General features: G+C 45.3%; 3 protein-coding genes and 2 pseudogenes across 13 annotated transcripts in view; 2 read left to right on the top strand and 3 right to left on the bottom strand.

Annotated features, from left to right (window-relative positions):
• TGFBR3 (transforming growth factor beta receptor 3) overlaps positions 1–99531 on the bottom strand; it is a 378593-nt gene extending 279062 nt beyond the window's left edge. For 2 of the 10 annotated variants that reach the window (XM_056523158.1, XM_056523166.1), the window contains exons 1-7: positions 84296–84632; positions 82258–82314; positions 44322–44439; positions 39741–39817; positions 26404–26784; positions 16779–17039; positions 14155–14312 (exon numbers count right to left, since the gene is read on the bottom strand). In XM_056523158.1, the coding sequence (XP_056379133.1) occupies positions 14155–14209 (55 nt within the window). In that variant the 5' untranslated portion in view covers positions 14210–14312; positions 16779–17039; positions 26404–26784; ... (2 more) ...; positions 82258–82314; positions 84296–84632. Of the gene's footprint in view, positions 1–14154; positions 14313–16778; positions 17040–26403; positions 26785–39740; positions 40036–44321; positions 44469–82257; positions 82342–84295; positions 84633–99489 lie in introns of those variants that run through there. The other 8 variants (XM_056523161.1, XM_056523160.1, XM_056523159.1 and 5 more) reach the window with 8 other exon arrangements.
• Positions 99532–101433: 1902 nt separating this feature from the next.
• Positions 101434–268308, top strand: BRDT (bromodomain testis associated). Of its 2 annotated transcripts, none has more exons than XM_056523157.1 (20): positions 101434–101581; positions 105751–105978; positions 125345–125482; positions 129018–129162; positions 147515–147690; positions 148392–148754; positions 151793–151921; positions 154218–154403; positions 156660–156862; positions 163148–163431; positions 163511–163624; positions 164553–164687; positions 233656–233702; positions 236266–236422; positions 244403–244515; positions 247458–247572; positions 254055–254155; positions 258323–258507; positions 260166–260355; positions 267711–268308. In XM_056523157.1, exons 2-20 carry the CDS (start codon positions 105790–105792, stop codon positions 267777–267779), a joined length of 3039 nt encoding a protein of 1012 aa, XP_056379132.1. In that variant the 5' UTR covers positions 101434–101581; positions 105751–105789; the 3' UTR covers positions 267780–268308. The 2 variants fall into 2 exon arrangements, with proteins under 2 accessions (XP_056379132.1, XP_056379131.1); XM_056523156.1 differs by having other exon boundaries at positions 101489–101630; positions 267711–268307.
• Positions 118552–118763, bottom strand: LOC130277865 (U2 spliceosomal RNA; annotated as a pseudogene).
• LOC130277854 (U2 spliceosomal RNA) lies at positions 120581–120707 on the bottom strand (annotated as a pseudogene).
• An 11039-nt stretch (positions 268309–279347) lies between the features above and the next one.
• Positions 279348–288358, top strand: part of EPHX4 (epoxide hydrolase 4) — a 125637-nt gene continuing 116626 nt past the window's right edge. Inside the window, exon 1 of the mRNA XM_056523155.1 lies at positions 279348–279923. Within this exon, the coding sequence (XP_056379130.1) occupies positions 279678–279923 (246 nt within the window). The 5' untranslated portion in view covers positions 279348–279677. The remainder of the gene's footprint in view (positions 279924–288358) is intronic.

Below are 288358 nucleotides of genomic sequence, written 5' to 3'. Positions count from 1 at the left end.
TAAGGACCCTTCAGTACAAGTGATACAAATGGCGACTGTTTCCCCACATTCTGCAAACAAATCTCCCAACCTCCCAGATGTCTGAAGAATTCCCAGTAACCTTCAGGCTACAGACCGGCCCATTGATGGTGCGGCCATTCCTCTAACCTTCCCCTGCCATGAGTAAACATGGCGTTCACACTCTAATGGGTAGCACTCCGCTTTGATAGCGCCCTTTGATGCTGGGTTCTCATAGGTTCTCATAGATCCGGCTGCTGATAGTTTTGGCCGGTGAACTGGTTGGTTAAACAAAGTGAAGTTTGCAGGAAACTCATTGTGTCCGACTTATAGCGCGGCGGTCAATCATTAACTACGTAGGTACAATGGCGCTTCTGATGTGGCGAACAATCCGTGTCCTTGTAACATTAATGGAAGATCAAATGCATTATAATATGTGATGGTATAGGTAGGAGGAAGAATAAAAATAAATAATAAATATATAACAATATAATAAATAACGAAAATATATAATAATGTAAAATAAATAAATAATAAAAATATATAATAAAAATAAAGCACACGCCGTGGCCTCCATTTTCCATGCTATATATATTGGAATCCGGCAACATCCTTTCGGACAGTCCGCTACTAAGATATACTATGTTACAAAACTACAACTTCCAGCATGGGAGTTATAGTTTTGCAACAGCTGGAGGCATCTTGGTTGGAAAACTGGGTTATGAGACCTCCCTCCCTAAGTTCTAAGTGTAAAATCCTATATTACTTTTGAAATAGCGCAGTGGGCACTTTAAGACAGTGAGCCTGCCGGCCGGCCCGGGTCTGCCAACCCGCGCAGGAGAACATAAGTGACGTCACTCGTCAGGCCGCTGCCAGAGAAAAGCAGCGCTGCCAGGTGAGTGTGTCTGTGTGTGTGCACCCGTCTGTGTTCATGTGAGTCTGTGTGTGGTGGGGGGACTATGCTACCTAATGTGGGAAATCTATGCTACCTAATGTGGGGAATCTATGCTACCTAATGTGAGGAATCTATGCTACCTAATGTGAGGAATCTATGCTACCTAACTTGGAATACTATGCTACCTAATGTGGGGAATCTATGCTACCTAATGTAGGGAAAGTATGCTACCAAATGTAGGGAAACTATGCTACCTAATGTGGGGAATCTATGCTATCTAATGTGGAATAATATGCTACCTAATGTGGGGGAATCTATGCTACCTAATGTGGGGAATCTATGCTACCTAATGTAGTGAAACTATGCTACCTAATGTAGGGAAACTATGCTACCTAATGTAGGGAAACTATGCTACCTAATGTGGGGAAACTATGCTGCCTACATTGACCCACATGGTGACCCCACCGCCATCTTATGTCCCTCTGTAGATGTAGGAAAACTACGATTCTCATCATGCCCAGACTGGGCTTGCTGGGAGTTGTAGTTTTGCTACATCTAGAGGCACCTTGGCTGTAAAAAAAAACACTGCATTGAAAGGCTTACAAGACAGTGTTCCACAACCAGGATGCCTCCAGGTGTTGCAATAATACAACTCCGAGCATGCCTAGACAGCCAAAGGCTGTTTGGGCATGCTGAGAGTTATAGTTTTGCAACTGCTGAAAGCACCCTGGTTGGGAAACACTCACCTACTGTCATACTGGGCTACCTAACTTATTTACATACATGCCTACCTAAATGCCTAGCTACATACCTGACTACCAACATACTTACCTAAAAAAAAAACATAACTAACTGCCTAGTTACCAACCTACATACCTGACTACTTGGCTACCTTCGTGCCCATTTTTTACTGAGCCAGACACCAAGGGGATATTTTTTTATAGTGTGGATGCCTATAAATTGGGAGATAGTGTACAAGAGGGCACTGGCACTGGAGGGCACTGGAAAAATGCGGAGTCTAAAATTTTGTCCTGCAGATGCCGGAGAGATGAAGTTTTGGCTGGAAGAAGCCTTCATGTTGTTCTGATCCGAATGGAGAAGAAAAGAAAAGAGGACGCCGCTGATCAGAAAAGACGCCATCTGTGAGTCCCTTGATGTAATTTTATGTCTACGTTCACACGTGCGTATTTTCTGCTGCAGATTTGCTTTAGTAGATTTTTCTGCCCATTAACTCTATATGGTCCAATATATAATCACTTATATGGTATACAGAGCCCGTGTACAGCTGGTATCAGTAACAGTCATGGCTGTTTTCTTGAAAGTGAAGTATTTCTCACAGGAAAGGATTGCAGTAACACAGGTTTTGCTATACACATGTTTATTCCCTTTGTGTGTATTGGAACTAAACCAAAAAAGGGAGGAAAAAAAGCAAATTGGACGTAATGTCACCAAACTCCAAAAATGGGCTGGACACAATTATTGCCACCCTTAACATAATTTGGTTGCACACCCTTTGGAAAAAATAACTGAAATCAGTGTCTTCCTATAAGCATCAATAAGCTTCTTACACCTCTCAGCCGGAATGTTGGACCACTCTTCCTATAACCATCAATAAGCTTCTTACACCTCTCAGCCGGAATGTTGGACCACTCTTCCTTTACAAACTGCTCCAGGTCTCTCTTTGCAATCTCAAGGTTACAAGTCCATCTCCAGAGATCTAGATTTACCTTTGTCCACAGTGCGCAACATTATCAAGAATTTTGCAACCCATGGCACTGTAGATAATCTCCCTGGGCATAGACGGAAGAGAAAAATTGATGAAAGGTGTCAACGCAGGATAGTCCGGATGGTGGATAAGCAGCCCCAAACAAGTTCCAAAGATATTCAAGCTGTCCTGCAGGCTCAGGGAGCATCAGTATCAGCGCAAACTATCCGTCCACATTTAAATGAAATGAAAGCCTATGAAGGAGACCCAGGAGGACCCCACTATGGAGGAGACCCAGGAGGACCCCACTATGGAGGAGACCCAGGAGGACCCCACTATGGAGGAGACCCAGGAAGACCCCACTATGGAGGAGACCCAGGAGGACCCCACTATGGAGGAGACCCAGGAGGACCCCACTATGGAGGAGACCCAGGAGGACCCCACTATGGAGGAGACCCAGGAGGACCCCACTATGGAGGAGACCCAGGAGGACCCAACTGCTGACACAGAGACATAAAAAAGCAAGACTACATTCTGCCAAAATGATCTTGAGTAACCAAAATCCTTCTGGGAAAACGTCTTGTGGACAGATGAGACCAAGATAGATCTTTTTGGTGAAGCCCATCATTCTACTGTTTACAGAAGACGGAATGAGGCCTACAAAGAAAAGAACACAGTACCTACAGTGAATATGGGGGAGGTCAGTGATGTTTTGGGTTGTTTTGCTGCCTCTGGCACTGGGGGCCTTGAATGTGTACAAGACATCATGAAATCTGAGGATTACCAATGGATTTTGGGTCGCACTGTACAGCCCAGTGTCAGAAAGCTGGGTTTGCGTTGGAGATCTTGGGTCTTCCAGCAGGACAATGACCATAAACATACGTCAAAAAGCCCCAGAAATGGAGGCAACAAAGCGCTGGAGAGTTCTGAAGTGTCAGCAATGAGTCCAGATCTAAATCCCATTGATCACATGTGGAGAGATCTTATAATTACTGCTGGGAAAAGGTGCCTTCCAATAAGAGACTGGGAGCAGTTTGTAAAGGAAGAGTGGTATAACATTCCGGCTGAGAGGTGTAAGAAGCTTATTGATGGTTATAGGAAGAGTGGTCCAACATTCCGGCTGAGAGGTGTAAGAAGCTTATTGATCGTTATAGGAAGAGTGGTCCAACATTCCGGCTGAGAGGTGTAAGAAGCTTATTGATGGTTATAGGAAGAGTGGTCCAACATTCCGACTGAGAGGTGTAAGAAGCTTATTGATGGTTATAGGAAGAGTGGTCCAACATTCCGGCTGAGAGGTGTAAGAAGCTTATTGATGGTTATAGGAAGAGTGGTCCAACATTCCGGCTGAGAGGTGTAAGAAGCTTATTGATGCTTATAGGAAGACACTGATTTCAGTTATTTTTTCCAAAGGGTGTGCAACCAAATATTAAGTTAATGGTGCCAATAATTTTGTCCAGCCCATTTTTGGAGTTTGGTGACATTATGTCCAATTTACTTTTTTCCTCCCTTTTTTGGTTTAGTTCCAATACACACAAAGGGAATAAACATGTGTATAGCAAAACCTGTGTTACTGCAATCCTTTCCTGTGAGGAATACTTCATTTTCTTGAAAAATTTCAGGGGGGCCAACATTTACGACCATAACTGTATTTGGGAATATGGTCTTTTGTATAGTTTATTTTATTCAGTAACAAATATAGCATTATTAGTCAGTGGTAATGGTGCTGGTGGTCATTGTATGGCGGTATTATTTGTTACTACTGGTAACACAATAAACTAGCAGTGTGCACCTGTGCACGTGTTTCATTTTGAGATGCTGAGAATTTTTGTTTTTTTGCACTGGTATTATAGGTCTTATTGGTCTTAGTTTTGGTTAGATATGGTCACTAACTGTATGGTGTTAATACACATGGTGATAATTCTCCTTGTATACTGGTATACTGTGTGCGATTGGGTGTGAATGAGGGCGTGGTTAGGGGAGAGACTGGGGTGTGGTTAGGGGCGTGGCTTGGGCTATAGGCTCCAGCCCCCTGTCTTTTGCAGACCTAGCAATGCCCTTGGTTATCACAGTCAATGATTGACACAACTTGATCCCCCCATTAGAGACCCCCATGTTCATCAGAGACCCCATAGACCAGTGGTCTTCAACCTGCGGACCTCCAGCTGTTGCAAAACTACAACTCCCAGCATGCCCGGACAGCCAGCGGCTGTCCGGGCATGCTGGGAGTTGTAGTTTTGCAACAGCTGGAGGTCCGCAAGTTGGAGACCACTGCCATAGACATTAGTGACTTCTATATATATTAGAGACCCCTATAAACATTAAAGACCCCCTACATATCAGAGACCCCTTATACACATTGGAGACCCCATACACATACTGTAGAGAACCTACAGTATATAGATCAGAAAAAAAACATACACATTAGAGACCCCTATATACATTAAAGACCCCCCCATACATATTAGAGACCCCTATAAACATTAAAGACCCCCCCCATACACATTAGAAATCCTATATATGCTTCTACATTTTACTCGCTAGATCATGCAGATGCTTTACATGTCTAATATCTGTATTTGGCTCCGATATCCCTCTGTTCTGCTGCTCACTCATTCTGACATCCACTACTCAGGAAGGGGCGTGTCCGAGGCAAGCACTGAGCCCGTCCTCACTTACCATGCATTCCCTTCCTCCCTGAGTCTACTGTGCTGTGCTGAGTCTCTTCGTCCAATCACTGCAGGCTGCTCTGTAACCCCCTCCTCCCTGTTTTCATGCTGCAGTCTGATAGGACAGGAGTGAGCACAGAGGAGTTCTAGTCCCGCCCCCACTTCCTGGATTTTGTCCCTTCCTGTGCTTCAGCTGGGACAAAGATGATGCTGCAGCCGGACAGGATTATGTTCTGGATGATATGGGGACCCCTAGTGGTCTTTTTTTAAATTTTTTTTTATTTTTTTTTATAAGCCATGATTTCTATAAAAAGGAGATACTTCTAAAGGTTAATGTTTTGCCAAGATATACAACATATAAAAAGTTTCTGATTCTGACAGTGCCCATTACATAATAAATGGTACGGACCATCTAAAGTGCTCACGCCAGGACTGTGTGTACCTTCTATGGTGCCAAACATAAAGTCACATCCTTAAGTGCACAAAACAGCGCGCCCACTATAAAGGGACTGAATGTGATTTTACGTGGGAAACGTAAGAACGCGGTGCCAAGCACTTGGAGTTTATTTAGAACAGCCAAGTTATTACGTAAAAGCTTAAATGGGCACTGGCAGATGTATAAAAACTTTTTATATGTCGTACATCTTGGCAAAACATTAACCTTTTCTAATATACTTCATAACAAAAATTGTTATCTACTTTTTATAGAAATTATGGCCTATAAAAAAAAAAAAAATGACCACTAGGGGTCCCCATACTATCCAGAACATAATCCTGTCCGGCTGCAGCATCATCTTTGTCCCAGCTGAAGCACAGGCAGGAACAAAGTCCAGGAAGTGAGGGGGCGGGACTAGAACTCCTCTGTGCTCACTCCTGTCCTATCAGACTGCAGCATGAAAACAGAGAGGAGGGGGTTACAGAGCAGCCTGCAGTGACTGGATGAAGAGACCCAGCACTGCACAGCAGACTCAGGGAGGAGGAGGAGTCATGCAGACTGAGGACTCGCCATTCCAGAGCACAGAATGACAAACCAACTGAGCAACAGAAAGAAGGTATTTGTGAGAGAAATATAAGTGCTAGACACATAAAAAGTATATGATGAGGATTAGGTAACTTTTTTTGTGGGATATGACCTGTACTCTTTAATGGCAGAAGGTCTAGATAGACACAGGTGAAATGCCCCATAATCCACTGTGTCTGGGTCGGCGTCTTTCTTTTATATAATTGGCGCTCGCTTCCTATCGAATCCTTCGTCTTGCGGCTGCTGCACCGTTGGCCCATATTCCAGTGACTCACTCCAGAAAATGATGCCCGGAATGCGCGGCGTCCATTGCGTAACTTCTGTCTCACTTCAACCTGTCATCTGTAAGAGCCTCGGGTGCTGGGTCTATACATGACAGCGCCGGGAACCAAAGCAAATAACACAGTAGCCATGTTTTCCTACAATGAAGTTACTTCTGGATGTAAAGAATCCGTCCCCCCCATAGAAAGATAAATTACAATCATGAACACGTCTGCTCAGAAATCCATTACTCTGATGCCTGGAATAAGAGCGCACACATTGGCAGGAAACGCAGAGAAGATGGCAAAACAGTCTATTTACTCTGGTACACGGCGTCTGACACCTTCCAGAATACAGTGCGGCACTGACGGATCCGGGACCGACGTCTGAAACAGTGAATACACGTCAGATGCTTCATAGTGTGTAACACAGACTGGTTACTATATATCCTGATCTCATAGAGATAGCAGCAGTATACAGATAGAGCTGGAGGGGAGGTGTATAACTACTATATACTGATCCCATAGAGATAGCAGCAGTGTACAGATAGAGCTGGAGGGGAGGTGTATAACTACTATATACCCTGATCCCATAGAGATAGCAGCAGCAGTATACAGATAAATCTGGGGGGGGGGGTGTATGACTACTATATATTATATCCTGATCCCATAGTGATAGTGGCAGCAGTATACATATAGAGCTGGAGGGGAGGAGTATAACTACTATAGATTGTTATCATACAGAAACTGCAGCAGCAGTATACAGATAGGTATGGAGGGGAGGTCTATAACTACTATATATATTCTGATCATATAGAGACTGCAGCAGTATACAGATAGAGCTGGAGGAGAGGTATATAACTACTATATATCCTGATCCCATAGAGATAGCAGCAGTATACAGATAGAGCTCTAGGGGAAGTGTATAACTACTATATATCCTGATCCCATAGAGATAGTAGCAGTATACAGATAGAGCTGGAGGGGAGGTGTATAACTACTATATATCCTGATCCCATACGGATAGCAGCAGTATACAGATAGAGCTGGAGGAGAGGTGTATAACTACTATATATCCTGATCCCATAGAGATAGCAGCAGTATACAGATAGAGCTGGAGGGGAGGTGTATAACTACTATATATCCTGATCCCATAGAGATAGCAGCAGTATACAGATAGAGCTGGAGGGGAGGTGTATAACTACTATATATCCTGATCCCATAGAGATAGCAGCAGTATACAGATAGAGCTGGAGGGGAGGTGTATAGCTACTATATATCCTGATCCCATACAGATAGCAGCAGTATACAGACAGAGCTGGAGGAGAGGTGTATAACTACTATATAAACTGATTGCACTATAAGAACCAGCCTTTCCTCCTGTCTTGTAGCTACAGGATTTGACATATATTAAAGTATCTGGTCATTTTCTATATCCTCGAGCACTGAGAAGTCTTCTGATGCACAAATTATCTCTTCCCAGAACAGAGTCACATGACTGTTTTCTCTCTAAAACTTTTTAAGCCGAAACAAAACGTTACAGAATCCGTCACATCTGTAAAATTAATTAAAAAGGTGCAAACCAGGGGAATTCTGGGATAGAAGAGGATTGACTTTCCCCATGACGGAGGACAACGTGTCACGGCCCCGTCTATTACTATGTAATCAGATTGTGCACATAATATGTCCCTGTCACAAGACCGGCCGCCAAAGAGATAATAAGAGGATACAACACACTGCAAACAGGGAGCCTCCAGCTGTTACAAAACTACAACTCCCAGCATGCCCAGACATCCTCTCCAGCTATTGCAAAACTACAACTCCCAGCATGCCCAGACATCCCCTCCAGCTGTTACAAAACTACAACTCCCAGCATGCCCAGACATCCTCTCCAGCTGTTACAAAACTACAACTCCCAGCATGCCCAGACATCCTCTCCAGCTGTTACAAAACTACAACTCCCAGCATGCCCGGACATCCTCTCCAGCTGTTGCAAAACTACAACTCCCAGCATGCCTGGACATCCTCTCCAGCTGTTACAAAACTACAACTCCCAGCATGCCCGGACATCCTCTCCAGCTGTTGCAAAACTACAACTCCCAGCATGCCCGGACATCCTCTCCAGCTGTTGCAAAACTACAACTCCCAGCATGCCCAGACAGCCAACGGCTGTCCGGGCATGCTGGGAGTTGTAGTTTTGCAGCAGCTGAAGACATCCTAGGTTGGGTAACACTGCACTAATGGGATGTATCGAAGGCTGTCTGGGCATGCTGGGAGTTGTAGTTTTGCAGCAGCTGAAGGCATCCTAGGTTGGGTAACACTGCACTAATGGGATGTATCGAAGGCTGTCTGGGCATGCTGGGAGTTGTAGTTTTGCAACAGCTGGAGGGACCCCAGGTTTGATACTGCACTAATAAGATGTATGAAAAACCTATTTGGGCATGCTGGGAGTTGTAGTTTTTTCAACAGATGGAGATCCATAGGTGAGTGAACATTTAATTAGGCCCGGTCAAAGGCTGTCAGTGAATGCTGGGAGTTTTAGTTCTACAACAGATGGAGATCCACAGCTTGTGAAGGCATGCCGGGAGGAGGGAAGGTGTATAACTAGTATATACTGATCCCATAGAGATAACAGCAGCAGTATACAGATAGAGCTGGAGGGGAGGTGTATAACTAGTATATACTGATCCCATAGAGATAACAGCAGTATACAGATAGAGCTGGAGGCGAGGTGTATAACTAGTATATACTGATCCCATAGAGATAACAGCAGCAGTATACAGATAGAGCTGGATGGGAGGTGTACAACTACAATATATTCTGATCCCATAGAGATAGCAGCAGCAGTATACAGATAGAGCTGGAGGGGAGGTGTATTAAGTACAATATATTCTGATCCCATAGAGATAGCAGCAGCAGTATACAGATAGAGCTGGAGGGGAGGTGTATAACTACAATATATCCTGATCCCATAGAGATAGCAGCAGCAGTATACAGATAGAGCTGGAGGGGAGGTGTATAACTACTATATATCCTGATCCCATAGAGATTGCAGCAGTATACAGCTAGAGCTGGAGGGGAGGTGTATAACTACTATATATTCTGATCCCATAGAGATAGTAGTAGTAGTATACAGATAGAGCTGGAAGGGAAGTGTATAACTACTATATATCGTGATCCCATAGAGATAGCAACAGCAGTATACAGATAGAGCTGGAGGGGACATGTATAACTACTATATATATATCCTGATCTAATAGAGATAGCAGCAGTATACAGATAGAGCTGGAGGGGCGGTGTATGACTACTATATATCCTGATCCCATAGACATAGCAGCAGCAGTATATAGATAGAGCTGGGAGAGGAGATGTATAACTACTATATATATCCTGATCACATAGAGTTGTGCAATAGCTTCCAAGATGTGACAGGATGGGAGTTGTAGTTTTGCAACAGCTGGAGAGCTATAGTTTAGGCAACACTGAATAAGACCGTCATATACTTGAATATTTGGAACTGGAACTGACAGCGGTGACAGATCACAAACACCGAAACAAACGCGTATCTTATTGCTCCCTAATGTGCCCGATATTACTATGAGGGCAATGAGACCCATTAGACCAGAGCACAGCTTAGGGATCAGTTCAGTAAAATAGGGAAGATAAATGTGTTTTCCTACAGAATGTAATCTGCATGACTATAACTCCAAAGACTGCCCGGGCATGCTGGCTATTGTAGTTTTGCAACAGCTGGAGGGCCACCGTTTGGAGACCACTAAGAAAAAGCAACAAAAGGAGAAGGTTATTAGTCAGAGAGGAGAAAACTCTACACAGGAGCGCCCCCATCAGGATGTTATTGTGCTGTGCACTGCGGTTAGTGTAAACTATGCAGCATATGGACATTTAACCCCTTCAGTGCTGATAGAACACCTAATGCGAAGCGCTAAACCAAAAATTAAAAATAAATAAAAAACAGAAAAAAACTTTTTACTATATTAATACAACAAATGTATCACTTCAAGAATTGCAGCAATGAGGTGCAGGGAAAGCCGGCAGTGCCAAGGGACGTACGGTCGAAACGCGTCGGTGCTGAAACGGTTTTACCCCCCCCCCCGGTCCCATATAGACCGGGATGAAATCGGAATAAAGTGAGTGGAGTTTGTAGCGCTGAGTTCTGCTAATCTGAACGTGTCTTTAATCTGCAGCAACAAACTTTGCAGGACTACAGATTCCAGCAAGCCCTGTCATAACAACACACTGGCAATACAAGGGCAACCTGTGCCACACCGGCTGATCCGGAACTAGGATAAAGTGAGAGTTATAGCTGGACTCGGCTATGGCAAAACTACAACTCCCATTATTACTAGGAACTAAGAGACCACAATGTCATTTATTAAAGCAGTGCTTCCCCACCAGGGTGCCTCCAGCTGTTGCAAAACTACAACGCCCAGAATGCTGGGAATTGTAGATTTGCAAAGGCTGTCTTGGGCAGGGTGGGAGTTGTAGTTTTAGAACAGCTGGAGGCACCCTGGTGGGGAAGCACTGCTTTAATAAATGACATTGTGGTCTCTTAGCTCCTAGTAATAATGGGAGTTGTAGTCTGTATTAAACTAAAAAAAAAACAACACAACATGTTACAATATAATATCCAACCTGTGGCTCTCGGTTTGTTGCAAAAACTACAACTCCTATTATCCTAACTATAACACTATATATATGTGTATTACAAATGTGTTCTGCAGCCTGTGTCTTTTCATCAGGGCATGATGAGAGTCGTAGTTTAGCTACAGCTGGAGAGGCACAGGTTGGTGAACTCTGCAGTAAAGGGTAATAGTAGTATGTAGGGGTCTCCAAACAGTGACCCTTTAAATGTTGCAAAACTACAACTCCCAGCATGCCCGGACAGCCGTTGGCTGTCCGGGCATGTTGGGAGTTTTAGTTTTGCAACAGCTGGAGGTCCACAGTTTGAAGACCCCTACTCTACACAACTAGAAATGAAGCTCTGGATATTATGTAACAGTACATAATATATAAAACATAATAAATAATACATAATAGTAACATAATATATAAAACATAATAATACATAATATATAAAGCCTTATAGTACATAATACATAAAAGTACCATAATATATAATACATAATAGTACCATAATATATAATACATAATAGTACCATAATATATAATACATAATAGTACCATAATATAGAATACATAATAGTACCATAATATATAACACATAATAGTACCATAATATATAACACATAATAGTACCATAATATAAAACACATAATAGTACCATAATATAAAACACATAATAGTACCATAATATATAATACATAATAGTACCATAATATATAACACATAATAGTACCATAATATATAATACATAATAGTACCATAATATATAACACATAATAGTACCATAATATATAACACATAATAGTACCATAATATATAACACATAATAGTACCATAATATATAACACATAATAGTACCATAATATAGAATACATAATAGTACCATAATATATAACACATAATAGTACCATAATATATAACACATAATAGTACCATAATATATAATACATAATAGTACCATAATATAGAATACATAATAGTACCATAATATATAATACATAATAGTACCATAATATATAATACATAATAGTACCATAATATATAACACATAATAGTACCATAATATATAAAGCTTCACCGTCTGCAGTCGTCCATATAGGATGTAATCGAGTAACTATAGATACATTACAGATTGTCGCTGTTATTTCAGCAAGAGTTATACACAGAAAACTCTACTGAACGAGTAACAATGTATCAATATATATTTATGTATATACAGATGTAGCAGAGCTGAGCTTGTCATGTGGTACAAAGCTTTATATATCAGGTCGGTGACAGGACCGATGACACGAAACGCAGTTTAATCGCAGATTGACATATAGTCACCTAAGGCTGCGCTCCAAAACCTCTGACTCTTCAAACAACAACTCCCATCATTTTCTGAGAGCTAAAATTGCAAAGCTACGACTCCCATCATGTCCTGACAGTTAAAAAAAAAAACTACAATCCCCATCATTCCCCAATAGCTGCACTTACAACACTATAACACCAATGATATCTTGACTGCTAAAGTTACAAAACTACAATCCCCATCATGCCCTCCTAGCCAAAGTCGCCCCACTACAACGCCCATCATGCCCTGACAGCCAATATTGCAAAACTACAATCCCCATCATTCCATGACAGACAAAGATGCCAAATTATAACACCCATTATGCTGACAAAACGTCAAGCCTCTTCAAGTCTTAAAAAACTACAACTCTCATCATGCCCTGACGGCGAATGTTCTAAAACTACAACCCCCATCATGCCATGAAGGTGAATGTTCTAAAACTACAACCCCCATCATGCCATGACAGCGAATGTTCTAAAACTACAACCCCCATCATGCCATGACAGCGAATGTTCTAAAACTACAACCCCCATCATGCCATGACAGCGAATGTTCTAAAACTACAACCCCCATCATGCCATGACAGCAAATGTTCTAAAACTACAACCCCCATCATGCCATGACAGCAAATGTTCTAAAACTACAACCCCTATCATGCCATGACGGCGAATGTTCTAAAACTACAACCCCCATCATGCCATGACGGCGAATGTTCTCAAACTACAACCCCCATCATGCCATGACAGCGAATGTTCTAAAACTACAACCCCCATCATGCCATGACAGCGAATGTTCTAAAACTACAACCCCCATCATGCCATGACAGCAAATGTTCTAAAACTACAACCCCCATCATGCCATGACGGCGAATGTTCTAAAACTACAACCACCATCATATCATGACAGTTAAAGTTCTAAAACTACAACCCCCATCATGTCATGAAGGTGAAATGTTCTAAAACTACAACCTCCATCGTGCCCTGACAGCCGAAGCTGCAAAACTACAACCCCCATCGTGCCATAACAGCTGGAGTTGCAGAAGTACAACTTTCATCTAAGTGAACTATAAAGGGGTCTCCAGCTGTTGTATAACTACAATTCCCAGCATACCCTGACACCTATAATAAAACAATCCAATTCTAATAATTCTCTGTAAAAACTACAACCCCTATCATGCCCCAAATATAAACACCATGTTGCCCTAGCACAGCCGGTCTCCAAACTGCGTCCCTCCAGATGTTGCAAAACTACAACTCCCAGCATGCCCGGACAGTCAACGGCTGTCCGGGCATGCTGGGAGTTGTAGTTTTGCAACATGTGGAGGGCTGCAGTTTGAAGACCACTGCCCTAGCAGACATAGTTGCAAAACTACAACCTCCATCATGTCTTAAACTAAAACAGGAGTGACTGCCAGCCTGTGGACAAACTACAAGTCTCAGCATGCCTGCGGCTGTCAGGATATGCTGGGAATTGTAGTTGTGTCCCAGTCCTGGAGATCGCTGACATATAGGTATAGCCACTTAAATGGATGACGTGCACCAAGGTCTACATCCCTGCAGGAGGCATGCTGGGACTTGTAGTCATCCACAAAAGCCATTCATCTTAATATAAGAGATGAGGGAATCTCCGTTACCTGAAGACGCTGAGCGCAGGCAGAGGAGCAGACAGAGGAACCGCAGAACCTTCATCCTGGGATCTTATTATTTCCCGATCCGCCGCAGCGTCCAGTGAAAACGTTTTCTCCCCCCCCCAGAAGTTCTTGTGTCCACCAGATCCTCCTCCTCCTGCAGCCTGAGAAGGAAAGAGAAGAAGAAGAAGAAAACTTCAATCTGGAGCTGATGAAAACATCCTGCTGACACATCCCTCCCCCCGCTCCTACAGGACACGGAACAGCAGAGCGCACACAACAGACTGCACAACTACAACTCCCAGCATGACCGGACAGCCATTGCTGAGTGTTGTAGTTTTGTAACATCTGGGGGGCCACGGTTTGGAGACCACTGCAATGGATGGATATGAAAAAAATATGCAAACACAGGAAGGGGTCACCCCCATGACAGGCAGGGCACACTCACCCTCAGGCAGGGCACACTCACCCTCAGGCAGGGCACACTCACCCTCAGGCAGGGCACACTCACCCTCAGGCAGGGCACACTCACCCTATGACAGGCAGGGCACACTCACCCTCAGGCAGGGCACACTCACCCTCAGGCAGGGCACACTCACCCTCAGGCAGGGCACACTCACCCTCAGGCAGGGCACACTCACCCTCAGGCAGGGCACACTCACCCTCAGGCAGGGCACACTCACCCTCAGGCAGGGCACACTCACCCTATGACAGGCAGGGCACACTCACCCTCAGGCAGGGCACACTCACCCTCAGGCAGGGCACACTCACCCTCAGGCAGGGCACACTCACCCTATGACAGGCAGGGCACACTCACCCTCAGGCAGGGCACACTCACCCTCAGGCAGGGGTCACCCCTATGACAGGCAGGGCACACTCACCCTCAGGCAGGGCACACTCACCCTCAGGCAGGGCACACTCACCCTATGACAGGCAGGGCACACTCACCCTCAGGCAGGGCACACTCACCCTCAGGCAGGGCACACTCACCCTCAGGCAGGGCACACTCACCCTCAGGCAGGGCACACTCACCCTCAGGCAGGGCACACACCCTCAGGCAGGGCACACTCACCCTATGACAGGCAGGGCACACTAACCCTCAGGCAGGGCACACTCACCCTATGACAGGCAGGGCACACTCACCCTCAGGCAGGGCACACTCACCCTATGACAGGCAGGGCACACTCACCCTCAGGCAGGGCACACTCACCCTATGACAGGCAGGACACACTCACCCTATGACAGGCAGGGCACACTCACCCTCAGGCAGGGCACACTCACCCTCAGGCAGGGCACACTCACCCCGATGACAGGCAGGGCACACTCACCCTCATGCACACTCACTCTCAGGCAGGGCACACTCACCCTATGACAGGCAGGGCACACTCACCCCGATGACAGGCAGGGCACACTCACCCTCAGGCAGGGCACACTCACCCTATGACAGGTAGGGGTCCCTTACCCTATGACAGACAGGGCACACTCACCCTATGACAGGCAGGGCACACTCACCCTATGACAGGCAGGGCACACTCACCCTATGACAGGCAGGGAACACTCACCCTATGACAGGCAGGGCACACTCACCCTATGACAGGCAGGGCACACTCACCCTATGACAGGCAGGGCACACTTACCCTATGACAGGCAGGGCACACTCACCCTATGACAGGCAGGGCACACTCACCCTATGACAGGCAGGGCACACTCACCCTATGACAGGCAGGGCACACTCAAGCTCACCCTCATGCACACTCACCCTCAGACAGGGCACACTCACCTTATAAAAGGCAGGGGTCACTCACCCTCATGCTCACTCACCCTCAGGCAGGGCATACTCACCCTATGACAGGCAGGGCACACTCACCATCATGCATACTCAAACACCCTCAAGCAGGGCACACTCACCCTCAGGCTCAGGCAGGGCACACTCACCCTAAAGCACACTCACCCTCAGGCACACTCACCCTCAGGCAGGGCACACTCACCCTCATGCATACTCAAACACCCTCAGGCAGGGCACACTCACCCTCAGGCTCAGGCAGGGAACACTCACCCTCATGCACACTCACCCTCAGGCAGGGCACACTCACCCTCATGCACACTCACCCTCATGCACACTCACCCTCAGGCAGGGCACACTCACCCTCATGCACACTCACCCTCAGGCAGGGCACACTCACCCTCAGGCAGAGCACACTCACCCTCAGGCAGAGCACACTCACCCTCAGGCAGAGCACACTCACCCTCATGCACACTCACCCTCAGGCAGGGCAGACTCACCCTCATGCACACTCACCCTCAGGCAGAGCACACTCACCCTCATGCACACTCACCCTCAGGCAGGGCACACTCACCCTCATGCACACTCACCCTCATTCATGCACACTCACCCTCAGGCAGGGCACACTCACCCTCATGCACACTCACCCTCATGCACACTCACCCTCATGCACACTCACCCTCATGCACACTCACCCTCATTCATGCACACTCACCCTCAGGCAGGGCACACTCACCCTCAGGCAGGGCACACTCACCCTCATCCACACTCACCCTCAGGCAGGGCACACTCACCCTCAGGCAGGGCACACTCACCCTCATGCACACTCACCCTCATGCACACTCACCCTCAGGCTGCCGCTGTCAGATCCCACAAGGCTGAAGTTTCAGGCATCTCCGGCTCCGGGACACTCCAGGCTGCAAAGAGGAAAAGAAGGGGGCGGGGCTCTGGTTCCCCCCGGGGCGTGGCCTTGTCCTGTACTGTATAACAGCTGCTGTCAGTGCGGCCCGAGGAGCAGTATCGCCATCTAGGGGCCACAGTCATTATAGCAGACGTACACTGCAGATGCGGTTTTGTATGCGACTATTTGATGGATTTTGGACAATGACTATAATAATATTAATTATTATTATTATAATAATGACTGCAATGACAATATAATAATTTAATAGTAATATACTACTATCACCACTAATTATCACTAATAATAATAATAATAAAATACTATATTAACAATATTATAACAATAAAATAACATAATAATGTCTATAATAATAATAATATGATAGTTATATACTACTTCTAGTACTAATAATAATTATATATTATAATTATATAATATAATAATAAAATACTATAATAACCATAATGGTAATATTAAAACAAAATATAATAATAATAATCATTATTTATTTTTACATTATTATTTTATTATATTATTATACTATTTTAGTATTATTATAATTTGTATTATTATTATATTATTATTATAAGTATGAGTAATAGTAGAATATTATTATTATTGTCATATTATTCTAATCATTTATTATATAATTTATATAATTTGATTATTACATTATTAATTTCATAGTATTTTATTATTCTTAGTCGTAGTAGATTTCTATTGTCATTATTATTAATTATTCTATTATTTTATTGTTTTTATATTGTATTATATGATTGTATTTAATATTATTATAAATAATAATATTTTTTTTAAATAATGACCACCGATCTTATATCGTAACTTGACTCACTTTGCGCTTTTCTCCCAACTAGTTCCAGCGAACAGTCGCAGTCTAAACACTCAGACACCGACTGATCAAAATTTTTGAGATATCTCTTCGACGACACATCAAAAGTTTTTTAAAGTGACAGTGCCCATTTAATTCACTGCATTCAGACACTCAGGAAATTAAACATATTAATATAAAATATATATTTTTTTATGTTACATATAACAAATGTGTTTTAAATGCAAAAGCAATTGAACCAGACACATACTGAAAACAACAGCATAGCAAAAAGTCACAAAACATGGTAAAAATGTTTGGTAAATGTTCCTAAAAAACATATTCGAGATGGAAAATGTGTAACCACAGTTAGACTAGGATTCCACTTGGTTTTTTTTCTGGCAGTTTTTGGATATATGCCACTGCAGTTTTTGAGCCAAAGTCAGAAGTGGATCCATAAGGGAGGAGAAGTGTAAGTCCAAGTGGAATCCTAGCCTTAGGCTAAAAAATGTTTTTGTAAAAAAAAAAAAAAAAAAAAAAAGAACATTAGGACTTCAGTATGATAGACAATGTCCTAAATTAAAGGGGTACTCTGGCGCTTAGACATCTTATCCCCTATCCAAAGGAGAGGGAATAAGATGCCTGATCGCGGGGGTCCCGCCGCAGGGGACCCCCATGATCTTGCACGCAGCACCCCGTTAAAATCAGTCCCCGGAGCGTGGACACCGTGTGAACATAGCCTAACCTTTTTAGATACCGCAGTTGACTTTGATTGTGGCATCTGAAAGGTTAAAGGGGTTCTCCGGTGCTTAGACATCTTATCCCCTATCCAAAGGAGAGGGGATAAGATGCCTGATCGCTGGGGACCCCGCACGCCGCACCCCGTTTATAATAAGTCCCCGGAGCGTGTTCGCTCTGGGTCTGATTACTGTTGATCACGGGGCGAGCGTTGTGACATCAAGGCTCCGCCCCGTGTGATGTCACGCTCCGCCCCCCTCAATGCAAGCCTATGGGAGGGGGCGTGACAGCTGTCACGCCCCCTCTCATAGGCTTGCATTGAGGGGGCGGAGCGTGACGTCACTACACTCGGCCCCGTGATCGACAGTAATCAGACACAGAGCGAACACGCTCCGGGGACTTATTATAAACGGGGTGCGGCGTGCAAGATCACGGGGGTCCCCAGCGGCGGGACCCCCGCGATCAGGCATCTTATTCCCTCTCCTTTGGAGAGGGGATAAGATGTCTAAGCGCCGGAGTACCCCTTTAACCTTTCAGATGCCACAATCAAAGTCAACTGTGGTATCTAAAACAGTTAGGCTATGTTCACACAGAATTTGAGAGGAATTTCAGCAAAATTTCTGTGTGCTCAAAACACAGAATTCTGCCAAAATTCAAAGCCCTGTTTTGTTCAATAGGATTCTGCCACATAATTCAGCAAAATTAAAGGGGTATTCGCCCCTAGACATCTTATTCCCTAGGGCAGGGGTACTCAACTGGCGGACCGCGGCCCAGATCCAGACTGTGGCCGCCAGTCATCTGGACTGCCCGCTGGATTTCCCCTCATTCATTTGTATAAGTGTCTTTCAGACACCTACACAAATGAATATCTGCGGCCCGGAGCGAGGGAACACTGTGTCCCTGCCCGGCGCTTCTCCTGTGATGCAGGTGGTGCGATTACCGCTGCCTGCATCATTTGCTCTGGCCAGGCCTGACTAGAAGAGGCCAGAGCAGCAGAGCAGTGGAGGACCTGGGATGGGAGCCAAAATAAAAAAATAAAAAACTTTGGCTACCAATTCACTTTCACATATGGGAATCCAAAAGCAAAATTCAAGAATTAACACTTTGTGAGTGGCACCGACCGCTCACAGAATTCACAAGGCGTATCTCTAGAAGGGGAATTTTTTGTGTTATATTCAGAGGGTACAGTGTGTGGTAGTATTATATTCAGAGGGTACAGTGTGTGGCAGTATTATATTCAGAGGGAACAGTGTGCGGCAGTATTATATTCAGAGGGTACAGTGTGTGGTAGTATATTCAGAGGGTACAGTGTGCGGCAGTATTATATTCAGAGGGTACAGTCTGCGGCAGTATTATATTCAGAGGGTACAGTGTGTGGTAGTATTATATTTAGAGGGTACAGTGTGCTGCAGTATTATATTCAGAGGGTACAGTGTGCGGCAGTATTATCTTCAGAGGGTACAGTGTGTGGTAGTATTATATTCAGAGGGTAGAGTGTGTGGTAGTTTTATATTCAGGGGTACAGAGTGTGGCAGTAATATACCAGAGGTGCAGTGGGTGGCATTATTATATTCAGAGGGTACAGTGTGCGGCAGTATTATATTCAGAGGGTACAGTGTGCGGCATTATTATATTCAGTGGGTACAGTGTGTGGTAGTATTATATTCAGAGGGTACAGTGTGTGGCAGTATTATATTCAGAGGGTACAGTGTGTGGCAGTATTATATTCAGTGGGTGCAGTATGTGGTAGTATTATATTCAGAGGGTACAGTGTGCGGCAGTATTATATTCAGAGGGTACAGTGTGTGGTAGTATTATATTCAGAGGGTACAGTGTGCGGCAGTATTATATTCAGAGGGTACAGTGTGTGGTAGCAAGGGCGTACCTAGAGCATTTGGCACCCGGGGCGGACCCACACGCACACATGTACCCCCCTTAATTACACCCTCTCCCTCCCCTCCCCCCAGGGGCGGACTGACAACACTCGTGGATACATGAACTAAAATACAAATGCATTTTTAGCATTTGATATTTTTTTAAGAATCATTAACATTATATGTTAATAGTTCAGAAGATTCTGCACATAGCAATACTAAATATGTTTATTATTTTTATGTTTTTTTTCTTTTTTTGGGGGGGATAGTAAAATAGGATAAGAAAGGTTTTTATGAGCGGGAGGGGCTAAAAATATTTAAAAAAATATTTTACACTTTAAAGTGGTACTCCGGTGGAAAACAATTTTTTTATTTTTTAATCAACTGGTGCCAGAAAGTTAAACATATTTGTAAATTACTTCTATTAAAAAATCTTAAGCCTTTCAGTACTTATTAGCTGCTAAATACTACAGAGGAAGTTCTTTTCTTTTTAGAACACAGAGCTCTCTGCTGACATCACAAACACAGTGCTCTCTGCTGACATCTCTGTCCATTTTAAGAACTGTCCAGAGTAGGAGAAAATCTGCATAGAAAACATATGCTGCTCTGGACAGTTCCTAAAATGGACAGAGATGTCAGCAGAGAGCACTGTGGTCATGATGTCAGCAGAGAGCACTGTGTTCCAAAAAGAAAATAATTTCCTCTGTAGTATTCAGCAGCTAATAAGTACTGGAAGGAATAAGATTTTTTAATAGAAGTAATTTACAAATCTGTTTAACTTTCTGGCACCAGTTGATTTAAAAAAAAAAAAAAAAGTTTTCCAGCTGAGTACCCCTTTAAACTCCCCATAGGGGACTTTAATATGCTATTAGATTGCATTCACTTTATAGTTCTATACCTATTGAACAGCATTTGTGATCGGCACTCCATTGATACAGCCTGGTGACGTGTTTGCGGGGGTACGATAAATTAAAATGGCGGAGGGGGTCCCCTTGCCTACCTTCTGCCGCCGATCGCCAGGTCAATGATGCAGCCTGGCTCATGCTGTTTGCCAATCACACTGCCATAGGTATAGCATTATACAGTGAGTGCAAGCTAATGATTGCATACAAGAGTCCCCTATGGGGGGATTAAAAAGTGTTAAAAAATTTTTTGATAAAATAATATAAAACCTTTCCCTAATAAAAAAGTAAAAAAAAAAAAAATACCATAAACCATATTTGGTATCACCGTGTGCATAAATGTCCAAACTATTAAATGTAATGTTTATGATCCCGCACAGTAAGCAACGTAAACGTAAACAGTGTAAACGTAAAAAAAATACCAAACACCAAAAATACTGATTTTTAATCACATCGTATATCAGAAAAAAAATGATAAAAAGAGATAAAAAGTCCCATCAAGGCAAAAATGGTACCGATAAAAACAAAAGATCATGGCATAAAAAAAATGAGCCCTAAAACATCTCCGTATATATGGAAAATTAAAAAAAAAGTTATAGGGGTCAGAAATGGACAATTATATGCATACCGAATTTTGTAAAACATTTTTTAAGTACAATAATAGAAAAACTATATACCGTATTTTTTGCCCTATAGGACGCACCGCCATATAAGACGCACCCAATTTTAAAATTGCAAAATCTAGGAAAAAAAAGATTCTGAACCCAACAGTGATCTTCAACCTGCAGACCTCCAGATGTTGCAAAACTACAACTCCCAGCATGCCCGGACAGCCGTTGGCTGTCCGGGCATGCTGGGAGTTGTAGTTTTGCAACATCTGGAGGTCCGCAGGTTGAAGACCACTGGATAGGAGGTAATATTCACGTGTCCCCGCCGCTCCGGACCCGTCACCGCTGCCCTGGATGTCGCTCCATCGCTGTCGCCGCGTCCCCGTGGTCTCCCCGACGCTCCGGACGTCTTCTTCCCCGGAATCCACGCTCTCCGTCGCCGTCATCACGTCGCTAAGCACGCCGCTCCTATTGGATGACGGGATGGCGTGCGCGACGACGTGATGACGACGAAGGAGAGCGCCGGCCATGCAGGGAATCCCGGCACGGAGCAGACACCGAGGAGGCAGGTAAGGTCCCTCCCGGTGTTCTGTAAGCTGTTCGGGACGCCGCGATTTCACCGCGGCGGTCCCGAACAGCCCAACTGAGCAGCCGCATTAGTGTCACTTTCCCTTCAGATGCGGCGGTCAGCTTTGATCGCTGTGTCTGAAGGGTTAATACAGAGCATCACCGCAATCGGTGATGTCCTGTATTAGCCGCGGGTCCCGGCCGTTGATGGGCGCAGGAACCGCCGCGATAGGTGTGTGTATTTGCCGTATAAGATGCACCAACTTTCCCCCCCCCCCCAGTTTTGGGGAAGAAAAAGTGCGTTTTATATGGCGAAAAATATGGTAAATTGGGTGTCATTTCATTCACATTGAACTACAGAATAAAGAAAATGTTTATTTTTTACCATAAAGTGCACCGAAAAGTAGCAAAATAGCTTTTTAAAAAAAAATTCTGCCCACAAATAGTTTTTTTTTTGTTTTGCGGTACATTTGATGGTATAATGAAAGGTGTCATTACAAAGTACAATTGGTCGCGCAAAAAACAAGCCCTCATATGGGTGTGTAAGTGGAAAAATAAAAGTTATTGGGGGAGATTTATCGAAACCTGTCGAGAGCATAAGTTGCCCATAGCAACCAATCAGATCGCTGCTTTCATTTTTAACAAGGCCACTGCGAAATGAAAGTAGCGATCTGATTGGTTGCTACGGGCAACTAGGCAACTTTTCCTTTGCACGGGTTCAGAGAAATCTCCCCTATTATGTCTATTAAAAGTAGAGGAGAAAAAATATATGCAAAAATGAAAATGGGCAGACTCATTAAAGGGTTAATGCTCCAGGGCATACATGAACACCCTGGGACATTATGTCCCGGACTTCAAGGGCGTCACCTGTACGCCCAATGGGGCAGATTTATCAAAACCTGTCCTGAGGAAAAGTTGCCCAGTTGCCCATAGCAACCAATCAGCTCACTTCTTTCATTTTAAACAAGGCCTCTGCAAAATGAAAGTAGTGATCTGATTGGTTGCTATGGGCAACTGGGCAACTTTTCCTTTGCACAGGTTTTGATAAATCTCCCCAATGTCTTTAAAGATGTACTCCACTGCCCCAGCATTCAGAAAATGTTGTTCCGGACGCTGGATGGTCATGACGTTATGCCCCGCCCCCCTCAATGCAAGTCAATGGGAGGGGGCGTGAAAACCCGTCACGAGAGGGCGGAGCTGTGACGTCACGATACCCGGCCCCTGTATTGCCCATCATCAGCCACGGAGCGATCTTCCCTCCGTGCCGCCCATGAACGGGTATGCTGCAGGAGAGATCGCGGGAGTCCCCAGCGGTGGGACCCCCGCGATCAGACATCTTATGCTCTATCCTTTAGTTAGGGGATAAGATGTCTGGGGGCGGAGTACACCTTTAAGGCTAAGTCTTCACAAAAATGCCTAAAAACACCACATTGCCTCACAGCTTTTTTTATTTTATTTTTTTGTGAAAAACTGCAGCAAGTCAATAGGGATTTATGAAATGCCATTCTCACTGGGAGTTTTTGTCTTTAGCGTTTTTTTAACGCTTCTATTTTCAGCGTTTTTTGGGCTCAGTGAGTGATTTTCAAAATGGCAGCATGTTGAGATACAGTGGTCCCTCCACATACGATGGTAATCCGTTCCAAATGGACCATCGTTTGTTGAAACCATCTTATGTTGAGGGATCCGTGCAATGTAAAGTATAGGACAGTGGTCTACAACCTGCGGACCTCCAGATGTTGCAAAACTACAACACCCAGCATGCCCGGACAGCCATTGGCTGTCCGGGCATGCTGGGAGTTGTAGTTTTGCAACATCTGGAGGTCCGCAGGTTGAAGACCACTGGTATTGGAGGTAGTACTCAAGTGTCCCCGCCGCTCCGGACCGTCACTGCTCGTCACCGCTGCCCTGGATGTCGCCGTCCATCGCTGTCGCCGTGTCCCCCGGGGTGTTCCCGACGCTCCGGCAAGGCCTCTGCTTCCCCAGCATCCTCGCTCTCTGTCGCCGCCATAACGTCGCTACGCACGCCGCTCCGATTGGATGACGGGACGGAGTGCGCAGTGACGACGATGGAGAGCGCCGACGATGCAGGGGATCCCGAAGAGGACGCGCCAGAGCCCCGAGGACAGATAAGTGATCGTATGTTGATGCTGCCTCTGAGAAGTCATCGTATGTTGAAATTATCGTATGTCGGGGCCATCGTGGGTTGGGGGGTCACTGTAATGGCGTTTTTCTCATAAAAAATCTCGGTATTTCTCTCCCAGAAAAGTCTATGGTAGAGACAAACCGCCATTAAAAACGCATAGGTTTTTTCTGGTGTTCTTGCACCTTTTTTTTATTTTTTATTTAAGAGTTAAAAAAAAAAGGGATGGACACAGAAACAGAAAAAAACTGCCCTGCAGGAATTTACATTGTAGATCATTGGTTTACTGTAAGCCCTGGGCTGTTTGCTATGCGTCATTCCAGCAAGGAAAGAGCTAACCCGCACTGCTGAGCAGCACTGGTTAACGCATTGTGTGATATACCATATTTATTTCCATCTATAGATGACTGGATATACTGTATACAAGCAGCCAGATGTCTATTTACCAACCTGGTCACCTGTCCAGGCCTGATCCTCTTTAGCTCCACCCCCTAGGGATGGCGTAATTAGAGGGGGAGCTACAGCCGGGAGCCAGGGTGGTAAGTATGGCTCTTTTCTCATGTGTTTTGCATAATGTGAGCAGACCCTTTCTGGTAGAGTCTTCCCAAACAGGGAGCCTTCAGCTGTTGCTAAACTACAACCCCCATCATTCCCAGACAGCCAAAGGCGTTGTTGTTAGCTTTACATAATTTTTTAAGCGGGGCAAACGTGCACCAGTTGTTCAAAATTCCAGGCACCTCTTTCAAAATTGGGGCCCCAAAAACCACAACATTTTTGAACAGTACTTCTCATGATCTTGTTAAATGTTATAATCCTCCCAGGTCACTGCCCCCATCATGATAAACCAGCCCCTGCCTTTATTTTTTTATTATTTTTTAGTTTTCTACCTTGATATTGTTCTGTATTTTCTGCTCAGTCTCAGTCAGATTCACAGACTGGGGAGGGGCGTTCTCCAGCAGGCGTGACATCATCTGAAGCCATACAGGGGAGAACTTCCTCCTTCACTCTGCTACACACAGCCCAGACCAGTTCAGTGTGAGATGAGCTATGATTGGCTAAGGCTGCAAACACACCCCCCCTCAGCACACCAGACAGAAGAGATGGGGGGAAATGTGCTCTGGACAAGTAGGGAGACACCTAGTGGCAGCTTTTTTAAACAGAAATAAAACATAGAAAAGTTAATTTTTTTTAAAACAAAGTACATTAGAAAGATTTTTTATTTACCATAAGGAGTGCAATAGAAAAAATGTGTTTTAATGACAGTGCCCATTTAAGCCTAATGGAGTTTTAGGTGTAACTTGTGAACCCTGAGATAAGTATTTGCACCTCCGGATAACAGAATGTGAAGTATTTTCCTCACACCCGGACCGCGCCCAGGCAGGTCAGCGAGATCCTATAGACTCATATGTATCTGTACATTCCTAATATCCATCCAATATAAACATCGTGGACCTTCTGCAGATGTCTGAATCACCTCATGTGGACCGCGCCGCGTCTTGATATTATCTTATCGGCGATATGGCGGCGCACAATGTGATTCATCCTCCGGGGTCACAGCTCGGAGGAGGTTACCTCACTGACCCCGGGAGAGGAGTCTTATAACATGTGCACATTACATCTGGTGATCTGTGTGAGAAGGTGGGCGAGGGCGTCACTCATCACCGCGCAATATCTAAGGGAGGAAACAGAGTTTATTTAATATAATCGTGGGTGTCGGATCATCTGGAACTGATACAGCGGAAGGCGAGCGGGTCTGAGGTGTATTACACCCGCTGAAAGATCTGCCCAGGAGTGAAGCAAGAAAACAGCAGCGTAACCCACTAAATTCATGGATTTTAGGAAAGTCGAGATTAACGGGGTACTCTGCCCCTAGACATCTTATCCCCCTAGGCAAATATAATACCAAATACCTTCTATCTGTTGCTCACTTGGTTTGTCATCCTGTGCTCTGGAGGGGGCGTCTCCTCCCTTTGCATGACTCATCTTCCTCCCTGAGTTTTCTGTGCTGAGTCTCGTTATCCAATCACTGCAGGTTGCTCTGTAAAGCCTCCTCTCTGGGTCTCTTCATCCAATCACTGCAGACTGCCCTGTAACCCCCTCCTCTCTGTTTCCATGCTGCAGTCTGATAGGACAGGAGTGAGCACAGAGGAGTCCTAGTCCCGCCCCTTCACTTCCTGGACTTCGTTCCTGCCTATGCTTCAGCTGGGACAAAGATGATGCTGCAGCCAGACAGGATTATGTTCTGGATGGTATGGGGACCCCTAGTGGTCTTTTTTTATAAGCCAGGATTTCTATAAAAGGAATAACTGTCACGATGCCGGCTGGCAGGTAGTGGATCCTCTGTGCCAGAGAGGGATTGGCGTGGACCGTGCTAGTGGATCGGTTCTAAGTCACTACTGGTTTTCACCAGAGCCCGCCGCAAAGCGGGATGGACTTGCTGCGGCGGTAGTGACCAGGTCGTATCTACTAGCAACGGCTCAACCTCTCTGACTGCTGAAGATAGGCGCGGTACAAGGGAGTAGACAGAAGCAAGGTCGGACGTAGCAGAAGGTCGGGGCAGGCAGCAAGGATCGTAGTCAGGGGCAACGGCAGGAGGTCTGGAACACAGGCTAGGAACACACAAGGAAACGCTTTCACTGGCACGATGGCAACAAGATCCGGCAAGGGAGTGCAGGGGAAGTGAGGTGATATAGGGAAGTGCACAGGTGAAGACACTAATTGGAATCACTGCGCCAATCAGCGGCGCAGTGGCCCTTTAAATCGCAAAGACCCGGCGCGCGCGCGCCCTAGGGAGCGGGGCCGCGCGCGCCGGGACAGGACCGAGGGAGAGCGAGTCAGGTACGGGAGCCGGGGTGCGCATCGCGAGCGGGCGCTACCCGCATCGCGAATCGCATCCCGGCTGGAAGCGGAATCGCAGCGCCCCGGGTCAGTGGATCTGACCGGAGCGCTGCAGTGGGGAGAGTGCAGCGAGCGCTCCGGGGAGGAGCGGGGACCCGGAGCGCTCGGCGTAACAGTACCCCCCCCCTTGGGTCTCCCCCTCTTCTTAGAGCCTGAGAACCTGAGGAGCAGACTTTTGTCTAGGATGTTGTCCTCAGGTTCCCAGGATCTCTCTTCTGGACCACAACCCTCCCAATCCACTAAAAAAAAGGTTTTCCCTCTGACCTTTTTAGATGCTAGAATCTCTTTGACGGAGAAGATGTCCGAGGAGCCGGAAACAGGAGTGGGAGGAACAGATTTGGGAGAGAAACGGTTGATGATGAGTGGTTTAAGAAGAGAAACGTGAAAGGCATTAGGAATACGAAGAGAAGGAGGAAGAAGAAGTTTGTAAGAGACAGGATTAATCTGACACAAAATTTTGAAAGGACCAAGATAGCGTGGTCCCAACTTGTAGCTAGGGACACGGAAGCGGACATATTTAGCGGAGAGCCATACCTTGTCTCCAGGGGAAAAAATGGGAGGAGCTCTTCTTTTCTTATCCGCGAACTTCTTCATGCGTGATGAAGCCTGTAAGAGAGAATTTTGGGTATCTCTCCATATGATGGAAAGGTCACGAGAAATTTCATCCACAGCGGGCAGACCAGAGGGCAAGGGGGTAGGGAGGGGGGGAAGAGGGTGACGGCCGTACACCACGAAAAATGGGGATTTGGAGGAAGATTCAGAGACTCTGAAGTTATACGAGAATTCGGCCCATGGAAGGAGATCTGCCCAGTCATCCTGGCGGGAGGAAACAAAATGTCGTAAATAATCACCCAAGACCTGGTTAATTCTTTCTACTTGTCCATTGGATTGGGGATGATATGCAGAAGAAAAATTTAATTTAATCTTGAGTTGTTTACAGAGAGCCCTCCAGAATTTAGACACGAATTGGACGCCTCTATCCGAGACGATCTGCGTAGGCAACCCGTGAAGACGAAAAATGTGTACAAAAAATTGTTTAGCCAACTGAGGCGCTGAAGGAAGACCAGGAAGAGGGATGAAATGTGCCATTTTGGAGAATCGATCAACGACCACCCAAATAACAGTGTTGCCACGGGAAGGGGGTAAATCAGTAATAAAATCCATACCAATCAGAGACCAAGGCTGTTCGGGGACAGGCAGGGGATGAAGAAAACCAGCGGGCTTCTGGCGAGGAGTCTTATCCCGGGCACAGATAGTGCAGGCTCGCACAAAGTCCACAACATCCGTCTCCAGAGTCGGCCACCAATAGAAGCGGGAGATGAGTTGCACAGATTTCTTGATGCCCACATGACCTGCGAGATGGGAGGAGTGACCCCATTTGAGGATTCCGAGGCGTTGGCGTGGAGAAACAAAGGTCTTTCCTGGAGGAGTTTGCCTGATGGAGGCTGGAGAAGTGGAAATCAGACAGTCAGGAGGAATGATGTGTTGCGGAGAGAGTTCAACTTCCGAGGCATCCGAGGAACGAGAGAGAGCATCGGCCCTAATGTTCTTATCGGCAGGCCGAAAGTGAATTTCAAAATTAAATCGGGCAAAGAACAGAGACCACCGGGCCTGGCGAGGATTCAGCCGTTGGGCAGACTGGAGGTAGGAGAGGTTCTTGTGATCGGTGTAAATAATAACTGGAAATCTTGATCCCTCCAGCAGATGCCTCCATTCCTCAAGTGCTAATTTGATGGCTAGAAGCTCTCGATCCCCGATGGAGTAGTTCCTCTCCGCCGGAGAGAAGGTCCTAGAAAAAAAACCACAAGTGACAGCATGCCCGGAAGAATTTTTTTGTAGAAGAACAGCTCCAGCTCCCACTGAGGAGGCATCAACCTCCAATAGGAAGGGTTTGGAAGGGTCAGGTCTGGAGAGCACGGGAGCCGAAGAAAAGGCAGACTTGAGTCGTTTAAAGGCGTCTTCCGCTTGAGGAGGCCAAGACTTGGGATCGGCATTTTTTTTGGTTAAAGCCACGATAGGAGCCACAACGGTAGAAAAATGTGGAATAAATTGCTTGTAATAATTGGCGAACCCCAAAAAGCGTTGGATAGCACGGAGTCCGGAGGGGCGTGGCCAATCTAAGACGGCAGAGAGTTTGTCTGGATCCATTTGTAGTCCCTGGCCAGAGACCAAGTATCCTAGAAAAGGAAGAGATTGGCATTCAAACAGACATTTCTCAATTTTGGCATAGAGTTGATTGTCACGAAGTCTCTGAAGAACCATACGGACATGCTGGCGGTGTTCTTCTAGATTGGCAGAAAAAATTAGGATATCGTCCAGATATACAACAACACAGGAGTATAAAAGATCACGAAAAATTTCATTAACAAAGTCTTGGAAGACGGCAGGGGCGTTGCACAGGCCAAAGGGCATGACCAGATACTCAAAGTGTCCATCTCTGGTGTTAAATGCCGTTTTCCATTCATCCCCCTCTCTGATGCGGATGAGATTATAAGCACCTCTTAAGTCCAGTTTAGTAAAGATGTGGGCACCTTGGAGGCGATCAAAGAGTTCAGAGATGAGGGGTAGGGGGTAGCGGTTCTTAACCGTGATTTTATTAAGACCGCGGTAGTCAATGCAAGGACGTAGGGAGCCATCTTTTTTGGACACAAAGAAAAATCCGGCTCCGGCAGGAGAGGAGGATTTACGGATAAAGCCCTTTTTTAAATTTTCCTGGACGTATTCAGACATGGCAAGAGTCTCTGGGGCGGACAGAGGATAAATTCTGCCCCGGGGTGGAGTAGTGCCCGGGAGGAGGTCGATAGGACAATCATAAGGCCTGTGAGGAGGTAGAGTCTCAGCTTGTTTTTTGCAGAAAACATCCGCAAAGTCCATATAGGCCTTAGGGAGACCGGTTACAGGGGGAACCACAGGGTCACGGCAAGGAGTACTGGTAACCGGTTTTAGACAGTCCTTGGAACAAGAGGGCCCCCAACTCTTGATCTCCCCAGTGGACCAATCCAGGGTTGGGGAATGAAGTTGAAGCCAGGGAAGTCCAAGGAGAATTTCAGAAGTGCAATTGGGGAGGACCAAAAGTTCAATCCTCTCGTGATGAGATCCGATGCACATTAGAAGGGGCTCCGTGCGGAAACGTATGGTACAGTCCAATCTTTCATTGTTTACACAATTGATGTAAAGGGGTCTGGCGAGACTGGTCACTGGGATGTTGAACCTGTTGACGAGAGAGGCCAAAATAAAATTTCCTGCAGATCCAGAGTCCAAGAAGGCCATAGTAGAGAAGGAGAAGGCAGAGGCAGACATCCGCACAGGCACAGTAAGACGTGGAGAAGCAGAGTAGACATCCAGGACTGTCTCACCTTTGTGCGGAGTCAGCGTACGTTTTTCCAGGCGGGGAGGACGGATAGGACAATCCCTCAGGAAGTGTTCGGTACTAGCACAGTACAGGCAGAGATTCTCCATGCGGCGTCGTGTCCTCTCTTGAGGTGTCAGACGAGACCGGTCGACCTGCATAGCCTCCACGGCGGGAGGCACAGGAACGGATTGCAGGGGACCAGAGGAGAGAGGAGCCGAGGAGAAGAAACGCCTCGTGCGAACAGAGTCCATATCTTGGCGGAGCTCCTGACGCCTTTCGGAAAAACGCATGTCAATGCGAGTGGCTAGGTGAATGAGTTCATGTAGATTAGCAGGGATTTCTCGTGCGGCCAGAACATCTTTAATGTTGCTGGATAGGCCTTTTTTAAAGGTCGCGCAGAGGGCCTCATTATTCCAGGATAATTCTGAAGCAAGAGTACGGAATTGTACGGCATACTCGCCAACGGAAGAATTACCCTGGACCAGGTTCAACAGGGCAGTCTCAGCAGAAGAGGCTCGGGCAGGTTCCTCAAAGACACTTCGGATTTCCGAGAAGAAGGAGTGTACAGAGGCAGTGACGGGGTCATTGCGGTCCCAGAGCGGTGTGGCCCAAGACAGGGCTTTTCCAGACAGAAGGCTGACTACGAAAGCCACCTTAGACCTTTCAGTGGGAAACTGGTCCGACATCATCTCCAGGTGCAGGGAACATTGGGAAAGAAAGCCACGGCAAAACTTAGAGTCCCCATCAAATTTATCCGGCAAGGATAGGCGTAGACCAGAGGCGGCCACTCGCTGCGGAGGAGGTGCAGGAGCTGGCGGAGGAGATGATTGCTGAAGCTGTGGTAGTAACTGCTGTAGCATAACGGTCAGTTGAGACAGCTGTTGGCCTTGTTGCGCTATCTGTTGTGACTGCTGGGCGACCACCGTGGTGAGGTCAGCGACAACTGGCAGAGGAACTTCAGCGGGATCCATGGCCGGATCTACTGTCACGATGCCGGCTGGCAGGTAGTGGATCCTCTGTGCCAGAGAGGGATTGGCGTGGACCGTGCTAGTGGATCGGTTCTAAGTCACTACTGGTTTTCACCAGAGCCCGCCGCAAAGCGGGATGGACTTGCTGCGGCGGTAGTGACCAGGTCGTATCCACTAGCAACGGCTCAACCTCTCTGACTGCTGAAGATAGGCGCGGTACAAGGGAGTAGACAGAAGCAAGGTCGGACGTAGCAGAAGGTCGGGGCAGGCAGCAAGGATCGTAGTCAGGGGCAACGGCAGGAGGTCTGGAACACAGGCTGGGAACACACAAGGAAACGCTTTCACTGGCACGATGGCAACAAGATCCGGCAAGGGAGTGCAGGGGAAGTGAGGTGATATAGGGAAGTGCACAGGTGAAGACACTAATTGGAATCACTGCGCCAATCAGCGGCGCAGTGGCCCTTTAAATCGCAAAGACCCGGCGCGCGCGCGCCCTAGGGAGCGGGGCCGCGCGCGCCGGGACAGGACCGAGGGAGAGCGAGTCAGGTACGGGAGCCGGGGTGCGCATCGCGAGCGGGCGCTACCCGCATCGCGAATCGCATCCCGGCTGGAAGCGGAATCGCAGCGCCCCGGGTCAGTGGATCTGACCGGAGCGCTGCAGTGGGGAGAGTGTAGCAAGCGCTCCGGGGAGGAGCGGGGACCCGGAGCGCTCGGCGTAACAATAACATTTTCTCATGAAGTTTATAAAAAAAAAAAAGGTTAATGTTTTACCAAGATGTACAACATACAAAAGTTTTTGAATCTGACAGTGGACCTTTAAAGGGGTTTATCCAGGAAAAAACTTTTTTATATATATATATATATATCAACTGGCTCCAGAAAGTTAAACAGATTTGTAAATTACTTCTATTAAAAAATCTTAATCCTTTCAGTACTTATGAGCTTCTGAAGTTAAGGTCTAAGTGCTCTCTGATGACACCTGTCTTGGGAACTGCCCAGTTTAGAAGCAAATCCCCATAGCAAACTTCTTCTAAACTGGGCGGTTCCCGAGACAAGCGTCATCAGAGAGCACTTAGACAGAAAAGAACAACCTTAACCCCTTAAGGACATAGGGCGTATCCATACGCCCCCGTTTCCAAGTCCTTAAGGACCGAGGGCGTATGGATACGCCCTGAGCATTTCCGGCCCCCACCGCTAGCCGGAGGGGAGCCGGATGCCTGCTGAAATCGTTCAGCAGGCATCCCGGCATATCGCCCAGGGGGGTCATTATGCCCCCCCATGTCGGCGATTGCCGCAGATCGCTGGACAATTCAGTCCAGCGATCTGCGGCGGATTCCGGGTCAATCGGGTCTCCAGTGACCCGATGACCCGGAATTACTGGCTGATTGGGGCCGTCAGAGACGGCCCCGAACAGCCAGAGTCTGCAGGAGTGAGGTGGCACTGATGCCACCTCACGATCGCCCTGATTCGTCGGCCGGATTACCGGCCGACCAATCAGGGCGCCTGCTGCGGGTGTCACTCCCGCAACCCGCTCCGCCCCTCTTCCGGAGGACGTGAGCGGGTGCGGGAAGACGACCCCCGGTGCTGGGGACCCCGATCCCCGGCGTCCCTGTTGGGATCGGGGCCCCAGGAGCAGCGGCGGCGGCGGAGACGACGAGGGACTGACCTGCGCGGCGAGGATCGTTGGAGGTGAGTGACAGCCTCCTGCTGTTGCTTAGCAACAGCTCCCAGCATGCAACAAGGGCATGCTGGGACTTGTAGTTTTGCAACAGCTGGAGGCACATTCTTTCTATGTAAAAGTGTACCTTCAGCTGTTGTGTAACTACAACTCCCAGCTTGCACAATCAGCTAAAGTGCATGCTGGGAGTTGTAGTGGTGCATCTGGTGGTTGCATAACTACAACTCCCAGCATGCCCGTTGGCTGTCGGTGATTGCTGAGAGTTGTAGTTTTGCAACAGCTGAAGGCACACTGAGTTAAGTAGTAAACCAGTGTGTCTCAAGCTGTTGCATAACTACAATCCCCAGCATCCCCAGCCAATGTAGTATGCCTCCGGCTGTTGCATAACTACAAGACCCAGCATGCCCTTCTGCTGTCCGTACATGCTGGGGGTTGTAGCTTTTGCAAAAGCTGAAGGCACACTGGTTGCAAAACACTGAGTTTGTTACCAAACTCGGTGTTTCACAACCTGTGTGTCTCCAGCTGTTGCAAAACTACAACTCCCAGCATGCACTGATAGACCGTACATGCTGGGAGTTGTAGTTTTGCAACAGCTGGATGTTTCCCCCCCCCCCCCAATGTGAACGTACAGGGTACACTCACATGGGCGGAGGATTACAGTAAGTATCTGGCTGCAAGTTTGAGGTGCGGCAAAATTTCTGCCGCAGCTCAAACTGCCAGCGAGAAACTACTGTGAACCCCCGCCCATGCGACTGTACCCTAAAAACACTACACTACACTAACACACAATAAAATAAAAAGTAAAAAACACTACATATACACATACCCCTATACAGCCCCCCTCCCCTCCCCAATAAAAATGAAAAACGTCTAGTACGTCACTGTTTCCAAAACGGAGCCTCCAGCGGTTGCAAAACTACAACTCCCAGCATGCACTGATAGACCGTCCATGCTGGGAGTTGTAGTTTTGCAACAGCTGGATGTCCCCCCCCCCCATGTGAATGTACAGGGTACACTCACATGGGCGGAGGATTACAGTAAGTATCCGGCTGCAAGTTTGAGCTGCCTCAAATTTTCTGCCGCAGCTCAAACTGCCAGCGAGAAACTACTGTGAACCCCCACCCGTGTGACTGTACCCTAAAAACACTACACTACACTACCACAAAATAAAATAAAAAGTAAAAAACACTACATATACACATACCCCTACACAGCCCCCCTCCCCTCCCCAATAAAAATGAAAAACGTCTGGTACACCACTGTTTCCAGAACGGAGCCTCCAGCTGTTGCAAAACAACTACTCCCAGTATTGCCAGATAGCCACTGACTGTCCAGGCATGCTGGGAGTTTTACAACAGCTGGAGGCCCCCTGTTTGGGAATCACTGGCGTAGAATACCCCTATGTTCACCCCTATGCAATCCCTAATTTAGGCCTCAAATGCGCATGGCACTCTCACTTTGGAGCCCTGTCGTATTTCAAGGCAACAGTTTAGGGCCACATATGGGGTATCGCCGTACTCGGGAGAAATTGGGCTTCAAATTTTGTGGGGTATTTTCTGCTATTACCCTTTTTAAAAATGTAAAATTTTTGGGAAAACAAGCATTTTAGGTAAAAAAAAAAATTTTTTTTTACATATACAAAAGTCATGAAACACCTGTGGGGTATAAAGGTTCACTTAACCCCTTGTTACGTTCCCCGAGGGGTCTAGTTTCCAAAATGGTATGCCATGTGTTTTTTTTTTTGCTGTCCTGGCACCATAGGGGCTTCCTAAATGCGGCATGCCCCCAGAGCAAAATTTGCTTTCAAAAAGCCAAATGTGACTCCTTCTCTTCTGAGACCTGTAGTGCGCCAGCAGAGCACTTTTCACCCCCATATGGGGTGTTTTCTGAATCGGGAGAAATTGGGCTTCAAATTTTGGGGGGGTGTTTTCTGCTATTACCCTTTTTAAAAATGTAAAAATTTTGGGAAACCAAGCATTTTAGGTAAAAAAAAATAAAAAATGTTCACATATGCAAAAGTCGTGAAACACCTGTAGGGTATTAAGGTTCACATTACCCCTTGTTACGTTCCCCGAGGGGTCTAGTTTCCAAAATGGTATGCCATGTGTTTTTTTTTTGCTGTTCTGGCACCATAGGGGCTTCCTAAATGCGGCATGCCCCCAGAGCAAAATTTGCTTTCAAAAAGCCAAATGTGACTCCTTCTCTTCTGAGACATGTAGTGCGCCAGCAGAGCACTTTTCACCCCCATATGGGGTGTTTTCTGAATCGGGAGAAATTGGGCTTCAAATTTTGGGGGGTATTTCCTGCTATTACCCTTTTTAAAAATGTAAAATTTTTGGGAAACCAAGCATTTTAGGTAAAAAATTTTTTATTTTTTTTACATATGCAAAAGTCGTGAAACACCTGTGGGGTATTAAGGTTCACTTTACCCCTTGTTACGTTCCCTGAGGAGTCTAGTTTCCAAAATGGTATGCCATGTGTGTTTTTTTGCTGTTCTGGCACCATAGGGGCTTCCTAAAGGTGACATGCCCCCCAAAAACCATTTGGAGCTCCTTCCCTTCTGAGCCCTCTACTGCGCCCGCCGAACACTTTACATGGACATATGAGGTATGTGCTTACTCGAGAGAAATTGGGTTTCAAATACAAGTAAACATTTTCTCCTTTTTACCCCTTGCAAAAATTCTAAAATTGGGTCTACAAGAACATGCGAGTGTAAAAAATGAAGATTTTGAATTTTCTCCTTCACTTTGCTGCTATTCCTGTGAAACACCTAAAGGGTTAATACACTTACTGAATGTCATTTTGAATACTTTGGGGGGTGTAGTTTTTATAATGGGGTCTTTTATGGGGCATTTCTAATATGAAGGCCCTTCAAATCCACTTCAAACGTGAACTGGTCCATGAAAAATAGCGAGTTTGAAAATTTTGTGAAAAATTTCAAAATTGCTGCTGAACTTTGAAGCCCTCTGATGTCTTCCAAAAGTAAAAACTCATAAATTTTATGATGCAAACATAAAGTAGACATATTGTTTATGTGAACCCAAAAAAAAAATATTTTGAATATCCATTTTCCTTACAAGCAGAGAGCTTCAAAGTTAGAAAAATGCAAAATTTTCATTTTTTTCATCAAATTTGGGGATTTTTCACAAAGAAAGGATGCAAGTTACCATAAAATTTTACCACTAAGTTAAAGTAGAATATGTCACGAAAAAACTATCTCGGAATCAGAATGATAACTAAAAGCATTCCAGAGTTATTAATGTTTAAAGTGACAGTGGTCAGAATTGCAAAAAACGCTCCGGTCCTTAAGGTGAAAAAGGGCTCGGTCCTTAAGGGGTTAAAGGGGTATTCCAGGCAAAAACTTTTTTTATATATATATCAACTGGCTCCAGAAAGTTAAACAGATTTGTAAATTACTTCTATTAAAAAATCTTAATCCTTCCAATAGTTATTAGCTTCTGAAGTTTTCTGTCTAACTGCTTAATGATGATGTCCCGGGAGTTGTGCATGATGGGAGAATATCCCCATAGGAACTGCACAGCTCCCGGGACGTGAGTCATCAGAAAGCAGTTAGACAGAAAACAGCAACTGAACTTCAGAAGCTAATAACTATTGGAAGGATTAAAAAAATTTTAATAGAAGTTATTTACAAATCTGTTTAACTTTCCGGAGCCAGTTGATATATAAAAAAAAAGTTTTTGCCTGGAATACCCCTTTAACTTCAGAAGCTCATAAGTACTGAAAGGATTAAGATTTTTTAATAGAAGTAATTTACAAATCTGTTTAACTTTCTGGAGCCAGTTGATATATAAAAAAAATGTGATCAGGCGTCTTATCCCCTATCCTTTGGATAGGGGATAAGATGTCTAAGCGCCAGAGTACCCCTTTAAATGGTATAAAACGGTGTTTTCCAACCAGCATGCCTCCAGCTGTTGCAAAACTATAACTCCCATCATGCCTTGACAGGAGTTGTAACCGCTGGAGGTACGCTTGTTGGTAAAACTGGTACAAATTAAAGAAGCTCTTGCACCTACATTACAGGAAAAAAATGCCAAAGGATGTCCCTGCATGCTGGGAGTTGTAGATTTGCAACAGCTGGAGACACACTATTTGGAAAACACTGACTTAGATATAAGACGTCCACATGGAGCAGTAAACGGACTGTGGCAGATGTTACAATGATCTAAATGGATAATGGATTTTCCGCTGCACGTCTGGTACAGTAGTTTGCCATTATTTTTTGCATTCCTCAGTATAATAAATATTTCCTGCGATCCAAATCTGAATTTCCATGTCAGTAAATGGCTCCGGCCCCTGATGTTGGTCGCAGCTAAACAATAACTCAAAGTTTTCTGTGTCTCGGTAACTTCTCTATTTCTCTTCTTTAGGGTTCCTCCATTTATTTATTTATTTTTTATTATTAACCTCCACAAGATACTCACGGACATAAACCGATGCGGGTCCGGCTGAAGACCCATCGTCCCGGTTATCATATTCATTCCAGACACAGATTCTTAACCCCTTAAGGACTCAGCGTTTTTCCGTTTTTGCATTTTCATTTTTTCCTCATCACCTTCTGAAAATCATAACGCTTTCAATTTTGCACCTAAAATTCCATATTATGGCTTATTTTTTGCGCCAACAAATTCTACTTTGCTGTGACATTAGTCATTTTACCAAAAAATCCACGGCGAAACGGAAAAAAAAATTCATTCAGAAAAAATTTCATTTTGTAAATTTTGGGGGCTTCCATTTCTACACAGTACATTTTTTGGTAAAAATGACACCTTATCTATATTCTGCAGGTCCGTACGGTTAAAATGATGCCCAACTTATATAGGTTTGATTTTATCGGACTTTGGAAAAAAATCATAACTACATGAAGGAAAATGTATACGTTAAAAATTCTTATCTTCTGACCCCTATAACTTTTTTATTTTTCTGCGCACGGGTTCCAAAGTTTTTATCGGTTCCATTTTTATATTCATCTGACTTTTTGATCGCTTTTTATTAATTTTTTCATGATATAAAAAGTGACCAAAAATACGCTATTTTGGACTTTGGAATTTTTTTGCGCGTACGCCATTGACCGTGCGGTTTAATTAATGATATATGTTTATAGTTTGGACATTTCCGCACGTGGCGATACCATATATGTTTATTTTTATTCACACTGGGGTTTTTTTTATGGGAAAAAGGGGGTGATTCAAACTTTTATTAGAGAAGGGGTTAAATGGCCTTTATTAACTTTTTTTTCCACTTTTGCAGTGTTATAGCCCCTATAGGGGACTATAACATTGCACACACTGATCTCTTACACTGATCATTGTTATCCCATAGGGACCTATAACACTGCACACACTGATCTCTTACACTGATCATTGTTATCCCATAGGAGGCTATAACACTGCACACACTGATCTCTTACACTGATCATTGTTATCCCATAGGGACCTATAACACTGCACACACTGATCTTTTACATTGATCACTGGTTTCTCATAGGAAACCAGTGATCAATGATTCTGCCGCTTGACTGCTCATGCCTGGATCTCAGGCACTGAGCAGTCATTCGGCGATCGGACACCAGGAGGCAAGGTAGGAGACCCTTCTCGTGTCCTACAGCTGTTCAGGACACCGCGGCGATCCCGAATAGCCCGCTGAGCTAACCGGCAGGGATTTACTTTCACGTTAGACGTGGCGTTCAACTTCGAATGCCGCGTCTAAAGGGTTAATAGCGCGCTATTAGCCACGGGTCCCGGCCGTTGTTAGAGGCCAGGCCCGACCCGCTATGACGCGGTACGTCTTTGGTCCTTAAGAGGTTAAATACCGGGATCGGGCGCAGGGCGTACAGGTACGCCCTGTGTCATTGGAAAGGGGATAAGATGTCTGATCTCGGCTACGGCACCCCAGACATCCGGTGCACAGAACGAACTTTGCTCTGTGCCGGATGACTGGGGATGCGGGGCGGAGGCTCGAGACATCACGGTTACGCCCCACTCGTGACGTCACGGCCACGCCCCCTCAATGCAAGTCTATGGGAGGGGGCGTGCATTCTGGGAGTTGTAGTTTTGCAACATCTGGAGGCACCGTAGTTGGGAAACACTGCCCTATGCGTTGACTGCTTAGGGATTGGAGCATCTTGTCAATTGGAAACAATATAGACGGAGTTTATATACTTTACATACTTTGGTTTGATTACATCCAGCTCCAAAACAAATCCTTCAAGAATTAGAAAAAGAAAACAATTGTTGGAATAAATGAATACAATCTGGATGGATGAAGTGGGTTTTACGTGGAGGGACGTGGCCCCTGTTAGAATAACAACTTTAATATTGCCTGTGTTGTTACCTTGAACTTTGGCTAACATACAGGGCTGAAGAATTACAAAATCTATTGGCAATCGCTGGCGTCTATGATGAAGGGCTCTGCTGAAATCAAGAAAAATGTGGATTTTAAAATGAAATATGCAGAAAAATTTGTTTTTAATGGGGTCAAAAATGCACAGAAATGAGTTTAAACAACACATTCCTATAAGGAAATAAACAACTTTAGACTGAAGGGAAAACATTTGAGAATCTTGAGCTCTGCTACATTTACTTTACTTCATTACTCGTTGCTAGAATATCAATTTATAGAAGTATTAAAGGAGATATCTTATGTAGAATTTATTTTCCAAAATGCACAGGCTGCTTGCAAATAAAAAAAATTTCATCCCCCCCCCCCCTTTATCTCCCTGTGCCACTTTATTCTCCCTTACCCCTTGTGCCACATCACTTTCTCCCTTCCCCATGTTGTTCTTCTTACCTGGCCCTGCTGGCTCAGGTGCAGGGGCTCTAAGCAGATTTAATTCTCTCCTGAAGTCCTCTGCGCTGCCCTCACTGAAAGGCTGTGAGCAGCGGTGGCTTCCAGCAGTGACGAGTGACACTCCTGATGTCACTCGTCAGTGCCCGCAGCCGCTGCTGCTCTCAGTGAGTGCAGCACAGAGGACACCAGGAGAATGTCAAACCCGCTGAAAGCCCCAACACCTGAGTCTGCTGGCCAGGTAAGAAGAACAACAGAGGGAGGGGGAGGGAAGGGAAAAAGTGATTTGGCACAAGGGGCAAGGGGGGATGATTTGGCACAGGGAGAATAAAATGGCAGAGGGTAATAAAAGGGTAATGCAATGGCACAGGGGGGGAATCAAGGGAAAATTATATGGCATAGGGTGTAATAAAGGGGGTTGATTTGGCAAAGGGGGAATAGGGTGACACGGGGATCAGTGGGAGAGGCGAATTATGTGGCCGTCTGACTTACAGAAGCAAACCCCCTGGGAGCCTGGGCCCTTTACTGGAGTATTGGCTGTACCCCTCTGATGGCGGCCCTGTGTACACGGTAGGGCCAGCACATAAGCCTGGTTGTCCCCTATTGGGAGTGTTTTGTCCCCTATAAGGTGCGTCCGCATCTGCTATTGATAGTGTCCCCTATTTGGAGGGTGCAAATACATTAAGTCTTATGGAACTCTGCCGGGGGAATAAAAAACTGTCCGCCCCTCTTGGGAGGGTTCCACTAAGGGAGATTTCACTGTATATATATCTACTCCTCATGTACACAAAGGATATTGTATGATAAATAGTTATCTGAAACCACAGATACACTATAAAGGGGTACTCCGGTGGGCAACGTGTTTTTCCGTTTTTGACTTACCCTATTTGTTTTGTTTCATTTCTATTCTTGTTGTTTAGGTGACTCTATTTCCGTTCTTTGTTGTCTTTTTATCCCCCACTTTGTTTTCCTATCTTTGCTTCTATTTCCTGTTTCTTGCTGTGCTGAAAACTACAAATCCCAGCATGCCACATGCATTGCTGGTTTGGGGCGGCTCCTTTTTTTTGTTTGTTTCGCCCTTTACCCATCCTACTATTTTCCCGGGTCGGCCCCTTATACACAGCACACTAATATAATCAGTCCTGGTTGGGATACACTGGCATACACACACAAAAGGGACTACAACTCCGAGCATGTGTCATTCAGGAGTCTTCAGTCTGTGGTATAACACCAGCATGCTGCCTCTGTAGTCTCCTGGGGGTTGTAGTTCACCACACCTCTTTAGGGCATACACCAGTGTTTCCCAACCAGGGTGGCTCCAGGTGTTGCAAAACTACAACTTCCAGCATGCCTGGACAGCCTTTGGGCATGCTAGGAGTTGTAGTTTTGCAACAGCTGGAGGCACACTGGTTTGGAAACACTGGTGTAACACGATGTGTATGCTGAATAGGCTAGAACAGTGTTTCCCAACCAGTGTGCCTCCAGCTGTTGCAAATCTACAACTCCCAGCATGTCCAAAGTCTGTCAGGGCATGCTGGGAGTTGTAGTTTTGCAACAGCTGGAGGCACACTGGTTTGTAAACACTAGCATACACACACACACACACACACACACAAAAGGGACTACAAATCCCAGCATGTGTCATTCAGGAGTCCCCCCCCCCCCCCCTTCACAAATAGAGATCATTCCCAGTATGAGATTTATTCCCCTACAGTCCATACATCCCCAGCCCGTGCACCTTCTCATCCTCCCCTTCACATAACACTTATCTTCTCTGTGTTCCTTCTCCTGTGCAGACCTGTGTCCTTACAATACAGAGCAGGGGGGAGGGGAGGAGCTGTGTACTCAGCTGGATGAGATGAGGGGGCGTGGCTTATTTTTCTCTGTGACATCTTGTCCACAACAGACTCAGAACTGTGGACAACAGTAAAAGAAAACCCTCTGAACTACAGAACTTCCTGCCCAACAAACAGGTAAGAAAAACACACACATGCTGCCAAAACATATAACACATGTATATTGCAAAAAAACTAAACTTACAAAGAAGATACCATATAGTAAAAAAAAAATGAACCACCGGAGTACCCCTTTAACCCCTTAAGGACTCAGGGTTTTTCAGTTTTTGCACTTTCGTTTTTTTCCTCCTTACCTTTTAAAAATCATAACCCTTTCAATTTTCCACCTAAAATTCATATTATGACTTATTTTTTGCGCCACCAATTCTACTTTGCAGTGACATCAGTCATTTTACCCAAAAATTCACGGCGAAACGGAAAAAAAATCATTGTGCGACAAAATCGAAGAAAAAACGCAATTTTGTAACTTTTGGGGGCTTCTGTTTCTACGCAGTGCATATTTCGGTAAAAATGACACCTGATCATTATTCTGTAGGTCCATACGGTTATAATGATCCCCTACTTATATAGGTTTGATTTTATCACACTTCTGGAAAAAATCATAACTACATGCAGGAAAATTTATACGTTTAAAAATGTCATCTTCTGACCCCTATAACTTTTTTATCTTTCCACGTACAGGGCGGTATGAGGACTCATTTTTTGCGCCGTGATTGGAAGTTTTTATCGGTACCATTTTTGTTTTGATCAGACTTTTTGATCACTTTTTATTAATTTTTTTAATGGTATAAAAAGTGACCAAAAATATGCTTTTTGGGACTTTTGAATTTTTTTACGCGTACATCATTGACCGTGCGGTTTAATTAACTATATATTTTTATAGTTCGGACATTTACGCACGCGGCGATACCACATATGTATATTTTTATTTACAATTTTATTTTTTTTATGGGAAAAGGGGGGTGATTCAAACTTTTATTAGGGAAGGGGTTAAATGATCTTTATTAACACTTTTTTTTTACTTTTTTTTTTTGCAGTGTTATAGGTCCCATAGGGACCTATAACACTGCACACACTGATCTCTTACACTGATCATTGTTATCCCATAGGGACCTATAACACTGCACACACTGATCTCTTATACTGATCATTATTATCCCATAGGGACCTATAACACTGCACACACTGATCTCTCATGCTGATCACTGGCATGTATTAACACGCCTGTGATCAGTGTTATCGGCGCTTGACTGCTCCTGCCTGGATCTCAGGCACGGAGCAGTCAGTCGTCGATCGGACACCGAGGAGGCAGGTAAGGTCCCTCCAAGTGTCCTGTAAGCTGTTCGGGATGCCGCGATTTCACTGCGGCGGTCCCGAACAGCCCTACTGAGCAGTCAGGTTACTTTCAATTTCATTTCAGACGCTGCGGTCAGCTTTGATCGCCGCGTCTGAAGGGTTAATACAGGGCATCACCGCGATCGGTGATGTCCTGTATTAGCCGTAGGTTCCGGCTGTTGATAGCCGCCGGGACCGACCCGATATGACGCGGCATATCGCGGGAGCCGGCGGAGGACGTACATATACGTCCTTCGTCGTTAAGGGGTTAAAGGGGTACTCCCGTGGAAAACTTTTTCTACTTTTTTATTTATTTATTTATTTTTAAATCAACTGGTGCCAAAAAGTTAAACAGGTTTGTAAATTACTAATATTAAAAAATCTTAATCCTTCCAGTACTTATTAGCTGCTGAATACGACAGAGGAAATTTTTTTCTTTTTGGAACACAGAGCTCTCTGCTGACATCACAAGCACAGTGCTCTCTGCTGACATCTCTGTCCATTTTAGGAACTGTCCAGAGAGTACAAATGTTTAACTTTCTGGCACCAGCTGATTTAAAAAAAAAAAAAAAGTTTTCCACCGGAGTACCCCTTTAAAGGGGTACTCCGCTGCTCCAGCGTTCGGAATATTTAGCTCCAAACGCTTGGAGCAGGCGGCAGGGGTCGTGACATCACTGCTATGCCCCTCGTGACATCATGCCACACCCCCTCAATGCAAGTCTATGGGTGGGGGCGTGGCATCCGCCACGCCCCCTCCCATAGACTTGCATTGAGGGGGCGTGGCGTGACAGTGACTTCACGACCCCCACTGCCCACTCCAAGCATTCTAAACGAATGTCGGGTACTGCGCAGAGATCGCAGGGGTCCCATAGAGGACAAGCTGTATAGGGACGGAGTACCCCTTTAAGATCTCTTCTCGATGAACAAATCCTCTCACCTGTATAATGATATATAGCAGTGATAAACACAACTTGTTCCTGGAAATCAGATTTCTCGGTAAAGTGCTGGATAACCTTGTCCAGAGATATCCGAAAAAAACATTTGGAACTTAACACCTGAACCGGGGTACAAAGAACAAAGACTCAATCCGGTGATAAACATCCTCCGATATTACATTTTCAAGGATAACCTATTGATTTTCACATTATAAGCTCAACAAATTAATTACATTAAAAGAAATTGTAAAAACCACCTGTGGAAATGGTCGCTAACAAGGTGACAAAGAGGATGTAATGCTTCGTGACATTTCACTCAATAAGGAAAGACCTTGGGTCAAGGTTCTGTTACTTCTAAATATGAGAATCTCCTGTGACCATAGTCAGGGGGTCTAAGGCCAAACATGAATTTCAAGGGAATAAAAAATAATAAAAAAAAAAAAACGAACAGAAGTTTCAAAGGTTTATTACAGGATACTGTTCCGGCTTTCCTTTTTTTTATTTTTATACTGCAGACTTTTTGGTGTATTCTAGGGATGAGCGACTCGAATCTGACCAATCCAAATTCGTTACGAATTTCAGGAAAAATTTGATTCGCAACGAATGCGAATATCGCCGCGATTCGATCGCGCAAATTGCTTCATTAAACTCCATTTAGTGCGGTCCAGGCTCCAGGGCATCTAAAATGGTGGATCCACATGTGAGGACATAGTGCAAGGAATCCTTGGAAGGCGGGACCAAGGATAGGCGGGATGACCCCGAATCACATGCAGGATGCAGCCTATCAGCAGCCAGTCACATGAGATGTCACAGCCCTATATAATCGGCAGCCATCTTACGGCCAGTAACTTCAGCCTTTTATTGCAGAGAGAGAGAGAGAGGGACAGAGAGCAGTGTGTGTTGCACAGAAAAGTATTTTTACAGCAGCGATTCACCTCAAGCCCAAATCCAGCCTAGAAGCACTGATAGGGAAGGGAGTGAGATTGAGAGAGAAAGTGCAATTTTGGGTGTAGTACACAGTGACTATGTGCTGCAGCACTGGTGTGTACAACAACTGAAAAGCTAATAGTAGGCAGCCAGTTAGGGTGAGCAGAGCACTAAAAGCATATTGTCCTCTATTAAGTGTAACCTGTGCTTACATCTAAGTTGTGTACCATTTTGTTCCTGTTAAAGTCTTAAGGGCCTAGTTACTGTGAAAGGCCAGCCAAAGGTACACACCTGTTGGTGTTGTAGACAAATACTGTTTTAAGCGTACTGGAGCGCATTGTCCTCCCCTCATTAGTGCATACCATATACGTACATCTAAGTGGTGTACAAATTGGTTCCTGTTAAAGTCTTAAGGGCATAGATACTGTGAAAGGCCAGCCAAAACTACATACCTGTTGGTGTTGTAGACAAATACTGTTTTAAGCGTAGTGAAGCGTATTGCACTCCCCTCATATATGCACTAAGTATGTCAGGCAGAGAAGTGCCAGGACGTGCACAGAGGAGTGGCAGAGGTCTAAATTCATCATGCAGAGGTCGCAGCAGACTAGGGGTGATTGGCAGCAGGAGTCGCAATGAGAGGCCTGCGCTCCCAATATCAGCTAGTGGTTGTGTCTCGACCAGCAACCCATCTGCCGTCATCGATTGGTTACTACGGTCATCCACTTCATCACAAGTGACATCTGACACCCCCATTCAACAGTCGGTGGGTTCCTCAGACACAACCCTCAGTTGGCATGGTCCGGGAGCAGTCCCTGTCCTCCAACTGCCTCTGTCCTATGCTGTTCCCTCTCCTACAGAAGAATCTTATGCTGTGGGTTCAGCTCCACTATTCAGTGAGGACGATCTAATAGAGGACAGTCAGCAGCTACTGCCCAGCCAAGAAGGGGAGGAGACATCCGCTGCTTCCTCCGCTAGGCGGCCAATTAGTGATGCGGAGAGTGACGTGGGAGGCGGTGTTGCGAGTGTTCAGGGTCCTGAAGCAGATACTAATGAGGAACCTGAGGAGGACATCAGTGACGTGCAGACACAACTCGACGATGATGAAGTCGATCACAATTGGTAGCCGGGTGCAGAAGGGGCTTCATCATCATCAGAAGAGAGTTGCAGGTTGCCCTTGAGGCAGCAGCTGAGCCAGCAAGGGGATAGCATGGTTGGCAGTCAGCATGGTGGCAGAAGTGAAAAGTCTGGAGCCAAACATGCCCGGGGTAGACCACCTGCTTCACAGCAGCCTACCTACCCGGGAGGTAGTGGAACAGGGGTTCCTGGAGTCGTCCAGTAGCAATCAATTAGTGCGGACTGTTGGTGGGAAAATCAGCTACTCGGCAATGTGGCAGTTTTTCATCAAGCATCAGGAGGATGTTAACCTGGCCACATGCAAGATGTGTTGGCAGAAGGTGAAGCGTGGCCAGGGCCCCAATGTCGGCACCACGGCCCTGCATCAACATGTGCAGCATCACCATAAAGCGGCCTGGAAGCACCGTGGCTCCAATGTGATGGTCCAGCCTGCTGCAGGGGTGTACTGCATAGTGATCATCGCATATATATTGCAGCAACATCATGCGCCATTGGTCACCTGATTCGTAGAGAACTGAGAGCACATACCCAGCACTCTGCTGACAGCATAGGGCTAACGTAGGCAGCCTTAGGAGCGTATCCCTGTGCATAAGAGCGCATGCGCAGCTTTCCTCTGCTACACAGTTAGCGTAGGAAGGCTAGCGTATGTAGGCGCATGCGCAGTTGTTCAGAGTAGTCTGTAGAAAACTGTGTGCGCATGCGTACGTAGTTAGAGTAGGTAGCAGGCTGGGAGAGAGGGAAACCATCGTAGGGTTAGTGTAGTTTAACATTAGTGTAGCGTAGCTAGCTTAGATTGTAACATAGTTAGCGTAGCTTAGGTTTTATAGTGAAAGGAGGTAGGTTATAGGTTTTAAAGTAAGGAGACTACAACTCCCAGCATGCCCAGGCATGCTGGAAGTTGTAGTTTTCCATGTTTTACAGTGAAGGGACCACAACTCCCAGCATGCCCAGACAGCTAAAGGCTGTCCAGGCAGGATGGGAGTTGTACTTTTACACAGGTATAGAGTAGTTAACGTAGCGTAGTGTTAGCGCAGTTTTAGCGTATTTAGCGTAGTGTAGTGTTAGTGCAGTTTTAGCCTAGTTAGTGTAGCATAGTGTTAGCACAGTGTTAGCGTATTTAGCGTAGCTTAGTGTTAGCGCATTTTTTGCCTAGGTAGCGTAGCATAGTGTTAGCACAGTGTTAGCGTATTTACCGTAGTGTAGTGTTAGCGCAGTTTTAGCCTAGTTAGCGTAGCATAGTGTTAGCGCAGTTTTATGCTAGTTAGCATGGTGAAGTGTTAGCGCAGTTTTAGCCTAGTTAGCGTAGCATAGTGTTAGCGTAGTTTTACACAGGATTAGCCTAGTTAGCATAGCGTAGTGCGAGTATGTCCTTGTATGTTAAAGTAGCAGAGGCGAGTGCGCCTTGAGCTGCGCTAGTTAGTTCATTAGGGATATACAGGTATCCGGTGATCAGAAGGCCACTTACTCACCTCCGTTCCTCCGTCACTAGACATGGAGCAACACAGGAAGATAACAGAGCTGGAACAGGGGTGGTAAGTTAGGCTCTCCAGGGGGAGAACTCCCAAAAATGTACTAACCCATTTTTTGTGTTTTTCTTCTCTTCTCGTTTTAAATGCGTGAATATGGCGGACTACGTCAGATTCGGTGGACTACGATGATGACCTGCAATTTTTTTTGTTTTGCTTTAATAAAATGGTTAACGAGGCCTGTGGGGGAGTGTTTTTCCTTATAAAAATGTTTTAACTTGTGTTTTATTTTTTATTTTTATTACTTTACAGGGTTAGTAGTGGAAGCCGTCTTATAGATGGAGTCCATTACTAGGCCAGGGCTTAGCTTTAGCCCCAAAAACAGCTAGCACTAACCCCCAATTATTACCCTGGTACCCACAGCCGCAGGGGTACCGGGAAGAGCCGATACCAACAGGCCCAGAGTGCCAAATATGGCGGTCTTGGGCCTAGGCGGTAACAGGCTGGCGTTATTTAGGCTGGTAAGGGCCGGTAACAATGGTCCTCGCCCACCCAGGTAATGTCAGGCTGTTGTTGTTTGCTTGGTATCTGGCTGAAAATGAAAAGACGGGGAACCACACACTTTTTTTTTAAATAAAAAAAAAATAAAAAAAAAACATGTGGGGTTCCCTGCCTTTTCAACTACGCTAACACTATGCTACGCTAAACCTGTGTAAAACCATGCTAACACTACGCTAACTACACTAAAACTGCACTAACACTAAGCTACGCTAACTAGGCTAACACTACGCTACGCTAACTACGCTAAAATTGCGCTAACGCTACGCTAACTACTCTATACCTGTGTAAAACTACAACTCCCATCCTGTCTGAACAGCCGTTAGCTGTTAGGGCATGCTGGGAATTGTGGCCCCTTCACTGAAAAACATGCAAAACTTCAACTTCCAGCCTGCTACCTACTCTAACTACGTACGCATGCGCGCAGTTTTCTACAGATTACTCTGAACAAGTAGCGGAGGAAAGCTGCGCTTGCGCTCTTATGCACAGGGCTAAGCTCCTAAAGCTGCCCTACGCCGTCAGTGGAGTGCTGCGTATGCGCTCTGTTTTCTACAAATTGAGGCAAACTTTAACGGCTGTTCGGCTGACGTCTGAGGAATGAGAGCTGAGGGAAGTTTGTCTGAGGTGTGACAGAGGTTTGCCTGAGGGCTAAGGGAGGTTTGTCTGAGGTGTGATAGAGGTTTGTCTGAGAGCTGAGGGAAGTTTGTCTGAGGTGTGACAGAGGTTTGTCTGAGGGCTGAGGGAAGTTTGTCTGAGGTATGACGGAAGTTTGTCTGAGGTATGATGGAGGTTTGTCTGAGGTATGACGGAGGTTTGTCTGAGGAATGACGAAGGTTTGTCTGAGGTATGAGGGAGGTTTGTCTGAGGTATGATGGAGGTTTGTCTGAGGAATGACGGAGGTTTGTCTGAGGTATGACAGAGGCTTGTCTGTGGAATGACGGAGGTTTGTCCGAGGTATGACGGAGGTTTGTCCGAGGTTTGAGGCAGGTTTGTCTGAGGTATGATCGAGGTTTGAGGGAGGTTAAGCTTAGGGTGTAATGTGGGAGGATTTTGTTTATGTCTGAAGGAGGAGAGAGATTTGGCTGACGGATGATAGAGGTTAACAGGATGTACGATGGAGGTGGCGAGATTACTCTGTTGGAGGACGGATTTTGAGGATGAGGGAGGAGGAATGAAAGCTATTTGGCTGACGCCTGATTATGTCTTAATATAATGTCTTAATATGGACACCGTACACCTAGGCCATTAACCATGTTGTCCGATCACCCGCACTATAACCCGATAAACTGGAGTATAATGTGGGTGAACAGGAAACCGGTGCGGGGTTTCTGACCTATATACGTACCTGAAGTCCGGCGTGCGGTCCCTCTGAAGTTTAACTTCTTCCAGCACTGAACTGCACACTGGAGGCGGGCCGTCTGGCTGGATTTGAATATTCATCGGTGCTGGTCACGTGAGCGCTTATGCCACCTGAGCGCTCACGTGGCCAGCACTGATGAATATTTAAATCCAGACAGTGGGCCCGTCTCCATCTCGAAATTCAGTGCTGGAAGAAGCCAAACTTCAGAGGGACCAGGCTCCGGACTGAATGTACGTATATTATTCAGAGACCCCGCACTGGTCTCCTGTTCACTTGTACTATAACCCGGTGTATCGGATTTAGTGTGGGTGAGACGTTGATCCAGGGATTTATTCTGATGCCAAATTTGGAGTTGGAAAGGAACTTCTCCTCCTTAGTGTGGGGCAATAGGCTTCTGCATCATAAGGGTTTTTAGCCTTCCTCTGGATCAACACAGTAGGTTATAGGTTGGAATTAATAGATCCTTGCCTAGTTTTTGACCTTATTAACTATGGAACTATATATATGATTAATGGAATGACTATTGTAACATACAGTGGTCCCTCAACATACGATGGTAATTCTTTCCAAACGACCCATCGTTTGTCGAATCCATCGTATGTTGAGGGATCCGTGCAATGTAAAGTATAGGAAGTTATACTCACCTGTTCCAGCCGCTCCAGACCGCGTCCTCACCGCTCCCGATGCTGTCCCGCTGCTCCGGCGTCTTCTTCGGGATCCTCCGGCTTTTTCGGCATCTTCTCCGGTGTCCCGGCTTCGCTTTCTGGTGACGTTATTACGTTGCGGCGCCGGGATGGCGTGCACACGACGTAATAACAACGACGGAAAGCGAGGCCCGGACCTTGGAGAAGATGCAGAAAACACCGGAGGATCGCGAAGTGGACCCGGAGCAGCGGGGATAGGTAAGTGAACCTGTCCGGGATGCTGAAACTGCTATCCGACAGCAGCTTAAGCATTTTGCGCTGTCGGATAGCAGTTAATGCGATGGCCCCGACATATAAAAGCATCGTATGTGTTACGCCGAGCGCTCCGGGTCCCCGCTCCCCCCCGGGGCGGTCAGACCTGCTGACCGGGTGCGCTGCAATGTCTCTCTCAGCCGGGATGCGATTCGCGATGCGGGAGGCGCCCGCTCGCGATGCGCATCCCGGCTCCCGTACCTGACTCGCTCCCCGTCGGTCTTGTCCCGGCGCGCGCGGCCCCGCTCCTTAGGGCGCGCGCGCCGGGTCTCTGCAATTTAAAGGGCCACTGCGCCACTGATTGGCGCAGCAGGCTTAATTAGTGTGTTCACCTGTGCACTCCCTATTTATACATCACTTCCCCTGCACTCCCTTGCCAGATCTTGTTGCCATTGTGCCAGTGAAAGCGTTTCCTTGTGTGTTCCTAGCCTGTGTTCCAGACCTCCTGCCGTTGCCCCTGACTACGATCCTTGCTGCCTGCCCTGACCTTCTGCTACGTCCGACCTTGCTCTTGTCTACTCCCTTGTACCGCGCCTATCTTCAGCAGTCAGAGAGGTTGAGCCGTTGCTGGTGGATACGACCTGGTTGCTACCGCCGCTGCAAGACCATCCCGCTTTGCGGCGGGCTCTGGTGAATACCAGTAGCAACTTAGAACCGGTCCACCAACACGGTCCACGCCAATCCCTCTCTGGCACAGAGGATCCACCTCCAGCCAGCCGAATCGTGACAGTAGATCCGGCCATGGATCCCGCTGAAGTCCCACTGCCAGTTGTCGCCGACCTCACCACGGTGGTCGCCCAGCAGTCGCAACAGATAGCGCAACAAGGCCACCAGCTGTCTCAACTGACCGTGATGCTACAGCAGCTTTTACCACAACTCCAGCAACAATCTCCTCCGCCAGCTCCTGCACCTCCTCCGCAGCGAGTGGCCGCTTCCGGCCTACGATTATCCTTGCCGGATAAATTTGATGGGGACTCTAAGTTTTGCCGTGGCTTTCTTTCACAATGTTCCCTGCACTTGGAGATGATGTCGGACCAGTTTCCTACTGAAAGGTCTAAGGTGGCTTTCGTAGTCAGCCTTCTGTCTGGGAAAGCTCTGTCATGGGCCACACCGCTCTGGGACCGCAATGACCCTGTCACTGCCTCTGTACACTCCTTCTTCACGGAGATTCGAAGTGTCTTTGAGGAACCTGCCCGAGCCTCTTCTGCTGAGACTGCCCTGCTGAACCTGGTCCAGGGTAATTCTTCTGTTGGCGAGTACGCCATCCAATTCCGTACTCTTGCCTCCGAATTATCCTGGAATAATGAGGCCCTCTGCGCGACCTTTAAAAAAGGCCTATCCAGCAACATTAAAGACGTGCTGGCCGCACGAGAAATCCCTGCTAACCTGCATGAACTTATTCATCTGGCCACCCGCATTGACATGCGTTTTTCCGAAAGGCGTCAGGAGCTCCGCCAGGATATGGACTTTGTTCGCACGAGGCTGTTTCTCTCCCCGGCTCCTCTCTCCTCTGGTCCTCTGCAATCCGTTCCTGTGCCTCCCGCCGTGGAGGCTATGCAAGTTGACCGGTCTCGCTTGACACCTCAAGAGAGGACACGACGCCGCATGGAGAATCTGTGCCTGTACTGTGCCAGTACCGAACACTTCTTGAAGGATTGTCCTATCCGTCCTCCCCGCCTGGAAAGACGTACGCTGACTCCGCACAAAGGTGAGACAGTTTTTGATGTCAACTCTGCTTCTCCACGCCTTACTGTGCCTGTGCGGATATCTTCCCCTTACCTCTTATCTCGGAACTCTTTGATCGCCTACAAGGTGCCCACATCTTTACCAAACTGGACTTAAGGGGGGCTTATAACCTCATCCGCATCAGGGAGGGGGACGAATGGAAGACTGCATTTAACACCAGAGATGGACACTTTGAGTATCTGGTCATGCCCTTTGGCCTGTGCAACGCCCCTGCCGTCTTCCAAGACTTTGTTAATGAAATTTTTCGTGATCTCTTATATTCCTGTGTTGTGGTTAATCTGGACGATATTCTGATTTTTTCTGCCAACTTAGAAGAACACTGCCAGCATGTCCGCATGGTTCTTCAGAGACTTCGGGACAATCAACTTTATGCCAAAATGGAGAAATGTCTCTTTGAATGTCAATCTCTTCCTTTCGTAGGATACTTGGTCTCTGGTCAGGGACTACAAATGGACCCAGATAAACTTTCTGCCGTCTTAGATTGGCCACGCCCCTCCGGACTCCGTGCTATCCAACGTTTTTTGGGGTTTGCCAATTATTACAGACAATTTATTCCACACTTTTCCACTATTGTGGCTCCTATCGTGGCTTTAACCAAGAAAAATGCCAATCCCAAGTCCTGGTCTCCACAAGCGGAAGACGCATTTAAACATCTCAAGTCTGCCTTTTCTTCTGCTCCCGTGCTCTCCAGACCTGACCCATCTAAACCCTTCCTATTGGAGGTAGATGCTTCCTCAGTGGGAGCTGGAGCTGTCCTTCTACAAAAAAATTCTTCCGGGCATGTTGTTACTTGTGGGTTTTTTTCTAGGACCTTCTCTCCAGCAGAGAGAAATTACTCCATCGGGGATCGAGAACTACTGGCCATTAAATTGGCGTTTGAGGAATGGAGGCATCTGCTGGAGGGATCAAAATTTCCAGTTATCATATACACTGATCACAAGAATCTCTCCTATCTCCAGTCTGCCCAACGACTGAACCCTCGCCAGGCCAGGTGGTCGTTGTTCTTTGCCCGTTTTAACTTTGAAATTCATTTTCGCCCTGCTGACAAGAACATTAGGGCCGATGCCCTCTCTCGTTCTTCTGATGCCTCTGAAGTAGAGGTCTCTCCGCAACACATCATTCCTCCGGACTGTCTGATCTCCACTTCTCCAGCCTCCATCAGGCAAACTCCTCCAGGGAAGACCTTCGTTTCTCCACGCCAGCGTCTCGGGATTCTCAAATGGGGACACTCCTCCCATCTCGCAGGCCATGCGGGCATCAAAAAATCCTTGCAACTCATCTCTCGTTTTTATTGGTGGCCGACTCTGGAGACGGATGTTGTTGATTTTGTGCGGGCCTGTACTGTCTGTGCCCGGGATAAGACTCCTCGCCAGAAGCCTGCTGGCCTCCTTCATCCTCTGCCCGTTCCCGAACAGCCTTGGTCACAGATTGGTATGGACTTTATTACAGACTTGCCCTCATCCCGTGGCAACACAGTTGTTTGGGTGGTCGTTGATCGATTTTCCAAGATGGCACATTTTATTCCTCTTCCTGGTCTTCCTTCAGCGCCTCAGTTGGCAAAGCAATTTTTTGTACACATTTTTCGCCTTCATGGATTGCCCACGCATATCGTCTCGGATAGAGGCGTCCAATTCGTGTCTAAATTCTGGAGGGCCCTCTGTAAACAGCTCAAGATTAAATTAAACTTCTCTTCTTCTTATCATCCCCAATCCAATGGGCAAGTAGAAAGAATTAATCAGGTCCTGGGTGACTATTTACGGCATTTTGTTTCCTCCCGCCAGGATGACTGGGCAGATCTTCTACCATGGGCCGAATTCTCATACGACTTCAGAGTCTCCGAATCTTCTGCTAAGTCCCCATTTTTCGTGGTGTACGGCCGTCACCCTCTTCCCCGCTTCCCTACTCCCTTGCCCTCTGGTTTGCCCGCTGTGGATGAAGTGACTCGTGATCTTTCCACCATATGGAAAGAGACCCAAAATTCTCTTTTACAGGCTTCATCCCGGATGAAAAGATTTGCTGATAAGAAAAGAAGAACTCCCCCCATTTTTGCTCCCGGAGACAAGGTATGGCTCTCTGCTAAATATGTCCGCTTTCGTGTCCCCAGTTACAAACTGGGACCACGCTATCTTGGTCCTTTCAAAGTCTTGTGCCAGATCATCCCTGTCTCTTACAAACTCCTTCTTCCTCCTTCTCTTCGTATTCCCAATGCCTTCCATGTCTCTCTCCTTAACCCCTTAAGGACCGGAGGTTTTTCCGTTTTTGCATTTTCGTTTTTTGCTCCTTGCCTTTAAAAAATCATAACTCTTTCAAATTTACACCTAAAAATCCATATGATGGCTTATTTTTTGCGCCACCAATTCTACTTTGTAATGACGTCAGTCATTTTGCCCAAAAATCTATGGTGAAGCGGGAAAAAAAATCATTGTGCGACAAAATTGAAAAAAAAATGCTGTTTTGTAACTTTTGGGGGCTTCCGTTTCTACGTAGTACATTTTTCGGTAAAAATGACACCTGATATGTATTCTGTAGGTCCATACGATTAAAATGATCCCCTACTTATATAGGTTTGATTTTGTCGGACTTCTGGAAAAAATCATAACTACATGCAGGAAAATTAATACGTTTAAAATTGTCATCTTCTGACCCCTATAACTTTTTTATTTTTCCGTGTATGGGGCGGTATGAGGGCTCATTTTTTGCGCCGTGATCTGAAGTTTTTAACGGTACCATTTTTGCATTGATAGGACTTATTGATCACTTTTTATTCATTTTTAAATGATATAAAAAGTGACCAAAAATGCACTATTTTGGACTTTGGAATTTTTTTGCGCGCACGCCATTGACCGAGCGGTTTAATTAATGATATATTTTTATAATTCGGACATTTCCGCACGCGGTGATACCACATATGTTTATTTTTATTTTTATTTACACTGTGTTTTTTTTTTTATTGGAAAAGGGGGGTGATTCAAACTTTTAATAGGGGAGGAGTTAAATGATCTTTATTCACTTTTTTTTTGCACTTTTTTTTTGCAGTGTTATAGGTCCCATAGGGACCTATAACACTGCACACACTGATCTTCTATGTTGATCACTGGTTTCTCATAAGAAACCAGTGATCAACGATTCTGCCGCATGACTGCTCATGCCTGGATCTCAGGCACTGAGCAGTCATTCGGCGATCGGACAGCGAGGAGGCAGGTAGGGGCCCTCCCGCTGTCCTGTCAGCTGTTCGGGATGCCGCGATTAGCCGCGGCTATCCCGAACAGCCCACTGAGCTAGCCGGGATGCTTTCGGTTTCACTTTAGACGCGGCGTTCAACTTTGAACGCCGCGTCTAAAGGGTTAATAGCGCGCGGCACAGCGATCAATGCCGCGCGCTATTAGCCACGGGTCCCGGCCGTTGTTAGAGGCCGGGCCCGACCCGCTATGACGCGGGGCCACGCCGTGGCCCCGCGTTATAGATCGGGAGTGGACACATGACGTTCCAGTACGTCATGTGTCCTTAAGGGGTTAAACCACTCATCATTAACCGCTTCTCTCCCAAACTTGTTTCTCCCACTCCTGTATCCGTTTCTTCTGACGTCTTCTCCGTGAAGGAGATTCTGGCCTCCAAGACAGTCAGAGGAAAACATTTTTTTTTGGTGGATTGGGAAGGCTGTGGTACAGAAGAGAGATCCTGGGAACCTGAGGACAACATCCTAGACAAAAGTCTTATTCTCAGGTTCTCAGGCTCCAAGAAGAGGGGGAGACCCAGGGGGGGGGGGTACTGTTACGCCGAGCGCTGCGGGTCCCCGCTACTCCCCGGAGCGCTCGCAACTTCCTTGCATTTGCAGCGCCCCGGTCAGACCTGCTGACCGGGTGCGCTGCAATGTCTCTCTCAGCCGGGATGCGATTCGCGATGCGGGAGGCGCCCGCTCGCGATGCGCATCCCGGCTCCCGTACCTGACTCGCTCCCCGTCGGTCTTGTCCCGGCGCGCGCGGCCCCGCTCCTTAGGGCGCGCGCGCCGGGTCTCTGCAATTTAAAGGGCCACTGCGCCACTGATTGGCGCAGCAGGCTTAATTAGTGTGTTCACCTGTGCACTCCCTATTTATACATCACTTCCCCTGCACTCCCTTGCCGGATCTTGTTGCCATTGTGCCAGTGAAAGCGTTTCCTTGTGTGTTCCTAGCCTGTGTTCCAGACCTCCTGCCGTTGCCCCTGACTACGATCCTTGCTGCCTGCCCTGACCTTCTGCTACGTCCGACCTTGCTCTTGTCTACTTCCTTGTACCGCGCCTATCTTCAGCAGTCAGAGAGGTTGAGCCGTTGCTGGTGGATACAACCTGGTTGCTACCGCCGCTGCAAGACCATCCCGCTTTGCGGCGGGCTCTGGTGAATACCAGTAGCAACTTAGAACCGGTCCACCAACACAGTCCACGCCAATCCCTCTCTGGCACAGAGGATCCATCTCCAGCCAGCCGAATCGTGACAGTATGTCGATTTGATCATATGTCGGGGCCATCGCATGTCGGGGGGTTACTGTATTTCATGGTAGATTTTCAAAGCAGTAGTCTGATTGGTGCAGGCTAGACTTGAGGGACTCCCCCCCCCCCCCCCCCCACACACACACTTTCAAGGGGTATTCCGGGCAAATACATCTTATCCCCTATCCAAAGAATAGGGGATAAGATGTCTGATCACCGTGGGCTCACCGCTGGGACAACCCGTGATCTCTGTGCAGCACCCGCATTCTACGCGGGGCTGCATCTCCGGGACTGGAGACGTGACGTCACGCCACGCCCCCTCCATTCATGTCTATAGTCTATAGACATGAATGGAGGGGGCATGGCATGATGTCACAAGGGGACGTGGCATGACGTCTTTATTCCCGGAAACAAAGAGGTTTCTGAGACTGGAGACGCAGCCCTGCATAGAGTGCTGCACAGAGATTGCGGGGTGTCCCAGCGGAGGGCCCCTGGCGATCAGACATCTTATCCCCTATCCTTTGGATAGGGGATAAGATGTATTTGCAAGGAATACCCCTTTAAAGAGGTATGGATTTTGCTGCAGGAAGGTCCCTAGAATAGGCCACATAAGAGACTGAAGTAGAGGGACAGACTTAGGAGTCATCACCAGGAGATAAGACAAGAGGTAACAGGATGACTGGATGAGGCAGCAGAGTAGTCAGGAGATAATGGGAGGCTAAGACCACGTGTAGTCCCACAGTGCCAGGCAGTTTTAAATGAGTAAGGGAGGAATGTAGTCAGGAGCAAGGCCCTAGTCAGAATCAGGAACAATAATCAATGAAATATCGATAGTAGTAATGCATAAGAAAAGAGTCAGGATGGTTGTAAATCAGTCACCTGACTCAATATGAGGCACCAATCTACGGCACCAAGAGTGTTGTGTAGTTTTCTTTGTGGGTTTTAATTCCCTACAACTTTTTTTCCACGGTATTTAATAAGGTTTCCCTACATTCTGCACTTTTCCCTACATTTTGCTTATTTTTTTACACATGATCTGATTTGTCAGTTTTCCTCAGCTCAAATCCACATTTTCTGTGGAAACCTTAGTAAATATGTTGGGTTTCTGTGAAAATGTCGGGACCCCACTTTCCCCAATGTCCATGCCCCTTTTTCGGGTGTTCTCAGTAAAATGGAGAGTTAGTTTTTTGGGTTTTTTTCAGAATCTGGCGCACAACCTGACAAAACATATTGTTACGCCGAGCGCTCCGGGTCCCCGTTCCTCCCCGGAGCGCTCGCCTCATCCTCGTTGCTGCAGCGCCCCGGTCAGATCCACTGACCGGGTGCGCTGCGGTACCGCCTCCAGCCGGGATGCGATTCGCGATGCGGGTGGCGCCCGCTCGCGATGCGCACCCCGGTCCCCGTACCTGACTCGCTCTCCGTCGGTCCTGTCCCGGCGCGCGCGGCCCCGCTCCCTAGGGCGCGCGCGCGCCGGGTCTCTGCAATTTAAAGGGCCAGTGCACCAATGTTGGTGCCTGGCCCAATCTTCCCAATTACCAATTAGTGTGATCACCTGTGTACTTCCCTATATTACCTCACTTCCCCTGCACTCCCTTGCCGGATCTTGTTGCCTTAGTGCCTAGTGAAAGCGTTCCCTTGTCTGTTCCTAGCCCGTGTTCCTGACCTCCTGCCGTTGCCCCTGACTACGATCCTTGCTGCCTGCCTCGACCTTCTGCTACGTCCGACCTTGCTTCTGCCTACTCCCTTGTACCTCGCCTATCTTCAGTATCTTCAGCAGTCAGAGAGGTGAGCCGTTGCTAGTGGATACGACCTGGTCACTACCGCCGCAGCAAGACCATCCCGCTTTGCGGCGGGCTCTGGTGAAAACCTGTAGTGGCTTAGAACCGGTCCACTAGCGCGGTCCTCGCCATCCCTCTCTGGCACAGAGGATCCACTACCTGCCAGCCGGCATCGTGACAGTAGATCCGGCCATGGATCCCGCTGAAGATCCTACACTGGTCGCCCAGCTAGCCCTAAAGATCGCCCAACGAGATCAACAGCTGGCATACTTGACCTCCGAGGCACTGCGTATTCAGTCACAGATACAGCAGCTGCAGATACAGCAACAGCTACAGCTGCAACTACCATCTCCTCCGCCGGCTCCTGCAACTCCTCCGCAGCAACCGGCCGTTCCTAACCCCTGCTTGTCCCTGCCGGACAAATTTGGCGTAAAGATCGCCCAACGAGATCAACAGCTGGCATACTTGATCTCCGAGACACAGCGTCTTCAGTCACAGTTACAGCAGCTGCTGCCGCAGATACAGCAACTTCAGTCACAGCAGCTGCTGCCGCAGATACAGCAACTTCAGTCACAGCTACAGCTGCAACAACCATCTCCTCCGCCGGCTCCTGCAACTCCTCCGCAGCAACCGGCCGTTCTTAACCCCTGCTTGTCCCTGCCGGACAAGTTTGATGGGGACCGCAATGATTCTGCCACAGCCACAGTCCAGTCCTTCTTCGCTGAGGTCCGTGGTGTCTTCGAGGAGCCTGCCCGAGCTTCTTCTGCCGAGATTGCCCTGCTGAACCTGGAACAGGGTGTTTCTTCCATTGGCGAGTACGCCATTCAGTTCCGTGCTCTTGCTTACGAGTTGTCCTGGAATAGTGAGGTTCTCTGCGCGACCTTTAAAAAAGGCCTATCCAGCAACATTAAAGATGTTCTGGCCGCACGAGAGACTCCTGCTGACCTACATGAACTCATTCATCTTGCCACTCGCATTGACATGCGTTCTTCCGGATGGCGTCTGGAGCTCTGCCTGGATATGGACTTTGTTCGCACGAGGCGTTTTTTCTCCCCGGCTCCTCTCTCCTCTGGTCCTCTGCAATCCGTTCCTGTGCTTCCCGCCGCGGAGGCTATGCAAGTTGACCGGTCTCGCTTGACACCTCAAGAGAGGACACGACGCCGCATGGAGAATCTCTGCCTGTACTGTGCCGGTACCGAACACTTCCTGAAGGATTGTCCTATCCGTCCTCCCCGCCTGGAAAGACGTACGCTGACTCCGCACAAAGGTGACACAGTTCTTGATGTCAACTCTGCTTCTCCACGCCTTACTGTGCCTGTGCGGATATCTGCCTCTACCTTCTCCTTCTCTACTATGGTCTCCTTGGATTCCGGATCTGCAGGAAAAATTTTTTTGGCCTCTCTTATCAACAGGTTCTACGTCCCTGTGACCAGTCTCGCCAGACCCCTCTACATCTATTGTATTAACAATAAAAGATTGGACTGTCTCATGCGTTTCCGCACAGAACCCCTCCTAATGTGCATCGGACCTCATCACGGAAAAATTGACTTTTTTTTTCCTCAGGTTCTTTGGCCCCAAGAAGAGGGGGAGACCCAAGGGGGGGGGTACTGTTACGCCGAGCGCTCCGGGTCCCCGTTCCTCCCCGGAGCGCTCGCCTCATCCTCGTTGCTGCAGCGCCCCGGTCAGATCCACTGACCGGGTGCGCTGCGGTACCGCCTCCAGCCGGGATGCGATTCGCGATGCGGGTGGCGCCCGCTCGCGATGCGCACCCCGGTCCCCGTACCTGACTCGCTCTCCGTCGGTCCTGTCCCGGCGCGCGCGGCCCCGCTCCCTAGGGCGCGCGCGCGCCGGGTCTCTGCAATTTAAAGGGCCAGTGCACCAATGTTGGTGCCTGGCCCAATCTTCCCAATTACCAATTAGTGTGATCACCTGTGTACTTCCCTATATTACCTCACTTCCCCTGCACTCCCTTGCCGGATCTTGTTGCCTTAGTGCCTAGTGAAAGCGTTCCCTTGTCTGTTCCTAGCCCGTGTTCCTGACCTCCTGCCGTTGCCCCTGACTACGATCCTTGCTGCCTGCCTCGACCTTCTGCTACGTCCGACCTTGCTTCTGCCTACTCCCTTGTACCTCGCCTATCTTCAGTATCTTCAGCAGTCAGAGAGGTGAGCCGTTGCTAGTGGATACGACCTGGTCACTACCGCCGCAGCAAGACCATCCCGCTTTGCGGCGGGCTCTGGTGAAAACCTGTAGTGGCTTAGAACCGGTCCACTAGCGCGGTCCTCGCCATCCCTCTCTGGCACAGAGGATCCACTACCTGCCAGCCGGCATCGTGACACATATCAGGTTTACAATAGTAAATCAGGGCCCTTGTCTTCTTATCTTTAAAGTATATCTGTCACTTTAAAAAAAAAACTTTTTATAATTAAATTATTAATTATTTATTTCATAAATAAATTTTATTTTATTTTTATAAAAAAAGACCCCATACTATCCAGAAGATAATCCTGTCCGGCTGCAGCGTCATCTTTGTCCCAGCTGAAGCACAGGCAGGGACAAAGTCCAGGAAGTGAGGGTGGGACTAGAACTCCTCTGTGCTCACTCCTGTCCTATCAGACTGCAGCATGAAAACATGGAGGAGGGGTTACAGAGCAGCGTGTAGTGATTGGATGAAGAGACCCAGCACACAACTGGTGCCAGAAAGTTAAACAGATTTGGAAATCCCTTCTATTAAAGAATCTAAATCCTTCCAGTACTTTTTAGGGCCGGTCCATTTTACACTAACATGCTGGTGTAGACCCCAACTTCACCTTTTCATAAGGGGTAAATGGAGAAAAAGCCCCCCAGAATTTGTTAGGCAATTTCTCCCGAGTACGGCGATATCCCATATGTGGCCCTAAACTGTTGCCTTGAAATACGACAGGGCTCCAAAGTGAGAGCACCATGCGCATTTGAGGACTAAATTAGGGATTGCATAGGGGTGGACATAGGGGTATTGTACGCCAGTGATTCCCAAACAGGGTGCCTACAGCTGTTGCTAAACTCCCAGCATGCCTGGACAGTCAGTGGCTGTCCAGAAATGCTGGGAGTTGTTGTATTGCAACAGCTGGAGGCTCAGTTTTGGAAACACTGCCGTACAATACGTTTTAAATTTTTATTGGGGGGGGACAGTGTAAGGGGGTGTATATGTTGTGTTTTACCCTTCATTATGTGTTAGTGTAGTGTACTGTAGTGTTTTTAGGGTACATTCACACTGGCGGCAGTTTACAGTGAGTTCCCTGCTAGGAGTTTGCGCTGCGACAACAAATTTGCCGCAGCTCATACTTGAAGCAGAAAACTTACTGTAAGCCTGCCCGTGTGAATGTACCCTGTACGTTCACATGGGGGGGGGGGGGGGGGGGCAAACCTCCAGCTGTTTCAAAACTACAACTCCCAGCATGTACTGACAGACCGTGCAGGCTGGGAGTTGTACTTTTGCAACAGTTGGAGGCACACTGGTTGGAAAACCTTCAGTTAGGTTCTGTTATCTAACTTAATATTTTCCAACCAGTGTGCCTCCAGCTGTTGCAAAACTACAACTCCCAGCATATACTGATCACCGAAGGGCATGCTGGGAGATGTAGTTATGCAACAGCTGGAGGGATCGCAACTACTATTCCCAGCATGCTGGGATTTGCAGGTTTGCAACATCTGGAGAGCTACAGTATAGAGACCACTGCAAACTGTGGCCCTCCAGATGCTGCAAAACTACAAATCCCAGCTTGCCCAGACAGCAAACAGTTGTGTGGGCATGCTAGGAGTTGTAGTTTTGCAAGATCTGGAGGGCTATAGTTCAGAGATTACCATATAGTGGTCTCAAACTGTAGCCCTCCAGCTGTTGCAAAACTACAACTCCCAGCATGCCCAAACAGCTGTCTGGGCATGCTGGGAGTTGTAGTTTTGCAACATCTGGAGGGCTACAGTCAGAGACCACTGTATAATGGTCTCAAACTGTATCCTGCAGATGTTGCTAGGCAACTCACCGGCTTCCGTCGGATCTGGCCGCACGTCATCGCCGCCCGCCGATCTCTGTCGCCCGCAGCCTCCGTCGCCCGCCCGGATCGGTAAGTGGATCTTCGGCGCCGGTTCCCGTTGTTTCCCCGTCCTGCCCCGCCTATTGTTGGTGGGCAGGACGGGTAAAACGAAATTTAACCCCCCCGCCCCCCATCTGCTATTGGTGGTCGCGTCTAGACCACCAATAGCAGGGATAGGAGGGGTGGCACCCCTGCCACCTCACTCCTATCTCTTCAGGGGGATTGTGGGTGTCTTAGACACCCGCGATCCCCCTTATATTCTGGGTCACCGGGTCACCATAGACCCGTAATGACCCGGAATCGCGCAAATCGCAAGTGTGAATTCACTTGCGATTTGCGCCGATCGCCGACATGGGGGGGGTCTAATGACCCCCCTCGGCATTTGCACGGCATGCCTGCTGAACGATTACAGCAGACATGCCGTTCCGATCTCTGCCCAGCGCGTGGCAGAGACCGGAGAAACACCAGGACGTTCTGGAACGTCCTTGGTCCTTAAAGCCCAGGGTGCGGGGACGTTCCAGAACGTCCTTGGTCCTTAAGGGGTTAAAGGGGTTATCCACCATAAGGTGATTTTAGTACGTACCTGGCAGACAATAATGGACATGCTTAGGAAGGATCTGTGCTTGTATTGGGGCTAAATGACTATGCTGTGAGATTACCATAACACTGTGGCTAGCTTTTTGTGAACTGGTATTTCCTGTTTGAGTTTTCTTCTTTGCCTACAAATCCCATAATTATATTTTCCTCCCTCCCACACATCAGCCACCCCACCCATTGAAATATAAATGAGCTGCAAACCTGTGGTTTTCAATCAGGGTGCCTACAGATGTTGCATTAGTTGCAGATTGATCTCTCTCCCACCAAGCGTTCCCTCCACCCATTGAAGCAGACAGGCTCCCTGTCATCAGCTGACTAGTGATGTCAGGTCTCGGCCCGCTGAGGACATTTATCCAACCCGCCGGGCAGGGCCACCGTCAGGGATGCCTCCAGGGCCGGCTGTCTCTTTAAATTTGCAGTGGCCGGCGGGAGGTACTACTTACTCCCACACGGCCGCTGCGCATTGATACAGCCGCCGCACAGTAGCGCTGTGGCGGAGCAGAGGACAGCCTACTGACTGAGCAAGGTGCGCCGCAGCTCCGCTGGCTGGGTAGCGCTAGGGTGAGTGGTGGCAGCGGTGGGAAATAAGCACTAGAGCGGCGTCATAAATGTATATAAAAAATATATATATAAAATATAATGTGATCTTTTGGAGCTGGAGGGGCCTGGAGGCGGAGGCGAGCAGAACTATATAGCGCAGGTGGCAGCCTGGCAGGCAGCTGCGCTGGGGCCTGTTGCCAGGGTAAAAGATACGATGAGGAGGCATTCAGGCATAAACTATATGGGGGCAATAATTAGCAGCAAAAAGGGGCGTACAACAACTATATAGTGGCAAGTTGTGCCCCGGCCCATATAGTTGTTGTAGGCCCCTCTTTGCTAATAGTTTTCCCCCCATATAGTTGAAGGCCTCTCTGAGAGAGGCCTACCACAACTATGGGGGCAACTATTAACAGAGGGGCCTACCCAAATTATATGGAGACCCCTATATAGTTTGGGTAGGCCTCTCTGTTCATAGTCGCTGCTTCCATATAGTTTGAGTAGGCCCCTCTGTTAAAGGGCACCGGCACCAGTGTGAGCCTGGGGGTAAAAGTAGAGTTCCACCAATCAGACTGCATTGATGGGCACTGATCAGACTGCATTGATGGGCACTGATCAGACTGCATTGATGGGCACTGATCAGACTGCATTGATGGGCACTGATCAGACTGCATTGATGGACACTGATCAGACTGCATTGATGGGCACTGATCAGACTGCATTGATGGGCACTGATCAGACTGCATTGATGGGCACTGATCAGACTACATTGATGGGCACTGATCAGACTGCATTGATGGGCACTGATCAGACTGCATTGATGGACACTGATCAGACTGCATTGATGGGCACTGATCAGACTGCATTGATGGACACTGATCAGACTGCATTGATGGACACTGATCAGACTGCATTGATGGGCACTGATCAGACTGCATTGATGGGCACTGATCAGACTACATTGATGGGCACTGATCAGACTGCATTGATGGGCACTGATCAGACTGCATTGATGGGCACTGATCAGACTGCATTGATGGGCACTGATCAGACTGCATTGATGGACACTGATCAGACTGCATTGATGGGCACTGATCAGACTGCATTGATGGGCACTGATCAGACTGCATTGATGGGCACTGATCAGACTGCATTGATGGGCACTGATCAGACTACATTGATGGGCACTGATCAGACTGCATTGATGGGCACTGATCAGACTGCATTGATGGACACTGATCAGACTGCATTGATGGGCACTGATCAGACTGCATTGATGGGCACTGATCAGACTGCATTGATGGGCACTGATCAGACTGCATTGATGGACACTGATCAGACTGCATTGATGGACACTGATCAGACTGCATTGATGGACACTGATCAGACTGCATTGATGGGCACTGATCAGACTGCATTGATGGGCACTGATCAGACTGCATTGATGGGCACTGATCAGACTGCATTGATGGGCACTGATCAGACTGCATTGATGGGCACTGATCAGACTGCATTGATGGGCACTGATCAGACTGCATTGATGGGCACTGATCAGACTACATTGATGGGCACTGATCAGACTGCATTGATGGGCACTGATCAGACTGCATTGATGGACACTGATCAGACTGCATTGATGGGCACTGATCAGACTGCATTGATGGGCACTGATCAGACTGCATTGATGGACACTGATCAGACTGCATTGATGGACACTGATCAGACTGCATTGATGGGCACTGATCAGACTGCATTGATGGGCACTGATCAGACTGCATTGATGGGCACTGATCAGACTGCATTGATGGGCACTGATCAGACTGCATTGATGGGCACTGATCAGACAGCATTGATGGGCACTGATCAGACTACATTGATGGGCACTGATCAGACTGCATTGATGGGCACTGATCAGACTGCATTGATGGGCACTGATCAGACTGCATTGATGGGCACTGATCAGACTGCATTGATGGACACTGATCAGACTGCATTGATGGACACTGATCAGACTGCATTGATGGACACTGATCAGACTGCATTGATGGACACTGATCAGACTGCATTGATGGGCACTGATCAGACTGCATTGATGGGCACTGATCAGACTGCATTGATGGACACTGATCAGACTGCATTGATGGACACTGATCAGACTGCATTGATGGACACTGATCAGACTGCATTGATGGACACTGATCAGACTGCATTGATGGGCACTGATCAGACTGCATTGATGGACACTGATCAGACTGCATTGATGGGCACTGATCAGACTGCATTGATGGGCACTGATCAGACTGCATTGATGGGCAGTTTACATTCTGTGTCTCTGTGTGGGCAAAGTTATTGCTGGTATATTGTTTTTGTAGCGCTGTATATATATAAAAAAAAAAATTACATATTTTTTGCCACTATACTCTATATTATATTATATATATTGCCTGCGATCCTTCCAGTATACTCCGGGCGTCTGCGTTGTCTTGGTTACCCGTCATGCGCATTGCTATGCTGACGGAGGGCGGCGCCGGCGCTCTGTTGGCATCGGAGGGTATCCTAGGCAACGAGTCAGGTGAGCACTAGTCATGTGATTACTCACATGATTGCATCCATCTAGCGCATGCGCACAGAGTTTTATCTACAAACAGTCGGCACCATTACAGCTACAGAGCGCGTGAGTTTTCCTTTATGATTTAATATGATTACAGCTGATTTGTATAATATTAATGAATTAATTATACTTGAGCATTAATTTTCAAGCCTTTTTATGTACATCTTAATGATTTTAATATATTCACTATGTCTGTACCTATCGGTACTCTTATCTATGCACTGTTTTGGGTCAATATTGTAATTTTGGATTGTGATTTTTAATCTTTTTGCACTGTATTAGTTAATTTATTGTTTGATAAATGAGGTCACCTGTTTTGGGTATATATACCCCTGAAGTATTGATTGTCACTATGCTTGAAAAAAGCTCTAGTGTAGAGCTGAAACGTTGCTACTGGAGACATGCTTTGAATAAATTCACTTGTTGATTGGAACTTTGTTGTAGTGCTGCGCCATTGATTTCTGTGGACTGTCTAGAAAGGCCAGGATCGGGCCTTGGACGCTGGGCACCCGTGGTAGTATCACTGGATGTTGTCACGATTCGGCTTCCAGGTAGTGGATCCTCTGTGCCAGAGAGGGATTGGCGTGGACCGTGCTAGTGGACCGGTTCTAAGCCACTACTGGTTTTCACCAGAGCCCGCCGCAAAGCGGGATGGTCTTGCTGCGGCGGTAGTGACCAGGTCGTATCCACTAGCAACGGCTCACCTCTCTGGCTGCTGAAGATAGGCGCGGTACAAGGGAGTAGGCAGAAGCAAGGTCAGACGTAGCAGAAGGTCGGGGGCAGGCGGCAAGGTTCGTAGTCAGGATGGGTAGCAGAAGTTCAGGTACACAGGCTTTGGACACACTAAACGCTTTCACTGGCACAAGGCAACAAGATCCGGCAAGGGAGTGCAAGGGAGGAGACTAGATAAAGGCAGGGAGCAGGTGGGAGCCAATTAAGCTAATTGGGCCAGGCACCAATCATTGGTGCACTGGCCCTTTAAGTCTCAGAGAGCTGGCGCGCGCGCGCCCTAGAGAGCGGAGCCGCGCGCGCCAGCACATGACAGCAGGGGACCGGGACGGGTAAGTGACCTGGGATGCGATTCGCGAGCGGGCGCGTCCCGCTGTGCGAATCGCATCCCCAACGGCCAAAACAGTGCAGCGCTCCCGGTCAGCGGGACTGACCGGGGCGCTGCAGGGAGAAAGACGCCGTGAGCGCTCCGGGGAGGAGCGGGGACCCGGAGCGCTAGGCGTAACAGTACCCCCCCCCTTAGGTCTCCCCTTCTCTTTGTCCGGTAACTGCCTCCCCTGGGATGAGGACACCGGGAAAGAATGGAGGGTTTCCTCAACGGCAGGCAGTACAGCAGGAGTGGGAATGGGGAGGGAGGGCAGAGGGCGAGGCCTGGCACGGGGCAGTGTGACACCAGGACGGGGGCCATGGGGAGGCACAGAGGCTTGCCTGATGGGACTGGGAGGGGGGGAGAGACACTTCCTGTGGCAGGCAGAGTCCCAGTTCCTGATCTCCCCGGTGGTCCAATCAATGGTGGGGGAATGAAGCCGGAGCCAAGGCAGACCGAGGAGGACCTCAGAGGTACAGTTGGGGAGAATGAAGAACTCAATCTTTTCGTGGTGGGGTCCGATAGACATCAGGAGGGGTTCTGTGCGGTAACGCACGGTGCAGTCCAATCTGGCTCCGTTGACCGCGGAAATGTAGAGCGGTTTGACGAGACGGGTCACCGGGATGCTGAATCTATTAACAAAGGACTCCAACATAAAATTCCCGGAGGCACCAGAGTCCAAGCAGGCCACGGCTGAGATGGAGGAGTTGGCTGTAGAGGAAATCCGCACGGGCACCGTGAGACGTGGAGAAGAAGACTTAGAAGCAAAAGATGCCACACCCACGTGAGCTGGGTGCGTGCGTGCGTTTCCCAGGCGTGGAGGACGGATAGGGCAATCCACCAAGAAATGCTCAGTACTGGCACAGTACAGACAGAGATTTTCTTCTCTACGGCGATTCCTCTCTTCCTGGGTCAGGCGAGACCGATCCACTTGCATGGCCTCCTCGGCGGGAGGCCCAGGCGAAGACTGCAAAGGATGCTGTGGGAGAGGTGCCCAGAGATCTAAGTCTTTTTCCTGGCGGAGCTCTTGGTGTCGCTCAGAAAAACGCATGTCAATGCGGGTAGCCAAATGGATGAGTTCTTGGAGGTTGGCAGGAATCTCTCGTGCGGCCAGCACATCCTTGATGCGACTGGATAGGCCTTTTTTAAAGGTCGCGCAGAGAGCCTCATTATTCCAGGATAGTTCAGAAGCAAAAGTACGGAATTGTATGGCGTACTCGCCAACGGAAGAATTACCCTGGACCAGGTTCAGCAAGGCAGTCTCAGCAGAAGAGGCTCGGGCAGGTTCCTCAAAGACACTTCGGACTTCAGCAAAGAAGGACTGGACTGTGGCTGTGGCAGGATCATTGCGGTCCCAGAGCGGTGTGGCCCAAGACAAGGCCTTTCCTGAAAGAAGACTTACTACGAATGCCACCTTAGACCGTTCTGTAGGAAACAAGTCTGACAACATCTCCATATGCAGGGAACACTGAGACAAAAATCCACGGCAGAGTCTGGAGTCCCCATCAAATTTGTCCGGCAGGGACAAGCGGAGGTTAGGAGCGGCCACTCGCTGCGGAGGAGGTGCAGGAGCTGGCGGAGGAGATGGTTGCTGCTGTAGCAGAGGCAGAATTTGCTGTAACATGGCGGTCAACTGCGACAGCTGCTGTCCTTGTTGGGCAATCTGCTGCGATTGCTGAGCGACCACCGTGGGAAGATCAGCGAGACTTGGCAGCGGCACCTCAGCGGGATCCATGGCCGGATCTACTGTCACGATTCGGCTTCCAGGTAGTGGATCCTCTGTGCCAGAGAGGGATTGGCGTGGACCGTGCTAGTGGACCGGTTCTAAGCCACTACTGGTTTTCACCAGAGCCCGCCGCAAAGCGGGATGGTCTTGCTGCGGCGGTAGTGACCAGGTCGTATCCACTAGCAACGGCTCACCTCTCTGGCTGCTGAAGATAGGCGCGGTACAAGGGAGTAGGCAGAAGCAAGGTCAGACGTAGCAGAAGGTCGGGGGCAGGCGGCAAGGTTCGTAGTCAGGATGGGTAGCAGAAGTTCAGGTACACAGGCTTTGGACACACTAAACGCTTTCACTGGCACAAGGCAACAAGATCCGGCAAGGGAGTGCAAGGGAGGAGACTAGATAAAGGCAGGGAGCAGGTGGGAGCCAATTAAGCTAATTGGGCCAGGCACCAATCATTGGTGCACTGGCCCTTTAAGTCTCAGAGAGCTGGCGCGCGCGCGCCCTAGAGAGCGGAGCCGCGCGCGCCAGCACATGACAGCAGGGGACCGGGACGGGTAAGTGACCTGGGATGCGATTCGCGAGCGGGCGCGTCCCGCTGTGCGAATCGCATCCCCAACGGCCAAAACAGTGCAGCGCTCCCGGTCAGCGGGACTGACCGGGGCGCTGCAGGGAGAAAGACGCCGTGAGCGCTCCGGGGAGGAGCGGGGACCCGGAGCGCTAGGCGTAACAGATGTGCTGCATTTTTTTCATTTATATATATATATATATATATATATATATATACACAAACTGATAGACCAAGAAGGGAACCTCTAAAAAATACCTTTTAATTATATCAATGTTAAAATCACAATGGTGAAAAATAGTGAAATAGAATTAAATTGAACTAGAAAAATAGAAAAATCTATATATTACTAATCTATATAGTTACGGGCCATCATATAATCCAGAGAATCCAATATAAAATAGCCACAACGGTACAGATCATATATGCAGAACTCTAACTGGACAATTCAAAGATATGTAACAGTTCACATAGAATGCATAGAACTTTCTTCATAAGTTGCAATTCACACAGAATAGTTGCAGTTCATGCCAAGTAGTCGTAATTCAGTGTATTTCCACGGACGTACAAAGTTTCCATTTGGATTACTTAATCATAACCACTCTGGGAATTTTCAAGTGTACGATATACCAGAATATTATACTCCAGATTTACGTAAAGGATGCAAGGCTGTATCAGAGCGCAACATGTGTTATCTCAGGCATAGAGCGTACGTAGATCATGACCATTGTTTCAGCTCTCTTATGGTATGAGATACAAGCTTAGACCACTGTCCACATTGTGCGGTATCAGATGTATAGAAACTCATCTACAGTCCAGACTGCTCTTACGCTCTACTTAAGCACTGCCAGTAAAACACTTATTCCAACAATGTATATTCAATTGTAGAATGTGTATGATAGCATTCAGCATAAAATCCTCTTCAGAGTACAACGATAGAAATAGTGTGAGTGTTCATCAGCATTGTTACAATATTTCCAGCAACAAAATTTATGATGTAGTATGCATACTATTATTAGTTAATGTGCTGCACATATAAGCCACATATTCTTATTTCAGTGTTGTGGTCACGCTTATCTGTTTTGGCTGCGGATTTTCTGCTGTCTCATTTTCAGTGCTTCATTCTTCATCCGCTGCGGATCTCGATCCTGCACCGACGGTAAGCAGTATCCCGCTATAGCTTCAGATGGCGGCATGATAACTCTCTTTCATGAGGGGTCCAATATTTGACTCCATCTCACTCGAGGGGTCCAACGCAGCGTTTCTTTAGCTAGAATCTTCAGGGACCATTAGGCTAGTCTCCTTTATTTCAATGAGTGGTGCATTCGCACTATGCGTGCGGCTCTGATGGCGTCCGTACGACAGTGGACAGTGGTCTAAGCTTGTATCTCATACCATAAGAGAGCTGAAACAATGGTCATGATCTACGTACGCTCTATGCCTGAGATAACACATGTTGCGCTCTGATACAGCCTTGCATCCTTTACGTAAATCTGGAGTATAATATTCTGGTATATCGTACACTTGAAAATTCCCAGAGTGGTTATGATTAAGTAATCCAAATGGAAACTTTGTACGTCCGTGGAAATACACTGAATTACGACTACTTGGCATGAACTGCAACTATTCTGTGTGAATTGCAACTTATGAAGAAAGTTCTATGCATTCTATGTGAACTGTTACATATCTTTGAATTGTCCAGTTAGAGTTCTGCATATATGATCTGTGCCGTTGTGGCTATTTTATATTGGATTCTCTGGATTATATGATGGCCCGTAACTATATAGATTAGTAATATATAGATTTTTCTATTTTTCTAGTTCAATTTAATTCTATTTCACTATTTTTCACCATTGTGATTTTAACATTGATATAATTAAAAGGTATTTTTTAGAGGTTCCCTTCTTGGTCTATCAGTTTGTGTAATTATTGGGAGACCTAACATTTAGATATATATCTGTCAGTGCAGATATATATATATATATATATAAAAACCAAAAACAGGCGCAGCACTCTCAAAAAAATGGGTGATTTAATATCTCATGTCAGCATTACAACGTTTCAACTCCTCCTGGAGCCATTTTCAAGCATAGTGATATACAAACACCACAGGGCTTTTATGCCCCAAACAATTAATTAGTGCAAAGCAATTCATAAAGTGCCAATCAAATAAATATAATATAAAAATATAAACAGTGCATTATATAATTATATAGCACATAGTGCATCAGTGTAAATGAAGTGCTATAGTGCATACAGTGCACAAAAATATACAAAAAGTTAAAATACAGCTTGAAAATACATATCAAGATATGATTGCATATAATCATGCAATCATAAACACCTGTGTACATAATGAACATCATAAAATAGTACATACTGCATGGTACGGAGGAAACATCCACCTGCTCCTACAATGGCGCCGCGAGCGTGGGCTCCTAGCTACTGCGTCTGCGCAGACAGACTGTGAGTACTTCCGCATACACACTCGCGGTCATGTGACTCACACGCTCACGTGATCCGCTACCACGGCAACGGCCACCGCTATCTGCGAGGCAGTATACAGAGGCAGCCGGAGCACGATCGCAAGCGACAATCCAGACCGCGAGATGTGCATGTATAGAAATGAAGGAAACAAGAACACAGGTATCAGCAAAGAAGAAGGTACAAACAGGACCGTGGATTCAGATGCCAAAACAAGGGGGTTACACAGCGCATAACAGAATAGAAGAAGATTAAGAGCAAAAAGCATGAAAGAACAATTAATAAAAAGAAAAAATGATAATGAAAATAAAAAATGAATAAAAAATAAATAAAAAAAAAAAAAAAATATATAATCCATAAAGCATTGTTTCTTTTTTGTTTCTTTTTTACAATAGTGTTTTCACTGTTTTTATAGAATCTTAGTAGGGTTACACCTTGTTGGGCCAGGGATAGATAACTGACTTAACCCCTAATAGGGCCGAGGAGTCATCCATCAAAGGGGGGACGCCTGTGTTCAGGACCGTCAAGCCCTCACCCCACTGGATTCACCCCACCTGGGCTATATTCAAGGGCGCCCGCTTATCCAGCAGCGCTGAACCCTAGGCATACTGCCTAATTTACTTCCAAATAAAAAAAAAAACAAAAGATAAATAATAAAAAAATAATAGAAATGAATAAATAAAAAATATACAAAACAATATAAAAAAATGAAAAAATATAAAAACAGAAATGGAAAAAATAGAAATTTTTGGAAGATACCCAGAAAGATGTACTATGCGCATATATACTCCACATGATGGAATCCACCAACCACGGTCCAATCAGTACCACAACAGTGCTCAATCTGTGTAACTTTATTTAATTCATATAATAGTAATGATACAAAATATATAATTTAAAGATATTGTAGAAATTTATCATAGTTCACATATGTTGGAGTAGGTGATGTCTCCTCCGGCGGTTGAAGAAATCTAAAAATAAAAATAAAAAAACATTGTTAGAATCGTGACATTATATTTGTATATCACATTACATATGCATAGAGGAGGTAAGTATAACGATGGATAAATGGAATTCAGGGGCTATTTATAGGCCACCTCTGTTTGTAAGTTTTCTACATAATATTGAAATCCGCATTAAGGCCATAGGGACGTAATGTTTTAAGTTTATGTATCCACCATAATTCACGTCGTTTCAAAATAGCTAATCTATCACCCCCTCTCACAGGATGTGGTATATGATCAATTGCCATAAAACGTAGGTCCTTCTCCAAGTGGCCAAGCTCAGTAAAGTGCTTGGACACCGGGAGATCTAACCGACGTTTACGTATGCTAAACCTATGGTTATTAATTCTAGTTTTCAAATTCAAGGTAGTTTGCCCCACGTAGACCAAATTACATGGGCAAGTCAGAATATAAATTACCCAGGTTGAATCACACGTGAGATAAAATTTTAGAGGGTATTCCACCCTGGTCTCTGGATGTTTAAAGCTAGATCCCTTAATCATGAATTTACAATCCACACATGTTAAACATGGAAAAGAACCAAAATTTCGTATACTGAGTACAGTCTGTCTAAGGGTTTGGGGTGGGTCAATAGTAGATTTTACCAGTTTGTCCCTCAAATTTCTTGATCTTTTATAAGACATCAAGGGAAATGTGGAAAACTCCTCAATTCCCTTGAAACTTTTTTGTAATATGGTCCAGTGTTTATTAATAACACCCGCAATTTTGCCACTATGGTTATTATACACTGATGTGAAAGGAATTCTTTTTGTTTTTTGTGTCTTACTAACTTTAGTCAAAGTAGATTGTCTGTCAAGAATCTGTAATTTATTTCGCTGTCTATCAACTATATCTTTTGGATACCCTCTCTCCAAAAAATTGGAAGAGATGGTGTCCAAAGTAGAGTCCAGAATTAATTCGTCACTTACGATACGTTTTGCTCTAAGTAACTGACTGTACGGGAGTGATTCAATCATCCGTCTAGGGTGACAGCTCTTGAAATGCAATAGCGTATTTTTGTCTGTTGGTTTAGTGTACAGGGATGTAGAAATCTGTCCATTCTTTTTGCCCACCCAGACATCAAGAAAACTGATGCCCTCTAGGGAGGAAGTCATAGTAAATTCAATGTTGGGGTCAATAGAATTTAGAAATTGGTGGAATCGATTTAGTTCCTCCATAGAACCATTCCACAGGAGGAAGATGTCATCAATATATCGCCACCATGCCAGACAATGTCTGGCATGGTGGGACGGGTAGATGACATCCTCCTCCATTGTGGCGACATACAAATTGGCATACATAGGCGCGACATTCGTCCCCATAGCGGTCCCGACTAATTGTAGATAAAATTTTTCTTCAAACATAAAGTAATTATTGGTAAGTATAAGTTCTAATAAATCTAACATGAACTGTCGGGCCGCTATGGGGAATTCGGATGTCGCTAATACTCTAGAAATTGCCATTAAACCTCGTTCATGACTAATCGAGGTGTATAGACTCGTGATATCAAATGACACCAAAATTGTGTCTTCTCGAGTCTGTACATCTTGGATCTTATTTAAAAAATCAGTAGTGTCTTGTATATAGGACTGGGTCCTAAAAACAAAAGGTCTAAGAACCCTGTCGAGAAAAATGGAAGCATTACTGAGGAGTGAATTGCGCCCAGAAACTATAGGGCGGCCTGGTGGATTGACCAGAGATTTGTGTATTTTGGGGAGAACATAGATGACAGGTGTAACCGGATTCTTAACTACAAGAAATTCTCTAAGACTCTCATCAATGATGCCTTCCACAAATGCTTGTTCTACAATAGACGTAAGTTTCCCCAGTATAACTTTTTTAGGATCAAACTCTAATACCCTATAGGTCCGTACATCTAATAATTGTCGATATACCTCTTTCTTGTAATCTGCTAGGTCCATAACCACGACCCCACCCCCTTTGTCAGCGGGTTTAATGGTATATATTTATTGGTATTTTACTAATAGCCATTTGGAATCCCTGGGAAACAATGATGTCAAGAAAGAGAAATGTACTCGGAGTGAAGGATATTGAAGGAACATTGGACTTATGATGACTTTTTCATGCAGTACTTGGATTTGTTCCCATTTGTTTTGTTTCTTCACTTCAAAATAAGATATATGCAGTGTGAATAGGAATTTGTTTAAAAATTTTTTTAAACTATAGTCCGGCCCTCCAACGGTCTGAGGGACAGTGAACTGGCCCCCTGTTTAAAAAGTTTGAGGACCCCTGCTTTAAAGGAGCACTCCGGCCCTGAGACATCTTATCCCCTATCCAAAAGATAGGGGATAAGATGTCTGACCGCGGGGGTCCCGCTGCTGGGGACCCCCGCATTTTTGCATGCAGCACCCACTTGTTTGAGCTGCACGCCGCGGTGCCAGCTCACAAACAGCCGGGTGGCGACCATGGGGCCGGAGTACCGTGATGTCACGACTCCACCCCCGTGTGAGGTCATCCCCCTCCCCCCCCCCCCCCCCCCCCCCCCGCTATGCAAGTGTATGGGAGGGGGCGTGACGTCACACGGGGGCGGAGTCGTGACTTCACGATATTCCGGCCCAGTGGTCGCCACCCGGCGGTTTGTGAGCTGACACCGCGGTGAGCAGCTCAAACAGGTGGGTGGCGAATACAAGATTGCGGGGTTCCCCGTGGCGGGACCCCCGCAGTGACACATCTTATCCCCTATCCTTTGAATAGGGGATAAAATGTCTCAGGGCCAGAGTACCCCTTTAAACTCTCCACTATGTATAAGTGAATTTCTATCTTCTGTGACTTTGCACCCGTTTTCAGCCATTCTTATCCCTCACACTACAAAGATACGATCACTAACCGCTCTGTACTAAATGTTCCTTATCTGAGACAATAAAGACACCTTGGACTACCTGTTCAGATGACTAGTTAGGACAGTATATTAAAGAGGTATTCCAGAAAAAAACTATTGTTTTCATGTCAACTGGCTCCAGAAAGTTAAAAAGATTTGTAATAGACTTCTATTAAAAAATCTTAACCCTTCCAGTACTTATCAGCTGCTTTATGCTACACAGGCAGTTGAGTTGTTCTTTTTTGTCTGACCACAGTGCTCTCTGCTGCCACCTCTATCCGTGTCAGTAACTGTCCAGAGCAGGAGAGGTTTGCCATGGGGAATTGTTCCTGCTCTGGATGGACAGTTCCTGACATGGACAGAGGTGGCAGCAGAGAGCACTGTGGTCAAATAGAAAAGAACAACTTAAAGGGGTACTCCGCTGCTCAGCATTTGGAACAAACTGTTCTGAACGCTGGAGCCAGTGCCGGAAGCTCGTGATGCCATAGCACCGCCCCCTCCTGATGTCACACCCCCTCCCATAGACTTGCATTGAGGAGGCGGTGCATGACGTCATGAGGGCGGGCTATGAAATCAAGAGCTCCCGGCACCAGCTCCAGCGTTCGGAACTTCCTGTGGAGTATACAGCAGCTGAGAAGTACTGGAAGGATTAATATTTTTTAATAGAAATAATTTACAAATCAGTTTAACTTTCTGGCACCAGTTGATTTGAAAAAAAATAATGTTTCAAAACAGACCAGTAATGTCTACCATCTACAGGTACAGGTTCAGGTTAAAGGGGTACTCCGGCGCTAAGACATCTTATCCCCTATCCAAAGGATAGGGGATAAGATGCCTGAATGCGGGGGTCCCGCCAATGGGGACCCCCGTGATCTTGCACGCAGCACTCCGTTAGAATCAGTCCCCGGAGCACGTTCGCTCTGGGTCTGATTACTGGCGATCACGGGGGCCGGAGCATTGTGACGTCAAGTGTGATGACACGCTCCGCCCCCTCAATGCAAGCCTCAACGTGCTCCGGGGACTGATTCTAACAGGGTGCTGCGTGCAAGATCACGGGGGTCCCCAGCGGCAGGACCCCCGCGACCAGGCATCTTATCCCCTATACAAAGGAAGATGTCTTAGGATAAGATGTCTTAGCGCCGGAGTACCCCTTTAAAGTGGTTGTGCACTGCCCTAATTTTCGGAGCTCCGCTCACAGCGTCTAGAAGTTCATTACTCCGAACGCTGTGTGCGGGCTTCAGTTTTCGCGGCCGACGGGTGTGACGTCACGCCCGGCCCCTTGCCCGCCCCCTCGTGATGTCTCGCCCGCCCCCTCGTGACATCACGCCCACCCCCTCTACCAAAGTCTATGAGAAGGGGGCGTGACAGCGGTCGCACCCCCTTCCCATAGACTTTCGTTGAGGGGGCGGGCGAGACGTCGCAACGTCACGCCGGCGGCTGCGAACACGGAAGCCCGCACACAGCGTTCGGAGTAATGAACTTCTGGACGCTGTGAGCGGAGCTCCGAAAGTCAGGGCAGCGCACAACCCCTTTAAGTGTTCAGAATCTCGCTCTTCACTGTGCCAAAATAACGGCTTTGGTTGACCCATTTCGACTTTCTATTTTTGTGGCCCCTTCCCAGAAGTTATATAACACCTCTCTTGGTAAACTTCCCCATTTTTATATATAAACGTAAAACGTTAAATACCTAAACAGCTGTGAGATTGGGGTTTTTTATTTTCCTGGTGCAGAAGCAGAACATTTGTGATTCGTATCCCAGGCAAAGATACCATCATCTGCCAAATTTCTAATAACTTCCAATCTGAGCTGCTAAAATTTTTTGTAAAAACTCCAAAATTCGGTCCCTGGTATTATGGAAACAAGATGCTCGCCCAGCAGAAAACGCTGGAGATCTGCAAAATTAATTCTCAATAAACTTGACAAACTGAGTAAAAATTTGCTTTCTAGCGGAGATGCCAAATATTAAGCGCACAGGACACAATACATACCAATGAGTTTTTTACTTAAAGGGGCACTCCAGTGTAAAACAATTTCTTTTTTAAATCAACTGGTGCCAGAAAGTTAAACAGATTTGTAAATTACTTCTATTAAAAAATCTTAATCCTTCCAGTACTTATTAGCTGCTGTATACTACACAGCAAGTTCATTTCTTTTTCGGATATCTTTTCTGTCGGACCACAGTGCTCTCTGCCGACACCTCTGTCCATGTCAGGAACTGTCCAGAGCAGGAACAAATCCCCATAGCAAACCTCTCCTGCTCTGGACAGTTCCTGACATGAACAGAGGGGTCAGCAGAGAGCACTGTGGTCAGACAGAAAATAAATTTAAAAAAGAAAAGAACTTCCTGTGGAGCATACAGTAGCTGAATAGTACTGGAAGGATTAAGATTTTTAAACAGAAGTAATTTACAAATCTGTTTAACTTTCTGGCACCAGTTGATAAAAAAAAAAAAAAAAAAATATATATATATATATATATATATATATACACATTTACCACCGGAGTACCCCTTTAACATATTATGTCATGGTCAGAAAAATTGATTTGAAGTAAATGGACAAAAACAAAACAATATAAATAATAATCGTTAGGTTACGTTCACAGTTACGTTTATCAGCTATGTAGATACTTTAGGTTCATTGTAGATACTGTAGGTACATAATGAACCGGAAAACTTTGCGATTCAGGGTCATGCTGCATTTTATAAAAACATGGCGGCCATTGCAGTTGGGTAGTGGTCAACAGCGATAAAAAAAAAGTAAATGGAAAATTAAACATGTGACATTAAAGGGGTACTCCACCCCTAGACATCTTATCCCCTATCCAAAGGATAGGGGATAAGATGTCAGATTGCCGCGGTCCCGCTGTTGGGGACCCCGGGGATCGCTGCTGCAGCACCCCGCTATCATAACTGCGCAGAGCGAGATCGCTCTGCACGTAATGACGGGCAATACAGGGGCCGGAGCATCGTTACGTCACGGCTCCGCCCCTCGTGACGTCTCGGCCCGCCCCGTCAATACAAGTCTATGGGAGGGGGCGTGGCGGTCGTCACGCCCCCTGCCATAGACTTGCATTAAGGGGACGGGCCGTGATGTCATGAGGGGCGGAGCCATGACGTCACGCTGCCTCGGCCCCTGTATCGCCCGTCATTACGCACAGAGCGAACTCGCTCTGTGCAGTAATGGCGGGGTGCCGCAGCAGCAACCCCCGGGGTCCCCAGCAGCGGGACCGCGGCGATCTAACATCTTATCCCCTATCCTTTGGATAGGGGATAAGATGCCAGGGGCGGAGTACCCCTTTAACAACAATATTGCAGAGAGTAATGTTATGGTAATCCTACGGGGAAGGTGGCAGTCTGTGTAGAAAAAAAAAAAAAATATATATATATATATATATATATATATATATATATATATATATGTGTATACTGCTATATTTATGAAACTACTGTATGATATAGATGCATGTATTCTACGTACTGTTATGATTCGGCTAGCTGGATGTGGATCCTCTGTGTCAGCGAGGGATTGGCGTGGACCGTGTCGGTGGACCGGTTCTAGGTTGCTACTGGTTTTCACCAGAGCCCGCCGCAAAGCGGGATGGTCTTGCTGCGGCGGTAGCAACCAGGTCGTATCCACCGGCAACGGCTCAACCTCGCTGACTGCTGAGATGGTGTGGGACAGAAGGACTAGGCAAAGGCAAGGTCAGACGTAGCAGAAGGTCGGGGCAGGCGGCAAGGTACGTAGTCAATAGCAATAGCAGAAGGTCTGGAAACACAGGCTTTGGACAACACTAAACGCTTTCTCTGGCACAAGGCAACAAGATCCGGCAAGGAAGGAAAGAGGAAGTGAGGTTATATGGACAGGGAGCAGGTGAAAGCTAATTAGACTGATTGGGCCAGGCACCAATCACTGGTGCACTGGCCCTCTAAATCTTAGAGAGCTGGCGCGCGCTATAGAGAGTGGAGCCGCGCGCGCCAGAACATGACAGCCGGGGACCGGGAGGGGTAAGTGGCTTGGGATGCGATTCGCGAGCGGGCGCGTCCCCCTATGCGAATCGCATCCCCATGGTGAATGTCAGTGCAGCGCTCCCGGTCAGCGGGTCTGACCGGGGCGCTGCAGAGAGGAGAACGCCGCGAGCGCTCCGGGGAGGAGCAGGGACCCGAAGCGCTCGGCGTAACAGTACCCTCCCCCCTTAGGTCTCCCCCTCTTTTTGTCTCCTTGTCCCTTCAAAAGAGATGAGAACATAGGGGACGCCTCTTGAGTCTCCTTCTGGAACAAAAAGAAGTCCTGGGTAGCTACACCAGCGGCAGGTAGTTCAGAAGGAATGGGAAAGGGGAGGGGGGGCAGAGGGTGAAGCATGTCACAGGGCAGAGTGTCACCAGGACGGGGGCTATGAGGAGGCACGGCACAGTCCTGATAGGCCTTGGGGAGACCAGGCACAGGAGGAGACACTGAGGCCCGACAGACGGGACTGGGAGCAGACGTGAGGCATTTCTTGCGGCAAGCAGGACCCCAATTCTTGATCTCTCCAGTGGTCCAGTCAAGGGTGGGAGAATGATGCTGGAGCCATGGCAGACCGAGGAGGACTTCAGAGGTGCAGTTGGGCAGGACGAAAAATTCAATTTTCTCGTGATGCAGTCCAATGCTCATAAGCAAGGGCTCTGTGCGGTAACGCACAGTGCAGTCCAACTTCACTCCGTTGACCGAAGAAATGTAGAGCGGCTTGACGAGACGGGTCACCGGGATGCAGAATCTATTCACCAAAGAGGCCAGAATAAAATTTCCAGAAGAACCAAAGTCCAAGAAGGCCACGGCTGAGAAGGAGGAGTTGGCAGAAGGAGAAATCCGCACGGGCACAGTGAGACGTGGAGAAGCAGACTTCGTACCAAGAGACGCCACACCCACGTGAGCTGGGTGCGTGCGTGCGTTTCCCAGACGTGGAGGACGAATAGGGCAATCCACCAAGAAATGTTCGGTACTAGCGCAGTACAGGCATAAATTTTTATCCCTACGGCGAGTCCTCTCTTCATGGGTCAGGCAAGACCGATCCACTTGCATAGCCTCCTCGGCGGGAGGCACAGGGGTAGATTGCAAAGGATACTGTGAGAGAGGTGCCCAGAGATCAAGGTCTTTTTCCTGGCGGAGCTCCTGATGTCTTTCAGAAAAACGCATGTCAATGCGGGTGGCCAAATGGATAAGTTCTTGCAGGTTGGCAGGAATTTCTCGTGCGGCCAGCACATCCTTGATGTTACTGGATAGGCCTTTTTTTAAAGGTCGCGCAGAGGGCCTCGTTATTCCAAGATAATTCGGAGGCGAGAGTACGAAATTGGATGGCGTACTCGCCTACTGAAGAATTACCCTGGACCAGGTTCAGCAGGGCAGTCTCGGCAGAAGAAGCTCGGGCTGGTTCCTCGAAGACACTACGGACTTCAGCGAAGAAGGACTGGACTGTGGCTGTGGCAGGATCATTGCGGTCCCAGAGCGGTGTGTGGCCCAAGACAAGGCCTTTCCAGACAGAAGACTCACTACGAACGCCACCTTAGACCGTTCTGTAGGAAATTGGTCCGACAACATCTCCATATGTAGGGAACATTGAGACAGGAAGCCACGGCAGAGTCTAGAGTCCCCATCAAATTTGTCCGGCAGGGACAAGCGGAGGCTAGGAGCGTCCACTCGCTGCGGAGGAGGTGCAGGAGCTGGCGGAGATGGTTGTTGCTGTAGCAGTGGCAGAAGTTGCTGTAACATGGCGGTCAACTGCGACAGCTGCTGTCCTTGTTGGGCAATTTGCTGCGATTGCTGGGCGACCACCGTGGGTAGGTCAGCGAGACTTGGCAGCGGCACCTCAGCGGGATCCATGGCCGGATCTACTGTTAGGATTTGGCTAGCTGGATGTGGATCCTCTGTGTCAGCGAGGGATTGGCGTGGACCGTATCGGTGGACCGGTTCTAGGTTGCTACTGGTTTTCACCGTGAGCGCTCCGGGGAGGAGCAGGGACCCGGAGCGCTCGGCATAACACGTACCTCAGTTAGTGTACGAATACATGTATAGCTGTCCCTGATGAAAAAATGGTAGGAAGCCTGTAGAAATGAAGAAGGAAAATTGCCCTAAATAAATAATAAACAAAATTGCCATTAAGTAAAAAACTGCAGAGAATAATTTCTATGCACAATGTTCAAAGTTAATCCTATTAGATATAGTTTCGTACCCTACAGGTATAATGGAGAGGCTGGATAACTTGAAAAAGTAATGTTAAGTATACGAATTTATAAGAATTTATTTGCAAATTATGGTGGAAAATAAGTATTTGGTCAATAACAAAAGTTAATCTCAATACTTTGTTATATCCCCTTTGTTGGCAATGACAGAGGTCACATGTTTTCTGTCTTCACAAGGTTTTCACACACTGTTGCTGGTATTTTGGCCCATTCCTCCATGCAGATCTCCTCTAGGGCAGTGATGTTTTGGGGCTGTCGCTGGGCAACACAGACTTTCACCTCCCTCCAAAGGTTTTCTATGGGGTTGAGATCTGGAGACTGGCTAGGCCACTCCAGGACATTGAAATGCTTCTTACGAAGCCACTCCTTGTGCTGATGGAAGGAGTTTTTCACTTAAAATCTCACGATACATGGCCCCATTCACTCTTTCCTTTAGACGGATCAGACATCCTGGTCCCTTTGCTGAAAAACAGCCCCAAAGCATGATGTTTCCACCCCCATGCTTCACAGTAGGTATGGTGTTCTTCAAATGGGTTATCCAGGAAAAAAAAATGTTTTATATATCAACTGGTTCCAAAAAGTTAAACAGATTTGTAAATGACTTCTATTAAAAAATCTTAATCCTTTCAGTACTTATGAGCTTCTGAAGTTAAGGTTGTTCTTTTCTTTCTAAGTTCTCTCTGATGACACGTGTCTCGGGAACCCCTAGTTTAGAAGAGGTTTGCTATGGGGATTTGCTTCTAAACTGGGCGGTTCCCGAGTCATGTGTCATCAGAGAGCACTTCGACAGAAAAGAACAACCTTAACTTCAGAAGCTCATAAGTACTGAAAGGATTAAAAAAAATTAATAGAAGTAATTTACAAATCTGTTTAACTGTCTGGAGCCAGTTGATATATAAAAAAAAGTTTTTTCCTGGATAACCTTTAAATGTAACTCAGCATTCTTTCTCCTCCAAACACGACAAGTTGATTTTTTACCAAGAAGTTTTACTTTGGTTTCATCTGATCATATGACATTCTCCCAGTCCTCTTCTGGATCATCCAAATGCTCTCTAGCAGACTTCAGATGGGCCTGGACATGTACTGGCTAAAGCAGGGGGGCACGTCTGGCACTGCATCATTTGAGTCCCTGGCGGTGTAGTGGGTTACTGATGGTAGCCTTAGTTACTTTGGTCCCAGCAATCTGCAGGTCATTCACTAGGTCCCCCCGTGTGGTTCTGGGATTTTTGCTCACCGTTCTTGTAATTGTTTTGACACCGCAGGGTGAGATCTTGCGTGGAGCCCCAGATCGAGGGAGATTATCAGTGGTCTTGTATGTCTTCCATGTTCTAATAATTGCTCCCACAGTTGAATTCTTCACACCAAGCTGCTTGCTTATTGCAGATTGAGTCTTCTCAGCCTGGTGCAGGTCTACAATTTTGTTTCTGGTGTCCTTTGACAGCTCTTTGGTCTTGGCAATAGTGGAGTTTGGAGTGTGACTGTTTGAGGTTGTGGACAGGTGTCTTTTATACTGCAAACAGGTGCCATTAATACAGGTAACAGGTGGAGGAAAGAGGAGACTCTTAAAGAAGAAGTTACAGGTCTGTGAGAGACAGAAATCTTCCTTGTTTGTAGGTGACCAAATACTTATTAATTAATTTGAATTCCTACAATGTGATTTCCTTTATTCTTTTTCCCCATTCTGTCTCTCATAGTTGAGGTTATAACCTATGATGAAAATTACAGCCTCTCATCTTTTTAGTTGGGAGAACTTGTACAATTGGTGGCTGACTAAATACTTTTTTCCCCACTGTATCAACATTAGGATATATTTTCCTTTAGTTCTTGTGTTTAACAACAGTACCTGATGTCCATTGCTCCTGGTAAAGTCCTCTTATGTGGTCCTTGGTGTTTATCCAGGATCCGGTGTCCAGAGTGGGGAGGTCCAGGAGCCTCCCCCGTCCGGTGGCATCTCAACCACAAACCTCTCCCGCAGATGGTGCAAATAGTCAGGTGACCGCTAATTGTGACATCACTACGGGTCGGTGGACAAGTCAGAATACCTCTAACACGTTTCGGAAAATCAAGTTTTCCTGCGTCTGAATTGAGACCTCAGACCTAGTTAATGCAGAGACTATATAAGACTCCCTAATCAATGCAGACCACAAACCCTTTAAAGGAGTTCTCCAACTGAAATCTTTTATCCCTGTAAAACTATACATAATAAACTTTCACTTACCTGCCTACGATCCCCCGTTGTTCCGATATCGCCGCTCGTGCTCCGGTCCCTGTCAGCTTCCTCTTCCTGCGGGTCAGTGACTTCACTCAGCGGCCGCGACGGGACTTTGCTGCGGCCGCTGATGGGCTGAGCGCAGAGTGAAGTCACCGACCCGCAGGAAGTGGAAGAGACCGGGACCGGAGAACGGGAATTCGATATCGGAACAACGGGGGATCGTAGGCAGGTAAGTGAAAGTTTATTTACAGCCCGGGCACAGCGGGGGTTAAAAGTTTTAGCTTAGAGAACTCCTTTAAATAAGACCATAGGCCAGAAATAAGACCATAGGCCAGAGCTGTTAATTGATGCAGACCATGAAATTCAGGCCCACAAACCAATGCGCTCATCCCCTACGAGACCAGACCCATAAATAATTTTAGACCTCAGGCAAAACTCTCAGACTCCTAAATTCATACCCAAGACCAGAGCATTCGACAACGCACTTATGGTAAGAAGCAAGGGCCGCAGCTGAAGCTGAAGAAGTGGTACTCCGCCCCTAGACAAAAGGATACTCCACCCCTAGACATCTCATCCCCTATCCAAAGGATAGGGGATGAGATGTCTGATAGCGGGGGTCTCACTGCTGGGGACCCCTGCGATCTCGGCTGCGGCACCCCCAGACATCCAGTGCGCGAACTTCACTCTGTGCCGGATGACTGGCGATGTGGGGCGCGGCCGTGACGTTACAAGCTTCCGGCGTTGAACCCGACTTTCTAAATTGAACGCCGGGTGCAGCAGGGAGATCCCGGGGGTCCCCAGTGGTGGGTGTTACGCCGAGCGCTCCGGGTCCCCGCTCCTCCCCGGAGCGCTCGCAACATCCTCGCTACTGCAGCGCCCCGGTCAGATCCACTGACCGGGTGCGCTGCGATACCGCCTCCAGCCGGGATGCGATTCGCGATGCGGGTGGCTCCCGCTCGCGATGCGCACCCCGGCTCCCGTACCTGACTCGCTCTCCGTCGGTCCTGTCCCGGCGCGCGCGGCCCCGCTCCCTAGGGCGCGCGCGCGCCGGGTCTCTGCGATTTAAAGGGCCACTGCGCCACTGATTGGCGCAGTTGTTCTAATTAGTGTGTTCACCTGTGCACTCCCTATGTATACCTCACTTCCCCTGCACTCCCTCACCGGATCTTGTTGCCATTGTGCCAGTGAAAGCGTTTCCTTGTGTGTTCCTAGCCTGTGTTCCAGACCTCCTGCCGTTGCCCCTGACTACGATCCTTGCTGCCTGCCCCGACCTTCTGCTACGTCCGACCTTGCTCTTGTCTACTCCCTTGTACCGCGCCTATCTTCAGCAGTCAGAGAGGTTGAGCCGTTGCTAGTGGATACGACCTGGTTACTACCGCCGCTGCAAGACCATCACGCTTTGCGGCGGGCTCTGGTGAATACCAGTAGTAACTTAGAACCGGTCCACTAGCACGGTCCACGCCAATCCCTCTCTGGCACAGAGGATCCACCTCCTGCCAGCCGAACCGTGACAGTAGATCCGGCCATGGATCCCGCTGAAGTTCCACTGCCAGTTGTCGCCGACCTCACCACGGTGGTCGCCCAGCAGTCGCAACAGATAGCGCAACAAGGCCACCAGCTGTCTCAACTGACCGTGATGCTACAGCAGCTACTACCACAGCTTCAGCAATCATCTCCTCCGCCAGCTCCTGCACCTCCTCCGCAGCGAGTGGCCGCTTCCGGCCTACGACTATCCTTGCCGGATAAATTTGATGGGGACTCTAAGTTTTGCCGTGGCTTTCTTTCACAATGTTCCCTGCACTTGGAGATGATGTCGGACCAGTTTCCTACTGAAAGGTCTAAGGTGGCTTTCGTAGTCAGCCTTCTGTCTGGGAAAGCTCTGTCATGGGCCACACCGCTCTGGGACCGCAATGACCCCGTCACTGCCTCTGTACACTCCTTCTTCTCGGAAATTCGAAGTGTCTTTGAGGAACCTGCCCGAGCCTCTTCTGCTGAGACTGCCCTGCTGAACCTGGTCCAGGGTAATTCTTCCGTTGGCGAGTACGCCATCCAATTCCGTACTCTTGCTTCCGAATTATCCTGGAATAATGAGGCCCTCTGCGCGACCTTTAAAAAAGGCCTATCCAGCAACATTAAAGATGTTCTGGCCGCACGAGAAATTCCTGCTAACCTGCATGAACTCATTCATCTAGCCACTCGCATTGACATGCGTTTTTCCGAAAGGCGTCAGGAGCTCCGCCAGGATATGGACTTTGTTCGCACGAGGCGTTTTTTCTCCCCGGCTCCTCTCTCCTCTGCAATCCGTTCCTGTGCCTCCCGCCGTGGAGGCTATGCAAGTTGACCGGTCTCGCTTGACACCTCAAGAGAGGACACGACGCCGCATGGAGAATCTTTGCCTGTACTGTGCCGGTACCGAACACTTCCTGAAGGCCTGAAGGATTGTCCTATCCGTCCTCCCCGCCTGGAAAGACGTACGCTGACTCCGCACAAAGGTGAGACAGTTCTTGATGTCAACTCTGCTTCTCCACGCCTTACTGTGCCTGTGCGGATATCTGCCTCTACCTTCTTCTTCTCTACTATGGCCTTCTTGGATTCCGGATCTGCAGGAAATTTTATTTTGGCCTCTCTCATCAACAGGTTCAACATCCCGGTGACCAGTCTCGCCAGACCCCTCTACATCAATTGTGTTAACAATGAAAGATTGGACTGTACCGTACGTTACCGCACGGAGCCCCTCCTAATGTGCATCGGACCTCATCACGAAAAAATTGAGTTTTTGGTCCTCTCCAATTGCACTTCCGAAATTCTCCTTGGACTACCGTGGCTTCAACGCCATTCCCCAACCCTTGATTGGTCCACAGGAGAGATCAAGAGCTGGGGTACTTTTTGTTTCAAGGACTGTCTTAAACTGGTTCCCAGTACTCCCTGCCGTGACCCTGTGGTTCCCCCTGTAACCGGTCTCCCTAAGGCTTATATGGACTATGCTGACGTATTTTGCAAAAAACAAGCTGAGACTTTACCTCCTCACAGGCCTTATGACTGTTCTATTGACCTCCTCCCGGGCACTACTCCACCCCGGGGCAGAATTTATCCTCTGTCCGCCCCAGAGACTCTTGCTATGTCTGAATACATCCAGGAAAATTTAAAAAAGGGGTTTATCCGCAAATCCTCCTCTCCTGCCGGAGCTGGATTTTTCTTTGTGTCCAAAAAAGATGGCTCCCTACGTCCTTGCATTGATTACCGCGGACTTAATAAAATCACGGTAAAGAACCGCTACCCCCTACCTCTTATCTCAGAACTCTTTGATCGTCTTCAAGGTGCCCACATCTTTACCAAACTGGACTTAAGAGGTGCTTATAATCTCATCCGCATCAGGGAGGGGGACGAATGGAAAACTGCATTTAACACTAGAGATGGACACTTTGAGTATCTGGTCATGCCCTTTGGCCTGTGCAACGCCCCTGCCGTCTTCCAAGACTTTGTTAATGAAATTTTTCGTGATCTCTTATATTCCTGTGTTGTTGTGTATCTGGACGATATTCTGATTTTTTCTGCCAACTTAGAGGAACACCGCCAGCATGTCCGCATGGTTCTTCAGAGACTTCGAGACAATCAACTTTATGCCAAAATGGAGAAATGTCTGTTTGAATGTCAATCTCTTCCTTTCCTAGGATACTTGGTCTCTGGCCAGGGACTACAAATGGACCCAGATAAACTCTCTGCCGTCTTAGATTGGCCACGCCCCTCCGGACTCCGTGCTATCCAACGTTTTTTGGGGTTCGCCAATTATTACAGACAATTTATTCCTCATTTTTCCACTATTGTGGCTCCTATCGTGGCTTTAACCAAGAAGAATGCCAATCCTAAGTCCTGGTCTCCTCAAGCGGAAGACGCATTTAAACGGCTCAAGTCTGCCTTTTCTTTTGCTCCCGTGCTCTCCAGACCTGACCCATCTAAACCCTTCCTATTGGAGGTTGATGCCTCCTCAGTGGGAGCTGGAGCAGTCCTTCTACAAAAAAATTCTTCCGGGCATGCTGTTACTTGTGGTTTTTTTTCTAGGACCTTCTCTCCGGCGGAGAGGAACTACTCCATCGGGGATCGAGAACTACTGGCCATTAAATTGGCACTTGAGGAATGGAGGCATCTGCTGGAGGGATCAAAATTTCCAGTTATCATTTACACCGACCACAAGAATCTCTCCTATCTCCAGTCTGCCCAACGGCTGAATCCTCGCCAGGCCAGGTGGTCTTTGTTCTTTGCCCGTTTTAACTTTGAAATTCATTTTCGCCCTGCCGACAAGAACATTAGGGCCGATGCTCTCTCTCGTTCCTCGGATGCCTCGGAAGTAGAGGTCTCTCCGCAACACATCATTCCTCCTGACTGTCTGATCTCCACTTCTCCAGCCTCCATCAGGCAAACTCCTCCAGGGAAGACCTTCGTTTCTCCACGCCAACGTCTCGGGATTCTCAAATGGGGTCACTCCTCCCACCTCGCTGGCCATGCGGGCATCAAAAAGTCCTTGCAACTCATCTCTCGCTTCTATTGGTGGCCGACTCTGGAGACGGATGTTGTTAATTTTGTGCGGGCCTGTACTGTCTGTGCCCGGGATAAGACTCCTCTCCAGAAGCCTGCTGGTCTCCTTCATCCTCTGCCTGTCCCCGAACAGCCTTGGTCTCTGATTGGTATGGATTTTATTACAGACTTACCCCCATCCCGTGGCAACACTGTTGTTTGGGTGGTCGTTGATCGATTTTCCAAGATGGCACATTTTATTCCTCTTCCTGGTCTTCCTTCAGCGCCTCAGTTGGCAAAACAATTTTTTGTACACATTTTTCGTCTTCACGGTTTGCCCACGCAGATCGCCTCGGATAGAGGCGTCCAATTCGTGTCAAAATTCTGGAGGGCTCTCTGTAAACAACTCAAGATTAAATTAAACTTCTCTTCTGCTTATCATCCTCAATCCAATGGGCAAGTAGAAAGAATTAACCAGGTCCTGGGTGACTATTTACGGCATTTTGTTTCCTCCCGCCAGGATGACTGGGCAGATCTTCTACCATGGGCCGAATTCTCGTACAACTTCAGAGTCTCTGAATCTTCTTCTAAATCCCCATTTTTCGTGGTGTACGGCCGTCACCCTCTTCCCCCCCTCCCTACTCCCTTGCCCTCTGGTTTGCCCGCTGTGGATGAAGTGACTCGTGATCTTTCCACCATATGGAAAGAGACCCAAAATTCTCTTTTACAGGCTTCATCTCGCATGAAAAAGTTTGCCGATAAGAAAAGAAGAGCTCCCCCCATTTTTTCTCCCGGAGACAAGGTATGGCTCTCCGCTAAATATGTCCGCTTCCGTGTCCCCAGCTACAAACTGGGACCACGCTATCTTGGTCCTTTCAAAGTCTTGTGCCAAATTAATTGTCACGATGCCGGCTGGCAGGTAGTGGATCCTCTGTGCCAGAGAGGGATTGGCGTGGACCGTGCTAGTGGATCGGTTCTAAGTCACTACTGGTTTTCACCAGAGCCCGCCGCAAAGCGGGATGGTCTTGCTGCGGCGGTAGTGACCAGGTCGTATCCACTAGCAACGGCTCAACCTCTCTGACTGCTGAAGATAGGCGCGGTACAAGGGAGTAGACAGAAGCAAGGTCGGACGTAGCAGAAGGTCGGGGCAGGCAGCAAGGATCGTAGTCGGGGGCAACGGCAGGAGGTCTGGAACACAGGCTAGGAACACACAAGGAAACGCTTTCACTGGCACAATGGCAACAAGATCCGGCGAGGGAGTGAAGGGGAAGTGAGGTATAAATAGGGAGTGCACAGGTGAACACACTAATTGGAACCACTGCGCCAATCAGCGGCGCAGTGGCCCTTTAAATCGCAGAGACCCGGCGCGTGCGCGCCCTAGGGAGCGGGGCCGCGCGCGCCGGGACAGGACAGACGGAGAGCGAGTCAGGTACGGGAGCCGGGATGCGCATCGCGAGCGGGCGCTACCCGCATCGCGAATCGCATCCCGGCTGGAGACGGTATCGCAGCGCACCGGGTCAGTGGAGCTGCCCGGAGCGCTGCGGTAGCGAGAGAGAAGCGAGCGCTCCGGGGAGGAGCGGGGACCCGGAGCGCTCGGCGTAACAGTACCCCCCCCCTTGGGTCTCCCCCTCTTCTTAGAGCCTGAGAACCTGAGGAGCAGACTTTTGTCTAGGATGTTGTCCTCAGGTTCCCAGGATCTCTCTTCAGGTCCACAGCCCTCCCAATCCACCAAAAAGAACCTTTTTCCTCTGACCGTCTTGGAGGCCAGTATCTCTTTCACTGAGAAGACGTCAGAAGAACCGGAGACAGGAGTGGGAGAAACTAATTTGGGAGAGAAACGGTTGATGATGAGTGGTTTAAGAAGAGAGACATGAAAGGCATTAGGAATACGGAGAGAAGGAGGAAGAAGAAGTTTGTAAGAGACAGGATTAATTTGGCACAAGACTTTGAAAGGACCAAGATAGCGTGGACCCAGTTTGTAACTGGGGACACGAAAGCGGACATATTTAGCGGAGAGCCATACCTTGTCTCCGGGAGCAAAAATGGGGGGAGCTCTTCTTTTCTTATCGGCAAATTTTTTCATGCGAGATGAAGCCTGTAAAAGAGAATCTTGGGTCTCTTTCCATATGGTGGAAAGATCACGAGTCACTTCATCTACAGCGGGCAAACCAGAGGGCAAGGGAGTAGGGAGGGGGGGAAGAGGGTGACGGCCGTACACCACGAAAAATGGGGATTTGGAGGAAGATTCAGAGACTCTAAAGTTATACGAGAATTCGGCCCATGGTAGAAGATCTGCCCAATCATCCTGGCGGGAGGAAACAAAATGTCGTAAATAATCACCCAAGACCTGGTTAATTCTTTCTACTTGTCCATTGGATTGAGGATGATATGCAGAAGAAAAGTTTAATTTAATCTTGAGTTGTTTACAGAGAGCCCTCCAGAATTTTGACACGAATTGGACGCCTCTATCCGAGACTATCTGTGTGGGCAACCCGTGAAGACGAAAAATGTGTACAAAAAATTGTTTAGCCAACTGAGGCGCTGAAGGAAGACCAGGAAGAGGGATGAAATGTGCCATCTTGGAGAATCGATCAACGACCACCCAAACAACAGTGTTGCCACGGGATGGGGGTAGGTCTGTAATAAAATCCATACCAATCAGAGACCAAGGCTGTTCGGGGACAGGCAGAGGATGAAGAAAACCAGCGGGCTTCTGGCGAGGAGTCTTATCCCGGGCACAGACAGTGCAGGCTCGCACAAAGTCCACGACATCCGTCTCCAGAGTCGGCCACCAATAGAAGCGAGAGATGAGTTGCACAGATTTCTTGATGCCTGCATGACCTGCGAGATGGGAGGAGTGACCCCATTTGAGGATTCCGAGGCGTTGGCGTGGAGAGACGAAGGTCTTTCCTGGAGGAGTTTGCCTGATGGAGGCTGGAGAAGTGGAAATCAGGCAGTCAGGAGGAATGATGTGTTGCGGAGAGAGTTCAACTTCCGAGGCATCCGAGGAACGAGAGAGAGCATCGGCCCTAATGTTCTTATCGGCAGGCCGAAAGTGAATTTCAAAATTAAATCGGGCAAAGAACAGAGACCACCTGGCCTGGCGAGGATTCAGCCGTTGGGCAGACTGGAGATAGGAGAGGTTCTTGTGATCGGTGTAAATAATAACTGGAAATCTTGATCCCTCCAGCAGATGCCTCCATTCCTCAAGTGCTAATTTAATGGCTAGAAGCTCTCGATCCCCGATGGAGTAGTTCCTCTCCGCCGGAGAGAAGGTCCTAGAAAAAAAACCACAAGTAACAGCATGCCCGGAAGAATTTTTTTGTAGAAGGACCGCTCCAGCTCCTACAGAGGAGGCATCAACCTCCAATAGGAAGGGTTTAGATGGGTCAGGTCTGGAGAGCACGGGAGCCGAAGAAAAGGCAGACTTGAGCCGTTTAAAGGCGTCTTCCGCTTGAGGAGGCCAAGACTTGGGATTGGCATTTTTTTTGGTTAAAGCCACGATAGGGGCCACAACGGTAGAAAAATGTGGAATAAATTGCCTGTAATAATTGGCGAACCCCAAAAAACGTTGGATAGCACGGAGTCCGGAGGGGCGTGGCCAATCTAAGACGGCAGAGAGTTTGTCTGGATCCATTTGTAGTCCCTGGCCAGAGACCAAGTATCCTAGGAAAGGAAGAGATTGGCATTCAAACAGACATTTCTCTATCTTGGCATAAAGTTGATTGTCACGAAGTCTCTGAAGAACCATACGGACATGCTGGCGGTGTTCTTCTAGATTGGCAGAAAAAATCAGGATATCGTCCAGATATACAACAACACAGGAGTATAAGAGATCACGAAAAATTTCATTAACAAAGTCTTGGAAGACGGCAGGGGCGTTGCACAGGCCAAAGGGCATGACCAGATACTCAAAGTGTCCATCTCTAGTGTTAAATGCCGTTTTCCATTCATCCCCCTCTCTGATGCGGATGAGATTATAAGCACCTCTTAAGTCCAGTTTGGTAAAGATGTGGGCACCTTGGAGGCGATCAAAGAGTTCAGAGATGAGGGGTAGGGGGTAGCGGTTCTTTACCGTGATTTTATTAAGACCGCGGTAGTCAATGCAAGGACGTAGAGAGCCATCTTTTTTGTACACAAAGAAAAATCCGTCTCCGGCAGGAGAGGAGGATTTACGGATAAAGCCTTTTTTAAAATTTTCCTGGATGTACTCCGACATAGCAAGAGTCTCTGGGGCGGACAGAGGATAGATTCTGCCCCGGGGTGGAGTAGTGCCCGGGAGGAGGTCAATAGGACAATCATAAGGCCTGTGAGGAGGTAGAGTCTCAGCTTGTTTTTTGCAAAAAACATCCGCAAAGTCCATATAGGCCTTAGGGAGACCGGTTACAGGGGGAACCACAGAGTCACGGCAAGGGGTACTGGGAACCGGTTTTAGGCAGTCCTTGAAACAAGAGGGCCCCCAACTCTTGATCTCCCCCGTGGACCAATCCAGGGTTGGGGAATGGAGTTGAAGCCAGGGTAGTCCAAGGAGGATTTCGGAAGTGCAATTGGGGAGGACCAAAAATTCAATCTTCTCGTGATGAGGTCCGATGCACATTAGAAGGGGCTCCGTGCGGAAACGTATGGTACAGTCCAATCTTTCATTGTTTACACAATTGATGTAGAGGGGTCTGGCGAGACTGGTCACTGGGATGTTGAACCTGTTGACGAGAGAGGCCAAAATAAAATTTCCTGCAGATCCGGAATCCAAGAAGGCCATAGTAGAGAAGGAGAAGGCAGAGGCAGATATCCGCACAGGCACAGTAAGACGTGGAGAAGCAGAGTAGACATCAAGGACTGTTTCACCTTTGTGCGGAGTCAGCGTATGTCTTTCCAGGCGGGGAGGACGGATAGGACAATCCTTCAGGAAGTGTTCGGTACTGGCACAGTACAGGCAGAGATTCTCCATGCGGCGTCGTGTCCTCTCTTGAGGTGTCAGGCGAGACCGGTCGACCTGCATAGCCTCCACGGCGGGAGGCACAGGAACGGATTGCAGGGGACCAGAGGAGAGAGGAGCCGGGGAGAAAAAACGCCTTGTGCGAACAAAGTCCATATCCTGGCGGAGCTCCTGACGCCTTTCGGAAAAACGCATGTCAATGCGAGTGGCAAGATGGATGAGTTCATGTAGGTTAGCAGGGATTTCTCGTGCGGCCAGAACATCTTTAATGTTGCTGGATAGGCCTTTTTTAAAGGTCGCGCAGAGGGCCTCATTATTCCAGGATAATTCTGAAGCAAGAGGTCCAGGTTCAACAGGGCAGTCTCAGCAGAAGAGGCTCGGGCAGGTTCCTCAAAGACACTTCGAATTTCCGAGAAGAAGGAGTGTATAGAGGCAGTGACGGGGTCATTGCGGTCCCAGAGCGGTGTGGCCCATGACAGAGCTTTTCCAGACAGAAGGCTGACTACGAAAGCCACGTTAGACCTTTCAGTAGGAAACTGGTCCGACATCATCTCCAAGTGCAGGGAACATTGGGAAAGAAAGCCACGGCAGAATTTAGAGTCCCCATCAAATTTATCCGGCAAGGATAGTCGTAGACCAGAAGCGGCCACTCGCTGCGGAGGAGGTGCAGGAGCTGGCGGAGGAGATGATTGCTGAAGCTGTGGTAGTAGCTGCTGTAGCATCACGGTCAGTTGAGACAGCTGTTGGCCTTGTTGCGCTATCTGTTGTGACTGCTGGGCGACCACCGTGGTGAGGTCGGCGACAACTGGCAGAGGAACTTCAGCGGGATCCATGGCCGGATCTACTGTCACGATGCCGGCTGGCAGGTAGTGGATCCTCTGTGCCAGAGAGGGATTGGCGTGGACCGTGCTAGTGGATCGGTTCTAAGTCACTACTTGTTTTCACCAGAGCCCGCCGCAAAGCGGGATGGTCTTGCTGCGGCGGTAGTGACCAGGTCGTATCCACTAGCAACGGCTCAACCTCTCTGACTGCTGAAGATAGGCGCGGTACAAGGGAGTAGACAGAAGCAAGGTCGGACGTAGCAGAAGGTCGGGGCAGGCAGCAAGGATCGTAGTCGGGGGCAACGGCAGGAGGTCTGGAACACAGGCTAGGAACACACAAGGAAACGCTTTCACTGGCACAATGGCAACAAGATCCGGCGAGGGAGTGAAGGGGAAGTGAGGTATAAATAGGGAGTGCACAGGTGAGCACACTAATTGGAACCACTGCGCCAATCAGCGGCGCAGTGGCCCTTTAAATCGCAGAGACCCGGCGCGCGCGCGCCCTAGGGAGCGGGGCCGCGCGCGCCGGGACAGGACAGACGGAGAGCGAGTCAGGTACGGGAGCCGGGATGCGCATCGCGAGCGGGCGCTACCCGCATCGCGAATCGCATCCCGGCTGGAGACGGTATCGCAGCGCACCGGGTCAGTGGAGCTGCCCGGAGCGCTGCGGTAGCGAGAGAGAAGCGAGCGCTCCGGGGAGGAGCGGGGACCCGGAGCGCTCGGCGTAACATTAATCCTGTCTCTTACAAACTTCTTCTTCCTCCTTCTCTTCGTATTCCTAATGCCTTTCATGTCTCTCTTCTTAAACCACTCATCATCAACCGTTTCTCTCCCAAACTTGTTTCTCCCACTCCTGTTTCCGGTTCTTCTGACATCTTCTCCGTGAAGGAGATACTGGCCTCCAAGACGGTCAGAGGGAAAAAATTTTTTTTGGTTGATTGGGAGGGCTGTGGTCCTGAAGAGAGATCCTGGGAACCTGAGGACAACATCCTAGACAAAAGTCTGGTCCTCAGGTTCTCAGGCTCCAAGAAGAGGGGGAGACCCAAGGGGGGGGGGGGTACTGTTACGCCGAGCGCTCCGGGTCCCCGCTCCTCCCCGGAGCGCTCGCAACATCCTCGCTACTGCAGCGCCCCGGTCAGATCCACTGACCGGGTGCGCTGCGATACGGCCTCCAGCCGGGATGCGATTTGCGATGCGGGTGGCACCCGCTCGTGATGCGCACCCCGGCTCCCGTACCTGACTCGCTCTCCGTCGGTCCTGTCCCGGCGCGCGCGGCCCCGCTCCCTAGGGCGCGCGCGCGCCGGGTCTCTGCGATTTAAAGGGCCACTGCGCCACTGATTGGCGCAGTTGTTCTAATTAGTGTGTTCACCTGTGCACTCCCTATGTATACCTCACTTCCCCTGCACTCCCTCGCCGGATCTTGTTGCCATTGTGCCAGTGAAAGCGTTTCCTTGTGTGTTCCTAGCCTGTGTTCCAGACCTCCTGCCGTTGCCCCTGACTACGATCCTTGCTGCCTGCCCCGACCTTCTGCTATGTCCGACCTTGCTCTTGTCTACTCCCTTGTACCGCGCCTATCTTCAGCAGTCAGAGAGGTTGAGCCGTTGCTAGTGGATACGACCTGGTTACTACGGCCGCTGCAAGACCATCCCGCTTTGCGGCGGGCTCTGGTGAATACCAGTAGTGACTTAGAACCGGTCCACTAGCACGGTCCACGCCAATCCCTCTCTGGCACAGAGGATCCACCTCCTGCCAGCCGAACCGTGACAGTGGGACTCCCACGATCAGACATTTTATCCCCTATCCTTTGGATAGGGGATAAGATGTCTAGGGGCAAAGTACCCCTTTAAGTGTTGTGGATTTGGATGCTGGTTCCACAGCCTCATTTTAACATGAAGTGTAAATAAAGCCATAAAATGCCATTTACAGAGGAAAAAAATCTCATGGAGCAAACAACACATCGGCAAAGTTAGCACATTTTTCTTGGTTACAATGTATTGTGGGTAATATTTAACATGGTACACTGGCAGTTCTGATTCTTTGGCTATGAGACGAGGGCATCAAAGTTAGTCTAATAACTAATATACTTCACTTTCCTGTGTTTGGTGGCTGGTATCTAATTTTCTTTGTCTTTCTTTTCCCTGGAAGTTCATTTTCTTTGCCTACAAAATGAGTCTTGGACCTTTCCCAGCTTGTTGTGTGGCCCGAGACAATAGATCACAAGTCAGGTGCTAAAAGAGGGCTTGGCTTGTGTGTGAAGCCGCCTGCTGATGATATTACTGGCGCACATGTGCATTCATCTTCACCCAGATCCACAGCTTGTGGGTGAGGTGATGTTGGTAAGTCATGTGATCAAAGGAAGTGCAGCTGTGCTGCAATGGATGAGGTGGCTAATGTGTGGGAGAGAAATGACTCCCACCTTGAAAGAATCCTGGGGATTGTAGTCTGAGGGGGGGCCACGGAAATAAGAAGTAGCTAGTTCCCAAAAACAAAACCAGCAGCATGATGGGGACACAGGACACGGCCATTTACCACCAACACAGCACAGATCTTGGTAAGCATGTCCATTACTATATGACACTTAATTACTAAAGTCACCTTATGTTGGATAACCCCTTTAAAGGGGTACTCCGCCCCTAGAAATCTTATTCCCTATCCAATGGTCTGATTGGGGGTTCCTGCTGCGGGGAACCCCAGCGATCTCTCCTGCAGCACTCCATGTCATCTGCTGAGGAGAGAGCGAACTTCGCTCCATGCCTGATGACGGGCAATACAGGGGCCTGAGTATCCTGATGTCACAGCCCTGCCCCCTCATGACATCACACCCTACCACCTGGCCGTGACATCACGGCCATGACATCACACATGGCCGTGATGTCATGAGCCTCCGCCCTGCATCACCAGTCATCCGACACGGAGCGAAGTTCACTCCGTGCCGGATGACTGGGGTCCCACAACTAAGATCAGACATCTTATCCCCTATCCTTTGGATAGGGGATAAAATATCTAGGGGCAGAGTACCCCTTTAACCCCTTAAGGACGCAGGACGTAAATGTACGTCCTGGTGAGGTGGTACTTAACGCACCAGGACGTACATTTACGTCCTAAGCATAACCGCGGGCATCGGAGCGATGCCCGTGTCATGCGCGGCTGATCCCGGCTGCTGATCGCAGCCAGGGACCTGCCGGCAATGGCCGACGCCCGCGATCTCGCGGGCGTCCGCCATTAACCCCTCAGGTGCCGGGATCAATACAGATCCCGGCATCTGCGGGAGTTCGCGATTTAAATGAACGATCGGATCGCCCGCAGCGCTGCTGCGGGGATCCGATCATTCATAACGCCGCAAGGAGGTCCCCTCTCCTTCCTCCGTGCGGCTCCCGGCGTCTCCTGCTCTGGTCTGTGATCGAGCAGACCAGAGCAGAAGATGACCGATAATACTGATCTGTTCTATGTCCTATACATAGAACAGATCAGTATTAGCAATCATGGTATTGCTATGAATAGTCCCCTATGGGGACTATTCAAGTGTAAAAAAAAATGTAAAAAAATGTAAAAGTAAAAGTTAAAAAAAAGTGAAAAATCCCCTCCCCCAATAAAAAAGTAAAACGTCCGTTTTTTCCTATTTTACCCCCAAAAAGCGTCAAAAAACATTTTTTATAGACATATTTGGTATCGCCGCGTGCGTAAATGTCCGAACTATTAAAATAAAATGTTAATGATCCCGTACGGTGAACGGTGTGAACGAAAAAAAATAAAAAAAAGTCCAAAATTCCTACTTTTTTAATACATTTTATTAAAAAAAAATTATAAAAAGTGTATTAAAAGTTTTTTATATGCAAATGTGGTATCAAAAAAAAGTACAGATCATGGCGCAAAAAATGAGCCCCCATACCGCCACTTATACGGAAAAATAAAAAAGTTAGAGGTCATCAAAATAAAGGGATTATAAACGTACTAATTTGGTTAAAAAGTTTGTGATTTTTTTTAAGCGCAACAATAATATAAAAGTATATAATAATGGGTATCATTTTAATCGTATTGACCCTCAGAATAAAGAACACACGTCATTTTTACCATAAATTGTACGGCGTGAAAACAAAACCTTCCAAAATTAGCAAAATTGCGTTTTTCGTTTTAATTTCCCCACAAAAATAGTGTTTTTTGGTTGCGTCATACATTTTATGATATAATGAGTGATGTCATTACAAAGGACAACTGGTCACGCAAAAAATAAGCCCTCATACTAGTCTGTGGATGAAAATATAAAAGAGTTATGATTTTTAGAAGGTGAGGAGGAAAAAACGAAAACGTAAAAATTAAATTGTCTGAGTCCTTAAGGCCAAAATGGGCTGAGTCCTTAAGGGGTTAATCACAGGCCCTGCACCCTGGTGTATGTACACTCCAACTACACCATCAAAAACTGTGTATAAATTCAGTGCACCTACACTGACTTTGATAAATGACCCCCCTATAATCTTGCAGTATTCGTACCCTTTACTATGGCATGTGACCAGGACTTAGGTGAAGCCCCTTTGGCAGTGATTCCAGCCTACGGTCACCTGGATGTGAGGATTTTCCACCATTCTTCTCTGCAGATCCTGCGGCCTGCGAAACATGACATCACTGCGGCCTGCAAAATATGACATCACTGCGGCCTGTGAAACATGACATCGCTACATTCTGTGAAATATGACATCACTGCGGCCTGTGAAATACGACATCACTGCAGCCTGTGAAATATGACATCACTGCGGCCTGTGAAATATGACATCACTGCGACCTGTGAAATATGACATCACTACGACCTGTGAAATATGACATCACTACGACCTGTGAAATATGACATCACTGCGGCCTGTGAAATGACATCACTGCAGCCTGTGAAATATGACATCACTACATCCTGTGAAATATGACATCACTGCAGCCTGAGAAATGACATCACTGCGGCCTGTGAAATATGACATCACTGCAGCCTGTGAAATATGACATCACTGCAGCCTGTGAAATATGATATCACTGCAGCCTGTGAAATATGACATCACTGCGACCTGTGAAATATGACATCACTACGACCTGTGAAATATGACATCACTACGACCTGTGAAATATGACATCACTGCGGCCTGTGAAATGACATCACTGCAGCCTGTGAAATATGACATCACTGCAGCCTGTGAAATATGACATCACTGCAGCCTGTGAAACATGACATCACTGCGGCCTGTGAAATATGACATAACTGCGGCCTGTGAAATATGACATCACTGCAGCCTGTGAAATATGACATCACTGCGGCCTGAGAAATGACATCACTGCAGCCTGTGAAATATGACATCACTGCAGCCTGTGAAATATGACATCACTGCAGCCTGTGAAATATGACATCACTGCGGCCTGTGAAATATGACATCACTGCGGCCTATGAAATGACATCACTGAGGCCTGTGAAATATGACATCACTGTGGCCTGTGAAACATGACATCACTGCGGCCTGTGAAATATGACATCACTGAGGCCTGTGAAATATGACATCACTGCGGCCTGTGAAATATGACATCACTGCAGCCTGTGAAACATGACATCACTGCAGCCTGTGAAATGACATCACTGTGGCCTGTGAAACATGACATCACTGCAGCCTGTGAAATATGACATCACTGCGGCCTGTGAAATATGACATCACTGCAGCCTGTGAAACATGACATCACTGCAGCCTGTGAAATGACATCACTGCGGCCTGTGAAATATGACATCACTGCGGCCTGTGAAATGACATCACTGCAGCCTGTGAAATATGACATCACTGTGGCCTGTGAAACATGACATCACTGCGGCCTGTGAAATATGACATCACTGCGGCCTGTGAAATATGACATCACTGCGGCCTGTGAAATATGACATCACTGCGGCCTGTGAAATATGACATCACTGCAGCCTGTGAAACATGACATCACTGCAGCCTGTGAAATATGACATCACCGCGGCCTGTGAAATATGACATCACTGCAGCCTGTGAAATATGACATCACTGCAGCCTGTGAAACATGACATCACTGCGGCCTGTGAAATATGACATCACTACGACCTGTGAACTATGACATCACTGCAGCCTGTGAAATATGACATCACTGCGGCCTGTGAAATATGACATCACTACGACCTGTGAACTATGACATCACCGCGGCCTGTGAAATATGACATCACAGCGGCCTGTGAAATATGACATCACTGCGGCCTGTGCAATATGACATCACTGCGGCCTGTGAAATATGACATCACCGCGGCCTGCGATACATAATGTCACTGTGGAATACATGTAATTCGCTGCCAGTGCAATTCATTATTCCACTGTTAATGAAATATCTGTAACCATCTGTAGCAGGGGATTGTGGGTAATGGCGCATTAAAGGGGCTCTCTATAGGAATCTTAGTGGATCCAGCACTTTCCCTACACTGACTGACGCACAGGCATAGCACAACCAAACAAATGACGTCATTATGCTGCGCTCGGCCACCATGACGCAGTTCTCACCCACTTTCCCGCCGTTAGGAGCCGTGCGCTTGGTATCTATAAAGTGGGCGTGTCATCGCCATGGAAACGTGGCGTGTGGAGAGCTGCGGGAAACGGTTCAACTGTAATCCGCCAGGTAAACGGCAGGGAGCAACGCTGCAAACGGGAGCGGACAGTGTGCGCATGTACGAGCATATACTATCTATATACTGTGTATACACCACAATTCATGTATAATTACTTATATACTGTGTATACACCCATTGTACATCATCTGTATACTCCCCAATACATGTGTAATTGCTAATATACTGTGTATACACCCCTTATACATCATCTGTATACACACCTATACGTGAAAAATTACTTATATACTGTGTATACACCCCTTGTATATCATCTGTATAAACCCCAATACATGTATAACTACTTATATACTGTGTATACACCCCTTGTACATCATCTGTATACACCCCAATATATGTATAATTGCTAATATACTGTGTATACACTCCTTATACATCATCTGTATACACACCTATACATGAAAAATTATATACTGTGTATACACCCCTTATACATCTGTATATATACATATATAATTGTCTATATACTGTGTACACCCCTATATGTGTAATCATCTATATACTGTGTATACGCTCCTTATACATCATCTGTATACACCCCTATACATGTGTAATCACCTAAATCCTGTGTGTACACCCCTATACATGTATAATCACCTATATACTGTCTGTATACTGTGTATACACCCCTTAGACAAGTATAATCACCTATATACTGTGTGTACACACCTATGCATGTATAATCATCTCTATACTATCTGTATACACCCCATATACATCATCGGTGTACACACCTTTACTTGTATAATCATCTATATACTGTGTATACACCCCTTATACATCATCTATATAAACAACTATACATGTGTAATCACCTAAATCCTGTGTGTACACCCCTATACATGTATAATCACCTATATACTGTCTGTATACTGTGTATACACCCCCTACACATCATCTGTATACACAACTATACATATATAATCACTTATAGTGTAAATGTGTAATAATCTATATACTGTGTATACAACCCTATACATATATGATCAGCTATATACTATCTATATACTGTGCATGATCATCTATATACTGTGTGTACAGCCCTATGTATGATCCTGTACTATAGATCCTATACGTAGCTGATGGAGCTGATCGTACGTATGTGTCAGTATTAGGTCACCACACGTCCTGTATTATAGACCCTATAGATGATCACACATATGTGTCAGTATTCAGTCACTGCACGTGCTGTGTTATAGACCCTATAGATGATCATACGTATGTGTCAGTATTAGGTCACCACATGTCCTGTATTATAGACCCTATAGATGATCATACATATGTGTCAGTATTAGGTCACCACATGTCCTGTATTATAGACCCTATAGATGATCATACATATGTGTCAGTATTAGGTCACCGCACGTCCTGTATTGTAGACCCTATAGATGATCACACATATGTGTCAGTATTCAGTCACCACACGTCCTGTATTATAGACCCTATAGATGATCATACATATGTGTCAGTATTAGGTCACCACATGTCCTGTATTATAGACCCTATAGATGATCATACATATGTGTCAGTATTCAGTCACCACACATCCTGTATTATAGACCCTATAGATGATCATACATATGTGTCAGTATTCAGTCACCACACGTCCCGTATTATAGACCCTATAGATGATCATACATATGTGTCAGTGTTCAGTCACCACACGTCCTGTATTATAGACCCTATAGATGATCATATATATGTGTCAGTATTAGGTCACCACACGTCCTGTATTATAGACCCTATAGATGATCATACATATGTGTCAGTATTAGGTCACCACACGTCCTGTATTATAGACCCTATAGATGATCATATATATGTGTCAGTATTAGGTCACCACATGTCCTGTATTATAGACCCTATAGATGATCATATATATGTCAGTATTCAGTCACCACACGTCCTGTATTATAGACCCTATAGATGATCATACATATGTGTCAGTATTAGGTCACCACACGTCCTGTATTATAGACCCTATAGATGATCATACATATGTCAGTATTAGGTCACCACACGTCCTGTATTATAGACCCTATAGATCATCATATATATATATGTGTCAGTATTCAGTCACCACACGTCCTGTATTATAGACCCTATAGATGATCATACATATGTGTCAGTATTCAGTCACCACATGTCCTGTATTATAGACCCTATAGCTGATCATACATATGTGTCAGTATTCAGTCACCACATGTCCTGTATTATAGACCCTATAGATGATCATACATATGTGTCAGTATTCAGTCATCACACATCCTGTATTATAGACCCTATAGCTGATCATACATATGTGTCAGTATTCAGTCACCACATGTCCTGTATTATAGACCCTATAGCTGATCATACATATGTGTCAGTATTCAGTCACCACATGTCCTGTATTATAGACCCTATAGCTGATCATACATATGTGTCAGTATTAGGTCACCACATGTCCTGTATTATAGACCCTATAGATGATCATACATATGTGTCAGTATTCAGTCACCGCACGTCCTGTATTATAGACCCTATAGCTGATCATACATATGTGTCAGTATTCAGTCATCACACATCCTGTATTATAGACCCTATAGATGATCATACATATGTGTCAGTATTAGGTCACCACACGTCCTGTATTATAGACCCTATAGATGATCATATATATATATATATATGTGTCAGTATTAGGTCACCACACGTCCTGTATTATAGACCCTCTAGATGATCATATATATATATGCGTCAGTATTAGGTCACCACATGTCCTGTATTATAGACCCTATAGATGATCATATATATATATGTGTCAGTATTAGGTCACCACACGTCCTGTATTATAGACCCTATAGCTGATCATACATATGTGTCATTATTCAGTCACCACATGTCCTGTATTATAGACCCTATAGATGATCATACATATGTGTCAGTATTCAGTCATCACACATCCTGTATTATAGACCCTATAGCTGATCATACATATGTGTCAGTATTCAGTCACCACATGTCCTGTATTATAGACCCTATAGCTGATCATACATATGTGTCAGTATTCAGTCACCACATGTCCTGTATTATAGACCCTATAGCTGATCATACATATGTGTCAGTATTAGGTCACCACACGTCCTGTATTATAGACCCTATAGATGATCATACATATGTGTCAGTATTCAGTCACCGCACGTCCTGTATTATAGACCCTATAGCTGATCATACATATGTGTCAGTATTCAGTCATCACACATCCTGTATTATAGACCCTATAGATGATCATACATATGTGTCAGTATTCAGTCACCACACGTCCTGTATTATAGACCCTATAGATGATCGTACGTATGTGTCGGTATTAGGTCACCACACGTCCTGTATTATAGACCCTATAGATGATCATATATATATATATATGTGTCAGTATTCAGTCACCACACGTCCTGTATTATAGACCCTATAGATGATCATATATATATATATATATATGTGTCAGTATTAGGTCACCACACGTCCTGTATTATAGACCCTATAGATGATCATATATATGTGTCAGTATTCAGTCACCACACGTCCTGTATTATAGACCCTATAGATGATCATACATATGTGTCAGTATTCAGTCACCACACGTCCTGTATTATAGACCCTCTAGATGATCATATATATATATATATGCGTCAGTATTAGGTCACCACATGTCCTGTATTATAGACCCTATAGATGATCATATATATATGTGTCAGTATTAGGTCACCACACGTCCTGTATTATAGACCCTATAGATGATCATACATATGTGTCAGTATTCAGTCATCACACATCCTGTATTATAGACCCTATAGATGATGGCGTTTTTTTCTGCGCGGTGTGCCAATCATCACATACAATATATATCCTCACCTATATGTCACGGCTATGATGGGCTGTCTGGGCCCTGAGGGCACAATCTGTCTGGTTTTCACAGAAGTTGTCCTGTCACCTGATCTGGTAGATCTGGGCCTATGTGTTGTGTGTTGGGGATAAGATGTTTAGGGGCGGAGTACCCCTTTAACTTTTACCTGTAAAAAATGGGCATCCAGAATCATAATCGCAAAACCGTTATTGCCCTTTATGTGCCAATCGTTGTGCACCCGAATATTAACCCTCGGTGTCTGTTCTCTTGCAGTGTGATGTGCGTCCAGGAGATAAGCTGGATTGACGAACCATGTCGAGCAGACAGCTCCACCTATCAATCGTGAATCCGCCTCCGCCAGATTACATTAACCGCAAGAAGACCGGCCGCCTCACCAACCAGCTGCAGTACCTGGAGAAGGCGGTGCTGAAGGCGATATGGAAGCATCACTTCTCCTGGCCCTTCCAGCAGCCGGTGGACGCGGCCAAGCTGAACCTCCCTGTAAGGCTGAGATATCTACCACTTACCACTGTGTGCTGTGGCTGCTTCACTGAATGGCTGAGAGGGTCTCCATATAAGAAATGTTCCACCATGTGTACATAGCCTAAGGGTTTGGTCACATGTAGCACATCCGCAGCGTAGTTCATGCTGCGGATGGGCCGACATCAGTCACTAGAGCAGTGGTCTTCAACCTACGTACCTCCAGATGTTGGAAAGCTACAACTCCCAGCATTGCTGTCCGGGCATGCTGGGAGTTGTAGTTTTCCAACATCTGGAGGGCCGCAGGTTGGAGACCACTGCACTAGAGCAATCTCCCTGCTGCTGCCGGGTAGCCCTGCGTGTCTGCTCATAGATTTCCCTCTGCAGATCTACTACGTCCAGACAGACAGGGCTACTACGCGCTGCAGGCAGCATGCTCTAGTGACTGGCGTCGTCGCACGTGCATCGTGAAAAAATCTGTGGATGCGCTACATGTGACATACCCTAAGGCTACATTCACATGTCAGAATGTCCGCACGGAAAATCTCTGCACTGACATTCTGCCGACTGCCGGTGCTAGGACTCCTTGGGAATGCGCCGTCTCATAGACTGCTATGCGTTCCGTGCAGAGTTCTCAGAAAGAATGAACAGGATCATTCTTTCTGTGGACACGGAATTCAGAATTTCAGTGCTGGAAACATCTCCCACGGAAATTCAGCCATGTGCAGCAGAATCCAGTTGATTTCAACAAGACTGTGCTGCTCTGGAATCACCGGCGGAATTCCGCACAATAATTTCGGACATGTGAACTTGGCCTAAGGGTGAATTCACGTGTGCTAGATTTTTTTGCAGGAATTCCTCACCTGTCCCAATTATCTTTATGGGGATTTGCAGAAATCAATGCATCTGCTGCAGAAACAGCCCCACTGAGATACAGGGGAATTTATATAACTACTGCAAAAAATCTTCCTTGTGTGAACTCGTCCTTAGATGCCAGAATGTAAATGAACCTGTCCATGAAGGTGCTGGTCAGAGGCGATGGAAGCCTGAGGGATGTACGATGTATAATGCAGGAATTTATGCTATGCGCCCCCAATTCTCTCTCTGCACAGTTAAGAATTGCACAATTCCTACAGAAGTCAATGTAAACTGTTATGGTGTCAAACTGTAATAAAGCAACTTACTAATATAGTGTTGTTTTAAAAAGTGCACAGATCATCCATTTCAGCTGTGCTCTCCTTTCCCGGAAGCTCAGCTTCTTGTAAGCTGTGATGTATTGTCACAGTATCACATAGCAGTGAGCGCTTTCCTGGAATGTCTGCACAGGATCAGTGATGTGAAGGAGGGGGCAGGTTGTATGGCCCATTAGATAAGGCAGCCAGGAGCCCTGGTCTTAGACACAGTAGTCTTCGGGAGACATCTTGGTTAAAGGGGTACTCCGCTGCACAGCGTTTGGAACGAACTGTTCCGAACACTGGAGCTGGCGTTGGGAGCTTGTGATGCCCCGCCCCCACATCACGCCTGTGACTAAGACTGGGCTCCCTGCTGCCTTATCTAACGAGCCATAAAGCTAATGAGTCTTACAACCATCCCACTCCTTTATATGATTGAGAATGTGCTGACACTCCGGAACTGGGACGGATCTCACTGCTTTCTGATGCTGTGATGATATGTCACAGCTTAAAGAGGTATTCTGGCTTTATACATCTTATCCCCTATCCAAAGGATAATAGGGGATAAGATGTATGATCGCAGGGGTCCCTCCGCTGGGGACCCCCGCGATCTTGGTGAAGCCTCCAGCATTCTGTGCCGGGCGCTGCCTCCGAGACGGATGTCACGGCCCCCTAGTGACGCCACGCCCCCTCAATTCATGTCTATGGGGACGGCTCATTTTTGAGCTGTCCTAGCTGTCTGTGGAATGTTCGAGCATTGGGGGACATTTATCATTGTTGTCTTTGGTTTTGCTTATGTGTGACATATTGATCATAATATCACAGGGGGTTGATAAATTTGGCTCACGTAAGCAAAAAAAAAAAACAGTCACTTAGGAATACCATTTTTTTTACCACAAATAAGAAAAAATTGTAAATGTGTTTATAAAATTTTTACCACTTTTTTTCCCCCTAAATGTACTAACCCATTTTTTTTTTAATTCTTTTTCATTTCAGATCCGTGTTTGCAAAGGACTACTTTGGATTTGGTGGAGAACGATGACCAGCGTTTGTTTTTTGTTTAATATTAATGGTTAACGAGGGATGTAAAGGAGTGTTTTTTTTGGGGGGGAATAAAAGTTTTTTAAATGTGGTGTTTTGTTTTTTATTTTTTATTTACTTTACAAGCTTAGTAGTGGAGGCTGTCTTATAGACGGAAACATTAATAAGCTGAGGCTTAGCATTAGCCTCAAACAGCTAGAGCTCACCCCTAATTATTACCTCGGTACCCACCGCTACAGGGGTGCTGGGGAGAGCCGGTACCAACAGGCCTGGAGCTTTAAAAATGGTGCTCCTGGGCCTAGGCAGTAACAGGCTGGCATTGCTTAGGCTGGGGAGGGTTGGTAACAATGGTCTTTGTCCACCCTGGTTACATCAGACTGTTGCTGCTTGGTTGGTCTCTGGCTAAGAACAAAAATACAGGCAACCCCACATGTTTTTTGTATAAATAATTAATTGGAAAAAAAAGTGTGGTTCCCCCTATTTTCGTTCTCAGCCAGATACCAACCAAAGTGCAACAGCCTGACACTACCAGGGTGGGCGAGGACCATTGTTACCGGCTCTCCCCAGCCTAAATAACACCAGTTTGTTACCGACTAGGCCCAGGAGCGCCATTTTTGATCCTCCGGGCCTGTGGGTACCAGCTCTTCCCCACACTCCTGAGGTGGTTGTTACCGGGGCAATAATTGGGTGGTAGCGCTAGTTGTTTTTGGGGCTAACTCTAAGCTTAGTAAGGCTTAGTAGTGGACTCAGTCTATTAGACAGCTTTCACTACTAAGCCTATAAAGTAAATTAAAAAAAAACACAACACGTTTGAAAAAACTTTTATTCCAAAAAACACTCCCCCCACAAGCCCTCGTTAACCATTTAATTAGTATTAAACAAAAATTGCTGGTCATCGACGTAGTACACAGAGTCCGAAGTAGTCCTCTGCATACAGGTATCTGAAATAAGGGGAAAAAAGCACAGAAAATAGGTTAGTACATTTATGGCGCGCTCTACTGGGGAGAACACCCATAAAGCAGGGTTTCCAAACAGGGAGCCTCCAGCTGTTGCTAGACTACAACCCCCGTCATTTCCAGAAAGTCTCTGAATGTCTGGGAATGATGGGAGTTGTAATCTAGCAACAGCAAGCCTACAGTTTAGCAATAGCTGGAGTCTCGCTGTTTATAAACTAAAAGTCCCATCATGGGAGTTGTAGTTTGGCAACAGCTGGAGGCACCCTGTTCCTAAAGTACAACTCCCATGACTCAATTTTGAAAGTTTGCAGTGGCCGGAAATTCATAATGTATGAATGTCGCACATAGGCAGAAAAAAAAAAGCGCAAACCCCTTAAAAAAAATTTAAAAAAAAAAAGTTTCAAGTCTTTTCTCCCTTTCTCCTTCATCTTCTTCCTTTCTGGTATGTGAGGTGGTGGATCCTTCTGCACGTGAAAGGGAATTATTTTACGGCCAATCTCGCTTCCTATTCTGTGTCTGTGGCTCAGGAGGCGTTTGTATTCCATGATTGTTTGTATTCAATGACTGTGATATGCAGTTGTCCTGATTCCCTGTATACATCACGCTGTAATATCAAAAATGTGCACCAACACAAGCTTTTTTTTTTATTTTATTTAAATTTTTTTTTTTTTTTTATAAATACAGCGGGGCAAAAAAGTATTTAGTCAGCCACCAATTGTTCAAGTTCTCCCCCTTATAAAGATGAGGCTGTAATTTTCATCATAGGTTATAACCTCAACTATGAGAGACAGAATGAGAAAAAAAATCCATAAAATCACATTGTCTGATTTTTAAAGAATTTATTTGCAAATTATGGTGGAAAATAAGTATTTGGTCAATAAGCAAAGTTCCTCTCAATACTTTGTTATATCCCCTTTGTTGGCAATGACAGAGTTCAAAAGTTTTCAGTAAGTCTTCATGAGGTTCTCACACACTGTTGCTGGTATTTTGGCCCATTCCTCAATGTAGATCTCCTCTAGAGCAGTGATGTTTTGGGACTGTTGTTGGGCAACACGGTCTTTCAACTCCCTCCGAAGGTTTTCTATGGGGTTGAGATCTGGAGACTGGCTACGCCACTCCAGGACCTTGAAATGCTTCTTCGGAAGCCACTCCTTCATTGCCTGGGCGGTGTGTTTGGGATCATTGTCATGCTGAAAGACCCAGCCACATTTCATCTTCAATGCCCTTGCTGAGGGAAGGAGGTTTTCACTCAAAATCTCACGATACATGGCCCCATTCATTCTCTCCTTTACACGGATCAGTCGTCCTGGTCCCTTAGCAGAAAAACAGCCCCAAAGCATGATGTTTCCACCCCCCATGCTTCACAGTAGGTATGGTGTTCTTTGGATGCAACTCGGCATTCTTTTGGAGAGAGAAGTAGGCTGTAATTGAAGTCAGGGGCTATGTGCATTTACAAAGCCCCCATGGTGCCAGAACAGCGAAACCCCCCCACAAGTATCACCATTTTGGAAACTACACCCCTCAAGGAACGTAATAAGCATTACAGTAAGAACATGCACCTCACAGGTTTATTGAACAGTGGGTTGTAAAAGCGAATTTTTTTTTTTTTTACACTAAAATTCTGGTGTTACCCCAAATTTTTCATTTTAACAAGGTGTAACAAAAATCCCCCCAAAATGTGTAGCCCAATTTCTCATGAATAATTAAATACCTTTTATATGTTGATGTAAATTGCTCTGCAAGTGCACTACAGGTCTCAGAAGAGATGCAGTTTGGCTTCTGGAGAGAGAATTATGCTGGAATTGTAGTTGTGGGCCATGTGCATTTTCAAAGTCCCCATGGTGGCAGAACAGAGGATCTCCCCCCCAACTGTGCCATCTTTTTGGAAACTTCACCCCTCAAGGAACGTAACAAGTGGTAGAGTGAGTATTTACACCTCATAGGTTTTTGGATCAGTGGGCTGTAAAACCGAAAAATTTGATTTTTCACTAAAATGCTGTTGTTACCAAAAATGTTGCTAGTTTACAAGGATTAATCGGAAAAAAATCCCCAAAAATGTTTAACACAATTTCCCCTAAGTAAAAAAATAAATACCCCATTTGTGGACATAACATGCTGTGCTGGCACAACATGACATGGCTCAAGACTCATAGAGCAATGTTTGCATTTGAGGCCTATGGTTTATCAGTAGCTGACTGTTCCATACATTCAGAGGAAAAAAAAAACACCTACATGATACACCATTACAGAAAGTACACCACCTGAGGAATCTTTAATAGGGGTAAGGTGGACATTTGGAACGGTTGGGTGTTTCTTATATTTATTTTCCAGGTATGGATGAAATGTATTTTTTGAAAAATGAAAATTGCAATTTTCCAACTGATATGCCATCTGTGTATGGAGTATGATGACCCAGAGCATAGCGCAAAAGTAAAACGTGTGCCCGCCACAAACCCTATGCTCTGCTGCATCAATATGGGAATGTTTTTCTTTTGGGTGGCCATCCCTAAACAGTTACCTGAAAATGCGCACACTGCTCAGGGGAGGAGAGAGCACTGCGCATTTGAGGCAAGACGGTTACATACATTGAACGGACGGGCGTTTCCTAGATTTATTTTCCAGGAATGGATGAAGGGTAGTTTTTTGAAAAATGAAAATTGCGATTTTCATAATAATAATTTGGAAATTGGGTACCCAGAATGATGCCCCAGAGTATAGCCAAAAGTAAAAATTATGCCCGGCCCAAACCTCTGATTCATCATTCTGGGTGTGTGGCCGTCCCTATTCTGCTACCTCAAATGCGCACCCCGCTCAGGTGGAGAGAGAGTGCTGCGCCGATGGAAATGACTGATACATGACCCAATACCACCAAAGGTCTTATTAGGGGTATTATGTTACTGGGTTCGTTTTTTTTGGGGGGGGGAGGAGCTTTAAAATTTGGAGGACAATGTACTGTGGATAGGTACATTGCAGTCTAATCAAGGGGAATTAAAATGGGGAAAGATGATTTTAAAATTTTAGTACTGAAATGTTTAGTACGTGAAAGAGTGATACTCCCTGAAGCAATTTTTAATGCAGAGGTCCGGATGATCGGGGCAAGTGTCGCATTGAGTGGTGTTGTCCTTCCGTATCCTCCTCCTGCGACACACTCTGCATTTTTTCTGAAAGTGCTCGGGGCTGCTCCCCTCTGATCGCCAAAGATCAGGGCCTTTATGAGCACCTCCTGGAACTTGAGAAATCTCCATGTGTTGCCAGCGTTCCGGTATAGTACAAATGCATTGTACATGGCAACCTGGACCATGTAGATTGCAACTTTTTTGTACCTTGCCCGGGTTTTGCACATGGTATTATATGACTTGAGGACTTGGTCAGAGAGATCAATTCCCCCCATATACTGATTGTAGTCCACGATACAATCAGGCTTGAGGACCAATGCCACGGTACCTTGCACAGGGACAGGGGTGCTGCCGTTACCATGAATTGTGGTCATCATAAGGACATCCCTTTTATCCTTATACCTGACCAGCAACAGGTTTTCATGGGTAAGGGCACAGGACTTGCCCCTGGGGATTGGTGCCTGGAGGGGATAGGTTGGGAGGCCTCTCTGATTTTTTCGCACGGTCCCACAAGCGGACGTAGATCTGTCGGCGAGGGATTTGAACAGAGAGATACTAGTGTAAAAGTTATCCACGTAAAGGTGGTAACCCTTATCTAGTAGTGGGTGCAAAAGGTCCCACATGAGTTTCCCGCTGACACCCAGAGTAGGGGGACATTCTGGGGGTTCAATACGGGAATCTCGACCCTCATACACTCTAAACCTGTAAGTGTACCCTGAGGTACTCACAGAATTTATAGAGTTTCACGCCATATCTTGTCCGCTTGGATGGGATGTATTGGTGGAACATTAGTCTCCCCTTAAAACTGATGAGACTCATCGATTGAGACCTCCCTTTGGGGGACTGTAGGCCTCCAAAAATTTGGCCCCAAAGTGATCTATGACCGGCCGTATATTGTACAGGCGGTCATAGGCACAATCACCTTGGGGGGGACATGCTGCATTGTCATTGAAATGCAGGCCTTTCCGTATGGCCTCACAACATTCCCGTGCCATGGCCATACTGTAGAGCGCGGTCTGGTAAACGACGTCCCCACTCCAGTACTGCCTGACACTTGGTTTTTTGACTAGGCACATATGCAGCACGAAGCCCCAAGAGGTCCTCATTTCGGCTGCATTGACTGGGAACCAGCCATTGGGCCTAGCCAAAATCAAGCCCAGGTGAGCAGTGACAAACTGTGGGGCGTACAGGTTTGTCTGTGTCACAATCATGTTGACAAAGTCATCACTGAAACAATGACTAAAAGTCTGTTTCAGTGAACCCAGCGATGTCAATCTGGATTCCTGGGTTGCTAAACAAACCCAGGAATCACGGGCTCAAAGTTCTCTGGGGTAGTCCACACATGTTCACTGGTAGAGGGTACCGGTGAACTTGCCTGGTAGGCCGGCATACTAGTACTGGCGACAGGATTGCTAGTACTAGTATGAGGCACAGGGTCAGTTGCATGGGGGGGTTGTGGTCTCGCACGGCGGCGTCTCCGCCGACTTGGGGGCTCATCATCACTAGATGATGAGGAGAGCGAGGAAAAGACCAGGAAAGTGGGGTCTTCCTCGCCTTCACTGGCATATGCCTCCTCCAATGAAAACGCCCTGCGAGCCATTGCCTAACACTTATGGGAAGGGAATGTGTGTGTGTGTTTTACTTTGTGTATATGTTTTGGGGGGAGGTTCTACTTTATACCAAACCTAACAAAGAAGAAGAGAAAAAAAAAAGGGGGGTGTGCTTCTAATGCAAAAAACCCTGCGCCAAAGAGTGTATACCTAATCAGTTGTGTGTGTCGCTGATTAGGGCTCAGTGGTGGCAGAGGGCACAGGAGACACCAAAAATGGGGGGGGGGGGGGAGAATAAAGAACCACCTGCCTAAATAAAATAAAAAAAGCTCATCAGTTATATATTACTGATGTCAGGGCAGGTGCACACAGGAGTACGGTCTGTCCACGCAGCATGGACCGCAAATCTCAAAAAAGGGGAAAAAAACAAATGCTTATTAACCCGAAAAACACCGCACCCCCCCAAAAAAATCGGTGGGGTCGGCGATTTGCTAACAGTGGCCGGACCCTCTTTATAGGGAAGAGGGTCCGGACAAAGTTAGCAAATAAGGCAGGAAGAAAAGCTTACACCCCCCAAAAAATATATGGGGGTAAGCCTATATATGTAAGGGCTGGGGCACGCAAAAAAAAAAAAAACTCCTCAGACCGCAGACGGAGGGCTCTGCTAAAAAAAAAAAAGTTTAAATTCCCCCCCCCCCCCCCACTTATAGGAAGCTGTCCCTGCCTACCAACACTATCCCTCACAGGACAAGGGGACAGAGGGGCTCCTAGGCAGGGCCGCCATCAGGGGGGTACAACCCCTACATCTGTATGGGGCCCGGAGCTTCAGGGGGGCCCGGTCGTCCCTGAACCTTTTTTTTTTATTTATTTATTTTTTATTTATTTTTTTATTTTGTTGGCCTGTCAGTGAGTGACACTGTCAATCACTGACTGCTGGGTGCCCCCAGGACTATGACCGGGCCTCATAGTCCGGGGGGGCCGCACATTTCAATAAAATTACCTTTTTTTGGGGGGCGTGGGCCCCTTAAGAAACAAAGCAGGGCCAGCACCGGACAGGTCAGGGGCTGATGGGAGTAGAGACGTCATGTGCCCCCGCTCAGGCACTCACGTCTACTCCAGTCACCTGACCTGTCCCTGCTTACGTCCGCATGCGAACCTCCAGCATCCTCCCCGTGCAGTGACAGGACTAGGAGCAGCCTCACGCCGCTGCAACTATCCCCGGCAGGGTAAGTAAACTGGCGCGGGGGGGGGGGGGGGGATTGGGTTTAGTTAGGGGACTACAATGGTGATAAGAGGGGTGTGTGTGTGGAGGGAGGGGTGATAAGAGGTGCAGGGGGGTGTTATGGGGGTGATAAGAGGTGCAGGGGGGTGTTATGGGGGTCATAAGAGGTGCAGGGGGGTGTTATGGGGGCGATAAAAGGTGCAGGGGGGGGTTATGGGGGTGATGAGAGGTGCCGTGGGGTGGTGGTGGTGATAAGAGGTGCAGAGGGGTGTTATGGGGGTGATGAGGAGAGGTGCAGGGGGGTTATGGTGGTGATGAGGAGAGGTGCAGGGGGGTGTTATGGGGGTGATAAGAGGTGCAGTTGGGGTGATGAGAGGTGCCGTGGGGTGATGGTGATAATAGGTGCGAGGGGGGGTGATGGGGGTGTCGTATAAAGCGCCAGAGGCTCGTGGCGTCACAGCCACTCGCTTTCAAGGCAAGTCTATGGGAGGGGCATGACAGCCATCACGCCCCCTCCCATATACTTGCATTGAGGGGGCGTGGCTGTGACATCATGAGCCTTTGGTCGCTGCACCCAACTCTCTAAACAAACGCCAGGTGCAGCAGGGAGATTGCGGGGTCCCTAGCGGCGGGACCCCTGCGATCAGACATCATATCCCTTATCCTTTGAATAGGGGATAAGATGTCTAGGGACGGAGTACCCCTTTAAGTGCAGATTTGGTTTGGCAAAAAAATTGCATAGTGCTTGATGTGGTGAGAAGTGAGGGTCCTCTAGAGATGTAACCTCCTCACCAGCCATGCTGGGTGAGCGGGAGCCTTGTTCGGATGCTAGCGTTTCCCCACAGCTCTGGCCCCTTTCTTGTCACCTTCTCCCTTCACCAAGGACTTGAATGTACGAAATGCTGATTCACTGTGGAACCTTTATAGGACCGCTCGACTGACATCGAAGAAAAATATTGCTTGAAGAGTGAATTTCTCTAATGGTTCCTCCTTCAGCTTTGGAGAAGTTGGTGGTTTCCAATGACTGAAGGTCTTAGATTCACAGGTAATGACTTCTTCTTAAAGGTTTAAACTTTCTCCAAAATGTCATGGAACAACCTTAGTACAAACTTTTGTAAAGTTAAGATAATTCCGCAAAATTTGCCTATTCGATATTCAGCACTTTTTTGAGCATTTTTTTAATCGTTTTTAATGTCTATGGCCGTCCTGAACTTTCATCTTCTTTGGTGGTATCTTAAATCTTCTGAGCCACTCAAAACACAAGCACATTTTAGGCTCTGTTCAAATCCACGTTGGAGATCCAGAATCTGTCAAAATAGCGTGGAAGGTGCGAAGAAAAAAAATACTGCAAGCACTGATTTTTTTTTTTTTTTTTTTTTTTGTCCACCTAAATCCTGCAAATAAACGGGCAACAAACGGAATCAAGACGACCCCATTAAAGTCATTGGGGTCTGTGGGGGACAAGTGGTGTCCATTGTGCCTCAGGCCATCCAGCTCAGTGTTTTGTTTCTTCTTGAGCGCACTTCTGGGCGGAGCTCCGATGCGGATGGGAACTTAGCCTTACCTGTAGATTCCCTTACCTGTAGATTCCCTCTTGAGCTACACCACAGAATTCAGGACCGGCAGAAAGAATTAACATGTTCATTCATTTGGTGGAAATCCCAGAAAAATTTCAAATTTCTAACATATGTTAAAAACAGCTTGGCTCCCAATGACGTGCAGCTCCAGACTGCCTGCAAAAGAAATACAACGGGTAAGTGTGGTTTTGGTGGGGGTCAAAAGGTCAAGAACACCATCTTCTAATTCAAGCAATGTCATGGCTGATGAGCACGTGTACAGTCTGAACGGCAGCACAGGAAAGGCGATGACCGATTCTGTATGAATCCCCAGTATGTTAAGGTTTGCAGCCAGAGGGGGTGCAGTGCACAAAAAATATATATATATAGTTGCCTATCACAGGCTGGGTAAAGGAAGAACTTTAAGTGAAAGGGAAGTTGCAGTAGATAAGGCGGTACACCACATGTGCACTAGATCTGTGGCCTCAAAATGTGGCCCTCCAGCTGTTGCAAAACTCAACTTATTCTGGAAAATACATATATGAACCCAGAACATGCATTTCTAAAGCATCTGAACAAATAGGAGACGTCTTCTGTCCTCTGTTTGACCACAATGGACCTCTAGAACACTGGTCTCAAAAAACGTGCCCCTCCAGCTGTTGCAAAACTTCAACTTATTCTGGAAAATACATATATTAACCTGGAGCATGAATTTCTATACATTTCTAAAGCATCTGAGCGAGTGGGAGATGTATTCTGTCATCTGTTTGACCACAATGGTCTTCTAGAACAGTGGTCTCCAAACTGTGGCCCTCCAGCTAGTGCAAAACTTCAACTCCCAGCATGCCCGGACAGCCAATGGCTGTCCGGGCATGCTGGGAGTTGAAGTTTTGCAACAGCTGGGGGCAACTGTGCTACGCCAACATGTTTTAATTGCTAAAACACAATCTTATAGCAAAGGCTCCATCTGCATGTTCACCCTCTCCTTTAAGAATTGGCAAAAGTGATAAAAAATCCGGCTTACTAAGCGTCAATTATAACAATTAATGTTCACTTTGTAGCTTGTGATGAAATCCTCCAGCTGCTGCCGGACTGATACGGCGACCTTTCTATCTTTACCCCTTGTGCCGATTCTTCCTCACATCCGAGGAAAACAGAATAATTGGGGTAAGTTGTCAAAAACCAGACGATTGATGCGCCTTGTGTAATCTGTGCAGACAAGTTATGGGGTTAATAAGAGAAGAGAACGAGGGATCCGGTATGCCCACGAGATGCAGTAAGTGTTGTGCACGCTGTACGGACCTCTCGAACATATTTACGCCAAGAACGATGAGAAAATTTAATCATTCCATAACTGGCCTGATCGCTGAAATACACCTCAACCCTACGAACGTGATCAAAGAAGATAAAATGGGATTAAGAGTTGGATATGGGGTCACCTGCCTAGATCGGAAAAGCTGATTACTACTGAAGTAGACATGAAGTATATAAGTTAGAGGAATCTAGATATTGCATTTTTATAGTGGCGAATAATACATAGTGTATTTTTTGTGTTTTTTTTATATCTAAGAGCCGAGGAACGTGCTCTCGAATCCCCCAAAGTGCAAGAAAAAGTGCAAACGTGTTGCACTAAAAAAAACGGGCACAGAGGATGCGGTCTATCGCAAGCCCTTCTTCGATAGGAGAGGCACCCAACAAACCTTACCCTTCGCCTCCGGTCCAAGATCCTAACAATCCTGTGGACACACAACACGCAAAAAGTGACACAGTGAGACAAAAATAAATAAATAAGTGAATGTGTGCAGATATACTGGCCGGACATCCGTCCGGATCTATAAAAATTTCTCTGATCCTAGCCAGAAGGCCGGGAATCAAGAGGTGAGTGCCACAAGGTGAAGAGATCATGGTGCCTGTGCTTCCACTCCGTGAGTCCATCCTCCCAGTGAGTTTCGGCACCTCGGGGTCACCACTCCTCGAGGCACTAAAGTACCTCGGCTCTAGACCCTCTCAGCCTCATGGCGAGACCTGGAGGAAACAGGTCATATCAGGGCAGCCGTCGAGCTGATTCCTCAGAACCAGCCCTGGAACGCCCCGTTACACCTGCTCCCTACCATGCAGCACCCATCCCCACCAGCATGAAACTGATAAGAACAGATACTACACCTGATCTTAGCCAAAAGGCCGAGAAGCAGTGTATGGCATAGATAAAGAAGTTTTTTTTTTTTATATATTATGGTGTCAAAGTCCACCCCCTTATATATAGCTAGGAGAAGCGTATGGGTCTTGCCACCTTTAGCGAATCACAGACCAGCAGCGTCACTTTGTCAATTAATACTGTAGCGGAAAATAACGTATCCCCTAACTGAAGGATAGGGGATAAGTTATAGATTGCTGGGGGTCTGACTGCTGGGACCCCCCCCCCCCCCCCATTTTTCTGCACCTGTACTTACTACACCCTTACTGCAGATCCGCTGGAATGAAGCTGCTGTGAAGCCGCTTACGGGTGTACACAGGAAGTCGGCACGTGCGCAGTGGAGTCACATAGAGAGCGGGGAGGAGAGGGAAATGCGGAGGGAGGGCATGAATATGCAGAAGCCGGGCAGTGCTGTGGACGAGTGATGCAGATGTCACAGTGCCAGATGAAGGCAGTAACCCCGCCCGTGCCAGTTAGAAGATGATTTGCATATATTGAAAATGAAGATAACGGACGAACAGATGGACGGATCCGGGCATGGAAGGCATTATATTGATCAGAATCCCCCGCACTACCAGCCAGTACCTTACACTAACACAGAGGGTTGTTAAAAGGGGAACTCTGCCCCTAAACATCTTATCCCCTATCCAAAGGATAAGGGATAAGATATCTGATTGCGGGGGTCCCACCGCTGGGAACCTCTGCGATTTCTCCTGAAAGCACCCCTCATCTGGTGCACGGAGCAAGCTTTGCTCCATGCCTGATGACTGGCGATGCGGGGCTGGAGGATCGTGATGTCATGCCCTCGCTCCCTCATGACATCACGCTCCGCCCCCTCAATGCAAGTCTATGGGAGGGGGCGTAATGGCCACCACGCCCCTCCCATAGACTTGCATTGCCCCCTGCATTGCCAGTCATCAGTCTCTGAGCGAAGGTCGCTCCATGAACCAGATGATAGGGGTGCTGCAGGCGAGATTGCAGGATTACCAGCGGCCGGACCTCTACGATCAGACATCTTATCCCCTATCCTTTTGAATAGGGGATAAGATGTCTAGGGGTGGAGTGTGTGTGTGTGTGTATATATATATATATATAATATATATATATATATATATATATATATATATATATATATATATATATATATATATATATCTATCGTGCATATGTATAAAAGATATATACAGTAGGGAAACAAATATTGTCAGCCACCAATTGTGCAAGTTCTCCCACTTAAAAAGATGAGAGGCTGTAATTTTCATCATAGGTTATAATCTCAACTATGAGAGACAGAATGAGAAAAAAAAATCCATAAAATCACATTGTCTGATTTTTAAAGAATTTATTTGCAAATTATGGTGGGAAATAAGTATTTGGTTACTTAAAAACAAGCAAGATTTCTGCCTCTCACAGACTTGTAACTTCTTCTTTAAGAGTCTCCTTTGTCCTCCACTCGTTACCTGTATTAATGGCTCTGGTTTGAACTTATCAGTATAAAAGACACCTGTCCACAACCTCAAACAGTCACACTCCAAACTCCACTATGGCCAAGACCAAAAAGCTGTCAAAGGACACCAGAAACAAAATTGTAGACCTGCACCAGGCGTGGAAGACTGAATCTGCAATAGGCAAGCAGCTTGGTGTGAAGAAATCAACTGTGGGGGCAATTATTAGAAAATGGAAGACATACAAGACCACTGATAATTTCCCTCGATCTGGGGCTCCACGCAAGATCTCACCCGTGGTTTCAAAATGATCACATAAACGTGATCAAAAATCCCAGAACCACACAGGGGGACCTAGTGAATGACCTGCACAGAGGTGGCACCAAAGTAAACGCCCCGGTACACCTGCTCCCTACCATGCAGCACCCATCCCCACCAGCATGAAACTGATAAGAACAGATACTACACTTGATCTTAGCCAAAAGGCCGAGAAGCAGTGTATGGCATAGATAAAGAAGTTTTTTTTTAAATATTATGGTGTCAAAGTCCACCCCCTTATATATGGCTGGGAGAAGCGTATGGCTCTTGCCACATTTAGCGAGTCACAGACCAGCAGCGTCACTTTGTCAATTAATTGAAGGCATTATATCAGCATCCCCTGCACTACCAGCCAGTACCTCACACTAACACAGAAGGTTGTTAAAAGGGGAACTCTGCCCCTAAACATCAGTAACACACTATGCCGCCAGGAACTCAAATCATGCTGTGCCAGACGTGTTCCCCTGCTTAACCCCTTAAGGACTCAGCCCATTTTGGCCTTAAGGACTCAGACAATTTAATTTTTACGTTTTCATTTTTTCCTCTTCGCCTTCTAAAAATCATAACTCTTTTATATTTTCATCCACAGACTAGTATGAGGGCTTGTTTTTTGCGCGACCAGTTGTCCTTTGTAATGACATCACTCATTATATCATAAAATGTATGGCGCAACCAAAAAACACTATTTTTGTGGGGAAATTAAAACGAAAAACGCAATTTTGCTAATTTTGGAAGGTTTTGTTTTCACGCCGTACAATTTCTGGTAAAAATGACATGTGTTCTTTATTCTGAGGGTCAATACGATTAAAATGATACCCATTATTATATACTTTTATATTATTGTTGCGCTTAAAAAAAATCACAAACTTTTTAACCAAATTAGTACGTTTATAATCCCTTTATTTTGATGACCTATAACTTTTTATTTTTCCGTATAAGTGGCGGTATGGGGGCTCATTTTTTGCGCCATGATCTGTACTTTTTTTTGATACCACATTTGTATATAAAAAACTTTTAATACATTTTTTATAATTTTTTTTTAATAAAATGTATTAAAAAAGTAGGAATTTTGGACTTTTTTAATTTTTTTTCGTTCACGCCTTTCACCGTACGGGATCATTAACATTTTATTTTAATAGTTCGGACATTTACGCACGCGGCGATACCAAATATGTCTATAAAAAATGTTTTTTACGCTTTTTGGGGGTAAAATAGGAAAAAACGGACGTTTTACTTTTTTATTGGGGGAGGGGATTTTTCACTTTTTTTTTACTTTTACATTTTTTTACATTTTTTTTTACACTTGAATAGTCCCCATAGGGGACTATTCATAGCAATACCATGATTGCTAATACTGATCTGTTCTATGTATAGGACATAGAACAGATCAGTATTATCGGTCATCTCCTGCTCTGGTCTGCTCGATCACAGACCAGAGCAGGAGACGCCGGGAGCCGCACGGAGGAAGGTGAGGGGACCTCCGTGCGGCGTTATGAATGATCGGATCCCCGCAGCAGCGCTGCGGGCGATCCGATCGTTCATTTTAATCGCGAACTGCTGCAGATGCTGGGATCTGTATTGATCCCGGCACCTGAGGGGTTAATGGCGGACGCCCGCGAGATCGCGGGCGTCGGCCATTGCCGGCGGGTCCCTGGCTGCGATCAGCAGCCGGGATCAGCCGCGCATGACACGGGCATCGCTCCGATGCCCGCGGTTATGCTTAGGACGTAAATGTACGTCCTGGTGCGTTAAGTACCACCTCACCAGGACGTACATTTACGTCCTGCGTCCTTAAGGGGTTAAGCCAGTACATGTCCAGGCCCGTCTGAAGATTGCTAGAGAGCATTTGGATGATCCAGAAGAGGATTGGGAGAATGTCATATGGTCAGATGAAACCAAAGTAGAACTATTTGGTAAAAACTCAACTAGTCGTGTTTAGAGGAGAAAGAATTCTGAGTTGCATTCAAAGAAAACCATACCTACTGTGAAGCGTGGGGGTGGAAACATCATGCTTTGGGCTGTTTTTCTGCTAAGGGACCAGGATGACTGATCCGTGTAAAGAAAAGAATGAATGGGGCCATGTATCGTGAGATTTTGAGTGAAAACCTCCTTCCATCAACAAGGGCATTGAACATGAAATGTGGCTGGGTCTTTCGGCATGACAATGATCCCAAACACACCGCCCAGGCAACGAAGGAGTGGCTTTGTAAGAAGCATTTCAAGGTCCTGGAGTGGCCTACCAGTCTCCAGGTCTCAACCCCATAGAAAACCTTTGGAGGGAGTTGAAAGTCCGTGTTGCCCAGCGACAGCCCCAAAACATCACTGCTCTAGAGGAGATCTGCATGAAGGAATGGGCCAAAATACCAGCAACAGTGTGTGACAACCTTGTGAAGACTTACAGAAAACGTTTGACCTCTGTCATTGCCAACAAAGGGATATAACAAAGTATTGAGATGAACTTTTGTTATTGACCAAATACTTATCTTCCACCATAATTTGCAAATAAATTCTTTAAAAATCAGACAATGTGATTTTATGGATTTTTTTCTCATTCTGTCTCTCATAGTTGAGGTTATAACCTATGATGACAATTACAGCATCTCATGATTACAATAGGAGAACTTGTACAATTGGTGGCTGACTAAATACTTTTTTGCCCCACTGTATGAGCTACATAAGATGGTATTAAACCGTTCTGTAATAGTCATGTCTGGAGATGACATGGTGGGTTTCTGCTTTCAAAATATTTTGGTACAAATTACAATTATCCAGTTTTTGTTTAGCATTAGAGGGTGGTCTGGGGAATATGTTCTCTAGTTAAGGCCGGGCTGAGGTCCTCCCTAATGTGAAGGTAAGCTTCGGAGCACTTATACCTCTCCCCAATGGCAGCTCCATCTGTATATTAAAGCTTTAGGAAGTAATGGACAGTAGAGGCCTGTACAGATGGGACATTCTTTACATATGGTTTTAAACAGTAGAGACCATATTTCCACTAGGACGTCACTTTTCTGAACCCAGTGAATTATCTCTTCATATTCCAGACTTTCGGTCACGGTTTGCTATTATTGCTGCCTGCAGATAATTCAATAATGTCCTTCACTTTGCCGGCTTTCATCAGGGATCTGTATGGCTCGTGCACATCTGTTTTTCATAGGTTTTTGCGTGACAGGCAAAATCTGTATACAATAAAGTACATGGATTAGGTTTGACAGCGAGGTCGATTTCTGTTCAGACAGCTCCTCATTCAAGTCAATATTGTGGGGATCCGTTACCATTCATACAAGGACTTTGGTACCAAAGTGTTTGTGACCTGTTAATAGGAAATGTATTAAGCCAATGGTATGTTTGGGGGGGGTGCATTGTCTATCAGGGAAAAGGGTTAAAGTGACCCCAAGTAGCTGTAGGAGCTGGCTTATAATGTTTGTAAGAATAAGAGACTTGGCCACATGTGACGCTCTTCTGTTGGGTCATGGTTCAGCATGTGGAATATCCATTGACCAGACAGTTGCAGCATACCCTTTGGCTATGCAGTAAATGCCTTCTAGGAATACCCATTGTCCCTGTTGTATAGCAGGCTTGTTTTACACCAGTCAAAGACGTTTTCCTAGTTAAGGTAAGTTTTCTCTTGCTTGTATAGATTAGATATGAATTAAATATTCATAATTTGTCCTACACCAGCTGTATTTTTCTCCGTTCCCTGAGATCTTCATAAGAATAGTTGGCAGGAATGACAGATTTTGGCCATTTCAGATGTAAACACCCTCAGAAGAGATGATCCTGCTCCTCTATATCTCTATAGTACACCCTCAGAAGAGAGGATCCTGCTCCTCTATATCTCTATAGTACACCCTCAGAAGAGAGTATCCTGCTCCCCTATATCTCTATAGTACACCCTCAGAAGAGAGGATCCTGCTCCTCTATATCTATATAGTAGACCCTCAGAAGAGAGGATCCTGCTCCTCTATATCTCTATAGTACACCCTCAGAAGAGAGGATCCTGCTCCTCTATATCTCTATAGTACATCCTCAGAAGAGAGGATCCTGCTCCTCTATATCTCTATAGTACATCCTCAGAAGAGAGGATCCTGCTCCCCTATATCTATATAGTAGACCCTCAGAAGAGAGGATCCTGCTCCTCTAAATCTCTATAGTATACCCTCAGAAGAGAGGATCCTGCTCCTCTAAATCTCTATAGTACACCCTCAGAAGAGAGGATCCTGCTCCTCTATATCTCCATAGCACACCCTCAGAAGCAGTGGCATGGAAGACATTAGAGAAGTACTGATCAGTGTAAGCTGTGATCCAACACTGGAGAGACAGTAACATAGCAGCTTTTAGCAGCTTCTCTGTGTCTTACTCCCTCTGTCTCACTTTGCAGATTCCCCCCTTTCCCTCCCCATAGACTTCTATGGGTAGAGGTAACCTGATCCCTCAGTGAGTTGATCAATCTTTTTATGGGTGAAAAATTAGTTTGCAAGGAGGCAGGGAAGGAGCCTGATATGAGGAGAAAGAAGCATTTCTCTCTGAATGAAAAAAAAAAAACCAATATATATATATATATATATATATTCATTCTCAAAGTTTAATTGTTTTATGCACAGGTTATTTAAAGTCTAATGCAGACTTAATACTTGGTTTTGCCCCCTTTTGCTGTTTCTTACTTAATTGATAACTTGAATTTAATGCTGTGTAATAAATTGTCTGATTATGTAATTTTTTGTATTATCCATTAACTTCCAATCAATAAAAATATTTGATGAACCGGCACCAGGTATCGGGACAGATCATTATGTTTTGTGACTTTTTTTTCTTTGCAGGATTATTACCAAATTATAAAGAATCCAATGGACTTGAGTACAATCCGGAAGAGACTGGAGTATAACTACTACCCAAGGGCCCTGGACTGCATGCAGGACTTCAACACCATGTTCACCAATTGTTATGTTTATAATAAGGTAAAGTCTTTGTGCCCCTGGAGAAGAAACATATTAAAGCTTGTGGTAGGTCGCGTTCACAGAGTGGATTTTCCACAGAAAATTTTAGCAGAAATATGCCGGGAAAACTGCAGTAGCAAATCTACACTAAATTATTCAGATTTTAAGATTTTTTCCCCCCTGCAGATATAGAAACAGCTGAAAGTAAACAGGTAACAGGTCCCCACCAGTGTCTGAGCGTCCTACCCCAGGATTGATAACAAGATCACTGTCACATATTACTTAGAAGTTACTTTATATTTAGACATTAAAAACCATGATACGAGACGGGCCGCCAAAATATATAAAAAGTAAACAATGGGTCAAGACCAGCACATAATACCCAGAGATACAGAAACTTGTAACAATTACCTGATTTTTGGGCGAAGTGTACAGAACAGTATGAATTTAATACAGATGGATTGGACAAGGCCAAAAGTCCCTGCACGTTTCACCCAGAAGATCCGCTTGCCTTGATCATCAAGGGACAAAAACCATGGTCAGTAAACCGATATGGAAAAAACATCTTAATGATAATTGCTCAAAGAATATCCATTACTAGGAATAAAAGTGGTATGACCATGTTCAGGACACCCTGCAATTTCCAGAAAGGGGTCCGAAATCTCCCTACTGCGTAAAACGCAGGGCCAGATCACTCCACATGCATTCTCTATGGGAGCGGTGAAGATACAGAAAAGCTGAACAGGTATCTCCAGGGCTGATATTGAGAATGCATGGAGAGCGTGCCAACAGCTAGGACCTCACGTAATCATACACATCCCTTATGGATAGGTGATTTCTGGATAGGGGGGATTCAAATGCTGGAGTGCCACTTTAAAGGGGTGCTTCCCTGCTCTTATTATTTTGCTTTAATGGTTGTGTGTATTGTAGCTGCTCTTACTGTTCGTTTTGTCACCTTTTTTCCCTTTTTGTGCTTTTTTTTTTTTACCTCAGTTGACTCAGCATTAGTCTTTTGTTTTCCTTTCCCTTCCTTCCTGTTTGTGGGCTAGGTGAAACTATATTTCCCATCTTTCCTGTGTGCTTTTTTGTTTTCTTTTGTGTCCTCCCTTTTTTCATCTTTGGCCTTTCCTACTCCCTTTTGTTGTCCACCCCTGGCTTGCCTTCCTTCATTACTTGTGCTTTTTTTCTGTGTGTTTTTTTTCCCATCCCTGTTGCTGTCTTGTTCTTATCGCTTGTAACACGTGATCTTCCTTTAGCCACCATGGAGCAGCTTCATGTGCTGCGCACGATGCCTAATTGGTGCAGCACTAAATTCAGATCACAGCCTGGCAGCAACATTTGACTGCGGAAACGAGGCTGAAAAGTCACATGACTTTCGAAAAACCTCGCAGAGTTTTCCAAAACGAGGCTTGCTAAAGTCACATGACTTTATGGAATGCTCATTGGTTGAGCAAAAACGTGGCTGTAAAGTTATGTGATCATAGTTTTTGTAGCTTTTTTGTTTAATTACTAGTTGAGTACCTGACGTTGCCAGCTCTTCCTACCTAAACCTTGAAGGAGAGGAAAAGCAACAAGACCACTCCTGTCCTCATATCTCATCCTCATATCCCGACCTCCTAACCTATTCCCTGCACTTACCATTCTCTGCACCTCTTCTGGACAGTCGGCAGGGTATATAAAAGTCCTGGGCAATCTCTGCAGCCCAAGAGTAACACGATCAGAAGATGTACCTGAGGTCCAATAGACTTGCATGGGACTTCAGAGATTTAAAAAATAATAATAATTTGCATAAAGGGGTGGGTTAGGGTTAATTTAACTTTACTATATTGTTGGTTGACATATAAGTAACATTTATACAAAGTTTTTGTAATATCTCAGATATTTCGAAGTTATGCTGGAAAATATATACAATTTCAGCATACACTCGAAAGGACAAAAGAACCGCACTCACCAGTCCAGGGAACGAAAGCAGCTTTATTCTGGAAAATGCACGGCTTCAAACATCATGAGGGTAAGATTCCATACAGCGTGGGGTCAGGATAGCAGGCAAGTGGAACACGGATGTGGGGAGTGTGCAAAGGGCAACGAATCGTTTCACATCATAGGTGACGCTTTATCCGGCCTCTAGGAGAGGGCAATGAATCGTTTAACATCATAGGTGACGCTTCATCCGGCCTCTAGGAGAGGGCTACGAATAGTTTCACGTCATAGGTGACGCTTCATCCGACCTCTAGGAGAGGGCAACGAATCGTTTCATGTCATAGGTGACGCTTCATCCAGCCTCTAGGAGAGGGCAACGAATCGTTTAATGTCATAGGTGACGCTTCATCCAGCCTCTAGGAGAGGGCAACGAATCGTTTCATGTCATTGGTGACTCTTCATCCGGCCTCTAGGAGAGGGCAACGAATCATTTCACATTATAGGTGACTCTTCATCCGGCCTCTAGGAGAGGGCAACGAATCATTTCACATTATAGGTGACGCTTCATCCGGCCTCTAGGAGAGGGCAACGAATCGTTTCATGTCATAGGTGATGCTTCATCCGGCCACTAGGAGAGGGCAACGAATCATTTCACATCATAGGTGACGCTTCATCCAGCTTCTAGGAGAGGACAACGAACCTTTTTTCATGTCATAGGTGACGCTTCATCCGGCCACTAGGAGAGGGCAACGAATCGTTTCATGTCATAGGTAACGCTTCATCCGGCCTCTAGGAGAGGGCAACGAATCATTTCACATCATTGGTGACTCTTCATCCGGCCTCTAGGAGAGGGCAACGAATTGTTTCACATCATAGGTGACGCTTCATCCGGCCTCTAGGAGAGAGCAACGAATTGTTTCATGTCATAGGTGATGCTTCATCAAGCCACTAGGAGAGGTCAACGAATCATTTCACATCATAGGTGCCACTTCATCCGGCTTCTAGGAGAGGGCAACGAATCGTTTCATGTCATAGGTGACGCTTCATCCGGCCACTAGGAGAGGGCAACGAGAAGTTTTCACGTCATAGGTGACGCTTCATCCGGCCTCTAGGAGAGGGCATGAATCATTTCACGTCATAGGTGACGCTTCATCCGGCCTCTAGGAGGCCGGATCAAGCATCACCTATGGCGTGAAATGATTTGTTGCCCTTTGCACATGCCCCACAGCTGTGTTCCACTCGCCCGCTATCCTGACCCCACACGGTAAAGAATCTTACCTGCATTTTCCAGAATAAAGCTGCTTTCGTTCCCTGGACTGGTGAGTGCAGTTCTTTTGTTCTTACGAGTGTATGCTGCACAGAATCTATATCTCCGCACCCCTCATCGGGAACTGGGTCAGTCAGCAGTTTTTGTCCTATGAGTTCAGATAGGTCCGCAGTGGTGCCGCCGCTCTTGCTCCTTGCTTGTGAACGTATGTACAATTTCATCCACTTGCCGGCTGCTGTAATCTGTGGATTTTCTGGGCATACGTCCTTGCGAGTTTTTAGGGCAGCAGAATAGGACATTGACCATATGGAATGTCAGATTTTATTTTCCTGTATTTTTCTGATTTTAGTTTCCCGATATATTTTGCAGCCCGGGGATGATATTGTCTTAATGGCTCAAGAACTGGAAAAGGTGTTTATGGAGAAAATCGCTGAGATGCCCCAGGAAGAGATTGAATTGTCTGTGGTCGGAAACAGAAGTGTGAAGAACAAGTTGCGAACGTCATCGGAAGGAGGTGATTAAACTGGGCAGAAATGTGCGATAGAGAACGTAGAATGTCAGGTCATATCTATAACTATGGGCTATACCGCACACAAACTGATGTCCTCCGCTCCTGACCTCTGGGGCAATGGACCAGAACATTACAGAAGTAAGATAACAGATCAGTCACATGTACACAACCTGAGGAACAGCACACCACACCTGTCCACTGGTTATATATGGTATTGCAGCTCAGCCTTACTTGCTGTGATGCTGCAATACCAGAAACAAAAAGGGGAGTTATAATTCCAGCTTTTTTAATCCTGTACAATCCCCTTAAAGGGGTACTCCAGTGGAATTTTTTTATATATCAACTGGTGCCAGTAAGTTAAACAGATTTGTAAATGAATAGTAGTAAGAGAGGAGTGGGTGGGCACTGCTGAAAAACCACTATGCAAACATCTAATCAGTATTCCCAGGTGTGGCTGGATAAGGTGCTGGACATACACAGGTAACAGTCCTGATAAAATCTCAATAGAAGAAGGAAATGATGTCCGCACTCACCATGCCGTAGAAAATTGGATATGCTTTATTAGCGTCTTCAGAGTTCCATAAGAAACAATATCAAAAACACCCGGGTGCAGGGAGGGGGAGCTGCTCCTGGCAAGGAGACTGGGAGCGGCTGTCAGGAACAACAGCACCGTTTCACGTTATCCACGCTTCTTCCGGTTCCTGGTTCTCTGGAATACTTTTCAGGTATATATATTGGGAAAGACGGGAAGGGGAGGAGTGAACCCATCACCAATATAAAATACCTCATAGGAATACAATAAAAGTTAAAAACAGAGAGGACAGTATAAATCCTATTATCATGGATACTTATTGTTAACTACTGGACCATATATTATAATTTATAGAAAAGAACTAAGATCGTTCCGATCGTTAAATCCCATTGGGCCCAATGCCTTTAATTTAATTATCCATCTGGCTTCGCTTTGGATTAATTTAAGGTGCCTGTCCACACCTTGCGGTTGTAGCGGGATATGTTCTATTCCTGCGAATTTCATGCATTCAAACTTTCCTTCGTGTTTTTCTTCTATATGTGTAATAAGATGTGTTGCTCCTATTTTAGATTTTAATGAGTAAATATGTTCTCTGAACCTTGTGTTTAAATTTCTTTTAGTTTGTCCAATATAGTATTGTCCACAAGGACATACTATGCAATACACTACAAATTGCGATTTACATGAAATAAATTGATTTACATTAATAACATTACCTCCTAATTGGAATGATTTCTTTTTTAATATAAAAGTACAATATTTACAATGCCCACATGGAAAATTTCCGTGTGGTGCTGGTTTATTTAGCCAATTGGATTTATTTACATTATTTTTTTTATCTTTTTTAATTACATCTGCTATTGTTTTATTTTTTCGAAATGTAATAATAGGTTTGTTTTTTGCTATATCTGATGCAAGAGGATCCTGTTCCAGCATATACCAATTTGATCCTATAGAATTTTTTATGGCAGTGTTCATAGGGCTATTTTCGAACGAAAAAATGATTTTTTTCTGTTTGAAATTGGATTGTTTTCTCTTTTTTACTCTGTTGGGAATTAGTAGCTCTTCTCTTTCTCTGGATTCTGCTTTCATAAAAGCTTTATCAATTAAATTTTTTGGATAATTCCTTTCTTTTAGTCTTTTTTTAAAGGCATTGGGCCCAATGGGATTTAACGATCGGAAAGATCTTAGTTCTTTTCTATAAATTATAATATATGGTCCAGTAGTTAACAATAAGTATCCATGATAATAGGATTTATACTGTCCTCTCTGTTTTTAACTTTTATTGTATTCCTATGAGGTATTTTATATTGGTGATGGGTTCACTCCTCCCCTTCCCGTCTTTCCCAATATATATACCTGAAAAGTATTCCAGAGAACCAGGAACCGGAAGAAGCGTGGATAACGCGAAACGGTGCTGTTGTTCCTGACAGCCGCTCCCAGTCTCCTTGCCAGGAGCAGCTCCCCCTCCCTGCACCCGGGTGTTTTTGATATTGTTTCTTATGGTACTCTTAAGATGCTAATAAAGCATATCCAATTTTCTACGGCATGGTGAGTGCGGACATCATTTCCTTCTTCTATTGAGATTTGTAAATGACTTCTATTTAAAAATCTTATTCCTTCCAGTACTTATCAGCTGCTGTATGCTCTACAGGAAGTTGTGTAGTTCTTTTCAGTCTGACCACAGTGCTCTCTGCTGACACCTCTGTCTGTCTCAGGAACTATCCAGAGTTGGAGCAAATCCCCATAGCAAACCTCTCCTGCTCTGGACAGTTCCTGACATGGACAGAGGCGTCAGCAGAGAGCACTGTGGTCAGGCAGAAAAGGAATTAAAAAAGAAAAGAACTTCCTCTGGAGTATACAGCAGCTGATAAGTCCTGGAAGGATTAAGATGTTTAAATAGAAGTCCTTTACAAATCTGTTTAACTTTCTGGCGTCAGCTGATTTAAAAAAAAATTCCACCAGAGTACCACTTTAAGGTCTTACGCAGTGTTTTTCAACCTGTGTGCCTCTAGCTGTTGCAAGACTACAATTCCTAGCAAAAAAATAAATGCAATCAAATAGTCACATATATATGCAAAAGTGGTACCAAAAAAAAAAACCTACAGATCACGGCGCAAAAAAGGAGCCATCATACAGCACCGTTTACGAAAAGTTATAGGTGGTCAAAAAAGGGCAAAGTTTGAGTTTTTGGGTGGAATGACAAGCCGCAGGATTTCTGCAGCTGCGATACACTTGGTTTTCCATGGAAATACCATTGTGAGTCACTTTATGATACTCTCACTTAACACATCGTAACCCAGTAGGGGCAAGGGTAAGTTAACAACTCCAAAACACAAAATCCCAAATATAAGGGGTCACTTTTACCCCTTTTTCAATCCCTACCTAAAACATAACTTATTGGCCTCTATTTCCAGAGTGTTAAAGCGTATGGTGCACAGTGGCTATGACCATGATTCCTCAAAGGTGCATGTGTTAATATATACCGTATTTTTCGCCCTATAGGACGCACCGGCGTATAAGACTCACCCTATTTTTAGGTTCAAAATCAAAAAAATGTAAGATTTTGAACCCAATAGTGGTCTTCAACCTGCGGACTTCCAGATGTTGCAAAACTACAACTCCCAGCATGCCCGGACAGCCGTTGGCTGTCCGGGCATGCTGGGAGTTGTAGTTTTGCAACATCTGGAGGTCCGGAGATTGAGGACCACTGCATAGAAGGTAATACTCACGTGTCCCCGCCGCTCCGGACCAGTCACTGCTGCCCTGGATGTCGCTCCATTTCTGTCGCCGTGTCCCCCTCGCTCTGCTGCCGGCCTGCTGCTGAACGTCTCTGCTGCCGGATGGGTATCCTCGCTCTCCGTCGCCGTCATCACGTCGTTACGCACGCCGACGCACGTACGCGACGACGTGATGACGAGGAAGGAGAGCGCCGGCCATACAGGGGATCCCTGAACGGAGAAGACACCGAGGAGGCAGGTAAGGTCCCTCCCGGTTTCCTGTAAGCACTAACCCGGCTATTCAGTCGGGCTGTTCGGGACCGCCGCGATTTCACCGCGGCGGTCCCGAACAGCCCGACTGAACAGCCGGGTCAGTGTCACTTTCACTTTAGACGCGGCGGTCAGCTTTGATCACCGTGTCTGAAGGGTTAATACAGGGCATCACCGCGATCGGTGATGTCCTGTATTAGCCGCGGGTCCCGGCCGTTGATGGCTTCAGGGACTGCCGCGATAGGGGTGTATTCGCCGTATAAGACGCACCGACTTTTTCCCCCCCCAGTTTTGGGGTAGAAAAAGTGCGTCTTATACGGCGAAAAATACGGTATTGCACAGCCCTGTTGGCCTCATGTTATGTTATATAATGCTGGTAGCTGCTGTCCACCAGTATACTTTGGTACTAGACTTTAAAACACAAACACACCTAGCCCTCTGACATGTTTCGCTTATCAGAGCGTCCTCAGAGGTCTCGATTTATATATATTAGCACATGTACCTATGAGGAATCATTGTCACAGTCACTATGCACTATACAATTTGACACTCTGGTAATATAGGTATTTCTTTTTTATATTTATGGGCCAAATTCACTATATAATAGTTGAAAATATTAAACTTTTTTTTTAAATGTTTTTACCATATAAGAACATAGGAGCAGTACCTGGGCCTCACAATGGGGTGCATTATATAACAGCCGGTCTATGGCTGTCGAATGAGCCTTTATGTCATCCGTTTGCACCTGGTTTATAATATCCATTATTACTTCTGAGCATGCTCAGAAGAGGTGGCATCAGCAGACTCCTGCAATGCTGAGGAACTACTACTTCTCCCATCATGGAATAGACGAGTTTCCATGATGGGAGTAGTATTTCCCCCGGCTGCCGGAGTCTGCCTGTCTCCCCTGTGCTCTGTTATAGCGCTCCATTCCCCACTGGTACCTGACCTGTCCCCCCTGTGCGCTGCTTCATTCATTCCCCACCGCCGCCCGATATGTCCCCACTGCTGCCCTCTCCAAACGCAATGAGCGCACAGCGGGGACATGTCAGTCTATTCCCCACTGCTCATCTCCGTCAGGTATGGAAATGAGCAGTGGGGAATAGACTTAGATGTGCCTGCTGTGCGCTCTGATTGCGCATGGAGTAGGGCAGCAGGGGGGACATGTAGGGTGGCAGTGGGTAGTGAATGAATGAAGCAGCGCACAGGGGGGACAGGTCAGGTACCGGTATCGGTGGGGAATGGAGCGCTATAACAGCGCACAGGAGAGACAGGTCCCTCCATTCTCCGCTGCCTCCTCTCTGTCAGATATGGAGATGAGCAGTGGGGAATAGATTTAGATGTGCCTGCTGTGCGCTCTGATTGCGCATGGAGTAGGGTGGCGGTGGGTAGTGAATGAATGAAGCAGCGCACAGGGGGGACAGGTCAGGTATCGGTATCGGTGGGGAATGGAGCGCTGTAACAGCGCACAGGAGAGACAGGTCCCTCCATTCTCCGCTGCCTCCTCTCTGTCAGATATGGAATGGCATGTCCCTGTTGTGCACTGCGACAGCGCTAGAAGATGACTGGGCAGCAGGCAAAGGGGAATCATACATCTACACATGGGGAATAAAAGGAACATACTTAAGTCAGGGTGAATGTGATTATACAGTAATTAGGCACAGTAAAAACAAAAGGAAAAACAACACAGTCAGAGGCTATATGCACAGCAGAGGTGAATTATCATGTTAGGGTCCCATCCGATATGAGGCCACCTCCGTGTGGTGGATGGGGGGACACATTTTGATCAAAAAGTGCGCTAAGAGCCTCAATTTTTTGACCAAGAGTGCTGTTGCAACTTTCTTTTTTGTACATTTTGTATTTGCCACAGCAGCGGGCACCTGTGTATTAGGTTGTTGTACTGGCTATTTTTCCTTTTGTTTTTCCTTTGTAAGTTGGGGGGTGTGGCACCATCTTTAGCCATGCACCCCACCCCTCTCAGACTGGAGGTGGTTTAGTCAATGGCTGATCCAACATGTCACACAGTCAGAGGCTATATGCACAGCAGAGGTGAATTATCATGTTAGGGTCCCATCCGATATGAGGCCACTTCCGCGTGGGGGATGGGGGACACATTTTGATCAAAAAGTGCGCTAAGAGCCTCCATTTTTTGACCAAGAGTGCTGTTGCAACTTTCTTTTTTGTACATTTAGTAATTAGGCACACTGTAAGTTTAAAAACCCCGCCGAGAGCCCTGAATGGCTCCTCCATACTGGCCATTAAGGGCTCCCGGCGGGGAATTTAAAAATGAAAGTAAAAATACATCGTACATCGCAGGGGAGTGGAGTATGCCGTCTGCTCCCCTGTTTAATAACTTCCGATCGCATCAGGTCTCAAAAGTGAGACCCGGTGAGATCAATCCCTCACCCCTGTACTACAACTCCATCATGGAACAGAGTCTGTTCCATGATGGGGGTAGTAGTACAAACATCAATGTAGCCTCCGCAACCATCAGCAGACATCCGCAGCCGGGGAACTACTACTCCCATCATGGAAACCAGTCTGTTACATGATGGGAGTAGTAGTAGTCCCGGCAGCGGAAGTCTGTAGGCTGAGGTGTTAAAATGGCCATAAAATAACGGTACATGGCGGATGTTATAACGGGTCTTAACAGAAGAATAGGCCCGTTATTTTGACAGACGTTATTCAGCTGTCAGCACCAGTTATTTCATCCCTTATTATACATCCGATTTTTTATTATACACTACATAAAACGGATGTTTAATAAGGGATGAATAATCTATAGTGAGAAAGAAGCCTTGCCTGCAATACGGTGGAATGGTGCCCAACAAAGGCCTCAAGAACTGCCATGTATGAGAGTCTATTAGGCCCTTCCTAAAAGTGGCCATACACATTAAAATCTTCTGAATTGGGGACGTCCCAATGGCAGTTCTAGCGGGCGAGAACAGTTGACATGTTGTTTTAAACCTGCCTGATCCTTTTGTTTTCTCTGAACTTTCTTCCCACTACCAACTCATGAATGTTCAGATAAGATTAGTGTACAGTGGGGATCAAAAGTTTGGGCCCCCCAGGTAAAAATTTGTATTAATGTGTATAAAGAAGCCAAGGAAAGATGAAAAAATTTCCAAAAGGCATCAAATTACAGATTAGACATTCTTATAATATGTCAACAAAAGTTGGATTTTATTTCCATCATTTACACTTTCAAAATAACAGAAAACAAAAAAAATTACGTCTGCAAAAGTTTGGGCACCCTGCAGAATTTATAGCATTCACTGCCCCCTTTGCAAAGCAGAGACCTGCCAGTGTCATGGATTGTTCTCAATCATCAAATGGGAAGACCAGGTGATGTCAATCTCAAAGGTTTTAAATGCCCAGACTCATCTGACCTTGCCCCAACAATCAGCACCATGGGTTCTTCTAAGCAGTTGTCTAAAAATCTGAAACTGAAAATAGTTGACGCTCACAAAGCTGGAGAAGGCTATAAGAAGATAGCAAAACGTTTTCAGATGTCAATATCCTCTGTTCGGAATGTAATTAAGAAGTGGCAGTCATCAGGAATAGTGGAAGTTAAAGCAAGATCTGGAAGACCAAGAAAAATATCAGACAGAACAGCTCGCAGGATTGTGAGGAAAAACAATTCAAAACCCACGTTTGACTGCACAATCCCTCCAGAAAGATCTGGCAGACACTGGAGTTGTGGTACACTATTCCACTATAAAGAAATACTTGTACAAATATGGTCTTCATGGAAGAGTCATCAGAAGAAAATCTTTTCTACGTCCTCACCACAAAAATCAGCGTTTGAACTTTGCAAATGAACATATAGACAAGCCTGATGCATTTTGAAAATAAGTTCTGTGGACCAGTGAGGTTAAAATTTAACTTTTTAGCCGGAATGAGCAAAGGTACGTTTGGAGAAGAAGGGGAACAGAATTTAAAGGGTAGCTCCCACCATCTTTTTTTTTTTTTTCTTTCTGTCCCTGCCTATTGCCCATCTATCCCTAACCCCCTCCCTGCTTAAATTTTTTTTTTAACTATATTAAAAATACCTTTTTGTCTGGGTGGTAGTGTGCTCACTACCAGGCAGACTTCCCCAGCAGGCACCACGTCACTGACGCCTGCTGGGGGACCCCCCCCCCCCCCCCCGTTGTTAAAACGCCGGGCCCCGCTCTCCCCCAACCTCCGTTTACAATCATGATCCCCGCTCTGTTATTCCATACTTACATACTGCAGAGTCTGGCAGCGGCGTGCAGGGGCGGCAGCAGCAGTGGCTTCATGTGCGGGAGGCGGGGCCGGCGTGTCAGGCCAGGGAGCCAATGCGCTCGCTCCCACCTGTCTAAATGACAGGCCGGGAGCAAGAGCAGGCTGAATGAAAAAGGACCGATGCCAGGCCGCATTAGTCCTTTTTCAGGCGTGACGTCACGCCAGCCTGCAGCCGGCCACTGGGAGCGAGACCCCTAGTGGCCGATTTTCAAACATAAATTAGGACATGTTAATAAAAATTAAAAAAAAATAATTAAAATATATTAGAGATATGTTGTAGTACATATGTACTACAACATATCAAAAAATAATGTTGATGGCAGTGCCCATTTAATGAAAAGAACCTCTGTCCAACTGTTAAACATGGGGGGTGGATCAATCATGCTTTGGGGTTGTATTGCAGCCAGTGGCACAGGAATCATCTCACGAATAGAAGGAAAAATGGATTCAATAAAATTTCAGCAAAGTTTGGATGCTAACTTGATGCCATCTGTGAAAAAGCTGAAGTTAAAGAGAGGATGGCTTCTACAAATGGATAATGATCCTAAACACACCTCAAAATCCACGGGGATTACATCAAGAGGCATAAACTGAAGGTTTTGCCATGGCCTTCACAATCTCCTGACCTCAACATAATTGAAAATCTATGGGTAGACCTTAAAAGAGCAGTGTGTGACAGACAGCCCAGAAATCTCAAAGAACTGGAAGACTTTTGTAAGGAAGAATGGGCAAAGATAGCTCAAACAAGAATTGAAAGACTCTTGGCTGGCTACAAAAAGTGTTTACAAGCTGTGATACTTGCCAAAGGGGGCAGTACAAGATATTAACTCTGCAGGGTGCCCAAACTTTTGCAGCCGCCATTTTTTTGTTTTTTGTTATTTTGAAAGTGTAAATGATGGAAATAAAATGTAACTTTTGGTGACATATTATAAGAATGTCTAATCTGTAATTTGATGCATTTTGGAGATTTTTCCATCTTTCCTTGGCTTCTTTATGCACATTAATACAAATTTTTACCTGGGGTGCCCAAACTTTTGATCCCCACTGTACTTGTATCTAGTAACATAGTAACATAGTTCATAAGATTGAAAGAAGACCAGAGTCCATAAAGTTCAACCTTTAACCCTAATGAGTCCCTATTGAGTTGATCAAGAGGAGGAAAAAAAACCTCGTACTAGAGGTAAAAATTCCTTCCCGACTTCAAATATGGCAACAGAATAAATCCCTGGATCAACCTTCTGTCCCTATAAATCTAGTATACATAACCTGTAAAGTTATTATTCTCCAAAAATGCATCCAGACCCCTTTTTAAATTCTTTTACAGAGTTCACCATGACCACCTCCTCTGGGAGAGAATTCCATTCTCACTGCTCTTACAGTAAAGAACCCCCGTCTGTTCTGGTGTCGAAACCTTCTTTCCTCTAGACGTAGAGGACGCCCCCTTGTTATAGATATAGTCCTGGGTATAAATAGATCATGGGAGAGATCTCTGTACGGTCCCTGATATATTTATACATAGTTATTAGGTCTCCCCTAAGCCTTCTTTTTTCTAAACTAAATATCCCTAATTCTGGGTACTGTAGTACTCCCATTCCCTGTATTACTCTGGTTGCCCGTCTTTGAACCCTCTCCAGCTCCACTATATCTTTCTTGTACACTGGTGCCCAGTACTGTACACAGTATTCTATGTGTGGTCTGACCAGTACTGTACACAGTATTCCATGTGTGGTCTGACCAGTACTGTACACAGTATTCTATGTGTGGTCTGACCAGTACTGTACACAGTATTCTATGTGTGGTCTGACACGTACTGTACACAGTATTCTATGTGTGGTCTGACCAGTACTGTACACAGTATTCCATGTGTGGTCTGACCAGTACTGTACACAGTATTCTATGTGTGGTCTGACCAGTACTGTACACCGTATTCTATGTGTGGTCTATAGTGATTTGTACAGTGGTAGAATTATTTCCTTGTCGTGGGCATCTATGCCCCTATTGATGCCCCCCATGATTTTATTTGCTTTGGCAGCAGCTGCCTGGTACTGGTCACTACAGCTAAATTTACTATTAACTAAGACTCCTAAGTCCTTTTCCACGTCAGTCGTCCCAAGTGTTCTCCCATTTAATACATAATCCCAGCCTGGATTTTTCCTCCCCATGTGCATTACCTTACATTTATCAGTGTTGAACCTCATCTGCCACTTCTCAGCCCAAACCTGGAACCTATCCAGATCCATTTGTAATAGTGCACTGTCCTCTATAGTGTTATCTACTATACACAGTGCACAGTCCTCTGTTGTGTTATCTACTATATACAGTGCACTGTCCTATATAGTGTTTACCACTTTACAGAGTTTAGTATCATCTGCAAAGATTGCTACTTTACTATTCAACCCCTCTACAAGGTCATTAATGGATATATTAAATAGAACAGGACCCAAGACTGACCCCTGTGGTCCCCACTAGTAACAGTCACCCAATCAGAATAAGTACCATCAATAACCACCCTCTGTTTCCTATCACAGAGCCAGTTACTTACCCACTTACACACATTCTCCCCCAGCCCCGTAGGAAGGATCCCTGTCAGCCAAACAAGCATTTAGTCGACCGTGATCTACAATGTAAGGCTATGTTCACACGGCGGAATTTCAGTGCAGAATTCTGCCAGAAATTCCACTGAAATTTACTGCCCATTTAATTCAATGGAATTCTGCTGTTCTATTCCATTCCGCAACATATAAAGGCGGAATCCCATTGAACTCAATAGGGCTTGAATTTTGGTTGAATTCTGTGTTTAGAGATCACAGAATTCCGGTGGAAGTCCAAAATTTGTGCAAACTTGTGCGTAATTGCGGAATTCCACCGTGTGACCATAGACCGATGTGGTAGCCTGTCAGTTCTACACAGCTTTTTTTTTTCCCATTACACAATGTTTTACTATGGGGAAGAAAATGAAATAATCCACCTTTACACATATGAGAACAAAAGACATGGAATCGGTGACACTCAGGACAAAATCATGTTTAAAGTGTAACGCCGATCACACTCCGACGGCAGGATATCTGTTTATAACCCGGAACTACAGCAATCAGGATACGGTTTTGTCCTTTAGACTTGCATGGGACTTCAGGCATATCCGTATCCTGATCTCGCTGTTGTCTCGAAAGTCTAAGTATGTGAGATTTAAATTGATATCCTGTCAGCGGAGTGTGTTCGGCATTATGCTTTAAAGGGGTACTCCGGTGAAAAACAAATATTTTTTTTTTTTAAGTCAACTGTTGCCAGAAAGTTGAACAGGTTTGTAAATTACTTCTATTTAACAATCTTCATCCTTCCAGTACTTATCAGCTGCTGTATGCTACAGAGGAGGTTGAGTTGTTCTTTTCTGTCTGACCACAGTGCTCTCTGCTGACACCTCTGTCCGTGTCAGGAATTGTCCAGAGCAGGAGAGGTTTGCTATGGGGATTTGCTTGTACTCTGGACAGTTCCTGACATGGACAGAGGTGGCAGCAGAGAGCACTGTGGTCAGACAGAAAAGAACAACTCAACCTCCTCTGTAGCATACAGCAGCTAAGTAGTACTGGAAGGATGAAGATTTTTAAATAGAAGTTTAAATAGAAATTGCAAATAAAAGCTTTCTTTATTACAGCATAGCAGGTCAAGGAGGATTAGATCGTGAAGCCGACGAGCGCTGGTTTCGCGTGCAGTGACTCTTTGTCAAGGCATGCCAGAGGTGGACGGAGCCACGTCTATATCCTCCCATTGACCAATCAAAACAGTCAAAAACGCAATTAGTTTCACATAGTGTATACACGTATCAAAACCTTGTATATATAAACGTGATAGCAAAACACATTAACCCTCGATATAAAAATTAAAAACAAAAAGCAGAAATCAGAGAAATTAAGCCAAATCATTCCTATCATTCAGGCCGAGAGCACCCGTGGCTCCGGTCCGGATGATCCATTTTGCTTCTTCCTGTAACAATCTCGTGTGACGATCCAGTCCGCCTTCTCTGTGCACAATTCTCTGCAGGCCCAAGAACCGCGATACATTGCTATTACCATTATGCATATCAGTTATGTGAGTGATAAGTCGAGGACAGCCCTTTCCTGTCCTAATAAAAGCGACATGTTCCCGAAACCTATGAAACAGAGGGCGAATGGTTTTACCAATATAAAATAGATGGCACGGACATAATACTGCATACACTACAAAGTCCGAACGGCAAGTAATAAATTCAGTTACAATATGATTTATACAACCCAATTGGATACTAGCAGAGTCTATAAATTGTCTACAAAAAGATCAATGTTTACATCTAAAATTCCCTTTCGGGAGACTCTGCTGGATCCAATTGTGATGTTCCTGAGGGATGCGGCTCTTCACCAGTTCGTCCCTTAAATTGCGGGTTCTGCAGAAATAAATCAGCGGTGGTTTGACTGTCAGGGTTCGCAGGTCAGTATCTGCTTGTATTATGTGCCAGTTTTTATGTATCGTCTGTCTGATCATATTTGCCATAGGACCGTATTCAAAAGAAAAAACTGCTCGGGTGGTCTCACCTTTTTTGCCGTTTCCCCTCTCAAAATTGTCTTTCCTGTTCTTACTCCTCGCCCTAGCGAAGGCTTCCTGTATAATCTGTTCATTATACCCCCTATCTCTTAACCTTTGCATTAGTTCACAAGACTGCTGTACAAAAGTAGAATAATCTGAGTTATTACGGCAAAGGCGGAGGAATTGACTGTATGGTAGAGATTTTGAGACATGAGTAGGGTGAAAACTGTTAAAGTGTAATAGTGAATTAGTGGCTGTCTGTTTCCTAAATCCTTTCACCGAGATACCCTGAGGGGAGGCGAGTAGTGTGACATCCACAAATTCAAGTTGACTTTCCGAAATGTTTGATGTAAATTGCATATTTAAATCATTTGTATTGATGTATTTCACAAAGTCATCAAATGTTTCCTCTGGTCCATCCGATACAATCAAACAATCATCAATATATCTCGGCCAGTGTTTGATATACTTTTTGAAGGGGTTGCTAGCGGAATAGATGAACTCTTCCTCCCACATTGCTAAGAACAGTATTGAATAAGTTGGTGCCACTGGCGTGCCCATCGCCGTTCCATTGCTCTGGGCATACCAGTGGCACCCGAACTGAAAGGCATTATGCTCTAGAACATACATTAGTGCCTCACAAATAAATTCAATACATTCTGGGTCCCTTCCAGCCCTTTCTAAAAATGTCCGTATTGCCTTAGTTCCGTCTTGGTGCCGTATTCGAGTATACAGGGAGACCACATCAATAGTGGCCAACCTGTATCCCGAACCCCACTCAAGACCCTCCACCAATTGAAGTAACGCCTTAGTATCGGCTAGGTAGGAGGGAACAGACTTTAACCCCTTAAGGACTCAGCCCATTTTGGCCTTAAGGACTCAGACAATTTAATTTTTACGTTTTCATTTTTTCCTGCTCGCCTTCTAAAAATCATAACTCTTTTATATTTTCATCCACAGACTAGTATGAGGGCTTGTTTTTTGCGTGACCAGTTGTCCTTTGTAATGACATCACTCATTATATCATAAAATGTATGGCGCAACCAAAAAACACTATTTTTGTGGGGAAATTAAAGCGAAAAACGCAATTTTGCTAATTTTGGAAAGTTTTGTTTTCACGCCGTACAATTTATGGTAAAAATGACGTGTTCTTTATTCTTAGGGTCAATATGATTAAAATGATACCCATTATTATATACTTTTATATTATTGTTGCGCTTAAAAAAAATCACAAACTTTTTAACCAAATTAGTATGTTTATAATCCCTTTATTTTGATGACCTCTAACTTTTTTATTTTTCCGTATAAGCGGCGGTATGGGGGCTCAATTTTTGCGCCATAATCTGTACTTTTTTTTGATACCACATTTGCATATAAAAAACTTTTAATACACTTTTTATAATTTTTTTTTAAATAAAATGTATTAAAAAAGTAGGAATTTTTGACTTTTTTTATTTTTTTTCGTTCACGCCGTTCACCGTATGGGATCATTAACATTTTATTTTAATAGTTCGGACATTTACGCACGCGGCGATACCAAATATGTCTATAAAAAATGTTTTTTACGCTTTTTGGGGGTAAAATAGGAAAAAACGGACGTTTTACTTTTTTATTGGGGGAGGGGATTTTTCACTTTTTTTTTACTTTTACTTTTACATTTTTTTACATTTTTTTTTTACACTTGAATAGTCCCCATAGGGGACTATTCATAGCAATACCATGATTGCTAATACTGATCTGTTCTATGTATAGGACATAGAACAGATCAGTGTTATCGGTCATCTCCTGCTCTGGTCTGCTCGATCACAGACCAGAGCAGGAGACGCCGGGAGCTGCACGAAGGAAGGTGAGGGGACCTCCGTGCGGCGTTATGAATGATCGGATCCCCGCAGCAGCGCTGCGGGCGATCCGATCGTTCATTTAAATCGCGAACTCCCGCAGATGCCGGGATCTGTATTGATCCCGGCACCTGAGGGGTTAATGGCGGACGCCCGCGAGATCGCGGGCGTCGGCCATTGCCGGCGGGTCCCTGGCTGCGATCAGCAGCCGGGATCAGCCGCTCATGACACGGGCATCGCTCCGATGCCCGCGGTTATGCTTAGGACGTAAATGTACGTCCTGGTGCGTTAAGTACCACCTCACCAGGACGTACATTTACGTCCTGCGCCCTTAAGGGGTTAATAGTGGGCGTAAAAACCAGTCTAAGTATCGGGACAGGGGCTCAGTGAGAGAGCCCCTGCCCGACACAATCAGTCTTCCAGGCGGTTTATTCAGCGTCTTATGAATTTTCGGCAAGTAATAGTAACTAGGTTTCTGTGGATTCCGTGGGAATAATTTTTCAGCTATTTTTTTTTTTGACAATACACCGCTTACTACCCCCCTTCTCAATAATGATTGAAGTTTACTAGAATAATTGAGGGATGGGTCCCCTTTGAGTTTAATGTAAGTGTTGGGATCCCCTAGTTGTTGCATCACCTCCTCAAGATAATCCCTAGTATTCAGTATAACAATATTCCCTCCCTTGTCAGCTGGATGAAGTGTAATTTCTTTATTATTTTTTAGCCATTTCAAAGCTTGTTGTTCATTCTCAGTGAGAATATTCATTACCTCTGGATAGATCAAACATTTGATCTCAGAGGAGACCACTGCACTGAAAATGTCTAAACTGGAGCCAGGCTGCAAGGGAGGGAAATATGAGGATTTAACACTCCAGTAAACCCGCCACTATCCTTGGAGGTAGTACCATCACTTCCACAGTTCAAACAGTTCCAAAACTACCTGTTGATCTGTCAGTAGTCTGACAGCTTGGCAAAAAACCTAAAGGACCAATCTCTGCTGGTTCCTCACCTGACCGAAGCTCAGTGTTTTGTTCAGGTCTATTTTTGAATATTTTACTCAGATAAAGTTTACGGAGGGATTTTGCCAAATCTATCTGAAACTGCACTTCATCCAGCTGACAAGGGAGGAAATATTGTTGTACTGAATAATAGGGATTATCTTGAGGAGGCGATGCGGTAACTGTGGGATCCCAACACTTAAATTAAACTCAAAGGGGACCCATCCCACAATTATTCTAGTAAACTTCAATCATTATTGAGAAGGGGGGTAGTAAGTAGTGTATTGTAAAAAAAACTAGCTGAAAAATTATTCTCACGGAATCCACAAAAACCTAGTTGGTATTACTTGCTGAAAATTCATAAGATGCTGAATAAACCGCCGGGAAGACTGATTGTGTCGGGCAGGGGCTCTCTCACTGAGCCCCTGTCCCGATACTTAGACTGGTTTTTACGCCCACTATTAAAGTCTGTTCCCTCCTACCTAGCCGATACTAAGGCGTTACTTCAATTGGTGGAGGGTCTTGAGTGGGGTTCGGGATACAGGTTGGCCACTATTGATGTGGTCTCCCTGTATACTCGAATACGGCACCAAGACGGAACTAAGGCAATACGGACGTTTTTAGAAAGGGCTGGAAGGGACCCAGAATGTATTGAATTTATTTGTGAGGCACTAATGTATGTTCTAGAGCATAATGCCTTTCAGTTCGGGTGCCACTGGTATGCCCAGAGCAATGGAACGGCGATGGGCACGCCAGTGGCACCAACTTATTCAATACTGTTCTTAGCAATGTGGGAGGAAGAGTTCATCTATTCCGCTAGCAACCCCTTCAAAAAGTATATCAAACACTGGCCGAGATATATTGATGATTGTTTGATTGTATCGGATGGACCAGAGGAAACATTTGATGACTTTGTGAAATACATCAATACAAATGATTTAAATATGCAATTTACATCAAACATTTCGGAAAGTCAACTTGAATTTGTGGATGTCACACTACTCGCCTCCCCTCAGGGTATCTCGGTGAAAGGATTTAGGAAACAGACAGCCACTAATTCACTATTACAATTTAACAATTTTCACCCTACTCATGTCTCAAAATCTCTACCATACAGTCAATTCCTCCGCCTTTGCCATAATAACTCAGATTATTCTACTTTTGTACAGCAGTCTTGTGAACTAATGGAAAGGTTAAGAGATAGGGGGTATAATGAACAGATTATACAGGAAGCCTTCGCTAGGGCGAGGAGTAAGAACAGGAAAGACTTAATTTTTAAGAGGGGAAACGGCAAAAGAGACCACCCAAGCCGTTTTTTCTTTTGAATACGGTCCTATGGCAAATATGATCAGACAGACGATACATAAAAACTGGCACATAATACAAGCAGATACTGACCTGCGAACCCTGACAGTCAAACCACCGCTGATTTATTTCTGCAGAACCCGCAATTTAAGGGACGAACTGGTGAAGAGCCGCATCCCTCAGGAACATCACAATTGGATCCAGCAGAGTCTCCCGAAAGGGAATTTTAGATGTAAACATTGATCTTTTTGTAGACAATTTATAGACTCTGCTAGTATCCAATTGGGGTGTATAAATCATATTGTAACTGAATTTATTTCTTGCCGTTCGGACTTTGTAGTGTATGCAGTATTATGTCCGTGCCATCTATTTTATATTGGTAAAACCATTCGCCCTCTGTTTCATAGGTTTCGGGAACATGTCGCTTCTATTAGGACAGGAAAGGGCTGTCCTCGACTTATCACTCACATAACTGATATGCATAATGGTAATAGCAATGTATTGCGGTTCTTGGGCCTGCAGAGAATTGTGCACAGAGAAGGCGGACTGGATCGTCACACGAGATTGTCACAGGCAGAAGCAAAAATGGATCATCCGGACCGGAGCCGCGGGTGCTCTCGGCCTGAATGATGGGAATGATCTGGCTTCATTTCTCTGATTTCTGCTTTTTGTTTTTAATTTTTATATCGAGGGTTATTGTGTTTTGCTATCACGTTTATATATACAAGGTTTTGATACGTGTATACACTATGTGAAACTAATTGCGTTTTTGACTGTTTTGATTGGTCAATGGAAGGATATAGACGTGGCTCCGTCCACCTCTGGCATGCCTTGACAAAGCGTCACTGCACGCGAAACCAGCGCTCGTCAGCTTCACGATCTAATCCTCCTTGACCTGCTATGCTGTAATAAAGAAAGCTTATTTGCATCTTCACCTGGTGCCGAGGTTTCCTCTTCCTTCAGTAAGTTTTGAACTCTCTGTCTACTTCCACTGGACACAGGTGTATGGACATATAGTCTCTCTCCAAACCAACGTTCAAGCCGGATGAAGGGGGTGCGGGATCACATTACTCTACTGCTGACTGATTAAATAGAAATTGTTTTCCACTGGAGTACCCCTTTAAAAATTTTAATTTAACACTGGCATTTTGGAAGAAAATTGGTGTTGTTTGTTTGTTTGTTTGTTTTTTCCCCAATAAATATAAAACATATAAGAAGTGAATTATATACATTACAAAATATTCCAATAAATAAATTAAATCAGTTTTTTCCAAAAATGTTGTCTCCAGCTGTTGCAAAACTACAACTCCCACCATGCCCAGACAGCCGTTGGCTGTCTGGGCATGGTGGGAGTTGTAGTTTTGCAACTGCTAAAAACACTGCCTTAAAAGGGGTACTCCGGTGTTAAACATTTTTTTTATGCACTGGTGCCAGAAAGTTTAACAGATTTGTAATTGACTTTTATTTAAAAATCTTACTCCTTCCAGTACTTATCAGCTGCTGTATGCTCCACAGGAAGTTATTTTTGAATTTCTTTTGTCTGACTACAGTGCTCTCTGCTGACACCTCTGTCCATGTTAGGAACTGTCCAGAGCAGGATAGGTTTGCTATGGGGATTTTTTTCCTGCTCTGAACAGTTCCTGACATAGACAGAGGTGTCAGCAGAGAGCACTGTGGTCAGACAAAAGAAATTCAAAAAGAAAAGAACTTCCTTTTGAGCATACAGCAGCTGATAAGTAGTGGAAGGACTTAAGATTTTCAAATCTAAGTAATTTACCAATCTGTTTAACTCTCTGGCACCAGTTGATTTAAAAAAAAAAAAAAAAAAATAGTTTTTCACTGGAGTACCCCTTTAAATCTTTCTTTCAGAGTCTAAAGAGGATACGGAGCCGACTCCTGCTCCGAAGAAAAAGATGACTTCTCAAAAAATGCTCAGACATCCATTTCCTCGTCCGGTTATCGCCATGATGCCTCAGAGGACGACTCTCGTGCCTTTATCCATCGTTCGGCCTGCAAAGACGGCTCCCAGCAGCCCTGTATCCAAGGTCAGCTGTCAACTGACCTGAACTGAGCTGTTTGTTTATTTATTTATTTCTTTTTTATATAAATTTTTTCCTAGTTTTAAAAATAATCCCAACATTTTTCAGTCTGGCCACTAGGTGGAGACTTACTATTCCGTCTGGGATGATAAGGAGGATGCTGCTGGGAGGTGATCTGTACAGCATTACAGCAATAGGTGACACCAGTGTATAGAGAAGACAATAGGAGCTCAGTTCCCCCCACCCTTATAGATAGAAAAGACAATAGGAGATCAGCCTCCTGTAGATAGAAAAGACAGTAGGAGCTCAGCCTCCTTCTCCCTGTAGATAGAGAAGACCATTGGAGCTCTGCCTCCCTCTCCCTGTAGATAAAGATTATAATAGGAGCTTAGCCTCCCCTTCCTTGTAGATAGAGAAGACAAAAGAAGCCTAGCCTCCCTCTCCCTGTAGATAGAGAATATAATAGGAGCTTAGCCTCCCACTCTCTGTAGATATAGAAGACAGTAGGATCTCAGCCTCCCCCTCCCCGTGGGAGAGTCACAGAGCACACTCAATCACCATTTTATGTCAATGGGACAGCAATAACATGCACTACTTTAGGTTATAGATGTGATTTATATGTTAGTCTAATTAATTTGCTCTGCATCTATTTGCTTGCCCATATACATTGCACTAAGTGTATTAACTCTTACATTTGTTTTATTTAGGTGAAGAAGGGTATAAAGCGGAAGGCAGACACTACGACTCCTGCCGTGCCCCTCATGTCCACCTCCTGTGAATCCTCTCCTGTACCCGCACCGAGACCAACCCAGATCCCATCGAATTCTGAGAAACCACAGGCTGACACCTCTGTCCGAGATCTTCCCGACTCTCAGCATCAAGTGCAAATATCTATTAACAATCCGCAGTCTGAGCAGCTGAAGCACTGTCACAATATACTCAATGAGATGATGTCTAAAAAGCATGCGGGCTACGCCTGGCCCTTCTACAAGCCCCTGGACTCCGGTTGCCTCAGCTTACCTGGCCTTAGTGACATCATGAACTGCCCCATGGATCTGGGAACCATCAGAGTAAGTACCTGCAGGATACTTGGCCATCCTAACATGATTGCAAGGTGATGATAGACTCCAGGAAGGGAGTTGTATACTCAGAGATACTTTGGACCCATTCACACTATGTATTTTACAAGCGAATTTCTGCTTGGAAATTCCAGTGCAGCAGTCTCCCATTGTTTTCACCATTGTTGCACCATTTACACTACAACATTTTTGCCTTAGCAATTCTGGTTTCCAGACTCCGCCAAAAGAATGAATGTGTTCTTTCTATCGTCGTAATCTGCTTGGAAATGCATTGCCCTCTATGGAGGCAGCACAATTCCGAGTGATCCTTGCGCTGGTTCAGTCGTCGTCCGCTGCACATGGAATGGGCCCTTACAGTTATGTGGTCCAGTTCATAGGGATGGGAATTTATACAATATTTTTTACTTAGCAAATAGAAAGTTGGGAGGTATTAAGAATAGATTAGCTTCCGTTTTGTAATATGGCCTACTTCATAGTTTACAGCTGTAGGGGATGTGTATAACTATTATATATCCTGATCCCATAGAGATATCAGCAGTATATAGATAGAGCTGGAGGGGAGGTGTATAACTATTATATATCCTGATCCCATAGAGAGAGCAGCAGTATACAAATAGAGCTGGAAGGGATGGGGTCTTAATAAATATCCTGATCCCATAGAGATAGCAGCAGTATATAGATAGAGCTGGAGGGACGTGTGTAACTACTATATATCCTGATCTCGTAGAGAGAGCAGCAGTATACAGATAGAGCCAGAGGGGAGGTGTATAACTACTATATATCCTGATCCCATAGATATAGCAGCAGTATACAGATTGAGGTGGAGCGAGGTGTATAACTACTATCTATCCTAATCTCGTAGAGATAGCAGCAGTGTACAGATAGAGCTGAGAGGCGGGATCTGGGAGCTGCCAGAAAAGATCTGATAGGTGATGTCATCCTGTAGTTTACAGTTGACCCAGGACAGACCACTTCCTCTGACATATTAAACACTGATTTTCTGTAGGTCAGGATGGTGACCACATAACCCACTTACAGTAGGGAAACTCATTGATGCAGCACTGTTGGAATGAAAAATATAGGGCTGCAGAAGGGGGACTAGTGATGGTGAGTGTGCCCGATATAGGCAAAAGCAAAACCTAGAGGGCTTCTTTAAAAAAGACACAATGGCCCTGATTTTCTAAGAGTGTTGTGTAGATTTTTTTGTGAGTTTTAATTCCCCACTGTCATTACTTAGGTTTCCCTACATTCTGCACTTTCCCTACATTTAGTTTTCTTTTACACATGTTCTGATTTGTCGGGTTTTCCTTGGCTCAAATTCCCTACACTTTCTGTGAAAACCTTAGTAAATATGTTGGGTTTTCGTGAAAATGTTGCAGACACGCCCCTTTTCGGCAGCCAAGCCCACTTTTCCGACCGGTCACACCCCTTTTTCGGGTTTTCACAGTAAAAGGGAGTTAGTTAGGTTTTTTCAATTCTGACTGAAAGACCTGCGGGGCCTGCTGATCTAATGAAAGCTAGAAAATATGTCCGTATTACACTGCTGTGAACCTGGCCTTAGTTTGTAAATTTACATTGGGAAAGGTGGAACCAGCTTAAAGGGGTACACTGCTGCTAGACATTAGAAGTCTGATTGCAGGGGTCCCGCCGCTGGGGCCCCCGCGCTCACGGCCTCCGGCTCCGAGCGTTCTGAACCAAATGTTCAGAACACTGGAGCACTGGAGTACCCCTTTAAGAAAAGATGGACACAGCACTGAACTAAAGACACGGAACGACCCGGAATTTTCACTGTAGTTTTGTGTATCTGGAATCCACGTTCTTCTTATATAGAAAAGTCCAGGGTTTGCACCTCCACATTCCTCTACAGACAATACTGGTGCTGACATTCTTCATTTTCTAATATGGGGTACGGTATAATGACCATAGAAGTTAATGCAGCATATTTTCCATCCATATTTGTATCTGCAGTGCGGTGAACATTACTGACCATTCTCAGGAAAAAGTGGAAAACAAATGTTGAAAATATGGGGCCAAACACAGATAAAATAGTCAGGTGTATGTATATGTGTATATATAGATCTATCAATATGACTGTGTGTTCACCATAGTTTTTATCATGCATTTTTGTGTGGATTAACACCAACATATTTGTAAATCACCAAATTTACCAAAAATGACTACTGACTCCCCTAACAGCTCTAAAGTTTTGGTCACTTTGGCCTTTTCTGCAATCTTCTGTCCACTGCCTGCTGTCAGGGGATTTCTATCTCTAGTAACAAAAAAAAAACAGGACAAAACACTTAAAATGGGGGTGGGGCTTAGCATGTGGTCTGTGCGAGAGAGAGAGAGAATACGAAAGTCTGAGCTGTGTACCTGTTAGCTGAGCCAGTCTGCCTGCTGAAGTTGATCCACAAAAGTAAATCAAGGCTTCCCTCTTATGTCATCATACATATATCTTAGGGCAGCTGTCCCTTGTGTGTATACTAGTGTATCTACTGCTGTATATCCATAGTACTGCAGTCTAGTATTCCCTCCCCTTTACCTTTTTAGCTTCTAAGCAGTTAGTGTAACCTCTTCCTGCTGCTGCCGTTTCTTTCCTTTTTGCTCACATAACACCTTGGAAACCAACGCAATAATAACCACTTTCACATGCAGTCTATACTGTACTAGTTAAATCATCCCCCAGCACAATGCCAGCCTGTTCAGTGTACCTACCTTCAACAGCACCATGTGATGGTGTAGCAGTAAGGACTGATTGCTGTGCTGCTACTGGCTTGACAACTAAGGGAGGAAGTGCCTGTGTGTGTGCACTTCTGAAAAACAGCCCGGCTCTGGTTCTGCCCCCCTGAAATAGAGAGAATGAGAAATAGCTGTGCACCATGGAGGGGACTCTCAGAGGGTCAATAACAGCAATGAAAATTTACCTTTACCAAAATTTCAAGGTGTGAATCCAGGGACTCTTCCCAATGAATTAATATATGTAAATACACTGACTACACTCACTCAGCATATTCTAATTCTGCATTCAGGATAAAATGGAGAGCAGGCAGTACAAAGACACCCGGGAATTTGCCTCCGATGTGCGGTTGATGTTCATGAATTGTTATAAACACAGTTCACCCGACAGCGAGGTGGTGAACATGGCGCGAAAGTTGCAGGTAGGCGCTTCTTGATGCTCTACATTATAAAGTAATGTCACTGAAATACTCAGCACATCCCAGTCCACAAAGATCTGGTTTATATCGTACACTAAATGGATATATGTATGTATTGTATCAAATAATCAAAAGGTGAGCAAAAGAATATGGGAAATGCTTAAAGGGGTACTCCGGTGGAAAACTTTTTTTTTTTTTTTTTTAAATGACTGGTGCCAGAAAGTTAAACAGATTTGTAAATTACTTCTATTAAAAAATCTTAATCCTTTCAGTACTTATTAGCAGCTGTATGCTACAGAGGCAATTCTATTCTTTTGAATTTCTTTTTGTCTTGTCCACAGTGCTCTCTGCTGACATCTCTGTCCTTGTCAGGAACTGTCCAGATCAGCATAGGTTTGCTGTGGGGATTTTCTCCTGCTCTCGACAATTCATGATATGGGCATCAGGTGTCAGCAGAGAGCACTGTGGACAAGACAAAAAAGAAATTCAAAAAGAATAGAATTTCCTCTGTAGCATACAGCTGCTAATAAGTACTGAAAGGATTAAGATTTTTTAATAGAAGTCATTTACAAATCTGTTTAACTTTCTGGCACCAGTTTAAAGGTGTATTATGGCCATAGACATCTTATCCCCTATCCAAAGGATAGGGGATAAGATGTCTGATCGCAGGGGGCCGACCTGCAAACATCAGGCCATGCCTCTTCATGATGTCACGCCACGCCCCCTCCATTCATGTCTATGGGAGGGGGCGTGACTGCCACCACGCCCCCTCCCATAGACATGAATGGAGGGGGTGTGGCGTGACATCACATCTCCAGTACCGGAAAAACAGAGGTTTCCGAGACTGGAGCAGCAGCCCGGCATACAACACCGGGATCTGTACGGGGGGGGGGGGGGGGGGGGGTCACACGCAATCAGACATCTTATCCCCTATGCTATGGATAGGGGATAAGATGTATATGGCTGGAATAAAAGTTTTTTATTCAGTGTTTTCTAAAAAATAATATGGTGCTGGGGCGGGGGTGGGGGTGGGGGGGGGGGGGGAGGAAATAGAATGAAAAACCTCTACGTACTTACCCCAGGTCCCTTGTAGACCCTGTTTGGCTCCTTTTAGTCTTTTTCTCAGACGAGCGCTGGTTGTAGGACCTTGTGGCTCAGCCATTCACTGGAGATAGGACACCACTGTGGCCAGTGATTGGTGAGGTCCAGATCCTACATCCGGCACTCGTCTCAAAGGCAGAAAGAGGAGAGAAGATCGGTGAACAGAGGCAAAAGGGAGCTGTGGGGTCAGGGCTAAGTAAATAAAGGGTTTTTAAATTTTGTCCCTGTCTCATGTTTATTTTTTGGGTGCAGATCCTTTCCACTATTAGAATTCCACGTACAGCAGAGTACCATTGTTTTCAATGTTTTTCCGCGGCTCTGTGCACACTGCTGAATTTTTACAGTGGAATTGCACCAGTTAAAAGGATGTCAGCCCAAATATTGAACATGTTTATTCTTTAAAGGGGTACTCCGGTGGAAAACTATATATTTTTTAAATCAACTGGTGCCAGAAAGTAAAACAGTTTTGTAAATTACTTCTATTAAAAATCTTAATCCTTCCATTACTTATCAGCTGCTGTATGCTCCAGAGGAAGTTCTTTTCTATTTGAATTTCTTTCCAGTCTGACCACAGTGTTCTCTGCTGACACCTCTGTCCATGCCAGGAACTGTCCAGAGCAGGATAGGTTTACTATGGGGGTTTGCTTGTACTCTGGACAGTTCCTGACATGGGCAGAGGGGGCAGCAGAGAGCACTGTGGTCAGACTGGAAAGAACTACACAACTTCCTGTGGATCATACAGCAGCTGATAAGTACTGGAAAGATTAAGATTTTTAAATAGAAGTAATTTACAAATCTGTTTTGCTTTCTGCCACCAGTTGATTTAAAAAAAGAAATCGTTTTCCACCGGAGTACCCCTTTAATAACCTAGGTTGTCAGCATGGAACTCCTGCCCATATAGTGCAAGAATGATGCATAATAACAGCTTCTAACTTCATTACAAGAAATGTTTGATACAAGAAATCTGCTTCCAGTCTCTACTGTACATAATATATATATATATATATATACTGTATATAACAATAATCTGCTGTAGAATCCTGCTGTATGTGGAGCCTGTAAGATCCCTATAAGTTGCTTAGTAATAAAGTAATTTATTTCTTCTGTTATAGCAGAACTTATTTCGGCACAATTGGTTTTATGGCCGGCGATCACCTGATGAAATTCATCTTCAGCGTTTCTTATTTTTTCATTTCAGGACGTTTTTGAGATCATGTTTGCTAAAATCCCTGATGAACCGGTGGATTCCCCTTTATACACCCAGAACGTGGTCAGCACATACAAGTCCACGTCCAGCGAGAGCAGCAGCTCCAGCTCCTCGGAGAGCTCCTCTGCTGAATCGGAGGACGAGAGAGCGCGGCAGCTCGCCTTGTTACAAGAGCAGGTGTGGTGCCACCGGGGGGGGGGGTGTTAGTGGAAATACCTCATTTACTTTGTGACGCCAGGGCACCGTTACCCTATACATGGTCCGTGGTTGGGGACATCTTCTCCTGGGTCAGACACGGGGAATAAATGAACACACTGACGTCAGGTTACAGATAACTGTCTTTCCTGTGCTAGTGCAGATGGTAATACACGTACAGCTGGCTTTAGCTGAGAGAGTGCAGCGTAACCCCTTGGAAGCCCTGTTGCCTTGCTGGGACTTGTGGTGCTTTCACCAAACCGATTAATACTGACTTGTGAGATGGAAACATGAATCCTGGTAGCTAGGGTCCTGTCAAGGTACTGAAGCCTTTTCCGCAGGGGCATGAACTTCCACCGTGCGGGTGATCCTTGCAGAATGACCAGAGAGATTAGATTTGAGCTAGGCCTCTCCTCGGAGCACACAATACACAGCACACCTGAACCATGCTGTAGCTCAGACTGATCTCTGTAGTGTAGTGGGGACAGGAGTTACCCAAAGGGGAGATTTTAGGGGTTCCCTTTGGCAGGCAGGGTCACATGGGGTTCATTGCTCTAATTTTAGGGTACAGTAACACAGAAAAACATATACACATAGAACAGTGACAGAATTAATTCTGAATAATATATTATTTGACAATAAAGTGTTAACATAACTTATTTAATCATAAGTCTCTGGTGGGCCCAACACCTTGTGCTGCCTGAAGCCACAGGACAGCTATCGGTGCTGGGACACCACACAGGTGAGTCCGTGGAAATATGAGTACAGTGATCCCTCAACTTACAATGGCCTCAACATACAATAGTATCAACATACACTGGTCTTTTCTGGACCATTGTAACTGGAAACCAGACTCAACATACAATTCTACAGACATTCCAGGTATGCGAAACGTGTCAATGGCTTGAAGAACCGACCAATCAGAATGGGCATTCACTGGTAAAACCCCTGTATTACTGAAGTGTATGCAGTGACTGGTGTCTGGTAGCGCCCCCTACAGTACATGAAGGTATTACATGCTCTGTACTCTTTACCTGTATTACTGAAGTGTATGCACTGACTGGTGTCTGGTAGCGCCCCCTACAGTACAGGGAGGTATTACATGTTCTGTACTACTCTTTACCTGTATTACTGAAGTGTATGCACTGACTGGTGTCTGGTAGTGCCCCCTACAGTACAGGGAGGTATTACATGATCTGTACTCTTTACCTGTATTACTGAAGTGTATGCACTGACTGGTGTCTGGTAGCGCCCCCTACAGTACAGGGAGGTATTACATGTTCTGTACTCTTTACCTGTATTACTGAAGTGCATGCACTGACTGGTGTCTGGTAGTGCCCCCTACAGTACAGGAAGGTATTACATGTTCTGTACACTTTACCTGTCCCAGGATTAGCTGTTCCTTTGGGCACCAGGTGAGGATGTCTCCATTTTACATTTTTAGGACATTGCGTGTTCTGTACAGGACCCTGAAGAAGCTCCTGTCCTCTACATAGACCAGCGTTTCCCAACCAGGGTGCCTCCAGCTGTGGCAAAACTACAACTCCCAGCATGCCCGGACAGCCAAAGGCTGTCCGGGCATGCTGGGAGTTGTAGTTTTGCCACAGCTGGAGGCACCCTGGTTGGGAAACGCTGACATAGACAGTAATTTACAGCTCCCAGCAACTTTTCCTTACTTTTATATGTAATTATATGTACTTATTTTTGTATAACCCTAACTTTTTCCTATTTTTGGATGACATTTTGGGGCTTCAGAACAAATTACAAGGTTTCCATAGAGTTATGGTCTCAACATACGATGGTTTCAACTTACAATGGTCGACCTGGAACCAATTAACATTGTAACTTGAGGGATCACTGTATCAATATGTTGGATGGGTTTTCTTCTATTGGGAACCTCAAATCCTAACAAAAGACAGAGTTTACTATAGATGGCCTCCTGCAGCGAGCCCGTGCTTCTCTTATCTCCTAGTCCCAATCCTAGAGGATGACGCCAAGAACAATGGACGCCTCAGACTTGTGATCAGCGTAGGTTACACGGGAAGGAGCGCCACTCTTTCTTATACCACACCATGATTGGTTATGACGTCCACAAGTGCAGATTTGTTTAGGTTACATCTTTTTCTCGTACAGTTTACACTTTTCCATCAGACGCTCTGTTTGTACACTGTTTTGGTCGTGGTGTTGGTTCGGACATTCTTTGTCTCCTGACCGGTGTTTTTCCTTCTGTACTGACAGCTGCGCGTCGTACACGAACAACTCAAAGCCCTGGCAGAAGGCCCGACCCCCAAACCCAAGAAGAAGAAATCGAAGAAGGAAAAGAAAAAGAAGAAAATAAAGGAGAAGAAAAAGAAGCTGAAAAAGAAAGCTAGCCTAAACCAGAAGAAGAAGATGAAGCAGAAGGGGCTGAAGAAGAAACTAAAGAAGAAATCTGAAATGGGGTATGTACACACGCAGCGGCGGGCACGGGATTAAAGGGGTACTCCGCCAGTTTTTCCCATTTTACCCCCAAAAAAGCATTTAAAAAAATAATTAATACACATATTTGGTATCGCTGCATGCGTAAAAGTCTGAACTATTAAAATATATTGTTAATTATCCCGTACGGTGAAGGGCGTAAATGTAAAAAAAAAAAAAAAAATCCAAAATTGCTGCTTTTTTGTCACATTTTATTCCAAAAAATATTTATAAAAAATTAATAAAAAGTAAAACCTATGCAAAAGTGGTACTGATAAAAACTACAGATCATTGTGCAAAAAAGGAGCCCTCATATCGCCCCATATACGGAAAAATGAGAAAGTTATAGGTGGTCAAAATAGGGCAATTTCAAACATACTAATTTTGTTAAAATGGTTTGGGAGGACGGGATGGGAGGACGAGATGAGAGGTCGGGATGGGAGGCCGGGAAAGGAGGTCGAGATATGAGGACCGGGATAGGAGGACGGGAAAGGAGGTCGAGATATGAGGTCGGGATAGGATGGACGGGATAGGATGGACGGGATAGGATGGACGGGATAGGATGGACGGGATAGGATGGACGGGATAGGATGGACGGGATAGGAGGTCGGGATATGACAACAATATATGAGGACGGGATATGAAGTCAAAAGCTTCCTCCTTTGTTTATTTTCCTCCCCAACAAGGATTAGGAAGGAAAAACCGGGCAACGCCGGGTACTCAGCTAGTCTATATATATAAAACTCAATGTGTGTGTGTGTATGTATGTATGTATATATATATATAATATGTATATATAAAGCTGTACATGTAAATACACCCTAAATGGCTGGGGATCAGCATTATCACTAATCCTCGCTGCTTCTGGCGGGTGCTGCTATCACTTACATAGAAACATAGAATGTGTGGACAGATAAGAACCATTTGGCCCATCTAGTCTGCCCAATATCCTATCCTATCAATAGTCCCTGGCCCTATCTTATATGAAGGATAGCCTTATACCTATCTCTATCTTATATGAAGGATAACCTTATACCTATCTCTATCTTATATGAAGGATAGCCTTATACCTATCTCTATCTTATATGAAGGATAGCCTTATACCTATCTCTATCTTATATGAAGGATAGCCTTATACCTATCTCTATCTTATATGAAGGATAGCTTTATACCTATCCCTATCTTATATGAAGGATAGCCTTATGCTTATCCCGTGCATGTTTAAACTCCTTCACTGTATTTGCAGCGACCACTTCTGCAGGAAGACTATTCCATGCATCCACTACTCTCTCAGTAAAGTAATACTTCCCGATATTACTGCAGAAACCTTTCCCCTCTAATTTAAAACTATGTGCTCTATATAACACTATGTCCTCTATATAACACTATATCCTCTTGTGGTAGTTTTCCTTCTTTTATATATCTTCTCCTCCTTTCCCGTGTTGATTCCTTTATGTATATAAAGTCTCTATCATCTCCCTCAGTCTCTTCTTTCTTCTATACATGTTAAGGTCCTTTAACCTTTCCTGGTACGTTTTATCCTGCAATCCATGTACTAGTTTAGTATTTTCTCTGAACTCTCTCTAGAGTATCTATATCCTTCTGGAGATATGGCCTCCAGTACTGCGCACAATACTCCAAGTGAGGTCTCACCAGTGTTCTGTACAGCGGCATGAGCACTTCTCTCTTTCTACTGCTTATACCTCTCCCTATACATCCAAGCATTCTGCTAGTGTTTCCTGCTGCTCTATTACATTGTCTTCCTACCTTTAAGTCTTCTGAAATAATTCCTCCTAAATCCCTTTCCTCAGATACTAAGGTCAGGACTGTGTCAAATATTCTATATTCTGCCCGAGGGTTTTTACGCCCCAGGTGCATTATCTTGCACTTATCCACATTAAATTTCAGTGTCCAGAGTTCTGACCATTCTTCTAGTTTGCCTAAATCCTTTTCCATTTGGCGGATCCCTCCAGGAACATCAACCCTGTTACATATCTTTGTGTCATCAGCAAAAAGACCAAAACCATCGAGACCTTCTGTAATGTCCGTAATGAAGATATTAAACAATATTGGTCCCAGTACAGATCCCCGAGGTCCCCACTGGTGACAAGTCCTCGCTCTGAATATTCTCCATTGACTACAACCCTCTGTTGTCTGTCACTCAGCCACTGCCTAATCCACTCAACAATATGGAGTCCAAGCTCAATGACTGTAGTTTGTTGATAAGTCTTCTATGTGGGACAGTGTCAAAAGCCTTACTAAAATCTAGATATGCGATGTCTACTGCCCCTCCACCATCTATTATTATATTACTATACTGCCCCTCCGCCATCTATTATTATATTACTATACTGCCCCTCCGCCATCTACTATTATATTACTATACTGCCCCTCCCCCATCTAATATTATATTAGTATACTGCCCCTCCGCCATCTATTATTATATTACTATACTGCCCCTCCGCCATCTATTATTAAATTACTATACTGCCCCTCCGCCATCTATTATTAAATTACTATACTGCCCCTCCGCCATCTATTATTATATTACTATACTGCCCCTCCGCCATCTATTATTAAATTACTATACTGCCCCTCCGCCATCTATTATTATATTACTATACTGCCCCTCCGCCATCTATTATTATATTACTATACTGCCCCTCCGCCATCTATTATTATATTACTATACTGCCCCTCCGCCATCTATTATTATATTACTATACTGCCCCTCCGCCATCTATTATTATATCACTATACTGCCCCTCCGCCATCTATTATTATATCACTATACTGCCCCTCCGCCATCTATTATTATATCACTATACTGCCCCTCCGCCATCTATTATTATATTACTATACTGCCCCTCCGCCATCTATTATTATATTACTATACTGCCCCTCAGCCATCTATTATTATATTACTATACTGCCCCTCCGCCATCTACTATTATATTACTATACTGCCCCTCCGCCATCTATTATTATATTACTATACTGCCCTCCGCCATCTACTATTTAATTACAATACTGCCCCTCCGCCATCTATTATTAAATTACTATACTGCCCTCCGCCATCTATTATTATATTACTATACTGCCCCTCCGCCATCTATTATTATATTACTATACTGCCCCTCCGCCATCTATTATTATATTACTATACTGCCCCTCCGCCATCTATTATTATATTACTATACTGCCCCTCCGCCATCTATTATTATATTACTATACTGCCCCTCCGCCATCTATTATTATATTACTATACTGCCCTCCGCCATCTATTATTATATCACTATACTTTCTTTCTTGTGAATGGCCACGACATTTGCTAATTTCCAATCTTCCGGGACGACTCCTGTTACCAGTGATTGGTTAAATAAATCTGTTAACGCTTTTGCTAGCTCACCACTAAGCTCTTTTAATAATTTTGGGTGTATCCCATCAAGCCCTTGTGATTTATTTGTCTTTACTTTAGAAAGCAAACGTAGAACCTCTTCCTCTGTAAAGACACATACATCAAATGATTCCTTAGTTTTCCTCTCTAATGGAGGTCCTTTTCCTTCTTCTGTAAAAACTGAACAGAAGTCATCATTAAGGCAGTGGGCTAGCCCTTCATTCTCTTCTACATTCCTTCCTTCCTTTGTTTTTAATTTAGTTATTCTTTGTTTTAATTTCCTTTTTTCATTTATATATCTGAAGAATATCTTATCCCCTTTTTTCACAGACTGAGCTAGTTTTTCTTCTGCCTGCGCTTTAGAAGTTCTTATAACTTGCTTGGCCTCTTTCTGCCCATTCTTGCAGATTTCCCTGTCTTCATTGCTCTGGGTTGTTTTATAATTACTAAATGCTAGTTTTTATTTTTTTTATGATTTTGGCCACTTCTGCTGAGTACCACAGTGGTCTCTTCCTTTTTCTGCTTTTACTGACAAGTCTAGTGCAATTTTATGTTGCCTTCAATAAAGCGTCTTTTAAGTAGTCCCATTTCTCCTGAACTCCATGTAATTTGTTCCAGTCTGATAGGGACTCATTTATGACTAATCTCATTTTTGAAAAGTCTGTTTTTCTAAAATCTAAAACTTGTTTTTGTGTGGTGTGACTCCTTCACTGTTCTTATATTAACCACACTGATTGGTGATCACTAGATCCCACACTGACTGGTGATCACTAGATCCAAAGCTTTCACCAACAATAACATCATATACCAAATCCCCATTTGTGAATACCAAATCCAAAATGGCCTCCCTCTGGGTTGGCTCCTCAACCACTTGTTGTGGAGATAATCCCAGTAGGGAATTTAGAATATCTGTACTCCTGGCAGAACTGGCTATTTTGGTTTTCCAGTTTATATCCTGAAGATTGAAGTCTCCCATAATGATAACTTCTCCTTTCATTGTCATTTTAGTGATTTCTTCAACTAGTAGATCATCTAGTTCTTTAACTTGGCCTGGTGGTCTATATATCACACGAGTTACTGCATGATTACCAAACTGCAACGTAACCAAAAATTACTCTGTTGGCCTCACTAACTTGTATTAGGTTAGATTTTATGTTATCTTTCACATATAGGCCACTCACTCCTCCTCCTTTCTTGCCTTCTCTGTCTCTTCTGTATAAAGAGTACCCTGGTATGGATATGTCCCAGTCATTCCTTTCATTAAACCATGTCTCAGTAACAGCCACTAAATCTACATTCTCAAATGCCATTATTGACCCAAATTCATTGATTTTATTACCTAAATTGCAGGCATTTGTAGACAGGACTCTGAGCTCGTCATTTCTTAACCTCTGGGCTGCTGACATGTTCTGGCATTGTTTCGGGGGGCAATTGGACTCATGGATTTTCACTCTTTTGCCCCCCCCCCCCCTTAAATACTCCTTAGCAAATTCTTGGAATTGTTCCTTTGAGAGAAAGATGCAAACCATCTTTTTTGTACAGTTCCTTTCTATTGTCATGTATGGATTGGGTTTAGCTCCTTAGCATGCCCCATACTGAAAATGGTTGAACCCATTTATTTTCTTATTTTTTTGCCTCCAGAGCCTGCAAGAACGACACTAAAATCTGAATGATCTGGGGCAAATAATTGCTCTTGCGGAAATACTGCAGACTTTTTGTCCATTATTTTGAGCTGAAAAACTGCAGCATTTCCATCCAATATGGCCCTGTATGAAAAGGATAACCACATAAGGGATGGGCACTTTCTCTTTTTTTTTTTTTTTGTCACGCCACGCCCCCTCCATTCACGTCTAAGGGAGGGGGCGTGACGGCAGTGTGACGTTACGAGGGGGCGCGGTGTGACATCACGTCTCCAGTCCCGGAAACACAGAGGTTTCCAAGACTGTAGCAGAAGCCCGGAATAGATTGCAGATGCTGCACGGAGATTGCGGGCCCCCAGCGATCAGACATCTTATGCCCTATGCTTTGGATAGGGGATAAGATGCCTTTGGCCGGAGTACCCCTTTGATAGGTCTGACTTATTCCTCGCTACAACCAATAAGGCCCAATATATAACATTTAGATGTGAGAGGCCTTGAATCCCATAAAATAACAGCAAACTCCACAGGTAGTAAAATCTCAGCTGCTTCCATAAAACGTATTAGGTTCATTCCAAAACTCTTCAGATTAGACTATTTAAAACATTTATAAACAACCGGCGTGTTTAGGAATTAGTTTTTTTTTCTATGCCTAATTATCAGAATTTCCTTCTCCAAATAAATAGGTTAATAATCTACATGGTCTAGTTGAATCCCATATATTCTGAGTACAATATCGAGATTGTTAGGAAAACACTGTCTACACAATGGGTTAAAGGGGTACTCCGCCCCTAGACATCCAAAGGATAGGGGATAAGATGTCTGATCGCGGCTGTCCCGCCACCAGGGACCCCCCTGCGATCTCTGCTGTGGCACCCCAGACATCCGGAGCATGGAGCAAACTTGGCTTCGTGCCGGATGATTGGTGATGCGGGGCGGAAACTCGTGACGTCATGGTCACGCCCCACTCGTGACATCACGATGGACACGCCCCACTCATGACAGCCATCACGCCCATCCCATAGACTTGCATTGAGGGGGCGCGGCCGTGACGTCACGTGCCTCCGGCGGGACCCCTGCGATCAGACATCTTATCCCCTATCCTTTGGATAGGGGATAAGATGTCTAGGGGCGGAGTACCCCTAAATGTGGCCTTCTGACTGAACTTTCCTTATTAGAATAGCGCTATAATATGGCGCCTTATAACTAACTGAATTCCTAATATTGTTTTTCAGAGATTGCAAGAAAAAGAAAAAAAAGCAGCCGGTATCGGACGACGAAGATCGGGTGAAGCCCATGACGTACGATGAGAAGCGACAATTGAGCCTTGACATCAACAAGCTGCCGGGCGAGAAGCTCGGACGCATCGTCCACATCATTCAGTCCAGAGAGCCGTCCCTAAGGGACTCCAATCCCCACGAGATCGAAATAGACTTCGAGACCCTGAAGCCGTCAACCCTGAGGCACCTGGAACGATACGTCATGACCAGTCTGCGAAAGAGACCCAAAAAATCAAACGGTACATGATCACCATGGGGCGGCCTCTGTGTGGAACGAGACCTCGGGGGCCTTATAGTGTCTTATACTTTTATTTGTAGCCGAAAAAGCCACAAAATCAAAAGATCAGCTTAATAAAGAGAAGAAGCTGGAGCTGGAGAAGAGACTTCAAGATGTCAGCGGGCAACTGAACTCCGCCAAAAAACAGAGAATAGGTTCGTGCAGCTTCACATAAAACTACCACAGGCGATAAACAAACAATATCATGTGTTTCACTGAAATCGCTGAATCTTCTTAAACCCTAAAACACTACCTATGGGTCACACCTCACCAGGACCTATTTTTACCCTGGAAACTGAGCTGTCAGGAGAGAGAGGGACTGGAGACTTAGCTGCCAGGAGAGGAGTGAGAGGGACTGGAGACTGAGCTGTCAGGAGAGGAGAGAGAGGGACTTGAGACTGAGCTGTCAGGAGAGGAGAGAGAGGGGCTGGAGACTGAGCTGTCAGGAGAGGAGAGAGAGGGACTGGAGACTGAGCTGTCAGGAGAGGAGAGAGAGGGGCTGGAGACTGAGCTGTCAGGAGAGGAGAGAGAGGGACTGGAGACTGAGCTGTCAGGAGAGGAGAGAGAGGGGCTGGCTGGAGACTGAGCTGTCTGGAGAGGAGATAGAGGGACTGGAGACTGAGCTGTCAGGAGAAGAGAGAGAGACTGGAGACTGAGCTGTCAGGGGAGGAGTGAGAGGGGCTGTAGACTGAGCTGTCTGGAGAGGAGAGAGAGGGGCTGGAGACTGAGCTGCCAGGAGAGGAGAGAGAGGGACTGGAGACTGAGCTGCCAGGAGAGGAGAGAGAGGGGCTGGAGACTGAGCTGTCAGGAGAGAAGAGAGAGGGCCTGTAGACTGACCTGTCTGGAGAGGAGAGAGAGGGGCTGGAGACTGAGCTGCCAGGAGAGGAGAGAGAGGGGCTGGAGACTGAGCTGTCAGGAGAGGGGCTGGAGACTGAGGCATCAGGAGAGGAGAGAGAGGGGCTGGAATAACCAGCTGAAGCTATGGTGTTACTTTCCTTTACGTGTCTCTTATATCCGTTACACCTCGCTGACCTGTTTGTGTCCATTGATAATACATATTGTATATTCGGGCTCTTCCTGCAGATGAGGCGACGTCAGCCCCCCAGCCGGTTGGGGGTCCGAAGCGTTTGAGTGAAAGCAGCAGCAGCAGCGGCTCATCCTCCACCTCGGAGAGCAGCAGCGACTCCAGCTCCTCGGACAGCAGTGACTCGGACTCAGGTTAGGTGACCTGGCGCGTTCTGTATTGGCCGATCTCTCATCCCGTTATAGAAAGATGCTGACTTGGGTTTAGTTTCAGTGTTACTTGGTGTATGTTTGGATTTATAATCCTGTATCAGCGTTTGGGATATTTCCATAAATCTCAAGGTGTTTTTAATATTGTAAAATCAGATTTGAAGGCTCAGAACATCAGTGATTACACCTCATTACAGCTTTTTCATGCTTTTTATGAACATTACATGCTAGAAGCCGCTTGTATATGCATGCCTGCTCGCTTAAGGCGAGTGTGCATGTGTTTTACAATGAGGGGAATTGACAGTGTGCAGACTCCTCAGGTGGCCACTTTAAAAACATCATGTTCGGACATTGTAATTCAACATTCCCGATCCTTCTTTTCTCTACCCCCATACACATAATATAGTTGGTCAGTTCTGCCGAAATTGGCAACTTTGGCTTAGTGTTCACTAATGTGTATCAGGGTCTGTACAATATGATACAATAAAGTAGTGGTGAACCTACAGCTGTTGCAAAACTACAACTCTCAGCAAGCCCGGACAGTCGTTGGCTGCTACCTATTGCATTCTTAGATTTGTCCTACACCACTGGTCCCCAAATGGTGGCACTGCAGCTGTTGCAAAATTACAAATAGCTTTCAGGGCATGCTGGGAGTTGCAATTTTGCAACAGCTGGAGGGCCACAATTTAAGCTCAGTAGACAAAACAATTGTTAACTGGTTTTATTTCCTTTGACTGTTATCTTTGCCTTCCCAGACTTGTCCTAAACCAGTGGTCTCCAAACTGTGTACCTCCAGCTATTGCAAAACTAAAACTCCCAGCATGCACGGACAGTCGTTGGCTGCTACCTTTGCATACTCAGAGTTGTAGTTTTGCAACAGCCGGAGGTCCACAGTTAAGAGACCACTCCATTAGAAGATAGACTGCTCAAAACTGCTCAATAGTGTCCTCCATTCTGCTGCTGCTGCTCTGAGGATTTTCTATAGAGCAGTGTTTCCCAACCAGTGTGCCTCCAGCTGTTGCAAAACTACAACTCCCAGCATGGCAAACAGTTGTTGGCTGCTACCTTTATAGTCTGAGGTCCACTGTTATGAGACCACTGCATTAGAAAATAGACTGCTCAAAACTGCTCTATAATGTCCTCCATGCTGCTTCTTCTGAGGGTTTGCTATAGAGCAGTGTTTCCCAATCAGTGTGCCTCCAGCTGTTGCAACAGCCAGATGTCAAAACTTTGGAGACCACTGTGATAAGCAAAAAAAACATTAGATTTTTGAGTCCTTGAAAGGTTCTCACGATTATAAATCTCTACAGGTGAATTAAAGAAAATAGAAACCTAAAGACTCCAAAAGAAGCACCGAAAATAATTGCCCATAAGATACAGATGATCTCTGATTCTCCATATCTGGGGAAACTATTTGCAACTGTGGAATCTGTAGTGGCCGCCATTCAGTTGTTCTTTACCAGAAAAAGATGTACCTTAAAATTGCTTAATTCGGGTTCACATATGTCCAACGTTGTTGCATTCAACATTTTCTGATATTTTGCAAGTATCTCAGGTCACTTGTGGGGCCTATGGAGCACCAGATCTCACGCTGAGTGCAACGGATCCAGCTTGTTAGATCTGGTGTTCTCATTCAGACATATATGAGCCCGGAGCAAGTAGAATTTCTAAAACCTAGGAGAACTCAGGCTCTTATTCCCTCCATTGTCTATCACAATGTGTGTTTTGTGTTTATCGATTCCTTAAATATACTCACCTGGAGACAGGTGCACTGTAGAAGGTTTCGTTGCTTTCTTGTAATAAGGTACAATCAGAGCTCCACAGTACGTCTAGAAGTGAAATGGTAGACACTAGGGTTTCAGTAAATCTGCTAATGTTATGCTTTGTTGTGTAACAATCCAAGATGCCAGAGTAGAAAAAAGGATCAGGACCAGGGACTTGCACTCCAAATCATGGCAATAGGTAGGCCAAGATTATTGTGTGATCACCTGGTCCCCGGGCTTTATATACTTTCTGTAAACATGACCAAAACCTGTTACAACTTTAGTTTGTGTTACATCATGTTATAGAGAGCTCCATGTTATAGTGAGCATTGTGTCATGGCGAACATCATGTTATAGTGAGCATCGCGTCATGGTGAGCATCGCGTCATGGCGGGCGCCGTGTCATGGCGGGCGCCGTGTCATGGCGGGCGCCGTGTCATGGCGAGCGACGTGTCATGGCGAATGCACCGCGAACAGATATAAATTTAGTGTACCATGAAATGCAAATCACCGAAAAAAACACTAAAACTTAACATCTATTTTCATCATTAAAAAGGATCCAAGGATGGTCCAATTGCCATCAAAAAACACACAATCAAAAAGTTTAATGCTGCTCAGAAACCACAGTTAGAATCTGTTCTGCAGACTTACCAAAACAATGATAGAAAAATAATCACTCTACCGGTCAAAAAATGACAGGAGTATAGTAGAATCACAACTCCTAACTAAAGTAGGGGTGGAGGTGAGGGACGATGGGGGGGGGAAAGGGGCCTTGGAGGTAGGAGGCCTCTACCTCACAGTAGCCCTGGTTTTCCCTCTCACTACACCTATTCCTAGGCAGAGTTTACAGCCTGATAAGGGTGGCCCCACTCCGGAACCTAGTCCTATACTGTTCCTGTATGACCCCATGATCAGGGGAAAAGATAGGGAAGAGGCTCACTGTCTTACTGGGGTACCCTGAATACCTGATTGGATAGGGGGGATTACCCCTACAATACCAAATAGCTTACTATAAACTCAAATGGATACAGCAAATGTAGGGTACAGTCTTTTTGAGGGGATTGATACTGGAACAGATACTAGTAGCAGAGTCCAGTCATAGAACTAGGTAAAAAAAGATTGGTATGGCTTACTGTTACGCCGAGCGCTCCGGGTCCCTGCTCCTCTCCGGAGCGCTCGCGGCGTTCCTCTCTCTGCAGCGCCCCGGTCAGACCCGCTGACCGGGAGCGCTGCACTGACATTGCCAGCGGGGATGCGATTCGCATAGCAGGACGCGCCCGCTCGCGAATCGCATCCCAAGTCACTCACCTGTCCCGGCCCCCCGGCTGTCATGTCCTGGCGCGCGTGGCTCCGCTCTCTAAGATTTAAAGGGCCAGTGCACCAATGTTTGGTGCCTGGCCCAATTAGCCTAATTAGCTTCCACCTGCTCCCTGGCTATATTACCTCACTTCCCCTGCACTTCCTTGCCAGATCTTGTTGCCTTGTGCCAGTGTAAGCGTTTAGTGTTGTCCAAAGCCTGTGTTTCCAGATCTTCTTCTGCTATCCACATTCACTACGAACCTTGCCGCCTGCCCCGACCTTCTGCTACATCTGACCTTGCCTCTGCCTAGTCCTTCTGTCCCACGCCTTCTCAGCAGTCAGCGAGGTTGAAACGTTGCCTGGTTGCTACCGCCGCAGCAAGACAATCCCGCTTTGCGGCAGGCTCTGGTGAATACCAGTAGCATCTTAGAACCGGTCCACCGACACGGTCCACGCCAATCCCTCACTGACACAGAGGATCCACATCCAGCTAGCCGAATCGTGACAGTAGATCCGGCCATGGATCCCGCTGAGGTGCCGCTGCCAAGTCTCGCTGACCTATCCACGGTGGTCGCTCAGCAATCGCAGCAAATCGCCCAACAAGGACAGCAGCTGTCGCAGTTGACCGCCACATTACAGCAACTTCTGCCACTTCTACAGCAGCAACCATCTCCTCCGCCAGCTCCTGCACCTCCTCCGTGGCGAGTGGCCGCTCCCAGCCTCCGCTTGTCCCTGCCGGACAAATTTGATGGGGACTCTAGACTCTGCCGTGGCTTTCTGTCTCAATGTTCCCTACATATGGAGATGTTGTCGGACCAATTTCCCACAGAACGGTCTAAGGTGGTGTTCGTAGTGAGACTTCTTTCTGGAAAGGCCTTGTCTTGGGCCACACCGCTCTGGGACCGCAATGATCCTGCCACAGCCACAGTCCAGTCCTTCTTCGCTGAAGTCCGTAGTGTCTTCGAGGAACCAGCCCGAGCTTCTTCTGCCGAGACTGCCCTGCTGAACCTGGTCCAGGGTAATTCTTCAGTGGGCGAGTACGCCATCCAATTTCGTACTCTCGCTTCCGAATTATCTTGGAATAACGAGGCTCTCTGCGCGACCTTTAAAAAAGGCCTATCCAGTAACATCAAGGATGTGCTGGCCGCACGAGAGATTCCTGCCAACCTGCAAGAACTTATCCATTTGGCCACCCGCATTGATATGCGTTTTTCTGAGACACCAGGAGCTCCGCCAGGAAAAAGACCTTGATCTCTGGGCACCTCTCCCACAGTATCCTTTGCAATCTACCCCTGTGCCTCCCGCCGAGGAGGCTATGCAAGTGGATCGGTCTTGCCTGACCCAGGAAGAGAGGACTCGCCGTAGGGAAAAAAATCTTTATCTGTACTGCGCTAGTACCGAACATTTCTTGGTGGATTGCCCTATTCGTCCTCCACGTCTGGGAAACGCTCGCACGCACCCAGCTCACGTGGGTGTGGCGTCTCTTGGTACGAAGTCTGCTTCTCCACGTCTCACTGTGCCCGTGCGGATTTCTCCTTCTGCCAACTCCTCCCTCTCAGCCGTGGCCTGCTTGGACTCTGGTGCTTCTGGAAATTTTATTCTGGACTCTTTGGTGAAAAAGTTCTGCATCCCGCTGACCCGTCTCGTCAAGCCGCTCTACATTTCTTCGGTCAACGGAGTGAAGTTGGACTGTACTGTGCGTTACCGCACAGAACCCCTCTTAATGTGCATTGGACCCCATCACGAAAAGATTGAATTGTTCGTCCTTCCCAACTGTACCTCTGAAGTCCTCCTCGGTCTGCCATGGCTCCAGCATCATTCTCCCACCCTTGACTGGACCACCGGGGAGATCAAGAATTGGGGTTCTGCTTGCCGTAAGAAATGCCTCACCTCTGCTCCCAGTCCCGTCTGTCGGGCCTCAGTGTCTCCTCCTGTGCCTGGTCTCCCCAAGGCCTATCAGGACTGTGCCGTGCCTCCTCATAGCCCCCGTCCTGTTGACACTCTGCCCCGTGCCAAGCTTCACCCTCTGCCCTCCCTCCCCATTCCCATTCCTGCTGAACTGCCTGCCTTTGAGGAAACCCCACAATCGCTCCCAGTGTCCTCGTCCCACGTGAAGCAATTGCCGGACAAAAAAAGGGGAGACCTAAGGGGGGGGGGTACTGTTACGCCGAGCGCTCCGGGTCCCTGCTCCTCCCCGGAGCGCTCGCGGCGTTCTCCTCTCTGCAGCGCCCTGGTCAGACCCGCTGACCGGGAGCGCTGCACTGACACTCGCCATGGGGATGCGATTCGCATAGCGGGACGCGCCCGCTCGCGAATCGCATCCCAAGCCACTTACCCGTCCCGGTCCCCGGCTGTTATGTTCTGGTGCGCGCGGCTCCACTCTCTAGGGCGCGCGCCAGCTCTCTAAGATTTAAAGGACCAGTGCACCAGTGATTGGTGCCTGGCCCAATCAGTCTAATTAGCTTTCACCTGCTCCCTGTCCATATAACCTCACTTCCCCTGCACTTCCTTGCCGGATCTTGTTGCCTTGTGCCAGTGTAAGCGTTTAATGTTGTCCAAAGCCTGTGTTTCCAGATCTTCTGCTATCCACATTGACTACGAACCTTGCCGCCTGCCCCGACCTTCTGCTACGTCTGACCTTGCCTCTGCCTAGTCCTTCTGTCCCACGCCTTCTCAGCAGTCAGCGAGGTTGAGCTGTTGCCGGTGGATACGACCTGGTTGCTACCGCCGCAGCAAGACCATCCCGCTTTGCGGCGGGCTCTGGTGAACACCAGTAGCATCTTAGAACCGATCCACAGACACGGTCCACGCCAATCCCTCGCTGACACAGAGGATCCACATCCAGCTAGCCGAATCGTGACACTGACTTGTAAATGGACACAGATAAATGACCCAATGGGATAATTGCTGTGCATCACTATCACTGCTGCATGATATAATTATGTATTGGCACAACACAATATCCTAGGGTGCAGCAGTGTAACATGAGATACCCCAACCTGAATGATACGCCAATCACAAATAGGTAAATACAGGTATGCATCTCAAAACACAATTCACTGCTGCTAGTATCCATTCAATATTGTCTCAATACAACCATTGAATACAGATGGTCAAAGGCCACAAAAAGTTAATGAGACAGTAAATCACAGCAATTCCAATTGACTGGTTGACTGATCAGAGATAAAACCGTATGTCCAAACGCGTTTCATGCCCCCTCGTTCCTCAGGGGACAATCTGGGGGCTGCATGGTGGCTAAAGGCAATCCTTAATTGCTGATCATGGAGCAGAGTGGATGGAGACTGCTGGTGGCCATGCTGGTAATGCTAGAGCTCCCCGTTTAAATGATGATCCAAGTCCCTCCCCACATAGAGCTCGACCAATGAAATTCATACCTGGACGAATGCACCCTCCTTCATTGGATAGTGACCAAAGTGATCCAGCAGCGGAAAATCCATCAGACGCCGAGCGGCGCGTCCTTTTCGTTCTCCCCATGCGATCGCGTGATCATACCTTATGTGCGAACATCACTTCCGGTCTGGACTCCTCTTCCGGTCACATGACTATGTCATGTGCACGATCATATGCCGGACAGCGTCGGGAATGAGATGCCCATTACAGTCATATGATCGGGAGGGAGGCTCATCATGATGCGTGACGTAGATACAGACATCACTGGTAGTGCGACACTCCTCCCATAGAATGATGTACAACAATAGCCGCCCTCTTAAAGCGCCAGTACCGCTATAAAGGGTGTAATAATTATAACTAGAGAGAACAAAAAATGGATCAAAATAAGACTAATAAGAGGAAAGGTTGGGGAACCTGGTAATTGTATCAATTGGGTTGATGTAAGAAAGAAAATATTCTGGAGGGCTATAAAGGGAGATGACACTTTTACCAGAAGGACATTCAATAATAACAGCAATGATAACCTCACATAGTACTTTAAACATGCTCCAAAAATACTACTGATAGAATTAAACATTGGGCCAGACAAAATAAAACTGGTCCAGTAAAGAGAGGTGGGCTGCGATATTAGAAGATACATATTGTAGTTCCTATATAGTATAGCATGGACTAATCATCGTCCACATATATCTAGAAATGACCCTTTCGTGTGCCGATAATGGCTGAATCCGGACACACATGTAGTTCTGACGGATCGTATAAGGCATAAGTGTATGATTGCACGCTGCCTCAGGCTACAATCCCGTAAAAAGATGGTGAAAAATAAATAAATATGGAAAAAGGTGGACGTTGACCAGTTGCTGATTAAATAATGGGGATAAAGGACAAAACCTCATTAAGGCCCTTTGGGGCTATTGACCTAAACCTATAGATCCAGGAGGTTTCTTTCTGCATTAATAGTTTGTCCAAATCACGCCCTCTCGGGATGGACGAATGACCTCAAGGGCTTCAAAGGTGCACACTTTTATGTCTCCTCAATGCATTAACTGTACATGTCTCGCTAATGGTGTGTCCCGCTGGTGTAAAATGTCCTTAATGTGTTCTCATATTCGACGGCGGAACTCCCTCGTGGTCTTGCCAATATAATCTTTCGGGCAGCCACATTGACACAAGTAAACCAAGTCCTTGGTGCGACAATTTACAAAGTCTCTTAGGACAAATGCCTTACTAGTCGTGGGACTGATATTGATCTTGGTTTTGCGCATAAAGGGACAAGCTTTACAGCCACTGCACCAGAAATTCCCCACTATATGGCGATCTAGCCAGGTACCTGGTGGTGTAGGTTGGGTATAATGGCTATGGGTGAGACGGCCCTCCTATATGTCTATGATAGCCTCACTAAGGATGGGGTCTGCCTGTAGGATGGACCAATTTTTTGGGAGGATGTTAAATGGGTATTCCAGGCCAAAACTTTTTTTTATATATCGACTGGCTCCGGAAAGTTAAACAGATTTGTAAATTACTTCTATTAAAAAATCTTAATCCTTCTAATAGTTATTAGCTTCTGAAGTTGAGTTGCTGTTTTCTGTCTAACTGCTTTCTGATGACTCACATCCCGGGAGCTGTGCAGCTCCTATGGGGATATTTTCCCATCATGCACAGCTCCCAGGACGTGACATCATCATTGAGCAGTTAGACAGAAAACTTCAGAAGCTAATAACTATTGGAAGGATTAAGATTTTTTTAATAGAAGTAATTTACAAATCTGTTTAACTTTCCAGAGCCAGTTGATATATAATAAAATGTTTTTGCCTGGAATACCCCTTTTAAGGACTTCCCATTTGCTGGTATCATACAGTGGGGATCAAAAGTTTGGGCACCCCAGGTAAAAATGTGTATTAATGTGCATAAAGAAGCCAAGGAAAGATGGAAAAATCTCCAAAAGGCATCAAATTACAGATTAGACATTCTTATAATATGTCAACAAAAGTTACATTTTATTTCCATCATTTACACTTTCAAAATAACAGAAAACAAATAAAATGGTGTCTGCAAAAGTTTGGGCACCCTACAGAGTTAAAGGGGTTCTCCACTGCTTTAACCTTCTTTGGCCAGTTAGTTAGTACTGTGACTATATGTCATTAACGCTTTCTTTCCTGTTGCTAACGCTACTATATGTTTTTTTTATTTATTTATTTTTTTACCTTTTTTAACAGACCCGGAAGCTGGTTAATTCCTTAGTTTGCTGGCTTGCCTCGACCCCTTTATTTTTTTCTCCCGTCACCCTGCAGGGTGTTGTGTGGGAGGCCGGCCTGCCCCTCGCTCCGTTCGTGCCCGCCTCCCGCGCTAATGAATATTCTGCCGTCATAAGCGCGCACCTCCTTACTTTCAGCTTCTTCTAAGCTGAATGCTGATTGGGCTGCTTGCGGCGAATCGGCTCCGGTGATTGGCGCATGCGCAGTTCGTCCTCGATCGTGAGGGTCATCTGCGCATGTGCCATTGTGATGTCAGCCTCAGGCCTGACGCGCTGGGGGATTGTTAACACTAACCTTGCCAGAGGGGAGTCCCTGAGCGCTGGACAGCTCCCGAAGGTTTGCTATGGACTCTCTGGCAGATGTTCGCGCCGCATGTAATCCTAATTTTTCATATCTGTTTTACTGCAGGTGTTTTAGGGATTGGACTATTTAAGGGGAACATGTGCTGCAATAAACCTCTTTTCTCTGGGCATGGTGTCAGTGTGTATGCTGCATTTTTCCCCTGTCTATAGTGTTTTGGCAAGTCCATTTATTCCTGGTATTTTGGGTAAGTTTGTGGTGGTTTTTTGCCAGATTTTGAAATATCCTATTTAAATAGTCCAATCCCTAAAACACCTGCAGTAAAACAGATATGAAAAACTAGGACCACATGCGGTGCGAACATCTGCCAGAGAGTCCATAGCAAACCTTCGGGAGCTGTCCAGCGCTCAGGGACTCCCCTCTGGCAAGGTTAGTGTTAACAATCCCCCAGCGCGTCAGGCCAGAGGCTGACATCACAATGGCACATGCGCAGATGACCCTCACGATCGAGGACGAACTGCGCATGCGCCAATCACCGGAGCCGATTCGGCGCAAGCAGCCCAATCAGCATTCAGCTTAGAGGAAGCTAAAAGTAAGGAGGTGCGCGCTTATGACGGCAGAATATTCATTAGCGCAGGAGGCTGGCACGAGCGGAGCGAGGGGCAGGCTGGCCTCCCACACAACACCCTGCAGGGTGACGTATCGATGGCAGGATGGCAGCGGGAGAAAAAAAAAGTGGTCGAGGCAAGCCAGCAAACTAAGGAATTAAAAAACACATATAGTAGCGTTAGCAACAGGAAAGAAAGTGTTAATGACATATAGCCACAGTACTAACTCACTGGCCAAAGAAGGTTAAAGCAGTGGAGAACCCCCTTTAATATCTTGCACTGCCCCCTTTGGCAAGTATCACAGCTTGTTAACACTTTTCGTAGCCAGCCAAGAGTCTTTCAATTCTTGTTTGAGGTATCTTTGCTCATTCTTCCTTAAAAAAGTCTTCCAGTTCTTTGAGATTTCTGGGCTGTCTGTCACGCACTGCTCTTTTAAGGTCTATCCATAGATTTTCAATTATGTTGAGGTCAGGAGATTGTGAAGGCCATGGCAAAACCTTCAGTTTACGCCTCTTGATGTAATCCCCCGTGGATTTCGAGGTGTGTTTAGGATCATTATCCATTTGTAGAAGCCATCCTCTCTTTAACTTCAGCTTTTTCACAGATGGCATCAAGTTGGCATCCAAAATTTCCTGAAATTTTATTGAATCAATTTTTCTTCTACTCATGAGATGTTCCCTGTGCAACTGGTTGCAATACAACCCCAAAGCATGATTGGTCCACCCCCATGCTTAACAGTTGGACAGAGGTTCTTTTCATTACATTCTGTTCCCCTTCTTCTTCAAACGTACCTTTGCTTATTCCGGCTAAAAAGTTCAATTTTAACCTCATCAGTCCACAGAACTTGTTTCCAAAATGCATCAGGCTTGCCTATATGTTCATTTGCAATGTTCAAACGCTGATTTTTGTGGTGAGGACGTAGAAGAGGTTTTCTTCTGATGACTCTTCCATGAAGACCATATTTGTACAAGTATCTCTTTATAGTGGAATAGTGTACCACAACTCCAGTGTCTGCCAGATCTTTCTGGGGGGATTGTGCAGTCGAATGTGGGTTTTGAATAGTTTTTCTCACAATCCTACGAGCTGTTCTGTCTGATATTTTTCTTGGTCTTCCAGATCTTGCTTTAACTTCCACTGTTCCTGATGACTGCCATTTCTTAATTACATTCCGAACAGAGGATATTGACATCTGAAAACGTTTCGCTATCTTCTTATAGCCTTCTCCAGCTTTGTGAGCGTCAACTATTTTCAGTTTCAGATTTCTAGACAACTGCTTAGAAGAACCCATGGTGCTGATTGTTGGGGCAAGGTCAGATGAGTCTGGGCATTTAAAACCTTTGAGATTGACATCACCTGGTCTTCCCAGATGATGATTGAGAACAATCAATGACACTGGCAGGTCTCAGCTTTGCAAAGGGGGCCCAAACTTTTGCAGACGCCATTTTTTTTTTGTTTTCTGTTATTTTGAAAGTGTAAATGATGGAAATAAAATCTAACTTTCTAATCTAATCTGTAATTTGATGCCTTTTGGAGATTTTTCCATCTTTCCTTGGCTACTTTATACGCATTAATACATATTTTTACCTGGGGTGCCCAAACTTTTGATCCCCACTGTATGTGCCTATAATCCTCATAGGCCCATCAGTGGGTTTTGGTGGAGTGGGGGCCAATAGTCCATACGTTTTTTATTTCGAGCAAAATTAAAGGCTTCCCGGAGTACATTTTCAGGATAACCCCGCTGTCTGAACCTGTCCCAGAGTTTTCCAGCCTCATGACAAAAGTCATGGTCTGTGGAACAGTTCTTCCAGTCCCGTAAATATTGGCCCTTTGGAATGCCCCTTTTAAGGGCGAGGGGGGTGGAAACTGGACCATTGTAATAAACTATTAGTCGCAGTAGACTTACGGAATAATGTAGATGACAAGCCCCCCTCTTGGTTTTTGAGACGCGTGCATCCAAGAAGGCCAGGGTTTGTGCATTGATTTCATGAGTAAAACACAGTACCAATATGCTGTCATTTAGATGTTCCATAAAGGTCAGAAAGTTGGTACAGGTAAATTCGTCTGGTGGGAAGACTATGGTGTCCTCCCACCAGCCCAGGAGGAGATTTGCGTATGTGGAGGCACAGGGGCTCCCCATGGCGGTCCCACTGAGCTGCTGGTAAATCTTCCTGTCAAACCAGAAACAATTACGCGAATCTTCCCTCACCTCCATCCCTCCTTTAGTTAGGAGTTGCCATTCTACTGTACTCCTCTCTGTCATTTTTTTGACCGGTAGAATGATTATTTTTCTATCATTGTTTTGTTAAGTCTGCGGTTTCTTAGCAGCATTAACATTTTTCTTTGTGTGTTTTTTATGGCAATAGGACCATCCTTGGATCCTTTTTAATGGTGAAAATAAATGTTAAGTTTTAGTGTTTTTTTTTCGGTGCTTTGCATTTTATGGTAGACTAAATGTATATCTGTTCGTGGGGAATTCTGTTTAAGTGGGTATGCCAGGATTTGTTGACACCACTGTAAACAATGAGACCTGGTTAACTGTTGTATCGAATGTGTTTTTGGATCAGGAGTGGACTGCGTCAGGAGTAGGCACTCCGACACTCAAAAGCACATTCAAGGAACTAACCAATTGCTATAAAAAGAAAATCAAATCTTGGTGGGAAATTCAGACACTCGAGAATTAAATGAAACAGAGAATTGTACCCAAAGGTCTCCGTATCACTATTATACCTGCGGAACATTCCTAAACTCCCTCTTTATTGGAAAAATGGGAGCAAGAGGCCATTGAAAGTTCTATGTGCTTTATGGCCCTTCTTATTGAAGAGGAGAGAAAACCCTTGCTGAATCATCCAAAAACCTGTGTGAGGTAGCCCAACATGCGTTACAGTTTAAAACTGACCCAGAATATACACATCAGGATCTACTGTTGAGAAATATCAGGATCAAATAAGGGATCGGAAGCACAAGCAATTTATTAAGGATCTTACGGATTTCAGATTAAAAAAAGCTTACAATTTCACAACCTCAGGAGGGGGAAATAATCAGACTTCTGACTTCTCATCATCTGAACAGGAACAAGCGGATACGGTCCGTACCAACACATGGCCCAATCGTGGCCGAGGAGGTCCAAACAGAAGGTGTGGAAGAGGAAGGAGAAGAGGCAACATGACCGGAGATCCACCCCGCCGCAATCCCATGCGGGAGGCAAATAATCAAGATACAATTCTCAACCAGGATTGGGAGCATCCTCTTCCCCACTACAGTCATCCTCCTTTTTTTTTTTTTTTTTAGAGGAGGAAATTTCACGCCACCAGCAACCAACGTGACGGAAGGTGACACTTTGGAGATAATTAATCTCTCTGATAAATTACTTACTAATGATCAAATTATTGTACTCAAGAGAGGCTTATTTGTGCCCGTTAATAATTGACAAATTTTTGTGGATCAAAGACTTGCATTTATTCTGCAGGTAACTCAAGTGGCATTGTTTTTTCCGACTTCATGATAAAAGGCAGTGTCTTGAGTTGGGAGTCCCACAGGATGTCCTACCAGGGATACGCATCCTGGAGGAACTACAGGAGTCAAATATGAGGGACCAAGGCACTGGACCTATTACGGATCTTCGTCCTAAGAGAACCCTGATGCCTCCCATGTCAGAACTTACCAACATCTATTTACAGGTGGTTACCAGGGAAATAGAATCCATCCAGGAGAGACTGCATCCCCAACAGAATATGACCAGAGAGGAGATGCTTGCCCTTATAGCTCTTGAGAAGGACAATATATAACCGGCGGATAAAGGCAGTAATCTGGTCATTCTCAATCATCAAAATTACAGACGCATGTGTATGGATTTACTTTCCTGCAGAGAAAATTATGAAATTATGGTATACTTCCATCGGATCCTACTCCACAATTCTTGGAGTAATTGAGGTGTATCCTTCCTGAAGCCAAGAGTTGACACCTAATTGATGAGAAGGATTTAAATTTTTTATTTCCTGCCAAACTGCTAGTCATGACTTTCTACTGCCTGCCCAAAGTCCACAGGTGTTGAGGAAATTTGTCACAGCACTACCATCGTATGTTCGTGACACCACAGATTTCCTGCAGAGAATAGAGGCATCGATGTGGGCCAAGATCTCTTACTCGCCAGCATTGATGTCGAGGCCCTCTATAGCTCAATACCTCATGACTGCGGACTCCGGGCAGTAGAATATTTCCTTAAATCCAGAGAAAAATTTTTCCAGCCTCACAATAAGTTTATCTCTCTTATGCGTTACATTCTGAATCCTAATTATTTCTGGTTTGAAGGGAAGATATACCACCAGCTCAGGGGGACCACCATGGGGAGCCCTTGTGCCCCCACATACGCAAATCTCCAGACGAATGTACCTGGACTTATCCTATTACTCTTTGGGCCAGGTACATTGATGACATCTTTGTTTTATGGTCTGGCATGCATGATAACTTTCTAACCTTTATGGAACATCTAAATGACAACATATTGGGACTGCATTTTACCCATGAAATCATTGCACAAACCCTGGCCTTTTTGGATGTACGGGTCTCAAAAAACCAGGAGGGGGGGCTTGTCATCTACGTTATTCCATAAGTCTACTGCGACTAATAGTTTATTACATTGGTCCAGGTTTTACCCACCCACTGATGGGCCTATGAGGATTATAGTCACACATGATACCAGCAAATGGAAAGTCCTTAACATCGTCCCAAAAAATTGGTCCATCCTACAGGCTGACCACCTCCTTAGCGAGGCTATCGTATATCATCCATTGGTCACACATAGGAGCGGGCGAAATTTGGGTGACCGTCTCACCCATAGTCATTATACCCGACCTACACCACCGGGTACCTGGCTAGATCACCATATAGTGGGGAATTTCAGGTGCAGTGGCTGCAAAGCTTGTCCCTTTATGCGCAAAACCAAGATCAATATCAGTTCCATGACTGGTAAGGCATCATACACTTATGCCTTATACTATCCGTCAGAACTACATGTTTGTGCGCGGATTCAGCCATTATCGGCACATGAAAGTGTCATTTCTAGATATATGTGGACGATGATTGGTCCATGCTATACTATATAGGTTGGAACTGCAAAATGTATCTTCTAATATCGCAGCCCACCTCTCTTTACTGGACCAGTTTTATTTTGTCTGGCCCAATGTCTAATTCTATCAGTAGTATTTTTGGAGCATGTTTAAAGTACTATGTGAGGTTATCATTGCTGTTATTATTGAATGTCCTTCTGGTAAAAGTGTCATCTCCCTTTATAGCCCTCCAGAATATTTTCTTTCTTATATCAACCCAATTGATACAATTACCAGGTTCCCCAACCTTTCCTCTTATTAGTCTTGTTTTGATCCTTTTTTTGTTCTCTCTAGCTCTAGAACTATTACACCCTTTATAGCGGTACTGGTACTTTAAGAGGGCGGCTATTGTTGTACATCATTCTACAGGAGGAGTGTCGCACTACCAGTGATGTCCGTATCTACGTCACGCATCATGATGAGCCTCCCTCCCGATCATATGACTGTAATGGGCATCTCATTCCCGACGCTGTCCGGCATATGATCGTGCACATGACATAGTCATGTGACCGGAAGAGGAGTCCAGACCGGAAGTGATGTTCACACATAAGGTATGATCACGCGATCGCATGGGGAGACCGGAGATGACGTGCCGCTTGGCATCTGATGGATTTTCCCCTACAGGATCACTTTGGTCACTATCCAATGAAGGAGGGTGCATTTGTCCAGGTATGAATTTCATTGGTCGAGCTCTATGTGGGGGAGGGACTCTTGATCATCATTTAAACAGGGAGCTCTAGCATTACCAGCATGGCTACCAGCAGTCTCCATCCAATCTGCTCCATGATCGGCCATCAAGGATGGCCTTTAGCCACCATACAGCCCCCAGATTGTCCCCTGAGGAACGAGGTGGCATGAAACGCGATGGTGCATACGGTTTTACCTCTGACCAGTCAACTACGTGATAAATATAGGCCTTTTCTATGTATTAACCACCAACAAAATAGAACCAGACTGTGTTAAATATATAAATTCGATTTATTAACATGTATGCAAAAAATATATGACATACATTTAAAATGGGAAAGAATAAAATACGGCACTAGAGTCACAACCGCAGAAGATTGGAGACGGCAGGATGGAAATCAATACATGGAATACATAGTATGCAGGGGAAATGAGCACAGTATCTTAATTATACAAAACATGTGGGACTGGTTACCAAAGGTAGTCATAGAATAAATAATGTTACATTTCAAGAAGTGAAACCAATATGCCACAGAAGTAATGATATAACCTGTGAAAAAACATGGAAAAGCTAACAGATGTTAGACAAACCACATAAACGGTCCTCCTGCCATGCAGACACACACCTGCCAGCTCCTACCCCAACGGACGTTTCGCCTGTGCTTCGTCAGGGGGCGTCTTTTCTATGTATTCACGATCTATGTGTAGGATCAGTTTGAAGCTATTAATGGCATATCTAGCTGTGGTATACATATCTAATATGACTCTATTGGAATTGCTGTGATTTACTGTCTCATATTAACTTTTTGTAGCCTTTGACCATCTGTATTCAATGGTTCTATTGAGACAATATTGAATGGATACTAGCAGCAGTGAATTGTGTTTTGAGATCATACCTGTATTTACCTATTTGTGATTGGTGTATCATTTAGGTTGGGGTATCTCATGTTACACTGCTGCACCCTAGGATATTGTGTTGTGCCAATACATAATTATATCATGCAGCAGTGATAGTGATGCACAGCAATTATCCCATTGGGTCATTTATCTGTGTCCATTTACAAGTCAGCCATACTTATCTTTTTTTACCTAGTTCTATGACCGGACTCTGATACTAGTATCTGTTCCAGTATCAATCCCCTCAAAAAGACTGTACCCTAAATTTGCTGTATCCATTTGAGTTTATAGTAAGCTATTCGGTATTGTAGGGGTAATCCTCCCTATCCAATCAGGTATTCAGGGTACCCCAGTAAGACAGTGAGCCTCTTCCCTATCTTTTTCCCTGATCATGGGGTCATACAGGAACAGTATAGGACTAGGTTCCGGAGTGGGGCCGCCCTTATCAGGGTGTAAACTCTGCCTAGGAGTAGGTGTAGTGAGAGGGAAAACAAGGGCTACTGTGAGGTAGAGGCCACCTACATCCTATTGGCCAACCATACCTCCAAGGCCCCTTTCCCCCATCTTCCCTCACCTCCACCCCTCCTTTAGTTAGGAGTTGCCATTCTACTATACTCCTACTGTAGAGCGACCGTGTCATAGTGAGCACCGTGTCATAGTGAGCACCGTGTCATAGTGCACATTGGCCCTCATTTACTATTGCAAACCCAACATGTTTTGTTGGGTTGTGCGCTTGATTCTGGCGCATTGTGCCAGAAATTCTGTCTGCGCCAGAATTTGTGCCACATTTTGTGCCAGAATTGGAAAAAAAAAAAACTAACACTCCATTTTACTAAGAAAACCCCCCAAAAGGGGCGTGGCCATTGGGGAAAAGGGGTGTGTTCCCGTTTTTTCACAAAAATCCAACATATTTACTAAGGTTTCCACAGAAAATGTAAAGTGGAAAATGTAGGAAAACTTTAGTAAATGCTGTGGAAAAAATTGTAGAGAATTAAAACCCACAAAGAAACCTACAGAACACTCTTAGTAAATCAGGGCCATCAGGTTATAGTGAGCACCGTGTCATGGTGAGCATCATGGCGTAGCGAGCATCATGTCGAAGCAAGCATCATGTCGTAGCGAGCACCAGGTTGTAGCGGGCACCATGTTGTAGTTGGCATCCTGTCATGGTGAGCACTATAATATAGCGAGCATCATCTTATAGTGAACATCCTGTCATGGCAAGCACTATGTTTATAGTGAGCACCATCCTATAGCAAACATCATGGCGTAGCGAGCATCATGGCGTAGCGAGCATCAGGCTGTAGCGAGCACCAGGTTGTAGCGGGCACCATGTTGTAGTGAGCATCCTGTCATGGTGAGCACTATAATATAGCGAGCATCATCTTATAGTGAGCATCATGTCATAGCGAACATCCTGTCATGGCAAGCACTATGTTTATAGTGAGCACCATCCTATAGCAAACATCATGTCATAGTGAGCATCATTTCATAGTGAGCATCCATCGTGTCATGGCGAGCACTATGTTAAAGTGAGCACCATGTCATGGCGAACATCATGTTATACCGAGCATCATCTTATAGTGAACGTCATGTCATAGTGAGCACCCTGTCATGGTGAACATCATGTAGAAAGGAGGTGGCTTCAGCAGGAACGCTGGTTCAGCGTGGCGCTGGACACAGACAGCGAAAGGTGAGTAAAAACAAAGGTATTTTAATTTTCCCAGAATGCAATGCGTTTCACTGCAAAGGCAGCTTTGTCAGGCAACTTCATGGCGAGCGTCGTGTCATGGCGAGCGTCGCGTCATGGCGAGCGTCGTGTCATAGTTAGAGATGAGCGAACTTTTCAAAAATTTGATTCGGCCGATTCGCCAAATTTCTCGAAAAAAAATAGTTTTGATATGAATTTATTTGCGGCGAATCTATATTAAAAACGGCTATTTCTGGCCTACAGAGAGCCTCAATAGGGGTATAGAACACTTTGTTGTGTTCTAACACGCATATGAAGTGTGCTGGGGAAGTGAAATAATACTGTTATTCAGAATAACAGGCAGATTACCGACATAGCTTTTAGAATCACTGCCGCAGAGCGGCACAATGACAGAGCCTGGAGGTGGCATCAGTATGAGGAGACCATATAGTGGCTGAATGACACAGCATGGAGGTGTTGACAGCATGAGGAAGCCATATAGTGACTGAATGACAGCGTGGAGGTGTTGGCAGCATGAGGAGACCATATAGTGGTTGAATGACACAGCGTGGAGGTGTTGGCAGCATGAGGAGACCATATAGTGGTTGAATGACACAGCGTGGAGGTGTTGGCAGCATGAGGTGACCATACAGTGGCTGAATGACACAGCGTGGAGGTGTTGGCAGCATGAGGAGACCATATAGTGACTGAATTGCACAGTGTGGAGGTGTTGGCAGCATGAGGAGATCATATAGTGGCTGAATGACACAGCATGGAGGTGTTGGCAGCATGAGGACACCATATAGTGGCTGAATGGCACAGCGTGGAGGTGTTGGCAGCATGAGAAAACCATATGGTGGCTGAATGGCAAAGGCAGGAATTGGCAGCAGCATCAGTAGACACGATGGCCTTCACAATCCCTAAGATTAAAAGATGAATTAAGAAATTTAAACCAAAGCTTTTGGATAGCTAGTGCTAACTACCATAACAACATTTTTATTCCCTGGCCCAGGCCCAGCAGCGGCATCAGTAAACCATATATTGCCTGAATGACACAGCCTGGAGTTGGCTGAAGCATGAGGAGACCATTGAAATGTATGATTTTTTTTATTTAAATTTAAGATTTTGAAATGTGAAATTAATGATTTTGAAATTGAACTTTTAACTCCCAAGTTTTGGTGTCCCGGACCCAGGCGTGTGGGTACAAAGGGCCAAATCTAACAAGCCCCCACAGGGCTCATGTCGCCGTGAAATGTAGACGCAACGTCTCCATTGCCCTGACTAGCCATTGTTTCCAACACTTTTCTCCAAGGCAAACTATGTGAATAGCAGCGTGACACCGCCATGCCCTGCACATATGGTATGCTGAAGGCCACTGAGACTTGTCCGGGCAGTGGAGGCTGAGGATATGGTGGAGGATGAGGAGGTGGAGTTGCACACTGTCACAGGACCAACGGGCTGACAGAGTGGAGCAGGAAGCAGCATGAGTACACAAGAGGGGTTCACAACCCCTAAAATTAAAAGGTGAATGTTGAAATTTCTATTGAAGATGCATGTTAGGTAGTGCTACCATCCAAAAATGTAAGGCCCAAGTCCAGAAGCATCAATAAGTCAAGTAGTTCCTGAAACACAGTCAGGAGCAGGCATCAGCAGTACACCAGAGGGTTTCAGAACACTTTACAGTGAAAGATCAATCTTGAAATCTCAGTTAAGCATTTATGTTAGCTAGTGCTACCAGAACATATTTGGAGTTAATATCCCAGTAGCATCAGAAAATGATATATTTGCTGAATGACACAGCCTGGAGGTGGGGAAAGCATAAGGAAACCATGTAGTGTCTGAATGGTACAGCCTGAAGGTGGCTGAAGCATGAGGAGACCATTGAAATACAAGAATTTTAAATAGAAATCTAAGATTTTTAAATTGAAATTGAGGATTTTGAAATGGAACTTTTAACTCCCAAGTTTTAGTTGCCCGGGCCCCGACGTATGGGTATAAAGGACCTAATCTAACAAGGAGTCCCATGTCACATGTCAGCACAATGAGGTGCCTGGAGGTGGCATCAGTAGGAGGAGACCATATAGTGTCTGAATGGCACAGCCTGGAGTTGGCTGAAGCATGAGGAGACCCCAGGGCTTCACAAAAATTGTCAGAATACCACCTGACATTCAAAATAATAAAATTATAGATACGTTCTCTGAAGAAAAGGATCCTTCATTAGATGACAATATGAGTATTGTGTGTTCAAGTGACATTAGCTCATCGGACGAACAGGGAAACATGATACAACTTAATTCTGCTACTGAAGAATCACAACAAAGAATGAACAACTTAAAGCCTACTGGAACTGAAGAACTTCAAAATGGTAAATCTACCACCTGGGATAGTCAGTCAATTCCAACACCCAGTGGTCAGTATCCACAGTTCCCTGTTTCTGCTAGTCCTTGGCAATATTCCTTTTATTACTGGTCTGGTATCAACATGGCAATAATGCTGGGTGAGTATATATTGCCTGAATGACACGGCCCGGAGTTGGCAGAAGCATAAGGAGACAAAATAGTGGCTGAATGAAACAGCTTGGAGGTGACAGCAGCAGCATCAGGAGTCCTGAAAGTGACCTGGTGACAGAGTGGTGCGGTGGGTGGCAATACCAGTACCCGGTGATGAAAGTGGCTGGAATGTTTGTAACTGGGGAGCAGTGGCTTAAATCTGTTTGGCACTATTCATATTTGTGAAGTGTTGGCGTGGCACCATGGTCAATCTACTCTGATGCATCAGGCATTGGTGGGTGGAAATCCTGGCTGATCCATGCCTGATTCATCCTCACAAATATCAGTCTCTCCACATTTTCCGTGGACAGACGAGTTCTCCTTGGGGTGACTATGGCCCCCGCCGCACTAAACACCCGCGCTGATGCCACACTACTAGCCGGGCAGGACAGCTTTTCCAGGGCAAACTCTGCAAGTTACGGCCACAAATCAAGTTTGGCTGCCCAGAAGTCCAGCGGATCTTCAAGGTGTGTTGGCATGGTCACGTCATGGTGTGCCACCAGCTGCTGGTTCAGGTCCTGCTCCAGGTGTACCTGCTGCTGATGAGTTGCTTCACTATGCAAGTGAAGAAAGCTACTCATCAGCGACTGTAGACTCAGGCTGCTGCTGATTGAGCTGGTACTGCTCCTGCCACCCCACTCCTCCCCAGCAGCCATGGCAGTGGAAAGTGAGCGCAGAGGGCCCCTCGAGTAAGACCTGCTAGTGGATGGACGATGGAGCCGATCAGCCAACTGACTACGTAGGATCTCTCTTTAGTAGTTCAGTTTGTCCTCCCTCTCAGTGGGTGTTAAAAAGGCACCCATTTTGTGTTGGTAGCGAGGGTCCAATAAGGTGGAGACCCAGAAGTCATCCCGCTGCCGAATGGTGACAATTCGACTGTCACTACGCAAGCAAGTGAGCATGCATTGTGCCATTTGTGCAAGTGACTCGGAGGGACTCCCTGCCTCCATCTCCACTGCATACTGCCACGGTGTGTCTGGGTCCGCTGTCTGGCCTTCCTCATAACCCTCTAGCTCCTCTGGCTGCTCCTGCTCCTCCTCTCCTGTCAAATTAGTAGAAACACCGCCCATCTCATCAAACCTAAACTGTGCTCCACTCTGCCCCTCCCCCTCCTCCTCCAGTTCAGCCCCCACAGTGATCATGTAGCCGTGAGATGTGATTTCCCTGACCAGCCGTTTCCAACACTTGTTGTAAGAAATGAAGCAGTGGAATGACGTTGTCCATCCCATAATCCTGGTAATTTACGTATACTGTGGCTTCCTCAAAGGGCAAACGGCAGGTGTCACGTATGAGCTGTCACTGGTTCACATTGAAGTTACACATGAGTTTACCCCTTTCCGCTTGGAACATCAAGAAATCAGTGATGGCTTTTCTCTGTTCGTACATTCGGTCCAACATATGCAGGGTGGAATTCCAACGTGTGGCAACGTCACAAATCAGACTATGTTGGGGGATACCATTCTGACGCTGCAGCGCAAGGAGGATGTGCTTTGCGGTGTAAGAGTGGCTGAAGTGCATGCAAAGTTTCCTTCCCATTCTTAGCATGTCTCGCAAATGGGGGGAACACTTCAGGAACTGCTTGAAAACCAGATTTAACATGTGTGCCATGCAGGGCGCATGGGTCACCCTTCCTTGTCGCACCGCGGCCACGATGTTCTTCCCGTTGTTGGTCAACATGGTTCCCATTTCCAGTTTTGGTGGAGTAAGCCATGCTACGATTTCTTTACGAATGACTTTTAGCAGTTCATCCCCTGTATGACTCTTTTCGCCAAGGCAAACCATGTGAAGAACAGCCTGACACCGCCGTGCCCTGCATGTATGCTGAAGGGCCACTTTGATTTGTCCGGGCAGTTGAGGCTGAGGACACGGTGGAGGATGAGTAGGCAGAGTCGCACACTGTCACAGGACCAACGGGCTGACAGCATGGAGGAGGAAGCGGCGTGACCTGTCCAAGTTGGGGATGTGGCTGTGCAGGAACTACATTCACCCAGTGAGCCGTAAAGGAGATGTATTGTCCCTGACCATAGTTATAGCTCCAGGCATCGGCGCTGCCGTGCACTTTGGTACACACCGACAGGCTCAAGGACTGGCCCACCTTCTCTTCCACAAAATTGTGCAGGGCCGGTACTGCCTTCTTCGCAATGAAATGACGTCTTGGTACTCTCCACCTCGGCTCAGCACAAGCAATCAGTTCTCTGAAAGGTGCAGAGTCCAAAAGGGAGGGACTGCAGCACCAGCAACTTAGACAGGAGCACATTCAGCTTCTGTGCCGTTGGATGAGTGGGCGCATACTGTTGTCTTTTGGACATGGCTTTGCGGATGGATTGTTGGTGGAATGGCTGACTAAAAGTGGTAGAAGCAGGAGCATCTGGAGTGACAGAAGGAGGGTATGACACACAGCTCCCTTCGGCTGAGGTGGTGGAGCCTTGGCTGGCTGAAGGAGCGAGCGGCTGGCCACTGGGTAATGCAGCAGGCTGGACCACTACCACGGTTCTCCCAGGCCGCATGTGTTGACGCAGGGCCGTAGTGCCAACATTGGGACCCTGGCCACGCTTAACCTTCTGCCAACGTATCTTGCATGTGGCTATGTGAACCTCCTTCGGATGCTTGATGAAAAACTGCCACACTGCTGAGTAGCTGATTTTCCCCCAACAGTCTAAACTAATTGACTGCTACTGCCGCCGTCTCCAGGAACCCCTGTTCCACTACCTCCCGAGAAGGTAGGCTGGCCCGAAGCAGGTGGTCTCCCCCGGGCACGTTTTGCTCCAGAATTTCCACTTCTGCCACCATGCTGACTGTCAACCATGCTACCACCTTGCTGGCTCAGCTGCTGCCTCACGGGCAACCTGCAACTCTCTTCTCCAGATGATGATGAAGCCTCTTCTGCACCCGGCTCCCAATTGCTATAGGCTTCATCATCATCATCATCAAGTTGTGTCTGCACGTCACTGATGTCCTCCTCAGGTTCCTCAACAGGGTCTGCTTCAGGACCCTGAACCCTGGCAACACCGCCTCCCATATCACTCTCCTCATCACTACTTGCCCGCCAAGCTGAGGAAGCGGTGCATGTCTCCTCCCCTTCTTGGCTGTCCAGTAGCTGCTGACTGTCCTCTATTAGATCGTCCTCACTGAATAGTGGAGCTGAACCCACAGCATAAGATACTTCTGTAGGAGAAGGAACAGCATAGGACAGAGGCAATGGGAGGACAAGGACTGCTCCCGGACCATGCCAACTGAGGGTTGTGTCTGATGAACCCAACGACTGTTGACTGGAGGTGTCAGATGTCACTTGTGATGAAGTAGATGACTGTGTTAACCAATCGACGACGGCAAATGGGTTGCTGGTCGAGACGCGACCGCTAGCTGATAACGGGAGCTCAGGCCTCTCGCTGCGACTTCTGCTTCCACTCGCCCCTAGTCTGCTGCGACCTCTGCCTGAAGGATTTAGGCCTCTGCCACTCCTCTGTGCACGTCCTTGCACTTCTCTGCCTGACATACAGTATTTCTCTAGAACAGCAGCAGGTGATTACTTTTTGGCTGTCCTTTCACAGTATGTAGGCCCTTGACAGATTAACAGGTACATAATAGTACACTACTTAGATGTACATATGCGGTATGCATTGATGTGGGCAGAAAAATGTGTTACAATACGCGTTAAAAATTCAGTATTTTTGTAAAACACCAGCCGGTGAGTACTATTGCTTGGATTTTCACAGTATGTAGGCCCTTGACAGATTAACAGGTACAAAATAGTACACTACTTAGATGTACGTCAGCAGTATGCACTTAGGAGGGCAGAAAAATGCGCTACAATACGCATTAAAAACTCAGTATTTTTGTAAAACCCCAGCCGGCGATTACTTTTGCCTGTCCTTTCACAGTATGTAGGCCCCTTGACAGATTAACAGGCACAATATGGTAGACTACTTAGATGTAGGTATGTGGTATGCACGTATGAGGGTAAAAAATGCTCTACAGTACACTTGGAAAACGTAATTTCATGAAACAATAGCCAGTGATTAGTTTTCCCTGGCCTTTCACTGTATGTAGGCTTGTTACAGATTAACAGGTACAAAAAAGTACACTACTTAGATGTAGATGTGGTTTGCACGTATGAGGGCAGAAAAATGTACTACAGTACACTTGGAAAACGTAAAAAAAAACACCAGCCGGTGATTACTTTTGCCTGGGCTTTCCCAGTATCTAGACTTGTTACAGATACAAAATAGTAGACTGCTTTGTAGGTATGCACGTATGAGGGCAGACAAATGCACTACAGTCTGCTGAAAAAATTTATTTTTGCACAGCAGCAGGACACAACAGTCCAGCACCACAAAAAAGGGGGATTAAACCCTAAATTGCACTCTGTCACAGAGTGTTAAGAATGGTGTGCACTGGTTATATACAGTCTACAGACTAGTATAAGCAGCAGATGATTTCTTGTGGAAAAAATACACAGAATTGCGCTGAAAAATCATCCCTGCCTCCTGTGATACGGTTCATGAAGTTCAGGCAGCTTGTTGATCTGTAGTGTTGCTCGCGAATATTCGCAATTCGAATATTATTCGCGAATATCGCATATTCGCGAATTCGCGAATTTCGCGAATATAGCGCTATATATTCGTAATTACGAATATTCGTTTTTTTTTTTTTCTTCACAATACACATCACAGTGATCACCCCTCTCTGCTTCCAGCTTGTGTGGTGTAAAGAAGGCTGTAATTCTACTGTGTGAGACTGGCGTGCTAAAATTCGCATATGCGAAAATGCGCATATGCTAATTTTCGCATATGCGAATTTTCATGTATGTTAATCTTTCATATGCTGATATTCACATATGTTAATTTTCGCATACGCGAATATTCGCATATGCGAAAATAAAACGGGAATATAACGAATATGCGAATATTCGCGAATATAAGACGAATATTCGTCCATATATTCGCGAATATTCGCGAATTCGAATATGGCCTATGCCGCTCAACACTATTGATCTGTATGAGGCATGAAAAGCTATGTGCCCCTCTCTGATAAAATGCTGAATGAAGTGACTGGGAGGTTTATGGCTGGCGTCAAAATCCTTCTCAGTGACAACAAGCAAAGCACTACACTGATGGGACTAGCAGTTGGCAGTGGAACGCTGTGGTACAATCAATTCAGCCTCTCTGTGTAACAAACACAGACACGCAGTCCGTCCTATCTCTGCAGTGTATATGGCATGAAATGAGCAGCCGAAAGATGGCTGCCGATTTTATATAGGGCTGTGACATCACAGGGGTCAATGAATGCTGATAGGCTGCATCCCACACGTGATTCAGGGTCATCATGCCTACCTCGCTTCCCGCCTCTCATTCCTGCCTTCCCAGCATCTTTTGCCTGGAACGCTGTAAAATTGTTTTTAATGAAGCGATTTGCGCGATAGAATCTCAGCAATATTCGCATTCATTGTGAATTAAATAAATCCCAAAATTCGTAACGAATTTGGGTTCGTCTGCTTCGATTCGCTCATCTCTAGTCATAGTGAGCATGGTGTCATAGTGAGCATGGTGTCATAGTGAGCATGGTGTCATAGTGAGCATGGTGTCATAGTGAGCATGGTGTCATAGTGAGCATGGTGTCATAGTGAGCATGGTGTCATAGTGAGCATGGTGTCATAGTGAGCACGGTGTCATAGTGAGCATGGTGTCATAGTGAGCATGGTGTCATAGTGAGCACAGTGTCATAGTGAGCACCCTTTCACGATGAGCACTATGTTATAGCGAACATCATGTAATGAGCATCATCTCATAGTGAGCATTGTGTGATGAACATCATGTTACAGTGAGGACCGTGTTCTAGAGAGCACCGTGTTATAGTGAGGATCATGTTCTAGAGAGCACCGTGTTATAGTGAGGATCATGTTCTAGAGAGCACCGTGTTATAGTGAGCACCATGTTGCGTGTCTGCAGTGTGTGTGCATTCTTTCCGTGGCAGCTGTGACCTCAATGTCAGTGTATTGTTTTTATATACGGTTTCCTCTGTGAAGGCTTCTTACCTGATGAGGCTGTGGGGCAGTAATGTGCGCTGTGAGAAGAACTGCATAGAGAAACCACATATGGTATAAAGGGCACTTCTGATGGGGCTCCCAGCTGCAGGATATGGCCAAACTATCAACCACGTCCGATCCTGTGACTTACTTGCAGACTATTGCAAACTAGAGACACATAGAGATTTGCCGAAGTTCTATAGACGTGAATTGGACTTTTGGCAACTCTGTCTCTAGATCGCATTGTCTGCCAGCAAGTCATGTGATCATGTGATTTTCGACTATAAGCTGCTGCCAGGAGCATCATCAGAGGTACTTATATCACAAAATATTTTATATGGCAAAAATATGTTAGAGATACTCCAGTGGAAAACCATTTAAGTCAACTGGTGCCAGAAAGTTAAACAGATTTGTAAATTACTTTTCATTTAAAAGTCTTAATCCTTCCAGTACTTATCAGTTGCTTTATGCTCCACAGGAAGTTCTTTACTTTTTGAATTTCCTTTCTGTGTGACCATAGTGCTCTCTGCTGACACCTCTGTCCATTTTAGGAACTGTCCAGAGCAGGAGAGGTTTGCTATGGGATTTTGCTTGTACTCTGGACAGTTCCTGACATGGACAGAGGTGGCAGCAGAGAGCACTGTTGTCAGACAAAAAGGAAGTTCTTTTCTTTTAGAATTTCCTTTCTATCATACAGCAGCTGATAAGTACTGGAAGGATTAAATTTTTAAATTAGAAGTAATTTATAAATCTGTTTAACTTTCTGGCACCAGGTGATTAAAAAAATAAAAAATAAAATGTTTTCCCAGGGGAGTACCCCTTTAAAGGGTAGCTCCCACCATCATGTTTTTTTTTTCTGTCCCTGCCTATTGCCCTTCTATCCCTAACACCCTCCCTGCCTTTATTTTTATTTTTTTACTATTTTAAAAATGGCATTTAGTCTGCCTGGTAGTGTGCTCACTACCAGGCAGACTTCCCCAGCAGGCACCACGTCACTGATGCCTGCTGGGGGCCAACTTCCGCCCTTAGTTCTCCTAACAGGGTGCCTCCAGCTGTTTCACCACTACAACTCCCAGCATGCCCTGACATCTACTGGCTGTCAGGGCATGCTGGGAGTTGTAGTGGGGAAACAACTGGAGGCACACCGTGATGGCCGCACACCCCGCCGCGCAGCCCGCAACCCCCCGGCCCTGTCGCGCCGCTCAACTCCCTCCCCACCCCCCCTTAGTTCACCTATTCAGCGTCCCTCTAGCTGTTTCCTCACTACAACTCCCAGCTTGCCCTGACATCTATTGGCTGTCAGGGCATGCTGAGAGTTGTAGTGGGGAAACAACAGGAGGCACACCGTGATGGCCCATCCCGCTCCCGCCATGCAGCCCGCGGCCCCACTGCGCCGCACAACCCACTACCCCCCCACCCCAAAAAAAAAATTCAGTAACAGACACAACATAGATAATCTTGCCTGTCGCCGGGGCCTGCCAGGGAGCCTGCGCACGTCCTCTTCTTTCAATGCGCTCGCTCCCGCCTGTCTGATTGACAGGCGGGAGCGAGCACCGCAGTGAATGAATTCCGACTCGTTGCCAGGCTTCGAGTCGAAATTCAGTGGTGACGTCACTCCCCAATGCATTCGGCCACTAGGAGGGCGACCCCCTAGTGGCCGAATTTAAAAGTGATTTTAAACTGTTTTAAAATCACTTTTTTTTATTAACGTATATTAGAGATATGTTGTAGTACTTAAGTACTACAACATATCAATTTTTTTTATTTCATGACAGTGCCCATTTAAAGGAATTACCCAGCCTGTAAAATTTGTTGGTGCATCCTACGAATAGTCAATGAGGGAGATTTATCAAAACCTGTCCAGAGGAAAAGTAGCAGAGTTGCCCATAGCAACTGATCAGATCTCTTCTTTAATTTTAGAAAGATATTTTCAAACATGAAAGAAGCCATCTGATTGGCTGCTATGGGAAACTTAGCAACTTTTCCTTTGGACAGATCTTGATAAATCTCTATCAGTATAGATCGGCGGGGGTCCATCTCTCGACAGCCCCATGTCAGCACAGAAGCCTCTTCATTGTTACTTGCACTCGTCCCTGATATCACTATACTTCAGTGGCGTAGCGTGGGTTGTCAGCACCCGGGTCAAGGCAAGTAATTTGCGCCCCCTAACCCGTGGATTTTAGCACTCGAGTTTCTTCCACTAGATTAGTTAACCCCTTACCCCCTAAGCTCATGTATTGTTTGTTATGAAAATACTGATGTCATTAAAGTAAAATGCATCTAAATACAAGTTTATTTTCAAACACTTTATTGAGTGCGAACATTACACATTCTCCACATTGTCAGCCGGTCTATGAATACAAATCTACAAATGTAGTAACCGAGCACGGGCCGCGCCATTATATGTCGTCTCACAACCATCGGAAACAACAAAAAATATCAAGAACAAAAACTAAACATCAAAATGGAACCGAACCCTGGAGATGATCCAAGGCACATGACAGGGGGTATTATAAGTAAGCGGCAAATGTCAGGGGGGCATTATATGGGCACATGACAGGGGGCCCCTACCATGTGCCCCCACATATATTGCCCCCTGACATGTTCACCTCACATATAATGCCCCCCTGTCATGTGCCCCCACATATAATGCCCCCCTGACATGTGACCCAGACTTATAATGTCCCCTGTCCTGTGCCCCTCACATATAATGCCCCATGTCCTGTGCCCCTCACATTTAATGCCCCCCTGACATGTGCCCCTCACTTATAATTTGCCTCTCTCACTTATAATTTGCTCCCCCCTCCCCTTTCTCGTCACCTTTCTCCCACGCTGCGGCTGCTCCATTCCTGCAGTCAGTGAGAGCCGCGGGGACGTGATCTCCGGGCGCCGGCGCGATGATGTGATGTCATCGTGCTGACCTGCCGTGATTGGCTCTCACTGACTGCAGGAATGGAGCAGCCGTGGCGTGTGATAGCAAGGTGACGGGCGTGAGAAAGGGGTGGTGGAGCGGGACAGCCGACAGCTCCCGCTCTACCATGCGATAGTTCAGGAAGAGGGGCAACAATCTCGGGTGGGGGGGCAATTGCCCCGTTGCCCCCCCCCCCCCTGGATCCGCCACTGCCTCCACAGTGGGCAGCAACCTGGCGGCTTGGATCGGATTCGCACAGCCAGCACTGCAGAGAGAGTGAGTGAGCCAGGCAGGGGCAGAGAGCTGCGAGCGCGCCCCCCCAGATGTTGCGTCCGGTGCGGCCGGCCCCCCTGCACCCCCCACGCTACGCCTCTGTTATACTTTTAGTATTGGTGCCGCAGCATTGTCCTATTCACGTGAACGGGGCAGCACTGCAGGTCCTTGCACCAACACTACTAAAAGTCGGGCGAGTGCAAGTAAACATTAAAGGGTACCTCTCATCAAAAAAAACTTTTAATATATTATAGATTAATGTATGCAGAATAACTTTACAATTGCATGTTATTAAAAAATATGCTTCTTTCTATTTAATTTTCCACTTTGAATAAATGACCACTAGGGGTCTCCCTACCAGTCCTGGCAGCAAGCATTTCAGACTCATGCTGGAGTCCTAAACACTACAAGCTGCCAGTCTGCTTTGTTCACAAAGGAGAACACTCAGAGCTGCCAGCCTGTTTGGCTGTGAACAAAGCAGGCTGGCAGCTCTGAGTGTTTAGGACTCCAGCATGAGTCAGAAATGCTGCTGACAGGACTGATCGGGAAAAATACAATAGAAAGAAGCATATTTTTCATTAACATGCTATTGGAAAGTTATTCAACATTCGTTAATCTAAAATATATCAAAAGTTTATTTGATGAGAGGTACCCTTTAAAGGAGTACTCTACTGCCCAGCATGGAACTAAATGTTTCTAATTCTGTTTTCGCGCTGCGGGAGTCGGTCACGCCCCCTCATCACGGCCATGCCCCCTCACATGCGTCACGCTCCTCTCATAGACTTGCATTGAGGAGGCGTGCCCGTGATGTCACAAGGGGGCATGGCCGACCCCTGCAGCGTGAAAACAGTGTTGAGAACATTTAGTTCCACACTGGCCAGTGGAGTACTCCTTTAAGACTGCGGCGCTCACCATAGCCCCTTTATACAGTTGATCAGCAGGGTTGTTGGGAGTTGGTTCCCGGTTAGTCTAATATCGTTGGCCTTTCTAGAGAATATCCCATCAGTTTCTACAGGCTGGATAATCCCTTCAGAGCAGTACTCCTGGGAGAGAATAACATTTACAGAGGAAAGCATACTCACCCACCCGATCACCTGCAGCTACTATTCTGAAAGCTTAGACTCCGCTGCTTTCCTCTTCCTATGACGCGTTGTCTTAGCAGGAAATGCCCACTCGGCCAAACACTGACTGAGGTGGTTCAGACACCCAGTGAGCATTTCCCGTAAGGACGACTCGTCAGAGGCAGCAGGAAGAAACAAAGAGCAGCGGAGACCTTGAGCGGTCAGGATGACTGCTGCGGGGGGAAAAAGGGTGGGTGAGTATGGTTTCTTTCTTATGTTTAAAGCACCCAGAGTCCACTGTAAAGATTTTTCTATCTCTGGAATTAAAAAAAAGCAGATAGTTATGGTTTTGCGATGTGGCCACATGGTGTATGGGCATCTTTAATTTTACTTTACTTGTATTAGTTTGTATCTGTGATTGTCACCGCCTTCCCGTGTGACTTTGTTTCAATTAATAAAAATTATCAACACATTGTTGTCCTTATTTTCATTTTTATATCCGTTTCAGTTGTTGATTTACACTTTAAGGGGTTCTCCAGTGCTTAGACATCTTATCCCCTATCCAAAGGATAGGGGATAAGATGCCTGATTGTGGGGGTCCCGCCGCTGGGGGCCCCCATGATCTTGCACGCCCCATCCCGATAAAATCAGTCCCCGGAGCATGTTCGCTCCGGGTCTGATTACTGTCGATCACGGGGCCGGAGCATTGTGACGTCACGGCTTCGTCCCCGTGTGATGTCACGCTCTGCCCCCTCAATGCAAGCCTATGGGAGGGGGCGTGACAGCTGTTCCCCTCCTTGTCCACCATGCATAGAGTGCTGCTAAAGAAATAGGTTCTGTTCTAATAGACCAGGGGTGCAGTGATATAGTAGGAGAGTCCAAACAAAGATTAGCTCTAGGGTTATAAAACTTCCCTGGTTTACACTGCCAGTATGTTCTCTGTGCAAATTTTTCAGTGTATTCTATGAGATGCAGCTTCACAGAGATCTCCCCCAGCCTCCTGCATGTAAGACCTGACAGGGACGCAGAAATCCTTGGGGCTATGTTCACACTTCGGAATGTCCACACGGAAAATCTCTGTGCAGACATTCCGCAGACTGCGCAAAGGAATGCGGTGTCCGCAAAAAAAATTTACAGATTCATTCTTTCTGTGGGCACGGAAGATGGAATTTCCATGCTGGAAACATCTGGCACAGAAATTCCGCCATGAGAACATGGCCTCAGAAGGAAACAGGGAATGGCCAAAAATCATACTTTAGAATTCACATGAGATGCAGCTTTAGCCTATTGATGATCTTTTACTTGCTGCAGGACTTGGAACTGGTGAGCCTTCACCCTCTCTGTCTGCAAAGCCAGAGGGATCAAGGGAAATTCTGGCTGTATAGGACTGAATATTTCAGAAGGTACAGCCTATATATATATAATTTTTTTAATTTTTCCCCCAAGTGCTTCTTTAAAGGGGTACTCCGCCCCTAGACATCTTATCTCCTATCCAAAGGCGGGGACCTGGCGTGATGTCACGACCCCCACCGCGGGAATCCAGCGTTCTAAACATACAGTTTAAAACGCCAGGTGCTGCACAGAGATCGAGGGGGTTCCTTTGGATAGGGGATAAGATGTTTAGGGGCAGAGCACCTTTTTAACATTAGGATTGAATGCAGGGAAGTAACATTGGATCCTTAAAAACTATATCGATTTGGTCGGCTGATAATTGCCCTGTTTTATAGGGCACAAAAGGAAATTATTTTATTAACCCCTAGATGACACAAGGCTTACCTGTACACACTTGACGTCTGGGACCTAACACACTAGGGCATACCTTGAGCTAGGGCCGGACTGGGACCAAAAATAGGCCCGGGCATATTAGACACTGCAGCCCATTCCTTTGGGTGTGGGTCCCAGCAGTCAGACCCCCACCTAAATAAAATGGGCTGGATAGTCTAAAATCACCACGGTTGAAGTAGCTCTCCAGCTGTTGCAAAGCTTCAACTCCCATAATGCCTGCAGAGTTTTAGGCATGATTGGAGTTTTAGTTTTAGAACAGCGGGATAGCCACAGATTGGGGTACAGTTATACCTATTCTCACTGCAGAAATTATAAGGGACTTCAGCAGTGATAGGACAGTCAGGAGAATACACAGTGATAACAGTGACCTGAGTGATGTCTATAAGTGACTTCAGTAATGATGGGACAGTCAGGACAATACACAATGATATTAGTGACCTGAGTGACATCTTCTCTGTTGTCTTTCCTTTTCTTCTTCATCTGGTCCACAGATCAGGACTTCTTCCAGCTCCATCCTTTTCTGCAGCAGCTAATGGTCAGACATCACTGGTTCCTCATCTTCTGTATAAAGACAATGGGGGGAGATTTATCAAAACCTGTTCAGAGGAAAAGTTACTGAGTTTCCCATAGCAACCAATCAGATCACTTCTTTCATTTTGCAGAGGCCTTGTTAAAAATGAAAGAAGCCATCTGATTGGTTGTTATGGGCAACTCAGCAACTTTTCCTCTGGACAGATTTTGATAAATCTCCCCCAATAATCATTATAACCCTGCCAGACACTGCGCCTCCTGAATAGAACTCTGCCAGACACTGCGCCTCCTGAATAGAACTCTGCCACACACTTCTTCTGTTTAGCAGAATCTCACCTCTGTAGACCCCTAAAGGCTCATCCACACTGCAGACATTCAGCCAGCTGAATATCCGACTTGCGGCAGGTGCTACCAAAGTCATTCGATCTCATAAATGGCAATTCAGCACAAAGAAGGGACATATTCATTTTTTGGGCAGACATCCATTCCGCTGCAGTGATTCCACATTATGCACAGAGCAGCAGAATCCCATGGAAAAAAATGGGATTCTGCTGCAAGTGGATTTTCGCTGACAGAATGTCCTCAATGTGAACGAGCACTAAATCCCCGCAGCCCCCTTCTCCTCCGCACCCCCCTTCAATCTGTGGTGGCCCAGTACAGGAGGTGTTACCCCGTGCTTCTGCTGTCCTGTCAGGCAGCCTCCTTCAGTGTCCCCCAAGGCCCCCTGCACTTGTTTCTCCATTGTAAATACACTGCTCAAAAAAATAAAGGGAATACTTAAACAACACAATGTAACTCAAAGTCAATGACACTTGTGTGAAATCCCACTGTCCACTCAGGAAGAACACTGATTGACAATCAATTTCACATGGAACAGACAACAGGTGGAAATTATAGGCAATTAGCAAGACACCCACAATAAAGGAGTGGTTCTGCAGGTGGTGACCACAGACCACTTCTCAGTTCCTATGCTTCCTGGCTGAAGTTATGGTCACTTTTGAATGCTGGCAGTGCTTTCACTCTAGTGGTAGCATAAGACTGAGTCTACAACCCACACAAGTGGCTCAGGTCGTGCAGCTCATCCAGGATGGCACATCAATGCGGGCTGTGGCAAGGTTTGCTGTGTATGTCAGCGTAGTGTCCAGAGCATGGAGGCGCTACCAAGAGACAGGCCAGTACATCAGGAAACGTGGAGGAGGCCGTAGGAGGGCAACAACCCAGCAGCAGGACCACTACCTCTGCCTTTGTGCAAGGAGGAGCAGGAGGAGCACTGCCAGAGCCCTGCAAAATGACCTCCAGCAGGTCACAAATGTGCATGTGTCCACTCAAACGGTCAGAAACAGACTCCATGAGGGTGATATGAAGGCCCGACGTCCACAGGTGGGGGTTGTGCTTACAGCCCAACACCGTGCAGGACGTTTGGCATTTGCCAGAGAACACCAAGATTGGCAAATTCGCCACTGGCACCCTGTGCTCTTCTCAGATGGAAGCAGGTTCACACTGAGCACATGTGACAGACGTGACAGAGTCTGGAGACGCTGTAGAGAACGTTCTGCTACCTGCAACATCTTCCAGCATGACCGGTTTGGCGGTGGGTCAGTAATGGTGAGGGGTGGCATTTCTTTGGGGAGCCACACAGTCCTCCATGTGCTTTCTAGAAGTAGCCTGACTGCCATTAGGTACCGAGTAGCCTGACAGCCATCATGTCTTGCTCCATCCACCAACGCCACGTTGCACCACAGACTGTCCAGGAGTTGGCGGATGCTTTAGTCCAGGTCTGGGAGGACATCCCTCAGGAGACCATCCTTCTCCTCATCAGGAGCATGCCCAGGCATTGTAGGGAGGTCATACGGGCATGTGGAGGCCACACACACTACTGAGCCTCATTGGGACTTGTATTAAGGACATTACATAAAGTTGGATCAGCCTGTAGCAGGGTTTTCCTCTATGACTTTGAGGGTGACTCTATATCCAGACCTCCATGGGTTGATACATTTGATTTCCATTGATAATTTTTGTGTGATTTTGTTGTCAGCGCATTCAACTATGTAAAGACGAAAGGATTTCATACGATTAGTTCATTCAGATCGAGGACGTGTTATCTTAGTGTTCACTTTATTTTTTTGAGCAGTGTATGTTTTACCATGTAAAGTGCTTTAAAATGTAATGTTGCTTTAAGAGTTATACCATGTGATATGTCATGTGATTGTTACCCAGGAGGTACCAGTGACCAGGTGACCCAGGGGTGACCTATGGGCTCCCTGCTAGTCTCCCCCTTATAAGGTCCAGTGCAGTCTTGTCTAGTGTGTGTGTCCAGAGTGTTGGAAACCTCAAAGTCCAGTCCTGCAGCCACCATCAATTCAAGTAAGATAAAGTCACAGCTTTACGAGTCAAGTAAAGTCAGTCCCTGTCATCTGTCAAGTCAGCATGATCTGCATTCAATTGTCCAGTCCTACTACAAGTCCCAGCAAGCCCTTAAGATCTCTGCGTCACTGGTCACCTCCTTGGGCCCTGGCTGAACTGTATAGACTTTACCATCTGTCTACCCTCAGTAAAGCTACTGCTGTCTGTAACTTGGCGTCAGAGTCATTATTGCCCCCTTGCCTAGCCCAGGATCCAGCGGTATACCTTTGGGTGGTTATAGGCTAAAACACGCCCTGGCATCACGAATACAAGGGGTTAATACCATCTTCCCTTGGGGTTACATCATCTGCCCTCATCACACCCCGCCACCACAAATCATCCTCACTCACACTTTCCTGCACTCCCCAGCCCCTTCTCCTCTGCACCTCCCCACCCTTTAGTCATCCTCCTTCACATTTTTGTGCCCTCCAGCCCCCTTCTCCCCCTTCAGTCATTCTCCTTTACACTTTTCTGCCCCCCAAGACCCCAGTCATGCTCCTTCACATTTTCTGCCCATCTTTCTTCTCCTCTGCGACTCCCCCTCCCTCCCTTTCATTATCCTCTTTTAAACGTTCTGCCTTTCCCCCTTCATCTCTCACCTTGTATAGGAGGCTAGGTTACGCTCCTGGTTCCTCTCTTCCTCGGAGCGCAGCAGCCGGGGCAGGGATGTCCGTGACGTCAGGGGCGTGCCTGCGCACGGACGTCTGCTGCTCTTAAAGCGGTAGCATCCCTGCCCCGGCTCACTGCACTTGGAACCGGTGGACCATCACCGGCTTGGATCGCGGCACCTTTTAGGGTAGAGGGGCGGGGTTTGTTAGTGAACAACCAGAGCGGTCTGTTTTCTCACTACATCGGCCACTACTTTAAAAGCGGCGGCCGATGCATTCAAAGTAGTGGCCGGTTTAATGGAGAAAACAGGTGTATTGCATCGGGCACAACGTCACGTCTCCAGCTGCGGAAACTCAGTGTTCCTAACATACTGTTTTGAATGCCAGGTGCTGCCAGCGGCAGAACCCCCATGATCATAAGATGTCTGTGGGCGGAGTATCCCTTTAACCCTTTAGATGTGGTTATCAATGCCAATCATGGTGTCTAATAAAAAAAAGAAAAGACAGTTGCCGATTAAATCTGGGTGCTTATTGGACCCCCGCATCGTGATGACTGGGGTCCGATGAGATAAAATGGAACCCGGAGGTCACTTACTATCCTCCTGACGCTGGATCGTTGCTCTTGTGATACAGCTTGGTAAAAAGACAATCTTCCTCTATAATGCTATGGAATAGGCAGAGCCTTGTGCAGTGAATTCAATCTAAACATTGTATATAATAGTCCCCTATGGGGCCTTAAGGCATCTGCACAGATTGCCAGGAGCAGCAGCCTGTAGTCAAAGAGAATTACAATAGGAGGAAATCCAGCAGAACCGATCCAGATAAAACCATCTTTAGAATGAAATTCATCCACACGACATGGTATAGTGTGCATATCAGACCTGACGTGTTTTGGTCAGCAGGCCTTAATCATATACCCGATGCACCTGTGTCAGATGCTACTTTAGATGTACTCCCTGTATCCCATGACTAGTGACCTGTACGTAGCTTACTTATACCGGTAAATGTTCTCAAAACACAGAATTCTGATGAAATTCAAAGCCCCATTGACTTCAATGGAATTCCACAATGGAAATTCCACTGTGAATGGGACAGCGGAATACCATTAAAGTCTATGGGCAATACATTTTTTCCATGGAATTCCGCATGGAAATTCTGCCGAGTGAACATAACCTCAAGGTACGGCTAATGGGCTTAAAGGGGTACTCCGGTGAAAAACTTTTTTTTTTTTTTTTTAAATCAAATCAACTGGTGCCAGAAAGTTAAACAGATTTTTATCTTAATCAGAATCTTAATCCTTTCTGTACTTATTAGCTGCTGAATACTACAATGGAAATTATTTTCCGTTTGAAACACAGAGCTGTCTGCTGACATCACGAGCACAGTGCTCTCTGCTGACATCTCTGTCCAATTTAGGAACTGTCCAGGGTAAAAGGAAATCCCCATAGCAAACATATGCTGCTCTGGACAGTTCATAATATGGACAGAGATGTCAGCAGAGAGCACTGTGCTCGTGATTTCAGCAGAGAGCTCTGTGTTTCAAAAAGAAAAGAATTTCCGCTGTAGTATTCAGCAGCTAATAAGTACAGGAAGGATTAAGATTTTTTAATAGAAGTAATTTACAAATCTGTTTAACTTTGTGGCACCAGTTGATTTAAAAAAAAAATTTTCACCGGAGTACCCCTTTAATACCTGTCAAGTCCTGTTGGTTTCCGGGTTCCCAATGTGTATATTCAAAAACAGAGGTGCACCTGGTCCACAACTAAGGTCTGCTGACCGAAACGCGTCAGGCCTGTTGCACACTGTTCCATGTTGTGTAGATGATGGTTTTTAAAAAGTTTTTTGATAAAGATGGTTTTATCCTGATCCGTACGGCTGGATTTCCTGCTAGTGTTATTTTCTTTCAAATATAATGTTTATTATGTTAACATGTTAAAAAAATAAAAAAAATAAATAAAAAATGCCAAAACGTCAGATTTTTCGTAACTTCATACATCTGGGAAAAAATGAATAAAAAAGTGATCAAAAAGTTTAATCAAAACAAAAAATAAACAATGAAAAAATACAGATCATGGGGCAAAAAAAAAAAAAGAGCCCTCATGCAGCCCCATGTACAGAAAATTATAGAGGTCCGAATAGGTCAGTTCTTTACATTCTGATTGTGTTTTTTATTAAAAATAAATAAATAAATTTTAAGTAGGACAATTATAGAAAAATTATATTAATGGGGTATCGTTCTAATCGTATTGACCCACAAAATGAACATGTTTTATTTATTTTATTTTTACTGTAAGCACCTTAACTGTAAGCACTGCATAAAAGCAACCCCCCCCCCCCCCCAAAAAAAACAAAAAAAACAAAAAAAAAACAGATATTTGTTTTTCTTTTCAATTTCTCTCCATAAATAGTAATTTTTATTGGTTTTGTCATACATTTTTTGGTTAAATGAAAGGTGTCATTACAAAATACAACTTACTGTGCAAAAAACAAACTTCTGAGTCTATAGATGGAAGGATAAGTGTTGCAAAACTATAACTTCCAGCCTGCCCGGGCAGCCTAAAGGCTGTCCGGGCAGGCTGGGAGTTGTAGTTTTGCAAAAGCTGGAGGCACCCAGGTTGGAAAACACTGAGATTTGATAATCCTGTATATACATAATCTGGATTTAATACTCGGCAGAATGATTTGCAATAAGTGTTGTGACCTTCATCCACTAGATGGCGCTATTACCTTATTTTCCTTAAATACATAACGTTTTACATCCTCTGCTTTCAGGCTTTATTTTCGCGTACGGTATATTGGGACAGAACAGTGTTTTATAAATCTGGGACTGTCAAGCTACTGCACAACCACAACTCCCAGCATGCCCTGACAGCCTGAGCCTACGGCTGTCAGAGCATACTGGGAGTTGTAGTTCTGCAGCTATTGAAGGAACGCTAGTTTAGGGTGTAGGTAGCCTTCATACATTGATTATATAGTTTCCATTAGGAAATAGAAAAATTGTTTTTACAAGCAGACCAGTGTATGGCATATAGTTATATTATATAGCTTTGTACTTAGATGGCAATTTACTGTATAGATCAGGGTTTCCCATCCATGGTGCCTCCAGCTGTTGGCTATACGGGCATGCTGGGAGTTGTAGTTTTGAAACAGCTATTTCATTTACAACTAGATGGAAATCTACCCAGAGTGTGACAGTAGATGTTGGTTGTTCCCAGTCAAGTATGAAAGAAAAAAATTGATGATAAATAAAAAATAGAAAAGTTATAAAAGGAGAACATACAGGGAGAACAAGGAAAATGTTTAAAAACTACAACTCCCAGCAGGCCAACAGCTATCCGTAATTTTGCAACAGGTGGAGGCACCCTGGTTGGGAAAAACAGCTCTAATCCTATAAATAAGTATCATTGACTTGATTGTCTCTTTCTGCAGCGCTCGTTGGTTGACCTTGTATCACCAGTTAGATTCTTACTTATTTTCATTTACAACTAAATGGAAATCCACTTAGAGTGCGACAGTAGATGTTGGTTGTTCCCAGTCAAGTATAAAAAAATAAATTAATAAAATAAAAAAAGTTATAAAAGGAGAACTTACAGGGAGATATGCCTTGAAAATAGAGAATGTCTAACCAAGTGTTTCCCAACCAATGTACCTCCAGCCGTTGCACAACTACAACTCCCAGCATACCTGGAAAGCCGGGCATGCTGGGAGTTGTAGTTTTGCAACAGCTGGAGGCCCCCTGGTTGGGAAACCCTGCTCTTATCCTATAAATAATGCTGCCTGTCCGGGCATGCTATAAGTTATAGTTTTGCAACAGCTGGAGGCACCCTGGTTGGAAAACACTGAGAGAGATAATCCTGTAAATAAATTATGTGGATTTAATGCTTGGCAGAATGATTTGCAGTGTGTTGTGAGCTTCATCCACTAGATGGCGCTATTGCCTAATTTTCCTTAAAAACATAATGTTTGACATCCTCTGGTTTCAGGCTTTATTTTCACGTATAGTATGTTGGGACAGAACAGTGTCAAGGACTGTCAAGCTATTGGGACTGTCAAGCTACTGCACAACAACAATTCCCAGCATGCCCTGACAGCCTGAGCCTATGGCTGTCAGAGCATGCTGGGAGTTGTAGTTCTGCAGCTATTGAAGGAACGCTAGTTTAGGGTGTAGGTAGCCTTCATACATTGATTATATAGTTTCCATTAGGAAATAGAAAAATTGTTTTTACAAGCAGACCAGTGTATGGCATATAGTTATATTATATCGCTTTGTACTTAGATGGCAATTTACTGTATAGATCAGTGTTTCCCAACCAGGGTGCCTCCAGCTGTTGGCTATACGAGCATGCTGGGAGTTGTAGTTTTGAAACAGCTATTTCATTTACAACTAGATGGAAATCTACCCAGAGTGTGACAGTAGATGTTGGTTGTTCCCAGTCAAGTATGAAAGAAAAAAATTGATAAATAAAAAAATAGAAAAGTTATAAAAGGAGAACAGACAGGGAGAATGAGGAAAATGTTTAAAAACTACAACTCCCAGCAGGCCAACAGCTGTCCGTAGTTTTGCAACAGGTGGAGGCACCCTGGTTGGGCAACACTGCTCTAATACTATAAATAATGCATCTATCTTCCTATCCGTAAATATCATTGACTTGATTGTCTTTTTCTGCAGTGCTCGTTGGTTAATCTTGTATCACCAGTTAGATTCTTACTTATTTTCATTTACAACTAGATGGAAATCCACTTAGAGGGACAATAGATGTTGGTTGTTCCCAGTCAAGTATAAAAAAATAAAAATAAATGAATAAAATAAAAAAATAAAAAGGTTATAAAAGAAGAACATACAGGGAGATATGCCCTGAGAATAGAGACTGTCTAACCAAGTGTTTCCCAACCAATGTACCTCTAGCTGTTGCACAACTACAACTCCCAGCATGCCCAGGCATGCTGGGAGTTGTAGTTTTGCAACAGCTGGAGGCCCCCTGGTTGGGAAACCCTGCTCTTATCCTATAAATAATGTTGGCTGTCCGGGCATGCTGGAAGTTGTAGTTTTGCAACAGCGTGAGGCCCCCTGTTTGGGAAACAGGAAACACTGCTCGAATCCTATAAATAACGCATCTATCTTCCTGTCCATACGTATCATTGTCTTTTTCTGCAGCGCTCAGTCATTGACCTTGTAGCATCATTCAGACTCTTATTATCTTCTTTTAAAACTAGATTGAAATTCACCCAGAGTGTGACAGTAGATGTTGGTTGTTCCCAGTCAAGTATAAAATAAATAAAATATAAAAAAATAAATAAAGTTATAAAAGGAGAACATACAGAGAGAAAGAGTAAAATATTTTAAAACAACAATTCCCAGCAGGACAATGGCTGTCCGGGCATGCTGGGAGTTCTAGTTTTGCAACAGCTTGTGGAACCCAGGTTGTGAAACGCAGCCCTAACCCTATAAGTAATGCATCTATCTTCCTGTCCATACGTATCATCAATGTCTTTTTCTGCAGTGCTGGTTCGTTGACCTTGTCGCGCCATTTAGACTTATTTATCTTCATTTACAACTAATTCAGTCTCCTCTCTATTTGTACGGCTGATTATTGGGAAGGTAGAGGACATGTACGCCATAGAGTATAGGGGTCATTCAGGTCAGAAATAAGTAGTGGCAGTGGCCATCCACCGGAAGAAATACAAGGAGGCACATCTACTGCCATATTGGCATTTATTTATACAGCCCAACTGTGGGGAAAGCTGGGGCAGGGGCCAGAACGACCTGTGTCTAACCAAAATGTAAGTGCCCAAAGCCGCGGAAAGGGACATTCAATGAATACGTATGAAGAGCAACTAAGGAGGAGAGCACTCACCGCGGATGGATTCTTCGTCACATCATAGATTTTTTTTGTCTGAAATTGTGGCATTTTTTTCTCCTATAAACTATGAAAAAAAGGTAAAAAATAAATAAAAATGCCATGGGTGCATGGATGTTGGCATTTTTTAATGGTGCAGCCATTATTCTTTAATACAAATTCTGGATTTAAATAAAAAAAAAAAAAAAAAACTAGTTAGTTGTCTATATGTGTAGTCACGCCCCCTCCCATAGACTTGCATTGAGGGGGCGGGGTGTGACATCATGAGGGGGCGAGTGTCAGGCCCAAGGCCTGATTATTAAAATCCTATATTTGTATTATAATTATAACTGTGTGATGGATCATCCAAGACATGGGTGAGAGGTCATTCAGACGGTGTATCCTTCTTGTGAATTGCATTTTATTGGGGGGCTGGCTGTTTGTTTACATCTCCTTTGAAGTCATGCACTCTGGTTCCATCATATAATCAACAGATAAGGGGTCAGGAAGAGAGAAGACCCTCTGGTGGGATCAGAGGGGAGGGGGGGATGGAGTCTCCCTCCCAAGAAAGCAGATATGATATTTAAAACAATGCTAGACTAAAAGTTGGGTGTTAAAGGCTGTGCAACAAGCTGACAAGATCATCCTAAGAACAGCTGGAACTAACTGAAGGACTGCTATATCATCATGCTGTAAGAACTTCATCTTTTGTTTTCTGAACTTGTCTTGCTAAACTCTTTTATATATTGTTATACCTGTATGTCATTTGTTCCTGTATTTTATATATTTAGCACTGTGATACCTTTTATCAGATTAAATGTTTAATTAATCAGCTCTGGTCTTTGATCTCTAAATATATGAGCTCACCTTTCTGAAGGAGGCTCTGGTAAAACACGTTTATCTAAGGGTTAATTTGGTGACTTGCTGGGACTAGTAGTGGATACCCAGAGGTCTGGCGGCTTTAACCCTTGCACCATCACACTCTCTCTAATGTCTTGGCTGGACCGATAGGGTGTGATCGTGGCAGCGTCGGGATATATTTAGAGATTTTTAGTGCTTGCTGGATTTTACCTGTAAGGAAATCTTAGCACTAAAAAGAAATTGCATACATATTCTTGTGTGTAAATTCCAAAGACAGAGCTCAGTGCTTGTTTAAAAGACATACAAAAAGAGTGCAAGACAGTTCTGTCCTCCCCATCTCCTGTTTTACCTCCTCTGTCTCATCTCAGAAATATGGAGGCATATCGCAAGCAGTCCAAGCCTGCACTGGAGCTAATGTGCCAAGAAAAGGACATCCCTACTGCGGGAAAGAACAAGGAACAACTTATTGCTGATCTTGTGGAGTATGATGCCCGTGCAGAAGAGCTGAGTGACATGAGACAAAGTCCTACAGCTGGAACTGCCATACAAGGACTGATATCTCCTGGGGAATACAACATTACTCCCCATCAGGACAGTACTCCACATGAGGCCTTGGACTCTTATATGCGGACTGCCTTACAGCACCTTGGGAATGTGGATGCCAATATGAAACTCCAACTGCTTCTCCAGTACCAAACTGCAGAGAGAGAGGCACAGATACGAGCTGCAGAGAGAGAGGCCCAGGCACAAGCCGCAGAAAGAGAGGCCCAGCGGAGGCATGAACTTGAGGTTCTGAGGCTGAGAGGGGATGCTTCATCCGCACGGAGTGATGTGCAGGATCAAGGAGACCACAAATCCCGCTTGAAACATTTCCCCATGTTGGAGAAAGATGGTGATCTGGATGTGTTCCTGAGGGGATTTGAAAAGGTTTGCCGGCAGTTCCATCTACCTAAGGAACAGTGGGGACGATATCTAACCCCACGGCTGCGAGGGGAAAGCTCTGGATGTGTTTGCTTCTCTTTCCTCTGAGAGTGACCAGGACTATGAGGCAATAAAATCTGCCCTGCTAAAAAGTTTTAATCTGACTCCAGAGACTTATCGGAAAAAGAGAGACTTATCGGAAAAAGTTTCGGACTTTGCAACAAAGTGCCACAGAAAGCTGCACTCAACATGCAGGTCAGCTAAGGACTGCATTCAGGCAATGGACTGGGGGCCTACAAGTCACTACCTATGAGGCCCTGGAGGACTTGATGGTCCTGGATCAGTTTCTCCAAACACAGAGCTTTGAAGCCAGAGAGTGGATTTTGGACCGCAAGCCCAAGACAGCAACGGAAGCAGCAGAACTAGGAGATGACTTTGCCAACAACTGGGCGCCAGCAGCAAAGCGTGGATCTTCACAAGCCGGAGCAAGTACCTGAAGGGGAGCCACACAACCACAAAGCACCACCAGGCCAGCCAGGAAATTCTTGCCATCATCCCCAAAAGCAACAGGAGCCACATTGGGTCAGGGGGACACCCGCCGATGTTACAGATGCAACAATATTGGGCACCTCAGTGCCACTTGCCCCAACAATAAGAATTCTCCACCAGTAGCTGGAGGATACACAGCCGTTCTTCTGGTGTCCGAAGCGGTGGAGAAAAGAGCGGATAACCTGCAGAGTGTAACTGTGGGTGACCGGGTGACAGTGGGTTTGCGGGATTCTGGAGCCTCCTTTACCTTGGTGCGGCCTGAAGTGGTGGATACAGAGGACATCATCCCTGGAAGAACCATGGCTTTAAAAGGAATTGGAGGTGTGCGGCCTGCTGTGCCCATGGCCCGTGTGTACCTGGATTGGGGTACAGGCCAAGGTTTGCGGGAGGTGGGGGTCTCTGAGGACATCCCTGTTAATGTTCTGCTGGGGAATGATTTGGGTCGGATGCTCTGTCATTATGCTCCAGAGGACACTACCTGCCCACCGGAAGGGCTAGGAGAGAGCCCTGTTCATTCTGAGGTACTGTGCGAGACTTTGGGAGACACTGCGAAATGTGGTAACTGGGAGGGGGTGCAGGGGATTGATAATTGTTTACCTGTGACTGAACCAGTAATGTTGTCCAAAAGTGGAATGGGGTGTATTGTAAAATGTGGTGACAATGCATTGCTAATGCCAAAACCTAGTGGAGATGGGCTAGGGGGAGGGGTTGGTGTGCCCCTGGTGACATGTAAGGATGAGGGACCAGCAGTGAGTGATATGTCCCAATCCTGTGAGCCTAAGGAGGAGGAGGGAAGGAGTGATAGCCCTGTGTATGATGCCTGTATTGTTATGTCTGGAACTGAGGAGGAGGAAGGTAAACCCCAGGGAGGCATACCAATGGTGGCAGTGGTAACGCGTCAGCAGCATGCCAGGGCTGCAGCTTTAACAGGAAGGGAGGATGGTGATGCAAGGGGCAAGCTGTGTGACTTGCAAGCCACAGCAGAGGAGGGTGGAGATGCTAGTTCACCTGGGGGGAATGTGCTCCCTGATGCCACAAGATGGGGGAGGGAAATGAGCATTTCCGGGAAGCTCTGCGCAGTAACCCTTCCCTTGAAGGGCTGAGACAACGTGCTGAACATACAGGTGTTGACACAGATGGGCATCGGGTATATTGGGAAAATGATATCTTGTACTGCGAGTCCCTTTCCAAAGGCATGCTAGGGGCCTAGGAGGAAGAAAGGCTGTTAGTGGTTCCTAGGCCGTATAGGAAAGAGCTGCTGAGGTTGGCCCATGAAACCCCCCTGGCAGGACATTTGGGCGTGGCCAAGACAAAGTCGAGGTTGGCACACAATTTCTATTGGCCAGGTATGGGTACTGCTGTTGCAAATGACTGTAGATCCTGTCATGTCTGCCAAAGGGTGGGTAAGTCCGGGGATGTAACTCGTGTTCCCCTAGTTCCCCTACCAGTCATATCTGTACCTTTTGAACGAGTGACAGTGGATATTGTGGGGCCTCTAGCTATACCCAGCAGCACAGGGAAACAATTTATTCTCACCATGGTGGATTATGCAACCAGTTACCCTGAGGCTGTTGCCTTATCCTCCGTCCCAGCAGATAAGGTGGCAGATGCTCTGATCAGTATATTCTGCAGGGTGGGGTTCCCCAAAGAAATGCTCACTGATCAGGGCCACAGTTCATGTCCATTCTCATGCAAAGTCTCTGTAAGAAGGTGAATGTACAGTACTTGGTAGCAAGCCCATACCACCCCCAAACAAATGGTCTCTGTGAGAGGTTCAATGGGACTTTAAAACAAATGCTAAAAACCTTTGTAGAATCAGAGGGCAGGGAATGGGAAAAGTATTTACCCCATCTGTTATTTGCTTACAGGGAGGTACCCCAAGAGCCTACAGGTTTCTCGCCCTTTGAATTATTGTATGGTCGCAAAGTGCGGGGACCCCTAGATTTAGTAAGAGGGGAATGGGAAGGGGGGCTACATGCCCCTGAGACTTCTGTGGTGGAGTATGTTCTGAGATTCAGGGACAGGATGCAGACATTGACTGACTGGGCTGGTACAGGACAACCTCACAGCAGCACAGTCCAGGCAGAAGTACTGGTATGATCGCAATGCAAGGGACCGGGTCTATGAAGTGGGACAGAAGGTAATGGTTCTGAACCCCATCAGGTAGAGTAAGTTGCAGGCCGCCTGGGAGGGTCCCTTCCCCATTCTGCAGTGCCTAGAACCCATCACAGATGTAGTTGCCCTTGATGAGAAAGGTCAGAGGCAGAGACAGTACCACATTAATATGGCATACTATGACCCTGAGGAGGTGGTACTCAGTGTATGTAGTGCACTAGAGGAAGGGCTGGGTAGTGATCCCCTACTGGACCTAGTGGAGGAAGCTAAGAGCCAGGGATCCCTTCAGGATGTGGAGATCAATCCACAGCTCTCAGATGAAAGGAGGAGGCAGCTTAATCAGGTACTAGGCCCCTTCAGTGCCATCTTTGCCTGGGAATGCAGGGCCTGTGGTGTCAAGAAAAGAAATATTCGGTTAATGGAGACAGATCTATCAGCCTGGATAGGCAAGATCTCTCTGTCCCCATCTTAAGGGGGAGGTGTCAGGCCCAAGGCCTGATTATTAAAATCCTGTATGTGTATTACAAATTATAACTGTGTGATGGATCATCCAAGACATGGGTGAGAGGTCATTCAGACGGTGTATCCTTCTTGTGAATTGCATTTTATTGGGGGGCTGGCTGTTTGTTTACATCTCCTTTGAAGTCATGCACTCTGGTTCCATCATATAATCAACAGATAAGGGGTCAGGAAGAGAGAAGACCCCCTGGTGGGATCAGAGGGGAGGGGGGAATGGAGTCTCCCTCCCAAGAAAGCAGATATGAGATTTAAACAATGCTAGACTAAAAGTTGGGTGTTAAAGGCTGTGCATCAAGCTGACAAGATCATCCTAAGAACAGCTGGAACTCACTGAAGGACTGCTATATCATCATGCTGTAAGAACTTCATCTTTTGTTTTCTGAACTTGCCTTGCTAAACTCTTTTATATATTGTTATACCTGTATGTCATTTGTTCCTGTATTTTTATATATTTAGCACTGTGACACCTTTTATCAGATTAAATGTTTTATTAATCAGCTCTGGTCTTTGATCTCTAAATATATGAGCTCACCTTTCTGAAGGCAGCTCTGGTGGAAACACGTTTATCTAAGGGTTAATTTGGTGACTTGCTGGGACTAGTAGTGGATACCCAGAGGTCTGGCGGCTTTAACCCTTGCACCATCACACTCTCTCTAATGTCTTGGCTGGACCGATAGGGTGTGATCGTGACAGCGGGGCTATGATGTCACGAGCTCCCGGCGGCCGCTCCAGTGTTTGGAACAGTTTGTTCCAAACGCTGAGCAGCGGAGTACCCCTTTAAGGACCAGGCCAATTTTCTTTTTTGCACTTTAGTTTTTTCTTCCTCTCATTCCAAAAATCATAACACTTGTGTTTTGCGCCACCAATTATGCTTTGTAATGACATCAATCATTTGATAACAAAATCTACTGCAAAGCCAAAAAATATGTATTTGTGCGATGAAATAAAAACATTTTTTTTTTTTTAAACGCCATTTTGTAACACTTGGGGGTTTCTACACAGTGCAATTTTCGGTAAAAATAATCTTTATTCTGTAGGTCCATATGGTCATAAGGATACCCAATTTATGTAGGTTTTGTTTTATTTTGCTACTTTAAAAAAAATTATAACTACATGCACCAAAATTAGTATGTTCAAAATTGTCATCTTCTGACCCCTTTTTTGCGCCGTGGTCTTTCGTTTTTATCAGTATCATTTTTGTTTTGATGGGAATTTTTTATCGCTTTTTATTAGTTTTTATGGTATATGAAGTGACCAAAAATGCACAATTTTGGACTTTGGTAATTTTTTTTACGTGTACGCCATCGACCGTGAGGTTTAACTAACATTATATTTTAATAGTTTGGACATTTGCGCATGGGAAAAAGGGGGTGATTAAAACTTTTAATAGAGAAGTGATTAATTCACTTTCATAAACTTTTTTTCTTTTTACCCTATTTTTATTTTATTTTTTTTAGCCCCCATAGGGGGCTAGAACATGCAATCTTCTGATTGCTTATACTGATCAGTGCTATCATAGCATTGATCAGTGTTCTCGGCGCTCTGCTGCTCTACCCTGCTGAGCAGGCTTGGAGCAGCAGAACACAGATCAGACGCTGAGGAGGCAGGGGAGGACCCTCACGGCATTCACTTAGCTGATCGGGACCCGTGATGTCGCTGCGGATGTTCCGATCAGCTCCACTGGGCTAACTGGCACTGTTAACCCCACACTTTAGACACCGCGATCAACTTTGATCGCAGCATCTAAAGGGCTAATGCCGGGCATCGGCCCGATTGGCATTTCCCGGCATTAGCCATGAAAACGGTTTAAACCCGGTAAACGGGACTCAGGACATACAGGTATGCCCTTGGACCTTAAGTACCAGGACATCAGGGCGTACCTGTATGCCCTGTGCCCTGGTCGGGTTAACCTGGCCCTAGATCCCCTTCTCCGAGCATTAGACAGTTTACCTGCATTCAAGGGCATTGTGGTTGGGTAGTCTCAATTGAAGAGATGGACCACGAGGTTCTAGTGTGCAGCGGCTGATGTTCTCACTTATCTGGGAGTTAAAGGAGTACTCCGCCTCTCGACATCTTCTCCACTATGCAAAGGATAGGGGATAAGATGTCTGATCGCGGGGGTCCTGCCGCTGGGAACCCCGCGATCTCTGTGCAGCACCCGGTGTTCTAAGCAGTATGTTTAGAACGCTTGATTCTGGCGGCTGGGGGTTGTGACATCATGCCACACCCCCTCCATTCATGTCTATGGGAGGGGGCGTGATGTCCATCACGCCCCCTCCCATAGACATGAATGGAGGGGGCGTGGTGTGCTTTCACTAGGGGGCAAGGGGTGACGTCACAACCCCCCCCACTGTGGCAACACAGTGCTCTAAACATACTGTTTAGAACACCGGGTGCGGCGGGACCCCTGTGATCAGATATCTTATCTCTCATCCTTTGGATAATGGATAAGATGTCTAGGGGCGGAGTACCCTTTAAACTTCATTCTAATCCTCATAATCTTTACAAATTCAATGTCCGTTCTCTAAATCTTGGTGATCTCCGTCCAGATGGAGCGCACACGTCATCTGGGGGCTGGTTTGTGATGTAGCCCCCCCCCTGTGATCAGCTGTCGTCTCAAGCCACACAGATCCGCGTGAAAGGCTTGAGACAGTAGTTCATGGGAAACCATTATAAAGAACAAAAAGTGGACAATCTGCAGAAGAGCCATACAACAAGTGAATGGAGAACTAGCATAACTGGCAGGAATAACAGGCAGAATAGTTAAAAGTTAATAAATCCCAGCATACACCTTTAAAAAAAAAAAAAAATCCAATTCTATCAAAGGAAAAGTAAAAAAAAAAAAAAGTTATGTCTCTTGAAAGGCAAGAAGGAAAACATACACAAAATTAAAAAAAATGGCTGCGGATTAATAACGTAAACAATATAAATAAAGCTGAATGTGTCTTCTCTAAACTCTAAGAACAAAGAGGTAATAATAAATGATCGCGGATTTGTTTTCCCGTTTTCCTCCATCTTCATTTATTTCCCGTCTGACCCTCTTTATTTGCGCTGCGTCTACTTTCGTTTTTCTTCTTCATCACGCTGGCTGTCAGCGCCTCCGCTTTTCCAGTCTTATTCAAATTGTCACAAAACTGTTATAACTGTTTGGGTAAAATTGAATAATTTATTGGTTTTCTGCTTCGCAAATGTCTCCCCTGGAATGCAATTAATTCTGAATGTGCTGATGTACGGCGAATTCATTCCGGGGACGTGAGAATAGTTTTGCTTAATAAATTGCAGATGTTAAAGGGGTATTCCACTGCTGGAGTCGGCGCCGGGAGCTTGTGATGTATAATCCCCCGCCCCCCCCTCATGACATCATGCTCTGCCCCCTCAATGCAAGTCTACGGAGGGGGCGTGCCTGCTGCCACGCCCCCTCCCGTAGACTTGCATTGAGGGGGCGGGGTGTGATGTCATTAGGGGCGAGGCTATGACATCACGAGCTCCCGGCTCCAGCGTTTGGAACAGTTTGTTCCAAATGCTGAGCAGTGGAATACCCCTTTAATTTTATACATTAATGTGAAATGTGACATTTGCATATTTGTGCCACTGCCTGCCAGAGAGACTGTAGGTACAGAGCTAAAGCCGTATATACATCTGAGATATACACTCAGTGCCCCTTTATTGGTGCCCCCTGTCAAGATCAGATCTCCCCTGAATGAATATTAGACCTGTGACCCATGAGCTCAGCATCCGAACCAGAAATCTGTTTTCTAGGGATCAGTCTCAGTGTGAATCCACATTAAGTGGGGAAATTCAGTGATCCTTGTGATCCAGTGCAACTTGGAGTAAGGCCTGGTTATTGAGGCTAGACTAGACTGGGTCTGGATTTCATTGCCCGTCTTGTTGGGTTTTTTCCTCATAAAACTCTGTGGAGTGTGTAAGGAGAATGGTACAATCAAGAAAAAACATCCAGCGAACGAGAATCGGACAGATGGAAACAGCTCACCACCGATAGGGGTTAGCGTAGGATGCCAGGAATTGTTCTGAAGAACAGGCAGAGAAGTCAGGGAAATACAGAAAGGAGACAACCAGGGAGCAAAAGAGCAAAAGTTGTATCTTTGTGGAGAAATATGGCCTGGTCAGATGGGCTTCACTGAAATTGTAATATATACTGTAAATCCACATCCACCAATAGCCTGTTGCATGGGCAAAGTTTCCATCCCCCCACCTTCAAGAATGGTATCCCGAAGGGCCAATACTTGTGAATGCTGCGTAATTGTTCCTCTGAAAATGAATTTTTCCATCAATCAAGGGATCTACAGCATAGATTCCTTGACAGGGGTTGTCATTTGGCCCCACTTAGAAAAGCTTTGCAGTTCGCTGCATCTCAACCACGTGGGGATCTGTTGGTACCTAGACAACAACAGACTGATTCGGGTACTATCCATTTGATCGGGAGCTATGATAATCAGGCAGATCTGGTCAAGCAGATTTTATCCAAGTACTGGCCTCATCTTTTAGCAGATGCGGACATTAAGGACTTGGTGTCTGATTATCCGAGTATTGCTTATCGTAGGGGCTTACCGGAGGGACAGACTGGTTCATAGTCATTACCAGAGACCTGTCCCGGAGCCATCTTTGTTACAGCATAAGCCCAATGGCATGTATAGATGTGGGGGGTGCAGAGCATGTCCTTGCATCACATGCACACAGAAGTGTGTGAGTGCATCTACAGGTATCGAGTACTCCATCCGGGACTTGGCAAATTGCAAAACTCAGGGAGCTCTATATTTTGCTAAATGCACTTGCCCGCTTGATTATATAGGCAAGTCAAAGAGGGAGCATCGGAGACGTGTACTGGAGCATCGCAACAATATAGTACACCAAAGAGAAACTCTGCTCGCGCGCCATATGACTGAAGTCCATTTAGGTAGCCCAAAGGTGCTGCAATTTACTGTCATAGAGGTTATATGGTCTTCCCCTAGAGGAGGGGATTTAGATAATTGAATTTTAACGCAAAGAAACTAACTGGATTTACCATTTCAGATCTCCGTTTCCCTTGGGCCTCAATGAAAGACTTGATTTTACTTGTATTATAGATCCTTATTAACGAGCATATTTGTCATATTACCCGGTTTCTCTTAGCCTCCCATATTCACACATTTTCTTCTCCTTACACTCGGTTAATCACAAAAGCCCTGCTATGTTCTGTATTGACGTGAAAAAGCGCCACAGTATTATTATTACCTTAGTAACCACGGTTATCATTATCCAATGAAGGGATCCCCTTGGTTACCTCTTTTTTTCCCATTGTCCTCCCAACAATCTATTCTCCCTCTACGAGATAATTGAGCATATAGTACAATTTCAGTAAAGTACGTCCTAATTTGCTCAAAATTGTATCATTTTCTACTCAATGTACTGTGATAGTCTTAGTCAGATGGGGACAGATATCTGTAGAGAAACATGGCCTGGTCAGATGGATCCAGATCTCTGTGGAGAAACATGACCTGGTCAGATGGATCGAGATTTCTGTGGAGAAACATGACCTGGTCAGATGGATCCAGATCTCTATAGGGAAACATGGCCTGGTCAGATGGATCCAGATCTCTATAGAGAAACATGGCCTGGTCAGATGGATCCAGATCTCTGTGGAGAAACATGGCCTGGTCAGATGGATCCAGATCTCTGTGGAGAAACATGGCCTGGTCAGATGGATCCAGATCTCTGTGGAGAAACATGTCCTGGTCAGATGGATCCAGATCTCTATAGAGAAACATGGCCTGGTCAGATGGATCCAGATCTCTATAGAGAAACATGGCCTGGTCAGATGGATCCAGATCTCTATGGAGAAACATGGCCTGGTCAGATGGATCCAGATCTCTATAGAGAAACATGGCCTGGTCAGATGGATCCAGATCTCTATAGAGAAACCTGGCCTGGTCAGATGGATCCAGATCTCTATAGAGAAACATGGCCTGGTCAGATGGATCCAGATCTCTATAGAGAAACATGACCTGGTCAGATGGATCCAGATCTCTGTGGAGAAACATGACCTGGTCAGATGGATCCAGATCTCGGCCTGGTCAGATGGATCCAGATCTCTATAGAGAAACATGACCTGGTCAGATGGATCCAGATCTCTATAGAGAAAGATGTTCTGGTTAGATGGATCCAGATCTCTATAGAGAAACATGTCCTGGTCAGATGGATCCAGATCTCTGTAGAGAAACATGGCCTGGTCAGATGGATCCAGATCTCTATAGAGAAACATGGCCTGGTCAGATGTATCCAGATCTCTATAGAGAAACATGGCCTGGTCAGATGGATCCAGATCTCTATAGAGAAACATGGCCTGGTCAGATGGATCCAGATCTCTATGGAGAAACATGGCCTGGTCAGATGGATCCCGATCTCTATAGAGAAACATGACCTGGTCAGATGGATCCAGATCTCTGTGGAGAAACATGGCCTGGTCCGATGGATCCAGATCTCTGTGGAGAAACATGGCCTGGTCAGATGGATCGAGATTTCTGTGGAGAAACATGGTCTGGTTAGAGGGATCCAGATCTCTGTGGAGAAACATGTGCCAAAAGGTAAAAAAAATATGGATATTTTTTGTGGCGCTGAACCAAGAGGTCAAGGAGAAACTAAGCTCTTGGTATTAAAACAACACAGCTGTTACGCCGAGCGCTCCGGGTCCCCGCTCCTCCCCGGAGCGCTCGCAACATTCTCGCTACTGCAGCGCCCCAGTCAGATCTACTGACCGGGTGCGCTGCGATACCGTCCCCAGCCGGCATGCGATTCGCGATGCGGGTGGCGCCCGCTCGCGATGCGCACCCCGGCTCCCGTACCTGACTCGCTCTCCGTCGGTCCTGTCCCGGCGCGCGCGGCCCCGCTCCCTAGGGCGCGCGCGCGCCGGGTCTCTGCGATTTAAAGGGCCACTGCGCCACTGATTGGCGCAGTTGGTCTAATTAGTGTGTTCACCTGTGCACTCCCTATGTATACCTCACTTCCCCTGCACTCCCTCGCCGGATCTTGTTGCCATTGTGCCAGTGAAAGCGTTTCCTTGTGTGTTCCTAGCCTGTGTTCCAGACCTCCTGCCGTTGCCCCTGACTACGATCCTTGCTGCCTGCCCCGACCTTCTGCTACGTCCGACCTTGCTCTTGTCTACTCCCTTGTACCGCGCCTATCTTCAGCAGTCAGAGAGGTTGAGCCGTTGCTAGTGGATACGACCTGGTTACTACCGCCGCTGCAAGACCATCCCGCTTTGCGGCGGGCTCTGGTGAATACCAGTAGTAACTTAGAACCGGTCCACTAGCACGGTCCACGCCAATCCCTCTCTGGCACAGAGGATCCACCTCCTGCCAGCCGAATCGTGACAACAGCATTTATTTAATAGCACATATAACGCGTTTCAGGCCCATAATGGGCCCTTCCTGATGATAAGGTGCTGGTGTACTGGTATGAGCACAAACCATATATACACTCAGGGATGGTTAGCACACAGGATTTCATTCACAGCAAATTAGGGTATTCACAAAAAGCAATTAGGTAAATGACGTAACTGTGTGAGGTTCACAGTACAATGATAGATCCATATTTAGATCTAAAAACAAGTTCAGTGATATGGAGTCGCGGTTAGCATAGCCCTATAATGACCAGAAGTATGATATAATACTATTTCTTGAAGAGAGTAAAGGATGCAGTTACTAGAGGAGATATCCTCCTCGTGTATTAGGTGAAATGACGTAAATGCCGGTAAATTCAGTGTTAAATAACAAGGATGTAGTAACTTTAATTCATTGAGATATGAATAGACAATGTATTATGACATAAGGGTACATTATGCCCTAGTCAGGACGGATGTTAGGCTGTCAGTGCCGGCGGGAGCTCTATATTGAAGTGACGGAGGAGAAAAGGGGCAGGATTGTAATGCGACTGGGTAAGTGCTGCTGGAGGATATCAGCAATCTGTTGGAGGTATTAAGTGAACACAGTAGTTATTGGGCTCCAGTGATAAGCACATTTAGGGTGCTGTACGGATGTGGGAATGTTAAAGGTGAGGGGAAAATTAAAAAGCTAAGGGGGGTGTAATCGCTGCTTTCTATGGGAATAACAGAGCAGGGGGGATGGGGAGGAGGAACCTTGAGGGTTACTGAAATGGGATAAAGTTTTGGGGATTAATGCAAAATAATGAAGGCAATTTGAGCGGTTACTAAGTGGGCAGAGTGTATGAGTTGGTAGTGTATATAGTTGAAGTGTTGGGCGATACAGTGAACCTGAAACAAACAATTGACATGAATAACATGATGTCTGGGAGTTGAAAAAGCATATTTCCAATGGTATGCGAGCAATATGCATAAGAAATAAAGCGGGTTACTGGTCTATTTTGGCATATATAAAAGGTATTAAAACATGTTATTCATAATATAAACATATTTTCATCTAACATATGTTAGGCAAAGGAACTTTAAACCAAAATGGTCTCGGAGATCTCATTCAGCCCCTGGGGGGCTGGGGACTGAATTTTACTAAAAAATGGATTCTCAGTGTCGACAGACTGTGCATCTGGAATTGGATTTTCACATTGTGACTGTGTTTGTTCACCCTACTTCTTAATTTTTGTTTACTGTGGCCAACGTACTACAAGTTGCAGCAGCATTCTATGAGGTAGATGACCTATTCGGTGTCACATGTAAGATGGGATTTTATTTGGAAAATTTCACCAGTGGTATTAGATTTAAAACCGGTATGCTTGTGTTTGATCTCTTTGCAGCAGAGACATCTGGGTCTCCCACATTTGAAACTACCTAATTAGCCTGGGTCTATTTTACTTTTTTGTGTTGCTTTAGTGGGCTCAGCGCCAAAATATTCTTAAGAGACAGCGCTCTCCGAAACGTGACCTGTGGGCGTTCTGGAAGTGAGTCTTTTAAAAATGTGTCCATTTTTAAAATATGCCAATGTTTTCTTAAAATATTTCTTAGTTCGAGGGCGGATGTGTTAAAAGTGGTAATAAAATTAAGGTCTCTTTTGGGGTGTCCTTCCTTTTGTTTTTCTTTTTCTTTCGGGATAAGGCACTGCTCTTGGGTGAGATTTCTTGTTTTCTGGTATGCTTGGGAAATCAAGGGTTTTGGATACTTCTTGGCTTGGAAGCATTTTTCTAAGATCCTGGCCTGGATCTTGAAATCTTCGTCTGTAGAGCAATTTTTTCTAATCCTCTGATATTGTGAAAAAGGTACATTTTCAAGCCACTTTTTGTAGTGGCCGCTGCTAAACTCAATATAACTGTTTGTGTCGATGCTTTTTAGAAAAGGTCGATGTGAGGAAGCAGTTTTCATCGTGGGTAATCACAAGATCCAGAAATGCAATGGATTGCTGACATGAGTGCATGGTAAATTTTATCCCCCAATGGTTGGTATTCAGGTGTTCTATAAGTTTATGGAGGGTGGACGGGGGACCCTTCCATATGAATATTAAATCATCTATATAGCGACAATAAATTGCTATATTTTCCTTGAGGGGGGCATTACCCCATATATATTGGTCCTCAAATGCCTCCATAAAAAGGTTGGAGTAGTAGGGCGCCACCTTCACCCCCCCCCCCCCCCCCCCACATAGCCGTTGCCTTTTCTTGGTGGTAGATATCACCATCATAAATAAAGAAGTTATTGTATAAAATAAATGTGATCCCTCCAAAAGGAAAATGCGCTGGGATTCCAGAATGTTCAGATCCTTTTTTAAAAAGAACTCCACTGCTAATAGTCCGAGGGTATGGTCTATATTGGTATACAGTGAAATAACATCACACGTGACCAAAATGTACTGCGGATTCCATGTAGGGATCGACCGATATCGTTTTTTTAGGACCGATACGATAATCGGTGGAGGTTAGAGACGATAGCCGATAACTTATACCGATATTCCGGTATAAGTTATCGACTATTTATCCCCCCGCGACACCGCTGCAGATCATTGATTTAAAGCGGGCGCTTCAAATCAATGCACTGCAGTGGCTTTTGCGTTGCCATAGGCCGCTGCCGCCACCCGCTTCTCTCTCACTGCCTGTCCGGGGGTCCTGAGATCTATCACCGCCACCGCTCCCCCCACCGCCGCACCGCCCCCGCCCCGAGCGCCCCCCCGACCTGCCGCGCCACGACCGCCCCCCCGACCCGCCGCTACCAGCCCCCCCCCCGGACCCGCCGCGACCGCCACCCCCACCCGCCACGCCGCAACTGCCCCCCCGACCCGCCGCACCGTAACCGCACCGCAACCGCCACTTTGCCTCCCCCATCCCCGGTTTTATAATTACCTGTTCCCCGGGTCCACTCTACATCTGGCTCCGGTGGCGTCCTGCTGCGCTGTCACTGTGTGCACTGACGGTGACGTCACGTCGCGCACGTCACGTCACTCGTCATTGCGCACAGCGTAATGCAGGACGCAGCAGGAGCAAGAAGTAGCGTGGGCCCCGGGAACAGGTAATTATAAAACAGAGGATGGGGGAGGCAATGGGGCCGGGGCAGTGCGGTGCGGGTCGGAGGGGGCGGTCGCGGTGCGGCGGGTCGGGGGGGGGGAGCGGTCGCGCTGCGGTGGGGGCAGTGCGGGGGCGGGGCATTATCGGCAAGGTAATTGCCGATACCGATAATGCACAAAATCGTGATTATCGGCCGATAATATCGGCCATACCGATAATCGGTCGATCCCTAGTTCCATGGTAGGGTGGAAAGAAGATGAATAAGAGAAGAGGAGTCCCGTAGAAAGCTGGGTAACTGGAAAACATATGGCTGTAAAAAAAGGTCTATATAATGTGATAGGTTGCTACTGGCGGAGTTGGTGCATGCAATGATGGTTCTCCCAGGGGGGGAAGTGAGGGACTTGTGTATTTTTTGGCAAAAAATAAAAATATGGCTTGTTGGTGTGGGTAACGGTAAGAAATTTATACTTCTCTTTGTTTAGGATTTTGTTGGTATGTGCAGTGTGAAAAAAATCTGTTAGCATTTTTTGAAGGGAGGGAAAGGAATCCTCTGTGATTTTTATATAATATTCAGGGTCCGACAGAATTCTGAGCGCCTCGGCATGGTAGTTGTCATAATCCATGATCACCAAACCTCCGCCCTTTGTCGGCTGGTCAAAAAACTATATTATGGTTTTTCTGTAATATTTTCAGAGCAGTGGTTTCTGAGTTGGTCAGGTTATTATTTTTATTGTGTTTTTTGGAGAGAAAGTTCCTGGAAATCTTTCATCACTAGTTCGTGAAAAGTGGAGACGTATTGTCCCTGGGCATGAACCGGGTAGAATTTAGAGGGGGCCCTGACTTCTTGATGTGTGAAAGTGTCAGGAATGGTAGTACATGCCGCCACATCTGGTTTGGCATGGCCATTTTTATTTTTGATACTAAAAAATCTTTTGAGGGCGATATTTCTAGTGAATTTGTGGAGGTCTAAAAAAAAGTTGGAATGGATTAGCTTGGTAAGTGGGGCAGACAGGTAGCCCTTTTTTTTAGGAGGGATAATTCATAGGGGTTAAGTGCATAAGTTGAAAATATGGACCGTTTCTGCTGGTGGGCTTCAGATGGTTTTGTTAGTTGTTTTTTCCCCTTTTTGCTCCCCCTAGTTCCTCGATTTCTTTTTTTCTTGTTTCTTGTTCTCACCCACAGAACAATCCCAATGAGAAAGATAACAATACACTTTTTTCAGACATGGAAGTTAAAGTAATGACTGAGCTTTTTAATACTCTGGAACATCACCTAAGGATCGAACTACAACACCAAGTGGAAGTCTCCTTCCTAAAAATGTATCTAAAGGAGAAAATTACTCTGAGAGGGCTTAGATTGACTTTTAAACCAACTTTTAATGTTGATGTAATGTATATTAAGAATTGGTATATGTTATTGGACAAAAGTACTTTTAATATGTTACAGATGTTGATTGATAAGAGTACAGACATATGCAATACTGCGAACGGTCATATAAATTCCACTATATCACAATTACAAAAATACCAGTCACATATTGATTTTGCCCATATCAATCGTAATATCACAGGGCGTCTTATTAAATTGGAGACTGAATTGATAGGAAAAAAAGGTCCACAAACTCATTAGGAATAGAACAGACTGTACTGGAGGTGACCCGTAGAATTGGAGAGAACAAAAGGGGATGAACCAGCTACACCCCCCTACTGAGAAAGAAAGGATAGTCAACACCACTCACGCAGAGGGACCGAGACACCAACAACCCCGCCTCCTAATGGAATGTCAAATCCCCACCCCTATTCAACGAGGTTTCAGACCTGGTCACTACCCCCATCCAAGAAGCAACCACACTATGGCCCCTAACATCTGAACCCTGCGGGTGGTGCCAAGAATAAGGAAACAAGGATCCATTCTGAAAATACATGCAACAAAGGACCTACATCAATTCCCAATATAAGAAAAAAGAAGATAGAACCGGAAAAATTGGAGTCCCGTTTGACCCAGGTAGAACTATTGACCCCGCGCTACAAGCACCACACCTTTTAACTAACCCTACCCAACACCCAAATGATAAGGCCAATGGTGTTTCAAAACAAACATTGGATACTACAAATGGGAATGAGGTTAAAACTCCTGAAAGGAAAGAAAGTACCAGTCATTGTCAGGGGGAGGAACTGGAGCAATTCCATTCCCCTTTGACACTCTTTCTTTAAGCAAGTGCAAGCCATAGGAAAAAGTGTGAAACCGTGTCAAGGAGAATCAGCTTCTGTAAGTCCATGGAGAATCCAACACACATCAGTAGCACACCATCCCAGAATCTAGATACCACCATCCAAGGGCTTCTAGATCTGTCAGTACACGAAACCATAGAAACCCAGACTGCCACTGCTGCCACCTTGGACAAACTAACCCAAAATGAGTTGGTCGTTATAGATAATACCAATAATTGTTCTACATGTGTACCCTTCTTACAAACAATTAGAAAGGATACAGTTAGTGAACAGAACCCAACACCTCATCCTAATTCCGAAAACTCCGAGGTTTTTTTAGGGGTGAATCCCGACCCTGAATATTATATATAAATCATGGAGGATCCCTTTCCCTCCCTTCAAAAAATGCTAACAGATTTTTTTTTTCACACTGCACATACAAACAATATCCTAATCAAAGACAAGTATACATTTCTTACCGTTACCAACACCAACAAGCCATATTTTTATACAAAAATACACAAGTCCCTAACCCCCCCCCCCCCCCCCCCGGTAGACCCATCATTGCATGCACCAACTCCGCCTGTAGCAACCTATCACATTATATAGACCTTTTTTTTTTACCTTGTTTTCCAGTTACCCAGCTTTCTACGGGACTCCTTCTCTTATTCATCTTCTTTCCACCTTACCATGGAACCCGCAGCACATTTTGGTCACGTGTGATGTTATTTCATTGTATACCAATATAGACCATACCCTCGGACTATTAGCAGTGGAATCCTTTTTAAAAAAGGATTTGAACATTCCGTAATCCCAGCGCATTTTCCTTTTGGAGGGGTTCAAATTTATTTTATAGAATAACTTTTTTATTTATGATGGTGATATCTACCACCAAGAAAAGGGAACGGCTATGGGGGAGGGGGGGGCGAAGGTGGCGCCCTCCTACGCCAACCTTTTTTGGGGGGCATTTGAGGACCAATATATATGGTGTTATGCCCCCCTCATGGAAAATATAGCAATTTATCGTCGCTATATAGATGATTTAATATTCATATGGAAGGGTCCCCCATCCACCCTCCATAAACTTATAGAACACCTGAATACCAACCATTTGGGGATCATATTTACCATGCACTCATGTCGGCAATCCATTGCATTTCTGGATCTTGTGATTACCCACGATGAAAACTGCTTCCTCACGTCGACCTTTTTTTAAAAGCGTTGACAAAAACAGTTATATTGAGTTGAGCAGCGGCCACTACAAAAAGTGGCTTGAAAATGTACCTTTTTCACAATATCACAGGATTAGAAAAAAATTGCTCTACAGATGAAGATTTCAAGATTCAGGCCAGGATCTTAGAAAAACGCTTCCAAGCCAAGAAGTATCCAAAACCCTTGATTTCCCAAGCATACCAGAAAACAAGAAATCTCACCCAAGAGCAGTGCCTTATACCGAAAGAAAAAGAAAAACAAAAGGAAGGACACCCCAAAAGAGACCTTAATTTTATTACCACTTTTAGTATATTAGGTTGTTGTGCTGGCTATTTTTCTTTTTGCTTGTATTTACTACACAGGGGGAATGGCACCCTCTTTAGCTGTGCACCCCTCCCCCTTTCTCACAGGAGGGGTTTTAAATTGTTTATGGATCCAGCATGTCATCCAGTCAGAGGCTATTTTCTGTGGAGAATAATGACCTGGTCAGATGGATCCAGATCTCTATAGAGAAACATGTCCTGATCAGATGGATCCAGATCTCTATAGAGAAACATGGCCTGGTCAGATGGACCCAGATCTCTATAGAGAAACATGACCTGGTCAGATGGATCCAGATCTCTATAGAGAAACATGGCCTGATCAGATGGATCCAGATCTCTATAGAGAAACATGGCCTGGTCAGATGGATCCAGATCTCTATGGAGAAACATGGCCTGGTCAGATGGATCCAGATCTCTATAGAGAAACATGACCTGGTCAGATGGACCCAGATCTCTATAGAGAAACATGGCCTGGTCAGATGGATCCAGATCTCTAGAGAAACATGACCTGGTCAGATGGATCCAGATCTCTATAGAGAAACATGGCCTGGTCAGATGGATCCAGATCTCTATAGAGAAACATGGCCTGGTCAGATGGATCCAGATCTCTATAGAGAAACATGACCTGGTCTGATGGATCCAGATCTCTATAGAGAAACATGGCCTGGTCAGATGGATCCAGATCTCTATAGAGAAACATGACCTGGTCAGATTCCTATAGTTTGGAAATGGTTTCTTGGTCCACCCTGACTTTTCTTATACAGTGCTTTGCATACGTATTCACCCCCTTGGACTCTTCTATATTTAGTCATGGTATAACCACAGATTAAAATTTTATAATGTAATATAATATTGATAATTTTTTTTATGGTCCAACACAAAATAGTCTATCAATTGTGAGTGAAAATAAAGTTACACTGCTCAAAAAAATAAAGTGAACACTGCGATAACACATCCTATATCTGAATGAATGAACTAATCGTATGAAATACTTTCCTCTTTACATAGTTGAATGCACTGACAACAAAATCACACAAATCAACCCCTGGAGGTCTGGATATGGAGTCACACTTAAAATCACAGTGGAAAACCCCACTACAGGCTGATCCAACTTTATGTAATGTCCTTAAAACAAGTCCCAATGAGGCTCAGTAGTGTGTGTGGCCTCCACGTGCCCGTATGACCTCCCTACAACGCCTGGGCATGCTCCTGATGAGGTGGAGGATGGTCTCCTTAGGGATGTCCTCCCAGACCCAGACTAAAGCATCCGCCAACTCCTGGACAGTCTGTGGTGGATGGAGCGTGATGTCCCAGATGTGCTCAATCGGATTCAGGGGAACGGGCGGGCCAGTCCATAGCATCAATGCCTTCCTCCTGTAGGAAATGCTGACACACTCCAGACACATGAGGTCTTGCATTGTCTTGTATTAGGAGGAACCCAGGACCAACCGCACCAGCATATGGTCTCACAAGGGGTCTGAGGATCTCATCTCGGTACCTAATGGCAGTCAGGCTACCTCTGGCAAGCACATGGGCTGTGCGGCCCCCCAAAGAAATACCACCCCACACCATTACTGACCCACCGCCAAACCGGTCATTCTGGAGGATATTGCAGGCAGCAGAATGTTCTCCACGGCATCTCCAGACTCTGTCACATGTGCTCAGTGTGAACCTGCTTTCATCTGTGAAGAGCACAGGGCGCCAGTGGAGAATTTGCCAATCTTGGTTTTCTCTGGCAAATGCCAAACTTCCTGCACGGTGTTGGGCTGTAAGCACAACCCCCACCTGTGGATGTCGGCCCCTCATACCACCCTCATGAAGTCTGTTTCTGACCGTTTGAGTGGACACATGCACATTTGTGGCCTGCTGGAGATCATTTTGTAGGGCTCTGGCAGTGCTCCTCCTGCTCCTCCTTGCACAAAGGCGGAGGTAGCGGTCCTGCTGCTGGGTTGTTGCCCTCCTACGGCCTCCTCCACATCTCCTGAAGTACTAGCCTGTCTGCTGGTAGCGCCTCCGTGCTCTGGACACTACGCTGACAGACACAGCAAACCTTCTAGCCACAGCTCGCATTGATGTGCCATCCTGGATGAGCTGCACTACCTGAGCCACTTGTGTGGGTTGTAGACTCCGTCTCATGCTACCACTAGAGTGAAAGCACCGCCAGCATTCAAGTGACCAAAACATCAGCCAAGAAGCATAGGAACTGAGAAGTGGTCTGTGGTCACCACCTGCATAACCACTCCTTTATTGGGGGTGTCTTGCTAATTGCCTATAATTTCCACCTGTTGTCTGTTCCATTTGCACAACAGCATGTGAAATTGATTGTCAATCAGTGTTGCTTCCTGAGTGGACAGTGGGATTTCACAGAAGTGTCATTGACTTTGAGTTACATTGTGTTGTTTAAGTGTTCCCCCTTTTTTTTTTTTTTTTTGAGCATACAAATAAAAATCTGTATTCACTACTTTCACTGTGAGCAAGATCCGGTTGGACCAATTGCCTTTAATAGTCGCATACTTAGTAAATAGGATCCCCCTGTCTGCAATTTATTCTGGCTAGAAATACACTTGTTCTGTGAAGGGCGCAGAGTTTGTTAGAGAGCATTACTGAACAACCAGAAGCATGAAGACTAAGGAGCTCACCAAACAGTTCCTCTATCCGTAAAGAAGTTCTAAGTATAGTTACGTTATAAAAAATATATTCCAGCTGTGAACATCTACTTGAGCACCATAAAATCCATAATCAGAAAATGGAAAGAATGTAGCCTAACCGGAAATCCACCAAGACGAGGCCGACCACCCAAATTGACAAGCCAGGCAGAAGAAAATTCATCAAAGAATCAACCAGGAGGCCCATGGTAACTCTAGAGGAGCTGTAAAGATCGAGAGCTGATGTGGGAGAATCTGTCCACAGAACGACCATCTGTCGTGTACTTCACAAATCTGACCTTTATGGAAGTGAGCCACGAGAAATCCCATTTGGAGTTTGCCACAATTCATGTGAAAGACACGGTTAAAAATTGGAAGAAGGTTCTTTGTTCAGAAGACACCAATGTTTTGGCTATCTATGGTCCAAACCCCTCTCTGCCCATCCCCCTGAGCCCACCATCTTCACAGTATCACATGAGATAGATGGAGCAATCCTTGAAGAAAATCTGATGCCGCTGGCGAAATACTCGAGATCGGGCCTGAAGTTCGCCTCAGCAGAACAATGATGTCTCCATCCAATCTGAGCTTCAGCTTATTTTGCCAATTAGAATTGACAGACCTTTCCATCTATAGATGTGCAACGCTGGTAGAGACATATCCCCAAAAGACTGGAACTGTAAATGCAGTTCTACCAAGGTGGTTCTTCCAAATATTGACTCAGGGTGGGGGTTGGGCAGGGGGGGGGGGGGGTGAATGCATCAACCAATGTCAACATTTTGTTTTATATCGTCATTGTTTTTGTCACAATAAAAGGTATTGTGTACTTTCATGTTGTGTTCATCAAATGGTAAAGGTCTTGTGATGTCATGCCACGCCCCTTCCATTCATGTCTATGGGAGGGGGCATGATGGCTGTGAACGTGGAAACCCATACTGTTTAGAACACGAGGTGCTGCACGGAGATCGCGGTGGGTCCCAGCGGCGGGACCACCGCGATCAGACATCTGATTCCCTATACTTTGGATAGGGGATAAGATATATGTGGGCAGAGTACCCCTTTAATCCTATAGACATCTCTGGTGTAATGGATGTATGTGTGTATATATGTATATGCAGCATAAAAAGACTATTTGACAAATCCCCACCCCCCATGCTACTCTGCTCCTTGCTCTCCCCCCTCCCACCGAGTAAGGAATTTCTTGTCCTGGCCAACGACTGAAAAGCCTTCTAAGAAAAGAAAATTCCAACAGAAGGACCATACCTTATATGGTATGCCAAGGCTAAAAACACCTCCCTAGTGGGGGTGGGAACTTATGTTAATTGCAATGGTTATATAAGCTGTATGAATGCCAATAAAGGTTAGAAGTATGAAGTATTTGAAACTGACATGACTCCGTTTGATTTACTTTGGTGTATACATTCTGATAAAGAATTAGGACAGGGGACCCTGCCCCAATACTAGACTGCGGGCTATCCCCATATTAGACTGCGGACCCCGTCCCCATACAAGACTGTGGCTGTCCCCATACTAGACTTCGGGCTGTCCCCATACTAGACTGCAGGCCCCATCCCATACTAGACTGTGGGCCCCATCCCCATACCAGACTGCGGGCTGTCCTCCTACTAGACTTCGGGCTGTTCCAATACTAGACTGCAGGCCCCGTCCCCATACTAGACTGCGGGCTATCCCCATATTAGACTGCGGACCCCGTCCCCATACAAGACTGTGGCTGTCCCCATACTAGACTTCGGGCTGTCCCCATACTAGACTGCAGGCCCCGTCCCCATACTAGACTGTGGGCCCCATACTAGACTGCGGGCCATCCCCATACCAGACTGCGGGCTGTCCTCCTACTAGACTTCGGGCTGTTCCAATACTAGACTGCAGGCCCCGTCCCCATACTAGACTGCGGGCCCCGTCCCCATACTAGACTGTGGGCCCCATACTAGACTGTGGGCGCCATCCCCATACTAGACTGCGGGCTCCGTCCCCATACCAGACTGCAAGCCCCCCTCCCCATACCAGACTGATTATTGCACACTACAGTGGAGGAAGAAAGTATTTGATCCACTGATTTTGTACGTTTTCTTGTTGACGAAGAAATGATCGGTCTATGATTTTAATGGTCGCTTCATTTGAACAGTGAGAGACAGAATAGCAACAAAAAGCCTTTCACATAGAGTATAATTCAGTAAGATGTCTGGCTCCCAGTTGTCTTTTATACAGGTAATGAGCTGAGATTAGGAGCACTCTCTTATAGGGAACATTCCTAATCTCAGCTTGTTACCTGTATAAAAGACACTTGTCCACAGATCTAAAGGCATCTGGGACCATAGTCTTCAAGAAAACAATCAGTGACCTACTACTTATAAACTCATCATTTTTTGTCAGTGGTCAAATGTACAAAATCAGCAGGGGATCAAATACTTTATTCCTCCACTGTATATCACTCTCTCTTCTTCACTGGGCCGGTAGATCGTGCTTGTCTGTTCTAATGATTTCATAATATATATATTTTTTTTCTATCCAGCATCATTTAATCCAGGTATCACTGGGATCTGTCCTTTTTGTTATGTGTAGCAGAAATACATTTGATGTTTAATAATTTTAGTGGAACCACGATCACATGACATCTCACTGATATTATTCATATGGCAGGTATCTGATCTTAAAGGGGTACTCCGCCCCTAGACAGCTTATCCCCTATCCATGGGGATAAGATGTCTTATCGTGGGGGTCCTGCTGCTGGGAACCCCCGCGATCTCGGCTGCGGCACCCCAGATATCCGGTGCAGGGATGCGAACTTCGCTCTGTGCCGGTTGACTGTTGATGCGGGGCGGAGGCTCGTGAAATCACGGCAACGCCCCACTCGTGACACGGTCATGCCCCCTCAATGCAAGTCTGTGGGAGGGGGTGTGATGTGGCCGTGACGTCATGAGCCTCTGGCGCTGAACCCAGCGCTCTAAACGAATGCCGGGTGCAGCAGGGAGATCGCGTGATTAGGCATCAGTGATCAGGCATCTTATCCCCTATTCTTTGGATAGGGGATAAGAGGTCTAGGGGGGGATACCCCTTTAAAAAATGATGTGTAAGTGGATCACATGCTATAAGATTAGTCACCTATCTGCCCCACTTCTCCCCCCCCCATGTCCTCTCACTACTTCCTAGTTGAGCAGTTGCTCAGAACTACACTTCCCAGAATGCATTGCTTTCCCTCAGCTCTCCTTGGCAGTCCTCCCACCCTCCCTACTTCCCTACCATAGCACACCTGTCAGTTCCCCGTCCAGAGCTGTTGCAGAATATTTCAGTACACAGCAGACTATCGCACAATCAGTGAGGTTTCAGCACCTTTTGTATTCATTCCCTTTCTACTCCTCTGCCTGTGGCATTGGTCAGCACAAGGCAGCATGCTGTATACACACCTTAAATTTTCCTAAATATCACAAAGATATGTATATATGACAGGAAGATGGTGATGTAGGCTGTAGGGGCTGGTCAGAGGTGGTGACATCACTCAGGGGGTGGGACTTTAGCTAAGAGAGAAGATCCAGCCACGCCTCCCGAGACTGTAGCAGGTGATGCATTGTCTTCAGAGAAAGGGAGGAGCCAGGGAGCTGCTGAGACAGCACCACACTGACAACGAGAGGACCACACAACTTTCTGTCAGAAGAAAGGGAGGAGCCGGGGGTCTGCTGAAACAGCACCACACTGACAACGAGAGGACCACACAACTTTCTGTCAGAAGAAAGGGAGGAGCCGGGGGTCTGCTGAGACAGCACCACACTGACAACGAGAGGACCACACAACTTTCTGTCAGAAGAGAGGGAGGAGCCGGGGGGCTTCTGAGACAGCACCACACTGACCACGAGAGGACCACACAACTTTCTGTCAGAAGAAAGGGAGGAGCCGGGGGTCTGCTGAGACAGCACCACACTGACAACGAGAGGACCACACAACTTTCTGTCAGAAGAGAGGGAGGAGCCGGGGGGCTTCTGAGACAGCACCACACTGACCACGAGAGGACCACTCAACTTTCTGTCAGAAGAAAGGGAGGAGCCGGGGGTCTGCTGAAACAGCACCACTGACAACGAGAGGACCACACAACTTTCTGTCAGAAGAGAGGGAGGAGCCGGGGGCTGCTGAGACAACACCACACTGACAATGAGAGGACCACACAACTTTCTGTCAGAAGAGAGGGAGGAGCCGGGGGGCTTCTGAGACAGCACCACTGACAATGAGAGGACCACACAACTTTCTGTCAGAAGAGAGGGAGGAGACGGGGGCTGCTGAGACAGCACCACACTGACAATGAGAGGACCACACAACTTTCTGTCAGAAGAGAGGGAGGAGCCGGGGGTCTGCTGAAACAACACCACACTGACAATGAGAGGACCACACAACTTTCTGTCAGAAGAGAGGGAGGAGCCAGGGAGCTGCTGAGACAACACCACACTGACAATGAGAGGACCACACAACTTTCTGTCAGCATCGAATTGTTCCCCCCAAGTTTCTTCCGTGTATATTTACCCTATTCTTGGTGAGCCACTTCTTTTCTTTTCTGCTGGAAATACAGATGTACAGAAATTTCTGGAAGTGCATAGTTAATATAAGTGTATAGTTTGTAATGTTTGAAAAAAGACAAGAGCCCATCGAGTTCGACCTAGAACCCTACTGTGGTGATCCAGAGGAAGGCAAAACCCTCCATGAGGCTGATGCCAATCGCCGGAGAAGGGCTTGCGATAGACCGCATCCTTTGTGCACGTTTTTTTAGTGAAACACCTTTGCACTTTTCCTTGCACTTTGGGTGATTCGAGAGCACGTTCCTCGGCTCTTTGATAAAAACAAAAAAACAAGCTGAGATTAGGAGTGTTCCCTTTTAGAGAGTGCTCCTAATCTTCACTCATAACCTGTATAAAAGACACCTGGGAGGCAGAAATCTTGCTGATCCAATACTTATTTCACCAAGTTAAATGCCAGTCAATTCATAACTTATGTCAAATGCATTTTTATGGAAACATTTTTATTTCGTCTCTCTCTCTGTTCAGATAAACCGACCAATAAAATTATAGACAGATCCTACTCAGCGGGTGAATGTACAGAATCATCAGGGGATCAAATATTTTTTTTTCTTCTCTTTTACAGAACCCCAGTTTCCCAGTAACAATGTTCCACCTGCAAAACAGGAGCAGGTAATATCCAGTAATAACCTTCAGCCTCTTGTTATAAAGAAACTGTCACTAGTTTAATGCTGCCCGAATCACAGACAGCATGAAGCACTGACAGGTTTCCCGTGTACGCTGATATAGAGTCATGGCGGTAGATATTGGCACCCCTGAAATTTTTCAAGAAAATTAAGTATTTGTCACAGAAAAGGATTGCAGTAACACATGTTTTGCTTTACACATGTTTATTCCCTTTGTGTGTATTATAATTAAACTAAAAAAAAAGGAGGAAAAAAAACAAATTGGACATAATGTCACCAAACTCCAAAAATGGGCTGGACAACATTATCGGCACCCTTTCAAAATTGTGGATAAATAATATTGTGTCAAGCATGTGATGCTTCTTTAAACTCACATGGAGCAAGTATCAGGTGTGGGCAATATAAATATCACACTTGAAAGCAGATAAAAAGGAGAGAAGTTCACTTAGTCTTTGCATTGTGTGTCTGTGTGTGCCACACTAAGCATGGACAACAGAAAGAGGAGAAGAGAACTGTCTGAGGACTTGAGAACCAAAATTGTGGAAAATATCAACATTCTCAAGGTTACAAGTCCATCTCCAGAGATCTAGATTTGTCTTTGTCCACAGTGCGCAACATTATTAAGAAGTTTGCAATTCATGGCACTGTAGCTAATCTCCCTGGGCGTGGATGGAAGAGAAAAATTGTAGTATGGTAAGTATGGTGTCAACGCAGGATAGTTCGGATGGTGGATAAGCAGCCCCAAACAAGTTCCAAAGATATTCAAGCTGTCCTGCAGGCTGAGGGAGCATCAGTTTCAGTGCAAACTATCCGTCGACATTTAAATGAAATGAAACGCTATGGAGGAGACCCAGGAGGACCCCACTGCTGACACAAAGCCTAAATGAACTTGAGTAAGCCAAAATCCTTCTGGGAAAATGTCTTGTGGACAGATGAGACCAAGATAGAGCTTTTTGGTAAAGCAAATCATTCTACTGTTTACTGAAAACAGAATGAGGCCTACAAAGAAAAGAGCACAGAACCTACAGTGACATATGGTGGAGGTCAGTGATGTTTTGGGTTGTTTTGCTGCCTCTGGCACTGGGGGCCTTGAATGTGTACAAGACATCATGAAAACTGAGGATTACCAATGGATTTTGGGTCGCACTGTACAGCCCAGTGTCAGAAAGCTGGGTTTGTGTCTGAGATCTTGGGTCTTCCAGCAGGACAAAGACCCAGAAATGGATGGCAACAAAGCACTGGAGAGTTCTGGAGTGTCAGCAATGAGTCCAGATCTAAATCCCATTGATCACCTGTGGAGAGATCTTATAATTACTGTTGGGAAAAGGCGCCTTCCAATAAGAGACCGGGAGCAGTTTGTAAAGGAAGAGTGGTCCAACATTCCGACTGAGAGGTGTAAGAAGCTTATTGATGGTTATAGGAAGAGTGGTCCAACATTCCAGCTGAGAGGTGTAAGAAGCTTATTGATGCTTATAGGAAGAGTGGTCCAACATTCCGGCTGAGAGGTGTAAGAAGCTTATTGATGCTTATAGGAAGAGTGGTCCAACATTCCGGCTGAGAGGTGTAAGAAGCTTATTGATGGTTATAGGAAGACACTGATTTCACTTATTTTTTTCCAAAGGGTGTGCAACCAAATATTAAGTTATGGGTGACAATAATTTTGTCCAGACCATTTTTGGAGTTTGGTGACATTATGTCCAATTTGCTTTTTTTCCTCCCTTTTTTGGTTTAGTTCCAATACACACAAAGAGAATAAACATGTGTATAGCAAAACATGTGTTACTGCAATCCTTTCCTGTGAGAAATACTTCATTTTCTTGAGAAATTTCAGGGTTGCCAACATTTCAGGGTTGCCAACTGTATGACTTTTACTGGGCTTTTCCCAGTTTTTAATACTAATTTTTTTTATTTTTTTATTTTTTTTTATTTTTTATTTTTTTTAAGGATAACCCATTTAAAGTGGTACTCCACTGGAAAATATATATATATTTTTTTTATCAACTCACGCCAGAAAGTTAAACAGATCTATAAATTATTTCTATATAAAAATCTTAATCCTTCCAGTACTGATCAGCTGCTGTATGCTCCACAGGGGGGGGGAAGGGGGGGGGGGGGGAGAGATGGGACCGGCTCCTCCATTTACTGGCTAGGAGACCTACATGTGACTACATTCTGGCTCAGCTTTACCGAAAGATGCAATGACTAGATAACAAGTATTTAGTGCAGTGTTTCCTAACCAGCATGCCTTCAGATGTTTTGAAACAGCTGGAGGTACGCTGATTAGGAAACGCTGCTCTAGTGCTGGTGGTATCCTACAGTTCATTTGCCATCAAACAACAATGCAAGTTTGAACATAGCCTTTTACCTCATTTTGGGTCAAGATATGGGATTTCATACAATTAGGCCAAAATTCAGTGTCCCCATTTTTATGGCTTATCCCTGGCATCTCTTTCATTTATACCAGTGAACTTTAGTAATAGAATTTGATAAATTTTAGAAATACGAACATAACCCCGATCTTCAATAATTGCGTGTTCCATCCTTTTCAGATTCCTCCCCCTACTGTGTCCAGGAATTTGGTCGTCCATCGTTCTCTTTCCATAGACGGTCCACAGTCTGCACAAGTCCCCTCGGTCAGCCATCCGTGCAAACCCACAGTGAAGATGACAGATAGCGACCAAGACACCATCCCCTTCTCACCACTAGGTAACGGGTCGGTTACGGAGATCCCGGCTGATGCACTCATGCCAATACTGATCCATACATTCTGAAAGGTTGTAATTAGAGATGAGCGAACTTACAGTAAATTCGATTCATCACGAACTTCTCGGCTCGGCGGTTGCTGACTTTTCCTGCATAAATTAGTTCAGCTTTCCGGTGCTCCGGTGGGCTGGAAAAGGTGGATACATTCCTAGGAAAGAGTCTCCTAGGACTGTATCCAACTTTTTCAGCCCACGGGAGCATCTGAAAGCTGAACTAATTTATGCAGGAAAAGCCATCGACTGCCGAGCCGAGAAGTTCGTGACGAATCGAATTTACTGTAAGTTCGCTCATCTCTAGTTGTAATATAAGGCATGTTTTAGAATCCACCTAGAGGATGCATAATTATATATACATACACACATATAAATATATAAATATATATATATATATATATATATATATATATATATTAAATTTGAGTAGCCGTATTAGTCCAGAGATGCAGATGCAAATCAAAAAATGTTGCAGTATCTTGATATACCTTTTTTATTGGACTAACAGAATTTTGTAGAGATAAGCTTTCGAGATTCCTCCCTTTATCAAGTCCAAAGCATTTGCTTTGGACTTGATAAAGGGAGGAATCCCGAAAGCTTGTCTCTACAAAATTCTGTTAGTCCAATAAAAAAGGTATATCAAGATACTGCAACATTTTTTGATTTGCATCTATATAGAGAAGAGACAGAGAGAGAAAATTAAAATAAGAATATACGGTATATAATATATTTTAATAATATACACATTTATGTGTGTGTATGTATGTGTGCATATATATATATATATATATATATATATATATATATATATATATATATATAATTATTATTTTTTTATTTTATATATCCAAAAAATATTGCAGCACTACTCAGCCTAAAGATGTGGGTGCCAGCGTCCAAAACTCCTTAATTTAGATAGTATCCAGCAACAACGCAGCACTCCAAAAAAATAGTGAAAAGTTGTGTGTTTATTTCTGTCACATCAATACAGGCAACGTTTCTGCTCCTATGGAGCCATTGTCAAGCTTAGTGCTACACACCAGTAAGGGGTTTAAATACCCATGTGAACAATACATCATCAAATTACAAATTAAGTGATAATTGTACAAAAATCTCAACATTTCATAAATATCATATATATATAAATAACGTTCCGTGTATATATTGCATATCCTCAGTGGACACCTTTCCCAATAAAGTGCATACAAGTGGTTTAAAAACATTAAAATGCTTGAAATATCATGCTCCAATTACATCTTGATAATACATAACAGCTGAAAAACTAAATTAATATACATAAGGCAAGGAGACAGACTCTTACCCGCTCTGTTGTTACTATCATGGCGTCCGCTGGCGTGGGTGTAAACGCCACTGCGCCTGTGTGAAACGCGATCCGCATCCAGAGCTGTCATGGAGCTTGAAAATGGGTCCATAGGAGCAGAAACGTTGCTTGTATTGATGTGACAGAAATAAACCCATAACTTTTCACAATTTTTTTGGAGTGCTGCTTGTTGCGCCCTATAGGACGCACCGGCATATAAGACGCACCCTATTTTAAAGGTGCAAAATCTAGAAAAAAAAAGATTCTGCACCCAACAGTGATCTTCAACCTGCGGACCTACAGATGTTGCAAAACTACAACTCCCAGCATGCCCGGACAGACGTTGGCTGTCCGGGCATGCTGGGAGTTGTAGTTTTGCAACATCTGGAGGTACGCAGGTTGAAGACCACTGGTATAGGAGGTAATACTCACCTGTCCCCGCCGCTCCGGACCCTTCACCGCTGCCCTGGATGTCGCTCCATCGCTGTTGCCGCGTCCCCGTGGTGTCCCCGACACTCCGGACGTCTTGTTCCCCGGGATCCAAGCTCTCCGTCGCCATCATCACGCCGCTCCTATTGGATGACGGGACGGCGTGCGCGACGACGTGATGACGTCGACGGAGAGCGCCGCCATGCAGGGGATCCTGGCCCGGAGCAGACACCGAGGAGGCAGGTAAGGTCCCTCCCGGTGTCCTGTAAGCTGTTCGGGACGCCGCGATTTCACAACGGCGGTCCCGGACAGCCCGACTGAGCAGCCTGGTTAGTGTTATTTTCGCTTAAGACGCGGCGGTCAGCTTTGATCGCCGCATCTGAAGGGTTAATACAGAGCATTGCCGCGATCGGTGATGTCCTGTATTAGCTGCGGGTCCCGGCCGTTGATGGCCGCAGGTATTCGCCGTATAAGACGCACCAACTTTCCCCCCCCCAGTTTTGGGGAACAAAAAGTGCGTCTTATACGGCGAAAAATACGGTATATATATATAATATTCATGTGTATGTAAAGTATGTGTATAAAAAAAAAATATATATATATATATATATATATATATATATATATATACATATATATAAATAATCATTAGCACAAACAACTCTAATGTAGTTAGTATGATTAAAAAAGAAATAAACCCATAATGAATTAACCAGTCTGGCCTAAAAAGGAAAGAATTCCCCACCAAATCCCAAGTAGTGAGTTTTTAAAAGATTATTTTAGCCTCAATATATATATATATATATATATATATACACATATATTTAATTACTATATTGACACCTAGTGTTTACATTGTGCAATGGGCACTAGTTTTTAATACATATTATAATAATATAAGTTTTAAGGGGGGGGGAGATTTCTAGTTTAGGGCTTGCCCTTTTGGGGGTAACCCCTAAAGATTGCTGATGCACTGTGGGTGTCCAGTAATCCGTCAGGGATTTTGTTGTTCTATTCTTTAAACGATTATAATGCCTAAAGGTCCTAGAAACATAGTAAATGTACAATAACCTGGGGACCGATTCCCTAGGTTCTTGCTATCGTATGTATAGATACTCATTCCCAGAAGATCCCTTTGTCTCTAATGAATAAAACCTCATTGTTTTCCATCTCCTTTGATTACAAGGTGGATGTTCTCCCTGTCATGCCAGACATCATCTTCTGGGCCCAATGCTGACCTCTAAACCCACATTCTTACCTCATCACTGTGCAGAGTTTATCACAAATTCTGTGTTTTTATTTGTCCTCCCACTTTTTGAGGATTGATACAGGTTCTTGGGCATATTCAGAAGTTTTTTTGTGGGGTGGGAGGCATAATCTTAATGTCATCCATGCTTCACCACATTTTGACAATGTCATGAAAGGTAGGGGCATAATCAGTATCCAATAAAGCGCAAGCATGCAAAGAGTGAAGATGACAAAACCTGATGCAAAACCTTAATAGAAGAAGCAAACCCCCCTTTACGTAGCAGCAGACCCCTGTAGGTAGTTGCAGCCCCTCTGTCGATAGTAGAAACATAGAATGTGTCTCCCTGCAGTAAACCCGTGTTGTTTTTCATCTTGCAATCCATGGGATTTTAGATGTTTCACATTCCTATCCTTTAGTAGGGTTTCCATTAATTTCCCCACAATTGATGTCAGACTTACTGGCCTATAGTTGCTCGATTCCTCCCTACTACCTTTCTTGTGAATGGGCACAACGTTTCCTCTGGGCTCATTTCTCAAGCTCAGTGTAAAGCTGTGGAGGGAGCGGATTTATGTGAAGGTCACAGGCTCTTCCATAGGACACCATGTAAAGGACAGGAGAACAGGGGAGCGAAGCGGCAACATTTTACAGGTGCATTAGTGTAGTGAATGAGTAAGAGCCGCCACTCAACTGACCTGTTTTTCCCACAACATTAAAAGTGCCCATCCCCCCCAATACTCAAAATGTAAACTTTTTGTTCATCGAGCCACTTAGCTATCAATTTTTCCCTTTGACATGGTCTCCATCATGCTAGTAAACCCTTGTCCATCCCCAGATCGCTCCTGGATGGTTAGGAGATCGTTCAGTCTCAAAACGTTTTGCCATGAAATGTAGATTGTGGAGTAGTTTTTTACTAATCCCCCAACTCAATGGACACAATGATCAGGCTTCATTTAGATTGGATGAACCCTTTAGCTTTAGCTGCTTTTAAAGGGGTACGCCAGTGGAAAACAATGACACTGCTCAAAAAAAAATAAAGGGAACACTAAGATGACACATCGTAGATCTGAATGGATGGAGCAAGACGTCCCAGATGTGCTCAATCAGATTCAGGGGAACGGCGGCCAGTCCATAGCATCAATGCCTTCCTCTTGTAGGAACTGCTGACACACTCCAGCCACATGAGGTCTAGCATTGTCTTGTATTAGGAGGAACCCAACCGCACCAGCATATGGTCTCACAAGGGGTCTGAGGATCTCATCTCGGTACCTAATGGCAGTCAGGCTACCTCTGGCAAGCACATGGAGGGCTGTGCGGCCCCCCAAAGAAATGCCACCCCACACCATTACTGACCCACCGCCAAACCGGTCATACTTGAGTATGTTGCAGGCAGCAGAAAGTTTTCCACGGCGTCTCCAGACTCTGTCACATCTGTCACATGTGCTCAGTGTGAACCTGCTTTCATCTGTGAAGAGCACAGGGCGCCAGTGGGGAATTTGCCAATCTTTGTGTTATCTGGCAAATGACAAACGTCCTGCACGGTGTTGGGCTGTAAGCACAACCCCCACCTGTGGACGTCGGGCCCTCATACCACCCTCATGGAGTCTGTTTCTGACCGTTTGAGTGGACACATGCACATTTGTGGCCTGCTGGAGGTCATTTTGCAGGGCTCTGACAGTGCTCCTCCTGCTCCTCCTTGCGCATAGGAGGAGGTAGCGGTCCTGCTGCTGGGTTGTTGCCCTCCTACGGCCTCCTCCACGTCTCCTGATGTACTGGCCTGTCTCCTGGTAGCGCCTCCATGCTCTGGTCACTACGCTGACAGACACAGCAAACCTTATTACCACAGCTCGCATTGATGTGCCATCCTGGATGAGCTGCACTACCTGAGCCACTTGTGTGGGTTGTAGACTTTGTCTCATGCTACCACTAGAGTGAAAGCACCGCCAGCATTCAAAAGTGACCAAAACATCAGCCAGGAAGCATAGGAACTGAGAAGTGGTCTGTGGTCCCCACCTGCAGAACCACTCCTTTATTGGGGGTGTCTTGCTAATTGCCTATAATTTCCACGTGTTGTCTGTTCCATGTGAAATTGATTGTCAATCAGTGTTCTTCCTGAGTGGACAGTGGGATTTCACACAAGTGTCAGTGACTTGGGGTTACATTGTGTTGGTTAAGTGTTACCTTTATGTTTTTGAGCAGTGTACTTTAAAAATCAACTGGTGCCAGAAAGTTATACAGATTTGTAAATTACTTTGATATAAAAATCTTAATCCTTCCAGTACTTATCAGCTGCTGCATACTCCAGAGGAAGTTGTGTAGTTTTTTTCCAGTCTGACCACAGTGCTCTCTGCTGACACCTCTGTCCATGTCAGGAACTGTACAGAGTAGAAGCAAATATCTTCTGCTCCGGACAGTTCCTGACATGGACAGAGGTGTCAGCAGAGAGCACTGTGATCTGACTGGAAAAAACTACATAAGTTCCTCTGTAGTATACAGCAGCTGATAAGTACTGGAAGGATTAAGATTTTTAACTAGAAGTCATTTACAAATCTGTTTAGCTTTCTGGCACAAGTTGATAAAAAAAAAAAAGTTTTCCACTCCAGCCATTAAAGGGGTACTCCGCCCCTAGACATCTTATCCCCTAGGACCCCTGGGATCTCCGCTGCGGCACCCCGCCATCATTACTGCACAGAGCAGACTCACTCTGTGCGTAATGACCGGCGATACAGGGGCCGGAGGATCATGATGTCATGGCTCACGCCCCCTTAATGCAAGTCTATGGGAGGGGGTGTGATGGCCGCCACACCTCCTCTCATAGACTTGTATTGAAGGGGCGCTCCATGATGTCACAAGGGGGCGGAGCCATGACGTAACGATGCTCCGGCCCCTATATTGCCCGTCATAATGCACAGAGCGAGTTTTCTCTGTGCAGTAATGATAGCGGGGTGCTGCAGCGGAGATCCCGGGGGGTCCCCAGCAGCGGGACCCCGGCGATCTGACATCTTATCCCCTATCCTTTGGATAGGGGATAAGATGCTAGGGGCGGAGTACCCCTTTAACTTCACTACCCCTTTAAGCGCTTTCCTGAAGGTAATGGCTGACTCCTTACAAAATGAGCCTTACAAAATGTGGGATGGCAACAGCACCACCAGGACTTCATGCAATGTTTGTCGTGCCATTTACCCTGGTCAAACACAATACAGTGGAAAAGTCTGGCATTTAAAAATGGAAGTGGTCATACCTGGTCATAGGAAGTGGTCATACATAGTCACAGGGATTAATCATACATAGTCACAGGAATTAATCATACATAGTCACAGGGATTATTCATACATAGTCACAGGAATTATTCATACATAGTCACAGGAATTAATCATACATAGTCACAGGAATTAATCATACATAGTCCAGGAATTAATCATACATAGTCACAGGAATTAATCATACATAGTCACAGGGATTATTCATACATAGTCACAGGAATTAATCATACATAGTCACAGGGATTATTCATACATAGTCACAGGAATTATTCATACATAGTCACAGGAATTAATCATACATAGTCACAGGAATTAATCATACATAGTCCAGGAATTAATCATACATAGTCACAGGGATTAATCATACATAGTCACAGGAATTAATCATACATAGTCACAGGGATTATTCATACATAGTCACAGGAATTATTCATACATAGTCACAGGAATTATTCATACATAGTCACAGGAATTATTCATACATAGTCACAGGGATTAATCATACATAGTCACAGGGATTAATCATACATAGTCACAGGAATTAATCATACATAGTCACAGGGATTATTCATACATAGTCACAGGAATTATTCATACATAGTCACAGGAATTAATCATACATAGTCACAGGAATTAATCATACATAGTCCAGGAATTAATCATACATAGTCACAGGGATTAATCATACATAGTCACAGGAATTAATCATACATAGTCACAGGGATTATTCATACATAGTCACAGGAATTATTCATACATAGTCACAGGAATTATTCATACATAGTCACAGGAATTATTCATACATAGTCACAGGGATTAATCATACATAGTCACAGGGATTAATCATACATAGTCACAGGAAGTGGTCATACATGGTCACAGGAATTATTCATACATAGTCACAGGGATTAATCATACATAGTCACAGGAATTATTCATACATAGTCACAGGAAGTGGTCATACATGGTCACAGGAATTATTCATACATAGTCACAGGGATTAATCATACATGGTCACAGGAATTATTCATACATAGTCACAGGGATTAATCATACATAGTCACAGGAATTATTCATACATAGTCACAGGAATTAATCATACATGGTCACAGGAAGTGGTCATACACGATCACAAAAGGTGGTCATACCTGGTCACAGGAAGTGGTCATACCTGGTCACAGGAAGTGGTCATACCTGGTCATAGGAAGTGGTCATACCTGGTCACAGGAAGTGGTCATACCTGGTCACAGGAAGTGGTCATACCTGGTCACAGGAAGTGGTCATACCTGGTCACAGGAAGTGGTCATACCTGGTCACAGGAAGTGGTCATACCTGGTCACAGGAAGTGGTTATACCTGGTCATAGGAAGTGGTCATACCTGGTCATAGGAAGTGGTCATACCTGGTCACAGGAAGTGGTCATACCTGGTCATAGGAAGTGGTCATACCTGGTCATAGGAAGTGGCCATACATGATTACAGGAAGTGGTCATACCTGGTCATAGGAAGTGGTCATACCTGGTCACAGGAAGTGGTCATACCTGGTCGCCTTTGACTTTGTCCATTTCTCGTGACAACACTCTACGGTGTATTTATTGAAGCCAATGGTCTGGAGACGTACCAAGTGCATTGTGAATTGAAAATGGTTTTGTTTATTTTGTTTTTTCTTCTAGCTATAAGTAAGGTGCTGTCCCCAATCCTGTCCCCTGTGTGTGAGCCCATTGCTCCCACTAAGAAAGAATCCCCACAATCCTGCTCAATGAAGACCGAGAATACCGAGCCAGAGGTGACTCTTCTCTTTGTATAACTTCTGAATAGTCATAGAAATGTTTACATGGTTTATTGCTTATTTTTGTTCTTAATTCTCCCCATGTTAGTTGATGTTTTGTTCTTTTCATAGTGTTTTGTTCTTCTCTACACAATCACTTACAATTGAAAAAAAAATATATAAAAAAGACTGGTGCAGAAAGAATTCATGTAGTCAGAGAACACCGGGACCAGGTCCAGGAGCGGCCCGTACTGGACCATTAAGGGTGGGGACCCCCCTCTGTACAATTCATATGGGCTCCATAGACTTTCCATAGAATCCAGGGGAGTGAAGTGCAAAGCCGATCGGTGGGGTCTGACCTGTTAAATGTTTTATTAATTAACAGTAATGGTGCGCACCATTGAATGCAGTTTTTTGTTTTTTTTTTGTTTTATCTTCACGTTTAAAAAAATAAAATAAATAAATAAAAGAATAAATTCTCATGAGTCTAGGTAACATTCCCCCCAGTTTATTTTGTGCAGCCTTTTTTGGTACAGACTGTTCTATCTGGGTCACAATAAAATCCATCAGTGAAACTGTCATATAGCTCAGAGCAGTCCAACAAGTGGGGGAAGGGTGCTCCAGCTCCACAAGAAGTAAAAATATATCTTTGTTCCGCTACATGTTTAAAATCCAAAAAAAGACAGTGCTTAAAATCCAAAATAAAACCCACTTACTCTGACGCGTTTCAAACTATACAATTCTTAGTCATGGCATGAGATCTGCTTATTGCAAATGGCTTTATATACTAAAGCGGTCACCAAAATTCAGACAATGCTCCTCCTCCCTGTTACGGAACTTCTTCCAGCCGGAAGGATACGAGGGCGGTTGCATACGTTTCAACGTAGTACAAAGACCTCAACTGAACCATTGGACAACGTCACCAAATCAATACACAACTGACAGGAAAGCATTATGAATGATTAAAGGGGTACTCCGCCACTCAGCGTTTGGAACAAATGGTTCTGAACGCTGGAGCCGGCGCCGGGAGCTCGTGACACCATAGCCACGCCCCCTCATGCCGTCAGGCCCCGCCCCCTCAATGCAAGTCTATGGGAGGGGCGTGACAGTTGTCACGCCCCCTCCCATAGACTTGCTTTGAGGGGGCGGGGAGTGACGTTTTGAGGGGGCAGGGCTATGACTTCACAAGCTCCCGGGTGAGCAGCGGAGTACCCCTTTAAATCATTTTCCACCCTGTGTTGGAACAGGTCCATAGAACTGGTGCGTGAGTTTACAGGATAACAATATGGATTAGAGGTCTTAAAACTCTTTTTGGTGTCACAAATAACAATTTCCTCAGATAGAGAAGATTCGGAATGTAAATCTATCCAGTAGAGCACATTGTAGCGGTAGTTGGTTGGTACCTATACGGTTGAGACAATTCTCAGGCATACTGCCTGCCATACTGGACTCCTCATTGTCCTTTAATTGTTAGCAGTCTCATCCTGAAGTATAGAGGTCAAAACATTAATCTGGTACAAAATTCAGATCTTTTTAAGCGCAGTAAGTTGATGGTGAGTAAAAACATTGGCCGATATGTTATGTTATGACAGCTCAGTCTCCAGCCCCTCTCTCCTCTCCTGACAGCTCAGTCTCCAGCCCCTCTCTCCTCTCCTGACAGCTCAGTCTCCAGCCCCTCTCTCTCCTCTCCTGACAGCTCAGTCTCCAGCCCCTCTCTCTCCTCTCCTGACTGCTCAGTCTCCAGACCCTCTCTCTCCTCTCCTGACAGCTCAGTCTCCAGCCCCTCTCTCTCCTCTCCTGACAGCTCAGTCTCCAGCCCCTCTCTCTCCTCTCCTGACAGCTCAGTCTCCAGCCCCTCTCTCTCTTCTCCTGACAGCTCAGTCTCCAGCCCCTCTCTCTCCTCTCCTGACAGCTCAGTCTCCAGCCCCTCTCTCCTCTCCTGACAGCTCAGTCTCCAGCCCCTCTCTCTCCTGACAGCTCAGTCTCCAGCACCTCTCTCTCCTCTCCCGACAGCTTAGTCTCCAGCCCCTCTCTCTCCTCTCCTGACGGCTCAGTCTCCAGCCCCTCTCTCCTCTCCTGACAGCTCAGTCTCCAGGCCCTCCCTCTCCTCTCCTGACAGCTCAGTCTCCAGCCCCTCTCTCTCTTCTCCTGACAGCTCAGTCTCCAGCCCCTCTCTCTCCTCTCCTGACAGCTCAGTCTCCAGCCCCTCTCTCTCCTGACAGCTCAGTCTCCAGCACCTCTCTCTCCTCTCCCGACAGCTTAGTCTCCAGCCCCTCTCTCTCCTCTCCTCACGGCTCAGTCTCCAGCCCCTCTCTCCTCTCCTGACAGCTCAGTCTCCAGGCCCTCCCTCTCCTCTCCTGACAGCTCAGTCTCCAGCCCCTCTCTCTCCTCTCTTGACAGCTTAGTCTCTAGCCCCTCTCTCTCCTCTCCTGACAGCTCAGTCTCCAGCCCCTCTATCTCCTCTCTTGACAGCTCAGTCTCTAGCCCCTCTCTGTTCTCTCCTGACTGCTCAGTCTCCAGCCCCTCTCTTTCCTTTTCTGAACTATGTTCTTGATTTATGACCCAATCAAAGTTGACCAGCAAGAGAGGAGAGATAGGAGCCTTTAAGAGAACTATCTGGCACCTCTTCTAATGGATATCACCCTGAAGGAGACAGAGCAGCCGGCACTATATGTGAGAACGTGCAGGAAGCATATGAAAAACTTAAATCTAAATATGCCCATAGCTTTAAATGTGTAAAAATAAATATATTTAGATGGAGGCATTTATAAAATAGCTTAATATTCTAAAGAAATAAATATATTCTGTAACCATAAATAACCCAGTGGTGATTTTTTAGATATAGCAGAACGGTGACAAATGTATCTGTATATCTAGAATATCCTCCCCCTATCGATCTGACCGCTGCCGCAGCTAATGTCCTCCTGTCATACTAATGTTTGATTTTTCCACTTTACCAGGCGTCATTTATTTCTAAGAAAGAAGAATTTCTTGAGATTAAAGACACAGCTGCGAACCCTGAAGGATCCGGCGAATGTAAAAATGACCCTGTAGATATTCTTCCGAAAGCCGAATGTGAGTGAGAATCTTGTATTTATCTATATTGTCACAAATTGGTCAATTCTGGGAGGTTTTATTTTAGTTTTAGTTTTTTTTTTTTTTTTCATTATTAAAAGGATGAATAAAAAAAGATTGCAAGAAGCTGTAATGGTCCGTCTGCTTTCTCCTGTGGGTATACAAGGCGCTATTGATTCAATCAAGTTAGAAACTTAAAAGTGTAAAATATTTTTATATGATTTGTTTTCTTATTTTCCATTTTGCTATCTGTCGGTGTTTTTCAACAAAAGTGCCTCCAGCTGTTGAAAAACGACAACACCTAGCTTGCCTGAACAGCTAACAGCTGTCTGAGCATCTGAGCATTCTAAGAGTTGTAGTTTTACAACAGCTGGAGGCATCTGGTTAAAAAACAGACGTATATTTTAAATTCATCCTGAAATCCTTTCCGTTTCCATTCTGGCCTCTAAGCCAGGGGGAGTGTACTGAAGGGACGGGGGAGTGTAATGAAGAGATGGGGGGGCAGTGTAATGAAGAGACAGGGGGTGTGCTGAAGGGGCGAGGGGGAGTGTACTGAAAAGACTGGGGGAAGTGTAATGAAGAGATGGCAGGAGTGTACTGAAGGGACGGGGGAGTGTACTGAAGGGACGGGTGAGTGTACTGAATAGACTGGGGGGAGTGTACTGAATAGACTGGGGGGAGTGTACTGAATAGACTGGGGGGAGTGTACTGAATAGACTGGGGGGAGTGTACTGAATAGACTGGGGGGAGTGTACTGAAGAGTCTGGGGGGAGTGTACTGAAGAGACTGGGGGGAGTGTACTGAAGAGACTGGGGGGGGAGTGTAGTGAAGAGACTGGGGGGAGTGTAGTGAAGAGACTGGGGGGGTGTACTGAAGAGACTGGGGGGGGAGTGTAGTGAAGAGACTGGGGGAAGTGTAGTGAAGAGACTGGGGGGGTGTAATGAAGAGACAAGGGAGTGTAGTGTAGAGATAGGGAGGTGTGGTGTAGAGACGGGTGTATAGTGTAGAGATAGGGAGGTGTAGTGTAGAGACGGGTGTATAGTGTAAAGATAGGGAGAGTGTAATGAAGAGAGAGGGGGTGTAGTGTAGAGACGGGTGTATACAGTAGAAATAGGGAGAATGTAAAGAAGAGATAGGGGGTGTAGTGTAGAGACTGGGGTGTGTAGATTAGAGATGGTAGAATGTAAAGAAGTGACGAGGTTGTGTGATGAAGAGGCGGGGGAGTGTACTGAAGGGACGGGGGGAGTGTACTGAAGGGACGGGGGGAGTGTACTGAAGGGACGGGGGGAGTGTACTGAAGGGATGGGGGAGTGTACTGAAGGGACGGGGGAGTGTACTGAAGGGACGGGGGAGTGTACTGAATAGACTGGGGGGAGTGTACTGAATAGACTGGGGGGAGTGTACTGAATAGACTGGGGGGAGTGTACTGAATAGACTGGGGGGAGTGTACTGAATAGACTGGGGGGAGTGTACTGAAGAGTCTGGGGGGAGTGTACTGAAGAGACTGGGGGGAGTGTACTGAAGAGACTGGGGGGGAGTGTAGTGAAGAGACTGGGGGGAGTGTAGTGAAGAGACTGGGGGGGTGTAATGAAGAGACAAGGGAGTGTAGTGTAGAGATAGGGAGGTGTGGTGTAGAGACGGGTGTATAGTGTAGAGATAGGGAGGTGTAGTGTAGAGACGGGTGTATAGTGTAAAGATAGGGAGAGTGTAATGAAGAGAGAGGGGGTGTAGTGTAGAGACGGGTGTATACAGTAGAAATAGGGAGAATGTAAAGAAGAGATAGGGGGTGTAGTGTAGAGACTGGGGTGTGTAGATTATAGATGGTAGAATGTAAAGAAGTGACGATGTTGTGTGATGAAGAGGCGGGGGAGTGTACTGAAGGGACGGGGGGAGTGTACTGAAGGGACGGGGGGAGTGTACTGAAGGGACGGGGGGAGTGTACTGAAGGGATGGGGGAGTGTACTGAAGGGACGGGGAAGTGTAGTGTAGAGATAGGGAGAATGTAATGAAGAGAGACGGGTGTATAGTGTAGAGACCGGTGTGTAGATTAGAGATGGGAGAATGTAAAGAAGTGACGAGGTTGCGTAATGAAGAGGCAGGGGAGTGTAGTGAAGAAACAGTAGTGTAACCACTGCTCCTTACAGCTTGGTCATAGCAGCCTAGATGGCTGGCAATTCATTGAAACCACCATCCTGTCTCTCTCAATCCCATGATGCCCCCCACATCAATGCCTTCCAGCTGGGCAAAATGTCTTTGAATGTGTGGTAGTGGTATGTCTAATGTCGTAAATCTCTAACCAAGAAGTACACTACCCAAAAGAAGCCTCTGAGAGCCTTTTTTTGTGGCAACAGGGAAGCATTTTTACACCCTCTTGTGGCAGTACCCAGTGTCTATTTGTTAGTGGCTGTACCTGGGATTGGAGCCCTTCTTATTCAAGCGAATGGGACAAGCTGCAACTCTGAGTATAGACACAACCAAATGTAGGACACTGTCTGGCAAACCATGAAGAAACCTCCACCCTCTCATGAGTACCGCAGCCCCTTTAGTCAGATGATTGGCGGAGTGTCAGGGGTTGGACCCCCCCCCCCAATGTCAGTAGCGGTTGTACCTATTTCATTGAATAGGATGACCAGCACTGCGAATGGTGACATGAGCGGAGACCCTCCCAAGAATAGACCTCCAGGCTCATGTATTAGATGTTTTTTTTTTTATCTTCCTCTATGTGTTTTGTATATAATCTGGAGGTTTGGGTGAAGAGGAGAGACAGCACCGATCCAATCAGCATGTGCAGGTGATCATCCGGGAATGCCAACCCGGAAAGGCATACAGAAATTCAGAGTGGATACAGCACCAAATAGCTGAGGACTCAAGCTGGTAGATGGAGCAAGACTTTATTTGCCATCCATGTGCAACGTTTCGGCAATAAACTGCCTTTTTCAAGCATATCAAACAAAGTGACAATGTGCATATATATAGGAATCACAACATACTGTGATTGGTTACATAACAGGTGTTATACATATCGTTATAATCAAAGGCCACATCCTATTGGCTAAATTGTGTTGTCATAGTGATTCAAATACACAAAAGATATAAATCAAAAAAATATGAGAAAACAGCCATATAAGCTTCAGATGTGTTCACTGGGACTTCACTTACATTGATCCATGTCTCCGATTGCATCTTCATCATATAGATCGCATGAAAAATCTTGCGTCTGTGTGTGACAGCTTCGCTTGTAAATAATCAAACTGCGGCTGCGTGGCTCCACACCGTGTAGTTCCGATCAGCTGACCACTATAGGTCAGCTGATACAGGAGCGTCATAGATGCCCGGGATCAAAACAAAATGATCCGCGCAAGCGCCAACTGCCTGCGCATGCGTAGTGAACACATCTGAAGCTTATATATGTTTTAGATGGCTGTTTTCTCATATTTTTTAGATTTATATCTTTTGTGTATTTGAATCACTATGACAACACAATTTAGCCAATAGGATGTGGCCTTTGATTATAACGATATGTATAACACCTGTTATGTAACCAATCACAGTATGTTGTGATTCCTATATATATGCACATTGTCACTTTGTTTGATATGCTTGAAAAAGGCAGTTTATTGCCGAAACGTTGCACATGGATGGCAAATAAAGTCTTGCTCCATCTACCAGCTTGAGTCCTCAGCTATTTGGTGCTGTATCCACTCTGAATTTCTGTAATCTGGAGGTTTGGTTGTATCAGAGCTGCCCGTTGGGTGTCAGAGATAGCGGAGTGAGTTTATTAGAGAACATTGTGCTGTCAAGTCCCTCACTTCATAGCGATCGGGCAGGAATTTCCGAGGACACTCGAGGGATGAGGCCAGTGACGGCGGTGCACTCCGGAGGGGATCCAGTGCAGACACTCCAAACGTTCCGAGGCCGTTGGTTATGGCTATAGATGTATATAAAGTATGTCATTGTCTCAGGCCATGTCTTCCACAAAGAACACTTACTACCCCCTCCCTAAATCACTGGGAACCCACCGCAATAGAGCTCTTTTTATAGATAGCGTGGCTGGCTACTCTCAGCAGCTGGCACTCACCATAAGTGACTGACAACAGTGTTGCTGATGTTGGTCATGTAATCCTTTAAAATGCTAAATGACAGATGCCACTCCTGTCAGATGACCGATCGGCACCCCCACTACGTGATTGATAGGTGCCAATCAGATACTATGGCAGCCATAGGACTTAACTAGTAATTCATAGTCATTTTTCTGATATTCTGCCTTAGGCAGGCTGAATCAGTAGAGCACCAATCTAATTGATTGTTATGCAAAAACATAGCACTAATCAGTATAAGCAATCTAATGATTGCTTATAAAATTCCCCTATGGGGACTTAAAAAGTGTATTAAAAAAAAAACTAAAAAAAAAAAAAACTGTTTTCTTTTAGATAAATATGCCCCTCTCCCTTCAAAAATACTATCATCCCCTCCTTCAAACTTTTAAAATAATCAAACAAAAATATATATTTGGTATCAATGCATTGAGAAATATAATGTTATTGATCCTGTATGGTAAATGGCGTAAACAGGAAAAAAAATAAGCGCCAGAATTTATATTTTTCTAAAAAAAAAAATCTGTTTTCACAGTAGTAAAATAAAACAAAATCTATGTAAACTTGGCACCACTATAATCGTATTGACCCGCAGAATAAAGAGAAAATGTACGCTGTAATGTAAAGGAAGACAAAATTTGCTAAATGGCTTTTTTTTATTTTATTCAATTCCATCCCACAATTTTTTTTTTCAGTTTTCCACTTTATTTATGGTAAAATGAAATGTGTCATTACAAATTACATCTGGTCCTGCAAAATCAAGGAGGTAGAAAGAAAATGCAAAAAAACGATAATTGTCCCGGTCTTTAACCCCTTAAGGACTCAGCCCATTTTGGCCTTAAGGACTCAGACAATTTCATTTTTACGTTTTCATTTTTTCCTCCTTGCCTTCTAAAAATCATAACTCTTTTATATTTTCATCCACAGACTAGTATGAGGGCTTGTTTTTTGCGCGACCAGTTGTCCTTTGTAATGACATCACTCATTATATCATAAAATGTATGGCGCAACCAAAAAACACTATTTTTGTGGGGAAATTAAAACGAAAAACGCATTTTTGCTAATTTTGGAAGGTTTTGTTTTCACGCCGTACAATTTATGGTAAAAATGACGTGTGTTCTTTATTCTGAGGGTCAATACGATTAAAATGATACCCATTATTATATACTTTTATATTATTGTTGTGCTTAAAAAAAATCACAAACTTTTTAACCAAATTAGTACGTTTATAATCCCTTTATTTTGATGACCTATAACTTTTTTATTTTTCCGTATAAGCGGCGGTATGGGGGCTCATTTTTTGCGCCATGATCTGTACTTTTTTTTGATACCACATTTGCATATAAAAAAACTTTTAATACATTTTTTATAATTTTTTTTTAATTAAAATGTATTAAAAAAGTAGGAATTTTGGACTTTTTTTTTTTCGTTCACGCCGTTAACCGTACGGGATCATTAACATTTTATTTTAATAGTTCGGACATTTACGCACGCGGCGATACCAAATATGTCTATAAAAAAAATTTTTTACGCTTTTTGGGGGTAAAATAGGAAAAAACGGACGTTTTACTTTTTTATTGGGGGAGGGGATTTTTCACTTTTTTTTTTACTGTGTACGATCCCTAGTACACAGCCCCTAGACATTGACCCTCATTTACTTAGAAAATCGGGTTGTAAGTCTATGTTGCTTTCTTACCCGACTGCTTTTTTTCCCCTGGTATTTATTATTATGTCGCATCCTGTTTGTCGCTCGTGGGTTTTGTTGGTTTTGCAAATCCTCTGAGTTGTCGGGAAAAAAATCCACAACAATTCAACAAATTCGGGTTGGAAAGCTTTATAAATACGTGGGGAAGCTCAGAAATGTCGGGTTACGCCCCTTTTTCGGGTTTGGGAGAATCCACATCGGGTCCGTCGGGAAAAAATGTTGCATCGTGTCGCAGACTGGCGCACGATGTCTACTACATGGCGCAGACAAAGATGTGCCAAAAAAAACTGACTAAACAATTTGGGTTTAGAATAGTAAATGAGGGCCATTATTATTATTATTTTTTTTTATGCAAATAGAAGCCCCCAGATCAGAGACCCTGACTGTGTATATTTCATAGTATAACAATGTAACTGCATGATGGAAGTCCAAGGTCTTTGGCTGAATTCACATGTCTGGAGATCCCGCATAAAGCATTGCACGCCGCGCGTTTCTTCTCCAGGGCAGATGGTGACTCTGCTGGATTCTCATATCAGTCTATGGGGCTTTGGGGCGGACGTCATATATTACGGAGCCTTCCCATCCTGCCCCGCTCCGGATCATCAGACATATGTGTAGTCCGCATCTGTATGAAGTGGATATTGTAACCGCTAATAACTATTAACTCTTCACTTTCTTCCCAGATCCAGGAGATTTGCATAAAACTGAAATGGAGAAAAGTCCTACAGAAATGTGTACGAGATCCGACCGAGGCGACGGCGTTGAGGTGACCCCAGCGGAAAAGGTATTTGTAAGAGAATATGGGACCCTGATAGTACTCACAGCCCAGTGCAAATCTATAGATATGAGACTTAAAGGGGTACTCCGCTGCCATAGACTTGCAGTGAAGGGGCGGGGAATGATGGCATGAGGGGGCGGGGCTATGACATCACGAGCTCCCGGCGCCGACTCCAGCGTTCGGAACAGTTTGGTCCAAACGCTGAGCAGCGGAGTACCCCTTTAATAGCCCTGAAATGTTAAGGGTGTTGGGTCTTTATTAGTCTGAATTGTTGTCTCAGACTTTGATGATTCCCTCTATTTATTATGGGGATTCACAGGGCATGAACGTTTTGAGCAGCTTTTCCTTGTTGGGAATTTTCACCCATTTATTCACAGGATTTTGTGTTAATTCCCGAGTAAATATGTCAGATTTTGAGAACACGCCCATTTTCCTGACAGACCACGCCCCATTTCTGTCTGGCCGTGCCCTTTTTCAGGTTTGAAGGTTTATTTTGGCACAAATTCTGGCCCACAACCTGACAAAAGCAGGTCAGGTTCACAATAGTTAAAGGAGTTATCCAGGAATAGAAAAACAAATCTAATTTCTTTCAGGTGCAATGTGTTGTGTATGTATATATGTGTGTGTGTGTATATATATATATATATATATATATATATATACTAGCTGAGTACCCGGCGTTGCCCGGTTTTTCCTTCCTAATCCTTCTTGGGGAGGAAAATAAACAAAGGAGGAAACTTTTGACTTCATATCCCGTCCTCCTATATTGTTGTCATATTCCGACCTCCTATCCCGACCTTCTATCCCGACCTCCTATCCCGACGACCTATCCCGACCTCCTATCCCGACCTCCTATCCCGACCTCCTATCCCGTCGTCCTATCCCGGTCCACCTATCCCGGTCCACCTATCCCGGTCCACCTATCCCGGTCCACCTATCCCGGTCCACCTATCCCGGTCCACCTATCCCGGTCCTCCTATCCCGGTCCTCCTATCCCGGTCCTCCTATCCCGGTCCTCCTATCCCGGTCCTCCTATCCCGGTCCTCCTATCCCGGTCCTCCTATCCCGGTCCTCCTATCCCAGTCCTCCTTTCCCGTCCTCCTATCCCGTCCTTCTATCTCGACCTCCTATCCCATCCTCGTATCTCGACCTCCTTTCCCGTCCTCCTTTCCCGTCCTCCTATCCCGTCCTCCTATCTCGACCTCCTATCTCGACCTCCTATCCCGTCCTCCTATCCCGTCCTTCTATCTCGACCTCCTATCTCGACCTCCTATCCCGACCTCCTATCCCGACCTCCTATCCCGACCTCCTATCCCGACCTCCTATCCCGACCTCCTATCCCCGTCGTCCTATCCCGGTCCACCTATCCCGGTCCACCTATCCCGGTCCACCTATCCCGGTCCTCCTATCCCGGTCCTCCTATCCCGGTCCTCCTATCCCGGTCCTCCTATCCCGGTCCTCCTATCCCGGTCCTCCTATCCCGGTCCTCCTATCCCGGTCCTCCTATCCCGACCTCCTATCCCGACCTCCTATCCCGGTCCTCCTATCCCGGTCCTCCTATCCCGGTCCTCCTTTCCCGTCCTCCTATCCCGTCCTTCTATCTCGACCTCCTATCCCATCCTCATATCTCGACCTCCTTTCCCGTCCTCCTATCCCGTCCTCCTATCCCGTCCTCCTATCTCGACCTCCTATCTCGACCTCCTATCTCGACCTCCTATCCCGTCCTCCTATCCCGTCCTTCTATCTCGACCTCCTATCCCGACCTCCTATCCCGACCTCCTATCCCGACCTCCTATCCCGACCTCCTATCCCGACCTCCTATCCCGACCTCCTATCCCGACCTCCTATCCCGTCGTCCTATCCCCGTCGTCCTATCCTGGTCCACCTATCCCGGTCCACCTATCCCGGTCCTCCTATCCCGGTCCTCCTATCCCGGTCCTCCTATCCCGGTCCTCCTATCCCGGTCCTCCTATCCCGGTCCTCCTATCCCGGTCCTCCTCTCTCGGTCCTCCTATCTCGGTCCTCCTATCTCGGTCCTCCTATCCCGGTCCTCCTATCCCGGTCCTCCTATCCCGGTCCTCCTATCCCGGTCCTCCTATCCCGGTCCTCCTTTCCCGGTCCTCCTTTCCCGTCCTCCTATCCCGTCCTTCTATCTCGACCTCCTATCCCGACCTCCTATCCCGATCCTCCTTTCCCATCCTCATATCTCGACCTCCTTTCCCGTCCTCCTTTCCCGTCCTCCTATCCCGTCCTCCTATCCCGTCCTCCTATCCCGTCCTTCTATCTCGACCTCCTATCCCGACCTCCTATCCCGACCTCCTATCCCGACCTCCTATGTCGACCTCCTATCCCGACCTGTAATATGTGACCAGGTAATGAAATATCTCCAGCCGTACGGAAGTTATGTGGGAACTTACATTTCCCATTGATTTGCATGGGACTTTAAACAAAAACCCGACCCTCACAAATGGGGGTAGTTAAGGGTTAAATGAACTATCCTATATTTTAAGTGGACATATAAGTAACATGTGAGCAACTATTATGGAAATATCTCCAGCCGTTTGGAAGTTATGCAGTAACATATATTTCCCATAGACTTGTATGGGACTTTAAACATAAACCCCGCCCCTGGCAAATGGGGATGAGTAAGGGTTAAATCACCTATCCTATGTTTGTTGGTGACATATAAGTAACGTGTGACCAAGTTTCATGTTAATATCTTTAGCCGTTTGGAAGTTTTTGTGGAACATACACACATACATACACGTTGAGTTATATATATATCAGCATCACTTTCAAACGGCTGTAAATATATCAATAAAACTTGGTCACATTTTGTTAATATGTAAACTATATATAATGGATAGTTTTATTAACCCTAACCCACCCTTTATTGTGAGGGTCGAGGTTTTTGGCTTAGGTCCCATGCAAGTGTATGGGGCTTCTGGTACCTTACTCCACAAGCTCTGCATCTCCTGGTGAGTGTGTCGGTCCATCTCGCAAGCCACGCCCCTCCCAAAAGCCACGCCCCTTATATTTTCAGCCATATTTAGTATTCGCTCAATGCCCATAACACTATTTTTGACCCATACACCCACATCACAGCTCCGTTACCCACAATCTCTTCATCACCGCTCTTACTCTACAAGCTCCGCCTCTCCAGGTGAATATTGCGGTCCAGCCTGCAAGCTACACCCCTCCCACAAGCCACACACACCCCACAAAACCACGCCCCCTTCTATTTTCGGGACATCACATCTCAGCCCCACCTGAGGACGGGATATGGGTCAGGATATAAGGACAAGAGCGTCATTTTTGCATTTCCTCTCCCAATGAGGTTTTGGTAGGAAGACCGTGTAATGCCGTGTTAGGCTACGTTCACTTCCGGTTGTCTCCGGCAGTGTAAAGCCTGTTATTTTAGGATTGAGAAAAGCGGGAGAAAAAGTAGTGCTTGCACCATCTTTTTCTCTCCAAAAATAACCTCGGCTATTGAATACAATGGGGTCCATTGGGACCCGATATTTGCTGGTATTACGGCCGGCAAACTGCAAAAAAAAAAAAAAGAGTTTGACGTCTGAATTTGGCAGAGCATACCGGCAGTGTGAAAGGGCCTAGGTTGTACAGGGCATAGATGATGGGATGTTCTTAATAAATGGGGCCATATTAAGGTTTGTGGGGCACACATTCCACCATTGGGATACAGAGCTCACCTGATCCCCTAACAGAACCACCTATAAAAGAGATCTTCATTACTACACATTGTCCTATCCACCAAGATCTATGGGTCCTTATAATTCTTGTCCCTTTTCAGAGTCAGAAGTATAGAACACCGTTCTGGCTAAAGAAATATAGGTTCTCTCAAAATCACAACGGGATTGGAAAATAAAACCTGAAAGAGTGGTTTGTAAGGGCCCCCAAAGGTAGATGGTAGAGGCCATCATGGTGCCCCCACTTGGTGGAGCCCTATGGGCTTGTGGAGGACATATCTTGGGTGTCATGTACCAACAAACCCAGAAAGGAAAGTCTAGTTACAATTCTTCATTATAGTTCAGGCAGAATCTATAGTCACTGAAATTTTCACAACTGGAATTAGTTTTAATGATTTAAATTAGGAAATTGGTCACTATTATGAAATCTAACTAAATATTGGAAAAAATGTTCTTCCTCTTATAGACTATAAAAGTCCAAAACTCCTGCTGGGCGACATTTTCTAAAGCTCTGAATACGATTCCTGTGACCATCAAGTCCTCCAGCGACAGCTTCCAGCAGTTCAGGAAAGCTGCCATAGCCAAAGAGGAGCGAGAGAGGGCGCTAAAGAGACAGCAAGAAGTGCCGGCCGACAGAGGAGACAAGAGGAGGTCTGAGCTGGGACGCTGCGCTTCTGGTTTAGAGTTCTTGTTGTCGTGAGAATGTGGTGGTCACTGGGATGAGGTAGCAGGGGATGATGTGGGTAGTTGTCCTTGTGGGTATTGCCACATATTCGAGTGGTGTAACCCAAAGTTCCACGGTGTACCACATCCTTTTATCTAATTAAGTTGTTTCCCTTACACAAAGCCCAGGACTGAGACCTCTGACCTCCAGGGTTTTCATATATAATTCAAAGGGGTATTCCGCCCACAGACCTACCTTTGGATAGATGTATGATTGGGGGAGTTCCTCCACATTCTAAACAGTATGTTTAGAACACTGGGTTTTGGCAGCCGGAGACATGACGTCACGGCACGCCCCCTCCATTCATATCTATAGGAGGGGGCGTAACATCAGTCACACCCCCTTCCATAGACATGAACGGAGGGGGGGTGCCATGACGTCAACTCTCCGGCTGCCCAAACCCAGCCCCGTGCTGGACAGAGGTCGCGGGGGTCCCAGCAGCGGGACCCCCGCGATCATACAGGGGATAAGATGCCTATGGGCGGAGTACCTCTTTCATGCCATCCTTTTCTAGAAATATGACTTTGCACATGAACTAATGTATCTAATGCAGATGTAGACAAATGTGACAACTCTCCGGTAGCTTAAAGGGGTCCTCTAGCCAAAGGAAAGGTGATAAGTGTGTGATTGTGTGGGGCCAACCTCTGGGAACCCCCAACAACCTCCTGTACAAGGCCTGGCTCTCACCTCAGCCTGTCCAGGGCCCACCGCTTTTCGCCTCCACTCTTAAAGATGCACTGGGGCTGAATAGAAGTGACTGCACACACGGCCAATCACTGGGCAAGAAGGAACCCCGTCTCATCCTGTGATTGGCTTAGCAGGCCCTTCTGGCAAGAACACTTCTCTGAGGTGAGAGCCAAGCCTTGTACAGGAGATTACTGGGGGTCCCCAACCAGCGTGCCTCCTTTGGCTTCCGGAACGCTGGTTGGAAAATACTAAACTGAAGAAAGATTTTGATCCACCTCTTCTCCCAGGCTAAGGGGAATGGAGATGGGACTGGATCCTCCATTCACTTGCTAGTAGTCCTATATGTGAATAGATTCCGGCCCAGCTTTAGGGTACGTTCACATGAGCGGATCCCCAGCGCGTATTACGCTGCGGATCCGCTGCTGAATGACCGCTGTAAGCTGCCTTTACAGGTGCCCGCTGAGAGCGACAATCCGCCTCTACGAGTAGACACACTGCGATGTGCAACTCGCCGTGCTCATGCGCAGTATACTCGCACATCGCAGCAGCTCTTGGCCTAACTCATAGAGCAAGGGGAGCAGTCGGGATGAGTGAGAGTAAACCGCGCATGCGCAGCGACTCACACATCGCTTCAGTGTGTCTGCATTCCTTCAGCGGCGGATCCGCAGAATAATACGCGCTGGGGATCCACTCGTGTGAACGTACCCTTACAGAAAGATGCAATGTGCAAATGTTAACCCTCTGCATGCTCTTAGTGTATGCATATAATGGCGGGAATACCCAGAAAGACACACATGCAAAACAAAAAATACAATTATACAGGTCCCAGCACCTGAAATACTCACTGATTTAGGTGAAGGATTTGTACTTACGTTTTTACACCCACAATCCTTTACAGAGAAGCAAAAGAAACGGAAACAAGTAACTGTGCGTCCTCCGAGGCGGAAAGTCCTGAAGTGCCTCCCGTAAATTCACAAGAGCCAATCACAGGTCTCCAGACCCTGGAGGTCACCGCCCCCGAGGGCTGCACTGAGGAGGAACGTGAGCTGGCGAGGAAGAAGGAGCAGGAGAGGCGCCGCAGGGAGAGTGTATGTATCCTAGTCACTGTGGATACGGTATTTACCATCAGTATGACAACCCGGGGTAATCGTGATATAATCCCCACACTAAGAGGTCGGCATCGGCATTATTATTATCATTATTATTAATATATAACAAATCCACAAATTCCAGATGACCCCAAACAAGACAGCTGAAAATTACGCACCATGACACGACCCCAGAATACATGCGGGGGGAGTTATTGTAGTACCCCAAAGGACAGCTGCTAGTATACGCGAGGACTCCCGTACGCCTCACAAAAAAATAGAAAATATATAAAATAAGTAATACCAGCGCTTGAACCACAGGGTAAAAAATAGAGAAAAGGATATATAAAGTGCTTACTTTCCTGTATCCCCTGCAATGCTATTCAACTGGGATCCTCCAGATGTGTCTATAAAAACATGAATATGAGGAGCTATATAATACATAAGTTAGTGTTAAAGGGGTACTCCGCTACTCAGCGTTTGGAACAAACTGTTGCCTGATGAAGCGGAACCTCCGCGAAACGCGTTGCATTATGGGAATAAAGTAGAAGTTTTATCCTCACCTTGGTTTCAAGCGCCTCTCTGACTCTGCCTATATTGGAGGAAATTGTGTTGGAACGCTGGAGGCGGCAGCTTGTGACGTCACAGCCCCGCCCCCTCAATGCAAGTCTATGGGAGGGGGCGTGACAACCGTCACGCCCCCTCCCATAGACTTGCATTGAGGGGGCGGGGTGTGATGTCATGAGGGGGCGGGGCTATGAAATCACAATCTCCCGACGCCCGCTCCAGCATTCCGAACAGTTTGTTCCAAACGCTGAGCAGCGGAGTGCCCCTTTAAGGGCAAGTAAACCAAAATAGTGAATACGGGAATTCAGCTCACTTGCAGCCGAGCGACGTTCTGCATCTGCTGCTAGGATTTTCTTAATAAAGTCACTCGTGTGATCTCAAAAGGTGTCCAATAGGGGCCATATTCGAATTCGCGATATTTTGCAAATATATTGACGATTATTCATCCTATGTTCGCAAAATTTGCATATTCGCTATGTTTTTTTCGCATAAAAATCCGCGTGTGAAAAAAAAAGAAAAAGAATATTCGTCATTACGAATATATAGCACTAAATTCTAAATATTTACAAAATCGCAAAGTGCCGATATTTGCGATATAAATTTGCATTACGAATATTCGTGCTCAACAATAGTGTCCCATATCCACTGGGTAGATAGATTGTTGGGTATCTACAAGGTGAAAGCAACAGCTATTTAGGGATAAAATACAACAAAATAAGTAAAGCCAATATCGCTACACTGGGAGAAACGTTCTGCAGCTTCACTTATCTATTGCGATCCTGGGTGCGCCATGTCTGCTCAAGGTAGAAGAATCTCCGTAATAGCATAGAATACGTTCACAGGGCGTCCGATCTGTACTGCAGGAAAGAACAAGCTTGGCTCGTAAAATGCTGTTTGTAGGAATAAAGTTCTAAACACGTTTCCGGAACGAGAGTAGTTGCAAGAAATGCTCTGCTGTAATTTGTTTCCCTCGTACTCCTAATAGTCTATTATACAGTGCAATGCTTTGCCATCCCTGATGAAGATGACAGGAAGGTCACCAAAACGCGTTGGATCTTTTTTTGCTTTCCTCTGCAACCAGTAGTGATGTAACTCACAGGCAAAGAGCGCGATTCCGGAGTTCTGACGGGCAGGAGAACCGGTTGAGACGCCGCCGGCCGGGGCTGCTTCCCGATCCTACGATATATACGCAACCACGCAAACATTCCTGGAAGAGGAGTTCTAATGTATGAAGACAACGACAGATATTTTTTTTATCAGTTGACAAAGGCCACTTGGCCGAAACGCGTCCTGCGAGTCGCTACTTTGCATTGCCTTTCTTATGGATAAATAAACATTTGTGATTCAGCATATCCAGTGAGTGCCGGGATTTCTTCTACCTGATATTTTCAGGTACCGCTATAGATAATTTAAAGGGGTACTCCGCTGCTCAGCGTTTGGAACAAACTGTTCCAAATGCTGGAACCGGCGCCGGGAGCTCGTGGCGTCATAGCCACGCCCCCTCATGATGTCACACCCCGCTCCCTCAATGCAAGTCTATGGGAGGGGGCGTGGCAGCTGCCACGCCCCCTCCCATAGACTTGCATTGAGGGGGCAGGGTGTGACATCATGAGGGGGCGGGGCTATGACGTCACGAGCTCCCGGCACCGGTGTTCGGAACAGTTTGTTCCAAACGCTGAGCAGCGGTGTACCCCTTTAACTCTATATGGCACAAGAACTCTGGAAAGCATTACGCTGTATAATAGACTATCAGGAGTACGAGGGAAACAACTTACAACTACTTACAGCAGAGCATTTTTTGCAACTCGGCAACGTGTTTATAACTTTATTCCTACAAACAGCATTTTACGAGCCAAGCTTGTTCTTTCCTGCAGTACAGATCGGACGCCCTGTGAACGTATTCTATGCAATTACGGAGATTCTTCTACCTTGAGCAGACATGGCGCACCCAGGATCGCAATAGATAAGTGAAGCTGCAGAACGTTTCTCCCAGTGTAGCGATATTGGCTTTACTTATTTTGTTGTACTTTATCCCTAAATAGCTGTCGCTTTCACCTTGTAGATACCCAACAATCTATCTACCCAGTGGATACGGGACACTAGTGTTGAGCACGAATATTCGTAATGCAAATTTTTATTTGCGAATATTTAGAATATAGTGCTATATATTCCTCATGACGCATTGAAACAGTGAATACGTTTTTTTTTTTTTTTTTTTTTTTCCCATGCAAACTTTTTTGCGAAGTTTCGCATGGAAAAAAAGTGAACGTACATAGCGAATATGTGAATTTCGTGAACATAGGATGAATAATCGTCAATATATTCGCGAAATATCGCGAATTCGAATATGGCCCCTGCCGATCATCACTATTGGACTCATTTTGAGATCGCGCGAGTGACTTTATTAAGAAAATCCTAGCAGCAGATGCCGAATGTCGCTCCACTCCAAGTGAGCTGAATTCCCGTATTCACTGTTTCAGTTTACTTGCTGCCCTTAAAGGGGTACTCTGCTGCTCAGCGTTTGGAAAAAACTGTTCGGAACGCTGGAGAGGGCGCCGGGAACTCGTGACGTCGCAGTCCCGCCCCCTCATGACTTCTTGTCCCGCCCCCTCAATGCAAGTCTATGGGAGGGGGCGTGATGTTGTCACGCCCCCTCCCATAGACTTGCATTGAGGGGGTGGAGCTATGACGTCACAAGCTCCCGGCTCCAGCGTTCGGAACAGTTTGTTCTAAATGCTGAGCAGCGGAGTACCCCTTTAACACTAACTTATGTATTATATAGCTCTTCATATTCATGTTTTTATAGATGCATCTGGAGGATCCCAGTTGAATAGCATTGCAGGAGATACGCCAAATTAAAGGGGTTATCCAGGAAAAAACTTTTTTTTATATATCAACTGGCTCCAGAAAGTTAAACAGATTTGTAAATTACTTCTATTAAAAAATCTTAATCCTTTCAGTACTTATGAGCTTCTGAAGTTAAGTTTGTTCTTTTCTGTCTAAGTGCTTTCTGATGACACGTGTCTCGGGAACCGCCCAGTTAAGAAGGGGTTTGCTATGGGAATTTTCTTTTAAGCTGGGCGATTCCCGAGACAGGTGTCATCAGAGAGCAGTTAGACAGAAAAGAACAACTCAACTTCAGAAGCTCATAAGTACTGAAAGGATTAAGATTTTTTAATAGAAGTAATTTACAAATCTGTTTAACTTTCTGGAGCCAGTTGATATACCAAAAAAAAAAGTTTTTTCCTGGATAACACCTTTAAGCACTTTTTATATACTTTTCTCTATTTTTTACCCTGTGGTTCAAGCGCTGGTTATTACTTCTATTATGGATGTTTATCTCACCTTGTCATTTCTGTATCTAGAACAAATTTTATTTCCTTTTAATTTTTTTTTCCCCCCTGTCTCTATCTCCTCGTCTTCTAACAGCCAGAGCCTTTACGTTTTAGCCATTTTTTTCAATTTCTGTTGCAGAACAAATTGTACTTTTCAAGAGCTCCAATTATTTTACCACATAAAAAAACATAAATAAATTAAAATAAATCAGAATCTACAATTTTTTTAAATTATAATTATAGTTTGTAATGCATTTACTCTTTTGTAAAAAAAAATACATTTACAGATATTTATTATTATTGCTATACATTTTTTTTCTCCAAGATTTCTATAGTTTTTTTTTTTTTTTTGCCATCACCCTATTCTGACCCCCTTTTAATTTATTTGTTTTTTTTCCATCTATGGAGCGGTGTGAGAGCGTATTTTTGTACAGTTATCTTTAGGTTTTTTAGTACCATTTGAGGGGTAGATGTGACTTTTTGATCACTTTTTAATTAATTGTTTTGAAAGGTGACAAAAAAAGGAATTCTGGCATTGGGTATTTTTTTTTGGGGGGGGGGGGGTATTTTATTTCTCTCTTTTACACTCTTTTTTTTTTTTCCCCCTCTTTCACTTATGGGATCATTATGTGACTTTATAATTTATTTACAATAAATAAAATAAAAAGAGGGGGTGTTGTTGAAGATATATGTATGTGTGTATATATATATATATATATATATTTATTTCATTTATAAGTACATGTAAAAACAAGTTCACATATCAAAAAATTTTACCAACAATATTTCACTTGCATCCTTTTCAAACAGTTGCATTATTTCAGCTTTTTTTTTTTTTTTTAAGATTATAGACAAAAATGTGTGCACAAAATAAAATATGTCTTTAAATTTTCTAACGTGTGAACTTAGCCTTAAAGGGGTACTCCGGTGAAAACCTTTTTTTTTTTTTTTTAAACAACTGGTGCCGGAAAGTTAAACAGATTTGTAAATTACTTCTATAAAAAAAATCTTAAAGGGTACCTTTAATCAAAAAAACTTTTGATATATTATAGATTAATGTATGCAGAATAACTTTCCAATAGCATGTTATTAAAAAATATGCTTCTTTCTATTTAATTTTCCACTTTGAAAAAATGACCACTAGGGGTCTCCCTACCAGTCCTTTTTTATAGATTTCAGACTCATGCTGGAGTCCTAAATCTCAAACTGCAGCCGGGACACAGACAAACTCAGCACTGCTCCCTGCCAGGAGTTTGTCTGTGTCCCGGCTGTAGTCTGAGATTTAGGACTCCAGCATGAGTCTGAAATCTATAAAAAAAAAAAAAAAAAAAAAAAAAGGACTGATAGGGAGACCCCTAGTGGTCATTTTTTCAAAGTGGAAAATTAAATAGAAAGAAGCATATTTTTTAATAACATGCAATTGGAAAGTTATTCTGCACACATTAATCTATAATATATCAAAAGTTTTTTTGATGAAAGGTACCCTTTAATCCTTCCTGTACTTATTAGCTGCTGAATACTACAGTGGAAATTCTTTTCTTTTTGAAACACAGAGCTCTCTGCTGACATCATGAGCACAGTGCTCTCTGCTGACATCTCTGTCCATTTTATGAACTGTCCAGAGTAAAAGGAAATCCCCATAGCAAACATATGCTGTTCTGGACAGTTCCTAAAATGGACAGAGATGTCAGCAGAGAGCACTGTGGTCATGATGTCAGCAGAGAGCTCTGTGTTTCAAAAAGAAAATAATTTCCGCTGTAGTATTCAGCAGCTAATAAGTACAGGAAGGATTAAGATTTTTTAATAGAAGTAATTTACAAATCTGTTTAACTTTCTGGCAAAAGTACCTCTTTAAACATATGTCCGTATTCATTTATTATGTGTGTGAACATAGACTGATGTAGATGAATGCATTGCAGTGAGCTGTCATTTTACTGATCTCCTATTATACAGTGCCTGTAGTGTCTGGCAGGGAATATTAATGGTTCTATCACAGCACCCCTGCAGGCTTTCACGAAGCCCTTGGCTGCCATGACATCTAACAGCACCCGGTGATCAGGTGATGAAGCCCCCCACTCCCCAAATCTAACTGGTTAAATGCCGCACTTACTATTGACTGTGGCTTCTAGGAGAGATCTGATTTATCCCTGATCCCAGCCAGTGTCAATGGTTGTCAACTGTAAAACACTGCCGACCCCCGCGGAACACCATGTAGGCTCAGTTCAAGGGCCCATTCACTCTATGAAATTTCAAAGCGGAATTCTTCTCTGAAATTTGAAAATTGCTGCAACGTGCACACTGCAGAAAAGCTGCAGTGGATATTCTGTTCTCCGAGCACCACCGAAAGAGTGAACATGTTTATTCTTTCTACAGAATTCCACACAAAAACTGCATTCCCATCAATGGGGATGGTGCAAGTCTGCACGGTCTTAGCGACGATTGATTTCAGCAGTGCCTGCTGCACTGGGAATCACTTATGGAATATTCTGGCCAGAAAATCCATAGAGTTAACGGGCCCTTACAGATCTTACCTAGTTGTATACTGGGCTCATTGAAAACATGACACCAACCCCCTCCCCCCCCTGCTTCACAACAAGACAGCTTTTTAATGTATCAGTAGATATTAGTTGTTCCCAGAAGATGATGGTTGTTCACAGTCATCTATGTGTGCAAAGGAGACCATAAGGATAAATAAATTGCAGCAATATAAATCTTTGGATTTGCTATAAAACTGCAGGGAGTCCAGGATTTTTGCCATTAATTCTCCTTTTAGTGCCTATATTCTATATTTGACTTTGTAGCGTTTACAGACTGATGGTTATGTGTGTGGATACATGTCAGGTGCAGTGCCAGGGTTGTATTTATATTTGACTTTGTATAGTTTAGACTGATGGTTGTGTGTGTGAATACACACGTAAGGCGCAGCATTTCTGTAGACTACGGAGACGTTCCATCTCGCCAGCATTTCCTTGTGAAATCGATAAGCGGCAGTAGCTGACATCTGATGTTCCCTCCCCCCCCCTTGCTTCCCAACAAGACAGCTTTCTAATGTATAAGTAGATAACATGTTAGTTGTTCCCAGAAGATGATGGTTGTTCCCAGTCATCTGTGTGCAAAGAAGAACATAGGGATAAAGAACTTGCATCAATATTTCCTGCAATATTGGGATCATAACTGGGATCTGTGGATTTGCTATGAAGCCAGGATTTTTGCCAGTAATTCTCCTTTTAGTGCCTAACATGTTAGTTGTTCCCAGAAGATGATAGTTGTTCCCAGTCATCTGTGTGTGCAAAGGAAATCGATTAGTGGCGGCAGTGGACATCTGATGTTCCCGTCTTGATAGCGTCCCTCTCCAGAACCCTCTAGATGTCCTTCAAGGATAACCTCCACATGACAATAACTCCTCCACATAAGTAAATACGTACAATGTCGTCTTTTTCTTCCCTTTTCCAGATGGCCGGAACCATCGACATGTATCTGCAGAGCGACATCATGGCGGATTTTGAAGAATATCTCTGCTGAACCCCTGGATACATTCGCCTTCTATTGTCAATGTCTATATATATGTATATATAATTGTGGTCACTTTTTTTGTAAGGGCGCCATTACGTTTTTTTTTTGTAAGGCGCTTAATGAAATCGAATAAATCTATTCTAGCTCCTTTGTATAAGACGAAGGGCCCCGTCCTGTCTTTCTTGAATGCGACAACGTCTATTGCAAATAAGCAGCTGTATGTAAACAGACGACTAAATCTGTAATAGGTGTCCCCCCCCCAAAACGGTGATTCTTCACGTGTTCCAAAACTACCACTCCCATCATGCCCTGACAGCCGAAGGCTGTCAGGGCATGATGGGAGTGTTAGTTTTGGACCACCTATAGAGTCGTAGGTTGCGGTGACACCGCTGTATATATATCACATTATTTAAATGAAGACTTTATATTTATTTTGCTTCCACATTGAATCTATATTTTTGCATGCTTTTTTGTATAGTAAAGAAATTTTTTTTCTTTTGTTATAAAGAATTTTTGATGCCTTTTTTGTACAGCTGTCTCCATAATAAAAAGCTGTAACATCCATAATGTCGATGTGGTGTAAGAATACTGCCCGGGGCTACAGACGGAGTCGGATCTACTGCGTTTCGCCAATTAAAGTGACAGGTTTGCGTCTTTATATAATTTATTTATAGGACTGAATAGTGTCTGCACTTCGGTACCTTAAAGGGGTACTCCGCTAAACACATCTTATCCCCTATTCAAAGGATAGGGGATAAGATGTCTGATCACGGGGGTCCCGCCACTGGGGACCCCCTGGGATTTTCGTGTAGCACCCGGCATTCTAAACAGTATGTTTAGAACGTTGGGTTTCCGCAGCTGGAAACAGACATCATGCCGTGCCAGGATCCCTCGTGATGTCACTCCACACCCCCACCATTCATGTCTATGGGAGGGGGAATGATGGCTAGTACATAGCCGCCATGCCTCCTCCCATAGACATGAATGATGGGGGCGTGGTGGCTGGCATCACCAGTCATTGGGCACGGAGCCGAATGACAGGGGTTCCTCAGCGGACCCCCTCGATCTAACATCTTATCCCCTATCCTTTTGGATAGAGGATAAGATGTTTTCAGCGGAGTACCCCTTTAAATCGTCAGGATACATTTTAAACGTCCTGGGCAATCTATAGCCCAAGAATTGTTCAGAGAGTCACGGATTACCGGTAGTCCTACGATCTCTGTCTGATCACGTCTCTGAGCAATTCCCGGTCTATGAGATGTTTTAAAGGGGGTCGTCCCAGATTATAATCTATCACCTATGGACAAGATAGGTGATAAGTATCTGATCATAAGAAGTGGGGCGGGGGGTCCCTTGTCTCCAACGTATTATTCGAGACATCACTCCATTCACTCACTAGAGGACTGCTGAAGATAGCCAAGTGCTGCAGTCCCATATCTCAGTCCGTGCCATAGTAAGCAGCCTGTATACTCAACAAAGTCTGTTTTCATGGAGGTCCCAAAGACGAGACCCCCTACTGATCACCTATACTGTGGTTCTTCCTTTCTCTACTTTCTTTCTCGAAATTACTGCAAATCCCAGCTAAGACCTGACCTCAAAATAAATGTAAATCCCAGACCAGACCTTAAAATTACTGCACATTCCAGCTAAGACCCCAGACCTGACCTGAAAATCAATGCAAATCCTAGACCAGACCTTAACATTACTGCAGATTCCAGCTCAGACCCCAGACCTGACCTCATAATCAATGTAAATCCCAGACCAGACCTTAACATTATTGCAGATCCCAGCTAAGGACCCAGACCTGACCTCAAAATCAATGCCAGTCCAAGATCAGACTTCAAAATTACCGTACTGCAGTTTGTAGAACAGACTCCAGACTAGAGCTAAAAAAAGATGTAGATACCAAGTCAGAACACCGACCACAACTTAAAATGCAGACCAAAGACCTAAGGGTTAATGCAGATCACAGAAGAGACCACAATATATACAGTGGGGATCAAAAGTTTGGGCACCCCAGGTAAAAATTTGCATTAATGTGCATAAAAAAGCCCAAGGAAAGATGGAAAAATCTCCAAAAGGCATCAAATTACAGATTAGACATTCTTATAATATGTCAACAAAAGTTACATTTTATTTCCATCATTTACACTTTCAAAATAACAGAAAACAAAAAAAAATGGAGTCTACAAACGTTTGGGCATCCTGCAGAATTTATAGCATGCACTGCCCCCTTTCCAAAGCAGCGACCTGCCAGTGTCATGGATTGTTCTCAATCATCATCTGGGAAGACCAGGTGATATCAATCTCAAAAGATTTTAAATGCCCAGACTCATCTGACCTTGCCCCAACAATCAGCACCATGGGTTCTTCTAAGCAGTTGTCTAGGAATCTGAAACTGTAAATAGTTGACGCTCACAAAGCTGGAGAAGGATATAAGTAGATAGTAAAACGTTTTCAGATGTCAATATCCTCTGTTCGGAATGTAATTAAGAAATGGCAGTCATCAGGAACAGTGGAAGTTAAAGCAAGATCTGGAAGACCAAGAAAAATATCAGACAGAACAGCTCGCAGGATTGTGAGAAAACAATTCAAAACCCACGTTTGACTGCACAATCCCTCCAGAAAGATCTGGCAGACACTGGAGTTGTGGTACACTATTCCACTATAAAGAGATACTTGTACAAATATGGTCTTCATGGAAGAGTCATCAGAAGAAAACATCTTCTACATCCTCACCACAAAAATCAGCGTTGAACTTTGCAAATGAACATATAGACAAGCCTGATGCATTTTGGAAACAAGTTCTGTGGACCCATGAGGTTAAAATTGAACTTTTTGGCCGGAATGAGCAAAGGTACGTTTGGAGAAGAAGGGGAACAGAATTTAATGAAAAGAACCTCTGTCCAACTGTTAAGCATGGGGGTGGATCAATCATGCTTCGGGGTTGTATTGCAGCCAGTGGCACAGGGAACATCTCACGAGTAGAAGGAAAAATGGATTCAATAAAACTTCAGCAAATTTTGGATGCTAACTTGATACCATCTGTGAAAAAGCTGAAGTTAAAGAGAGGATGGCTTCTACAAATAGATAATGATCCTAAACACACCTCGAAATCCACGGGGGATTACATCAAGAGGCGTAAACTTAAGCTTTTGCCATGGCCTTCACAATCTCCTGACCTCAACATAAATGAAAATCTATGGATAGACCTTAAAGAGCAGTGTGTGACAGACAGCCCAGAAATCTCAAAGAACTGGAAGACTTTTGTAAGGAAGAATGGGCACAGATACCTCAAACAAGAATTGAAAGACTCTTGGCTGGCTACAAAAAGCGTTTACAAGCTGTGATACTTGCCAAAGGGGGCAGTACAAGATAACTCTGCAGGGTGTCCAAACTTTTGCAGACGCCATTTTTTTGTTTTCTGTTATTTTGAAAGTGTAAATGATGGAAATAAAATGTAACTTTTGTTGACATATTATAAGAATGTCTAATCTGTAATTTGATGCCTTTTGGAGATTTTTCCATCTTTTCTTGGCTTCTTTATGCACATTAATACACATTTTTACCTGGGGTGCCCAAACTTTTGATCCCCACTGTATTCAGACTTTAAGTCAGACCCCTGACCGGACCTCAAAATCAATGCAAATCCCAGACCAGACCTTATATTTAATGCAGATCTTACAACAGACCCCAGACCAGACCTCGAAAATGTATGCAGATCCCAAGTCAGGCTGGGTCCACACTACGTTTTGTCCCATACGGGAGCGCATACGGCAGGGGGGAGCTAAAAGCTCGCGCTCCCGTATGTCACCGTATGCGCTCCCGTATGTCATTCATTTCAATGAGCCGACCGGAGTGAAACGTTCGGTCCGGTCGGCTCATTTTTGCGCCGTATGCGCTTTTACAACCGGACCTAAAACTGTGGTCAACCACGGTTTTAGGTCCGGTTGTAAAAGCGCATACGGCGCAAAAATGAGCCGACCGGACCGAACGTTTCACTCCGGTCGGCTCATTGAAATGAATGACATACGGGAGCGCATACGGTAACATACGGGAGCGCGAGCTTTTAGCTCCCCCCTGCCGTATGCGCTCCCGTATGGGACAAAACGTAGTGTGGACCCAGCCTCAGACACAGACCAGACCTTAAACTTACTGCAGATCCCAGCTCAGGCTCCAGACCTGACCTCAGAATCAATGCTGATCTTAGAACAGACACCAGACCTTGTAAAAAGGCAAGTTAGACCGGAAATCATGTCTCAAAATGAACACAATCCCAGACCAGACCCCAGAATTAATGCAGATATCAGAACAGACCCCAGACTAGATCTAAAAATAAATGTAGATACCAAGTCAGAACACAGACTTGACCTGAAAATGCAGACCCCAGACCAGACCTCAGGATAAATGCAGATCACAGATGAGACCGCAAAAGAAAACCAGTAATGAAAAATATATTCTTTATTTAACACATATGCAATTTACAGACATATTAAAATATAGAAATAAATAAAATCAAGGCACAAGAACAATTGCAGAAAAGTGGAGAAGGAGCAGCAGGTACAGATACATGGAGTCCAGGGAGAATGTGCTTATAAGCAGAAATAGGACCAAGAGCAACAGGCACAAAGCCAAAGTACACAGTAGATCAATTGGTATCAAATATACAAGAAATCTCTTAAAGGGGTACTCCACCCCTAGACATCTTATCCCCTATCCAAAGGATAGGGGATAAGATGTCAGATCGCGGGGGTCCCGTTGCTGGGGACCCCCGGGATCTCGGCTGCAGCACCCACCTCAACGCTGGAGGCTTCGGATCCCTACCATGCGAGTGGAAGAACGTGATGTCACGACTCCGCCCCCGTTTGACGTCACACCCCGCCCCTCAATGCAAGTCTATGGGAGGGGGCGTGACAGCCGTCACGCCCCCTCCCATAGACTTGCATTGAGGGGCGGAGCGTGACATCAAACGGGGGCGGAGTCGTGATGTCACTCTCTTCCACTCGCATGGTCGGGATCTGAAGCCTCCAGCGTTGCCGGAAGCCATTGAGGTGGGTGCTGCAGCCGAGATCTCGAGGGTCTCCAGCAGTGGGACCCTCGCGATGTCTAGGGGCTGAGTACTCCTTTAAACAAAGTATAAATGCCAGAGTAGGCAAAGAAAAACAAAAGATAAGTAACATCCTGCCATGCACTGCCTACCTACCACCTCTAACCCCAACGTACCTTTCGCTTGTTGTTGGAGCCAACATTGGCCACACTAATATATTTTTGATGTGTTTTTATTATGGACTCAAATATAATGGAATGCAGTGGAATTTCATGGATGGAATGGGTGTAGGGTGTCTGCAGGACTGGCTCCAGGAATTGTGGTTGATGCAAACAGCTGATTAGACAATCATTTGCTTTTATCCTGTTCAAAGCCATATGATAAGCCTGGCACCTGAGTGATAAGAATGGAGGTGAGTGTTACCTCCAATAATATAAGCCATAAAACCAGCCCCTGCGGTGTGGGATACAATGGACTGCGAATCATCCTGTTAGGCCACCAAGGTGTGATTCTCAAGGAAACTTGGACATCTGTCAACACAGTATGGGACAACAAAGAAGACCCCCCACTCAAGAAGACATCAAAAGGACAAGAACTGATTGCAATGCAAATAAACTGTAACTGTTCTGATTGGCCATGGATATGTCTTGGGATGGGCAATGTATGGGTTATGTGTGTGGATGACTGCTATACAGTATATTGTTACTTATAGGATGATGAGATAGTGAGAGAGCACTTCCTTCCCCCTTCCTTTCACCTTCCTCTCTTCCTTGCACCCCTATCCCTTAATTAGTTAGGATCCCCCTTTTGTATTTATATGTATAGCTTGTAATAAACCCCTATAAAGATCCAGTTGTCCTCAATCAAGTAGTCAGGCACCCCAAAAACAAAGCAGTTTCTACACTTGTGCTTCGTCACGTCACACGCCCCCCGATGAAGCACAAGCGAGATGTATGTTGGGGTTGAGGTGGTAGGTAGGCAGTGCATGGCAGGATGTTACTTATCTTTTGTATTTCTGTGCCTACTCTGGCATTTATACTTGTTTAAGAGATTTCTTGTATATTTGATACCAATTGATCTACTGTGTACTTTGGCTTTGTGCCTGTTGCTCTTGGTCCTATTTCTGCTTATAAGCACATTCTCCCTGGACTCCATGTATCTGTACCTGCTGCTCCTTCTCCACTTTTCTGCAATTGTTCTTGTGCCTTGATTTTATTTATTTCTATATTTTAATATGTCTGTAAATTGTATATGTTTTAAATAAAGAATATATTTTTCATTACTGGTTTTCTTTTGTGGGTGTATGTATCTCAAAAAGAATGCAGATCCCAGACCCAACCCCAAAAATTTATGCAAATCCTAAATCAGACCTCAGACCAGACCTCAAAATTAATGCAAATGCCAATTCAGAACCCAGACTAGATCTCAACATGCAGACATCAGACCTCAGGATCAATTCTGATCCCCAATAAGACCAAATATATTCAGACAACAGACCTCAAAATTAAAGGGGTACTCCGCCCCTAGACATCTTATCCCCTATCCAATGGATAGGAGATAAGGTGTTTGATCCCAGGGGTCCTGACCCCGAACCCTCCACTATCTCTGTGCAGTATGTTTAGAACGCTGGATTCTGGTGGCTGGGGGTTGTGACATCATGCCACGCCCCCTCCATTCATGTGTATGGGAGGGGGTGTGACGGCCATCACGCCCCCTCCTATAGACATGAATGTAGGGGGCGTGACTATGATGTCAAGACATACTGTTTAGAACACCAGGTGCTGCATGGAGATCGCGGGGGTCCCATTGGCAGGACCCCCGTGATCAGACCTCTTATTTCCTATACTTTGGATAGGGGGTAAGATGTCTAGCTGCGGAGTACCCCTTTTGATGTAGATTGCAGAAATTAAATAAGACGCCCATGTAAAAATATTGGGCTATTTTTGCGGTGTCTTGTTCCAAATGGGCGTACAGTTACACAGACACACAAACTATGCCCACCCCATCCACAGTGGGTGCCCCCTGTAATGTACAACCAACATACCGCTGCGATTGCCCAGAATCAGATACAATCCATTTAACCCACTACCACTAGACGCAGCAGTCAGTAGCCACCGTGGCATCTAGGTGGTCCAGCAAATGAGCGTGCCATGGCTGCGAATGGAGACGCCACTGGTACCACAAACACTAACTGGCGGCCCCATAACTAGAAAATATACTCACCGGACACTTTATTAGGTACACAAATAGCAAATCAGCCAAATACATGGCAGCAACTCAATGCATTTAGAAATGTAGATGTGGTCAAGACAACTTGCTGAATTTCAAACCAAGAATCAGAATGGGAGAAAAGAGGTATTTCGGTGACTGTGAATGTGTCATGGCTGTTGGTGCCTGATGGGCAACCGGTCTGAGGATTTCACAACCTGCTGATCTACTGGGATTTTCACCCCAAACCATCTCTAGGGTTTATAGAGAACGATCCGAAAAAGAGACCATGTCCAGAAAGGGGGGGGGGGGGGGGGGTGTTCAATGGCTTGTTGATGTCAAAGGAGAATGGGCAGACTGGTTTGAAAAGCAACAATAACTCAAATAACCACTGGTTACAACCAAGGTCTGCAGAGTACCAGCTCTGACCACGCAACATGTCCAACCATGAAGCAGATGGGCTACAGCAGCAGAAGACCACCCCTGGAGCCACTCCTGTCAGCTAAGAACAGGAAACTAAGGCTACAAATCACACAGGAACCAAAACTGGACAATCTGAATCTGGAAGAACGTTGTCTGGTCTGAGGAGTCTCCGTTCCAGCTGTGACATACAGATAGGTCAGAATTTGGTGTAAACCACATGAAGACATGGACCCATCTTGCCTTGTATCAGTGGTTCAGGCCAGTGGTGGTTTAATGGTGGGGGGGACGTTGGGACCACCATTTTAGAAACTATTGCAGGCATTGGAGATGGTTCTCATATTTATAACCGGGATATGACTGCGCAAATGTTGTTGACAAAGAATATTTAGTGGGAGACCGGATCCATCAGGCTGGAAGTGGAGAGGAATGACAGATGGTGGGAAAAAAGGATCCACATAACTACAGGTCACAGGAGGGAAATGCAGAATGCGCTGAACAGACGGGTGGCAGACGTGACAAAAAAAGGCACACTTTCCACCGCCAACAAAACTCCGCCCCCTTACACGTCTGCATACAGACAGCAATATGCAGCGCAACCTAGTGCAGTTACCTGGGGCCTGGGGTTGTTCATGTTCCAGAAAAATATAGCAGCTTTCTTTCAAAAAACAGTGCCACATCTGTTCTCAGGTTATGTGTGGTATTACAACTCTATGTAGCGCACCTAGTTCCTCCGGATCTTGGCAGATCGTATCAGCGTTGTGCATCGCTAGCCACTCCCAGTGACGGGGCACGCCTCTGATTGGAGCCTTAGACGCCGGGAACAGGTGAATGCAGGTATGTAGCGTGTGTTAGTTTAGCACGGCCGCCATCGGAGCCGCATGCGAGGTGCGAAAATTGCACTGTAAGACAGTAAGGAGACCAAGCTTATGAAAGGTCCCTGAGGATATTGAGCGAGTGAAACGCGTTGGGCCCTTTATGGATATATGATATGATACGAAGGAGCCACCAGTCGTCATGTACCAGTATGCAGACGCTCGGACGTGGATCAAGCACCTACGGACACAAGCGCATCCTTATCCGTATATCTACATTACTATCTGGGGACATTGGAAACCACCTAGTGTGGGAACTACTTAAATGTACTCCTGAGAATCTGCCTGGAGATATAGCCGTATATCACATTGCAACTTGTATTCATTAATTCAGCAATAGAAAATGACCACACTAGTATATACTCACAGTGCTATTTTTCGGAGCTACTGATGGACGGCAATATATACCCAAGTGTGTAATCTGCGAGTGATTATATGGCGTAGTGTGAACAACCATCAAGGATCTTTATGGACTGTATATTGGCACAATAGGAGATCAGGCTTGTGTGCTGTAAATGGCCTTTGTTAATGTGGACAATATTAGTCCTATCTGGAGTAACTGCAGTATTTATACTAAGATAGGCTGAATTTACCGTATTTTTCGCCCTATAGGACGCACCGGCGTATAAGACGCACCCAATTTATAGGTGCAAAATCTAAAAAAATAAAGATTTTGAACCCAATAGTGGTCTTCAATCTGCGGACCTCCAGATGTTGCAAAACTACAACTCCCAGCATGCCCGGACAGCCGTTGGCTGTCCGGGCATGCTGGGAGCTGTAGTTTTGCAACATCTGGAGGTCCGCAGATTGAAGACCACTGCATAGGAGGTAATACTCACGTGTCCCCGCCGCTCCGGACCCGTCACCGCTGCCCTGGATGTCGCTCCATCACTGTCGCCGTGTCCCCGTCTCTCCGGAACGTCTGGGTATCCTGGGTATCCTCGACAGCCAAAGGCTGTCCAGGCATGCTGGGAGCTGTAGTTTTGCAACATCTGGAGGTCCGCAGATTGAAGACCACTGCATAGGAGGTAATACTCACGTGTCCCCGCCGCTCCGGACCCGTCACCGCTGCCCTGGATGTCGCTCTATTGCTGTCGCCGTGTCCCCGTCGCTCCGGAACGTCTCTGCTGCCGGCCGGGTATCCTCGCTCTCCGTCGCCACCATCACGTCGTTACGCACGTACGCGACGAAGTGATGACGAGGAAGGAGAGCGCCGGCCATACAGGGGATCCCTGAACGGAGAAGACACCGAGGAGGCAGGTAAGGTCCCTCCCGGTGTCCTGTAAGCACTAACCTGGCTATTCAGTCGGGCTGTTCAGGACCGCCGCGGTGAAATCGCAGTCTGTGCCGAAACGCGTGTCAGCAGTGAAGACCCAAAACCGTAATGTAAATGGAATCTTAAAGGGGTACTCCGGTGGAAAACATTTATAAAAAAAAAAATGAACTGGTGCAAGAAAGTTAAACAGATTAGTAAATTACTTCTATTTAAATATCCTTCCAGTACTTATCAGCTGCTGTATGCTCCACAGGAAGTTCTTTTTTAAATGTATTTTCTGTCTGACCACAGTGCTCTCTGCTGACACCTCTGTCCATAGTAGGAGAAAATCCATGTAGAAAACCTCTCCTGCTCTGGACAGTTCCTGACATGGAAAAAAAATGAAAAAAAGAAAAGAACTTCCTGTGGAGCATACAGCAGCTAAGTACTGGAAGGATTGGGATTTTTAAATAGAAGTAATTTACAAATCTGTTTAACTTTCTGGCACCAGTAGATTTAAAAAAAAAAAAAACAATGTTTTCCACCGGAGTACCCCTTTAAGATGATATGCAATAATAAATGGTATTAACTGTTTTAATAATTTGAATGTCTGCTGTAAAGACAATGGTCCTCCAATAGGTGGCATCATTTAGGGCAGTGTCCCTGAACCTGTAGCTTCTCCAGCTGTTGCAAAACTACAACTCCCAGCATGTCCTGACAACCAAAGCTTGTAAGCCAGTGTTTCCCAACCAGTGTGTACCTGCAGCTGTTTCAAAACTACAAATCTCAGCATGCCCAGACAGTTGCTAAACTACAAACCCCAGCATGCCCTGACAGCCAAAGCTTGCAAGCCAGTGTTTCCTGGCCAGTGTGCCTCCAGCTGTTGAAAAAAAACTGCCAGCATGTCCTGAGCCAAAGCTTATCAGTGTTTCCCAACCAGGGGGCCTCCAGCTATTGCAAGACTACAACTACCAGCATGCCCGAACACTTGCAAAATTACAAGCCCCATCATGCCTGGACTGACAAAGCTTGTACGCCAGTGGTTCCCAACCAGTGTGCCTACAGCTGTTGCAAAATAACAACTAGCATGGCCGGACAGTTGCTAAACTACACCTCCCAGCATGCCCAGACAGCTAAATCTTGCAGGCCAGAATTTTCCCACCAGTGTATGCCTCCAGCTGTTGCAAAACTACAACTTCCAGCATGCCCAGACAGTTGAAAAACTACAACTTCCAGCATGCCCAGACAGTTGCAAAACTACAACTTCCAGCATGCCCAGACAGTTGCAAAACTACAACTTCCAGCATGCCCAGACAGTTGAAAAACTACAACTTCCAGCATGCCCAGGCAGTTGAAAAACTACAACTTCCAGCATGCCCAGACAGTTGCAAAACTACAACTTCCAGCATGCCCAGACAGTTGCAAAACTACAACTTCCAGCATGCCCAGACAGTTGAAAAACTACAACTTCCAGCATGCCCAGGCAGTTGAAAAACTACAACTTCCAGCATGCCCAGACAGTTGCAAAACTACAACTTCCAGCATGCCCGGACAGCCTTCGGCTGTCCGGGCATGCTGGAAGTTGTAGTTTTGCAACAGCTGGAGGCACACACTGGTTGGGAAATACTGGCCTGCAAGATTTTGCTGTCCGGGCATGCTGGGAGGTGTAGTTTAGCAACAGCTGGAGGCACCCTGGTTGGAAAACACTGTTGTAAATTGCAGTTTCAGAGCTACATGTTGGGAATCTCTCTGATTCTGTAAACTATAAAGCAGTGATGCAGGGTCACGTGTCCGGTCTGTCGGCTCCTTCATCCTCAGAGATGAGTGACAGGAGCTGCACAGTAATGGCCTCCATCATCCCCTCTGTCTCTTCTGAATCTCTGCTCCTGAGATTCTCCTGGATGATCTTCCTGCAGATTATGGAGTGACACTCGTAGATCTTCCTCCTCAGCCCTTGGTGCAGTGCCACTTTAAGCAGATGCAGTCCCCTTTAAGAGGCAGCCTCATCCGCAGGAGCAGCCCTGGTCCTCCTCCTCCTCCTCCTCCTCCTCCTGCTTTTCTTCCCCTGTTTCCATGACTTCTCGCACAGCTCTCCTTGGCACATGCCCGGGCACAGTATTGCGCTCCTGGTGGACACTATGTTGGCGCTGCCCGGCTGTCTGCGCGCTGCGGCTTTCTGGGCGCTCGTCTACACCTACTGTCTGCTCTGCGGCTGCATTGCGCTTCTCAAACTTTTCTACAGCATCCTGACCAGGCCGAGGAGGACATTCAGGAGGACCCCCAGGGAGACCACCCCGAGCTGCCTCAATGACCCCTTCTTGGGCACACACTGCTATGTCCGGATCAAGGTAAGACCCCCCAATACTGCCCTGTACCCCCATATACCACCCTATACCTCCTTCAACCCAAAATACTGCCCTGTACCCCCATATACCACCCTGTACCTCCTTCAACCCAAAATACTGTTTTGTGCCCCCCATATACCACTATGTACCTCCTTCACCCCAAAATACTGCCCTGTACACCCATATACCACCCTGTACCTCCTTCAACCCAAAATACTGCCCTGTACCCCCATATACCACCCTGTACCTCCTTCACCCCCAAAATACTGCCCTGTACCTCCCATATACCACTATGTACCTCCTTCACCCCAAAATACTGTCCTGTACCCCCCATATACCACTATGTACCTCCTTCACCCCAAAATACTGTCCTGTACCCCATATACCACTATGTACCTCCTTCACCCCAAAATACTGTCCTGTACCCCCCATATACCACTATGTACCTCCTTCAACCCAAAATACTGCCCTGTACCCTCATATACCACCCTGTACCTCCTTCACCTCAAAATACTGCCCTGTACCCTCATATACCACCCTGTATCTCCTTCACCTCAAAATACTGCCCTGTACCCCCATATACCACCCTGTATCTCCTTCACCTCAAAATACTGCCCTGTACCCCCATATACCACCCTGTATCTCCTTCACCTCAAAATACTGCCCTGTACCCCCATATACCACCCTGTATCTCCTTCACCTCAAAATACTGTTTTGTACCCCCCATATACCACCCTGTACCTCCTTCACCTCAAAATACTGTCCTGTACCCCCCATATACCACTATACCTCCTTCACCCCAAAATACTGCCCTGTACCCCCATATACCACCCTGTACCTCCTTCAACCCAAAATACTGCCCTGTACCCCCCTCATCCCCCAATACTGCCCCGTACCCCCCCTCATCCCCCCATATACTGCCCTGTACACCCCTCATCCCACAATACTGCCCCTTACCCCCCCTCATCCCCCCATATACTGCCCCTTACCCCCCCTCATCCCCCCATATACTGCCCTGTACCCCCCTCATCCCCCAATACTGCCCTGCTTGCCCTTCACCCCACAGCTTGTACATATAGACCCCCCCCCCCCCCCCCGTGCCTCCTCTTCATTGTTACAACTGCTGTAGCGCTCGGTACAATGTGTCAGGAAGACATTGACTTCTCTATAATGTCCTCTACTCCGGTCATCAATGTCCCTGAAAATCTAAGTCACCCCCCCCCCCCCCAGCTACAATGTGTTTTCTATTTACATACAAAATGCGTAAATATTTCCATATAGAAACATGAAAACACAAATACGGTATTGATACTATGTGACCGCAATGTGTGTATATTACTCCGTCATATATAGACCTGACTGGTGAAGGGATCAGATCCGATATCTTATACACAATGGTTACATAGTATAGAACAGTCAGTATAGTATAAACAATTATACACTATACAAACACTATATACATTGTAGACATAAGTGTCACTATCAGAGTCAGGCTGAAAATATCCTATAGCAGTGGTCTCCAACCTGCGCACCTCCAGCTGTTGCAAAACTACAACTCCCAGCATGCCCGGACAGCCAACGGCTGTCCGGGCATGCTGGGAGTTGTAGTTTTGCAACAGCTGGAGGTCCGCAGGTTGGAGACCACTGTCCTATAGCAATGAAGTCCTTGTATGATAGTATAATACACACAGTTTCCATATAGTATTGATGTTCCCAGGTGTAAATAGAATAAACATTGAGAGGAGCGACCGCACTCACTGCTACAATGTATATTCTATTTATACACTTTACTGACGCTATGTATCAGTACTATGTATCACTACTATGTATCAGTACTATGTATCAGTATTATGTATCGGTACTATGTATCACTACTATGTATCAGTACTATGTATCACTACTATGTATCGGTACTATGTATCAGTACTATGTATCAGTACTATGTATCACTACTATGTATCAGTACTATGTATCAGTATTATGTATCGGTACAATGTATCAGTACTATGTATCGGTACTATGTATCGGTACTATGTATCAGTACTATGTATCAGTACTATGTATCAGTATTATGTATCATTACTATGTATCAGTACTATGTATCAGTACTATGTATCAGTATTATGTATCAGTACTATGTATCAGTACTATGTATCATTACTATGTATCAGTACTATGTATCATTACTATGTATCAGTACTATGTATCAGTACTATGTATCAGTACTATGTATCATTACTATGTATCAGTATTATGTATCAGTACTATGTATCATTACTATGTATCAGTATTATGTATCAGTACTATGTATCAGTACTATGTATCAGTATTATGTATCAGTACTATGTATCAGTACTATGTATCAGTACTATGTATCAGTATTATGTATCAGTATTATGTATCACTACTATGTATCACTACTATGTATCAGTACTATGTATCAGTACTATGTATCAGTATTATGTATCGGTACTATGTATCAGTACTATGTATCAGCACTATGTATCAGTATTATGTATCAGTATTATGTATCAGTACTATGTATCAGTATTATGTATCAGTACTATGTATCAGTACTATGTATCAGTACTATGTATCAGTACTATGTATCAGTACTATGTATCAGTATTATGTATCAGTACTATGTATCAGTACTATGTATCAGTATTATGTATCAGTATTATGTATCAGTACTATGTATCAGTACTATGTATCAGTATTATGTATCAGTATTATGTATCAGTACTATGTATCAGTACTATGTATCAGTACTATGTATCAGTACTATGTATCAGTACTATGTATCAGTACTATGTATCAGTATTATGTATCAGTATTATGTATCAGTACTATGTATCAGTACTATGTATCAGTACTATGTATCAGTACTATGTATCAGTATTATGTATCAGTATTATGTATCAGTACTATGTATCAGTACTATGTATCAGTACTATGTATCAGTACTATGTATCAGTACTATGTATCAGTATTATGTATCAGTACTATGTATCAGTACTATGTATCAGTATTATGTATCAGTACTATGTATCAGTACTATGTATCAGTATTATGTATCAGTATTATGTATCAGTACTATGTATCAGTACTATGTATCAGTACTATGTATCAGTACTATGTATCAGTACTATGTATCAGTACTATGTATCAGTATTATGTATCAGTACTATGTATCAGTATTATGTATCAGTACTATGTATCAGTATTATGTATCAGTACTATGTATCAGTACTATGTATCAGTACTATGTATCAGTATTATGTATCAGTATTATGTATCAGTACTATGTATCAGTATTATGTATCAGTATTATGTATCAGTACTATGTATCAGTATTATGTATCAGTATTATGTATCAGTATTATGTATCAGTATTATGTATCAGTACTATGTATCAGTATTATGTATCAGTATTATGTATCAGTATTATGTATCAGTATTATGTTTCAGTATTATGTATCAGTACTATGTATCAGTACTATGTATCGGTACTATGTATCGGTACTATGTATCGGTACTATGTATCGGTACTATGTATCAGTACTATGTATCATTACTATGTATCAGTATTATGTATCAGTACTATGTATCAGTATTATGTATCAGTACTATGTATCACTACTATGTATCAGTACTATGTATCAGTACTATGTATCAGTATTATGTATCAGTATTATGTATCAGTACTATGTATCAGTACTATGTATCAGTACTATGTATCAGTACTATGTATCAGTATTATGTATCAGTATTATGTATCAGTACTATGTATCGGTATTATGTATCAGTACTATGTATCAGTACTATGTATCAGTACTATGCATCAGTACTATGTATCAGTACTATGTATCGGTACTATGTATCGATACTATGTATCAGTACTATGTATCGGTACTATGTATCGGTACTATGTATCGATACTATGTATCAGTACTATGTATCGGTACTATGTATCGGTACTATGTATCGGTACTATGTATCAGTACTATGTATCGGTACTATGTATCGGTACTATGTATCGATACTATGTATCAGTACTATGTATCGGTACTATGTATCGGTACTATGTATCGGTACTATGTATCAGTACTATGTATCGGTATTATGTATCAGTACTATGTATCAGTACTATGTATCAGTACTATGTATCGGTATTATGTATCAGTACTATGTATCAGTATTATGTATCAGTACTATGTATCAGTACTATGTATCGGTACTATGTATCAGTATTATGTATCGGTACTATGTATCGGTACTATGTATCAGTATTATGTATCAGTACTATGTATCAGTACTATGTATCAGTACTATGTATCAGTATTATGTATCAGTACTATGTATCAGTACTATGTATCAGTACTATGTATCAGTATTATGTATCAGTATTATGTATCAGTACTATGTATCGGTACTATGTATCGGTACTATGTATCAGTACTATGTATCAGTACTATGTATCAGTACTATGTATCAGTACTATGTATCAGTATTATGTATCAGTACTAAGTATCAGTACTATGTATCAGTACTATGTATCATTACTATGTATCAGTACTATGTATCGGTACTATGTATCGGTACTATGTATCGGTACTATGTATCACTACTATGTATCACTACTATGTATCACTACTATGTATCAGTACTATGTATCACTACTATGTATCAGTATTATGTATCAGTACTATGTATCAGTACTATGTATCAGCACTATGTATCAGTACTATTTATCATTACTATGTATCAGTACTATGTATCATTACTATGCATCAGTATTATGTATCAGTACTATGTATCATTACTATGTATCAGTACTATGTATCGGTACTATGTATCAGTACTATGTATCAGTACTATGTATCAGTACTATGTATCAGTACTATGTATCAGTACTATGTATCACTACTATGTATCAGTACTATGTATCAGTATTATGTATCAGTACTATGTATCAGTACTATGTATCAGTACTATGTATCAGTACTATGTATCACTACTATGTATCAGTACTATGTATCAGTATTATGTATCAGTACTATGTATCATTACTATGTATCGGTACTATGTATCGGTACTATGTATCAGTACTATGTATCGGTACTATGTATCAGCACTATGTATCAGTACTATGTATCAGTATTATGTATCAGTACTATGTATCGGTACTATGTATCAGTACTATGTATCAGTACTATGTATCAGTACTATGTATCGGTACTATGTATCAGTACTATGTATCAGTAATATGTATCAGTACTATGTATCAGTAATGTATCAGTACTATGTATCATTACTATGTATCAGTACTATGTATCAATACTATGTATCAGTACTATGTATCGGTACTATGTATCAGTACTATGTATTGGTACTATGTATCAGTACTATGTATCGGTACTATGTATCGGTACTATGTATCGGTACTATGTATCAGTACTATGTATCAGTAATATGTATCAGTACTATGTATCAGTAATGTATCAGTACTATGTATCATTACTATGTATCAGTACTATGTATCAATACTATGTATCAGTACTATGTATAAGTACTATGTATCACTACTATGTATCACTACTATGTATCAGTACTATGTATCAGCACTATGTATCAGCACTATGTATCAGTACTATGTATCAGTATTATGTATCAGCACTATGTATCAGTATTATGTATCAGTACTATGTATCATTACTATGTATCAGTATTATGTATCATTACTATGTATCAGTATTATGTATCATTACTATGTATCAGTACTATGTATCAGTACTATGTATCAGTACTATGTATCAGTACTATGTATCAGTACTATGTATCAGTACTATGTATCAGTATTATGTATCAGCACTATGTATCAGTATTATGTATCAGTACTATGTATCAATACTATGTATCAGTACTATGTATAAGTACTATGTATCAGTACTATGTATCAGTACTATGTATCAGTACTATGTATCAGTACTATGTATCAGTACTATGTATCACTACTATGTATCACTACTATGTATCAGTACTATGTATCAGCACTATGTATCAGCACTATGTATCAGTACTATGTATCAGTATTATGTATCAGTATTATGTATCAGTACTATGTATCAGTACTATGTATCAGTACTATGTATCAGTATTATGTATCAGTATTATGTATCAGCACTATGTATCAGTACTATGTATCAGCACTATGTATCAGTACTATGTATCAGTACTATGTATCACTACTATGTATCAGTATTATGTATCAGTACTATGTATCAGTATTATGTATCAGTACTATGTATCAGTATTATGTATCAGCACTATGTATCAGTATTATGTATCAGTACTATGTATCATTACTATGTATCATTACTATGTATCAGTACTATGTATCAGTACTATGTATCAGTACTATGTATCAGTACTATGTATCAGTATTATGTATCAGCACTATGTATCAGTATTATGTATCAGTACTATGTATCAGTACTATGTATCAGTACTATGTATCAGTACTATGTATCAGTATTATGTATCAGCACTATGTATCAGTATTATGTATCAGTACTATGTATCAGTACTATGTATCAGTACTATGTATCAGCACTATGTATCAGTATTATGTATCAGTACTATGTATCAGTACTATATATCAGTACTATGTATCAGTACTATGTATCAGTATTATGTATCAGTATTATGTATCAGCACTATGTATCAGTACTATGTATCAGCACTATGTATCAGTACTATGTATCAGTACTATGTATCAGTACTATGTATCAGTACTATGTATCAGTATTATGTATCAGCACTATGTATCAGTATTATGTATCAGTATTATGTATCAGTATTATGTATCACTACTATGTATCAGCACTATGTATCAGTACTATGTATCAGTACTATGTATCAGTATTATGTATCAGTATTATGTATCAGTACTATGTATCAGTACTATGTATCAGTACTATGTATCAGTATTATGTATCAGCACTATGTATCAGTACTATGTATCAGTACTATGTATCACTACTATGTATCAGCACTATGTATCAGTACTATGTATCAGTACTATGTATCAGTATTATGTATCAGTATTATGTATCAGTATTATGTATCAGTATTATGTATCAGTATTATGTATCAGTACTATGTATCAGTACTATGTATCAGTATTATGTATCAGTACTATGTATCAGTACTATGTATCAGTATTATGTATCAGTACTATGTATCAGTATTATGTATCAGTATTATGTATCAGTATTATGTATCAGTATTATGTATCAGTACTATGTATCAGTACTATGTATCAGTATTATGTATCAGTACTATGTATCGGTACTATGTATCAGTACTATGTATCAGTATTATGTATCAGTATTATGTATCAGTACTATGTATCAGTACTATGTATCAGTATTATGTATCAGTACTATGTATCAGTATTATGTATCAGTATTATGTATCAGTATTATGTATCAGTATTATGTATCAGTATTATGTATCAGTACTATGTATCAGTACTATGTATCAGTATTATGTATCAGTACTATGTATCGGTACTATGTATCAGTACTATGTATCAGTACTATGTATCAGTATTATGTATCAGTATTATGTATCAGTATTATGTATCAGTACTATGTATCGGTACTATGTATCGGTACTATGTATCAGTACTATGTATCAGTATTTAGTATTATGTCGCATCCTGTTTGTTGGTTTTGGTTTCCAACTCCTCTGAGTTGTCGGGAAAAAATCCACAACAATTCAACAAATTCAGGTTGGAAACCTTTATAAATACGTGGTAAAGCTCAGAAATGTCGGGTTACGCCCCTTTTTCGGGTTTGGGAGAATTCACATCGGGTCCGTCGGGAAAAAATGTTGCATCGTGTCGCAGACTGGCGCACGATGTCTGAGACATGTCGCAGACAAAGATGCGCCAAAAAAACCAGACAAAACAAGTCGGGTTTAGAATAGTAAATGAGGATCTATGTTCGATACTATATATCAATACTGGCCCTGATTTACTAAGAGTGTTGTGTAGGTTTCTTTGTGGGTTTTAATTCCCTACAATTTATTTCCCACGGTATTTACTAAGGTTTCCCTACATTTTCCACTTTCCCTACATTTTGCTTTTTTTTACACCTGTTCTTATCTGTCGGGTTTTCCTCAGCTGAAATCCACCACATTTTATGTGGAAACCTTAATAAATATGTTGGGTTTTTGTAAAAATGTCGAGACCACGCCCCTTTTCTGAGACCAAGACCCCTTTTCCCGGCTGCCACGCCCCTTTTTCGGGTTTTCTTAGCAAAATGGAAATACTTAGAAATTCTGGCGCAGACAGAATTTGTGGCGCAGATTCTGGTGCAGACAGAATTTCTGGCGCAATGCGACAGAATCTGGCGCACAACCCGACAAAA

This window comes from Hyla sarda, chromosome 6 (assembly GCF_029499605.1).
Source record: "Hyla sarda isolate aHylSar1 chromosome 6, aHylSar1.hap1, whole genome shotgun sequence".
Lineage (NCBI taxonomy): Eukaryota > Metazoa > Chordata > Amphibia > Anura > Hylidae > Hyla > Hyla sarda.
Note: the sequence above shows the minus strand (reverse complement) of the source record. Positions and strands in the feature narration are given on the sequence as shown.

What these genes read in the sequence shown, in the direction of transcription:
- BRDT (XM_056523157.1), top strand. Translation starts at nt 105,790, where the DNA reads ATGTCGAGCAGACAGCTCCACCTATCAATCGTGAATCCGCCTCCGCCA. An exon ending in ACATGGCGCGAAAGTTGCAG is followed by an intron (nt 151,922 to 154,217) that starts GTAGGCGCTTCT and finishes TTTTCATTTCAG; the next exon opens with GACGTTTTTGAGATCATGTT. An exon ending in GAGACCCAAAAAATCAAACG is followed by an intron (nt 163,432 to 163,510) that starts GTACATGATCAC and finishes TTTTATTTGTAG; the next exon opens with CCGAAAAAGCCACAAAATCA.